The 219,071-nt window shown below is 41.6% G+C and overlaps 1 protein-coding gene across 7 annotated transcripts; it reads left to right on the top strand.

Annotated features, from left to right (window-relative positions):
• The first annotated feature begins 840 nt into the window (after positions 1 to 840).
• Positions 841 to 139,526, top strand: HIVEP2 (HIVEP zinc finger 2). 7 transcript variants are annotated; one of them, XM_005518443.3, is made up of 10 exons: positions 841 to 1,233; positions 34,312 to 34,417; positions 86,930 to 87,027; positions 112,910 to 112,954; positions 114,269 to 119,885; positions 120,642 to 120,796; positions 125,941 to 126,116; positions 128,697 to 128,798; positions 129,359 to 130,269; positions 136,973 to 139,526. In XM_005518443.3, the coding sequence occupies exons 5-10, from the start codon at positions 114,477 to 114,479 to the stop codon at positions 137,789 to 137,791; spliced, it is 7,572 nt and encodes a 2,523-aa protein (XP_005518500.1). In that variant the 5' UTR covers positions 841 to 1,233; positions 34,312 to 34,417; positions 86,930 to 87,027; positions 112,910 to 112,954; positions 114,269 to 114,476; the 3' UTR covers positions 137,792 to 139,526. The 7 variants fall into 7 exon arrangements, with proteins under 7 accessions (XP_005518500.1, XP_014118975.1, XP_014118973.1 ...); XM_014263498.2 differs by lacking the exon at positions 841 to 1,233 and adding an exon at positions 1,804 to 1,840; XM_014263496.2 differs by lacking the exon at positions 841 to 1,233 and adding an exon at positions 3,537 to 3,647.
• The last annotated feature ends 79,545 nt before the right edge of the window (positions 139,527 to 219,071 follow it).

Raw genomic sequence — 219,071 nt, 5'->3', positions numbered from 1 at the left:
CATTGGCGGCGGGCAGCCCCCTCAGCGGCGGCGGGAGGATGCGAGCCCCTTTACCGCCCGTGTCCCCCGCCCCCGCCCCCCGCGGCACGGGCCGCTCCCCGGGGCCCCGCCCCGCTCCGCTCCGCTCGGCCGGGGCGCTGGCGGCGAGCGGGTGTTGCAATAAATGCGTACGCCTGCGGCACAGCCCGGGGCGGCGCGGCGGGCTCCCTGCCCTCCGGGGTGGCGGCGAACCCCGCCGGGCCGGCCTGATGTGCCCCCCACCCCCTCCTCCGGGGCCACGTGGTGAGGGGTGAGCGAGGGTCGGGGTGGTCCCCGCCCGGGGGAGACCCGCGTTCGGCCGTGAAGCCGGGGTCGGCGGCCAGCACGGGGAGCCCCGGCGGTGTATTGTTCTCCCTGACAGATAACGTGATCTCGGCCAGGCGATAGCGAGGGGGCGGAGGGGCCGGGGGAGGGAGAGAAAGGAAACGGAGGGAGGGGAGGGGGCAGGAGGATCCCGCGTCCTCGGAGGAAATTCTCAGGCCGGGAAGACGCGCGGCTTGCGCACGGCAAGCCGGGACTGGCTCTCCTGGGAGTTCCCTCGGCGGGGAGGGGGAGGGGAGCGGCGATCTCCGCCGGCGGGGAGAGGCCGCGGCTTCGCCCTGCGAGGCCCTGCCTCCTCGGTGCGCGCCCTCCCCGCCGCGGGGCTCCCGCCGCGGCTCCCGCGCCGCACGGCTCCCAGGGCGGGCAGCGCCCAGCACCGCGCCCGGGAGCGCTCCCGCCGCCGCGCGGGGGGACCCGGTGACGTCACGGGCGGCGCGCTCCCCGCGCTCGCTCCGCGCTCGCCGCCCTGTAACTTCTGTTCTGGGAAGTGGTGCCAGGAATAGCCCGGCGGAGCCGCCTGCAGCGCGGAGCGCTCCCTCCCGCCGCGGCCAGGGCGGGCTGCGGCTCCCGGGCCTCCGCCTCTCCCCCGTGCAACACCAGCCCCTCCGCCACTGTCAGGGAGATGGTGATGAGCCTTTCCAAAAAGAGGGAGAGGAATGACCTGCCTTAAGATAAACGCGTGAAGCGGGCGCCCCTTGGCCGCTGGAATATCTCTGTCTGTCTTTATATATAAAGAAGCACCGCGAGCCGCCTCACTCCGGGCGAGCCCTTAGCAAAGGAGCAACACGAGCGCCCGGCGGGATCAGCAGCAGCAGCAGCAACAACAACAAGGGCAGCGGGAGGGCTTCCCTCCTTCCTCCGGTTATTTCCCAGGTGAGCAGCACCGGCTGCCGCGGGCAGCCCCCTCCTCCCTGCCCGCCGCTCGTCCCCTGTCACCGGCACCAGCTGACAGCCGCGCCGGGGCGGCGGGGCTCGGGTGCGGGCGCGGAGGGGCTGGGGTCGGGCCGCGGCAGGTAGGGCGCTCAGCGGAGCGGGGGCTCTGTGGCCGGCGCCCCGAGTGCCGCCCGGGGCTGCGGAGGTAAATGGAGGGCAAGGCGGCGGGAGGGCGCCGGCGGGGGAAGCCGGCGGGGCTGTAAACCCGCCGGACCGGTAAGTCACCTCTGTGGCGGCGGCTCCGGGCGCCGGCAGGCACCGGCACCGTCCCCGGGGTATCGCGGCCGGCGGCCCTTCCCGCTGAGCCGGCGCAGGAGGGGGACACGGCGGGGACAGGCCTTTGTCGGTGACACGCCGTTAGGAAATGTGGGGAATACCCGGCTTGTAAGTGTATGCAGATGAGGAGAAGGCTGCCTTGCGTAATCCCCTCCTGCGGCGGGGAATGGGCATGGTCACCGCCGGGGAGAGGCGCCCGCGGGGGGGCCGACCCGACGGGGCTCACATCGCGGCCTCCGGCGCCCCGGGAGCGGATCGGGGGGGCACCGAGGTAGGGGGGGCGCCCGGGGCCACCCGGCGCGGCAGAGGGCAGGGCGCCGGAGATAGCGGAGGGAGGAGGGGAAGGAGGAGATGTGTCCCGGCTGCCAGCGCGTCCCCGCGGGGGTGCCGGACACGGGGGAAGTGCGTGTGTGTGCGGGGACACCCGGCACCGCGCCGGGGTGCGTGTGCGAGAGTGCGTGTGCGCGCTGCGCCGCGGTGACTGTTCCCTGAAGTGGGTGGGACGTTGGCCCGTTCCGGGAATGTTCCATGACGTGTAAACGCCACAGGAAGGGGGTTAACGAGGGGCTCGGCCGGGGCCGCCGCCGGGTCCCTCCCTTTCTCCCTCCCTCTTGTCCCCCCGTTCGCCGGCGGGGCTGCCGCGGGGGCCGGCGGGGGCACGATCCCTTATGTAATGCGGGGTACGTGTGCGGCCGGCGGGGATTATGTAAGCGGCACGTCCGCGCCTGTCGCATAGGATATCGCATAGGATATCCAGCACCGCACGCCGGCTCCGCGCCGGGAGGCGGGCAGGGGCGGCGAGCTGCCCCGCCGCGTCCTCGCCGTGTCCCCGCCGTCGGGGTCAAGCGGCGCGGGGGAGGCGGGGGAAAGCCCCGGGTTATCCCGGGTCATGCCCCGCAGCCCGCCCCGACCTTCCTGCCGGGGGCTGGCGCGCCGCACGGCCTTCCCCTCGTGAGAGGGAGCCCGAGGCGGAGGGCACGGAGGGCCGTGGTGTCCGGCCTCCAGGTGGTGGGTGTCCCCGAGAACTCCGGCCCGCGGCGGGGGAAGCCGGCGGGAGGCCCCGCCGCCCCAGCACGGCTGGCCCGGGGGCCCGGCCGGCCGGCGGCCAGCACGGCTTGTCTCCGTGGGCAGGCAGCCGGGGCTCGCCCCGGGACAACGATAAACCTCCGCAGAGCTTAATTTCCCGGAAAAGGGTTCTGTTTTTCTTATTAGTTGGCACTAATGGTCAAACTTTTTTTTTTTTTTTTTTTAGTTTGTTTTTTTTTTTAATATGATAGTTGCAGAAATGAAACTTCTGCTGAAACTGAAGAGTTGGGTTTTTTCAGGCAACAATTCTTAAAAACCTTTTCAAACTAAAGTAATCGAAATACTAATGAGTTTCAGCAGAAATATTTTGCTAGATAGTTTCCCTTGTATCATTTTAAAGTGAAACCTACTTTAATAAACCTGGGTTTGTACGTTATCAAATAGTACGTTAAACATTTTATGCTGACTTAGTCAAGGGTGTCACTTTTCCTTTATTTTTTTCTTCTAATGAATTTATATTGATTATTATTACGAAAAAAATAATAAACAAAGTGGTTAGGGTGGCGAAAGATAAACATTGCTGGCTAGGTCTGTGTTTCTCTGCTTCCCGGAGCTACGGGTGCAGGCGTGTGTTCGTGCAGCTCCCAGCGCAAGGGGGCTCCGGTCATCATCATCGGGAGTTCTGGGGACACCGGGTAGTTAGAGTAATTACTAGATTAAAGGAACTACTGGTCTAACGAGGTACAAATTCACTGGGCCCAGTTTTAAATTCTGTTGTTGTTGTGGATTACCGCTGACTACCAGAGGAATTTGATCCTCAGGTTATCAGGACACGGTGTGGAATCCTCAATATTTTGATAGTGAAGATGATATACAGACGTGCTAAAAAAGTGCATCTGTTTTTCAAAGATAGGAGAGTCTCTGCCTGTTAGATTTGCAGCACGTGGACATATTTAGATAGATGCAGTGTAACTTGGGGGTCATAGCTATTTGCGCTTAGATGTTTAATCTTTCCTGATCCTTCCACTCAGGAGATACTTCTGAAACCTCAGGTATGGATTATCTTAAACTTTCTTAATTATTTTTTTGCTTTGTCTCATTTCTCAAAAAATTAAGTGTTGTAGAATAGGCTGAGAGGGATTTTCATGCGTGCTTAAAGAAGTTACTACTGTCATCTACAAATGTAAGATTACTGTGGTTTTCAAGTGTGCAAAGGCAGCAGTGATACAGTACTAAGTCAGTGTGTCATTACTTATGTTGATTGAACAATCTGCATTTTTAATATTTTGTATTCTGTTGTGTTAATGTTGTTTGCCCATGGGTGTTTGGCATAGCAGTTCTGTACATCCTAACTGAGATGACTCCTTAAAACCTCGCTGCTATGGATTAGAATAGAATTGAGCAGCACTTGTCCCAAAGCACAAATGTAGAGGACTTTTAATTGTGTATCTGAGTCCAATTGTGTGGCAACAGTGCAGAATGCTTCTTTATAAAGGCAGATTATTAGATTCTCAAGTGACTAGATTGCCTCATATGTGAGATCTGTTTACAAACCTTCTTGTTACTATGAAGACAAAACAGAGAGCCATATGCATTCATGTGGCCCTTGCTGAATAATGGTGCATGTGTCTACTTGAGTGTTTGGCAGTATATCATGTTTAGTTTATGTGGTGGCACCCTACAAGGCTATTCTTTTTTGACTTTTAACTATTTCTAATACCATTGGTTGTACTCAGTTGTGTGAGCAAATTTATGATCCTGCTCTGCATGTTTGTAACTAAGCTGGACATTTTTAAAGCAGGACATTTATTTCTGAGCATTTTGCCAAACTTCTTTGCTTATTCATTTATTTAGGTGCTTTTTTAAAAAAGGAATCAAGGTGAATTGGATTGAAACAGAAGTGAAAGAAATTAGTACCGTTTTGTATGTCCCTCTGCTCATCATTTTTGGTCAACAGCAGAGGCAATTACTATTACTGCTTTTGTAATTTAACCACGTTGGGTAAGGTAGTGGGAATATAGGAGCTGTGTGCCTGGCAGAAGTGGTTTACTGAGTGAAGTACTGCAATATTTACCCATCAAAGAGAAGAATGCTTGCTATTTAAGAGTATTCCTATATACAAGTCATAGTAACGTGTAAGTCGCGGTAATGTGACTGGGATTATGAAATATGGCTTGCCATCTTTCAAATTTGAGCCTGATGGGGTTTATAATAAGCTGCAGTTGTTTATATCGATAGTTATCTATCCAGCTCTGTAAGTACAGCTCAGCAAGTACTCCTTGCTTGTAGTTGATTCTGCCTAGGAATTGCAGGTAAATTGCCAGAGCTGTGTGCTGACTTCCTCTGCCTTAGGTCCCATCATGAATCGGGCCCATGAAGAGTTGCTTCTTCATGTCAATGGTCTTCACACAGGGTAAAGGGAAAACGTTTTATCCATTTTACTTCAGACTGTCAGCATGTGGTTTTAAATTACTGGTCCTCCAAGCAGGAGGAATACATAATTATTATTATTCTCACCGGTTAAAGGCTTCAGGAAGAGTTAATTGTTAATACTTTTGGGAGTTGAACAGGACTGTTGAGTGCAGAGGCTGCATACCTTTATTATTTGAAAAAGGTCCGATAAGTTACGAGTAAACTGCTTTAAAAATACTTTTTTTTAAAGAGGTGCGTTATTTTTTCTCAAGATTTCTTAAACAGCATCTCTGAAGTAGTATGTTACAGATTAAATATTTTTTTAAGTTATTTGGCTTTCTTCTGTAGTTTAACCATTTGTTTGTTGGGGTTTTTTTTGTTTGGTTAGGTGCTTTGGATTTTTGGGGTTCTTTTTTCCCTTCAGTAGAATATCTAGCAGTTGCTAAGAAAGTGAAGAAACAGCAAGGGGTAGTGTAAGCTAGATGGAAAATGGAGAAGAGTATTTTTTGCATATTCAGTCAGTAATTTTTGATGCTACATTTAAATAAAATAGCACAGAATTATGATAGAACAATGAAAGTTTCAAGCTGGTTGTGCCATTCTTATAGGAAATAGCAGCTTTGTATAGACTTGTTTCGCTTTTGGATGCTTAAAAATTTTTATAAGACTTTGCAACAATTCCCCTATTTCAGCAGGAAATATTAAAAAAGCAGTTCATTGCAGCCATATTTTTCATTCTCAAGTGAAATTAGGGCTTGTGAAAATGCTGGTCTGACAGCCTGAGAGAAAAAATCCACTGTAAATAGAAATATTAGAAGTTTTTCCATGACAACCAAGTAGCAAACCCCTGTTAAGACACTAAGAAATCATTAGTGAATTTAAAGAATATGTTAATGTCTGGAAACATCTGGGTTTTTTACAATTTTTTTTCTTCTTACTGAAATAGCAAGTAGGAGGTACCATGGACATCTCATTTCACCATTCTGCTTTGTTCATAGATTGAACAATTGGCTTTACCCTCCCTGCTCATTTGTAGAAGGTTGTCCCCAGTAAGGTTTGTCCCCAAGAAATTTCTCTCACAAAACTATAGAATGGAAAAGGCATGAGAGGATATGGGTGGGGGAACAATCTTATACAGTATTTCAAAATCCCCCATTGTAGAATAAGACATTAAAGTACCATATGCAATTTTGTCTGTCAGGAATCTCTTGCCTTTTTTTATTATCTGGTGGTTAAATTCTTGCCATCATTGATATGGTCTAAGCATAAGAGCATCTTCTTGCTCTGGGGAAGTATTGTGGATTATGGGTACTTCTTTTCATTTGTCTTTCAGGCACATTCTGAACATCAGCAAAATGGTCACTCTGTTTTCTGTATGCCAGGGTAACAGCAATGGAGAGTGGACCAGTATTGATTATGTTTCCATATTTCCTTGTTCTGCCCTGGATGTCTCTATTTTACTGTTTTTTGAACCTGGATATCACCTTGTACTTGAATAAGTGAAAACCTGTGCATGCTTTTTTCTCCCTTCACTTTCTCTGGATGGGAGTCTCAGGGCATACCTACCCAAAAATGTACCACTTGAGTGGTTTCCTTAAAGTAATACACTACACAAATATGGATTTAATTATCTGATGTAAATTCCCCTGGTACATGGTTACCCTGATATGACAAGTTTGTATAGTGATAATATCCCTTTTTTCTGAGTTTGTTTATGCACATCTATAGCTGTCAGTATAAATTTTGTCTCAGCAGAAAAGTTCTTTCTAAATATGACATGGAAACCACAAGTAATGTAATAATGTAGTAGGTAACGAGTTTATGGCTACTTCATGTACTCATGGGTTTGTTTTGTTGCACCTCAGTTTGTGTTTTACAGAAAATAATTGTCATGTTTTGTTTTGGCTTTTTTTCTATTAGTTGATAGTTATGCTCTAATACACTTACAGAGTCTGAAAAATGCAACTCATGTACAAGAAATTTGATCCTGCAGACCTAAAAAAGAATAGTAAAGAATACGTGTGTTCTTAAATGTGTTTAATTGCAGCTTAAGTAAGTCATAATAAACTGTTGCAGCTCTGGATAAAATCTTTGATTTATGTAAGTTGCAAAAAAGGGGGGAAAAAAGGACATACAGTATTTTTTGAAAGGCATGGGTTAACTGCTGTTGTGTCATACAGGAGAAATTCAAGGTTTGACTGCTACAGAAAGTTTCTTTTTCAGGTAGTAGTTTATTGGAAATTCCATACAAAGAAAAGCAGTTAGGTAATTTGCATGTATAGTTCAGTTTAATAGAAAAGTGAAAACTGGAGGAATGAATGGGAATTGAAATTACAGTGTCAGGTGGCATTTTAAAAGTAATGCAATAAAATAGAGTTTGACCCCCTTCATAAGAAAATACTCAAAAAAAAAAAAAATGAAGCAGAAAAATTCCAAGTTGTTTTCTGTAATTTATGGTGAAGTTTAGACTTTTGTGGCTACAGTGAATAGTGTTGCTAAAGAAATGTAAAAAACTGAAAGTAAACTCTAACTGCAGTGTGTAAGATACAACATAACATCAGAGAATTTTGTTGGGATATTATTATTTATTGAGCAGTTTTTCCATTGAGCAATATCTGTGCTTAGGCAGAAAGGAGCTCTAAGTTTAAAAGATGTAATGGCATAGGATCAGGGTTATCAAAATTAGTCTTATTAGACAGTGGGGTTTTCTTGCATGTTGGTGTGGGGTTTTTTTGTTGTTGTTGTTTTTGTTTGTTTAAATAAGATAAACGTCCCAGTCTCTGTATTTATGTATTTTGTGTTTGTGGCTTGCATTAAAACAAAACATGTGTAGTGTGTCAAGAAAGAATAATATGAAATAACAACCGAGGTTACCCTTCCTTGACACCAAGATGTGACACTATTTAGTTAGAGCAAAAATTATTTAGTTTAGACCAAAGCCAGTCTTCAACAGAGACGTAAGTTGCTGGCATCTATTAGCAGTCTTCATAGGTCAGTGTAGTTCATTTTGAGAGTAGTCTGCTTACAAAAGTTATAGAAGTATGTGGAGTTTTATGTTCCTTGTCTCTCAAAGACAGCTAAAATAAATAGCTGAAAAATAATATCTTTATTTGCTCTGAACTGTTATCAATTTTTGTGAGGACTGGATGTGATTTCCTTTCTTTCTGCACAAGTGTTAGCAATGAAAAAGAGACGCCCTGGAGCATAGTGCAGGCCCGTGGTTCACTGACACCTCTGCAGGCTGGCAGTGTTAGCTGAGTCTTGTGTGACACCTGTGAAACTCTGATTCAATTCGACAGTTGAACTTCTAAAACTGTTTTTTCAATGCTTTAGAAAAGAAAATTGAGTACAATTAATGGTCGTCTGTAATAATAGGGATGGACAAATTTTGACTTTTTCCCATTTAAATCAGTTATGTTTATGAATGCAATTTCTGAAGCTGCTTATGAAAAGCCTTTTAAGTGCATTTGTCTGAGGTAAAACAGTTCTTCAGTGGAAAAGGCATTTATCTTTGGCAGGACATTCATAGACTCCTACAGCCAAATTCCCTGTCCTGTGTAAGTCAATAGAAGTTTCTACAGTTTGGTAAAAATAGGATTAAACTATCAGCTACGAGACTGTAAAGCTGGACATCTTGCTGCTGTCTTGATATGATAATCTGTTTTGATCACCAGGTCAGGTTATAATACTAGGCTCTGAGTAAAGAGATATAGTTTTAAAATCTCTTCAAAGCTATGTGAATTTAATTTCTTTCAATATTCTTAGTAAATTTGTGTCAAACAAAACTTGCAGTCTGTTCCATTATTTTATGCTTGTTCCTGCAATAGTAGCAAAATCCCTTTAAAAGTTAGTGAATATTTTCACAGAGCTGCTTGGCTAGAATATTTGATTTCTTAAGGTTTAAATAATGGATAAGTTACGTGTATTTAATTTGTGAGGTACAGCTGAATTTTGATACAGGCTTAGCAAGATGCTACTGATACATCTGAAGAAATTTGTGATAAGTGTAAGGGTAGGAGTTGTTTATGTAATAAGCTTAGGAGGAAATGATGTTAGTGAAATACAAACTGACAGAAAAGTATTTGTTTTAGAGCTAGATGTCAAGTACAGTGGTGCTACCTCTGCAGTTGGTTTTTCTGGTTGAAAATGTTGGGATCGAGAGGACAGTGAAGTTGGTCCAGTAAATTATCTGTCCTGTTTGATATGTCGTATATTTTTAATCTCTGATTTACCTAATTACTAATTAAATACACCAATTGTGCTCATCTTTGACCTAATTCATTGTAGTGAGTAATGTTAATTATTGGTGGAGAACTTCATAGTCAGCCACGCATTAGTAAAACTACTACATGATTTGGAGTAATTAGTAGGGCAATTTTGAGTCAGCTATTTTTTTTCTAAACAAGTAAGGTTGTAAATTGGAACTGATACACAGTAGTATGACAGCACCTTTCCTTGGTCTGACAGGACTTTGGTCTATGAAATGTGGGGAGGCAAAAGGATGACATACAATACGTTCATTTTCTCTGCTTTTTTTTTTTTTTTTTTTTTTTTTAGCTCAGCTCATACAGTTTTGCAAGGATTCTATTAAATTACTGATCTCTTAATGGAAAAAAGTTAACCACTCTGTATCTTACCTTTATGAACAGGCTTAAAGGAGAGATGAGAAAGTAATAGAGACGGGAATGGAAGTGTTTCAGATCTTCAAAAATTTTCTTTTGGAGCAAGGACAAGATGTATTTACATGTCATCTTGGAAATGCTTGTTTTGCTTCTGGGTTGTACAGATTTCCTCCTCTAAGGCTGATAAACCTATAAAACTGTGATGGGAGGCTGGACTAGACACATTCTCTTGTAAAAGATGAGTGTACAGGAAGAACCTTTGCTTTAGTTTTGGTCCATGTCCTCTGTGTGATGCTTTTTAGTGGTGTGTCTGGGGTCTTTCCTCATTTTTCTGTAGGAACAGAGAAGTAGCTTGCAGTAGATGTATCCTGACTTTCCTCCCTTGCTCCCCAGATCATCCTGTGCATGGCAGGAAAGAGGAAGGACACATGGGAGGATGGAATTCCTTTATGCACACTTCTCCAAAACTTCAGTGCAGCATATTTTCCACAAATGGAATGAATATGAGAGAAACCTTTCAATTTTCTTTCTCTTTCTCACTCACAACCTTATTCATTATAGAAGAAAACAGGAACGTTAAATATACAGTTTTGGATGTATGCTGGTTGAGGATGAGTCTTAGAGGGGAAGATCAGTAAAATGGGGAGGGGAGGTTTGAATGTGACTGACAGTGGATTATAATTGCCTACAGGAAGTTATTTTTATCAGATCAAGTGTTCCTCTTACCTACAGAATTTTAGTAATTCAGTCATTAGAATCCCTGTCCAGTCTCAAGTTGTACAAGCGTGTGTTGATGTGTAATTAAGATCCCATGGAAGGCATATTCAAGGATACAGTGGTAGCATCCTCTGACTTCCAACTTTGACATCTCCACAGATAGCATGCACACAGGATATGATGCTTCTTATCTTGCTCAGTGCTTGAAGATATTTATTTTTACATTTGCTTATGCATGGTTTTAATTTAATTTATTTGCAGTATCATTTGATCCCAGTCAATAGTTCAACCCACTTAACTAGCAAGCAGGGGAATAAAAGAAACTAATTTTGACTTTTTCTAAGTCAAGTGGGTTGTCTGGTGAGCCGGAAGTGTAATAAATACATTTGATGGCTGTTTACAGGTTAACACACTAGAAAACAGAGCTGTGTTTCAGTTTCCTTGCCTAATTCAGACAGTGTCACATGCAGGTGATGGGATTATAGTAATCTTTTTATCTCGGCCAAAAATGCTTTATTTTGGCTCCTGCATTGATGCTTTCCCATAAAAATGAACATATTACAGCAGAAAATGGAGGGGGTTTGCCACATTGTGTGAAAAAATGTTTAAGAATGCATGTCTTAAGTATATATATCTAAACTCATGTACATATATGTACATGATATGATGTGATCATAGGTTTTACCTCTAGTCATGTTCTGTTTCCTTCATACTACAATAAACCTGGAATAACTACATGAGAGCTCATGGTTGTAGGCCTGGCTTGAAACTGGGAGGAAGATTTGTCCTGGATTCCATGTGGGTTCAACTTCTGCTGTTGGTTAACTATCAAAGAAAATATTTTAAATAAATAAATAAATTTATTTGAATTATTTATGTTTGACTGTTAGCATTTATTTCACAAATGTCTATATAGATACACATGCACAGCCAAATTTCGTTGAAAAGGGAAAATAATCTTATTAATTTTCAATGAGGAACTGCTGTGGTCTCACTTTGGTGAGTATGTATCAGAGTCTGCCCAGGGTATCTTTCTAAAATGCTGTCCACTGTTCCTGGTGCTCTGCTGCTAGGAGGATGCAGCAGGATCATTTAGTGAGCATGGCCCCATTTAGCTGCCTGTGACTGACTCAGCCAAGGTCATGTCTGGTTGGACCACAAAGACGTTTGCTTTTAAGCTGGAGCGCTTTGAGTTCCTTTTATGTCCTCAAGTGTTTCTCAAGGACATAGTCACATCACTCTCAGTCTGCCCAGCAGGTTAAAGGGTCATTTTCCAGGCCTTGTCATCGATGGTGCCTGACATTTACCTCGTGCATGGTGCTCCCCAATCCTTGCTCCCCTGGTGGGATGCCCACCTCCCTCCACACTACAGCTGAACTAGTGGTGCCAGCTCTCACGGTTGTAGGGAAGTGACCAGAAAGTCAATCCATGACTACCTGTGCAAATAGATGATGGAAATCAAAGCTATCCTAAAAAGCACATTGTGCCAACATGGGTCTTGTTGCTGGACCTTCCCTTTCTCTGGAGTCAACACAATACCATCTTGCTCTCATCTCACAGTTTTCTGATCAGTGCCCCATATCTGAGAAGACAACACCAAACTGTGCCCAGCACAGCTTGTGACACCATGTGAACTGCCTTGTCTCTTGTGAATATAATGAAAATTCTGTCATTTTGCACCTTGTCCTGACCAATAAAAGTGCAGAATGGGCAGTGGTTATTGATTTAATTTTTTTCTAATTTTTTTTCATGAGGCCAGGATTTTGCCACTGGCTGTAGATAGGACTTGTAGTGCTGAAATAGTGCTCCTCGTGACTGTCTCAGCCTATAAATGGAAACCTTCAGCATGCAAGGTTTGCTTTTCATTGAATATAGTGACACTAGGTGAGAATGTTGGAAAAACTGTCTACACAGAAACAGCCTCTGGATACTTCAGGCAGAGAAGACCTACAACAAAAAGCCCTCTCAACAGAAATGCTCTTTACATTGCCAGATGGCATAAGATATTTTAGAAAAAAAAATGATACATTATGTACCCCAAGGTGCTTTCATTGAGATTTGAATATAAAGTCCATGAAGTCTTAGGTGGAAGTGTTGCAACTGACTGGCTTAGAGCTGTGGTTTTAGCTTTTTTTTTTTGTTATTATTTGTGGTTATAACCCAGCTAAAAAAGAAACGTGCTTGGAGCCAGGGCTGTATCTTAATTGTCCTGTGTACTCTCCCCAGTGAAATCCCATTTTCTGGTTTTGGAATTATTAAGATGTGAGAAACTTGCATTTAATTTCAGTTTGTGTATGATGTCCTTTTTTATTTTATTTTTTTTAATGAGATCTGATGACTGTTTATTTCAAGTGGCATAATCTCAAACGTCTTTTTGGGGTTTTTTTGTCTGTTTCTGGTATGGTTCAGCATAAAAAGAAAGATAAAACAATATATGCAAAAGGTTTGCGTGGTTCTAGCATGATGTTTCATTCTGGTGCTCTACCTGCCCTAAGTATCTGCTTCTCCATCTGTAGCCCAGTAGCACCAAACTGAATTAGTTTATCCCTGATAATGGAGGTTTTTTTTTACACTTCCCCATTTCTGGATGTAATTCAAAATAAAATCTTGTACCTGAACTGATGGGTGGATTAGAGGGAAGATGAGCTTTTTTTTTTTTTTTAAACAGTACAAACAAAATAAAAAAGGAAGAGGAAAAAGCCTAGTTCAACGAAAGCTTATGACATGATTCTAGAATTCATAACCCTGGGCAAAAAGGGCCACTTATTGGAGTAGTTCTTGAGTAAGCTAATTGTTTGATAAGGATCCTTGCCTGTTTAAGTTGTTGGTTGTTGGAAATATTCCATTTCTAAATTTGTGCCTTACTGCGTACCCTAAGGTATGTGTACAACCCACTGTAATTGCACAGTTTATTATTTTATTAATGAGAGCCGTGATAATGTGTTGGCTCATGAATTCCCTCCAGTCCAGGTACGGTCTCTTAATTGCCCAGGGTCCTGCAGTTCCGTCATTTGTTCTGGGGATGGTGACAGGGAACACAAGCAAATTTTCTGTAAGCATGGTTTAAAAAACTCAGTCCTTGCCCTAAAGCCCATGTTTGGTGTGATAATGCAACCAAAGTCTGGAAAGGCCAGATACCCTTTTTTAACGCACCCGTAATGAACAACAATAGAAGCGGCAGAAGGAAATTCTTACTACATAATCCCGAGTACCTGAGACTTTGCCAGCTGAAAGCAGAGGACTGCACACCTTACTTGGCCTTCTTAACCATAACAGAGCACCTCTTAGCACTTCTTTGATCTGGGTCTCTCCTGCCTGCCTCCTTGCCCAAGCGGCTGGAAGACGCTCCCTTCGTTTGCTGCAAGGCACACAACGGTGAGCAAGCATCTGGCATGCAACAGCGGCTCCTACTTTTCACGTGCCTCAGGGGCAGCAGGCGTACTAGGGTGCCTGTTCCCATGTTCTGGAAACTATTTCTGTTTGCTTATCCTAGATCCACAGAGAAGGGAGCAGCAGCAGTGGAGGTGTGGTCTGTGGAATAGTCGGGGAAATCCAGTTTACTGTGTCTGTAACTCTGGAGACAAAACGTTCCCGTAAAAACCCGTGGCAAAACACCACATCCTCAAACCAGCGGCGCTTGCTCCGCAGTGCAGCCCAGCCCAGCTTTCCTGGTACGCTGTAAACCTCTGACCCTGGGTTTGCAACATTTGGGGAGCTCTCTGAGGATGTTGTGGCAGCTCGGGTAACCCCAGCCCGCAGCACGGGGGGATGGCGATTCCCACGGAGCGTATCACAGGCTGCCTCCTTACTGTGGTGGCTGGTACCGTTTCCCACAGCTTCTGAAACTGCTCATTACAGAACTTGGCTCTTCTACAAGGGCTTTTCATAGCTGTAGCCCCTGTGGCTTGATGCAGCATGCTTTTCTGGAGGAACAGATGGTATATTGCGTAGAAAGTTACTGTATTTTTTGTACCCCTGATTTGTATTTATTTATGTCCCTCTTCATCTTCCTCTCTTTTTTTAAGGTGTGCATATAGGCCAAGTGCAGAACTTGGAATCAGTACTGGATTTGCCTTGGGTATATTCAACTTTGTATTTGTGTATGAGTGCAGTATTTTACACTGAGCAGGGTATGCTTTCAGAAGTTTTAGGGAACAGATTTTTATCATTTGGATTGAAATTAGTTCAAAATACTGCAAGGGGAAAAAAACATTTTCCCCTTAGAAGTAAGAAGATCTTTAAAAGAAAAAGCCAAAAGAAGTATCTTCTTAAACAAGCATTGTACTTACTGAAGTATAGTTTAGTTTTTAAGTCAGTAGATGTGTTTTCTCTATCTAATCTTTGTTTTTTTAAATTGATATCATCTGGTCAATTTGAGTGAAAATGCTACTCCCATGAGAAAAATATTTATTCTAAATATTATTGTTGCCTGGAATCTTGTTGAATTCATGGCATACAGAGGCAGTCAAGTTGATTTAATATTTTTAACATTTTTAAAGTGTTTTCTCTTTGTTTTCCTGAAAGCAGTTTAGGTAAGTATTTTAGCAATTGCTTTTGGTTTCTGGAAATTAGGTTACTTATTGTTGAAAACTTCAGGTTCTTAAACGTGGGTTTCAGATCTGCTTTGTTTTGATTAGACATTTGAAATAAAATATAAATACTTCAAGCCACTAAATAAGGGCTTGCCTTTTCCCCTGCTTAGCTACCAGGACTTAATGTGTTTTGCCTGAAGAATCTTCATAAGCCATTGCTTATAAAAGATAGTTACAGTCACAGGGTTTTGGTACCACTTAGCCAAATCACTTCATATATTAACTTATAATGTGAATACCTATATAATTATATATTTAGATGTCTATATATTATTTTGTCTCTATGCACTCACATGTGGACAGGTGTGTATGTAAATGTGTATAGACACACCACAGACACAAGTACACTCCCACACTGTGTCTCTACAGACACTCACACACATCTGCACTAGCTGGGATCATCCCATTTAAAATTTAATGTTTCCATCCTAAACCCAGTCCTTACCATAAAAGCAAAACGTTCCTTGTGGCAACACAGCATTTTCCCAGAGGCTTCTGAATGGGAGGGAGGCTGCTCATCCCCGTGCCTGAAGACCCCCTCAGGTACCTGGCATGAGAGACCAGTGCTGGTGGCAGTGTCCTCCTGGGGCAGGAGAGTGTGGCATGGGGCATCCAAATGCAGTAAATGAGGAGACAGAATGACAGGGAATACTTTGGGAATTTCTACTTGCTGCCACTGCGTTGGTGGTTGGATCGTGCCTTTCAGCAATGGACAGACCCCCTCCTGTTTTCTGTGTGCTGCTGTATTTAGGCTGAACACCAGGTTCACAGTGAAAAGCAAGCCCTCCCTTCCCCCATTCCTTTTTTTTGCCACACATATTTTGAAGATAAATAATGACCTGCTATCAAGTGTTTTGGCAGCTTGGACTTTGTCATCTTTGTTTGCCTTGTTTTCATTATAAAATTGGTGCAGGGTATTTTAGTTAGCTGCTTGTAGGATCATTTGAGAGGATTCCCTTAGTAATGTGATAATTCAACAACAAAAAAAATGTCAAGATAATGGCTTTTCCACTTGCACTTCTCTTCAAATGGAAGTGCAAAATTATGAAAACCTTGTACATAATTTGAATTCCCAAGTGATACTCTATAGTGGCTTTATTAAAAGTATTGTGTGGATGGGTTGTGAAGGATAAAAGTGTAACTGAGTTTGTGGCAATCAGTAAAGGTGTTAGATACTTTGTAAGTATCCAGCTTTAAGAGTTGTTTTCCGTATGTATTTGTACCTACCACAACCAATACCTGTTTTGGAGTGGAAAGGCAAGTGTTTTCATCAGTGTAGCAAGGGCACTGTCAGTGCATCCAGGTCACAGTTTGCATCTGTCTCTTTGCTGTAAGTTTCAACCCTTTAATGAATAAAACCCAATACAACAGATAGTGCTCTTTTAAAAATATTAGGGTGGTATTCGGATATTATAGAGAGCATATTCCACTTTCTCACCATGGCAGAGATGGCTCTTTGTCAACTAATGGAACAGTAATCTATAATCACATGAAAATTAACTCTCAAGACATGGCTGTGTGTTTGAATCCACTGCTGTTCCTTGTTACATTCTGTGTTCTTTAGCCGACACTGTATTGCAACAGGCAGCCATAGGTGAGTGGAAAAAGCCCTTTGTGATTTGGCACGGCGGTGCCCAGTGGTTACATTGCCTGCCCTGGGCTGCTGCTGTGCCATGCACCAGTTGTCTCAGTATGGTCAGAAGGACAAATTGACAGTGCATTTCCTTCATTCTTGGACATGAGTCTAAAAACAGTTGGCCAGGTTTGTTCTGAGTGAGTGCGGTACCAAGTGGTCAGATTTCAGAAAGTGGAATGGCTCTTATGTGTTGTTCAGGGTGCTGCGCACAGTGGAAGCTTTCTTACAGTACTATTGAAGGCTTCACCCCCTTTGTCCTTCTCTCAGGAGAATGTCACTACTTGCATCTACTGCTTTATATAATATGGGCTGGATTCTGTTTCAGCAACCACAGTTTTAAGGGTGAGATTCTGCTCACTTTACTCTGACTGAGCTAATCCAAACTGTCTTTGCTGCAGTTAATGCCTGGGTACTGCAAATCATTGTCAATACCAAAGACTGATTTGTCTGCTTATTTTTTTTATATTGCAAAGAGTCCTGCTTATTAGTGCCAGATTGACAACCTTCAGGATTAGGTTTTCAAGCTAATGTCAGAACAATAAACAGTAGAGGTTTTTTCATGCTACCTGAAAATGAATCTTAGAGATGTTACCTTTGAAAAATTTACTTCTAAAGAAAAGGGTAGAAAACAACCAAACCAGCTTGTATCCTTGTAGAATAATGCGTTTGAAAGTATATCCAAAATATTTAGGTTATAAATAATCAAAAGACTATATCTGACCTTATTTTAGTAAAATGAGCAGTTTTGGTTATCTAGTGAAACTTCTTATGTCCCATGAAAGATACAGTATATCAAAGATATAGTGTGGTGATTCCCGCGTTTCAGGTCTATTGTGCTGAATTACTAGGGCTGGAAACTCTCTTCAGATCCCTGTGAGACCACAGGGTGGTTATTGCAGAATTAAGGCAAAAATACTCTCTTCAGCTAGTGATGGTGGTATGAGAATTCAGAAGAGCATTTTCCCAACTCCTTGTAACCTTTTTTCACTGAGGTTTGTAAGTACCTCTGTTTGAAAAACAACTTGTATCAAGTGGAGCACTACTACCCAATCTGTCATATTCGATGTATGCTGGGACATGCTTATTGTGGGATGACTGTATTTACCACTGTTTTAACATGTTGCTCAGAGAGTCTCAAAAATGGGTCTGGAATGTGTCTCATGAGTGAGAGTGTACTGTAAGCCTGTCCATCCCTCTGCCTGAGGAGAGAATCAGCTATAACCAAAGCATTTCCTACAGGTGGTTGTTCAGACTGCACTTTGAAGCTTCAGTGGGTGGAGACTCTGAAACCTTCTGAAATTCTGACAAGAATCTCATTTGGATTCTTGTCAATGCTTTCCATTTTAAAAAGTCTTTATAATGTTTAACTTAAGAAGGTAGTAATGATGGGTAGGACTGCAATCCAGATTCCCCTGTGCTTGCTAGCTAAACTGATTTTCTTGCATTAGATGGACGGCCTGGGTGACAATCAGTTACCAAATGATGGACATCCACATACCACTACCCAACTCCTGCATTCTCACCCTTTTCCTTAAGCTGGGACCTTACCTGCTTCAGAAAGATTGAGGCAAATTTGGAAAGAAGCCTCTGTATTCACTGTGTTAGGTTGTTGGCCATATCTGATAAGGGAATCCTGGAGTTTTACCCAATAGTTGTGACTTTGATGCACTTACAAAACATGTTTTACTTCATGGCATTTAAAGCAATGTGAGGCTTGATTTCCAGATGCCTGCAGAAGTATGGGCTGCAGAAAAAAGCTAAGTGCATTTTGATATTGTAGTATTATTTCATTCTATTTCTATATTGCAGTAATGTTCTTACACAAGCTGTACAAGAAAAACAAGAGCAGCACGGCTCCTGAGCAAATATTGTTTCTAGTCACATACGATACTTTGCAGCTGAGCCTGGTAACACACTGCTTAGCTGTTTTGCTATGCAAGTGCAGAGAATGCTGTTAGCAATAAAGCCACTGCTGGTTTCTCCTCCAAAACCTCCCTCCTTGCGGTGCATTGGAAATGACTGAACTTTGGCCCTCAATCTGCTGACACCCTGAGGGAGCATAAGTGTAATGACGTCTTTGCTTGTTTCAGCTGCACAACAGGAAACGCTCGTGGCCTCCCCTTCTTCCTGCTCTGAGAAAGTGCTGCTGCCTTTTTTTTTTTTTTTTAATTTTTTTTTATTTTTTTATTTCCCTCCCTTCCCCTGCAGTCGAGTGGGCTGAGACCTAGTTTCAGGTCTGGGCTTGGCAGCCAGCTGGTGCTCGCACAGGCCATCACTGCTGCTGCCTCCTCCCTGGGGCAGCCAGTCACCTCCCTATTGCTCTGCTGGGGTGATGATGCCAGAAGTACGAGCTTTGTAATTTTCTTTCTCTTTTTTTTTTTTTTTTTCCTTTTTTTTATTTTTTTTCTTTTTAACCTCCTGGAGAAGTGACTGAGAAGAGAATACAGTTATGTGGCAATGGCTTTCTCCACGGAGCGTGTCACTGGACACAGCTGAGCTGCAAAGACCAGGATGGTCAGGTGATGGTTTGCCTTGGGGAGACCATATCACTGCCTTAATGTAGAGGATACACTGCCAGGTGGGCATTGAGGGATCCTGGAATATGGTCCCAATAGTGCTGAATAATGCTGAATATACAGTGCCTGAACAGATTTCTTTGCCTTGCTGCAATAAAGAGGCTGGCTTCTTGCAGAGCATTGACAGGAAGCCTGTTTAACCCTCTCTGGCCCCTGCATTTACACTTCGTAACCGAAACAGGGATGTGAGTAGAAATGGTTATTGGCAAAACACAAGCATTTTGCTGCTTACTCAGAGAGGAGGATTTTATCTCAGCATAGTCATCCAGAACATTAAAGCAATACAGCATTTTTTGTGAGTGAAATTCACTGATTCAGTATTCAGCTGTTATTCTCTAATGATTGGGGGGGGTGTGCAGATTGCTTTTAAATGATAAAACACATAGGTACTAGAGAGTTTGCATATAGTGGCATGAGAAATGACACTGAGTAGTCTGGAGTACAGTATCCTGAACTTGAAAGATTTAATTAACTTTGAATGTAAACAGTGCTGGTGCAGTGGCTTATTCCTTTGTTTAAAGTTGCATAGGCATAATATTTAAGGAGCAGCTTTTATCTGGGTTCTGTAATAAGTGACTTCTGGATTTACCTCATTAATCTCTCCTACTACCTAGCTGCATAACTGTTTTTAACAAGCTGAAGTTATGTAACGTGAATCATGCCTGGCGAGATGCTTGCTAGCAGGAAAAAGCAAGATAGGCTTTAGAAATAACGGCACTCAACCTTTTGTAGAATAGGATATGACTGGGTTTTGAGATGAAATGCCGTGTGTTGGTACTCCCAGCTGTACCAACAAGGTCCAGCTATTCATTAGGAGGATGTGTCTTGAAACAAAGTCTTGGGATAAGAGTATTTAACAGACAGAAGAGTGGATTTGCTCAGGCGTGAGCAGCTCTTGGAGGGTTTTGTATATGTGCGTGCTAGATTCCCCCCGCCCCAACGCCTGCCTTCTTTTTCCTCTGGGATAATAAATGGGAAAATTACTTTAAATGGGCCTGATTTCACATGAAAAAGAAAATAACTTGATGAGCTGTGATTACCCCTGTAAAGTGTTGTATAAATCTTTTTCCTTCCTTTTTTTAATATGCCCTTATAGTATCATTAGGCATGTGTGCAACACAACGGTCCTCTGTCTCAAGAGATTTTACAACCAGTTTATGGAAGGGATATATGAATGCATTAGAATAAAAGCGATTGATTTAAAGTTAATTTTTCCTTTAATAATATTTCCTTGGCAATTTTCTCTGCTGTTACTTAGGATTGATCTTCAAAGTCATGCTGAATTGTTAAGCCTGGGATGACTTTTTGCTTCAGTAGCATGTATACAAATGTTAAATGTCAGGAAATAAAGGTGCGAGAATAATGGGTCTTCAGGTAAGGAGTAAAATAATGACTATTTTAGACAGGAATGGTTTAGTGCTCCTGCCCTTCAAACTGTCCTGCTCCCTCTCATTTTGACGAAATAATTATGTCTTTTCCCTTTGCCTTACTTATAAATGAAACAGCTGTAAACTGTGGCATAGGGTTATAAACTCCTGTACTTTTAAACTTGATTGTTATTAACAGTAGATGGTCAAAAATGAGTGCTGGTATTAATGGTCTTCTACACTGCCATGTGTGCATATGAGCACAGTGGCTGATGGTGCCTTGGCACAGGTGACAGCTGAGATGTGACAGTGACAAGCAGCCTCTGTAAGCCACTGCTGTAGCCAGGACCAGTGCTGATAACCTCAGCATGGAGACGAGGGGATGAGCAAGCACAGACGGAAATGAGTATTTTCTCACACAGGAGGCCACCCAGATCATGGCCAAGGGATGTCGAAAAGGCACTATAAGGAAGTGGACCATGTTGCTGTTGGTATGTCCTTATTTTCCAAATTAACGCAGGATTTCTCTTGGACTGTCAGTGCAACATCCTTCAGAAGAAACTTGCTTTTTTTATGAGTATTTAAAATTTATTTCATTCTTCTGGAGAATTTTCATTTATTGTACTGAATTGACTTAGATTTATATAGTCACGTTACTGTTACAGCAGCAGAAGCTCAGAGCTGGGAATCTAAATAGTGGCACATGAGGACACCAAGGCCTTGGAGGTGGAGAAAGACATTTTCCTGAACCTGCATGGTGAAAACCAAAATTAGAGTTCACCAAATGCTTTGTGTTTCTAACAACTCCAATATTTATTACTTTTGACTCTGTAGTGGGTTTTGTCTGACTAATGGTTATGTCCTTTCTGCAACTCCATGATTTACTTGAGCCAGATGAGCATTGTGTAGGGACATCTATAAAATTGTTGACATTTTTGTTGGTGCACTTTTCTGTTGTGGCTACTTAGGAAGGTTAGAGTGTCCTTTACTTGACTGTACTTTACTTGAGTTTCCCTTACCCTTTTGGATGAGAAGTCCCTGTGTCTTTGTTAAGAGCCATGACATGTAAAGCCAGGAGGGTCAGAGGGAGCATCACAAGACCCATGGGAGTTTCCACCCCGTGTTTTGGTACACTCAATGAGATGAGCATGGCTGCAGAGGGAGTTGCTGTGGGTCCCCTCTGCCTTACCTTGTCAGGAGAGAGCCTGTGCCTGCTGGCTTTTGCGGGGGGGCAGCCAGGGGTGGGTTGAGGGCTGATGGGGGAGGTGAGCTGGGGGATGAGCTGGCGGGTGAGCTGGGCTGTTCAGGCACAGGAGGGTGCCACGGCAGATGAGCATAGCTGGAATCAGGGCCCGTGAGGAGCGAGGGTTGTTCACCACGTGCTGTGGGAGGCGTGGGCTGGCCTTGATTGTGGTGCAATTTCTGTTGAAGTCTGTAAGTGAGCAGAGTAGGGTAAGCATGTGGCTGCTGGATGGAAGAAAGCTAATTGCTGCGAGTGGCACTGATGCACGAACAAGGTGGAGGTGTATTTCTGTGCATGAACAGGCAGTGGCTTGCTCAGGAGTAAACTTTCAAATCCTGGGGTCTTTGAATAGATCTTCAGAGGTTACTACTCCAGGTCGTAAGGCTGGAGTGATTTCTTGCCCTGCAAGTTACTGTACACAGTTTAATTTTCCTTGCTTTTGTGTATCTTGTTCATTCAAACCCTTAAGTGTTGTCAGGTTATCAAGTTGTTTCTGTGTTGCGGTAAAACTTGAAACAATTACCAACTCAAAAATTTCACCATTTTTGCCTGTTAAAAAAGGTGAAATTTAATTTACACTAATTATTTAACCAAATGAGATGCTCAGCATGAAAATGACCAGGTGCAAATTAAGATGAAATAAGTAAAGGGAAAAAATATGCTGTGCATTAACATTTTTCATATTAAGCATTCTATTTGTATTTCATTACCAGTCCATCTGCAAGAAGACTTTTCTTAGCAGATTGAAGTGTTTTAAAAAAATCTCAAATTTACTGTAAGTCTGATACAAATAAAGAATAGATTTAAATGGGAGAGTTTTAAACAAATCATCTCATTATTGCAGACTTATTTTCTCTTAACTTGGGTTGTGCTGTGTGCCTTGATATGGTGTGTGGAGCCATGCAAAGGCCACCCTTTTTCTACGTTGTGTTGTTGCAGCACAGAGCTGCTGTGTGTGTAAAATTGGACCCTAGGTAATGCTGAAATTTGCATAATGCCTAAGCTAAGTGGGTGTGTGGTCTTAGCTCCTTGTCACAGGAATGGATTTGAGAGTGTTTGCCTGGTTCCTGTGGTTGCGCTTGTTGCAGTCCTGCTACCTCTCAGCCAGTCCCTTGTGAACCCGCCACTGCTTTGGGACTGGCAGATCACAAATCATGATGGTTTCACTGTTCGTGGGGATGAGAAGGAAAAGCTTTTGTTCAGCTGCAGGCAAGGCTGGCCATGGATTGTGTTGGTTGCACCATCACTTTCACCAAAGCGAGTTCAACACCGCGGTGGTGTTGCCATGGTGCATGTTTCTTTGGAAGCACCAATACAACACCCTTCTCTATTGCAGAGAACAGGTTTCACCCTACAAAAATGTGTGTGCTGTCTTTCTTTACCTTGGCAGGCCCTGGTTTTGAACCTTCCCAAACTTTGGAGATGTTTGTTGCAAGGTTTACTTTGTGAATGGAGTTGGGTTTTTTTGAGTGCATCATGAAAGATTTGGTTTGTCTGCATGGAGCATGCTTCCTTGTGCAGTTGCTTTCCACAGTGCAGTGCTTGTAGCTTAAAATCCTTTCTGTTGTGCTTGTGCCAGTTCAATTCCTCCTGAAGCAAGTCAGTTTTCCTCACATACTGCATGCAGTAAGGTGCCTGGTTGCAGTGGTGAGAAAGAAATTTTTTTATTTCTGCTGACATGTCATTCTTGTAGATTCAAAATGGTAATGACAGTATTTTTATAACCATTTTGCAGAGAAACTCTGAAAACTAGAATAACATTCACTGCTTCAATGTATATTTTATTCCATCTGAAAAACTGCTTTAAATGCATGTGTTTGCACTTGGAATTTGAATGCTTTGCATCAAAACTAGAAATGACAACATCACAGGCATGGAGTAGACCTTTGGGTTTATGGTGGTGGCATGTTTTATTGTCTGTGACGTGTGATCACACAAGCTCAGCAGTAGGCAGCTGACTTGATGTATTTGCTGTAATTCTCTACCCAGGGAAGTACGGTCTAGTGACTAGCAGGCTGGGCGGGGACTCAGTACCCACAGCTTCAGTTCCTGGTTCTGCTACACAGTTCATGAGTTCAGGGCAAGATTCACACCACCTTACATGATTTTCATGTGAGTTATATTCATAAATATGGGTAAGGCGCAGCAGTATCACTGTTGTGCAGTGTTCTCTTCGTGTCAGTTCCATTCCTTATCTTACGGAGATGTCCTGTAGACAGATGCTGTATTCTGCCACTCATCCATGGGGAGGCAATGGGGGGTTTGTGCTAAAACTGACCGCCCGGTTTTCAACCTTATTTTTGTTTTGTTTGATTGTGTCTGATTTTAAGTGACCATTCTCAGTTGTGCCGTTTACTATGGGCACCTCTGCTCATGGTATTTATGGTATTAAACATAGAAGTCTCCGCGAAAGTCAGGCTCCATGTGGCTTTGGAGTCCAGTTCTATCTCCTTTACTTAAGAGGAAAAATACCCTAACTGAGGTGCAGACAGAAGCCAAGGCATGAGAGTAATGCAGCACAAATATCTGCCAGATGAGTCTAGTGCTTCATTAGCAAAGCCCCTAAGAGAAACTTTAATTTCAGGCAGATTCCTAAGTCGTGGTGAAATCACTGGGTCCTACACATTCTCCTGAAGTTAAGTATATGGTTATATACTTTGTGAATAGGAATGGCTTATTGAGCTGGAGCCAGTGTGGGGAATTTTGGGACTCCTGCTGTTCTGCTTACAGTATTTTGCAGGAGAATTTAAGGGTGTAGAATGACACCAACTGGATTCACAGAACAATCTGCTCCTGTTCCCGTGAACTCCAAATTATTTTCCTTCTCACATGCAAAGTTGTATCGAGAGCTGCATTTAAAAACCCATCTGTTGTCCATATTATATCAATAGGAAGAAAAATTTTAGACTTCTAAAATATTCTGGTTATGTGTTCCATCCTGCTGTCATCTGTCTTTCAACTGCAAGCCATTGCACTTACTTGTAGCTACTCAAATCTTTTCCCTCATACCAGCAGATGAAACTCTGAGCTCCTAAACAGTAGAGATGGAAGCAGGATGCTACAAACTGGTAGTGGAAAGAAACGACTGCTTTCAAAATAAGATGTTTTTGATAGCATAAAATAAAAAAATCAGTATAATACTTGTTTTCTTATCAAGTGTGGGAATAAGTAATAAATTACTTCAAAAGTTGTTTCATCATATTTTTCATTACACAGTATATTTGAAGTATCACCCACATCTAGATGTGTTTTGCTATAATTCATGACACAATATATGTATGACAAAATTTAGCCTTTTAAAATTTTTTTAGAAATTTTTTTACAGCAAAATAAGATTCTAATTTCAGTGCTGTTGGTTACAGTTTTATAATTCACCTGCTGCTGATCTGAATTTCCTGTGTTGCAGTGGCAGTAGCATGAATGTAATTACTGGCAGACACTTTTTCGAGAAGACAGTAGTGAAGTTCATTGGTGGTGTTTATTTTGGTTTTGTTGTTGCACTTTGCTGAAACAGCCAATTGTGACAGAACAAGAGAGACAATATTGTGTTATTTTGGGTTTGGACGTTTGTCTTTGCAAGTGTAATGAGTACTCAGGGGTGTGTGTAGGAATCTTTTCTGGAAACTCCCAAGCTTTTTCTCAGCATTTTTAAAGCAGTATCTTCTCACTTCAGGATTTTTCAAATGCTGCACTGTCTCCTCCCTAGAAAGCTCCATAGGAGGCACTTGAGCAATGGGAGCTTTGTAGGCTTTTCCCAGTGAGATACAGACCACAGATACAAACTGTCCATCTCACAGTGGCTGGGTAGCTGGGTCAGTGTACTCCAGTGTGTGAAGTTGCTTCCTTTCACACTTTTATTTAGCCATATGGGTGCACCTGTAGCTGTGAACTTCAGCTTTTGACACCGTTTTGCATCTCAGTACATCTGTTCTATCTGCAAATTCTGCGCTCTGACTCAACATGGAAGATTTTTCCCTTAACATGAATGCTGACCATCTCTCTCCTGTCTAAGCATAAGTTGGGATTGGAAGGAACTTCTGGCAACTGGATGATTTTGAGACTGCTACTTCTTTGTTGAATGTCTTTAGAGAAATTAGTAAGAGAAGATGGCCAGACGCGGGTGTGATATCACACAGTTTGTGATTGCAGGTTTTTTTTTCTTACATAGGAAACAAGGTTACAAAAGAGATCTTCCGAGGAAGGTCAAATTAATTCCTTTGAGAATACTTACCGGATAGGAAGCTATGTTAAAATGGTAAAATGTTAGAATTGTTTGATGTGATTTTTTTATTGCCATGACTTTTGTTTTCTGTGTAGTTAATATCTAAAAGCTTCTATGAAGATGTAGGCTTCCTTGTCTTTACATCTTCAAACTCACTGAATTTACAGCATAAATATCTAACATATGAGGAGAGGAAAGAAATGTTATCACAGGGATCAAAGACGGAGACAGATTGTGAGGTGCCCTCCATGGTCAGATAAGAAATCACTGGCAGCTAAGAACTCATTCTGTTTCTCAAGTCCTAGCACTCCCAGCACCATACATCACTTAGCATCGCAGAGGTCAATCTGTGTGCCTTTAGCCCCATGTTAAACCTTCAGCAACCCTTTTTCCACTGAAGCTTTTGACATGTTTAGTTTATTACATGTAGCTTCACGTCGCAATTCAGACCTAAACTTGTTTATTCTTAAGTTTAAAGGTCCCATCTGACATAAAGCACATTGATTTTGTGGATGATTTATGAAATAATGTCTGATGCCACTATTTTAAAAGATATCACTGCTTTGCAAAAGTGAATGTCTTGTTTCTTTGTTTAGTAAATATTCAAAACACTTGAAAGGAAGTTTTGGAATAAGGAGTTTTCTACCCAGGGGGAGTAGTATCCTGTGCTTTCATTAGGTCATATCAGGCCATTGTTTTGCTTTTCTTATCATAAAGATCTTGTATTTTTATTCATGCTCAGCTGTGGACTTGAGTTTCCTGGAAGAGAGTGAAATAATTAAGGAATAATACTACAAAATCATATGTTCTCTGTGGCTGTGTTTGTTTATGTGTGTTTATGTTTGTTATGTGTAGTTGAAGGTAGTTCTGATCTGCAGTTATGCAGAGTAATAGGTGGTGTAGATAGCTGCAGTAATGTGGTATCTTGTATCTGCGGTTCTCATTGTAGCTGAAAAGAAATAGGATTCTTCTGTATGAAAAAAGCATAGAGAAATTCAGGGTCACCTGTCAAATGGCCAGTAAAACTGGGGTCTCTTGACTAGTAAAACTGGGATTTTCACCCCTGACTGCCAAGTGAGACTCTCAGTGGCTTTTTCTCTACTGGTGGATGACACGGTGGCAGGGTATGGGAAAGGGCATGTTTAATTTATTGCTGTAGATGCAGCCGCTGGGGAGGATGGCTGGGTACACAGGGTGGTTTATCAGTAGAAGTTATTAAAGTAGGGTGATTAATGTGGTGCCAGAGAAGGGCATGCGGTGTGTTGTGCTTGCACTTAAAATCTGTGAGCTGCCACACAAGGTCACACAGCCTAAATACAGTCCCGGTGAGAGGAGTCGCGGGAGGAAGAAGGGCACTGCCAGCCTAAATTAAGATCTCATATTGCTGTGCAGTTTTGTCAGGGGATGGAAGAACACCTCCTTAATGACTTGCTAATGGGATGGATGAAACTTGCTTGGTAAATCTGGCTTGGTTCTGGTGTGACAGAGCTGAGATATTAGAATAAATGAAGTGAGCAATAGGTTTCCTGGTCACACCCTGGGATGCATGTGCTTGCTTTGAAAATAGGCAGAATTTCTAGCACTGACAGTGAGATGCCTTTCTCCAGAACTAAATCTATCAATACAAGGAGGCACGAGAAGGCAAGGCTTGTTATGTCCCATATTCATGGGACTTTTCCTTTGAAATGTTATTTCATTTCCTCCAAGTGTTCCTTGGGGAACAGTTTGGATTTAGTATGCATTTTACCATTGATTCTTCATTCATCACTATGTGCTGACAGATTTTTGCCATAGTTTGTGTTTACCTTTATTTGCTTTTTATTTACCTTTATTTGCTGCCTCTCTGCTTGCAGGCTGCAAGTGATGTGCAGATTCTAGTACATGTAGGGAAGTCTTGGTAGAGCAGAGCAGGGGTGCTGTGGGTGACCCTGTAAAATACACAACAGATGTGCAGCAGCTGACAGATGTGTTAGCCTGCCCAGTTAGCATGGAAACTTCCCCCTGCACAGACCTCGTTCTATCAACCAGGGACCAACATGCTCTCTTATAAACAGAAATAAATATATTGCACCTAGGGTATTGTAGTCTCTCCAGGGGGCAGCCTGAGAGAAACTGGAGAAAAAGCTCCTGGCAGAGGTTATGCACTGAGGTTCTCTTCTTCATGTAAGTGGCAACAGCAGAAGGAGGATGAAGCTGCACAGCCATATGAATAAATGTGCAGAATCTGAAACTTGCACTTCTGGCTCATCTATCACATACCATCCTTTTATAGTGTGAGATGAAATGTCCACCACCAAGTTTCAGCTGCCCTCAGCAGACATGCCATTACCTTCTGTCTCAGTGCATGGCTGTAATCTCATCCTGAAAAATAAGATTTTACCTTCCACTTACCCTTCTGGAGACAGCTTGTCAGAGCAACATGGTACCGCAAACTTATCCTGCTTAATGTCAGTTAATTAAATTCGTTTTTGAATATAGTACTAAGCCAATTTAATTCTGTCTTTCAGAGCCTGCAGAGACAGTTGTGACTTTTAGATGGGTTTCTGTCTCTGATTAGTGATCAAATCTCTTTGTGCTTTTTCTAGACCGACTCTGTCTGTCTTTTTCTGCATGTCTCTCACCAGTACTTGGGATGTTATGTCCCAATGGGATATGGGGTGGAATGGGGTGTTTTTTTCCCCATGCTTTCATATCTGCAGCATCTTCTGTCTCATTTGTCAACATTCTGTGTTTAATGACTTTTGTTCTCTGAAATGAGTTTCATTAGTGTGGCTGGAAAAGAAATAGGAATTACTGTGAAATTCTCCTGGTGTTAGATCTTGATTTTAGAGGTTGTTTTCCAAAAGTGTTGATCTCTGGAGGGATGGGCATTGGTGTGACCTTCTAACTCTGAGCTCATATACCCGCCTCTGGATGATCATTCACATCACAGTTGAAGTCACAGTCCAAGGGCAACAGCCTCCAGAAATGTTTACTGTCTGTCACTCTAAATATATTTTGTGATCACAAACATTCATGAAAATCAGGGGCAGAATTTTAAAAAAAAAAAAATTGTCTAAAAGAGAGAAAGGTCAAAGCAAGTCATAGAGTGACAAAGTGATAAAGAATAATGTACTTGATTAATTAAATAGTGCTGGTGGAATATATCATGCTAAGGACAGTCTAACAAGTATTTTTTAATTTTAGAGGCTTTCTCTGCAGGTTATCAAAGAAAGTCAAAGAAAAATTAGTTTGTTGGGAGATTTTCATGCTTCATTTTCTGTACAGCTCTGGCACGTCCCTCACTCCTTTCGTGCAGCTTTGTGCCAGGGAGTGCTTCCAATTTCCGGTTTCTGAATTCCCCAATGCTGTAGGGCAGCAGATTGCTGTGCATCACCGTGGAACCCCCTACTACCGTTTACCCCGTGTCTGCAGCTGCATCTCCTTTCTCTCATTCTCTTCCTGCTTGCCCTCCCACTTTTTGATGTGACCCCTTTGTGTTTGGACGTTACAAAGGTAGAACTGAACAGTCGCTATCAGCAGTGTAATTCCCGGTTACTGAGAAACTACTGCTCCTGTTTTCCTCCCAGAATGCAGCTGCAGTGTGTGTGGAGATGTGGTTTGGGGAAAAGCCTGTGTCATTGTCGAGCTCCGTGCCTCTTCTGTATGGAGAAGAGGGCTTCAGTCTGCATTGATGTCAGTCTGATGTATTTTACCATCCATCCATCCATCCATCCATCCATCCATCCATCCATCCATCCATCCATCCCTCCTTCCACCATCCATCCACCATCCATCCATCCATCCATCCCTCCTTCCACCATCCATCCATCCATCCCTCCTTCCACCATCCATCCATCCATCCATCCATCCCTCCTTCCACCATCCATCCATCCCTCCTTCCACCATCCATCCATCCATCCATCCCTCCTTCCACCATCCATCCATCCATCCATCCCTCCTTCCACCATCCATCCATCCATCCATCCATCCCTCCTTCCACCATCCATCCATCCATCCATCCATCCCTCCTTCCACCATCCATCCATCCATCCATCCATCCATCCCTCCTTCCACCATCCATCCATCCATCCATCCATCCCTCCTTCCACCATCCATCCATCCATCCATCCATCCATCCATCCCTCCTTCCACCATCCATCCATCCATCCATCCATCCATCCATCCATCCATCCCTCCTTCCACCATCCATCCACCATCCATCCATCCATCCATCCCTCCTTCCACCATCCATCCACCATCCATCCATCCATCCCTCCTTCCACCATCCATCCATCCATCCATCCATCCATCCCTCCTTCCACCATCCATCCATCCATCCATCCATCCATCCCTCCTTCCACCATCCATCCATCCATCCATCCATCCATCCATCCATCCATCCCTCCTTCCACCATCCATCCATCCATCCATCCATCCATCCATCCATCCCTCCTTCCACCATCCATCCACCATCCATCCATCCATCCATCCATCCCTCCTTCCACCATCCATCCACCATCCATCCACCATCCATCCACCATCCATCCATCCATCCATCCATCCATCCCTCCTTCCACCATCCATCCATCCATCCATCCCTCCTTCCACCATCCATCCACCATCCATCCATCCATCCCTCCTTCCACCATCCATCCACCATCCATCCATCCATCCATCCATCCCTCCTTCCACCATCCATCCACCATCCATCCATCCATCCATCCATCCATCCATCCCTCCTTCCACCATCCATCCATCCATCCATCCATGTATTTTTTATGTTGCATAGTAAAACATAAAAGTGCACTTGTGTCTGTAATGCGGCTTCTGATGGCAGAGAGAACAAAACACCAACTTTCTCACTTTTACTGTAATCATGCTGAAGTTGTAAGACAGAAAACAGGTGCCAGGAAAGTAATACTTGAGCCTTGGATTTATTGAGAAGAAAGGACAGTAAAGTTTTTTTCAGATCATTAATTGCATTCTTACATTTATTTTTAAACTCTTTTTCTTGAAAAAGGTATTTTTTTATTATTATTATATTAAGAGGTATATTTTTTTTTAACTTAGAAGCTATAATTTTTAATGAAATTAATAATAAAATATATTCTACTATTTGTATCTGGGGAGTTTTTCAGGCTTGACACCTCCTGAACTGGGTTTAGCAAAGAGTTAGATGCTTGTATATAATCAATCTAAGCATTTGGTTTAGCTGCTTTGTCTATTTCTTAAGTCCTCATTCATTCTTCAAATGAGCATGAGGAGAAAGAATTGCTAAAACCTTGGCAAGCCCTAGAGCACAACAGTAGTTTTGTAAGGACTTTCTAAATACCTGTGGTTGTTAGGCCTCTGTAGCTCTGTTGGTGTGATTTTGCGTGTGCCTTGATATGAGTATTTATAATATAATATAAAATTAATAAATAAATATTATATATAAAACATAAAATATAAATTATATATGTATAATTTATATTATTTATAATATAAAATTTGCATATTTGCTTCTTCAGTGCTGTACTTTTTTGTAAGAAAGGAGTAGCTTTGGGGCACGGGAATAACTTATCTGTAGTTTAGTATATATAAATGCAGTTTTAGGATAGTCCTAAGACATGTAGACTCAGTTTTAAGAAGTGATGGCATACATGTATGGAACTAAGCTGGAAGCAAAAATTTAATTTCAACTTCTATTAATTTTTCTAACTGTGCCTAATATTGCATTTCCTTAAAACATTGCTTGTGAAAATTAAGGTTTTAATTGATAGCACTAGAGATTATCACTATCTAGCTATAGAAAATAAACAGTTTGGACAAGAACTGCATTCATTTTCTTACTGGTCTTTCTTTCTATAGAGGCTATATTGATTGGTATGTTTAGTTCCCAGTCTTTCTCCCACTGAGATTTTAAGCACTGGGTCCCCAATGGATTTCTGTCAACACTATTTCCATAATTGCTAGAACCACGTACTTAAATACCTCCCATATAATTTCCATTTCATTTCACAATGGCTTCCATGCTCCTGCTTCACCTAGAAAGACTTTGCTTTTTGCCTTAAAGAAGCTCTTGTAGGGCTTGCAATTTTTTGGTGTATTTTTGGGACTTTGGTGTTTGTTTCTCACCACAGGTAAGGAATTAGGAGACCTCTGACAGAAAGATACGTATAAAAGATCCTGAAAGTTGTCAGGGTCATGAGTAATTACATCAATTCTTAGCTGTTGCTTGTTAGTGCCTCAGGCTCCACTAAAAGTGGTTTGTGTCGAGCACTTTTGGCTTTCTTCTACACGGTCTCTGAGATCCCTTCCATCTGCACTGTAAGCAGAGACAGCAAGCTCTGAAATGAGGCATAACTGGTGGCTTTGAAAATCTGGACCTAGCCAAGGAAGAGGATAAAGACTAGTGAAGACATTTGAGCAAAAGGTTCTCAAATGGAGAATTACAAGCTGATTTCCTACAGGACGCTGGAGAGCAGGAAGCCAAAGGTAGCTGATGAGAGCTAGCAACTTGAGTTAGGTTTGAACATGATTCACTAGAGACAGCAGACTGCATTTCACTTGGTTCCAGGTGTGCTATATATTTCTATTCATGATGTAGCTATCCGGTGATTATTCTTTTCAATTTATATGGTGATTTAGAGCTTTAAAATTAAAGTATTCATGAGAGTTTTCATTTTCTAACAGACATAAAGAAAACAGAAGGAAAAATGTTTAAATTATTCACCTGAAAAGTCCTGGTAGTTAGCAAGGTAAATGATTAGGTAGTCATTAGGGACAGATTATTACATGACTCCAAATTAATCTACAAGCAGAAAAAGAATGAGTTGCATGTCTTACTGTGTTTTTTTGTTGAAGGCTGTGTTTATCCTTCTGTGGGGGGTCACAAATGATTTCTCTGGGAAGCAATATTCTTTTCAAGCCTTGAACAGGTTGAGAAATTTTGCTTTTGTAGGTGAAGGAGAATTATTGGGGAAGAAAATTTCATCAGTTCCGTAGAAAAGATCTATCTGCACTCAGAGAGATCTCCACAGCGTCTGCCAGCTAGTGCTGCCTCTGGGCAGTCACTGCTTCCCCGTTTTCCTCACTGCTGCTGGGTCCCATGCTGTGGCTCAGCAGCTCACCTCAGCATCTGGTATTGAAGTGTGCCTCTGCTCAAAAGTATGTGCACTACTCTCTTTGTATTCATGCTGTTTCAGAGCAAGCAAACTTTAGATATTACACTGTAGCATCATACCCATGGGTATCCTTCACCTGGACCTTCACCAGTCATTTTTTGTTGTTGTTTTGGACCCATGGATTAGGTTATTTGTAATTTAGTCTTTACATGGTTTTATACTTGTTATTGAAAACCAAATGCAGAGTATAGGAGACATTGACTTGCTTAGGTGGCAGCAAATGAAGTTGTGTGTGATACTAGTGAACTGTGGGCTGTTGAGGTTGCTCACTGAAGTGTAATAAAGGCAAGAACAAAGCCAATTTGGAGGCATGAAGAGTCAGAGAAGCATTAGAGTAAATTAAAGAATATAAACTATGCCTAAAAACTGAATTTTTGAAAATTCCTTGTTAGTTGCCAGACTTTCTTCTTGAAAACCACTTACCCGAGGATGAGATGCAGCTTGTAGAGTAGGAGCAAGACCAGCTTCTGTTTGGGGAGACTCAATTAAGAAATTGGGTAGTTTGTTTGCTTGTTGCAGTGTGTCTTCTCATTGCAGATAGCACTGCTAATACAAGCTCATTTTCCATCTCTGCATTGGTTACCTACCAAAATATTTAAAGACAGACTCACTCATTGGGTGATTTTAAATTATCAAATTATTATAAATAAAGTAGTTGCAGTCACCAGTGGGAAGTAAATGCTTTCTTAAGATCCCTTGGTCTCAAGAAAATAGGTTACAAGTGAGCTCCAGTGCTGTGTCTTGTTCCAAACCATCAGTTTGCAATGTTAGGGAAAAGAATAAAAAATTAAAAAATGAAAGCTAAAGCCAAACTGGCAATGCATTGGTGTACTGGTGAAAGGAATTATGTGCTTTTCAAGGACCTGACAAATGGGAAATCTGAAGTTATGTATCTGTCCACCAGACAGTAACAGCTTCTGCTTTAGTATTGAAAACTAGTTTTCAATGCTTTGATAGTATGCCTGAAATATGGTCTGGAGCAGTGGGCCAAAACCATTTGGCTACAGCAGGGCACTTTTGCTTGCCATTGTGAATGGCAAAATGTTTTCTGTGAGCCTGGAAAAAGCACAGACCCTGGAAATGCACAGGATGAATGTGTGAAATGCACAAATGTATTGGCAGAGCTTGCTGTAAACCTCTGAATGTGATGAACTTAGTATTTGGATTTGTTGTACTTTCAGGTGGGACCCTCTTCTGACATGTGATCTACCGTGAGCTACTTTGACTCCTACAATGACAATGTTATCACTGCCACATCTCTGGGAACCAGTTATTCACAAGTACACGGTATGTGAACGTCTGCATCTTACATTAACCATTGCTTGTTGGAACAGCACAGAAACAATAACAAGAAGGTGCTAAAAGTCATTGAAGTAAATGTTAAGCCACATGTACAACCAGTTACATAGAGCTGTTCCAGCAGATGCTTATCTGCTGGGCCTGGCCTGTATGCAGAAGAGTGAACTGTTTTAACTTGAACATGTATTTATTCACAGATATTGGTAGAAGCATTCTACCAATGTTTCCTTTGGACAAGATTATACTGGTACAGTGACGATATGTGGATATACAGATTATTCTCTCTCTCAAGAAGGAGGGAGTGGTAGCAGTAGCGTGAAGGGTTCTGTACTTTATTGTTCAGTACTTTAACTGTATTGCTGTACTTACAGCAGTACTTTTGTTGTGTTTAGGAAAGGTCTTTAATTGCTTTCTTTCTTCATTCCATTTTCAATTTCTGGTCAGTCTAAATTAGATTAATTTCACACACCAGTGAGTCCCTAAAGAAGTGTAAATTAACTCCATTTTACCAAACTCAACCAGATGATGGCAGTTATTCCCTTGATGTTTATCTTTACATCACCCACCATCTTTGACCAAGATTTCAATAGGAAGCAAATTCGTATTTGAGCCTGTTTTCATCACCCTGTATATGGAAATGGAGATTGAGATCCACATCTGCTGAAGGCAGGCTATTCAATTTATTGCCTGCAAGGCAAAAAAAATCTAATGCCACTGATAGCTGGCATGGTGGTTTTTTTATGATTCTGGCTTGAAATGTTTAACACACACCCAGGTCCTGCAAGACTGTGACAAAATGGTTTTATGAGAGGGATTACATTGTTGCTTTAGGTTCTAAAGCAGTTCAGAGCACACCATGTATTAGCACGGAAGATCTTCTGACTTGTGGCCCCAATGCAACTTCCACCAAAGCTGGCTGAAAAAAAGTTTCTTCATGCTGATGGGAGTGGAATTGCACTGCATTTAACACCTTCTGCTAAAGTAATGTTCCCTGCTTGGAATTTTTTTTTACTTCTTTGCCATCTCTTAGAGATTTAGTATTAAAGGTAAAAATATGAAACAAATTACAAGGAAATGGATAGACAAAATAATGAGAAGATAACTCAATTAGTGAAATGCTTGTTATATGTGATAAGGAGAGATGACTGCTCTGAAAGTATATATCTGGGTTTAATGCACTGTATTTTTACATGTTGTTTTGAAGACTCTGTCAGAAATATCTACTGCTATAGCAGTGATGTGAGAGAGGGAAAACAGGACAGAAGTCAGAAGGGGAGCAGGAAGAGAAAGATCATTCTTCACTGATCAATGCAGTGCATTTTGGGAAAGCAGTTCACAACTTGGGTAGCCTGTGTGCTGGTTGGTGAAGGTTTCCACATCTGTCTGGACAGTTCAAAGAGAAGCTCTCAGAGGTGACATCTACCACTGAAGTGAGAGAACATTGCACCTGCTTCTGCTGGCAGGGCTTCTAGCATGCCTTTGTAGCCACCCTCAGTAGTCTCTGCTGGCCAAACACCACTAACATGAGCCTTTGCAGACTGTTTGTGTTTATTCAGATGTCTCTTCTGTTGTCCATACCTAAGCACCTTTTCAGGAGGGACATAGGAATAAGAATTTCTGTTGCTCATGTTTCTTGTGAGTCGATTAATTTTCAGATGTTCAGAATTACTTGTTGGTATGTGTTTTTGTAAATAAGTTGTTTTGGTGTGTGTGTGTAAGCATTGGTAATGGAAAGCTGGATTGAAGAAGATGAGTTTCATGTCCTGCAGAGGCAGAGGTCTGGAAAGGACCCAGCAGGCCGGCTGGTCTGCTTTGATGCCATCACAGGTATCTCATCACGAAAAGCATGAATGCATCTTGGTTGACTTTTTCACTTTTCTGGTGGGATATGGCTTTTTATGGACCTCTCAGAGTGCCAAGGGCAGGTGGTGGGGAGAGGCAGCTGTCATAGAGTGATGGCCACTTGCAGATCTTTGTGCTCTCCGGCACAAAGAGCAAGCAGCCATCTCACAGCTGTACTTTTAATGAGCTGTAGGGCAAGAGAGGCTGCGTCTCTCACCTCGTGAAGCTTCTGATATGTGGCAATAACCTTCATGGATTTGTCATCTACACACATCAAAATGAAATTTCCTTTGACTGGTGAACACAGGAGTCAGAAAGAAGTGGAGGTTTTCATGTTTATTTTTCTTTTTTGGGTGTTATTTTGGTTCTCCTCTTTTGCCTGTTCTCATATAGCATTGCAAACATTTCAGGAAACTAATCTGCGGGAGCACAACTCATAAAAGATCGACCTGCCAGAGGACGAGGCTCTGCTTATTACAGAAAAGCTTCTGAGACAGTGACAGCTGAAAAGATTACACACTTCCACAGGAAATTAAATTTGATGTAATATAGTGAAAGAATGACAAAATCGAAAGGGTATATATAACATATTTGTGATTATTAAGCAGTAGAAAAATGAAAACTTGAGATCTAATAAAGTGTGTGTAATTTAGATATGGATAGAAAATTCCCAATAGTTTTTTTAAAGTTTGGCCCTCCAGTTTGCTTTGCCTTCTCTCAGTGTTGTTATTTCAATGTGGAAAATTGTTAACTTCTTAGAATCATAGAATGACTTCAGTTGGCAAAGGACTTTTAAAGGCCATCTAGTTCCAATACCCCTGCCGTGAGCAGGGACACTTTCCACTAGACCTGATTGCACAGAGCACCATCCAGCCTGGCCTGGGACACTTCCAGGGATGGGACCCACAGCTGCTCTGGGCAACCAGTTGCAGTGTCTTGTAAAATTATGTTAACTTTTGGCACATTAGATTATAAAACATTTAAATCACATTTCAGAGCAGCCCTATGGTAGGTATCCAGGTAGATTGCATTCTTCAGCAGAAGGTGCATATGTGACAGCAGACTGGGAGAGGCAAGAGCTTCCTTCTTTGCTTTGTCCTTTTCCCTTGTGGATGTGAAATGCCAACAGAGGGGGAAGGTTTTCTTCCCTGTCTGCCCATGCTTGTTGCTGAGGTGCAGCATGGAGCTCCATGGTCTGTGGAAGTCCTAGCTCTGTCCCAGGTGCAAGGGGACCCACTGGGGACTGTTCAGGTGACAAACATGATTGATACTGAGGTCCTTGCTGCTAAGTCAAGGCACAGGCAGGTGATGTATCTCCTTTTCCCCTCTTCCTTGGGGTCAGCATAGGTGCCACAGTGAGCCTGACTCTCTCCTGGACAGGTGCTTCACAGCAACACATAGGTTTTCTTTTAGAGTGGATGATAATACCCTTAATAATTTTACACCTTAATAATTTTTTCGTTAAGATGTGATTACCTGCAGTTGGAAAGAATAAGCAGGACTCTGTCAGATTTAACTTTATTAACCATCATAAATCCTTTCCTTTTTTACTCTAATCAGTCCCTGGAGTCCTATTAAATCTCTTGACATTGCACTGGCCTTTCATCACAGCTCAGTATACATTTTCCTGTAACTAGAAAACTGGTGGCGAGAGCCTTACGTAAACTGGAGGTAATGGACTCAGCAACGGGGACACGCGACTGTCAGACACTTGCTGACGATGGAAGGAGGAGAGGGAGCTTATTCTGCCAGCACAGCTCTGCGCTCTGCGGAGGGCAGCAGAGGGAACCCGAAAACACAGGCACTCACAGGGTCCCGTGTGCACCCGCTAGCACCTAGGCACAGGGAATCGGCTGCCTTGCTGTGGCCCGGAGACAGCAGTGCTTTTGTGCCTCATTTTGGCAAGTGGGCGCCAGGGGCCAGCCCTGCCTGAGAAAGCCCCTCTGTGAGCAGCCCCCAGCCGGTGTCCCTGGGGCGGTGAGTGGCCAGAGCCCGCCAGTGGCCGGCATGCTGGCCCAGCCGCCAGGAATGGGGCGGCACAGGGACCAGTCAAACCTGCACGGGTGGAGGTGCTGGGTGAATGGAGCTTTTCTGAGCTGGGGACAATGCTAAAAGGAAGGAGTGTTACCAGGTGGTTGAGGGGCAGGCACCAGAGCAACAAATGCTGCCTTCATAAAGTCACTACCTGGGTTGTTGCCTCTCTGTCCAGCCTGCGCACAAAATCCTCCGGAAACCAAGAGGGGAATTCCCCGGTCGGTAGGCTGTCTGTCTCTCTGCTGTCCAGGAATTCATGGGAAGGAGAAGGCATCCCAAGAATCTGCCCCAGTGTGCAGGGACAGTAAATTCCCTCTTGTTTTTCCATATACACAAGTCAGCAAGTTTCTTCAGCAAATGCTTTAATTTTGAGCTTAATACTATGCAAATATTTAACTTGGGGCAAAAAAAGCCTCAAGCTGGCTTCAGACCATGGACTGGCTTCCAGTTGTTTCTGCAGGTACAGATCCAATGTTTACATACATGAATGGCTATTTGTTTGTTTGTTTATTTATTTACTATGGTAATCTTTTTTATAATGAACTTGGATATTTTTGTACTCTGCTTTCGCTTTGGACATAAAAGTCTATGCATTTGCAATTCGTATACAGGCGTTTTCAGAAGATTTGGCAACAGGCTCAGATCTGCTGAAGATAATCACTATAGGCTGAATCTTTAGGATGACACAGAATTGTACTGACTTTGTTTTTTCTCTAACTGAAGTGCCCAAAGCTGTGCTCACCACTGCTATCCCACCAGCCTAGGTTATCAAAGAAAAGTATTGAAAGATTTGGTCCCTACTGCAGGATCTTTGTACTCTAATGTGTTTATTCAGAAAAAATGGGTACAAAAGAATGTTCAGGAGCATCAAGAGCATTAGCAATACATAGGTTTATTAGGTTTCAAAAGTCTGCTTAAATGCCACCTTGAAAGATAATACTTTTCTGTACCCACATATATTTCATACATTTATGCTTTCTGCAGCCCTCATCTTGGCTGCTGCAGGCCTGACAACAGGCTCCTATTAAAGAGGGAAAGACCATAGTCTTGTGGACCTTCTATAATGTGCTCAGCGTGAGAGCTATTGAGTTCATGGAGACGAGAATAGCTATGTCAAATGCGTTTCATTTGCATGTGGCAAGATAGAAAAAGCAAACTCTGTGTGAAGACGAGCAGGCAAGAGAGACATTGAATGCCTTAAATACTAAGGGAGTTAATGCTATGCAGCGATTTTGCTTCTGTTATAGGAAGTGTAAGAACAGTATGCTTCCTGGCGTACATCGCCATCCAAACTGCAAAGGTTTCAGTTCCATGGCAACACGGAGGGCCCGACTGTGCTGAAGGTGGATGTATTAATGCATTCAGAGTGAGGGGTTGGGACTGAGCTGGGCAAAAATAAAATGCACCAACATTTTTCCAGTTAACTTATTTATATATTAAATAAAGCCTTTGTTCTTAGAAAATCAAAGCTGACATGGATACACCTGCTCCCCCTCTCCCAATTCTCTCTGATTCTTTTTACATACATTTTTCTCAGGCAAAAAGCAAATGAAGAGGCTGGGTTTTTTGATGTTTTTTTGTAAGACTCAGTGCAGCAGCTCTTGAATGTTGCAAGAAAATTATATTAATCCCTGAGACAGTTGTATATCCCTAGAGAGAAAGACTTGGGATGGGGGTGGAGGGGCATATTGTTTCCAAGATGTGCTGCTTTACAGAGCAGAGTGAAGCAGTGGGTGGTTGGTTGGTTTTTGTTTGTTTGTGTTTATTATTATTATTATTATTATTATTATTATTATTATTATTATTATTATTATTATTATTATTTTCCTTGATCCTTTTGATCTGCCCTCTTTCTGCCTTTCTCTACATCTACTTCCAGTTTCCCCTACCTCCCCTGGCTGAGGAGCAGGAAACAAGACTTAGCTCTGTTTCCTGACATTCAAAGAAATTTAAAAGTACAAAGAAACGGTGTATTTTGTTTTCCCAGCTGACTTGGATTCACAGAGCTGCACTAGAAAGGCACCTGCTCCCAGAGGGGGTCAGGAGTCACCCTCCAGAACAACTGGGCAATCAGCCAGGGAGTAACTGAGAGCTGATCATTATGTGAATTCTGTTTGATCTGTTTGGTTGACTGCAGGAATGTAGGATGGGGAATTGTGATAAATACATTTTGCTCAGGGTGAAGAACTACCTCAGGCTGATCCTGCCAGCTGTGCTGATGGGTGGATGAACTGCAGATTTGCAAGGTTTAAAGTCAGACTGGACAGTAGGAAAACCTCCAGATGCTGGTATTTGTGAGGCAAACAGCAGTGCTAATCTGGCATGGTAAGGCTGACAGAAGTGGCAAGTTATACTGGATTTGCAGCTGCTCTGTACTGCTAAAACAGGCAAAGCAGCCAGAACATACCAGAAGATCTGGCCTAGAGATTTCAGCAAGGTTTCTCTGTCTAACTGCGGGAAAAATATAGCTCTGAAGTTGGAAGTTGCTGTGCAAGAAGAGAGCAGTTGACCAACTTCCAACTGCAGCTATACTGTGCAAGAGGAGAGGAAGAATAAAATTAATCTCTCATTTAACCTGTATTATTTTCTTCCTTTTTTAAAATTTGGTTTGTGTTTTTTGTTTGTTTGTTATTAAATAGCAGCAGGAATATATTTTTTCTTAAAGAAAAGCCTTACTTCCATTGCAGTGGGAACCTTGTGTTTGAGATACCTGCTTGGAGGAAATTTCACCCTCTTCAGGGGACCAATACAATGTGGGTAAATCCTTTCTAAGGGAATAAATAGCAGTGGAAGTGATCCTGTCTTGGCATTCCACAAAGGGGTGGATTTCACCCTCCAGCTCCATCCAAGCTGCAAAGTAAGAAGGTGTCATTTTTAAATGTTCTCTTTCTTAGGGAGAGCAGCACTGGTATGACCAGGTCCCTTGCTAATGCTGCACTTGACATCCCCACAATTTTGCTGTTGTGGCTTCTGGTTTCTGCACAGCTCCCCAAAACAAGGAAGCAGATGTAGCTCATTACATACTGGTGTATGCTTCCCAAATTATATTGCACCTCCATTTTCCTGAGTTTTGACAAAGGCACTGTGTATACAACCCTAAATGAAGAGGAGGAATCACTGCAGCCAACAATGTAGCAGGAGAGCGGAAGGATTCCTTTTTAGGTGTCCCTATCTGATATAACCCTCCAAACAGCCCAGCTGCTATTTGTCAGCACCTTCCCAGGGGAGTGCCTCAGTCAGCTTGGCAGGAAGGATGAAGAGAAAGCACCAAGAGGAACATCAAAGAAAGAACAAAAGGAGGAGAGAAATCAAGGATGGGAAGAGTAAGGAAATAGAGCAAAGGCAGAAGGGTGATCAGAGAAAGGATGGAGCTGGGAAGAGCACAGCAAAGGAAAGAGATGTTCCTCTGGTGCCTATGAAGGAAAAGCTGTTTTTCAGATGTGATGTAGACAAAACCAAACCAAACAAAAAACAGAGCAAGAAAATTGGAATACACAAAGTGGGAGAAGGTACCAGAGGGAGGAGAATTTAGATTGACTTGAAACTTGAAGAGGAGAAAATACATAAAATACACTGCTGAATTTCGTACCATGGTCCAGCCTATTTTAAACAGTAGTTGCTAAATTTGTAGCATCAAGAGCCTGTGACCTTCTTATGGAGGTTTTGTGGGCTGGTGAGGAGCAGTAGGGCCATACCTGGGAGGCTGCTGCAGGCACCAGAATGGGTGGTTGGAGGCAGATCTTTTCTATGCATCATGTCTGGAAGCCTGAAGCCAGTATGAATATCCCCAAGGAAAATTGCTCATCCTGAATCTGGGGACTGACATTCATAAAAATGTGCCTGCTTCTCTCTGAAGGTATCTGAGGAAGGGCTGTTGCCATACAGGCAGGAGTAAGGGCTCCCTCTAGATCCCTCTTCCAGTTGTTCAAACTATCTAGGCTACCAGAAATAAAGAACTGAATGGAAATTTTAGTTCTGGCTGTGAAAAAGAAGCTTCTGAATGAATTCTGCATCCAATAATGAATGTCTTCTTTCCTCCTCCTCTCCACCTACCTTGTTCCTAAACATTAACATTTCATGTCAGTTGAGCTAAGTTCGGTGTCAGACTCAGAGGATCCTGCTGAAAAATACACCCCTGTTTTGTGGCAAGCCAGAGAAGATGAGAGGCTTGCAGTGTTTTTCCTTCTCAAGCTCTGCTCTGCTGGGAAAAACAGCTAAGGCTGTGTGAAGCTGTCTTCTTCCCACTCTCCTAAACTTCACTCCTAAAAATGCTGCTCTCTCAACAGCTTTGCTGCTTCTCTGAAGGAGGCACGGCTTGGCCTACTTAGTGCCATCGCTTGCCAGGGGAAGTTTTCTCAGATTGTGGTGACTTCCATCTTGATAGGAGGCTGAGGAAGATTGCTGTGGAACAACTCACTGGCATTGCTAGCTGTGTCATTTGAAAATGGTTACTTAGGCACAAAAGGGAAGAAAGAGATCAGAAATGATGATATTTAAACCCTATCCAAAGCTCCAAACCTCCAAATAATTTCTGCCATTTCTGCGTCTTCTTTTCTAAGGACTTAGACGGGATTTGTTTTATATTTTTAAGCTTTTCTTCAGAACCACCAAGATGAGAAACATCCTTTCTCTGAAATAGGTTGTTTTGTGGGAAGTGGTACCAGTGTGTGCCAGGCTGAGGCTCAAGCCCTGGCTGACCGCTGCAGTGGCCATGCAACACCCAAGGGCTGAGCTTAGGGCATCAGTCTAGAATTCCGCCTCAGATCCACCTACCAATTTTCTCCAGACTTTTTGGAATGTCACTACTGAAATGCAAGAGGATAACAAATGTCTGCAGAGGTGAAGAAATGTACATTCAAATCAGTGGGCTTCTACAAGGAGAGAGGAATGGTTCTCTGGGCACTTGTCTCTAAGATACTCTGCAGTTTGTGGTAGTATTTCATGTTAAAAGCATGGAGACAGGAGAGACCTGGAGACCTTGATAATTTTTCCTACTATAGAGAAAGCAAGCAGTGAAAAGCTTAAGAAGGAGATGTTGGTGAAAACAGACCCTTTGACAGTGAGTGTGGTCTTGCTGCTTCTGGTGGAGTGAGTAGTGATGTTCCTGTATCTCACTGTAGTGGTGCAGAGATGTGCTGATACCTGCTTATTTTGATCAGGGCTGAAAAGCAGAGGCAAAAAAAATTGCATGTGGCTTTGGAGTGCTGTAATACACCTGAAATCAAAGCCACTATGATGTGGAAATTATGACGGCTGTTTGTGTAACCCCAAATCTCTCAAGCAGTACCTGAATTAACTTCTCAGTTAGAGGAGCACTGTCTTTCCCTCAGAAGCCAGGTGAGCAGGACAACCATGTCTGCACAACAGAAGTAGGTTTTTTTCCCTTCTCTCACCTTGGTGTCCAGTCTAGCAATTGGGAATCAAATTTAACCCTCAATGTTTATTTCAGGCCCTCTGAGTCTTTAATTCTTTGCCAGCAGCAAAACAATTACTTTTGATAGGCACACAAGTTGTTTTTTAATTTGTTTATAATCAGTTTTCTAGGAGGTTGCTTTGATGTGGGAGGAACTAAATTCTTTGGGTGCAAATATTTGCTGTTGACTCTCCTAGTCATTAAGAGATGTTTTCCACATTAAGGTGCCTTTCCTTATAAGGGCAAATGTTGAGCATCTCCTGACACCAGAAAAGTGAAATATGTGGCTGCCTAAAGAGGAACCATTTGCTGAGCTGCATCATGTGAGGGCAGGAGGGATCAAGACCAGCCCAAGCCTTCTCCAGCTTCCTGGGGAGAGGCCAAACAACCCCTGGGCCCCTCTGGCTGCTTTGCTGCTGTGGCTGCCCACACCAGCCCCCAGGACCTGGGACCCCACAGGTGCTGGTTTCAGCTATTGACCTACATCCCTGCTGAAATGGCTTCATGCTAAAAGGTGTCACTGTTCTTTTCCAAAAAGAACGTGTCTTTTTTTTTTCTTGCGCTTTTTTCTTTTAAATAAATTCCCTTGCCACCTTTTTTGTATTTTCCAACTGCAGCTCTTTTAAGGCTCCCTGCCTCTGCAGTTTTTTGCCTCTGTATAGGTTATTTTTGGAAACTGGGGAACCAGGAGGAGGGAGGAAATTTAGGGGAGTTGACTGTGCTAGAAGAAGAAAGCTCTTTCCCTTGGAGTGCTCTTTTTTCCCTGTCCTTTCTTCTCATGACCTCTGTGGTCCGACCCCCGTTGCATTGCTCATTCCAGGGTGAGCCGTAGCTGACCCTCTTTGTGCCCGGCGAGCGGCTCCTTCCCACGCGGTGCTGCTTTGCAAGCTCTGCTTGCTGCTTCCTCCCTGCAGTGGCTGCTGCTTCTCTGCTGCTTTTCTGGGTCAGCCAGTTGGCCAAAAAAGTGGGTAGGTGGTCGAGCAGAGTTTTGGGAGCTGTGAAAACACTGGAGGCACTTGGGAGGTTATGTGCCTCAGGGTAAAAATGTATGCAAAGAAGAATGTGTTCCCTTAGTTGTTTCCTCAGGGGAGCAGCCCCATCAGGGTGGTTGGCTTTTTCTTGAAATGCTGGTGTGTTTTTTATATTAGAAGAGTTATATACTGACTGCCTAAATTTGCAAGAAAAAAACAAATTCTTTGAAAGACTGGGGAATAGCCACTGAAACCTGACCTGGCAGAGAGACCAGGAGCTCACCTTTTAGATCTGGTGTGTGGGGTAGGCAGTGGTGAGCACAGGCCCCCCCCAGAATGCCTGAACTCTTCTGAACAGGAACAATGAATTCACCACAAAAATGTAAGGAGAACTTTCCTGTGAAGGAGCAACCAAGGACTCTTTTTCCTGTCTAGGTTTTCTAAAATTACTAATGCATAGAAAGTCATTGACCATACAGTAAGTCAGGCTGCTCTTCTGCTGAGACAGTATTCGGGTAATTGAGATGCCTGTGATTACCCAGGAAAACTTGCTGATGTTTACACTGCTGTCAGGTATTGAAGTCACACCACAGTATTTGTTGTGGTATCTTGCAATAGATTTTAAAATAGATTGACATCACAGCACAAAGTGGGAATTTTCCTGATTTTTTCTGTGGTTATGAAAATGCCTAAATAGCAGTGTAGTGCAGTAAATGTTAAACATTAAAAGCAGGGTTTATGTGTATTGATAAGAAGACATTGGTAGAGAAGGAAGCAGCTTGAGTTTGATGGGAATATGGTAGAAATTAAAGCAGGGCATGGTGATGGACTCAGAGCATCAACATAGAGGCTTTAAGGGATGGATTTGGGTCAGCATCATACCAAGAGGTGGTATTGAGAAAGACTTTAACCTTAAGTAAATAAATTTTAAAAAAGATGATTCTGTACAAGAAGCCACACAACTGATACAAAAAGCCAGCAAATATGAGGAGAATGAAATCAAAAGAACATTAGGTACTCTCTTAAAATACATGGAAATAGAGGGGGTTTTACTATCATGCTATTGCAGAGATCAATTAAACTGTGCAGAATGGTTATGCAAAATGTTTGCTGTAGGGAAGTAGCCGTTTTCCATAGATTCTAGGAACAAGTACTGGCATGCTGCCGGCAGTGTTTTATTTTCACCCAGCCCTGGTGCTTCTGTCTGACATTCAATGAAATCTTCCAGGGTAAATTATTTATTTAATTAAGAATGGCCACAGTTGCACCGAGAAACTGGCAGCACAGCAGCAGGAAGTCTGTTACAGATTGCATCTAACTTCTTACAGATAGGCTGTTTATATATGCTTTCATTAATTAATATAATAAATAATTGTACGTTGGCGTTTTCGTTAATTAGCAACAGTTCCTTGTTTGACTCCGGTGAGTGTACTGCCATACGTTGTAGAAATCTAATTTCTTGATTAAATAACCCAGAGGCTTGTGTAGCAAGCTAAGACATCAGATTGTTCCCAACTGAACTTTTGAACTTTTCAAAGGAAAGGAAGATGTCAGTAAAAGAAGAGTCATATTTATTAGTGCGTAAGTTCGAGCAACCCAGAAACTTTCATTTCAGTAGGCATTCCTGTAAGACCAAGGAGAGATATCCCCCTTTTCTTATGCCAAGTTGGCAAGATAATGCTTTTTTCATAGTTTAATGTATTCCAGAGATAAGAGCTGATGGTTTGGAGGAGTCCAGGAAGAGAGGAATTTGGGTATAACTAACAGGCAAAACTGGTTTTTGAGGAGAAGTCCATGAAGAGTCTCTATGCTGTTTTGTACTTTTTTTCTGTGTTAAGAAATATAAAGAATGAAGTAATGTGATTTGGTAACTGTACTTTTTTCAATAAAGTGGATTTTTAAGAATGCTTTATGAGTTTGATCCTTGCATTCTTTCATTGATTGTCAAGTAATACGAAGAAACTTTGCAAGAGGAAAAGAAACCACCTCTTTGAGAGGGAGCTACTCATGGGTTTAAGCTGCGCAGTTTGCCACAAAGGGAAAAAAATGGACAAAGGTTTTGAAAAAGATCACAAATGGGCATTTCTAAAACATCAGGCATACTTGGGTTTCAGTGGGTCTAGTAAGCAAATCAACATAGAGCTAAATACACCTTCTGGGATGATCTCCCCTTTTGGCAGGTACTGGTGGTGGAGAGGCTGCAGCCAAGCTGGGTCTCTCTCCTTTGCATAGGGTGGTTTGGACATTCTTCTTTCTTCCCCCTGCAGTTCCCTCAAGGCCCTGCTGGCTCTCTGATGGTTCCTGCTGAAGCTGTCCACAGCAATATCTGAAACGCCTCTCAACTTTGAGAGGTTAGCTTTTCTTTCCTTGGCCTGGATTCTCCAGTGCTGCCAAAGCTGGAAACAAGTGGGCAGCTGGTTGGAGATTGAGGAAAGGTTTCCCACCGTTTTGGCTGTGGTTTCATGTTCCAGGGGCTTCTGCTACCTGTCCTCTGCATCCCACACTGGGCTGGGGTTTGGGCAGCTGGGAAGGCAGTGAGCTGTTGGATAGCCAAGGATTTCTGATGGGTGGGCACCTTGGATTGGCTCCCCATGGGCACAGGCAAACTCTAGAGCTGGCAGGAGCACACAGCTGGCATTGAGAGGAAGAAGCAAAGTGGCATCCTCCCCTCTTGGGTGGCAGCTCACCACTGGACTGACCTCACTGAAGCATGAAACTTCATCCTCAAGGGCAGGTCAGATGGTGTGCATGTGAGGTCGTTAACACTTAAATATGATCTTACATTATCACAGTGCTCAGGGATGGAGAAAGTGAGGACAGCGGAGTTTCCTATGCTGCCCTTTTCCACTCCTCAGTTTTGGTGACCCCTAGTCGCTCTCTCTGTTTCCCTTTTCAGATGTTAGAAATGAGTACACATTCTGAATTAATTTTTCATTGGCAGTACCTGTGGATGAAGATTGTTTTTACTGATTTGCAATCAAACATGAAACTGAAATAAATGTCATTTCAGAATAGTCTCTTTGCAGTCACTGTTTCTATTTTTGCTTTACAGTATCTCTGAGGTACTCCTAGTTCTGTGCATTGGAATTACAGAGTCACAGAATAACTTGGGTTGAAAGAGACCTTTAAAGATTATCTAGTTCCAGCCCCCCTGCCATGGGCAGGGGCACCTTCCACTAAACCAGATTGCACAGACCCCCATGCAATCTGGCCTTGAATACTTCCAGGGATGGAGCATCCATGTCTTCTCTGGGAAACGAATTCCTGTGCTTCACCATCCTCACAATCAAGAATTTATTATTTATATCAAATCTAAACCTACCCTCTTTCAATTCAAAACTGTTTTCCCTTGTCCTATCACCACAGGCCCTGGTAAGAAGTCCCTCTCTTATAGGTCCCCTGTAGGTACTGGAAAGCTGCTCTAAGGTCTCACCAGAGCTTTCTCTTGCTTCTTCAGGCTGAACACCCCAAGTCTCGCAGCCTGGCTTCACAGGAGAGGTGCTCCAGCTCTCTAGTCATCTTTGTGGCCCTTTCTGGATCCACTCCAAGTGGTCTCTGTTTGACTTGTGGTTGTCACCAGAGCTGCATATGGTATCCAGGTGGGGTCTCACAGGAGCCCAGTAAAGGGACAGAATCATGTCCCTTGACCTACTGGCCACACTGCTTTTGATGCAGCCCAGGATGCAGCTGGCTTTCTGTGCTGCCAGTGCACGTTGCTGGGTCATACCTAATTTTTCATCTAACAGTGTATTGGGTTTCTGTAACAAGGTTTTGGTAGCAGGGAACTACAGTAGTGACTTCTGTGAGAAGCTGCCAGAAGCTTCCCCTGTGTTTTATGGAGCCAATGTCAGCTGGCTCCAAGACGGAGATGCTGCTGGCCAAGGCTGGGCCCATCAGCAACAGTGGTGGTGTCTCTGGGATAACAGACTTAAGAAGGACAAAAAGGTGCTGCACAACAGCAGTTTCATCCAGAGAAGGGCAGGGTGAGAACATGTGGGAGCAACAGCCCTGCAGACACCAAGGTCAGTGTAGAAGGAGGGGCAGGAGATGCTCCAGGCACCAGAGCCCAGATTCCTCTGTGGCCTGGGGTGCAGACCATGGTGAGGCAGCTGTGTCCCTGCAGCCCATGGAGGTCCACTGTGGATCAGATACCCACCTGCAGCCCATGGAAAACTCCACATTGGAGCATGGGGATGCCTGAAAGAGGCTGTGACTCCATGGGAAGCCTGTGCTCTGTCCCATTGGGGGACCCCATATTGGAGCAGGGAAATGAGTGTGAGTTGTCCTCCCCCTAAGGAGGAAGGCATGGCAGTGAAAGCAATCTCATTCCCCATTCCCCTGCACTGCTGGCAGAGAGGAGGTAGAGAAGGTCTGGAGTGAAGTTAGTCTTGGCAAGAAGAGAAGGGTGAGGGGAAATTTTTTTAAGGTTATTTCTCATTATTCTACTCAGATTTTTTTTGGCAAGAAATTAAACTTCTTTGCCCACATTGAGTCTGTTTTTTCTGTAATGGTAAATGGTGAGTGATCTCTCCCATCCTTATCTCTTTTGTTGTGTTTTTCCTCCCCTGTCCATTTGAGGAAGGGAGTGACAGAGCAGCTATGGTGGGCACCCAGTGTCCTGTCAAGTCAGCCCACCACACAGTACCCCCAAGTCCTCCACAGGGCTGCTCTCAAAACATTCATTCCCTGTCTTTCCTGATACTGTGGGTTGTCCCAACCCATGTGCAGGTCCTTGGCCTTGGCCATGTTGGATTTAATGAGGTTCACACTGGCCCACTTCTCAAACCTATTAAGGTCCCTAAAGATGTCATCCCTTCCACCAAGTGTATCAATTGCACCACTGGGCTTTGGTCATCTGCAAACTTGCTAAGGGTGTACTCAATTCCACTGTGCCATTAATTAATTAAGGTATTGAACAGAACCGTTGAGATTCCATGAGGAACACCACTTGATGCAGGTCCATTTGGACATTGAGAGGTTGACTGCAGCTCTCTGGGTATGGCCATCCAGCCAGTTTCCTTTCTACTGAATGGTCCAGACATCAGTATCCTTATCTCTCCGATGTCGGGAGACAGATGTTGTGTGAGACTGTGTCAGAGACCTTAAAGAAGTCAAGATAATGTCATCAGTTTCTCTTTCCTTATTCACCAGTGCAGTCACTGTAGAATAATATATAGAATAAATCTGTCGTGTTTTGATGATTAATGTTATTTGGTCCCTCCAAGTCAAGTAGCGTACATGCAATGTGAACAGATCACTGAGACTACCATTGTTTTTCATCACCGTATGCTAGAAATACTTTAAAGGAATTTTGGTAAAGAGTAGATCTTAAAGTATTTTTAGTTAATATCTTGGAATAGGGCTGTACACAGGCAAGGCTATTGCTATCAAATGCTAGTTTCTTATTTCAAGAAAACCCGGTTTCAGGTGCTCAGGCAATAGCTTTCTTTAGTTTTACAGTTTCATCTACTTTAGAACATTGACATAAACTCTGTAATTTACTGTTAACTATGCTACCAATGTATCTAGCTTAAACTATATCAAAGGTAGTGTTAATTTGAAATTTAACTGCAAATGTACTTATTTCCACAAATAAAAATGTTGATTTTTGTGTTAAAAATCTAAAATAAGCACAAGTCCCACCACCATCATCCATTGCTACTCATCTTAGATTTCTTCAGGGCTGTTTGAATGCAAAGGGAGGTATCAGACTCCTGCTTCCAAACAGAGAAAAATCAATATGTAGTCTCAGAAGCCTGTGCTTCTATAATATTTTAATTTTGTTTTTCAGTTATAATCAATATCACCTATTTTGCCAATGCTAGCAGTGAGAGAAAGGCCCTAAGACATTGATGGGCAGACAGACTGAGAATAGCATGAACTATATTTATGTTTCTGACATCAGTGTCCTGGTTTATCTAATGTTGTATGATATGGTGACTAAATTCACCATACTATCCCACCCTTAGTGAGCCAGTATTTTCTAATACTGCCCCTTGTTTCAAAAATCATAGGAATTTTAAATAAAAAATTGCTAATGTGAGGTGTTCTCTTACAGTCTGTTTAGAAATCTCATAGTCTCTTTGCTTTTCATAAACAATATTCCTACACTACATTAATGAATATTCCAAATTGGATGCTCCTGGGACAGTAAGAGATAATTAATAAGCTTCCTACTTCAAATACAGCATTTATAAAACTATCATGAAGTTTTGTGGTAACAGGACATCTCTACACTCTTTAATACTTACTTAGATAGGTGTACTTAGTTACCACTGTAACCATCATTCCTGTTGTGTCCTTCACCTCTTTTGATTATATTTTCTCTGTATTGAAAAGCAGCATATTTTTACTGCTGAAAAAAACAAGAGCTCCTCCTGACAGATCCTAATTTTCCCACCATATCTCCTTTTATCCCGCAGATACCACCTTCCCTGCCCAACTGTCACATTACCATATCTTTACCTATTCTCTTCAAGAGTTTGCTGGGTTCTTTTATGTTTCAAGAAATCAAGCTTTTGAAAGGTCTGTTGCCTTCCAGAAAAGAAGTTGCACAAATCAGCCTTGTTATAGGTCTCCCGTGTGAGAACTGGCAGAACTGACAGCTGGTAAAAAAAAAAAGTAAAAAAAAAAAAGTCAACCTGAAAAATGAACTGTGCCAAAAATTTCACTTTCCAAATGGCATAAAATGCCTGTTTTATGCAAACAAAGGGTTTTGACTGTTCAGTGCTCAAATAAGCCCTTCATCTTTTAATTGATGTAGAGATTTGGATTACAACCGCTTAATGAGTATTGACTGAGTCTGTAGCATCCTTTTCGTAGAGGTTTATGTGAAAGGAACATTAGCTGGAATGTTGTAGTAAGGTGCTAGAGAAATGGAGCCCTAGGACCCTTCCAAAATGCCTGGCCACTGTGATTAACCCATTCTGTCTTCCAACAGGCAGATGGCACATGGGAAGTTAACTTTCCAAAGATAACAGGAAGTTGCAGGATCAGCCTGAATGCTTCCCACACATTTAAGCAGCTTCTGCTTTACAATTGCTGTTCAAACACAGAAATACACAATATATGCTGCAGCTTCCTTTTCCCAATCAAGGTTTAAACAGACCTGTTGAGGATTATGAATGCAACCCTAAAAGTTAGTCTGTCTCACAGTATTTATTTTAAGCTTCAGATCCTGATCTCCCTTCAGTGTTTAATTTGATTAATGGTTAATAGGGCCATCCAGAGTTCTCCACAGAGGTTTATGTCTTTAATTAAATGCCCAGAGACAGCTAGCTCTAGCTGACCTCTGCCTCTTTTAGCTGGACAAGGAGGAAGAGAGCAGAGTTTTAACCCTGCTTCCCACACAGGCTCCTGTTCTCTTGTGGACACCAAAGGTTCTCTTTGGGCAGCCAGTGGCTGCTGGTGTGGCTTAGAGCAGATGCACTCACTCGAAGGTGCCAAAGAGTTGTGCAAAGAGCTGCCTGCCACCACAGGCTCAGCACTTCCTGGGACAGCTCTTCCTCAGCTGGGGTTTTCCTCCAGCCAGGAGAGACCTCCTCTTTGGGATTTGGACACTGTTTTGTTGACCTCACCTGTCACACTGGAGGTGGTGTTCAAAGTATGTGTTAAGGTCCCTGCCTCATGGCATTCCTAGCTTTGGAGATGTGCTCCAGCTGGACAGGGACATGCAGCTGTAAGGTGATGAGGCCTCAGTGGTACCCGATACAGCCTTCAGGAGAGGGGCTGGAGGCAGAGGGGATGGGAGCAGGCAGGGCGGACCAGGGAGTCCGTCCCTTTGACAGACAGCAGAGTGAAAGGAGAGGAAAGCTCTCCCTGCTCGCCGAGGCTTGTGTGATGGCAAAAGGGAGATCCTGGGCTCTGAGCTGTGAAATTGTCTGATCCATCACCGACTAACTTCAGAATGGGTGGCAGGACATAATAAAACGCTTATAAGCTTTTTAAAGGCTCCTGACAGAGGGGGAGTTGTATTACTTCTGAATGGGTGAGGGGCTTCCTGTGTTTCACGCAAAATTGCAGGTTGTATTTTCCCATGAAATGTGCAGACTTGCTACAGAGTATATTTATGTGCTTCACCGGTTCTTGGTAAGGTGGTATTGAACAGTTATACCTCTCCTATTTTTCATGGCACTTACGATATTTAAAGAGCTCCTACAGTGAAGAGCACTAAGGGATTTGAGTGTTTTGATTCCTGTATCTTCTGTAGGAAGTGGCTTGTTTAATTCCAGGGCATTGCATTTTGGGGGCACCTGTGAAAGGCCCAGGAATGTAAGGAGGAAAGAGAGACTGCTGCTCGGTGTCTGCAGGAAATTGGTGAGAAAAATCAGCTAGAGGGCACCAATATTTCTTCTTAGGGCTGTTAAATTAGGCCATGTGGACTGGCAGCATATGGATGCATGAGAGAAACATGAGGGCTTTACGAAACAGTTGTGCTAAAAATAATTTTTGGTGTTATTTTTAATAATGTTAACACAGATGAACAAAGTGAGGTAGAAGTTCGTAGCCTGAGACAATTCCTTCTCCTGCTTTACAGGGTAAACACTATAAATCCTTGAGTGTTTGTTTGACTAGGTAATGCTTTCCAAAAGCGTGTCAATGAAATAGGCATCAGAGCCATAAAATATTTTCCTATATTTATATTCTAAATGTGCAATAAAAAGTCAGTAAACTTTAGACTCCTAAGCACCAAAATTGCTTTCAAAAAGGGGGGTTGGATGTTAAAGTCAAGTATTTAAAAAATTAAAGATTTTAGTATTGCCAGAAATGCACAGTCGGTGGTTCATGCTGAGCGGTGTTAGTAGGCTCAGCTATAGCCTAGTAAGTTTTGTTGCTGTCTGGGCATGAGAAGGATCCTGAAACTGTTGGAGGGGGCAGGACTACTGTAGGATTATCAGTTGATTGGTTAATTTAGAGGATTATGTTTTTAATGCCAAAAAATCCAGCTGCACAGAATTGCAGAATAATTTAGGCTCAAAGGGATTTCTGGGGATCCTCTTTCTAGCCCCTGCTCAAAGCGGGTGCACGGTACGTGGTTTTGCATGTTGCAATAACTTACCTTTGCATGGTTTTGATTTGTGCAAGAAAGATTAACTATTTGGGTATTTTTCTTTTTTGTGTAGTACAGAGGCAAATACCAAGGAAGGATCAAAATTAAGGCAAAAGTTGATCCAGATAGCATTTAAGCCGCACCAAAATATCCCATACCATTTTGCATATATTGTTTTGGTTTTTTATGATTAAAAAACATCCCTCTAGGGTAGCACAAGGGGCTTAGTTTAAACATTTGCAAATTAATTTTAAATTGTTCTTTTCATTGCTGGCTAATACTCAGGAGAAATTGGAAAATACTGAGAGCAAAGGCTATACAGCATTTTTTAGCCAGTGTTTCTGTTTAGACTTAATCGCTATAATGCAGTGTTAAAATTTACAAAACAGCTTGTAATTGCAGTAGCTTATTTAAACCAGCTATTTGTGGTTATGTCTGCTGAGGAAACTTAAACTTCAATGTTCCCCAGCCATCTAATAGCAGCAAATTGACTGCGGGTCTCTTGAAGGAATATCTAAATGTAGGCTGTTGAATAATCCCTTTGGGGGCCCTGTAACTATTTTTGTGCCTGGATATGCGTCATCAGTGGGTATTTTCTCTGGTGACTAGCTTACATCAGTAGGTCTCCTACCATACGCTCTATCAGTGAGTGACTTATGATTGATGGGAGTCACGGCTGCTGTTTAGCTTTTATCTGTGACCTCAAATAATGGACAACAGGAATTTCCAGGCTGTTAAATTCCTTGAATGACTGAAGACGCGGGATGGCTCCGCCGATAAACGCAGGTAGTGCCCAGATGCTGGGTGTTCACCGGGGGCTGGGGCGGGGAGGAGGGAGAGGGGGGTTCCTCGGCTGCGGGGCGGTGAATCCGCGAGTTGCGCGTCCCCGGGCGCCGGGAAGCGGCCGCGCCGGAGCAGCGCCGGGCGGCCGTGATGCTCCAGCTCCGCCGGCTCTCCAGCCACCCGTGTCCGCTGCTGGCACTGCCCAGACATGTGTTTAGCTGGCTCATCTTCAGGGCACTTTGTCCGTTCCCTTGAAACCGGGGAGACGCGCAGTTTGCGGCTCCGTGGAGGGAAAGGCTGTGGGATTTTCAGCTGCAGCCTGGTTGGTTTTTAACCCTTTTTATTACCATCGGCAGCGAGTGGATTTATTGGCGTGCTTCACCCAGGTGCTGCCTGGGCTAAATCTGAAGGTGCAGTAGGCTACGTGGTCTTAAGGTTAAGTTGCACCTGCCACAGTGACCCACTGAGCACGTAGCTCATTTCCTGGTGTTCAGTACTTCGTTTTAAGGAAATAAGGATTGCAGATACTGAGTTATCTCCTCTTTCCATGTCCACTCTGCCTTTCTGTCTGACATGTGAAATGGGGCTGCAAGACAGGTACAAGATTTTCTGTGTTACCTGTGATGAATTTAGCAGCTTGAGTCAGCCCTACGGCGAGGCACTTCGATATTTCTTCCTCTTTCCCTCCTGTTCTTCCTGTCTCAATCCCTTTGGTAAAAGCTATGATTGGGAAGAGGAGATCTGCTCTCTGTGAAATTGTGCACAGAAATCTCTCGAGCCCTTCTCCTGGTAACTGGGAGTAAAGACGACAGATATAGATGCTCCCAGTGTGATCGAGGATTAAAAACAAAAACCCTTGATGCTGTTTATCGCGTGGCATTGTTTGGCTGAGGGAGGATAGCAGCTGGATCCAAATTCCTTCTCACCACTTCTTCCTGTTGGCAGGTGGCCTTCCGCACAGGCTGGGCTCGCAAACTCTCACGCGGGTCTTACTTATTTCACTGCCTACTATTGTTTTTCATTCAGGTGACAGCGGACAGGGTTTTGTGCAAGATTTTGAGACTTGAAAAGTTTCAGAGGGAAAACAGGAGCTTTGTTTGAACTCGCCTGTGTGCTCCCTCCTCCGCATGTACTAGCCCAGAGGTCGTAGTTAATGAATGAAACCAGGCTTCCTGCAGAAGCTGGTTAACCCCTGTCTGTGCCTTGTTGACACAGTGCTCACAGGTGTGTGCTGCCGTGGTGTGGATGCCCTCGCTCGGAGCAATACGGGCTGTGCGTACCTTCCTGATCCCTCCACACAGGTGCCTGGTCCAGCACAGGCAGTGGGTCTGGAGTAAGTTTCCTCATCTGCTCTGGCTAGTTGAGTGCTGGTTAAGAATTGCATTCGGCAGATGCAGGAGGAAGAGAAGCGTCAATTAAAAAGTGGCTTGGAAAATCAAGAGGGGGAGAGGAGGGAATGGAAAGGTCTTTATTGAATTGTGATTACGAGTATACTCTTCCTTTATTTTTTTTTTATTTTTTTTTTCCAGTCACTTCAGTAAGATTTTGGGATTCATGACAAGCTGGTTATATAATTCAAAATCTGTGAAAGGTTGAGCACAAAAATGTTTGACAAATCTTGAGTCACTTGCATTAAAAATCAGTGGATTTTTCTAGGGTGTGCTTTGAAAATGTAAAGCTTGCTAACTGGTTGATGCTACTGCATGTGTCATTTACCTCAGCTTTCTAGGAATCAAAATGCCTGGCTACAGAGTAATATCTTCTGGCTAATACTGACCTCATTTGCCCCCATTTTTAAGGATATCATGTTTTAGGGTAGTGATAGTATTTTAGGGTAGCTTTCATTTGCAGTATTTGTGCAAAAGCTCAGCATTACCACCTTTCCAGAAAGACTCTGCAGACCTTCAGAACATTTCCAGAAAGGGTTGCCGTTTTCTAAGAAAAAGCGTTGGCAAGTTGCCTGCCGTTTCCTGATGCTTGGCACTGAGGCCAAGGCAGAGGGATGAAATCCAAACTGGCATGTGGCAGGGTGTGTAGGTGCCTCCCTGTGTGCTGTAAAAGAGACGTCGCTTTGGGGACAAACTTAATTTAGGTGCTGATCCTGCAGTGAAGTCACGCCCCGTGGATGCCTGGGTCTGTATGCCCACACCCTGTTGCCTTCAGTGACTTCAGTGCAGGCACCAAGTTCTGCTGGCACAGCTTGAATTGTGAAATGATGACCACAGTAGCTAAAGCCTTGTTTTTCCAGAAGAGCCTTCACTTATTCAATGGCCGCCTTTAAAATCTTGAAAGTCACCCTGCACAGTGGCTAACCAGATATTCATCTATTTAGTTAAAATAGTTAGGTGTTGTGAGCAAAGGATGCGGCACGTTCACCAAAAGTCAGAGGATTCACTGCTGCATCTTGTAATATCTCCATCGGCAAACCTCTCCCTCCTCCAGCGAAGCGTGTTGGTGTTTCAATGTGCAACTAGTTCCCAGTGGGCACAGGACTGTAATTACCATACCTGGGAGGCGAAAACGGAGACTGAATCTGACACAGGAATATCGGGGCTTCGTTCTGAAATCTGTTTAAAGATTAACTGCAATTCTTTTCTCTTCTACCTCTCCCACCTGTTAAATCTATGACTGTGCACTCTGTACAGTTCCTGTAGTGTTGGGTATTAGTTGAGGGTCATGAATTGGTATTTAATAGTTTTTTTATCATTTTTACACAAATCATACTTTCCATGCTTAAATACTCTTGAGAGTAAAGAGGTTCTCTGGGACAGAAAGAAGAGAAAGAAAATAGAAAGCTCACCTTGCCATGGCCCACTGTTTTGACCGCACTATTTTCTTTGAAGAGTAACTGTGTGGAGGCAGTGCTGCTCATTCATTGGTGAAATCATAAACACAAGTAAACATACATTATTAGAGCTGCCTGTAGGTTGTAAAAATACTCTGAAATATGGGGCAAAGCAATGATTTGACATTTTCAGGGGACATGGTATATTTTGTTTGTTTTAGTTCAAAATCATCTGTTATAGTCATAAATACTTGATCTCTCAAGGTGATCTTTGTATTTACATGGAGTCTAGTTGAAGTCAGTGAACTAGTAGTTCCCAGATGCTTGGAAAGTGCAATTTTGGTCAGTTTGTGTGAGCAATAGCTTGTATAGTTTCATTGGTTTGTTTTGGGTTTTGTTCCTTTGGGTATCATGGAAGAAATAAAGTTTAGCCATCACTTCATTTAGGCATTACTTTTCTGTAGGGAAAAATAAGGAGTTACTCATAAACATCGCTCATATTTGTAGTGATCAGAGTAACAAAAGTGAAGAGGAAGAAAAATAATATAGTGAGATGAGACAAGAAAAATACAGTGTAAAGGAAAGTTGGAACAGTGAAAAAAGTTACTTCATTTCTGTGAATACAATTTTTTAAATCCACTTGTTCCAGTGACTGAAGAGCCTTCCATCTTTTTGATGTTACTGTATACAGTAACATGAGTGAATAGAGTCAGATACACTTCAGCTCTTCCTGTGTGTTCTGTGCCTGATAGCTTTGGTCCTGAGACTTTAGTCATCAGCTCAGTCCTCCCTGCGAGTGGCCAGTGACTTTAATAAGATTATTGGAGATCCAGGACTAGGTTGTCAGTAAGTTCATAGATTTATAAATGTTACCCTGGCATCAAACAGTTAATTTGAATTGTTTGTTGGCACATGGGGAGAAGAGAGAAGGAATATTCTGCAGGTGAAGGCTGTGTACTGTGACAGTCAGAAAGGTTTATATCAATAGCCTGGCACTAACTCCTGTAAATGGTGGCGAATTCTTTTCTTGGTCACCTGTCTTGCTTCCTCTGTCTACTCAGAGCAGTAGTTCTTGTAGGGATTTTTCACTCTTGGCAGTATTTCTCTTCTAGTGCCACAAAGTGAGCATTTTTCCTGCAGGACCTCAAACAGCTCAACAAGTGGTGAGCTGCCAGTGACTCAGCCCAGCGTCCCTGTCCATCTGCTTGCAGCCACCAGCAGTCCCTGCCAGCCGCCTGTTCTCAGAGGAAAATCCAGGCAAGCATCCTGAGACAGGAGCGGGTAATGGACAGGGTTATCCTGGATAAAGAGGTCCTGTGCTCCAAGGAGACAGTGAGGGAAGAAGCTTCTTTCTAACCCCAGGTACATTTTTTTCTGAGTCACATCCTGGCCTTTTGCACATCCTGGCTTGGAAACTTGCTGTAAAGGAGGCAAGAAAGAGAGACCACATGCTGACATCCCCAGGAGCCTTGAAAATGTCAGGACACCTGACGGTACAGCGGCACTTCAAAAATGGCACTGTCATGAAGGATTTACATGATCCTGCAATAGCTAATAACACAAGGGCAGTACAAGGTACTTATTCAAGATTGCTGAGGAGTTTGCCAAGTGTCTGTAGTTTCATGACATGACTTTGTCCCTCTGCAGACAGGCCTTTAGCACTGAGGAGTTTTCCAAAAACACAACCAGTCTTTCTCAAGTACAATTGCTAATTGCTACCCTGCTAGTTAAAAATAATAACAACCAAGTTAAAAAATGAAAGTCCTTACCTGGTAGTAATTTTGTTTTCACAAACTTATTCCAACATCCTCAAGGATTAACTCTCTTTTCTTCTTGTACACTTATTTATCCTTTTGGGTTGTGAAGTGAATGAATGTTTGAGGATTGCTCTGTGTGCTGCTTGGGACCATCTTTATTCAGGGACAGAGGAGATACAAAGTCAGTCCATGAGGTCATGACATCTTCTGTCCCTTGCCTGGGAGGTAGGATAACAATCTGCAGTGTGAAATTCCTCTCTCTCCTTTATGGAATCCATTTCTTTATACTAAGGCCAGCCAGATATCCTAATCTGGAAGTCCACAATTTGGGAATGAAAAAGAGGTTATTACAATGAAGAAACAAAACTCATCAAACTCCCTTTCATAAACGTGCAGGGAAAAGTGATAGTAAGCAAATTTTCTCAGTCTAACCAAATCATGGATCATCACATTGACTAAGGAAAATAGGAGCCTTTTGAGGCTCTCCATCCTCCGTAAAGCTCAGAGCCATGCACTGATGAAATACAGCCTGTCTTTAGAAGCGAGGTAGTAATTTTCCACCCTCTTGACTCTTGACCAGGAGCTCATGCAAGCAGCAGCTTGCTGCTGGATACAGAGGGAGCAAGGCTGCAAATCAGAAGGTCAGTTGCTCTTTTTAGTTTAGCATTTTATACCTTGATTGCTATTAAATTAGATATCACAGTGGTATCAGAGCCAAGATCACCTAGAAGGGAATGTCCCAAAGAGGTATAAAGTCGTAAAATAATGCAAATGAGCAAAAGGAGTATTAGTTTAACTGCTAGGAAAAAAAACATTATGGTGAAAGTCTGTTCTCGTGATGGAAACTAGACAAGCTGATTAGTTTGGACAACTCAAAAATGAACTGGACAAAATGCTGAAAAATATGCTACATAGATTTTTCTTCTCTAGATACAATATGATCTAATAGACTTTCATCATTTCCTTTTTGATCTAATTTCTGTGATTCTATGACCACTTTTTAAAAATGCTCATTTTCTTGCCTATCTCGCTGCAAACCTTCTTTGTGATTTTTTTGTCAGTTTTACCACAGAGGGAGGCATTTGCAGTAGTCCAGCATGATGATATTTTGAAGACTCCAAACACATTTCTCATGGCCATATCTTGCCATTGCTCCATTGTAAAATTCTCAGAATACTTGATGGGAGTTTTGCATTAAATTGTAAGGTATTTATATCCAGCTGCTCTTTAGAGGCCTAAGTCATATCCATGCTGTATTCCCATGGTAGCCTTCTTCCAGTTCTTTAAAGATACAATTTGGCTTTACAGGAAATAATAGTCATGCCTACCACACTGTAACTAAAATATTCAGACACATGAATCTTTTTCTTGACTTCCTATAAAAATGTCATTTGTAGCTTTATTTTGTTTGTTCTGGTTTGACTATAGTATAAACAAGAGTTTATTAAAACATTAGCTGTAAGTTACAGTTCTTTTTTGAGACTGCCAGGTCTTACAAAAAAATATGACTGAAACTGCAGGGCAAAACCACATATTAACAGAAAAAATGAATAATAAGTCTGTTTTCATATGGATTTTTTAAAAAGTACAGCTTGTAGTTGGACTAAATGTACTATTTCCTCCACTTCAGTCAGGAAGCCCTCACAGGCTTTTGACAGTGCCGCCAAAAAATTAATGCTTCAGCTGTTTAATAGGTATCAAAAGCCAGTTTGACAATTGTAATCTCTTCCAGGAATTCCCTTTCCCATTTTCCCTCCCTATAAAAACAGATAACAAGATGCTTATATAGAAATGGAAAGTCAGAGCTATTTTATGAAGCGTTGTGCATTCCTTCCAGCCTTAGGAGATGAGGCATGACATCTTCATGACAGGGTAGGAAACGCAGGCACTCTGTTGTGTAAGTAGCATTTGCTTCAAGGATTAGCTGCTTGCCAAGATAGTGCAGATTTAAATGTTTCCTAAGCCATTTCTGAGATTTTACGTAACATGGCAGTGACAGGAGAGCTGTGGAGATGGCTGGGTGGGGACTCAAAGCAGCCACCAAGGAAAGACAAAACCAAAGGAAGCTTAGAAATATGCTGCATGTGCCAGCATCAGCTGACACAGCAGAACTGAAGGCAAGGGAAAGCAGCACCAGGCTTCTCTTGAATGTCTGTCCTCACTTTTAACGTGCGGCAAGATGAGACAAACTGAAAGGAGACGCCACTTGAACCTTTGTTCTGAAGCATCTCAAAAAGGCACTGAAATATAGACTCAAAGGTCAGAAGTGTTCCCTTTTCTGGAATGTATTCCCAGGACAGCTGTTAATACTACTCTGTCTTTTAAGGCTAATCTTTAATAGTATTCAGTGATACATATTAAGAAATACATAGTATTACTGTGGTGGTGGTGAGGAATGGTTTGTTCTTCTCTAATGACAGAAAGGAGGTTCTGTGTTAGGAAGAGTGAAATAATTGAAGAGGTTGCCAATAAAAAAGCCACTGTGTTTGCAGAGGGTGCCCTTGTGTTCAGCAAACGCCAATTAGAGAAATGTCACTTTATGTGTACGATGGGTTATTGCTGCACAAACAGTTGTACAATTACGCCCTGGGTCAGAAGGGCAAGTTAGCTTCACCTCACAGCCATTATTCTAAAGCAAACACAAATACCAGGCACACAAACATCAGGCACTGTGGCAGTAAAATAATGACTCTTTGAAAATGTGGGCTAAAGAAATAAGAGTCCGTGTAACAAGCCTTGGCATTGTGGAAGGTAATTTTTACCATGTCTGCACTATGTGGAATAGAAGCATCATCTTTATGTAATGGAGAAGCACACACTTCCTTCCACCACTTGAAATACAGTTTACATCCTGTTATGTTTTTCTGATGCTTGGAAATACGAGGAGACTATGCAGAATATGCCTTTCTTTCAGTTACCTTCTTAGATACTGAAATGTCTGTAGTCCACTTGCCCTTGTAAATGAGTTTGTGCACTTCCTTCTGCTGTGCTACCAACGGTCTGATGTCACCATCCTCTGATGCACTCTGCTGTCAGCTCTTCTGTGGCTCTGACTGACTTAGTAAATGGAATAAAAGGCAGTTCTGCAAGTAACCTTGTGCAAGACATGTCCTTGGGTGTTCATTACTTGCACTTCTTTGTAGGTGTTCTACTTTGGTGTTTTATTTTGCATATTTTGCCTGAAGCTTCATTGGATTAAAATCTAAACAGGCAGAATGAGCTAGGGATGCTGTGGCCATCCTGGGTGCATACACGATAGCTGTGCTGTGTGTGGATTCATAAGATTTGCTCTAAGGCTATCAGGTTTGCCTTCTTTTCTAATGTGGTTGCCATCTGTGCTTGTTCTGGCTTCTCTCTGGGTTGTAAGAAAGAACACAGTTCGTTCATCAGGGATTGTGTTACCTTCAGTGGCCTGAACCTTTGTGCTCACTCGACCTCATACCTCTAGGAAGCTCAGCTGGCAAACATAGCACAGACCTTTGTGGCAACACCCTCTGGGAGCGTGGGCAGCCGCTAAGGTTATCCTGCTTCCATATATGCCGAGGTATTTTCATTGACATGCTCTTTTCACGGGTTTGAAATCACCGTGGCTTTAAAGAACCAGCTTTCCCTAAAGCGAAAGCACCGCGCTCGCCCGAGGACCTGCTCGAGCCCAGCATCTGCTGGGGCAGGACGGGGTGGCAGAAGTTAAATGGAGAGCGTTAGTTTGAAAAATGTTATGAGGTCACCATCCTTTTAAATTGGTTTACACAGATGGCTGTCTGGTTTGTTGCTTTTTCCTTGCTTAATAGTAACTGTTTATGGAAAAACGAATTGCTTTGCAGAAGGAGGTCCAAAAACTCATGCTGTTGTTTCCCTCACTGGAGATCTTCGTGTTTTTATGGGCATACAAAGATTTGGCCTGAAATGGAGATTAATTAGGAAGCATAGTGAATAATTAACTGTTTGACTTATTCCTAAGATCTGTGGTCACCGGGTTAGAAATTATTTCCCAAACTGCAGGAGATAAGAGAAGGTTATTCCTATTTCACAATGTCCATACTGTTAGGGCTTTGTGCTGTGTGTACTCTGACATCAGCTGATACCTACGCAAGCTGGGTCTAGCTTCTCATCCAAACCACTTCCTGGGGTTTTCTCGGGTAATGGCAGTGATTCAGAAGACACCACAGTGCCTCAGAAAGCCATTTTTTACACACTGCACCCAGACTGTCTGACCATGAAGAAACAAAGTTCTTAGGAAAGAGTTTTGTTCTTAAAAATACACACTCTTTTTGTTTGTTCTGCATTCAGATTTAGATGTACATTGCTTGGCTTGCGTCCTACTGACCTGTTCACTGGCCCACCTTCTGTTTTGTGGAAGATGTAGGAATATGATGTACACATATGCATGAGGCAGAAGCTTGAGTCTCTAGGCAGAAATAGTGATTTTGTATCCAAAATTGTTCCCACCTGGAAAATAATTCTAAAAAACCACAACCAAGTGATACGCAGGATTACATCTTTTAAAAACAAATCAAATCTAAATAATGGCGCTCTGCACTTTTGCAGAACTGTCTACTTAAGAAGCTGAGAGTGAGTTAGGAACATTGATGAAGCCTCTATTCTGTGAGGTGGGTATGTGTTTTTCATTATGATTTTGAAAAAGCATAAGTAATTCAAACCATTTGCCCAAGTCCAGCCACAGAACTATTTAAGAGTTGGGAACAGAGTCCAGAAATTTTCTGCCATGGCACGTGTTCCAATCAACAGTTACAAATAAGGTCTTTTGTCCTTCTCTGGAAGGAAGTGATGAGTTTTTGCATTCTGTTAGTGTTTCACGTGTCTCTTTTGATTTTTGATTTCTGACTAATGGAATAAGTGACTCTCACAGATACTTTTGCAGTGGCCTTAGATCAAAGTTTGGAGAGATAATGGTTTGTAATAGGGGAGCCAGTGGTATCAAACACGTCCACTGGATCCAGGCCAAACATAATGTGGGGCTCAGAAATGTTCTGTGCCTTTCATTACTTTTTCATTTTTTAGCATTCCGTCATGGTCAGATGCACCAGCAGTCTTTTAATAAATACCCTTCCATATTCAGACTTGCAGCTCAGGTTTGCAGGCCCATGGGGGCTGGATTATTTGAATAAGTCTGAGAAGTGAAACTGAACATTTGTAGGTGCAGCAGTTACAGGCAGCAAATCTAGTGAATCTTGTAATTTTGACAACCTTCGTTATCACAAGATGCTGCATGCAAAACCGTCAGCTCTCCTTGCCCTCTGCCTGAGCAGCTCAGATGTGGACCCTCAATGCTTCCTTGTGCCAAGGCTGGTTGCCCAACCCTGCTCGAGCATCCCCATTCCAGGGGAGCTTGTCTTGGGCAGTGACCTGGAAAACCTCTCTCTTGGGTTCTTGGCTATTTGCACCATTTTCCCTTTTGGCATTGTGAAGTAAACCCTGTTGAGTGGGATTCTGCCTCCTGCTTCATGCCATTGGGATCCTGGGTTTGCTGTGGCAAGAAATATATTTGGTTTGGAATTTTCTTTAAACTGGTGTTCGTTTTTAAAAGCCTATTTTGGAATAAATTACTCTGACAGTAAGTACCAAAATAGGTATCGATAAAATATGAATTTATGCATGCCAGCATTTATCCCTTTTGTGTCTATTCACAAATGCATACCAAAAATTGACTCTAGCTCCATATGGCTCCCAATCTCTTCCCTCCCCCGGCTGTCAGCTTCTCCTCATCTGGATGAATAAAAGGGAGCAGAGTGCTGGGCCATGAACTAAAGGTGGGTGTAGCAGAAAAAGTTACATTGAATATGTTTCCTCTGGGACATCACTGTGGCTCCTCAAGTGCCTCTCAGTTTGGATGGAAAATGCATCAAAAAGGTGATGCGGTTTGATGCCAATCTTAGTTTCACACTCTGAAAAAGGAATGAAAATACTCAGAGGGTGAGTTATTTCTGTGCTGATTTGCTTTCTGGACAGCAGTGGTTGTGTAAAAGCTATTATTGTTTTAGAAGCTTTTCAGTACACATTATGGCTATCAATTAAAATCACTCATTTTTTAATCTGAAATTTTCACTTGACTGAAGCAGAGATGTCAGGCCTGCTTGTAATATGTTCAGCAGGGCTATAAGGAAGTTGAGACACCTTCATTCCAAGACGTTCCATTAATCTGAGCGTAAGCACCATTTATTTTGCTCAGTTCTCAAGTGTTTAAATTCCAAATCTGTGGTGAGATTCCTAATACATTGTTTGATTGAAATTATGCAAATCCATTGCCGTAGTGCAAAATGATGTGAGATCTTTGGGAGGGAGAACACCCCTTTCTTCTGCCCTAAGGTGTCTGGAGGTGATAGGCTCGGGTTTCCCATGGCACTGCAGGACGGGTGGTGGGCTGGCACTGCTGGAAAACCCGCACTGCTCACATCGGAGTTTTGGTGTCAACCAACTCCTCAGAGCCTCCAAAATGGAAAAGTTATGATCCAGTACTAGGTGTTGTTGCCATCAAACAATGATCCCAGTGTTACAGGGTTACCTCAGCTTCTGGTGCTGCGTGGGCGGGAACCCAAGTGGACTTCTGTTGTTGATGTTTTTCCTAAGGGGGCTGAAATGATCACAGCTGATTCCAAGGGTTTTTTCCCGAGATTGCTTTCTGTCACTTCCTTTAGAAACCAAACATGAGCCCACAGCTTTCTGTCCTGTTAGAACATTAAGTTTTGTTGTCTAATTCAGAGCAGTTAGATCAACTTTTGAAAAAATCTAGAGGAATAAAAAGACAAAGAAGCAGCTAAGTAGGAACAGAAGACAAAAGTGGTTGAAAGAAAATACAGATTGCAAAAGATTCTGAAATCCCTTACCTCTCCTCTAACTGGTACAAAACCTTGACAACTCTTAAGCAGTACGACATCTTATTTCAGAACATTTTAAATGTTGCTTCAGTTTTATTTTGCACATTTTTATGTCATGAAGGTATTCCAACTGATCTTGTATGTCTTGTTAAATTGTAATTCTCTGAGAAGCACAATACCATCAAACTCTTAGTGATGATATTGTTATATCATGAGGCCTATTATATTAATTTATCTTCATTTAAACCAGGGACAAAATTTCTATATTTTATTGAACTTTTCATTTCTATCAAATCGGTGTGTTTTTCTTTCAGGAAACCCCAGTATGAAAAGTTTGGATGAGTTACAGTTTTAGAATTTTTTTCAATTCTTACTATTCAGTTTCCCTTTTTAAAATAAGTAAAACGTGCCTTCTTTTATTGTCTGTAAGCCCCACGAATCCCTAGAATTACATATTTATGAAAGCATAGGATTTCAGCACAGATAGGACTGACTTTCCATTTCTGTGAGAATGTTTACAGTTGAATGGTCTCAGGAATAAAACTGAAGCTTTTTTATGTGTATGTTTTGTGAATGTAAAACTTGCTCATGTTCTGAGCTGTGAACCAAAAGCTTCAGACTGAGCCAGCAGAGAGGAAGGAATTTGTCTGCTATACAGCAAAAGGAAGTATTTGCTGTGTTATTGAAGCACATGGCCTTTTGCCATCTTTGATAAAGTATTTAAGGGTTGTACACCCAAACTCTGCTGCCCTCTTGACCCATCATTCATCACTGGCTGTAGATGAGGTAGATGAGATGCAGCTCCATAGGAGAGCCATTGTTTCAGCCCTGCACAGTTCCTCAGAGAGCGGAAGCTGCAGACAAAGCAGCTCCCTGTGATTCACCACGCTGCTCAGCCTCCTGGCGTGTTTTCTTTCACCTATACCTTTTCAGGTCCTGCTCTGTGCTGGCCAAGGTGGAGAGGCAGCCACACGATGAAGCTGTGGGGTTGATCTGCTTTCCACTCAGCTTCACTGGGCGCAAATGAGATGAGCGTCTGGGATTTTTTTTTTCTGTATGGAGAAGAAAAAAGCAGATACAATTATCACAGCATTTGCCTTGGCAATGCATTCAAATTTATTCCCCTTTTGACTATTCAACACTGTTGATAGATGATGCTTAAAACGTGGAATTGCCCATAATTTTTCTAGCACACTGTGAATTGCCCAGTCTTTTTTTTCTCCTCTCTGTTAGCAGTTCTGGTTACAGAGATGCCAGCATCCCCAGTAAGTATGCTAAGAATGTAGAGTTATACTTTGTACTGCTAAATTAACAGACAGGAACAGTCACACCAAACCAGATTCAGCTCCCAGACGGGAAAGCGTCTCCTGTAGCCCAAATTTTAATGACTTCTTTTACATGAGAATTTTTCACCAGTGTAGCGTGCTGTGTGATTTAAAACAAATGCTATCGTCTCTCTCTGTTGGTGAAAGGTAACTTGTAGAAAATACAGCTTTCTTCGTAATGACCAACTGGGGCTTGGAAATGTCTGGACATTTAGGTAGGCTGATTAATTAGGTTAACTTTTATTATCTTAAACTATTTAAATTTAAAAAGATAACTTTTAGTTTAGAAAATATATTTTTTTTTGAGCACTAGTTTGAAGGATCTGATTCTTACTTGAATCCTCCTAGCTTTTACATTCCTGTAAGTGACAGGGGAATGAGTCCTAGCTGGTGTAACAACGATATCAGAAGAGTTAACTTGGATTGTTGTAGGATGTGGTGCGAAATATTCTCAGACATTTCTGCCTCCTGACTAGGAAGGGTCTGTTCATGAGATGATGGAATCCTCGGTCTTTGGCAGTTTGCCTGTGCCAGCTGGAATATTGTAGGAGATTTTGGCCCCCTGCAAATTTTAACAATGACTACGTTATGATGAAGTGATGCAGAAGTTTTATGATTTGTTTAAAAGAAGAGAAAGGGTCTTCCACTTCCTGTGAATGCTTTACCTAAGAGACAGCGCAGTACTTGGCCTGACTTGTCCCTGGAACTCCTTTATGTTTCTGCCATGAAGTGAGATGTGCAAATGCTGGAAGGAAAAGTTAAAAGAGATGTACGTGGGCATTTGGACAGAAATATACAGTTCTCTGTAGCTGTACCAGACACTTTAAATACCCTCCCTCCCAGTCACTGCAGCTGCTCAGCCACTGAGGAGATACTTTAGATGTCATTACTTTGTGCTCTTCTCCAGTTCATGGTATTTCTAATTTTGAGTGCACTATATTACCCTATTCCTGTTTATAAATCTTTTAAGTGTGCACATTAAAAAAGTAATTAAATTGTCATTATAATTTATAGTATGCCTGAAGTCAATCACCTAATTAAATGGAAAAAGCAGAGAGGTAGTAGGTTCATAAGCATTTATTAAGTACTGCAGTATTAATTATGCAGGACTTTTGAACCAAGCAAAAGAGGAAGGAATGGAAACACCGGTCTAAAAAGGCTTTCCATTGCTGGCCTTCTCAATTTAATAATGTGACCCACCCCCCCCACCCCCCCCCAACCCTCAGTTGGCAGGACAACACTAATGCTTTCTTTTTGTTAATTTTTAATGAAATTATGATGGGGGTTTTTTATGGCAATCATTTGCAGCATTTTCCTGTAATATTTTTGAAAGCATAATTTGTCCCCATGCAGGGGCCTATAAATACACGAGTAGAATTGAAGGTACATTTAGAGTTATGGTTTGGGGTGGATTGTGTCGGAGCAGACTCTTGGTCGTCACTCCTCAGCATCTCGGGCAGGGAGTGGAGCCTGTGCTGGCCCCGGGGGCTTGGGGGCTGCTGGAGGTAAGGGCTGAGCCCAAAAGGGCAGGTTGTGAGTGGCACTAGGAGAGGTCAGGCTTGTAGGGATAGTGCGGACATGACAAGGTTTGCACTTTGTTTGCAACTGTTCTCTCTCCTCCAGCTGCAAATCCGTGTCACTTGTCTGACGGTGGAGGGCATGAAATGCTGGCTCACCCTGTGGGACTGGGGTCAGGAGGAGGCTCCCTAAGGTGGCACACTAAGAAATGGAAGTGCATTATATTAGTGAGCTTGTGAACCAGGGCTGTCTCACTGTGCCTGGTTTGCACTTTGCTGCATTAGATGAACTGCCTGGAGCAGGAAGATGAACTCGATGGAGCAGAAGCCCTAGAGTTAGGATTCCTTCTCTTTTGCTAGTTTGTTAAAAAATTAAAAACTCTGATAACACACACACACATTGAAATAAACTTGCCTGCATTCTATGTTGTTTCCAGGATTTTCATTTCAACCTCAGTGACCTTTACACCTGAACATTAGTCATTGAAACCTCTCTTTTAGATAGCGGGGAGGTCTAATCCATCAGCCCAGGCCCTGAGCCCTGGATGCACTGAAGCAGACTGCAGGCTTTAGTGGGGAGAGAGACTGAGCAGCAGAGGCAGCTGCTGTGAGCATTGCAGCAGCGGTCCATGATCTCCTGCTGATCCATCGGCCTGCAGTGAACAAAGCCCAGCTGGTTCTTGGGAATACCAAAGCAGGCAAACATCAGTAACAAACCAGGACAAGCCCCAGTAAGGGGTTTGCAGAATCCACAGTATGCTTTGCAACTCAATTGGATATTGATGGTAAGGGATACAGTGGAAAGAAACATCTATGCTTTTTTACTGCAAAAACTTGCAGCAACAAAAGCTGGTTCACTAGAGATGGGGCCTTTAAAAGACCTTCAGATCACAGGTCTTTAAAAGAAAAGATGACCAAAAAACCCACTACTGTATAAATGGACAGGAAGGAGTTAGAGACTTACCTGCTTGCCCTGTCATTATCAAATTGATTTAACGCATTTGGAACCTAACTGCACAGGTATCAGTTTATCTTGCAGTATATAAATAGGAAGTCATTGGCAAAACCTAATCACAACATGAAGGCAGCATCTGAAAGTTGGACCTGACTTATCTGAAAACTGAAGAACCAGGTCAATAGCTCTTTTTCTGGAAGAAATTGAGATTATGTGATGGAATACAAATCCCCACTGAAGACCATTTCTTCTCACAGTCTTTAACAGGCTGAACTGAATTGACAGCAAAGATGACCAAATTTACTTTGTATAGGTATTGTATGTTTTATACAAAAAACATTGAGTCTGTTTGGCCATAAGCACTGCAGGATTGTGTACCATCTTCTTCAGTACAAGGATGGAGAGGATTGTATGCTAAGGCCAGGTCCAGCAGCTGAGGTTGCAGCATCCCTTTTCCTTGTCCAACATATCCCCTGAGTTGTAGGCTTGCGTGTCTTACTGGAGGGAGATCTGTGGTTACTGTTCTAAACCTGTTTATTACCGTAATTAATGTTTCAAAAAGATACAGCTGGGATTCCCTTTGCAAGAAAGACAGTGTTTTACCTTTTATGGAGAAAATTAAATTATTGACAGCTCTTCATCCCAGAACTCATAATAACCCTATAATGAGCACAGTCATTATGCTTCAGGTTAGCACTGCAGCAGTGTTATATAAGGAATGTAACTTGACAGTTGTCTGGGGAAAATAATTTTTTTTATATATATATATATATATATATATATATATCTCAAAGGTAGTGGCCTAACCAAGATCTCAGATGACATAATACAAGTTGGGTTATATAATTCATTTTATGGTCAATAAGCTTATCTTCTAAGCTGCATGTTGGAAAACGTAATGCTTGTCTGTTTGTATCAGACTTTACAGCTCTCTCTTTAATAGAGAAATTGCTCGTGCCATGCTATTGTAATCTGTTTTCAGCTTCTCATGCTGGCTCTAGGCAAAGGCTGTCCCAGCAGTGGTGTCCTCTCTTTGTTGAAACAGTGAAAAACTGGGAAACCCAAACCTTCCGTGTTTTGATTCTGAAAACAAGTTGGATGAGTCTTATATTGCAGCCCTTTGAAGTAACAGTGGAGCAGAGCTGTTCAGATAGGCTCTGCCAGTCTTTGTGTCTAAACAGAGGAAAATAAGTCTCCTCTTCATGTGTCTGTAGCACTTTAGGCATGTATTTTCGTTGGGAAAATAGACTTGTTTTATGTTACAGGCAAATAATTGATTTTAAGTCCCAGATATCATGTTACAATGACACACCAAATGAATGCTGTATTTTAAATCCACAGTTGTGGAAATTATGTTTTCTCAGGTATCAAAACCAGCACAGGTGTTCTGTCACAGATGGAGAACTTGACCACCCTGGTCTGTCTTTATGGGTTGCTCTGACATCACTCAGAGGGGTCTGTGTTAGGCATTGGCAGAGTTGGGACAGGTGGATGCTTGGTGGCACACACCTTGCACACACAGCGTGTAACTCCAGGCAGCTCAGCCAAAGACTCTCTCTGTAAGCATGAGGAGGCCACCAGCTTCTCCTGTGCTCCTGGAACTCCTCTGTGTTGGGAGCACAGGTGCGTCACATGTATCAGGTGAAGGGTGTTACTTAGAAATCAAAGTATATGGGCCATGATTGCAGACCAGGCATATCAGAAGTAGCTTTTAAGCTCCTGCTGCTGGAATTTAGTGTGGTGTCAACAGCCTCCAGATGTTCTGTGTAAATATTCAGGTAATCTTGGTGCTGATGTGGCTTCATTCTCAGCAATCCCTAATGGAGGTGACATAAAGTTATGCAGGGAGGTAACACTCTTTCTTTGTGTGGGTGGAAGTTCTCTGGAATTACAGGGCACATCCTGAAAAAGAGCAGTATTAAATTCCAGCTATTTCATTAATCTGAGTATTGATCTTGTATGTGGGATTTTCTTTAGGTATCTCTTGGGAGAACAATATTAAATTTGAAAGAACAAATGCCACTATAAAGCAGGGAGTTGTGCAATGACATATTTTTAACTTCAAGCCTCATAAATTAAATTCCTAACTAGACTTGGTACTATTATTTAAAATTCTCTTCAGTTCACAAAATCAAAGAGCCAAGGGGCAACCTCAATTTACAGGACTCTTCAGGAAGATGGAAAACTCCAAAATCAAGCTGAGAGTGTGTTTGAGAAAAAAATCTAGGTACATTGGGTCTGGAGAGAGCCCAATTGAGAGCTTTAGGTGCACATATGTATCTGCAAGGGCTGGAATGAGCAGGGTAAGGTATTTTTATATGTTGCTGAAGAGAAATTGGGGGGAAATACTGTGGTTAAACTACAACAGGGAGTACTTTGCTCTAGGCTGTTCGATATTGGAAAGGGGTTACTACTATACAACATCTAGGTCAGTGGAGCAAGCTGCCATGGGAGGGTGTGGAGTCAGTCACAGCTCGACTAGATAAGTGACTATTATAGGTGACCTAGGATGACCCCTTTAGAGGTGGCTTCCATCCCAAATATTTCTGTGATTTTTGTTCTCTTCAGATTCAACTCTTGTCACACTGACTTGTTCTTTCAGTTGGTATATGAATTATTAGAGCCTTATTGACAGAAAAGCCCTCTGCACTAAGATCAGCATGTAAGATAAAAATATGAGCAATATTGCTTTGCATTTATTGCAGATGTAAAATGCCAAATAATTATTACATAAATTCAATAGTGTGTTTGTGTTTAGGAATAATCTCTGGAAATTGGTATTAAAAATAAAAATATCTTATAAATATTTAGGCTATACTTAAAACATTTGGTTTTTTTTCTTAGAATCATACTTTTTTTTTCACAGGAATGTCTCCAAATTTTAAAGATAGGAAATTTATAGAATTTTAGGGAATAATCTCACACAGAAGGTGAGATACAATCTGTGTCCCCATGATCACATGAGCTACATCTCTCCTGCTACAAATGTCTGCTATGGTGCAGGTTCCCAGGGGAAGGTTTAGAGGACCTACAGATCAGTAAGCTGGTGCATGCATGTGTTTGTATGTGTGTGCATACCCTTAAGTAATAGTGTGAGAGTCTTACTCATCAGTGACTGTAGTCAGTGGAATTTTTAATTGAAGACACGTTTCCTTTATGCCAGGTTATGTTTTCTTTCATGACACTACATTGTTCAAAAGCAGGCTCTATTGTTAAGTAATTAAAATTGATGCATGGGCAAAGATTCACTTTCATCCACAGGAGCAACGTGATGTACAGCTAATCACGCCTGGCAGGGAAGAGCTTTTCTCTTTGGTCTCAGTCCAGGTTCCATTGACTTTTATGATATTTGGATCAAGTTTTCTAATCATGTTGTTGTGATGATCTGCAAACCCATTGAGGACTTCGTTGCTTATTGCCAGGACTAGCTGTAATGAAATGGTATGAAAAGCAGTGGAACATAGGTGCCAAAACTTGCACCTTGCAGTTCAAGTTAAGAATTTTTTTTGACTTGTCAGAATGAAAGAAATGGAGTAGCCCCAGCAAAGTTATTTCTGACTCCTTTTACTTATCCTCTTTTAATCACAATTGAAACTGCTTTAGGGTTGGTGTATTAGTAAGCAATCCTTAGAGAAGTGGTGAGCAGTGCTTTACCTGTCCTAAGGTCATGCAAAGTTCATCAGGCTCTGCCTGGAGCCTCTTCCTGGGATCTCATTATTCTGCTTGTCTCCCATGAAACAGTCCTGACAGAAAAAAATAGCTTCTTTTCTTTGAGTGCTTGCTCTTCTATCATATAAGTAGTTTATGGTGGTCACAAAGGTTCTAGAACAGTGCAATAATGGTTTGGGACATAACTGACTAAATTTTAATATATCTGTTGTAGCTGCCTGAATCAGAATTGATGGTATTAATTTCTGGAATGCTCAAATCGGAATTTGAATAATTCTTTGGAGATGTAGAGTTCAGTAGGGATCTGTTTTGTCCTTTATTTCCTACCTTATCACTTTTCTTAACCATTCATTATATCTGAATTTCTGAGTGATCACTATGGTTTATTGTGCCTTTTATTCTTCATGAGAAGCCTTTAGCTTGAATTCTTATGTTTCTTAATAGTGGCACTATGTTTTCCTGGTAGAAATATTTTTTTGGGCCTTATGTGTTAACTCTTTTATCCAAAAGCATTTTTAACTCCCATGCACCTTTCTTATCTCCTTTACTAGGGCAGTTTTTCCTTGGTTGAATCTTCTACAATCAGAGTGGCCTATCACCATTTTGCTGGTTCTACTAATTTTTAAGTGGGAGCCCTAACATAAAATCAAACCTTGAGGGTTTAAGGGTACAAGTTTTGGTGAAATTGGCACCTTATGCTCCTTAGTCTTTTGCTTGCAGCTGCACCAAAGCTCAGCTGAATGCAGCAGAGAAAGCAAAGGTAGTCTAAAAACCTGTTTTGCCATTTCTCTGTTTCCTGGAGCAACCAGGCCTTGAAGATACCATATGTTAATGTGAAAAATCCTCAGAAACCAGGTTAAGCTAATCCCTGCCAGTCTCTTTAAGTCAGCCAGTCTCTTTCTGCCATTTAGTGTTATGGTATTTGTCCTGGCACCTAGCTTTTGGAGCACAGGCATCAAAAATAGTGGAGGGTCTGCTCACCTGCACTATCATATGTGTTTCAAAGGTCAGTAATTTTTTTCTTAAAATATATTGCTTTTTAATGAGCTTTCTGGGCATTATTAAAAAGGCAATTTAGAGAGGGATTGGTTTAATACACTATTTGTAGTCCGTACTTTATTCTTTCTTGTCTTGAATATCACAAAAGGATATTCAAGGGGATACTTTGTCTACAACAACATTCATGAGCTCTGAAAATTCAGGATAAAACCTGTGTGTCTGCTCTGAAGAAATGAGTCTTCTGTCTCATACCACATCACAGTGGTTTCCACATAGTACCACACATAAATTTTTATTTAGTGCTTTACGTTCAGTAGTGTGTCTGGTTAGCTTATTTCTTCAGCTGTTACTTTAGTGATGCAGCAAGTTTAACTTTCCATCTTGCCTTTTCTATAACTCTTTATCAGTGCTTCAGATCTCAGACAGTGGACAGGAATTGCAGGGGACTGCACAGGTTAAAGATGACCCTCTGCCCATGGGTCATCATTGCTTACAGGCTGGAGATTACTACCCCACCACCCCACTTGTCAGAAGAGCTGTGGAAGTGCTCTGCTTCTTACTCCAGACAAAGCCATCTGGGTTGGCTTTGGTTGAAGGTCAGTGGAGGGCTCACACTGAATGAGGTAGAAATGTGAGCCTTCAGCCAGCATGGAACAAGTAGGGACAGAAGGACCTTCAGCTTCTATAGCTAGAGGAAGACGAGCTGTCACAGCCCTTAGCCAACAACATTTTCCTTTAAATGAGACGTGCCGGGATAGCTTGGATAGCTACAAGCTTTTGTATCATGTTTTCCAACATGATGCTGAGGAGAAATTCTTGAAACTCTTACAGAAAAGTGTACCAAAAGCTGTCTTGTAACTGTCCTTGCAGGAGCTTTCCACTGGCCTCCAAAACCTAGCCTTTTATCTGAGGTTATTCTGCAGGCTGTTGATTACATTTTTCAGAGCTGCAGTGTGCTCAGTGATGATTGCATCAGGACTATCAGTTGTTATTTCCAGGTCCTCAATTTTCTTTGCAACCTCCTGCTGTTTTAATCCCAAACCTTCAAGCTTCCTGTCTATGGAAACCATAGTAGCCTGGAGTAAGTCCAGCCTTCCAGAAATAGGTACTGTATGTTTTATAAAAAATTAGATAATACTGGGTGGCCAATGACTGCAGTTGTAGACATTGTCTAACCAAAGGCAGGTAAGCAAGTAAGCCCTTTTAACAGGCTGAAAACCATGTATGAGCGTGCTGCCAGATCCTTTGCTGGTCCTAATTTCTTCAAAGGCATGTGAAAGTCACTTATGAGAATCACAGACAAGAGTCTTAAATCGCTTAAATAATGGTGACCAGTAGGTCATACCATATAGCACACCTGAAAAATAACTTTTCACATAGCTCTTGAAAGCTATCTAATAAAATTATTTTTAAAATACATCTTAAATCAGTTTTCATCGTCTTGGTGAATTCGGTTGTTTTCTTGAACTGCCCACACAGTATCAGGCACTTGGTTTGGCATAATTTTCCCCCCATGTCTCAGTACATCATTGTCCTCCCTTCTCCATCCTGGGAGAAGGCGGTGCCTGCAGCAGGCAGCAGCACCAAGCCCAGTGTCTGCTTCCCCCTTCCCGTGGCTCTGGGGAAGGGCGCTTAGCCCGAGCTCAGCCGCACTGATGTGGGCAGGGCCAGCTGGGTGAGCCTTCCACAGAATGGGGGTGGAGCAGGAGCTGGGGTCAGTCATGGGAGCGCTGGAAACTTCTGCTTGTGGAAATAACATAACCTTTCTGATAAGGGCACGTGTGGTCAGACATTTTATCTCTGCATTTCTGCAAAAGTGCATGAGAAGGTAAGATTCCCAGTAAGGGCAGAAGCCAGTATTGAAGCCTTTACAAAGGACTTCTTACTCCAGTCAAATGAAGAACATGCCTGTTTTAAAGATCATTGTTGTCTCTGCTGTCTTGGCCCAAGGTGTAAAGAGGCATGATCCTTGACTTGATCTCTAACACGCACAAAAGCTCTCACTGTGGATACACTTAGAACAAACCTTCACTTTTACTGAAATACTTTTAGTGTGTTGGGTGAGGGAAGATGGACCTCAGGAAAAAGCTGTGCCAGCAAATAACATAATTTTGCTGGTACGATTGAAGTGCTGGGAACACTGTCAGTACAGTGTGCTCAGACAGCTGCACCAGCAGAGCTATCCTATTCTGGATACAGCCTTGTCTTCTGTTCCAGTTTGTCATGCATGATTTATCTTTCTGTCACCTCTTCAGAACCCTAGGCACCTCTCGGCATAAAAAGAAATTAAAACACAATACAGATGAGTCTGCTCTGTATTGGAGTCTTGACCTTTAATATATCAGGTTTTCATATTGCAGCTTTTCCAGCAAATAGGCTGTCCTACAAGAACAGAGGTGCTTTAGTGATCTGCAGAGGTCCTACCTTCGCCATACTTCAGTTTTATTTGCTTTCACCTACCAGCTCTCAAGCTGCCTGAAATGCCTGAGAAGAGATAAGGTTTTCAGATTGCCTGCGAGGTCATAAGCATGAACTCCAGCAGTCCAGCAAGGCAAAAAATTATCATTAAAAATCAGAGAAAACAGCCTGGCAACCTGAGTATTAGAAGGATTGCTTAATGTTTCATCCTGTTTTACCAGTTTAATTTTTATCAGCCTTTGGGGTTTATGTTTTCCCCTTGGTGCTCCCATTACATTTTCCTTCCCTTATTAAAGAAAGTGTTTGCATCTTACTCTGTGTCTGCATTCCTCTCGAACAGACTGGTGCATTTCTCCAATAGCAGCTTTGCTGTCAGACCCCTTAGATCAATAAACCATCATAGTTAGTTGTTGAGTATACTGGACCTGAATTTTAAAGATTCACAGTCACACTTAAAATACCTGATGTAAATTTAAAGAGGCATCTGAAGAATTTCTGTACATTGCAGTCATAAAGCTTTGCCAGTTACCTTTTGACCAGATCACTGTTTGATTGGGTTTTGGTCTCATGTTTTTCTCTGCAACTATTCATGGTGTTGGTGTTCGTTTTTTTTTCTCCAAGAGACAGACAACTCTGTCTTTAGAGAAACAAAACAACTGTGTCAACAGATGGGAGAGAAAATACTGTGTCTGAAATAGTGCTAGGAATAAACCATGTTAAAAATAGGTAGTCTTGCCACAACTGTTTCTTTGGCCAATGTGGAAATCCTTCTTTCCCATACTTGCATGTTATCAAAACTATACTAAAATCCTACTAGAAAAGCTGCCAAATAAACCTACAAAAACATCGCTACAACAATAACTACCCTTTTCCTGCCTAATTTTAACAGTCATGCTAGTAAAAGAGAAAGACTAAGGAAGTTGTGCTACCATGGGAGAGATCTGAACAGTGCCAGGGACTGACCCCTGGCCAGCAGCAACTAAAACACAGCTCTTTCACTTGTGGCTATAGATTTTATTGATGTGACCTTCCTCTCCCCTCCCAACACTACTAGCACAACACCAGAGGTTTGTCAGAATTTTGCTCTTTCTTAGAAGTGTTTCTGCATTCCTAGGCTTGGAGAAAAATAATTTTCCCGTCCCACAAAATATCTGGGGAAAACCCAGAGCAGTTCTGCTAACAAGTTGGGGTTTTTTAATAAGAAAACTCTTTTCCTCTCCAAAACTGGAAAGCAAACTGAACTACCCTTAGCTGTGACTATTACCAGCAGAATTACAGCTGCAGTTTAGACTTCGCATTTCTGCTTTCCATCTGTTGTCTCACTTATTTTTGCTTATTTTATTTTAAGTTTGTCTCCTTGCTTTCAATTGCCTCTTCTGCGTCTCAATTTATCCAATTTTTGGGGCTGACCAGCCAGTTCAGCATTATCACTGTCCTAATGGCTGTAAAGAGGGCAGAGAAGCCCTTCACTGAATGAGTTTTTTTCCATAATGCCTCCGTGTTTTCTTTGGTCCATTTTTGTTTGTGCTTGGTGCTCCACGTTGTGTCATCTGGGAAGAGAGAAGATGTTTGCCTAATGTGTATTTTTCTGGAGTTGTTTAATTTCTGAAAACATTTATGCAGTTGGCAGCACCTTTGGGGCAGGGACAGATTGCAATCTCAAACACAGAACAAGTCAGTGCATTGACAGCAGCTGGAGGAGCGGAAGAACAGGTAGAGCCTGGCCCTCAGCGCTCCCTTCCCCACATTCCTCACAGCTTTTTTCTATGGGGACTAGCTTGGGAGCTTGGCAGAAAGCAGCCTCAGGCAGCAGAGCATAATTTAGGGCAGCCCCATGGTATTTGTAATTGATTCTGATATCTGCAAAGGTAGATAAGGCTCCTTCATCTGGGGAGAAGGGCAGAGGCAGGCAAATGGTGCAGCCTGCTGCTGGGCATAAATTCCCCATGACTGGTTCCAGCCCTTTGCAACAGGCTTTTCCTTTCCCACTTGTCTGCAGTCGAGGAATGCTCCTGGGAATCTGTGCTTGGCTGGAAGTTGTCTCTGTTAGATTAATGTTGCTTGCAAAGACAGAAGGAAATTTAAAGGAAAAGAATGGGTTTCAGATGATGTTAGAGGCTGCCCTGTTACTTCAGTCCATCAAGGGAAGAGCCACATTCCTTAGCAAAGTAGTGTGTTTTTTATCCCCACTCTTGCCACATGAGGAAAATGTAAATGAACAGTCAAAAGGCCCATTATTTTTCACTCTTCTTCCAGTAGGTAAGAAAAGCTCTTAATTCACTCTGTGCAAAGGCTCAGTGAGGCTCATCAGCAATATCAGAATATCCTATGGTAGCTTCTTACCTCGTTTTTTTGTGTTGGCTCCTGCCTCTGTGGTCCCTGCAATCCATGAGTAGTATGTATATGTCTGTATATACATGTCCACTCCAAGTATATGTCCCATGGCCTTTTTAAAATTTGTTTTTACTTAACCAGGCTATGGATGAGTTAAGCAGACTAGTACTTTACATGGATGAGTGACAGTTTGATTAACAGCTGAATTCTACCTTCTTCCAACCTGATGAGCTCCAAAGGAAATCAAGGGAAGTTTTGTGCAACATCCTCACTCTGTGAAAAAACAATATTCAAAAAGATGCACACTACCTATTCACTTTTGACTTGAGTACATGCTTTGCTTTGCTGAATTGACTTTACTGATTAGAGATGGAATTAAGCATATGCTTAAATGACTTGTTTAGCTGTGAATGAGGTTGTGTAATTTCTCCTCCAGAGCTTTCTTCCCAAATCAGTGATAGTAGGCTCAGGTCACACTGACAGAGAGGTGATGCAGTTGTAATGGGCAGGATCAGCCAATTAAGACTTACGCCCTTTGTATTGTAAAATGACATTTTGCTTCTTCATTGCTGCCAGTTTCAAATTATGGTTGTGAATTGTGGTAAAGTGAATATGGTTTTATGGGGCAAGTATAGCAAAATATTTTGCTTCAACTGTAGAAATACATAGCTAAGAGCTCTTGTGTGGCTGTGTCCAAGCTAACTGCTGTTACACTGCCTTGATTTTCAGATTCTTTCATTCTTGTGTTGGACACAAAAATCACTAGAAAACATTCACTGGCAGAATTTAATAGCATATATTTAGAACATGAAATAAAGAAGCCAGACATTGGTGATGCACCATAATCTTTTAGTAATTTGTTTAACTCCACTTCTCCACGCATGCAAGAGAATAAAATAGAAGTTATTAAAATAAAATTGATTTAAAAAAAATAAAAACCTTCACATTTGTGATTATGTAGGGTTTCTTTTCTTTAAAATGCCACCTATTTTTCTCTTTCTTAGAGTCAATGGTGATCGCAAAACGTGAAAAATTGCAAACAAAACTAAGGAGAAGTTCAAGTTAGCTGTGGAGCCAAAAGTGTGATTCAGTAGCTGAAAATATCCCTGCGCTTCATGCATCAAACTCAAACACTGTGCTTTGGCAACGCCCCCTGGATTAGAAGCGGAGTTTGAGGTCATTCCTCCTCCAGCCTGCCATGTATGGATAGGGCCCACGCTCATGACAAATTACTGGCTTACTGAGCACACCCCAAGAGTGGTGCAGAGGGATCTTGCCTCACTGAGGAGGTCCAAAGACTTCACTGCTGCCTTTCTCTTGGTAGTCCTAAGACCTGGAGGACCAGAGTGGAGGGACTGGGAGAGAGGACACTTTAAAAAGTCCCTCTCTAGATGTGGCAATAACAAGGGATAGTGAGGTAGTTTCCTTGTAAATAGGTCCCATGATGTCCAGCAGAAGTGCTATAAAAGTGTGTGCTCAGAGATGGTTTGGTGGCCTGTTCGGATTTTCAAGACAAATGATCAGCTGCCAGTGATGGTGTTACACTGGGGCTGCCAACCTGAAACAGCAGTTACGTAATCCTGTGCTGTACAAGTTGTCTCTGCAACTGTCCAAGACTGATCCCAGCTTATCTGGTCTAAATTCAGACTGCCTTGAGTGCAGTCTATACTTTTAATTAACACCAGACTCATTGAGCTCTTAGTTTTATTTTATAGGGAACCTTGGCTTAGATTTTGCAGGTAACAAAACTCTGTAAACAGACCCTAGGTCCTTAGATTGTTTTCCCTGCTGACAAAACTATTGCTCACAGACATCCCACGTCCCTCCTGATATCCTGCATGGCTGACCAGTTGCCAGCTTCTCAGAGACAAGTTAGCTTTCACCTATTGCTGAGATTGTCCAGCACTATGGTCATTACTCTGCCATGGGCTTGATGTTGCAGTGGTCTTTCCATGGAGATGGTTTTGACAGCTCAGGTGATTGCCATGGTCTAGTGGGATACCTGCCATGTTGCAGCCTACCTGCTTAGTGGCCTTAATGACCACTTAGTGCCTCTGCCTCAGTTTCTCCATTGTGCACCTGGCTGCATTGGTTTCCCCAAAGTTTTCCCATACCCATTGGGTTTTTTTGGGTGTCATAGCAGGGTAGTCATTCAAAGAGAGAATGGAAGCCAAGGCCACTCAGTGTGGGAGGTTCCTCATGCTGATTTTGCCGAAGTCTGTTTTGCCAAAGAGCGTGTTTGGATCCCATGGAGCGGGAGCTTTACCTAGAATCCTATCTTGGGCTTGGCTGAGATCTGATGTTTTCATTTTCCCGGCCTACTCTCGGAGGATCGCCAGATGTACTCCCATCTTCCTGCCAGCTGCCTGCACAAACAGCCCTCTTGGCAGCAGCAGGCTGGGCAAATGGGTTGAGCAATGTGTGTTTGAGGACACCGTGTCAATTGTCAGCTTGACCATTGTCTAAAAGCATCAAGCCTGGTTGGTGAGGGTGCTCGTCTCAGCTGGCAGTGTCTAAACTGTTATTTGCTGTGAGGTTATGGACCTATACTTAGGGGGATGTGCTCTTGCTAATTTAGCTCCTGGCTGAAGTGAAAAAAAGTAACCCAAAATCATAGTTTCAGTGGTGGCAGCAAAATAAGCTCCTGTGCAGACTGGGCTCTGAAGATAGAGGAGATAACATAGGGAGGTTCCCAAGAAGAAGTTAGGTTCTTGGTTTTAATGAAGTGAATTACCTATGTGTAAAGTAAACAAAGTTCATAGATGTTCCATTTAGTTAGATTTTGTTTGAATTGCAGAGCCTGAGAGACAAAAAAAACAGCTCCACTAACATACATGCATTAGTAAATATGTCTATTTTTTATTTATATAATTTGTATAAATATGAATATATGGATATATACATATATTTATGTGGATAAACATATACGTATGCACATAAATTTATGCATGTACAAATTTGAACAAACTGAAATTTTACAAGGATTTCTTGGTGCTCTTTGCATTGAGATCTGCAACACGGTGTTAGCAGGATACCAAAATGAAGAAAAGCTGTCTATAAAACAAATTTAAATGGGCTATCATACTCCTACTGAGAAAATTGTGGAAAACAAAAGAAGCATATATACTGAAAAATAAATCAGGCTTCAAATCTCTTCCTGTTTTAATAATGAAGACAAAAATGTTTACAGCATAGAGACATTTGAATCAAAAAATAAATTATATGCCTTTTACTTTGGATTTGATCCATTAATTTTATCAAACTGGTTGTAGAAAACCATATTTCTGCAGTATCAGGAGCTGCCAGAATGACCTGGAACTAAGAGGGCAAAGGTAGAGTTGCTTTAAGTATTTTAATTCATCTATTCAAAGATGATTTGTGGGAACACATTAAGAACACCAGTAAACTAATGGGAATAATTTTCTTCCACTTTTTCCAAATTCAATTGCATATGCTATGATTGCATTTGATCAGGGCATGAACATCATTTCACAGATGATTGTCTTCTGGCATTGATCATACGAAGTCAATTTAAAGTATGACATTGCTTTTACCTTCCTCATGTCAGGAGACTTTTTTGCTTCTAGTCTTAGCTGGCATAGCTATCAAATTGTGTGTATAATAAATCGTTTTGTTTAGAGAGCGATAACTATAAAATATTGCTCATTTGGAGCAAAAGTGCTGCGATTGAGATTGATGCCTGGAACTTAATGCATCATAGCTGCAATCAAACAAATTTTAGACTTCTTATTTCTCCCATTACAGATGATAATTCACAGAGTCCTATGGACCTCCTGTGTTTGAAAAGGAGAAAAGGAGCAAAAAGAAAAATGAGAAAATGAAAAAAATTAAAATATTAAAAAATCCACTCTGGCTTAACCCTCTCTACATATTACAGTACAGAAGTTTTTATGGTCAATTCATTGCATTAAGTCAGAAAATATCTATAAATAGAGAACTCATGCAAGATGGCTTAGAGTGGGAGATTTGCATATAGCCCCACTGTTTTGAGTTACCAGATGTGAATTCAAGTGTTTTGTTGATGCACTGCAGAAGTGTGCACATTTTTCTACCTGTATTGCCTGGCTCTTTTTTAGTACAAATTATTCTGTGTAATCCTGGAGCCTGGCTGCAACTTCGTGGCACCTTACAGACGTGGTCAATGTGAGGCTTTAGGTAAATTCCCAAACCATGGTAGGTTACAGTCTGTGCTGGAATGCTGTCTTTTGCAATACAGTTAAGGAGTGACACAGGCATGGCTTTATTTGCCCTTTGTACTCTTGAAGCAATATCCCCTGTTTACTGTACTATTTCAGAATCTTTGAATAATTAACAGTAAAATATTATCCAGTCGCTTTCCAAAAATGTTAGTTTCTGATTAAAATACACATGAGATTTCTGACTTTTTTTGCTTTGGAAGGTGCACAGGAATCTATATCCTTGTATACCCCCTACCCTCAACAGACCTTACTGTGTCAGTTTAACAAATACATAGGAAGTAACATAAAGCAAAGATTCTGTTGTTGATACATGGTATTGATTCATTCTTATGGTCAGATGATGCAGATGTCTCTGTTACATTTTTGTTTCACCACTGAAGGTGTAGTTTTACAGCTAGAAAATGATTACAGAGATTGCCAAGGCTGCTAGCAGTCTTTCAAAAGCAGATGGTGTAAGAGTCATTATCAGAGCACTTCGGCCTGTGTTTCCGGGTCCCATGTAAAAGGCTATTCCCAGAGCGTTTGAGAGGCAAAGTTCAAATTGGAAAAGCTCTTCCAGTGAGACGTGCTGTGATTTTCATACTCTCATTTCCCTTCTGATGAGCTTGTCTATTCATAGTCCCAGCAGCTGGCAAACAACTGCAGGAGATTAAGAGAGTCATGACCAGGTATGACCAAATAGAATCACAGAATCATTTAGGTTGGAAGTCCAGCTGTTAACCCAGCACTGCCAAGTTCATGACTAAGCCTCATCCCCAAGTGCATCCCCATCTGCATGCCTTTTAAATACCTCCAGGGATGGTGACTCAACCACTGTCCTGGGCAGCCTGTTCCAAGGCTTTACAACTCTTTCCACAAAGAAGTTTTTTTCCTAATATCCAATCTAAACCTCCTCTGATGCAACTTGAGGTCATTTCCTTTTGTCCAATCATTTGTTAGTCGTAAAAAGAGACTTATCAATTTATAAACACTAGAAAATGCTCAGCAGTGGTGCTTGCATTGCTGTCTGTCTTTGGTGGGCAGGCATTGGAGGCACATTAATTTTCTTCTGAAGCAAAAGAACAAAGGATCGCTCAAATTTTTATTAATGCAGTGATAAAAACAAATTAAAAGTTCCTGGTTTTACTATCCAAACAATAACTCTGGGGGCTTTAATTAGGCAGCAAAGTCCTGTTTGGTGACACATGTGTTGTCTGGGCTTGGTAGAGACTTTGCAGGTGTTCTGTTCCTTCAGACCATGTCCTGTTTGCTAGAGCCAGTGCTGCTGAGAGATGCTGGGTTAGTAAGGAGATGCACTTCTACTGACAGGACAAAACCCTGCTGTCCTTAACCAGATCTGGGTTTGGATAATATTTTGCCTCCTTGTAAGTAATGATTAAGTTTCTTAAATACTCAGAAACTGATCCAGCCCGCATTGAATGCATCAGATGCTAGAGTATTCTTTGAGGAACCATGCTGAAGACAGTGAGATAACCACAGCAAGAGGAAAGACATTGGATCCCATCAGTTTTGAGCTAAAATAAGTTAAGGCAAAATGGAATATAGTGTTCCTTATGGATTTCAATTTAAACCCTCTCTATGAAGTCAGAGCAGCAGGAGTGTAGTTTTGTTCCATAAATGACATCGCTTATGGCTTTATTCTCTTTTCATGGAAGTCTTCTCTTCTTCTGCCAGGGTGCCATAGAGAGGATTGAGTGCAAATGAGATTAAAACCCCTTGTCTTTAGGTTGCAGATAGGATAAACAAGTTCATGATGCATATTAATTAAAAATAACTTTGTGCAAGCGTAGCTAGCATCACTACAAACAGTTCAGCCTGTGGAAGTAGAGGGGGATCTGCTTTAGGGCTGGAAGGTGTCCATGCCACACCAGGGGGAGGGTGCTACAGTCCAGAGTACCCCATGGTCCTTCTGAAGGATGAGAGAATAAGGACTCGTGACTTCTTTATTGCTTTGCTTTGCTTTTTTGGCTGGGACATTTTTCAGGTCAGTTGTAAGAGTAGCGATTGTAATGCTGGCCCTGCTAAATACAGAGTTTTGCCCTTGAGTAGAGCTGTGCCAAGGTTTCACCAACAGATTAAAACCATATTGGGCCATGTCTGTTCAAAGGTTCAGAAGTGATTCCTGGCTTTACACCCAGACAATTTCCTAGAAAGCTGTAGATTGGTGTGATAAAGTGCCAGGGGCTGCAGCCAGAGCATGTGTTATTTCATATACTCAGATGCCTGTATAGACTGCTGTTGACATTGCTGGTCAATAACACATTATCATTGCTATTTGTTTTTGTTGCTGGTAGCAAACATTGCAGGGAAAAACAGCATAAGTGTATCTGTTTTGCTTCCAGCCAGTTCCAGGCCTGCTTTACCTTTCAGCTTTTGGCACCCTGTTTCCACTGGCTCACATCTGTGCTCTGGTAGCTGTGGAACACCATGTGTTGCCCACCCCACAGAGGACAGGCTTTCCCGATGCTGGAAGCAAAGGGAAGTTTGCTTTGGCTTCAGGGTATGGTATGGTCAGGCCACAGGCACAAACCTGCAAGTTAGGTGTGATAAGTTTGAGATTTTCCTTTCCAAGTCCTTTGACATGCTCCTCTACCATGATTTGTGTAAGCCCTTGAGGAGCACATACCTTCTTCTGATCACCTGAGACGGTAGCCAGCCAGGGCCCAGTGACACAGCCAGGGCAAAAGAGCAGGAGAAGGGGTGACATAAGCTGCACTTCTTGCTGGAACCATGTTCAACCCTGTAGTGCTGCCCTGTGCAGGAGCACATCCACCTCGGATGCTCACACTTGTTGTGACCCATCACATCACCTGGGATCTCACATGAGGGTATTCAGGGATGCAAGGAAGCCTGAAAGAAAGTGCCCTGAGCAAAATGCATGTGATTGTCTGTATATTCACAGGAAGTGCTTTCTTTTTGGTCTTTCCCAGAGTGCCATCACATGTAAGGAGAAATGTAAGGATTATGACTGTTTTTCATAGTGTGTGCTAATAACTTACTTTCTAGAACATACTAGCATCATATGGAAAAGGGAATTCCTAGAGGTGACCTCACTTTTCTAGCACAGTGCTAAATAGGAAAGAAGCAGGATGAAAGACAGTCATGTTGCTCTGGTTCAAGAACAGGAAAGTATTTGCATTTAATTAAAAATTATGTTCTCTTAAGTTAGGATTTGGGCATGATGTTTTCAAAATTAGACAGAAATTAGGCAGAACACTTGGAATGACAAGGCCTAAATGTAAAGGTACTCCAAAGACACTTCATGCTTTGTGTTATATACCCTGCTTTTTGTATATATTATGTTTGAAAAGACGTCATTTTATGCAGCTACTGGCCCTGTATGTCTGTTGTTTTCACTTTGCCATGCATTAGTTGATGTGTATTCTAGCCCACAGCAAGCTGGAAGCCACAGGAGAGCTGCTGATTTCTGGTGCCACATTGCTCTGAAGGTAGCAAGAAGGACTGTGACAATCTCTGAGGTTCTTACATGTACTGATGTAGCCAACACCACAATGTCAGTTAGTTACAAAATCAAACAGCAGGCTGAATTGACCACAGTCGTTAAAAATCTTTAACATTTGTTTTCCAAATAGGTGGAAGAGAGAGTCAGCAGCCCTATTTGCTGGAGTAGTGAACCAAATTGCTCTGACTGGAACCATTACTCACTTGCACCTTTGATGGCAGCAGCCAGGTACGAGAGCGGAGGAAGGGTGGTTTTGTGTGAGCTGAGGGAGCGGGTCTGAGAGCACAGTTTTTCCTTCTCAAAGGGCTTCATGTGGAAGTCACTCACATTTAAATCCTGATTACGTATTCTTTTGTTACAGCTGAAGTCAGCTTTTGCCGAAATTAGAGACGTTTCTCTTTTGGGGCAGGTTTTTGTGAATTTGGAAGTGATGTGTTTGCTTTGTCCACATATTTGGTTTTCTGTTTTCCCTTCTCTTACTCAATTCTTGTATCAAGTATCCAGAGACTCTACTTCTTGAACTAAACAAGAAGAAAAGTATGCTTGTGAAAATACAAGATATGGGGGGGTGAGGATTTTATATCTGACATATCTGGGGGATTTTTATTTACTTTGTCCTAAAATATAAGTTGGTGATTTCTGCTTGTCAATCTTGCCATTTCAAGTGCACAGTACTTTTCAAGGTTTAATTTTTCCTCTGGATCTTGAACACTTGGGCATGAAGAAACTGCAGTTCTGAAAGTGCTGATGTTGTTGTATGCAATAACACCCAACATAGCTTAGAGTTGGTGGATCCCCAACAGAGGTCTTACTGTGACATCAGATAGTTCAGAAGACAATTTATCTTGTCAAGAAAAGGTCAATTTTCAGCTACTGATTGCAATGCCTTGTTTATTTGGGTTGGTAGTTCCAAGGGTCAGTTTTCATGTTCACAGTCTCAAAAACTGTGCCTGTGTACACACAGTTACTTTTGTTACTTTTGTTGCTATAGGAAACCTGAAGCACTGAGAAGCTCCTCCTCTCTCATCTTCTTTGTACAGGCACATCCTTGATGGTCAAAGAATTGTTAGCCCATAGAATTTAATAAATTTAATAAGAAATGCTTGAGAGAGTGAAAGGTTAAGGAAAGTTTGATCTCTCCCATTGATCTCTTTTCTTTTCTTTTTTTTTTTTTCTTTTTTTTTTTCTTTTTTTTTTTTTTTGAATTATCCAATATTTATTTTCAGCCATAGAACCTAGGTGTCTAAGGAAGACCCTGGAGATTCTCATGTGATATCATGAGCACAGGAGAAGGTGTTCAAAGAAAGCACAAAACATGTTTTGAGATAACCCCGCCTGATTTTTCAGAATTATGTAAATAATGTTGGACCTGTATTCCATTCTGTATATGAACTCAGTGAAAGAAGGGGTTAAATTGAGAAAGACAATCCCTTGAACCTTTGCTCAGCCCTGGAACTGATCCCAAATATTCTGCATCCAGGATGGTGCTATATGGGATATCTGTTCTTATGGGTCCCTCTCAAGCTCCCTGCAATGGGAGTTGTGGGTATCTGCGTTGCTCTCTTTCCCCTCTGCAGTCTCTGAGAGCAACCGAGATGTTTCTGCGCAGCCTGGGATCAAAGCTGGGTGGGCGAGAGGGTGTGAGCTGATGGCTGTCAGCAGGGCTGTTACCCCTGCCAGAGGTCCTGTGGAATTTCTGTTTAAAGTTCAGCAGGAAAATAAGCTGTCCTCATGCACCCCTGAGCTCTGTTGCCAGTTTGGAAAGCATTAACAGTGTGTGAAATTTATAAGGAGGAGTAATGGAACACTGCTGCAGTATGGAAACCTGGCCATGTCCTGACTCACCAGGCAGGATTTAAGTGGAAAATTGAGAACTTTGGTACACAAGGGTATGGTGGCTGTCCTCTGAAATGGGGTTTTATCATACATTTTTCAGGTTTTGTTAGCATGTAACTTAATGGCACTTGTGTGCATTGGGCCCTCATTGCTGTGGCTCTTGTACACTGGGAGCTCTCCCCCATAATGCGTCAGCCAAGTAATAGCACACTTCACTTTTTGTTTGGAACAATTGAATTTTGGAATAGATGCTCTCAATTAACATAGCTCAAACCAGTGTTATTGTAAATATGATTATATGTGCCACTACCTCCTGTGCTAAGGATATTAAGGCAAGTACTTAATACTGGTAGGGTAGGAAATATGCTGTGTGAGCTAATAAAAGGCTCCCATTAAGAAATGGAACCCACAGGTGAGTTTACAGGTGAAAGCTTGCATGAAGTCTGATTCCACCACTAGGCACAGGGTGGTAGGGAGGCACATTTTCTCCAAGGACCAGAGCATGCAATGCTGCCAAACCAGCAGTGCCAGGCATCCTTCAGGCAATGTTTCCTGCAGCTGAGCAAGATTGCAAGCTGTGGTGTGGAGGACTAGCTGCTTTATTTTGGCTGAGAATCCTTTGAAGATACTGGTCCTGATTCTCTACTGCCTGAAACCTTTTGCTATTTATACCTGGGTAAAGTGAATGCCGAGCGAGAATAAAATACCACTACGCTACTGCTAAAGGAGCTGTTATCCACTTTGCCCAAATATAAATGACTATGCAAAGGGTGAAGCAAGTTCAAGGTCTCTCTTTTTGTTGTGACATTGCCCCTGGATCCTGCTGCTCATTGCTGACAGTGTGAATAGGAGGCTGAATCTTCCTGTAGGTCTGAGCTTAAGATGTGCAAACTCGGGCAAGTGAGAGCACTTGCTTCTGGTCCCGCTTGTAGCCAGAGGGAGGCAAAACACGTTTCTTCTTTCACGGAGGCGGCCGAGCGGGGTGGCTGGACAGCAAATCCATTCGGCAGCTCCCTGACAGCCTGTGCCGGGAGGGGGATGAGGTCCAGAGGAGGTAGAAATGGGCTCTGCGCTCTCTAGCCTCGCAGCTCCGGGCACGAAAGGCCGGGCGGGGGCGGGCGGGATGTGGAAGGAAAAGCCCGAGCGCAGCTGCCGCTGCCAGCGCTCGTCCCCTCGGGCAGGTGCGGCACCCTTCTGTTCGCCTTCTGCTTATTTCAGAGCCTCCCCACCCCCAAAAAACCGAAACCAACGCCCAGAGCCGTAAAAATCAGCGCTTGTTTAATGAAATCTAACAACTTCATTTCCCCCCCACACGCAGTGTGTGCGGCCCGTGCAGCCACAGCGCATCCCGCCTATTGGAAGGGCACGGTCCTTGAAATGCTCTGGCACCGCCAGCTGCTGCTCTCGAACTGCAGCGGAGACAGATAAGGATATCGTGAAGGAGAAATTTGGCGTATTATAAAACCGAATCCTTAAAAAACCTGCGTACTTTTGGCAGGATTTCATGTCTTGTAAATAGAACCCATATATATTCATGCGTATTTTAAGCAGAATATAGTGTACTGCAATTTCTGCCATCTAAGCAGATATCTTGGTAGAGGAATTTTAAAAACAGAGCTTTTTTGTTGTTGTTTGTTTTTTTTTGTTTTTTTGTTTTTTCCCTGTAGCCAGCACTGTGCCAATTAAACACCAAGGCCAGCATTCCGTGTCAGGCATCCTGGCCCAGGGGCTCCCAGGTGTCCACATACCTGCCAAAGGCAATGCAGGAGTTCAGGAGATGACCTGGCACAGGGTGAGGGCATCAGTGGCTGGCTCTCCCTCAGCTGAGATGTGTGGGGATGGTGTGCTGCAATGGACACTGCTGTGAGAAAGGTACTTTTAAAAAGCAAGACATGCAAATGGTCTTGAAATACAGGCAGCTGGAAGGATTCTTTATAAATAAACCCAGATAAACCTCTATATGTTTAATTTCTTTATAATGCTGCAAGTACCCTACTTTTTGCTGGGGATAGGGGGTCATACCAGCATGAACACTTGAACCACTGAATCCCCCACTTGATGACATTAATTTTATTTAACTTCCAAGACATGTATATACTTATTAGCATCTATATTTCCCTCTGTCTAAAAATATCTTAAGATAGATTCGAGGCTTACAGCTTCAATTACGGCATGGAGGGAACAATTGCTATTTTGAATCTGCCAATGGCATATATGTAGAATCATTGTTACATACCATGCCATAGTAGCCCTAAATAATTTCAAAATATAAGCAGGGCACTATACTACAAAGTCTGTCTTTAAAAGTAATCCTGTGCACCTTGCTGTGTTCTAAACAAAATTTGAAGAATTTACATTTTTGAAAAATTACACTCCAGTGTCCCATGCAAATCCGTGTGAATGGGGTCTCTTGCTCACTGACACTTCACTGAAAAGTTCTGAGACTGCAAAGTTTCAGGCAGTTGGGAAGCTCAGATCCACATTAGCAGTTACCTCCAGATGGCTGCACTTTCATTTGGTACTAAGCCTTCTAGCATCTCAGCGTTTGCATGTTTGGGATGGTGATGTGTACTGTTCCACTTGTTTTTGCCAGAAAATGTACAGGGCATTGTATGTTAAGCTTTGACACATGGTGTAGCTCAAAGAAGATGTGAGAAAGAGAGTGTGGGGAGAGAGAAGGGACAAGGAAAAGAGGAGGACAGGAAAAGAAAGGAATAAGAAAATGTAGCAAGGGAAGTTTTTGTCAGTGTAATGAATTCAGCCTGACTGGCAAATAGAATCTGACTGCAAGTTGTGAATTTCATTGAATTTGATCCAAGAAAGACACAGCTGAGCAATCTGCAGGAAGCAATCTTTTCCTAGAAGTATGCAGCTCCAAACTGTACAAATTCTTCCACTGGTCGTAAAATGTCTGTCTGCCACTGAACCTGTGCAATCAGATACTTTTGAAGAGAAAGTGTTGTACTGAAAGAGTCAACTGAAGAATAACAAAAATATCATCAAATGTAGAGTTTTGAAAGAAAAAAACCTATATAATTTAAAGTTGGCCAATGAAGCCTTAGTGATAAGGACAGTTAATCATTCTGGTGCAGCTGTTTCCTGACATTTCTGCAAAATGTTGTGGAAAAATTAATGAAGGTTTGTTCAGTAATGGTTTCAAGCTTGGCTAGTGGAAAATATGACAGTATTTCCATCGTCAATTAAGAGCAAGCAAGGCCCTTTTTTTCCGTAGGGGAAGTGGTATGCAGTTTGTAGTGCACAGGAAACTGTAGACTTGAAAGCAGCTGTGTGATAGTAACAGGTATGCAGAGAATATGGAGAAGGGCCCAGGCCCTCTTCTCTTATCACATGTGCTTCAGTGTAGTACAAGTAGCTCTGTTATATACTGGAAATGCGGGATGCTTACGCTATCTACCATGTGGGGGTATTCCTTCGAGTGTCTGGCTCTGAAAATAAATGCCCTTCTTGTCACTTCAGTAACAAAGCCTGCATTAATAAGGCTTTCATTGCAGTTTTATTGCTGTGACGTCAGAAAAGATGAGTTCTTTCAGGTGGAGAGACACAGAATTTTTTTTGCCTATCTCTGAAATTCTAGTTACTTGCAATTCTCCCTCGGGGTGTCTGCTTGTCGTAGCCGTGCAGCATGCCCTGGTGAGCACATCTGGTTGCTGCTGTGCTGCCTGGGTGCAGAGCAGCAGTGGGGCTAGAGGGGAGCTCGCTGGCCTCGTGTGCAGTAGGGGCATGGGCTGTGTGTGCCAACTCGGTGTCATGTGTGTGTGTGTGTGGTGTTGCAGACAGCCAAGGAAGCAAGGCCAGCGGGTGCATTCTTGTTGCAGATCAGCATAGCTGAAGGTCACCGTAGCAGCTGAGCAGTGGCCTTTGTCCACTCCTTCACCCTGCAGCCCGCAGCCCCTGGCAGGCAGCCAGCTGCCTAAAGCCTCCTCCAGTGGCACCTTGGGGCTGTGGCTTCTGCCAAAGCTCCGCTGTGCTTGAGCTTCTCCAGCCCAACTTGGTTTGGGGTATGCTGGATCCTCTCTGTGCTTGAATAGACTGTATGGGGCAGAAGGCCGTCAGGAAAGAGACAATTTCACTCTTGGGAATAAATTGTGAAGACCAGTCCCATACAGCCAGTAGAATTTTCATTTTTGCTCAAAAGGTTCTAAGTTTTATTTTGTGTTAAAAATGCATTAGTGTGAAATGTCCAGGTCTGGTAAAGAAACACTGTAAATCAGTGCTCAGTACCTTTCTGGACTGTGAGGTTTTGTACAAGTCTGCCACCTTTTTTCTTCCTCTGACTTTCTGAGATACTTTGAGCCCTACCATAAACATGATTTCTAGCCTGTTTTCACAGTATGATGATCCATGCTAAAGTGGTGGACAAAAGATGCATTATAATGAATGGTTTATGCTTTCCTAATATCACTCTGTAAAGGCAACACTTACTCAATGCTCCTGCAAATTTGGAAGACCCTTAGCAAGCTTGCTAAAATGTTTGTCTTGCTCTCTGTAATGGTAGCTGTAGAGTGTATAGTTCTTATTGACAGGTTTAAGCCAGTGTAAAACAGTTAATAATGACAGACTTGTATCCATGATTTGTGACTATTCACATAAGCACATAAAAGTCAACAAAGAGTGAACCAAGTTCTCTCTGCCTGATGCTTCTCACAGGCCACTATGAGAAGCTTCATTATCTTAAATGAAATGAATCTTAAATGAATCATTATCTTAAATGAATCTTCCAACCTGCAATCCCTAGTGCAGGTAAACCTGTTGCTGGAGTCAGTTTACCAGTATAAGAATTGTCAGAGCTTTAAAGACAGCTCATGTAAGAGCCTCTAGTTAGTCTTGATTTGGGACATTACGAGATTAATCCTGCAAGCATCCCATCTGTAACCACGTGCATGCTGCCACTGCAGTCAGTATGCCCTCATGCCCGCAGTGAGATTGCTTGTGTGCTGCAGGGGGTGCTCCAGGAGTAAGGGAAAGACGAGGGCTTTGCTTTTGCAGTTTATCTGATGTGGGAAATCTGAGGGTGCTGGGTCAAACATGAGCTACTTTTAAACGTCTCAGCATGAGGGCTTGTGCCTAGAGCTGCTTAGGAATTTCCCATAAAAACAATTTGTCGATTGAAAGGAGAATTTCCACAAGAACAAATTTTCCACTGGAAAATTTCCATATTGCTATTTTTATTTTTTTGTTTTCCCATGGAAACCTCTGAATTAAATACTTCCCTTTAAGTCACTTTACTCCATGAAGAAGACCTTTGTTTGGCTGATCTGAGCTAAAATGGTTTCACTTGCCATTAAGTTGCATCTGCCTGTTACGTCTCTCTTCTCATTATGAGCAGCAGTGCAAAGAATATTATGCTTAAGAAGTTCCTGTGGGCAGATCACCTTAACAGTCTTCGTGTCCCACACTGGGTTGTAGTCACTTGTGTGAAAAAGTCTACTCACTACTGAAAAAGCAATGTAAAAAGGAAACAAATTCTAAAATCGAGGCCCCAAACCCTGGGAAACCAGAGGAACTTTTTTCATTTGTGAGCTTATATCTTTGCTGTTTAAGCTCAGTTTCCCAAAATGTTGAGTATATTATACTGGTTATTTAAAATGTCTGTGGGGGTTGTAAAACTCTTGGACTCCATTTGAGATTAATGTGGAATAAAAGGTATGTTTAAGTGATTGTAAAATTAACTAAGATCACACTGTCAAGATGAAGGACTTCCACTTATCTTAATTTCTGCCCTGACAGCCTCTACCGAGGACAGCTGGGTAAGGGCTGAGACATTACTGGAGGTGACTGGGCACCTGGTGCTGAGCATATGGGAAGGGAGGAGAATGCTGAACACCAGGGTGTTCATCGTATGACACAGTGACCTCTTATGGATGAACGTTAAAAAAGAATGAGCGCCACTTTCGCTTTTTAAACTAATGGTTTGAATAGTAGCAATATTTGTAGTAGGTGCTGGATTCTCCTTATGGTTCTGTGCCTCTATGAACCATTTTCTTTGTCTTGCTAACTCTCATCCGTTCTTCATTCTGTTCTCATTGACACACGGAGCAAGTTCCAGTCACAGCACTAAAGCTTTGGTTATATTGCATGGTGACCAGCTGGCAGTTTTGGTGATTGTGACTGGTGGCATGCACAGAGTACCAGCCCCTGTTGTCCCTGAGGGAAATGTCCCCCAGGAGGAAATGGGCTGTACCAGAAAGTGCGCTGTGTGACAGCTGCTGCACCAGAGCAGAAGCTCGCTATCTACGTGAGCCTGAAGGCAGGAGCAGATTTTTTCACCTGGTGCACACAGGAAGCAGCATGGCCATGTCTGACTTTCCTTCAGGCAGCCTCCCCAGTGCTTCTCAGAAAGGCATGGGAGTTGTGGTTAAATATCACAGTCTAACCTTTTACTTGCTCAAAGACTGAACGGGGCTAAGTAACTTTAAGCCAGGAGCTCCGTTTTAGGTATCGCTTCCACTGGACGAAGGACAGCTGACTCTCAATCACATCTTCCAAATATTTTAAGTCACTTTGACTTAAAATCCTGGGCTACCTTTGCCTACAGAAAAGCATGGTGCCAGCACACATTTAGAGCATCATCCTCTGTCCCTTTTTCTGCCCCTCTCATAGGATTCTCTTGAGTTCCCTTTTCCTCTTTCTCTGTCACTGATTTGTTTTGACCCTCATACTTTTTGCTGGGTAGCCTGCATTAGATTTCTGAATGCTGGTTGTTGGATCTAAACCTTCTTCCTTCTGGGAGGAGGATAGGACTGACAGCTTATGGAGAACTTGTTTGACTGTGAAACCAGGAAGGGTTTTTGAGAGTTACCTTAGTCATTTATCCTTCCAGCATCCCCATTCTTACCAGATGGTGCTGGGAACCCTTTTGCTTCCCCACTGCTTAGCTGCCCCAGTGGTGCTGAAAACAAAGACGACAGATCTGAACAGAAAGAAGGGACACATAAGGACTGGTCATTAATTCTTTATTTAAATATGTCAACAGTTGCCTTTAGGCGATACCAACATAATTTGCTGGCATTCAAGAAAACACCAATTAGGCCTTCTGTGCTAACAGCAAAGACTTAATTGTAGCAAAAATCTGAACACAGTTTCAAAGAACACAATGTATCTCCACCATTTCCACCTCTGTGTTGTTCTTTGAGAAACACAATAAAGCCCACCTCACTTGTAGTCTCCAATACTAAAATGGAAGGTTTTCATCAGGTATAATTGAAACTGGAGTTTTCATTCACCTGCTAGAATTTGAAGACTAACTGAAGGAATGGTCACAGCAATTATTCACAATGTTTGGCAAGAAAAAAAAAAAAACAACCAATTGGCAAAACCTACATTTGTGACAATCAGTTGTATTTCACAATTCACTTTGCATTGCAAAGGCCTTGGTTCTAAATATAAGATAGGCAGAAATTGTTCTGTTTAGTGTGTCCTAAAATTATCCAGCACAGAAATAGTTTAAGGAAGTGTAAAAATGAATTCTCAATTTATCAAAAGGCAGCTTAAAGGGGAAGGCATGCTGATGTGGAAGTATTGAATAAATGCCATCTCAGTAACAATTTTACCAAATGTAGGGAAGAGTCATACACGTCATGTCCTTGTTGTAAGATTCATGGAGAAAATACTCCCACTCAGATAGAAATTCTCTGTAAACGGCTCTCTTGCTGTTAGAGTTGATGTACTTTTGAAGATGCAGTGGCTCTTAGAAGGAAAAGAGCGTGTTGTGCAATAATGTGACCTCACGTTGCATAGACACTTCCAGTTTTGGAATGTGAAATGTCTGAAACTGGGAGTGGGTGGACCAGAGGTGGAGCCAGTCAGGAGCCTGGGTGGCTGCGTTTCTGAGAAACTCTCTTCTCCTGGTGAGTACTGCTAATTCGCCAAGCACACGGCTAGAGCCCTGAATAGTGCTAAGCTGAACCACTAAACAAGATCAAGTTTCAAATGGACATGGAGCTATAGGGTGATATTTTGGAAGTTAATTGTATAAAACCTCATTGAAAACAAGGCTGAATTCTTTCAGACCTGAAACCACAGCCTCCCAAAATGCGTCAGAGACTCTTGATGCTGCAGCGAGGTCAGCTTCCCTCCCCCCCCTACCTGTGAGTCAGGACAATTCTATTATAAGAAGCTTTTATTGGAGGCTCTCGATAGAGAGGTAGACAACATGCAGATGGTGAGGACACAATGGGACAGAGTTTGGATCCTGTGCCTGCATAAGTGGTCACCAACAGGCAGCCAACAGGTCAGAAGAGTATTTTTTCTGGAGAACAGTGGGATACTAAGGAAAGAATAGTATTTGAGCAAGAGGTAGGTTCAACTGATTTCACCTTCTGTCTAATTAAAACTTGGATTCAGAGTCCCCTCAAGCTGGAATTGTATTGATTTCTCAAGGGGGACAAAGGCTAAGTCTCTCGTGGGCTTAATACTTGTCTGCAGTTCCTTCCTTATCTACTTTTGCTGAAAATCACAGAAAAATAATTTTAGAGCAGCTCAGTTCACTGTAGAGAGAAAAAGAAAACCAAGGAGGAAACAGAATGTATTCGACAGGTGGGAATTTCAGAGGTGTTATCTTGATTTTCAGTCAAGGCAGACACTTTTCAAAATAGAAACTTCCTGTGGGGTAGTCATCCACTTACTCTTTCCTTTTCTATAAATTCAGACCTGCTCGTGGGTGGATCAACACTACTGGGACTTAAAAATATCTGTGAGCAATGCTGCCCCATTTATATTAGCGTGCCTATAACTTTTTCCTTGTTGTTTGTTATTGCTGTTATTACCTGGACTGCTCTAGGAGAGTATTAGCATAGATGAAATTCCTGCAACAAGCAGTATTTTAACAACTTGGAGCTGTGGTTTTAGAAGTGCTCTTCTTTTAATGCTGGCAGATGTTCTGTACTTCCTGGACTCACTCCTACTGGAGAAGTATCTTACAACAGTCTGTGATTAAAAGGATACCTCTAGAAATAATTTACTCCATGAGGACTTTTATTATTTCTATGTGAGGTTTCTAGCAGCAGGTAAGAGATCCTGGAAACCCGCTGTAGTTATTTAATTCATGACCTGTCAGAAAATAAGGTTTTGGTTTCCACTCCTGATGAGCACCTTGAGTGAAAAGCAGAACAAGCAAAGGGCTGACCTGCCTGAGCCCTCAGCACAATAGGTAGTTCTGCATTTGAGTGATTTTCCCAAGAGCACCCCATGTGGAGTTTTCCACTTTATTGAAGGCTTGTATTGTACTGGTTTTATCCACTTTTCATTTCACTGGTGGAATATTTCTACTAACTTTTCTACAAGCTGATTTAAACTGCATAAAGAGGGGAAAAAAAAGAAAATATTCAGATTTGAATCCATGGGTGGTGCATTTTATGAGCAACTTCATCAAAGCTTTGTTCCTAGAGGTGTAAACAACCTTTTCTTTAAAAAATGAAAAACAACTGGATGCACTTTTGGTGTCCCTCTGAGTGCCAAGCATTCACTAGTAAACACTCAGGCAAATGGACCTCTTTATGCAGATGTGTCTGAGGCTGTATGTGGACCTATTCACATGTGGAGTTTGAGTTGGAGAAAAGAAGGTGTTCTTGATAGGTTTGCTGAGGCAGTTATCTGCCTGAGAGTACGTTTGTGTTTTTCATTCAGGAAGTTTTAAGTCCAAAGATGGTTGTGATGGAAAAGGAGCTACCTTAAGCATAAAGCAAGGCCGTGGTTTGTCTGAGCTTTATGATGAGGAGGGGGTGGACAGGCAAACCCAAGCAGAGCAGTGTGGTCTCCCAAAAGGGGTGTAGAACTGCCCTAGACAGAGAGAGGATGCTCCTGGACATTTTGATGGCACTAGCTGCCACATTCCCCTTTAGTGTGATTCAGCAAATTATCTCCCTGTTGGATAAGATGGAAGTAAACTTCCTTTGCTGTCTGACTGGTTGCCTGCTGTCCAGACCTGCTGTGACCAGTCAGCAGGAAATGTGAGTGCCTTTGACCTCCACTGGCCCTTTTCTGGCCTTCCTCTGCCCTTTGCTCTTTCTGGCAAGGTCCTGTTGCAGTTAGACTTCAGGATAGCAGCCTAAGTGCCAGCATCTTCCAGCTGTCATGTGCAACTGCTATTTGGTTCACATCAGTTCTGTTGTTTCTCTAAGCAGTTTATACAGAATATAAAGTTCATATCCTATTTTATGATTAGATTTGACATCCTTGAACAGATCAAGGAGAAAAGTGAATTGTTACCCTGAAGAAAGTTGTGAAGAAAAATATGTGTGTGATGAAAAATGAGTGATGGCTTTTTTGCTTTTAAGTTTTGATGATCAGAAATCAGAGGCTGAATTTTGGATCAAACATCCATAGCGATTTTGCAATCAAATACTCCCAGCTTGTGAAGATGCAAACAGCAGCTCCTCCAGCTTGCTCTAATGAACCAGCATCTCTTTGTTGATGCTAGCAAAGCAATTAGGCTCCCTCTTACGCAGTTGCATCTGAGCAATTTGGTTTATTTTACTCAAGCAGACCTCACCAATCCACAATTGAAGTGGCATTTTCATCTCACACTTAGGGGTTGAGAAAACGCTTTTGAAGGTCTTCATTCCTCTGATGAGCTTGGGAGAGGAGCAAAATTGAACAAGTTTTTTTTTGTGGCAGGAGTTGGGTCGTGACTGAGACAGTTGGCTACTTCATTATAGCAAATACGTAGGTGGCCTTTCTCATGTTTTGAGATCCAAGAGAGGAGCTCTGACTTGACTGACATCTTTGAGGGGAGTGGAGTCAATCCTTTGCAGAAGGAGGGTCAGGTCAGCTGTGCCATATGCAGCATGCACTGACAGTGAGCCCTTTCCTCTCAGCTGCTTTGAAGTTACAATCTATCTTTTTGGCAGGATCAGATCCAAGTGGTGAGATGGCCCTGAGTTCGGGCAACTTAAAATGTCTGTAATTTTTTGCACCTGTTTGATTGTGGTATTTATAGCTCATTTTTACCCATGCTTTCTTTTCAGTATAACAGTTACCAGCGGACTTCCTTGCTGGTACTGGTTCCATTCTGAAGGAAAGGCTGGATGTAATTTGAAGGATCATTAGGGTGAGATCAGTTCTTGAAACTCGAGTCAAGTTAATGATGAAACCTGAGTTTTGTTAATAATACATTGTAATTATTGCTCCCAGCAGGGCAGATGCCTCATATATCTCACCTTTTTAGCTTGAGGATCCTAGTTACTGTGATCTTGTTCAACTCGTCGGCTGTTCCTCCCCTTGCTTGCGTCTATAAGAGGAAGATACCTGGTCTCCACCACCAGATTTCCACTTGAGCTTTCCCAGGTAGAGCAGTGTCTCTGCAGATGTCGGCGCATTACACAAGCTGGGGTGCAGAGGGGCCGAGAGGAGGATACATGATCAACAGATGAAACAGCAGAACGTTAATAATAAAAGACACCTAATTGGACGTGCCCTTTTGCCCAGCAACAAGGACATGATATTTCAGTGCACAGAAGGCACCAGGCCCGTGGCAACCTGCTCCCACCTCCTACAGGTCTTCCTGAGGACAAAATTGCATTATGAGCTGAGCCACTTGCCTGCTGCAATTGCCAATAAAGCATTAATCCTAACCCTTTGTAGACTGCATCTATGCTTGCACCTCCGAGATGCTGGGCCAGATTGGAGAGGTGACATAAATCATGGTGTGCCTTACATGTTGGTGAGTGGGAGGGGAGCACACACTGGGGAAAATGACACCATGCAGGGGCGTGAGGGGGAAAGCTGTGGCAGGAAAAGCAACCTGCAGCAGGATGTAGAAAGATGTGAGATAGTGCAGACTCTTTTTACTTAATGCTGTATTTCCTTACTGCCTCCTGTAGCTCCTGCTGCAGCCTCCCCTGCTGTCCTGTGCTGGTGCCCACTGCCTCCATTTGTCCATGGTGGAGTGGTGTGCTTTAACCAGCCGTAGGCTTTCATTTTGTGGGAAATGCCGTTGTGGAACTTTTGTCCTGTCTGAAGTGCAGGACACCACTATATCCAATCTCCCAGCCCACCTGTGCCCCATCTGTTTGTGAAGCTGCGACTTAGGGACTTACTTTAGGACAAGATGAAATGGCCTTAAGTTGCACCAGGGGAGGTTTATTTGGGGTATTAGGAAAACTTTCTCCATAGAGAGGTTGGAACAGGCTGCTCAGGGAAGTGGTGGAGTCACCATCCTGGAGGTATTAAAAGTCTTGTAGATGTGGCACTTTGGGGCATGGTGGACATAACAGTGTTAAGTTAATGGCTGGGCTCTGTGAGAATAAAGGTCTTTTCCAGTCTAAATGATTCCATAATTCTACATTTGGGACAAGAAGGTTCAAACACCCATAGTTTAAACACTGGCCAAAGGAGAAAGCCTATAGCAGGAACTTAGCAAAAAAGAAGACCTTGTTCCCTGATTTTGGGGTTTCAGTGTATTCTACAGAATTTTGGAAAATGCAATGAAATAGTAAGTGTTATGTGTTCTTAAATGTAAAGCAAAGATATTTTTTCATTTTTCTAATTAATTTTTCTGCAATTCTCTTAGTTTAGTCTTCTCCTTTGTTCATGTTTCTTTAAATGGGTGCAATCTTAAAAAGATAGGTAATATATTACTGTTAATTAAACAGAATTTCTGCTCCAAATCTGAGTGGGGAGATAGGCTGAGGATCTTAAGTTATAAAGTTAAAAGCAAAGTGATCACAGCTTCAGCCTCCTATTAATGTTATGGAAAGTCTGTACTGCCAGAGTATGGTCTTCAGTATTTAAGCCTACTAATAGTTATTTTTACATTCACATTTCCTCTAATATAATAACATTTATTCTTCATTTCAGATGAAAATTAAATTGTCTGAAGAATAGTATCATCAGCTGATTTGTCTTGCCTCATCATGTTTATCTATTCTAGTAAAAAAATCAGTGATGATTAAATTTACCACTAAGGCAAAGAATGAAAAGACAAAACTATGATGCTGCTCAAAGAGAGTTCTTGCATCAATGGGAATTAATCACAGTGTATCAAGAAAAGAACATGGTCTCAATTTCCCACTGGAGTTAATGTTAAAAATTTAATCTTATTAACATCAATTACTTTTTGTTTAATGTTAAAATCAGAGAAAAATAAAATTTCTAATTTCAGAATAATCATTTGGATTGAATCTTGCATGTGAAGTTGGCAATATGTTACAGTAGGCTTTTTTTCCCTTGCTGTAAATGAGAAACAAAGTCTGGTAAGAACCCATGTGTTTTTGTTTAGCCCAGCAGAAGTGACGGGCGGTATTTGGAGGCACACAGGAAGGCTGCATAATAATGAAACAAACCCCTCTTGTACACGTGAAGCAAATGAGTCATGATATCAAATAGAAAAAGCAAAATTGTGGGAGAGACCATTTCCTTGCACAGCTCATGCAGAGCACTAGTCAGCACCAGGAATTTGGCATGAGTGTGGTTTCCAGTAGCAGTATCACAGTCACGGGCTTTAAATAGTTGCAGATGTTCTGAAGGGGATTGTGGGGATCATCCCTGCCTTCCCTTTGGGAAGCAGGGAGCAAAGTGCATGGCCTGCAGGAGCACGGAGTTTCCCTGGAAGGAAACTTGGCTGAACATCTCTGAACACCTCAGCTGAGTGTAGCTGTGTCTCATCCTGTTGCAGTCAAACCCACGGGAGGCTCAGAGCTCAGTCAGGATGAGCAGTGGGATGATGCATGTGGCAGCCCGAGGCTGGCCAGCACCACCATAGGTCAAGGCCTCCTGTTGTTGGCCAAGGGGCGACCCTTTGGCTGCAGTCTGAAACAGCAGTAACTAATGTGTCCCTTCCTGGCAGGTCCTTGGTGCCAGGGAAGGGCTGTGCACCAGCCCAGGACAGGTGTGACATGTAGGACTGGGCTGTGAGAGAGCCGCTGTGTCCCGCTGCCACTGGCCGGGCACAGCCACGCTCCAGGGCGTGGGACCTGGCCCTGCCTTGGCCTCCTGATGCTCCCCAGAGTTTGCTGGTACAGCTCTGCTTTTGCCTCTCAATCTATTCCTGTATCTCGATGTGTTGTTTATTGGGACGTCTTAATGGAAAGCCTCCAGCTCCTTGTTACGGGATGTCAGGATGCAAAAGCCACGTGGAAGATCTGCCTGGTGTTTTCACCTTTACTCTTGTTGCAATGTCAGTGAAAAGGGGATGATTTCAAAATCTTTTACCCTCCTTGTGTTCTCAAGTTTCTCAAGTTAGAAACAGGAAGCTGTTTTGCATAAAGGTAAGATTGTGTTTTTAACAAGAAAAGTTGGTGTTAGACAGACTAAATATACCCACACAGTCATACCCAGTGGGTAGTCCTGGCTATTTTTAGGCTTTATTTGTGCCTCTATTTGGTTTTGGTTTTTTTTAGTGACACCTCCACTGTACCTTCAGCTGGTAAGAGAGGCACCACTTCCTGCACTGGTATGAAACTGGCAATTACAGCCAGCCTTGTCAGGTGTCGTTTATCAGGCATTGCAGAGGGCTGGTTTCAGCAAAGGAAGAACAAAGCTTAATAAAAAGAGAGAGAGGCAGAAGCATTCTGTTAATAATTTGCCCTTTGGAACAACAGACCCTTATCAGATCCCACGCTCATCTGTCTGCTGACGCTGTACTTGCTTCATTAGTACGAGCTATTTTTACACCTTTTGTGTCTTTTGAGGAACCAAGTGGGCCTGCTGGCTTGTAGTGATTCACCATCTCCAGGCAAACAGGGTGTCCTCAAGCCCTGTCAGTGGGGGGAGAAGGGAAAAGTAGGGGGAAGAGTTCAATTGAATAAGCAAGTCATTTAAGTCAATTATTTATCTTATGTGGTCTGAGAGCTGAAACTTTGCTCTGTAGTCTTAAGAAAAATAGTCCTATATGTTTTTGGTTTGCAGTGCAGCATTTCAGATTGTTAGGATCTATCCCAAGGAATATTTAGTAATAATTAGTTGAAGAGTAGCTTAGCAAACATGAAGCCCTGCATGCTTGTGCATATACTCTATGTGATCATTTCTCTGTTTATAAAGGGAATGCTGAGGGCTAGACATGGGGATGTCTGGGAGTTGAACTTGGATCTTTAAAGGTCTCTTCCAACTCAAAACATTGGGCTGGATGTTGATGATACTTTCTTTTATTTGTCGTGTACAAGTGTTGTTGGTGTATCACAAGCACCCAGGATACTTTTGGTCCAGACTGTTAGGTGATTTCACTTCCACTTCTGATAATGGAAAGAAAACCTAAACTTGGTGGAATGAGCCAGGCAGGATGCAGGAGAAGGAGAAACCTGTATGAAGGTGTCTGCATTTTTTTAAAGCTGAGTAACAGTTGCTTTCCCTTTTGATGGACCATCAGTCCTGATAATCTCTGCTTAGAGCCTGTTGAGCTCTTGCCTGGTGGCTGAAATTAGGAATCTTTGTTGCCCTTACTTCAGTTTTTCATGGATAGGAGTAATTTGGTGTTCAATGGTTTCATGTTGCAGATTTCCTTGGAGTAGTTTCAAAAGTTAGTGGTATGTGGGATACGTATATGAAACTTTATGGTGATGCACCCTGGTCTGGCCTTGTGATAAAAAGCCATTATGACATCTGAACAGTGTCTTTCCCAAAAAATGTTTTGGGTTTTATTGTGTTGTGCTTGTTGAGAATCTGTAACATAGCTGTCAGCTTGGTTTGTGCCTTAAATTGCAACAGCTCTGGAATAACAGAGGTTCAAAATGCAGTTACAGGCATTTTGGTAGACATTCATGTCTTCAGAAGTGTTTGTTTGGGTGAGTGATAGTAATGTTAATAAACACAATTGATTTGTGTTTTGCAGAAAGAAACTTAAGTGAAAAGAGTGAAATTTCATGTATAACTACAAAATACAGCAAAAGGCATATGCATATTTTGCTGAATTTTTAGGGGGAGTTCTGATGCAATTGAATGTTATACATACTGACTTTCAATGCTTCATACAGTAAAAAAGAACAATGAACTGTAAAATCTGACCAGAATAATTGTAAAGAGTTTTTTTCCCCCCTTTTTTTCCTCTGCTAGGCATCCCAAGGGCTATAAAGAAAACAGCATTCTTAAATATGCAGTCTGCTTAATGTATCCTACGTTAGCACTATAGTGATCAGAATATTTAGGCAATGCTCAGTGACTGGATTTGCTACACCAAAATGCTTGTATTGAGTCATTAGTCAAAATGAAAAATTTTGGCTGCTGAGTAGTGACTGTTGTGACACCTATGTGATATTTAGGATTTGAGGCTTAGTAGCTGATCTCAGCTGAATTCTTACACAGTATTCAGGATGGATTGAAATAAAGTTGCTGTGAAGACCATTCTACTTTGGGGGCAAAAAGTGGAAAAAAAAAAAAAGTAGTAAGGACATACTGTTGATGTTTAGCATGTGTCTGCTTTTGTTTTGACATATGATGACCACAGAGCTTAGTAAACAATTGAGAGGTTTTAAAATAAGCTTGTATAATAATTGGTGTGAGTGAAAAACAAATGCAAGCTCAGGTACTATAAATGTCTCATATGTAATTCTTCCCAGGGCGAGGGTTTCAGTCAGAGGCAGTGCATTTGCTCATTCAAAAAGGTGTTTGAAAGATACTGATATTTTCGTGTGAAATGAAAGTGGTTTCTTCTGACATGGTGTGAAAGGATGCCTGGCTGTTCACAGAATCTGCTGCGGTTGCATAATTAGGATTGTGTAACTTTTTAACTTAAAAAACCTCACTTCCCAGAAAATTCAGTTATATTTTCCCTCTGAGGTGAACATGCTAGGCAAAGGCCTGATTTGCCTAGTAATTTCCTTTTGGCATGAGAAGAATGATTACTTTGTACCTAAAAATGTTGCAATATTTACTCAAATTTTAATATTTATTTTTTTTCCCTGGGAAAACCTGGGGGAAAGCTGTATGATATCGTAACAGGGATTTACCAATACAGCTGCGTTCTCCCCAGTGGCTACCTGTTTGTAGTCCTTGTGTGAAAATGATGAGGCATTGCAGCTTTTGCATGTCTTTCAGTCAGGAAAATTCTTATATCTGACAACTTTAATGGTTTGAACTCTTCAGTGAAAACGTTCTTACCCGTCCTACTGTAGGTGATGTTTTATAAGTCTATAAATGACTGCAAACCACATCCGCATGGGAATCTTGCTCTTTGCATACACTTTATCCTTCCCATCTGCTGTTAAATTCATAGTTTACTTAAATCTGTCCTTTATTAGGTGTGAAATTTCCCTTTCCAATTAACACGTTCCTTTTTGTTGAATTGAGAAAAAAATTCTTTAATCTCAGTAATTTACACCAGTTCCTCCAAATGCAAAACTTCCATTGCAAACCTGGTGGCATCACGTAGTATCATTGGTTAGCGTCCGAGCCTTTGCTTTTCAGAGGTTTTAGCCCTTTTTGGGCAGGGCCAAAGCTCCGTTTCTTTCCTACATGGTGAAAAGTAACTCTACCTATTGTGATTGGAAACTATTTGACACTTTGATGCTTTGGCACAGTATCCTTATGTTTAACTGCTGCGGCTCAGAAGGAAGTGGGATCAAGTCGAGTTTCTGCTGAGAGAGACTAGTCCGGGAATTAGGAGCTCATTTGTATCTCAGGGCTGTTTTGGATACTCCTGTAATTGATAATGTGTATTTAGTAAATACTGTTGCTTACTGTTTAATTCACCCTTAAGAGACACTCATTCTTCTGCAAATAGTGCCAATGGGATTAGGCATCATATAAACCTTGTTTCAGCCATCAAAATGGTGTTAAATAGGACCTTGGTGGGCATTGGTTTCTGACTGTTCTCTGCATGGGAGCTGTTCTCACTCTTGTAAGTCACTGTGTACTACAGTTCAAAAGCAAATGAGGAGTTGGGGTAGGGGTATGTGCAGGGCAAAACAATTGTGGTATTTTTGTTGCCTTCTGAAATTTTAATAATCCTGGAAGTACTGCCTGTCAGATCTGCCATTGCTCTGCCATTACATTTTAAGGTCCACATGGGAAATTATTGGTATTTTATTAAACTGTTTCCATTTTTTAACTTGTTTCCCCAAGGAAATATGTACCAGCGTGAAACAATTAGCAGTTTATATACTTCTCTTGTTTAGTTTCATATCTGAATAATCCAAATCTTTTGGTTTTTTGTGATGTACATATCAGAAGGCAGTAAGCCAGAACAGGTAGATTTTGTGTTATTTGACGTGCTCTGTCAGACTCTTGAAGTTCACAGCAAGATCAGGCAAACAGAAACAAAATATTTACCTGATCCATTAAAAGCAGTGGGATCAATTAACTGCTAATTGGTTGACAAGATTGTTTGACTTGTTGGCTGTTTTGGCATTTCTTTGATAGCAGGGTTTTGTTCAGTTCAGAACAAAATTCAGAAGAAGAATTGTGAATTGTTTTCAAATTCCTGCCTATAAAGGAAGCGTTTAAGATGAATTTGGCTCCTGCATAGTTTTTTCTCTCTTTTTTCTTTTTTTTCTTTTAATACTCATCCTGTGGAAATAAGTGTTCAACTGGTCTTTGGCAAGGTTAAAGCTTTTTTTATATATTTTTTTCCATCTGGTAGTAATGTGTACATTGTGTATGATGCTGAAACAGGAAATAGTGATATACTTTTAAGTGAGCAATCCTTGTCATTATAGTTAAAAGGTCACTGTTAAAACATTTCTGCTCTAGACCTCTATGGCTTCTTAAAATACACTCAATTTGAAGTGAAGAGTTTTGGTTGGTGCTGTTTTTCTACAGAGAATAGCAGTTTAAAATTATATTTGAGATAGTTAACATACCGAAAACTGAGTATTTTGCTGCAGCTGTACTCAAATCATTTGTGATACAAACCAGCATCTCTTAATGAAAATCCCCCATGTTTTCTTACTACTGTGTAATTGAACATTTCTTAAAATATATGTTACAATTTTCTCTGTAGACGTCTTTGAGGTGTTGGATTAGTTTATTTTCACCTTGTGACAAAGAACTTCAGGTATTTTGTATAGAGGATGTAAAAGCATAAACCTGAGTGATCTAATTCTGGTTTTGTTTTGTTTTTTTATGAGGAATAAATCTGGAATGATGTCCTTGGATTTGTGGTTCATTGCTTCAGATTCATACCAAGTTAATGTAGAGCAGAATTTGGCTCTCCTTTTTGTTGTTGGAATTATTTTTCTCCTTTTAGTCTCTCTGAGTCAAGTCTTGTAATGAGAGGCTCTTGTTTCATACCTGGTTTTTCTGTTAGCGTGTACCTGACCTCTGACTCAGTAGGGTCAATTCAGAGTCTAGCTCTTCCTCACAGCAAGTACACATAGACATTTATCTGAAATGCCTGAACAGGTCTAAGATCCTACAATTCAGGTTATCAGGTGTTAGGGTAAACCAGACTTGATTATTTAATTTCTTAGTTGGTTTCAGTGTGCTTTTAAGTAGACAGATTCCAGTTATTTCTTCAACATGCTTTTATAATGGTCTCAGGTAGTACTTTGAATTATGTGAAATAATTAAGATAAAGGTGAATTTAGTAAAAGCATAAAATTAATTAAATACTCCATACTACTACAGTTATCTAAAATGTGTTAGATGCCAATTCTCAATGGCTGAGATTCTAGAACAGCTCTCAAAGTATAAGCCAGATATAGTTCAAGCACTGAAATAATAATTGTACAAATCAAAATTCCAGGCTTTTTACCAGTTCTAGTTTCATGCACACAGAATCTGTCCCTTGGAACCAGCATCTACCAGGGTCACCAATGTGCCCTCATGAGAGTAAAAGCCTGAAGTTGTTTTTTGGTCACAGTGAGGTGGCAGTCAGCCCTCGATGTATCTGTAACTGGATCCTCTCAGTGAGTCCCCTCAGTTCCCCTTAGTTCAGGCTTCTTGGGGAATCCTTGTGAGCAAATTATAGCAATAGAGAACAGATCCTGCCCTGTAGCTTGTCCTCAAGTAAACTTAGTACAGTGTCTTAGATCATTGTGTACTGCATGTACTCAATGAGCAGTGTTTGGGTTTGTGTTGGATAGTAATTTTAAATGACATTTTTAAAAGTGTATTGTAATAATTAGTTCAGCTGCCCAAATTAAAAACAAAAAAACAAATACCTAAAAAACCACCCAAAAAACCCCCAAAACCCAACCAAGCCCGTATGCATTATTCTAAATAGTTCAGGTTTTTTCCAAAACTGTGGTGCTCTGGCTGGTTTTATTTCATATTTCTTTATTTGGTGTACTTCTGGCAATACATTCAATATAGCACTGAAATCCAGAGGACAGGCAGAATATCTGAGGTGGAATTAAATTAACAAATTGGAGTAGTCTCTTCAGATCTGAAGAGGCAACAACAGCAGCTACAAGATAAAGTCATAGATTAAAATAAATACGTCTAACCTGTTGATTCTCATGTGCAAAATGTTGTCTTACAACTCCTGCCAAACTGCAGCAAAAGCAGAGGCATGCTCCCATTCCCCAGTACTTCAGACTTTGCCAAGTGTCAGTTGGTCACCTTCCTTTTTATTTGTGTAAAATGCCAAAACTATACACCCCAAGGACTGCATTCTTTCTGTTATGTTGCTACATAACATCCTCAGCCCATGAATGAATATATAACCTTGGAAAGAAGGATGACCAAATGCTTATCTATCTTCAATACAGTTAAATCCTTTAGTTCTGATGTGCACACTGGAAACTGGTTGAGAGTTCCTCTTCAGACTTAGCCCGTCTATGACTTTGCCTATGCAGGAGAAGCTATAAATCCGTATTTTACTAGTGATTCCAGGCTTTTTTAATTTTTCACCGGGATATCAACACCAAGCAGTTCTTTGGGGAATCTCAGTAGGACAGAGGGGAAACATGTATGACAGCAAGCTGAAAGTATGCTGTCTTTCTTCCTGAAAGGCCAAGGCAATTTTCTTCTCAGTTGCAGGTGGGGAAGAGTTCAGAGGTGGCCTTTCTTGTAAGGCTGCTGGGCTTATCCCAGACATAAACTAGACTTGCCTAATAAGGGTCTTGGCAGAGGTCTGTGCATGAATGTAAGGATTTCATAGGAGCCACTGAAGTTTGTTTGTGCTAACGCTTGCCTTATAGAACACAAATTCTTCAGGGGCCAGTTACTGTGGTTTTAGGCTGGCTTTGTGCTGGCAGAGCTGGACAGAAAAGATTTAAAACAAGGCTGGATCTGACCCTTAGTCCTTATGCTAAGTCAATATTTATTCTGCATGGTGTACTCAGGATTTAGCCTGGAAGACATAAGCTTCCAATTTGTTCACTTGCAAGAACTGTAATATGAGCTACAAATTGAAAAGCAGTAAAAGTAATATTTTGCCAAATTTTATTTTAAAGTTGTTGAGTGTAACCATTTTAATGGTCTGCAAAAAAAGAGAAAAAAAAAAAAAAGAAAAGAAGGAATAATCTTGGAGCTCTGCAGTCAATCAGATATACGTCCCCTGCATACAGCTCTCAAAGGCACACTCATTAAAAAAGAAGCAGTAGGATAATGTTCCTTTCTAGAAAGTTTTGAAAATCTTGGTTTAGTAGGAGCATCTGACATAAAAACAGCTCCTTATTCCAAGTAATCTTCTCATGTTCAAAGTTTTCATAGAAGTGAAATGTCCTGTTTTGAAGCAGTCAGATAGCACAGCTAATGTGACATGGGGAACTGGCTCTTGGGCCGCATTCCTGCCAGGAAACCTGGCTTGGCCCCCAGACAGGAAGGACTTCGCAGCTCCTGTCAAACAATGTGCTCCATGCAACTCCCATACGGCTTCTGATCCGTGTAGGTGGGCTACTCTTACTCACTCCGGCAGAGCTGAGCCGTGCCAAAGCTATTAAAAAAATTGTGTGCTTCTATCATCCTTAGTTCCTTGGTTTTAAGTAGGTAGAACTTGAAATATAATGAGTTTCTGCCTATCCAATAGTATGTATGTGATGAAAAGCAATATTTAAAGGTATATTTACAATTTTTTTCTAAAGGAGAAACATTAATCACTTGGAAAAATTGAAGTCTTTTGTTGGTTTAAGCTAGGCTGTGGATGAGGTAGAGTCTTGACTGGATAAAAAAGACAGAATGCCAGCTAGCTTTGCAGTATCTTACATATCTCCAGTTAGGCCAGTCTCCCATTAGGGAGGGGGAAAAAGAACAAGAGAAATAATATTAAAGCCATCTTTGACACAGGATGGATAGCAGCTCAAAACAAACCGGAAAGTATTATGTTTCGTCTGGAAAGGGATTTATTTTCCCCTGGAGAGTGGCTTTTGCCATACATAAACCATCAATAATCCCTGTAATTTGTCTATACCTGTTTCATAGTGTAGGTTGAAAAATTGTACAGAATGTTCTGAAACTGCAGGACTGAAGAATGTCTTTAACTCTGTAACAGAGTTCTCAGTCCAGAACACAAAATTTCGAATGTATATTAGCAGTATCTTTTGCTGAAATAAGACCATTGCTTCACATTGCTGTGACTAGCAGATTTCTTCTATAAAGGTGCTCTCAGTAAAAGGAGTATGGAAAAGAAAGGATACTCTATTCTAGAAATTTCTCCTTCGCCATTTGCAAAATTGCCTAATAAGGAGAAGAGTATTTGTCTTTGAAGATGGAAAATAACTTTATGCTCTCTCAGGGAGGAAAACTCGCTCATAGTCGCTGTTTCTGATTTCTCAAGCCACACATTTTCCTTTACATCTGGGCTCGTAGAGTGGCATCAGTAGTGGCCTGCTATTCAGTGTAGCTCAGCTGCTGGAACTGGTTGGACACTTACCTGCCATTTCCTCATGAGCCCCTGCCGAGCTGCTCTGTAGTAGCCACTTCTGATATATTGTAACTCATGAACAAGGATTTCTTTTTCCATTTGGGCTGATGCTTTTTACTTGAGGAAGTGGATTAGGAAATATTTTAAAAAAATAATTATACTTGGATGTCATTTTCCTTTTTATTTTAGAGAATCAGACAAGAGAGTTATTTTAAAAAGCCATTAGCACATCAAAGCTAAATGACATTATGACCTAAAATATTCCAGTTTGCATTTGATAACTTGCCGTTATTTTGTACTAGAACAGATTTCTCTGTAGTTAAAATTGAAAAAAAAAATTAACTAGACCAACATTCCATCAGTTATTTCTGGCCTAACTACTGATATTTGTACTACTAATGATGAATTCGTAACAGGTGGCATGGTACTGATTCTATTTGTGTCAAGTTATCGGGCTTTGCTAATGTCCATTTGTTCTTGGAAAGTGTTATTAATTTCAAAGAATTAGAAATGATTTTTCAATTTTTTTTCAATTTTTTGTTGATTTTTTTTTTAATTTATAGGCATTAGTTTTTAATCATTTTTTTGTTGTTCAATGGAGAAAATATGAGTGCTCTAGCTTCTTTGTGATAGTTGCTGATCAAGGATCATTACAATAGTCTATATCCCCTACTCTGAAGCTAATGTTCCAGCTGTGTCTAATGATCTGTTCTTTAGAGATGCTCTGACTTTTGGCATAGATAAAATCAATAAAGAAATGCTGCCATTGTTGCTTTTGCTATCACAATTGAAGAAACATCCTTTTTAATGAAACAAAAGCAAAAGTCTGTTTTTGAAGGAAGATTTGTTGAAAACTGAGAGTCCTCCTTTGATGGGAGAAATGGTCTTAAGGCAATGAGATGATGTTCAGGCCTTTTCTCTGAGCTGGTCTTTTCAGCAATACAGAGTAGCCTGCAGTGTGGTGACAATCAGAGAGGTGGCAAATCATGGCAGTCACAGAAGTCTTTTAACCATGTATTCTATAATTTTCTTCTGTAAATTTTGTCTTTGAGAAGGCAGCCATATATTCTGTAGTAGTATCACACAGGTGTTAACTAATTTGGACACTTACTCCTGTTTCACTACATTTTCTTGTCCCCAAATGGTGACACCCTGACCAGGAGTTTGTGCTGGTCCCTGAAACATTTAATGAGAGGCCTGGAGTCTAAAAGTATTAGCTGGAGAGAGGCATTGAAAAGGGATTTGCCAAGGGGATTCAGGGATAATCCAAGCTTAACAAAGGCATAGGAATGAAGAGGTACATTGGCAGCTCTCTTTTCACTGATTCAGGAAGGTGAGACTTTATTACTTTAGACTTGGTGTTATTCATCTACACATTAGAAGCCTAAGTCCTTTAAAACTATTCATGCTTACGGTCTTCAAATGTAATTGCTCAGACCTCTAAGACACAACATGAAATTTTCCAGTGGATAAGTAAATGAAATTTTCAGACCTCTACTGTAAAGAATAGAAGATTTTCATTATCATCTATACCTAATATCAAAAATTTCTTATAATCATATTTTTTTTTTCCCACAGGAAATTTGAAGATAGTCATGCCCATTAGATGTTTAGAAGATGCAGGTAATTACTTTATACTTTAAAAAAAATCAGAAGTGCCTATTACCTGTGCGTTTTCCTTCTCTTTGCTATTGTTTCTTTAAGCCAAATTCATTTTCTCTACCGTAGGAATGAAAAGTATGCTAGTATCTCTAATACTGACTTTTTTTACCCTTTTTCTTGCTATTGTTAAATCATGGCTGTCTTTATTTTTTTTATTTTATTTTATATATTATATTATATAATTTAATATATTATATTAATTTATTTTATCTCACTATTTTATCCAGAAAATGTCCTGTGTTTGGATAACATGAAAACAGAAAGTGAACATTCTACTTCAAATTCAAATGCTGTACTTTTTTGTGAAAATCATACCTCTGAGCCTTTGATCTTTTTAATAGAACTGTGGAAACCTGTGACATTTAAGCATTAAAAATGCATGTATACCTGCATGTAATTGTTTCAACAGTGAAATCTAAAATGCTAAAGTCACATAAGCACAGTCTCTAATACATCCTTTACATATAGCAAGACATTCTCACTAGAATTTAACACAGTGATTTGAAGATGGAGTTGGGGAAAGGTACCAGTAGTGCTGTGTTTGAAAGGCCTCTTTGATGTCTCTTTTTTGACTATTTAAAAGCAGTTTAGAATGGTGAACAACACCTTCTTACAAAACCAGTTAGATGATCTAAGGTAAGAAGTACCTCACTTTAGCAATTTTTTAGCAATATTTGATATATAACCCAAGTTGACTAGTTGACTGTAAGAAAATAGCATCTCCGTAGTGGAGGGCTGTGTGCATAGACAGCCAGGAGCACCTGTCATGATATAGAAAGGTTTTTTCTCTGATCAACCTACTCTGACTTCCTGAGAGGGAGGCCAGGTGAACTAAAGTGTGTGTCTGAACCATAGGTGAGTAATACTGGATAAGGTAATTCCCACTCACAGTGTTAGGCTTCTATTTTCAGCAGTTATTTGCTGAAAGAGGTTTGATAGTATGTGGTGGACTTTTTGTGATCAAGCCTTTAAACTGTCCCCTGAAAGCCTTCCAAAACTACTGATTAATTTGGAAAGTGTAGGTCTCCATTTTCTACTCCTGGAGCTGCTATTGAGTAGTGATTATGCTTGTGTGCAGTCTCTGGAGCCAGTCTTTACTGTGTCTGCTCACAAAAGGGAGTTTTGTGAAATGTAGTTACCTTTGCTGAAGTCCCTCAGTAATTTCCATGTAGGGCTAAATAGAAGTGCAACTGACTGCACCAGTGTTGTTCAGTATGGCTGTACTAACTGGTGTGTGCAGGTTTGTTTATTTTTTTGTTTTGTATTTCTGTACAGATAGCTGTGTCACCATGGAAGAGATGAAGAGAACTTTTCTCTAGGAGACCACAAGTATCTCTGGATCATTCTGCATCTCAGTATTTAATAACAATGGAACATGTCCAAATGCTATAACAAGTCTTTGCAAATGTGTAATAAACTGTTTAGGAAAGTTCATGCCATGAACAGAACTGTGTAATACTCTCAGTGCACAGACACAAATCTAATGCCTATAGACTACTGTGTGGAAAGTTCCAAAGAGAACGAAAAGTCTGTGAACTTGCAACAGCCCTGGAAAAATGGGAGCAACAAAACTTTAAAAAGCACAGCTTTGGGCACACTCCATGTGTCTGCACAGCTTTCAAGTGAACTAGCACTTAAGACCTTGTGTAACAAAATGGACTCTGGGGACACGGCTATAGGGCAAAAAGCTACCTCAAGGTCTGGAGAAACTGCTAAAGTACCAAGTAGATGGAGGCAAGAACATTCAGCTGTTATTAAGATGAGCACTTTCGGCAGTCAAGAAGTACAGCGGCAACCACAAATAGATCACGAGCAAGTAGGAAACACGGCATCAGCACAACTTTTTAGTTCTGGGAAACTGGTATCATCAAATGAAGCTGCACAGCAAGTCACAGAGAAGCAATATCCACAGCATCGTCCAAGCCCTTACTCATGTCACCATTCGCTTTCCTTTCCACAGCATTCATTGCCACAAGGCTTCTTGCACAACATAAAGCCACATCAGAGCTTGGAGGGCCCTCCGTGGCCATTTCCTAGCCACTTGCAATCAGTTGCCTCAGAGGACTTATTTCCTTTTCATATGCATAGCCATAGTGGAGGTTTCTCCAGGAAGAAGATTTCAAGTTTGAACCCTGCATACAGCCAATATTCACAGAAATCTTTAGAACAATCAGAAGATGCTCACAAAAAAGAGCACAAACCTAAAAAGCCTGGCAAGTACATTTGTCCTTACTGTAATCGGGCCTGTGCCAAACCTAGTGTACTTAAAAAGCATATTAGGTCTCATACTGGTGAGCGACCATACCCTTGTGTCCCTTGTGGTTTCTCCTTCAAGACGAAAAGCAACCTTTACAAACATAGGAAGTCACATGCCCATGCAATTAAGGCAGGGTTGGTACCTTTCACAGAGTCAGCAGTCTCTAAGTTGGACCTTGATGCCAGTTACATCGATGTGGAAGCTGAAATACATTCAGATGGAGAGCAGAGCACAGACACTGATGAGGAGACCTCACTCCTAGTGGAAGGGTCTGACAAACTGAGCCCTGTCCCGCAGCTCCCACTGGACATTGCTAGCAGGAGTGGTTTTCACTCCTCCATGGAAGAGTCCTTGGTGGGGCCGATGAAAGTCCCCATTTTGATTATCCCTAAAAGTGGGATTCAGTTACCCAGTGAGAGTTCACCATATATTAGCTCTGATATGTTGCAAACCCCATCCTTAAGTACCAAGTCTGATGACTCTCATACAGTTAAGCAGCGACTTGCACTAAGACTGTCAGAGAAAAAAGGACAAGATTCTGAGCAGTCATTAAACCTCCTGAGCCCACACAGTAAGGGAAGCACTGACTCTGGCTATTTTTCCCGCTCAGAAAGTGCTGAGCAGCAAATTAGCCCACCAAATACTAATGCAAAGTCTTACGAAGAAATAATTTTTGGGAAGTTCTATAGGATTAATCAAAGGACAGCACTAACTGTAGCCACAACAAATCAGGAACACAGTTTAATGGGTAGAAAGGGCAAAACAGACCCATCACCTCTTTTAAATAACAGATTGGATATCAAGATGCTTGAGGAACATATTTCTCACCTGACTCCAAATAAAGAGGAACTCATTGACTCCAGCAATTTGAGCACTATTAAGTCTACACAAGTTTATCCAGGCAGCAATACTGAATGTAGACAATCCCAGACAATATCATCCATCAAAAATGAATCTAACTTGTACCAAGCCAGTCAGCAGGGTGATGTACCTGTCCTTCTAGAGCCCCCAGTAGATTCCTCTCCTCTTATTAGAAGTAACTCCATGCCAACCTCTTCTGCAAACAGCTTAAGTATTCCCCAGTCTCTGAGAGGAAGCCATTCATTTGATGAGAAGATGACTGGCTCTGATGATGTATTTTATCCTGGGACAGTGGGAATATCCCACCAAAGAATGTTGAGAAGGCAGGCTGCCTTTGAACTGCCTTCTGTACAAGAGGGACACTCGGATTCAGACTATCATGGAAGACCAGGGAAAAATATCATTATTGCTTCCAGCAGACAGGCAGCAGGTGACAAAGGACCATCCCTAAAAGAGAAGAAAGGAGACAAGACCTTTTATGACTATGATGCCAGTGGAAAGCACTACAGAAAGTGGGAAGAATTTGAAGCTCAGAAGAACTACAGGGACTCACCATCCTTAGGTGGGATGAACAAAGGGGGAGAGTTTTTTATCGATGCTCTTGGACAATCTCAGTCAGTGCCATCCATGCTTGGAACAACTTTTGAAAATAGAAAGCGCAGGAAAGAGGAGAGTGTTGGAGATGAAGAAGACAGTCCTATGATTTGCAGCAGTACAACTGGCACCCCTGGAGGAATTCAACCTTTGGACTTCGATCCCAAATCCCAAATTCAGGAAGTGCCAAGAAGTGGGTTTGCCCTTCAAGGCCTGGAAAATGCTCCCCATTGCCATGCAGAGCGTTTTGAAATGTGCAGGCCTTACTTGCAGTCTGGAAGTCCAGCAGCTTCTTTGGAAGACTCATCCCTTACTGCAGAACAAGAAAAGACTGCAGAATCACTGGTTAGAAAGCCCCCTGGAAATGTCATCTCTGTCATTCAGCACACAAATTCATTGAGTAGGCCAAACTCATTTGAAAGGTCTGAATCTACAGAACATATTGCATGCCAGCAGGAAAAGATGTATTCACCATCTGAAACATGCGAGAGTGAGATTTGTGAGTCCCCGATGAGCCCAGACCGAGCTCCACAAATGGAAAATGTTGACACTGGTAAGCCATCTCCATCCCAGCAGCCTCAGCCGTGTCATATGCAGCCCAGGCTGGTTCGCCAGCACAACATACAGGTACCTGAAATTCGTGTCACGGAGGAGCCGGATAAGCCTGAAAAAGATAAAGAAGTGCAGAGTAAAGAGCAGGAGAGACCCACTGAAGAATTCCAGTGGCCCCAGAGAAGTGAAACCCTTTCTCAGCTTCCAGCTGAAAAGCTACCACCCAAGAAGAAGCGTTTAAGATTGGCTGACATGGAGCACTCCTCTGGTGAATCCAGCTTTGAGTCTACAGGTACAAGTCTCTCTCGCAGCCCTAGCCAAGAAAGTAATTTGTCCCACAGTTCAAGTTTTTCAGTGTCCTTTGAAAGAGAAGAGAATATGAAGTTCATCACACCTTCCAAACAAGATGAATTTGGAAAACAGTCTGAGTTTTTAACAGTTCCAGCAGGTGCTTACTCACTTTCTGTCCCTGGGCATCACCATCAGAGGGAAATGAGACGCTGCTCATCTGAACAGATGCCCTGTCCTCATGCTGCTGAAATCCCAGAGATCCGAAGTAAATCCTTTGATTATGGGAACCTGTCTCATGCCTCTTCAGCTGGAACACCTACCGTGGCATTGTCTCCATCCCGAGAAAGGAAGAAATGCTTCTTGGTTCGCCAGGCTTCCTTCAGTGGTTTTCCAGAGATTTCTCAGACTGATCAGAGCACAGAACAAAGTATAAAGCAGGAGCAGATGGAACATTCACAGGTTGGTCTTCGCTCTTCCCAGCTTGTCTGGCATCACTCCCCTCCCTCTGTACTTCAGCCCATTCAGGTAGATGATTCTGGAAAACAGGCTATTGTCTCTTGTGCTCAGCTTAGTAATAGCTCTTCCCACCTTGCCCAGCAACAGGCTCTTGTTGCAGACAGCCCGGAAACGTTAAGGACTCCCTTAATCCAACAAGCACCTTATATTCCTAACAAACATCCATCAGAGCAGCAGCAGCTATTTGCACATCAGGAAAAAGTCCCATTTCCCCCTCTTCACAGCACCTTGTTTCAGTTCCCCTATCCAGCTGTCTGCATGGTTCACTTACCACCACCTCAGCAGCCTATCTTGTGGCAGTCCTGCACAGAACCTCTGCACTTCCAGCATCAATTTGTACAACAGCTGCAGAAATCTTACGTTAAACAGGCTTTCCAAATAGATGTACCTCCAAGTTATCACCTGGAACATGCACCTGAGCTTATTGGAAAGAAAGCAGCTGATTATGGGCACGCTAAAGAGCAAGCATACCAGCATTACTCAGGAACATCTGGGCTGTATTCAAAAAGTACTCTTGCTAAATACCAGTCAGACCATAGCATTAAACCAACAGATACCTCCTCTGAGCAGCATCTTCAGACGGATTTTGACTCCCCAAGTGATGGATCTGTTCAGTCTTTGCCAGGGACAGTTGTTCCCGTCAGGATTCAAACCCATGTGCCATCTTATGGTAGTGTCATGTACACAAGCATTTCCCAGATCCTTGGACAGAGCAACAGTCCTGCAATTGTAATCTGCAAAGTTGATGAGACAGTTTCTCAAAGAACATTGGCAACTAACGCAACCATGCAAGGAATTGGATTTAATATTGCTCAGATGCTGGGTCATCATGGAGGACTGGAAAAATATCCTTTGTGGAAAGTGCCGCAGACACTTCCGCTTGGACTGGAGCCACCAATTCCCTTGTGTTTGCCTTCCACTTCTGACATGGCTTCTACCTTGGGAGGAAGCAAACGAATGCTTTCCCCTGCCAGCAGCTTGGAGCTCTTCATGGAGACCAAGCAGCAGAAACGAGTCAAAGAAGAAAAAATGTATGGGCAGATAGTTGAGGAACTAAGTGCAGTTGAGTTGACTAACTCAGATATAAAGAAAGATTTTCCAAGAATGCAGAAGCCTCAATTAGTAAGGCAGAGCTGTGCTACTGAGCCAAAAGAAAGTCTGCCGTCCATGTCATCCTCTTCATCGCTGTCATCCTCAACATCTCAAGATTTCCCACCTGTCAGCATGGCGGGAGCTGATGCATTCCCACTGAGCAGAGAGAAACTTTCCAGTTTTGATTCCACATCACCGGGACAGAAGTCCAGTGGCCCATCTGAAGGAAGAGACTCACCAGAAGAGCTGGATGTGGATGAAACAGCCTCAGATATGAGCATGAGTCCACAGAGGTCGTCATTGCCACCAGGAGAAATTCAGGCAGAAGACCAACTGAAACATCAAAAATTACCTCTGGGGATGTTAGTCCAGATGTCATCTAATACTGTTGGGAAAGTCACAGCCTCAACCATTCTCCTGACAGACGTAGCAGATTTTCAACAGATCCTTCAGTTCCCAAGTCTGCGTACTACGACTACTGTGAGCTGGTGTTTCTTAAACTATACAAAACCCAATTACACTCAGCAACCAACCCTCAAAGCTTCTGTTTATGCTTCATGGTGTATAAGTTCATGTAATCCAAACCCATCTGGGCTAAGTACAAAGACCACTTTAGCACTTTTAAGGTCCAAGCAAAAAAACACCACGGAAATCTACACCCTGGCTGCTATGCACAGACCTGGAGCTGGTAAACTGACATCATCGAGTGCATGGAAGCAGTTTGCTCAGGTAAATAAGAAATTTTAACAAAATTAATTTCCTATATGTTTATATGAGAAATTTCCAGTAAGCTATAAAATGCAAGTTAGTAATTTATTTTTTTAAAAAAAGTTTCACCATTGGGAAATCAGCCAGTGACATCTTCCCAAGACAACTTTTGAGCCTCAGTTTATCCTTCTGCAAGCTCTGCTACTTCTGCTGTCTCTGTCTCTGCCTCCATTTTCAAAATCAGATGTAAAAAGTGAGGCTTTTAAACCCTCTCTTCATGTGTGCCAGAGCCTGATACCTTATCTCCTTTTATTTTGCCCTTTGTTTTTCCCAATTTGAACAGTGTCAGACACAAACATCCACGTGTGTTTGTAAGAAAAGATTAAGATAAAATTGAGTAAGGATCTTCAGATCCATTTAATGTCTTTTACATATTGACTCTTCCTCACAGATTAAGCATTTGCTAATGGTGCCAGGGAAAATTCTGTAACGGCAATAAATTACCTTCTGAGGCTTTTCCATATCTATTTTCCATGATTTTTTTTCTCTGAGGAAAGATACAGTATTGTCATTTCTGTCAAGACTCTCATAAAAATTTGTCCATGTTGCCTCCTCTCTTATTCGCTGTCAAATTAAATGGGACAGATTAATTAATCATATAGAGTTAGACCAAAATGAGAGTTTGGCTTTGACCTGGTATGTTAAAAGTATTTGAAATGAAGTGTGCGTGTATTGTATGCTCCAGAAGTAACACCCTTCCTTGACTTTGTTCTGCAGATGAAACACGAGCCATTCTTCTTGTTTGGCAGCAAGCTTGAAAAGAAAGTAGTGGGGAATATTATAAAAGAAAGAGTAAAAGGAGACATTCATGGAGATAAAGACATTACATCCAAACAAACTGAGCCGATACGAATTAAAATCTTTGAAGGAGGGTAAGAAAATATAACTGGAAATTTCAAGCTCAGACTGTAATTTTAAAGACATTTGAAAATGAATATGAATTAATTAGAATGTGAACAGTCTCCCGTATGCTTGCCATGTCTTGTAGCTCCCAAGTCTCTTCTTTTTTGTGTATTTGTCAGTCTCAAAATGCACTGCAGGGTACCTGTATACTCACTTTGGGCTCTACTTTGTTAGTTAAGACAATTGTTTTCCATGCGTGTGAGAGCAGTCCCTCAAAATTGTTACTTCAATTCCTTAAGTCATAAGGAAGTGGATGAACTGGTAACATTTTGATATTTTCTATGCTGTTTCTTTGTATTTAATGACTTCCATGAAGGTATGTTTCCATGTTTAGGCACAGTGTACTTCCACTCAGTTTAACAGGTTGACCAGGCATGCTTAGTCTTATTCTTGTAATTTTGTATTATTTACTGAGGTTCGATTTTGGAGATAAAATGTATAATGCCAGTGAAATCTATGGCATCTAAGACTAATCCATAGATCTGTCATGTATGGTTGATGAAATAATGCTTAATTTTACTGTGGCAATGTATCACTCAAGTGGTAACAGAAACAACATAAAGGGGAAAGGCAATTCACATTGTTATGAGGCTTAAGAAACTTAAGAAAAGAAAATGAAATAGACACTTGTTTGTCTCTGCAGTATACTCTAAAATGGAAGATAGTTTAGTTTCTTTTACAGAATTCTGACACAATGAAATTAGTTTGCCAGTTTTTAGTAGCGCATAGTCAGGTGGCCAAACAAGATGTGTTTTTCAGTCTTTCCAAATTCAGATGGTCCCACAGCACTGTTTTATTAGGGTAACTAAATAGGTCAGGAGGGAGATGTGAGAAATTCATGCATCCATTTCCTTCTCCTGTCAGTCTGTACCCTTTAAAATCTCAGTTGTCCTTCATTGATGTTGTGTTTTTGTCTAAGATTGAGTAATCTCCATGAAATTACCTTTGCCATTTCCTGTAGTCTGCAACACTGAAGGAAGATAGCCTACATCTTGCCTGAAAGACTGAAAAAGTTATTTTGGAGATTTTTATAGGTGTGCTGGCCCAGACACCCTTATCCTGACTCTTCTCTGTAGTTGTACCTTGCCCTAGTACTTAAGCCAGTAGACTGACTTTGCAAGACTGACCTAAATTCAGTGGTGAGCAAGAAATTTTACAAGAAAGTTGTAAAATTCTAAATTTACAAGAAATTTGAAGAGCTGTTGCTTCAACTCACACCTACTTTGAAGTATTAAATTTGCCTGCTTCCCACTGTATACCATTTCTGAATATAGTCCAGCTGAAGATAGTCTGCCTTGATGTAAGCTGCATGATGAGAGGTCAGAAGAGTAAAAGTGTGTTAAGAAGAGCAACTTAAAGGAGGATTCAGATGAGTGTGAGCTGCAGCAGATCACTCTACAAAAAATTTCTACTAATACTTACTTCAAGAAATGTTGTGTGTTACTTGCACTACCTTAAGCTTTTCTGTACACCAATAAGGTTCATGAAACTATTTGAGTAAAATCATATAATTCACACTTCACCTAGAAATGTCTCCTAGTAATACTTGACTATGTTTAGATAAGCTTTGAGTAAAACAAAACATGAGAAACCTTGATATGCACATCAGTTTCTGGAGTGGGGAGAACAAATAGTCTGTGCAATAGACTGGGACTTCCTCAATAGAAAAATATAAAGAGCAAAACTCCAGCAGGTGATGCAGTATCAGTAGGTCCACTCTACTCACACATCATAACTTTATGGTACATTTTACAAGAATTGTTTGTGGAAGAATAGATTTGTTCTTTCCATTCTAGACATTCATTTGGCTATTTTTTAAATTGATGTAATATACCTTAGACATTATTGTCATGTCTTGCACTGCTTTCTGTCCTGGTTATTGAATTTTTCCTTCTCTTCAAGTTATTGTCTATGACTTCTTACAACTAGTTTTTGACGCGGGTGTGTTTCTATGCTTTCTTCTTCTTGGCGTTTCTATGCTTTCTTCTTCTTGGCTGTTAGATGAGCTATTTTGTTCTCCCCTCTTTGAGCACATCTTCATCTCCTCTCGGCATGTGGTGCACTGAACTATATAGCAAATGTCTGTTGTCTTCATGTCACATTTTCTGCTCTGGACAGGCAAGCATGGATGGTCATATCTTGTTTCAGCAGGATATTTTCATTTTGATTTTATGTTTTCATGGGGAATGGGTTTCCTTAGGCTTTGTGACTGCTTTTGTTTCATAGGTGTGAAGAAGGTAATTAGCTGAGAAAGATCTGTGGTTGTCTGTTTTCAGTTTGTGGGAAAGCCTGTCCACCTGGCAGGGACATGTAGCTCTGCACAGCTGCCTTGTGCCAGTGGGGTGGATCATTCATATGACAGCTGGGCAAAAAGCAGATAGCTGAGGCTGGGGATGAGTGAGAAGCTGAAGGATCAGAATCAGAACAGAGGCAAAAACTAGATCATAGTATCATGGCATTATGGTTGGAAAAGACCTCTAAGATCATCAAGACCAACTGTCAGCCAGTACCACCAGATGTCACAGCACATCACCTCACTGCAGAAACCCCACCAAGAGCGTTTTGTAAGCACTGTAGCAGAGGGAGTTTGGAAGGAAGAAGTTTAACCACTGCATTATTACCACTGGCAGGTGGCTTGATTCAAGTGAAATTATCTGAATCACAAAATCTGATTTCCATCATCTGTGGCTGCAGATGTGACTGATGGGATATGAAGCAGTATTTCTCAAAGAAAAGCAGTAATTTAAGTTCATCCCTTGTTGTAGTACAGTTAGTTGCTAATGGTGTACAAAGAAAAAGGGACAGGACAAGCAAGCCTGCTCATCTGACATCTACCTTAATGACATTATCAGATGACAGCAAGAATTCACAGTTTGCTTCTCTTTGTACTTTCATATCTATCAGTAATAGACTCTAATTGAAAAACACAAATAAAATAACATTTTGGATAGAAATTGCAGGACTCTGAGACTTGTTAATGCTTTTTAACTCAAGGGTCCCATCTTAGTCAAATTCAGAGCAGCAGTGGCCAAAGTCCTTTCATGGATATTAGGAAGTAGGAAGGGGAAAATTCCTCAAAGCTTTGAGAGAGGTGCAGGTTAGCAGTAAGATTGAATATTCCTGAGGTCTAAAAGGTAATCACCATAGACTCAGACTTCTGGTCCTTTAGTTTTTGCACCAGCCCTTCTTTAAATGTCAAGTTTGTGTGTGTCATTTCTCTCACAGTCATTGTTATGATGAAGCATTCTTAAAGAGTCAAGGTCAGTTGTGGCTGAAAACCGTCTATATGAATGATGAAGAGACACATGTTTTATCATTGTCTTTGTGTTCAATGGGATTTGACAGGTGACAGAAGCCAGTGGAATGAGGTCAAGCAGAAGAAGAGCAGAGATGGAGCAACAGAAAAGCACATGTAATAGCACAGCATTTATCTTATGAGTATCAATCAGGGGTGGTATGGTAGACTCCATCCCAGCAAAATCAGACTGTAGGGAGAGAGAAAGAGAAGATAAAATAGCAGTATTTCAAATAATAATGGACTTCTTTCTTTTTTGTCTGTGGGAGAAGGCTTGGAGGTAGTTGATGAAGCAGTGGATAGAGAGATGACTAGCAGTCATTGGCATGTGCATTTGAAGGAAAACCTGGGAAATGGGGCAGCCAGACAACCAAGATCCCAAAAATGTCGTACAGAAAACCTGCTAGAGAGATTGCTAAATATTAAATTACATTAGACTATGCCAGTTTTTCCCATGGTGCCAGGGACAGTGAAGGAAATGGGAAAGGTACAGCTTTGCTGGTAATGAGATGAAAAAACCTGAATTTAGGCATCCACATTTGAAAGAGGAGCTAATGTGTTTAAAAGATAAGAAGATGGACTTGAGAACAGGACACTGTTTTATGTTATTCTAAGATACTAACTTCAGAATTTATATTGCCCATGATATAGCTAAACATATGGGAAAGTGTTCATCTAAGAACAGCACACTTGAAAAATTTTCCAGCTCTATAACCCAAAATTTGCCACTTTTTCCTTGCAGAGTTATCATCACGTTAACAGAATCTTTTACACAGTCCCTTTTTTATTTAAAGTACTGAATCGGTATCGGTACCAGCGATATTTTGTGGACTGTGCAGCCACAGAATGACTGAAAGTACTTTTTCCTGCATAGGAAGAGGACAATGGAGGACAGAGGGCAGAAAAAAACATTATTTCTCAGTTCTTTCACTTCCTGTATTTTACTTTGGATGAATGAGGATGAAATTCTCTCCCCGAAGGAATGCCCAGCAGTCTTCAAACCTCAGAGCAGCCTGAGTAGATTCCCTAGACTCTTTTAGATTTCAGTATTAACAATTCAGCATGATAATAAAGGCAATGTACAGCTTTACATAGATTTTCATATTTATTTTCTAACTACATACTATGTGATCAGCAAAAATAGCATAGAAATCTTACGTGTGTGCTAAGAAAAAATTCAGTAACAGCTTTCTTCAAACTATCCATGTTTGAGATATACCATTTTATTTCTAAAGCATCACATACCTGAGTGAACTCAACTCGGTGTCTCTTTAGGGAGCGATTTATCTTTGGGAATGTCAGGCATCTGTAATGTGAATGCATACATCCTTGTTCCCTTTATGCTTAATGGGAAGAAACGGGCATTTCCAGGATGTAATTTATCTGATCCCAAGGGATAAATACACTAAAATAGTTAAATGAACCGTGCTGGAAAACAACGCTGTTTTCAGTGGTGGTAAATGTCTGTGCTGTACGAGACTACAGTGGGCTGAAATAAATCCAACCTGCAGGCTTATATTTTGAGTTGTGTCTATAGGAATGGTTGTTCATTGGTTTCCTGACAAGGTGTTTATACTGTTCTCATACTGCAAACTGTTGGTCTCATATTGTTTAAATACACTGGGACCAGTACATTCTCTGAAAGCCAAATACTTTATGTGTTCCAGACTGAAAACTCAATTGTTCCAGACTGAAAACTCAATTGTTCCTTTGGACTTCTGTGAGTTTGATGATGAGGATCAGATGCATAGAAGCAATGTTTATACATGTATGAGACCTAGAGTCTGTATGACTTAAATATTTGCTCTCTTCCAACAGGTATAAATCAAATGAGGACTATGTATATGTCAGAGGTCGTGGCCGAGGAAAGTACATTTGTGAAGAATGTGGCATTCGCTGTAAAAAGCCAAGCATGCTCAAAAAACATATCCGCACTCACACTGATGTCCGGCCTTATGTATGCAAGTTGTGCAATTTTGCCTTCAAAACTAAAGGTACTTGACCCTTTTTGCTGAACTCTTGCCACTTCTGGAGCTATTTTGTCCTCTGGGATCCAATCACCCATTGCAATCAAGGAGAGTATTTTCTTCAGAATAAAATTGTTGTGTTTATATATACAGGACTCTCTTACAGAGTTTGTTCTCTTCTGTTTCATTGATCCAGGGATTTTGTAAGGCTCTGAAACTCCTTGTATAGCTTCATTATGACCTATAGGCTCTTGGCTGGTCCTTCTGTCTGCAGAGAAAATGTAGTAGCATAAGAACCACCCAAAAACTAATACTCTGCCAACATTGTTACATGGTGCAAATTTTAATTGCAGCAACACTTAAATGCTACCAGGAGACCACACTTCTTATGACATAATGTAGAAACAGAGCATCAGCTACTGAGGAATACATGCCTTCACAGGCTTTACAGTGGGTCAGTTTCAAGTTTATAAATAATGTATGTCTCCCAGATGGGCTGCTCCATCCACTGTGGCATTAATTATGAATAGAGATCTGATAGCTTCTGTTCACATGTATTTATCAGCACAGAAAAAAGCTTCCATTTGTCACCCTGAGGCCACAGATAATGATAGTCTTTGGAATTCAGATTTGTGATGCAACCATCTCCTTGAGAGAAAAAATCCTTTCCTTGGTATTATTTCTTTGTAGCATAGCCTAAGTAAACCTTACATTCTCAGTTTTTTAGCTTCCCTTTGGCAGACAAAAGAAATGGATTCTGGTCCCAGTTCAGTGAAACTTAACTCAAAGGGAGAGAAAGGAAGCTGAAGGAGATTTCTCCCAAGATCCCAGTGCAGCTTCATGGCTGTTTTGAGGATTGAGAATTGTAATAGTTTCCATGACTCCAGCACTTCTTCCTGTGCCAAAGGAATGGTAGTAGACCCATCAACCTAATTTAAGATGAGAACTTTCATGGGCATGTAGAGACAAAGACAAGGAGCTACTTGTTTGTAGTCCCAGTAGACCATCATGAGCTGTTCTCATATCACTGCTTACATTTGACATATCTGGAGGAATGGGTCTTGAGGAGGGCCTTGAAGTACATGACCATACTGTGGTTTTACAGCTGTGTTCAGAGAGGACATTCCAGGAAGAAGAGGTGGCATGGAAAAAAAAAAATTAAAAAAAATAGAAATTGCTTGCTGAAGCTGGCATTTCTGACAAAGAATAAGAAACATGGGGCAGATGGTTTCCTATTGCACAAGAAGGACATTAGTAGCAAGAGACTAGATTAGCCTTCAAAGTATACGAAGTGTTTAACCAGTGTATTACTGATTATAAGCAGTTGTCAGCCTAATAACTATGGTTTCTATTTTGCTGAGAGCAGTAGGTGACAAACTTTCAGAGGTACTTAGGTTTTCAGTTTTTCTGAGCATTTAACCATCCAGAAGCATCAATGGCCAAGTTAGCCTTTTCATACGGTGCACAGGCACAAGAAACTCCTACAGAGAAGGGAATTATTTGAACTAGCTGGAACTGAAAGTCTGAGAAGAGCCTGGCTTGTGAGTTTCTAAGCACACCTGCACTACCCAGCAGAGGGGGCTTAAGTGTTCCTGCCCCGAGATGGTGTCTGGAGATGCTGGTTGGGGTCCTGGAAGCAGCATAAATGCATTTCCAGAGGGCTTTCCTTGAGCTAAGAAGCACCCTGTCTTGGTAGTGGGTTGGGTTTGCTTGTGCCATGCTTTCCCTTTTGGGTGTTAGAATGAGACTGAAGTGGCAAATGGATTAGAGCAATATTCTCCAGCTTGTGCTTTGTACTCAAGATTCTTTGTCATGAAATGTCTCTTGGGGCCAATCTTGACCCAGTTTTTTTATCTGTGAAAAAACAGACCAAGACAGGCACTCCAGAAAGTCAATAGTCTAGTATTAGATTGCTCCCCCAGGGGAATGTGAGATTTGCCTTCAAATCTCTGCTGTGTCTGGTTCAGATCTGTACTCTAAATCTGGGAGCTGAACCTGAATTTCCCACATCCCAGGTGGATGCTGTGACTACAGCTCCTTTCAGTTCAGAGACTGCAACTAGATGGTAAACTTGAGAAGTCTCCCATAACTGTTTTTTTTGGTTTTTTGTGGGATACTTTTGCTTCCAAATGCTTCAAATACACGGAGCATTTGGAAACCATGTGCCAAGTAAATGGGAGAGCCCTTACCTTGAGGGTGCCACTGTGTATACAGGAGCATGAGCGCTGAGTGGCTGCTCTGCTGTGGACTTACTTTGATGTCTAAGCAGTCTGTACGTATCATGAACAGTGAGTCCAGGAACAGGTAACATCCAAAAGTGAGTTTTTTAGGAGTGAGTAAATACCATGTGGAAAATTGGAGAGATGCCTATGTACCTCTCAGGCCCTGAGTTTATTTGAATTTTTTATTCTCTTAAGATATAAAAACGCAGTCTCATTGAAACAGGCTCTGAGACCAGTGGTCTAGAGGAATCAGACCTATCTGTTGTGGTTTTTTTAAAGCTAAAACCCATTGTCTGCAGCATAGTGGAATTAAGATGTACCAAAACCTTACTTGAAAAGTGATCTTTGTTGTTGTTCATTAATTACATTAATCTCTGATCCATAGGAAATCTGACAAAACATATGAAGTCTAAAGCACACATGAAAAAATGCTTGGAGCTTGGAGTATCAATGACATCTGTGGATGATGCTGAAACTGAAGAAGCAGGTATGTCAAAATGATTTAATTTAGTTGGAATGGCCTCATTCCAACTCAAGTATGGAAAGTATGAAATCTGCAAATGACTCATTGCACTTTAGCACAGTGATGGGCATGGGAAAATATATTACAAGTATTTGGGGCGTTTTTTAATTGAGAGTTAACTTTTTAATAAACAGGAAGTAAAAAAGAAAAATATCCTACCTAGTTGTCTGGGTTGTACTTTTTTACATGAAGAGGCACTAGAAATAAAAGGATGGCCTATTGTCATCTGTCTCATACGAGGTTCCCAATCTTTCCACTTAAAATGTGAGAGACGGCAACATTTAGTGATGTTGCAAGGTAGTGTAGGATGAAGTTGCTTTTGTATTTCCTTTCAGAACTTTTTAATAGAGTTTTAAGGTATTATTTTGAAAAACATGTGGATTTAATCGATGAGGGATGGCTTTATGCAGCCATCCCAGATGAAGAGCATCCAGCAATGTCAATGAGTGTGCTGGGTGGGGAATGGCTGTGGCGTGAGAGGTGGGATATATGCCAATCATTTGGACTTGCTGTGGTTGTTTCAGAAAATATGGAGGACATGCAGCAGGAGACAGAGAAGAGCAGCAACCTGGCAGGGCTGTCAGCAGAGCACCAGTTTTCTGACGCGGAGGAATCGGATGGCGAGGATGGCGATGACAATGATGATGATGATGAAGATGAGGATGATTTTGATGATACTCAGGGAGACTCGACACCAAAAACCAGATCAAGAAGCACCAGCCCGCAGCCCCCTCGGTTCTCCTCCCTGTCAGTGAACTCGGCTGGGGCATCGCAGGGGGCTTCCCCCGAGGGCTCCCTTTCTGTGGGACACTCTTCCCTCATCAGTTACTTGGTCACCTTACCTAGCATTCAGGTTACTCAGCTTATAACACCAAGCGACTCCTGTGAAGACACACAAATGACAGAATATCAGAGGTTTTTCCAGAGTAAGAGTACGGATTCGGAGCCCGATAAAGACAGATTGGACATACCCAGCTGCATGGATGAGGATTGCACGCTTTCCTTAGATCCCAGTTCTTCTCCAAGGGACCTCTCACCTTCCAGTCGACAATCGTCACCTGGCTACGATTCTTCACCCTACAGAGATAACTCACCAAAGAGGTATTTAATGCCAAAAGGGGATTTGTCACCCAGAAGGCATCTGTCACCCCGAAGAGATATTTCACCCATGAGGCACCTTTCCCCGCGGAAGGAGGCTGTGCTGAGGAGAGAGTTATCACCAAGACGGGACATGTCACCAAGACGTCACCTATCGCCAAGGAGACCAATGTCACCAGGGAAAGATGTGTCTGTTCGAAGAGATTTGTCTCCCAGGCGAGAGAGGAGATACATGGCCTCCGTCAGAGCGGCATCTCCCCGGAGGGGCTTGTACCATAATCCAGCATTGTCCATGGGTCAATATTTGCAGTCTGAATCTATTCCAGTGGGACATTCAGTAAGTATGAAAGAACATTTTCATTCCTCTTGTCAAAAACTGTGCTCTTACTGAATTTGTGCATTTCAGTAATCTCAGCAGCTTTGTAGAAGAAGAAGTTAAAACTTTGAACCTTGGTGGGAAGTCCTAGAACAAATGCAAGAAATTTGGAATAGACAGGAACAAAGTCAGGATGCTGATTCATTTAGATGGACTAGAGTCAGCCTAAGGGAGAAGTGTTCACTTGGCAGAATTCTGAGTAGCTCCATCAACTTCAATGAAATTAGGCTGGTTTGCATTTTCTGCCTCCATATTCATTATATTACGTATATATTATATATTATATAATAGATATATACGTATATATATATGTATATATGTATGTATATGTATAATTTTTAAACAGTCCAGAAGGCTTACGTGGTTTGGGAGGCTTGCTTCTGCTCTGTAAAAATCTTGTATTTCCTGGACTCTCAGGCGAGATCAAGCCAAGTTCAAGGCTTAAAGCCCTGTTCTTGTGATATGGTGCCCATCACTGAGTATTGTTTAATGGAATAAAAATGCTAAGATAATGAAACCTCTTAGAAAAGCAGAGTGCAACTGAAATCAGGATCTGTGGCTGGAATTTAGATGCTATTATTGTGTGAGAGGAGCAGGAAGTTGTCTGCCCTGCAGAAAGTGCTGCAACTGTCTGTGTGGAAATATGCAAAACTTGCACAGCTGCTGTCTGTGCTCTTCCCTTTTGGTAACTTTTGACCAACCCTAGCATTCACAAAGCATTTCCTCCACAAATAGATTACATCTTCAGAGATAAGATGGCCTTGCTGTGTGTGAATTTACTTACTTATTTACTATGCTTCCCTCGCCATGTTGCTGTTGTGGCTGCCCTCTCATTGCCTGCCTGTGTGCGGGTTCAACCTGGGCAAGCTGTGACAGTCTCAGATGATCTCAGAACTCCTTGCTCCCTGCTCTTCTCCTGGCTGACCTCTTCTCCCTGCTCCCCCATTCCCAGTCTTCTTGGCTCTCCATGTATTCTTTGTGCTCTTCCTCTGTGGAGGAGAAGAATTGAACCCGGAGCTCATACAGTCAGCATTTCTCAGCCCTGGTGTGATTTTCTCTGTAGAGTCAGGATGATGTATTTATTATCTGCTGCCAGGAATGGAGTGAGGGATGCACCTGGGCAAAGATGTTTGGGGTAGGGATGGACCAAAAAGAGCTGAGATGCTGCCAGCCTGGCAGATCCAAAAGTGATTTCTCAGTATTTCGGGGGTATAAGGGAAAGCTGCAACTTGAGGGGCCATATTTATAGGAGAGAGCAACACAGGCACTTCTCCCACATCTTAGACATGGCCCCATGACCTAGTAAATTGTTCAGGAGAGCACTGGAGAGGGGTGACAGATTAAACAGCCCTTGAGAAAGGGCATGCTGAAACCCTGCTGCACTCTCACAGGAGTGATCACTGCACAGCTGAGAGAGGATACAAATCCCACCAGCAGTTCTACTGACTACATGAGGAAGCACAAGTAGGTGAAGAGTCACCAGTTTAATCAGTCATGATGTCTTAGTATCAAATGAGTGGGATCATGTGGGATTCTACAGCTGACATTGTGCAGGGTGCCCCAGTCCCTCATGTCCCATGTGAGACATGCTGGCATCCTGTAGTAAAGATTTGGGATGTGTAATGATGCTAGCAAAAGCATGTTAACAGTCATCCTTGGCCATCTGACAGTTCTTGCTGTAATATTTTTCTTACGTGTTATGCACACCTTCCAGCAAGGCATTTAACACATTGTAAGGACTCTCTTAGCACTTCTCATTCCTTCTTTTGAAAAGTCCACCATGCCAGATGGACTTGTAAAGCTTACCTTGTTTTTGAGGTAGAGTCAGGCACGTGGCAGTGAAAAATACAATGTAAAAGATCAATTGTCTTACAGAAAGCAGCAGTAACTTGATGGCATGTTGAGTGTTTTGAGAGAGAAGGCCAGACCTCAGTAGAGTCACTACAACCTGAATACAGGAGGCATCACTGGAGCCCAGGCAAACTTAAATGAAAAAAAACGACAAATGAGGATGATTGCCATTTGCAACAGATGACTGCAGGGAAGAAAAGATGGATTCCTCGTCTCTTGATGCCTTTCTGGAAACTGTACTTTAGCCAAACATTAGACAAGCTTAAGTGAAACACAAGTTATTATACTCAGCATGTGGGAAGACAAATAACACCTGAGCTTGCTATAAATGAAAGCTGTCAGAGAGGAAAAAGGAATAAAAGTTGTTTTTCACTTTTTAGACTAGTGAAATCCAGCAGACCTAAACATCATTAGCAGCTGCATTGGTAATGCATATGCCAGTTTACAATCCCTAAAATACTTTAAGAGCTGCATTGGGTTCCCAGTCCTTGAAGGAAAAAGGGCAGTTTTGTGCATCTAGTGCTTGCAGTTCCCAGAAGAGGCCAGTTTTCTTTCTTCTCAACTAAAATGTTTGTATTTGCTCTAACCTCTTTGGCCAGTGCTGGTCTAGTTGCCCTTCATCTTGCTTCCTGCTCCATGCACTTTGGTGGTCTTGTACAAAAGGCTTGTAAAGTGCTCTGGCATTGAAAGCACCACATAGAAAGCAATTAAAATTATTTGCTGAGGAAGTGGAAAAGAGCATGGTGAAAGTAAATTCTTTTTTTAGATTGTATAAAAATACAAGAAAATACACACTTTTTTTCCCTGTGGCATTCAATAACAGGATACACTCTTTCAACAGAGAGTACTCTCTCTAAAGTAGCCTAATTCTCTAGTGTATACTGGGTCACACTTGGCTTTGACAAGTTAAATTGGTGTCTTTAAAATTAATGCCAGATATCTTCTGCTCTCTAAATACAGTTGGGATCTTCTCTTCTGTCAATGCCAGAGGTTTCTTCCCTTACTGAGAAGACTGATGCCATTATCAAAGGGCTCAGATTCTTCTTCCCAGTCACCTTCTGCCAGTACCAAGAAAAAGAGAAGGAATAGGAAGGCTTAATTTTTTCACACTGAGTGAATCTCTTTTAGCATTTTAGTTTGGATCAGGCATATGTCTCTGCTGTCATATTTTTTGTGCATTGACTCATATTTTCAGATCAATCTTGGTGTAAGTGACCTGGATTGTTGTCAGATGGAATTAAACTGAAAATGTGCACCAGGAGGGCAGCATGTGCACTTGAACTGTGAGTGACCGTTCAAGTGACTGCAAAGGGGACACATAGGGTTAATCTGAACCAACCTTCCCTTCCAAACCCACAACACATGCATTGTGAATGTGGGATCCAGCACAAACAGTTTTCACTCCATTCCTGCTTGTCCCAGCCCTTAGTACACCCTGCTACTTCCTAGCACAGACCAGAACTTTTGCCTCTTCTTCCAGTCCCAGGATAGACACAACAAGATCGAGAAGGTGCCTTGCTGTGAGTGGTACAGACTTGTCTCTCACAACTATTTCAGCTTCTAGGCAGTAGTGGATTTTGCTTGTGTTGCCATCTTGTTGCTCATCTCATTAATTTTGAAGTCTTGATATATTCAGAAGGGCTGACGGGAATTAGGCACCTATATGACCACTTGAAAGTTGATAGGACTTGGGATATCATCCCAAACATGGATATTAAATCCCTCCCCAAACACTCACTATTTTATCATCTTGAGTGAAATGCATTCTTGTACAGAGAGCCAGAAACTTATGAATTCCAGGTAAACTGTAAATATGTTCACTGGTGCATCTGGGCTACTGTGGTGCATTCTCTGTCAGGCTGCAAATTGAGCTGATCCTGGAAGTGAAGGCCACATGGAGTTATAATCACTTTATTATGCATCGTATCTTTCAGGAGGCACATTGGCAGTATGCTCTGCTACTGACTTTCACTCCAGAGTTCAGTGTTTTCTGGTTTTTAACTTTAAAAAATCTCAAGTACTTTATGATGTGCTAATCAAAGAGACTATTTTCTACCCAACGTGTCTTTGCAAGCTGTGGTCTGAGGCTGACCAGAGGATGTGTGAAGGGTGCTTGGCTTTGAAATGTGATCTTCCTCTTAATCTCCCACAGCCTGATTTGGGTGACGTACCAGATACAGGGTAAACCCTATCTCATCCCTGAGGCATTTTGGGGGACTTGTGAAGCTGGATATGGCTTTGCTCAGGGGTGTGATGTGGCAGTCTATCTTTGTGACCAGGTCACAGCATTTAGTGAAAAGCTGCTACAGAATACTGCTGCTTGGGAAATTATATGTCACCTGGAATTGAAGGGAAATATGCTAAGCTGTAACAAATGAAGATTAATAGGAAACGAACTGGATTCCCATCACCTGACAAAGAGAACTCAGTTCACAGCACTGGCAGCAACCCATTCTGACTGCAGTGCAAAAAGATACTGTGACTTCCTGCACTGTGCTCTGTGATCTAATACTTGCCTTGTCAGCTGAAGAAAGTCTTTGGATTTTCAGGATGCTGGTTGAAAAAAGACAGTCTTTCCCTGTGAATATGCTGTATTCTGCTTGTATATCTGCTTGTAGGAATGAAAATGCTAGATATTGGTAAAGGAAATAAAAGCAGGGTAAGAGGTAGGAACAGTTACTAGTGATTGTAGCCATTTATGTTTTCTGTTTCCAAGCTTACCTGCCAGAGCTAGAGAAAAATAATCCAGTATGTGCCAGCCAGGCTTGGAAGGTATCCAATGACATGCACACACTGCCACTATGTTAAAATCAGGCATAGGAGACATGTCTTGGATGAGGATGCTGATTTTAAAGCACACAGCAGTTTGTGTCATGTTAGCCACCTCTCTCCAACAAGGACAGACTCTTGCTCTATTCCCTTTTGAAGCTTTGGAAGGATAAAACATGAAGCCAGTGTCTTTCTCAATTAGAAATTTGTGTGTGACTAAGTTTATTCTTTGATGAGTTTTACTCTTTTTTTTTCTCAATTACCCTTAGCCCAAGTTCACATCAGATGTAATAGTAATAAATGTCATGGTGTAGGAAACATCCAAAAGGACAATATGACTGAGAAACTGGTTGACAGACCAAAGATGGAAAAAAAAATAGGGGGCAAGCAGCTGTGCAGAGGTGAAGTTAGCAATAGGAAGGACTGACAGAGTAGGTGAACTGTCTTGTGGCTTGGCAGCTGCAGTTTATTTTATATTGTTTTCCCCATTCAGCAATATAATGTGTTGTCACTGGGGTTTCTTGTGACAGTTTCTCTTTTATGAGACTCAAGTGTCTCACTTTCTGAATAGGAAAATTCCCAACATAAATTAGTCTCTCAATAATATCTCTGAAGTTCGACTCTGATGATTATGGGTCACCCTTTCCTGTCTTAACATTGATTTATATTAAACAGGACAAAGCATCTGAGCACAGTGAGATTGAGCCCTTGGGTAGCACAGAAACTGAATCTTTAATTGCCCCCTAAACCAGCTCCCTGGGATGGGATCAAGAGGTTGCTTAATGCCTTGAGAGCTAGGATTTCCCAGCAGTGAACTGCTGCCACTTCAATGCATTGGCATTTAGCAGCACAGTCCTGGGGCTGCCACACCAAGGCTGTGGTACCATTACAGCTCTGGGGCAATTGATCCATGCTTGGTCAATTTACAGAGCAGAGATGAGAGTTTTCATTCATTTAATTTCATATGAGAGTCCCTAAGAGCTGTGTGGCCAAATCCCACATATAATTATGAAAATGTCATCCTGCACTTCTGTCATCATTACTCCTCTGGTCAGCAATAGATGATACTTAATCATCAGATAGCAAACAAATTTTAAAACTTAAGAATGAAAAAAAAAAAAAAGGAACCCAAAAGCCCAGGGCATATTTAATACTGAGTGGAGATGGAGCTATTTATTCTTCCAAGGCAGGAACTAATGGGAAGGCAGTGAAAATGTCAATACTGCGAGATTGGCTTTTATTAGCCGTTACAAAATCCCCCATTCTTCTCAATCCTATTATGAGTTGTTGAGTCCCTCTGGGACAGAATCATCACTTTTGCTCACAGCTGATGCCTGTGCTTTTGGTATTATTTATTGTTTACACTGCAGATAAGTGGGGTGCCCCATTGTCTCAATGACTAGAAAAATTTGTGTCTTCATTGCACAGAGACACTTGAACTTGCATGGAAATACCCACTTGCTTTCACCAAGGATTGGGTAAAGCTCCCAGGAGCAAGTGCTTTCTGTGGGGCTCAAGAGCAGATTTTTCAGAAGGCAGTAAATACATACATGCTGTCAAATATTCCCTGTTATGCCAAGCAGGGGTGGTGAGCAGGGGATGTTCGGACGTGGACTTCTCTGCAACAAAGTTTAAATACCAGCATGGTTTTCCAAAAGAGAGGGTAAGATGGATCTCGTGGCCAAATTCTCCTGGGGAATGAAAACCTATCTACCCCAAATTCTGTTCAAAGTTTCAGTTGAATATAATACCCTCCACTTCCTGACCTAAATTGCTGCATTGTGTTGCTGAACTCCCTTCACTGGCCACTGCCTTTCACCTCAGAGGCATGAGCCCTGTAGGGCTGAGCTAAGCAAAACCTCCTCTGTTGTTTGGATATGCAATTAGTGGAGTTTTCCAAGTGCTTTGGGATCCATCTGGATGAAAGGTGCTTCGTGAATGGAAGGTTGTGTTAGACAGGAAAGGAGATAGGTGGTTTGGCAGCCAGACAAGAATTCTGCTAGTAGCATTGCTGACATGTCTTTGTTTTTTCTTCTGGTTACAGCGGAGGGGGTTGTCTCAGGCACCTTACTTCAACATATATGGAGAAAAAGGAGGCATGGAGCACCGCAGGTCTAGCCTGTTCCCCGAAGGTCCGAGCGACTACGTCTTCAGTCATCTTCCACTACACTCCCAGCAGCAGATCCGAGCACCTATCCCCATGATGCCAATTGGGGGTATCCAGATGGTCCATTCAGTCCCCGTGGCCCTTTCAGGTTTACATTCTCCGTCCACTCTGGCCCTGCAGAGGGAGGTCTCTGAGGAGAAGCAAAGAGGAACTGCGGAAACCCTTACAAAAGAATCGTATAGTATTTCTAAGCACCATGAGAAACGTACCTCTCCGCACAGCTTGCACCCCGCTGCTCCCCCCAGCGCCCCCTCCTCGCCGCTGCTGTTGCTGGCGCAGAGCACATCCGAGGACAGTGTTGTGGCTACCGAGAGGGAGCAGGAGGAGAACATACAGACTTGTACAAAAGCCATAGCCTCTCTGCGAATCGCCACAGAAGAAGCCGTTCTGCACGGGGCGGAGCAGCTGCAGAGGCCTTCTGAGCCTCACCAGAAACCCTTAGAAAGTGCACATTTTAGCATTAAACACTTTAGTGGATCTGAGCCGGGCCAGCCCTGTGCCTCAGCCACCCATCCTGACTTGCACGGTGGTGAACAGGACAGTTTTGGTACATCACAGACTGCGCTAGCCCATCCCACATTTTACAGCAAGAGCTTTGTGGAGGTCCAGCAGCTGGGCTTTCACAGCAGGAGCGACCCCCCATCAAGCACACAGGAAAGGCAAGATCCGTCATCTGAGAAGAGCAAGCCGCATTGATCTGAGATGCATGGAGACTTTCACCCATACATTTACCCCACTTTTCTTTTTTTTCTAGAGATAGAAAAAGTATTCAACTTTACAGCATGCCTGTTCTAAGTTACAGTAGTTTGCTATTATATATACTTTTGTTATATCAAAAGAATTAGATAAAGTAACAAGTCATCATGAACCTGACCAAAACTAAATTTGAAATTCTTATTGGGTCTGGTACTTTTAAATTGTACAGATGTTTGTGCCTTTTCTTTACTTTGCTTATATTCTTATAAGCATTTTTTTAGCAGTAATTTGTACATATTTTAGAATTTGTGTATCTGCTTTGTAATAAATGTAATTTCTTTCCTTTTTTGGACACTTGGATCTAAATGATGTAAAACAGAACAGCATCAATATATGTGAGGTTGCACTAAAACATATTTTTATATGATTAAAACTGAACAGCTTTTATGTACAGCTCTGATTCTGTAATACTAATATTTATTTACTTTGTTTCATAAATTGTAAATTTTTTTCTTAATGTTGTGGATTGCTTTTCTATGTGAAGCATGGGATTTACTGTTGCGTAATTAGAACAAAATGTATATTGTAAAACAAGATATTTAAACTAGAGTATCTTATCTTATTCTGCACTTATGCATTAGTTATAAAAAAAAAAGATAAAAGATGTATCAGTCAGTTCTTAACTCTTGTAATTTTTTTTGTCTCTTGTTTGCCGGATTGACTATAACTTAAGTGCTGATTGTGATTTTAAACTGATAGTACCGTAAAGCATTAAAGTAAAACAATGTGCTATTGTGAGTTTTTTCAAAGCTTTATAAAACAGTTATAAATATATTAAAAGTATTTGGTCTTATGTGAACATGTTGATCTATATACTCCTTAAAAAGCTATGGGAAAACATTCCACCCCGTGTAAATATGTGCATCACTGGTGCCATCTGTGTAGCTCACCGGGAGCGGCAAGGTTTGCTTTGCTGGTGCTGCCAGGAGCGGGACCGGGGCGCTGCTGACTGCCGGAGGGCAGAGCCCAGCAGCGTGCTGACCCACTCCTGGCCTCCAGCAGCAGGGTGGCGAGGCCCCTACGGCCGCCTGGGGCTGGGCGAGGAGCTGGCCTGCTGGCTGGACACACGGCGCCCTGCCGAGCCTGGCAGTCCCCTGCTCCTCAGGGCTGGCCAAGGGGCCTAGGTGTCACGAAGAAGTGCCCTGGAGTATCAGAGAGGGGTTTGGAGAGGAGAAAAAGGTGTTTCCTCGCACTTGAACCTCCACAGCTGGCCACTCCCTACTGCAATACCCCTGCCAGCTTCGTGGGAGGCTCCCGTTCTGTCCCGTTCCGTCCTGTCCTGTGGACGGAGGCGTGTGGCCCTGCCGGCGAGGCAGAGAGCACCGCCACCCCGGCCCCTTCTGAAATGGGTTCATGGGCAAGAAAGTCACAGTCTTCCAGCGTAGGACCTCCACTTGGGCAAGGTTTGCTCCAGAGGGAAGGGAGGAGGAGCTCGGGCTTGTGTTTGAACACGTGTGGTGGGTTACCACTACCACCAGCAGCATGCGTGCACGCACGCACGCACACACACACGCACTCAAACACACGCATGCATACGCACAGATGAAAGAAACCAACGACCTGGATTATATTTTGTGCTATTTAGTGGATTATAAATCTGTGAAAACAAGTTTGTATATTGAAAATACATCTAAGGAGTGTTCTTTAAAAAGAAATAAATATACAGTTACATGCATGAGGTGTCTAGTTTTCATGTGTTCTTTGAATTTTCCAAGTTTATTGGTGATCCAGCATTCTGCACAAGAAGCACCCTTAAAAATGTGAGTGGTAGTGAAAAATGTGAACCATATATTGGCTTTCTCACATCTCACTATCAAACCAAACCAGTTTATTTCTTTGGTAATACTGTGTGGGGGCAGAGCCACAGGTGGCATGTTGTCATAATTCTAGCACGATGGCATATGATTAGTGTAATACCATAATGGATGGTGACCACTTCAAAACATTAAAGGTTAGCTTCTCATACCCACTGCAATGTTCTGCCTTTATTCCAGATCACTGTGGTAACCTTGCCAAGATAAGCATATGCCAGAAAACTGGCTCATCTCAGACTGGAGAGAGGAGAAACAGTATATGTAGTTGGAGATGAGCAGCCTGTTGGATCATGCTTCCATAAAAAAAGGAGAATTCAATTATACATTTTAAATAAACAAGCTCCATCTGATAAAAGCCTCTCTCCTCCTGGGCTTCATGGCTGCATTGAGAACAAAATGCTCTGCACAATGATCAGCTAATCAGGTAATCACAGATATTTTATTAAAAGGGAACCAGGCAACCCCTGATGGTAAATGCTCTATTAACATTGCCTTTGTAAGCAACCCTCTTACTGTGGGAGTTACCTCTGACTTGTTTGATTATTTTAATTAATTTGCAGCTGCAATTTGCCATCCACCTTCTCAGCCTTGGGGCATTTTTTTTTTTATAATCGGTGAGCAAGTATCACTGAAATTACACGTGATATTTTTGGGTTACAAAGGAGCAACGCTGAAGAGGTTTCAGGTACTTATGATCTTAATTGTATTTTCTTAATGAGCTAATGTGTATACACTGCTTTGAAAAAAAAACATACCCTCATACAAGGCCTAGGCATCAATGATGACTTTTCATGCTTTGGAAAGGGCGTGGAGGAGGAGTGGCAGACACGTCTGACAAAATTTTCCCAGGCATGAGCAATTTTCAGAATCAACATAGCAAGTACAGCAACTGGGACTGGGGGACAAATAATTCCGTGAGCGCTCTGCCTGCGCTTCCCAGTGCAGCCCCCTGCAAGCTGCCTGCGGAGATGATGGTGCGGGGCTGTTTGTGCCCTGCTGTGATGAGCCTACAGCTCGAGCCTCCGTGCTGGGAGAATGCAGCTGCATGGCTCCCTGCCGGGAACATCGGGCTCCGGGCAGGACTGGAGCTGCCTGTGTGAGGCAGCCCCTCGGAGGGTGATGGGGAGGGGATCCCTCCGCAATACTCGGTGCAGTGGATGCACGGAGGTCTCTTCAGACCAAAAAGTGTAACCCTGAGCTCGCTGATGTAAATGTTCTGTGTTTTCAGAAGGGGTGAAAAGAAGAGATTTAACAGGGCACTCTAGAATAAACTGCAGAACCAAACAAGGATCTTTATATGCAATGTGCTAAAAAAATTCTATGTCAGGAATATAATTACCTATTATATTGCTCCAGGAGGTTATAATTTTCCATGAAGATCCATATGTCTTTTCTGTAAACCCCAAGGGAAATACAGATGCTCTGGCAAGCTCTCTTTATTTTCCTCTCTCAGAATACTGTCACCAGAGTCACTTCAGGACTTACTTGCATCAGCAAGAGGGTGTATCAATCTCTTATAACTGCCTGCACAGTCCTCTCACGAAGCTTTAGATTCTGACTCAGGGTAGTAACTCCATAGCATGTTAAATACTTCTATGGGAACTTCCCCAGTGTAGGACACACTGCCAGCAGTGGATAACAATTAGCCCCCAATAAAGGGCATCATTAACTACAACAGACCCAAATGGAGTCAAGGGACTTAAGTACAAAAATTTCAATTCAAGAATGCTGCTGTCAAATCCCATTTAACCCTAGAGGCACCTCAATTTACGAGGTGCCCTGCCTTGTTTGAAGCTGTTTCCTGCTTTTGGGCACAAGGTGAATGTCTCTTCTTGGAACTGCTTCACACCTCTTCCCCTCCCACATTGACCTGGACACCAGAACACATGTATTTCTTGCCCTAGATTCTCCAAGGGACCTGCCCTGCTGAGTGGGTCTTTGAAAATACCTGACATATGATGAAATATTCTTCCCTCTTGAATTATACTTTTGGCAAATGCTATCACCATCTTTTACAGATTAATTTAATGATTTGGTCCCCATTTATGAGCATCTAAAAAAACCAAAACACCCCAAATCTCTATTGAAAATGTCTAAATCAACATCTCCAATCTCCTAGGAGAGTGCCCTAAAGTGCCCCACAAGAAGTTTTTTCTTTCCTGATGAAGTTCTCCTACTGTGAAACAAAATATTCAAGATTCATTGGATCATCAATACCGTAGGCTACTGTCCCCAGGAGGAAGAGCTGTTGGATGTGCCCTGCTCAATAGGAAGAGAGCTGCCTGGAAAGCTGGTGAGTAGAGTGGTGTGACAGAGACTTAGAAGGACAAGGACTGAGTTCAGGCAGCTCCCTGCCTCAGGGAGAGCACAGTTTCCAAACATGCTTTCTACTTAGCATCCAGCTCCTGTCTGAGGTGGCTGACTCCCTTATGTCCAACAGAGGCGGGCCAAAACTTAAAATTCTGGGCTTCAGAGTGAGGAACAAATCCCAAAAGTTAGGTGTTAGATTGCCTGAACCCTTTATTGGGTTTTGCCCTAAATAGCCCAGGGAGAACAAGCCTTATTGATTTATCTCATTGTCCAGTGGAACAAGTCAATGGGAGTTATTCTTTTAAATCATTTAGCCACCCCTGAAAATCTCAATCGATACTCTCTAAAGAATGTCCTTAAAGTAAATCCAGGATTTTCAATGCAAAACCTGCACATCATATTTTTTAGTCTAGTCACTATTTTGGTGGGGCTTTTTTCAGTTAAAATGCCTGCATCAAAAAAATCAGCAGTCTGTGTACTAATTGAGTTTATTACAGTGACAATGTTCCTGTGCCCTTTTCTCAAACACAGATTACACACACTAAACACAGACCCTGAACATATGCTTAGTGCAAGGTCAATTTAAAATGAAAATGCTGGATGGCTTGACTTGTTCTGCAATTATTCTTGGGGTCTTTACATACGCTACATCTGTCACGTGTGTTTGCAACTATCTTTAATATGCCTGCTTTTAACTGGCTTCAGAACCACCGATAGCACCAGGAACGTGGGAGACAGCTTTCATTGCAAAATGTTTGGCTTTTGCCCCTGTGATGATGCCTACATGATATATAATAAGCTGATTTGTTCTGTGTACATAAATATTTTCCAAGTGATTGTGCTTGGTGACAAAAACTCTTTCTAAGAGTTTAAATTTGTGAGTATAGAGGTGGCCTGTACATGTGTGTAGGGCTTTAGTAGGCATATGATAGAATTTAAGGAAATGTCTCTGTCTTTTCATATAAGATAATCTTAAGTGGAGGCAGAACAGAATGAAACACATCCTTGGGAGCAAAGACCATGAGCCACAAGAATCCCCATAAAGGACAAACTGGCATTCAGGATTACTGTCTCTCCATGCTGGCAAGTGTCTGCACAAGGTGCCTTGGTGTCATTTTCCCTGAGCTTTCAGAAATATGGATGGTCTTCTATTGCACTGTGCATTGCTGTATATGATGCAAAATCATGTCCTACAGGCAAACTTCTCACCCACAGCACATCAGGCACCAGTGTACCTCTGCTGTAGGGCAGCCTAGCACCTCCGAGGTCTGTGCAAGCGTACAAATAGCCTACAAGATCTGCTTGCAGGCTGGACTTGCAGGCTGATGGGAGCAGTGGTAGAAGAAAACAACAGGTTTCTGTTGAAAAAATTTCTGCTCTAGTGAGGTTCCTTGCTTTTCTGCATTGTATGAATATTCATTCTGAAGCTGGCATGTCGAGGGGAGCTTGGTCAGCAGGAGGCTTAATAAAAAAAAAAGCCAAACAATATTACCGTATAAACTGCCTTTTCAGATACCTTCCTGATGAGTGACATCTCTGAGCTGACAGGAGCGCTGCAAAGCGAAGCAGCCGGGATGAATATGCATGGCAGCACACAGCCCCGTGAGCACCCAGTGAGCTGGAGAAAGCCAGTGGAGGCAGATCCAGCTCTGTGCTGAAGAACAGCATTTCTTTTCCCCCATCTCCTGCCAGAATATAAGAAGAGGCTGACACCCTCCCATAGAAATTAATGGAGTTTCCACATTCATTTTAACAGCAGGAGGTGTAGTCTCTGAAGGCTTATTTCCATGAGGTGATGAGAAATCTTGCTGCTAAAGTTGCAGAGGAATGTCAGAGTACTTGGCATTTTGCCGTTCCAACCTCTTTCGTTCCCATCTGTTCCTAGAGAAGCAAGCCTTTGCCTGGTTCAGCTGTGCTCTGCCAGGGCCTTGGGGGGCAGCTCTGGGCTATGGGAGGAGGTGGTCCCTGAATGTCCTTGTTTCTGGTATAAATACCCTGAATCCTCTGAGCACATTAGCCCATTAGCAGTAGTCTGCAAGGCAAAGGAGGGCTTGGGAAGAACCTGAGTGCTTATTCTTTCTAAGCAGGTGTGCACTTAAAATCTCTAAAGGGTTACTCTGAAAGAGTGACTCTTAGAAAAGCCAGGCTTTCTGAAGAGCTGGACTTTGACTGAGGCACTTAGATGAAGTGGTCAGAGTTTTCAGAAGTGCTGAGCATTTGTTATCAGCAGAAACTGCTGGTTTCTGGCCACATGTGAAAATCTGGCCCTTAAAAACTTAATAACTAACTTAATGATGTCTGACACTTGACCTCCATTTGTTATTTTCCAGAATCTTTCTTTCCTCCACAACACTTTTATTTAGCCAGAAAAAAAGGAGGACAAAACCAAATTAATGAAACAATGAACAAATATTCATGGCTGAAATACCCCGTTCCTTTTACTGCCAGGAAAAATGTAAATGATAAAGAGGAACAGTTTTGTGACAAAGTTTTTCCTCTCCATTTCATATTTCTTGATGACATTTTAACACATGGGGCTGGCACAACTGTCTTGGACTAATTTTTAATCTTTCAGAAATTTTCCTTGGACATACAGAAGAGAGGGGGTTCTTCAACTCCAGGGGAAAAATAAAAAAGAAAAATCAGAAAGGCAAAGGGATGGAGTACTGCAGGGAGCAGTCCTTCTCTGGCAGAAGATGAGCGAAATAGTCTAATAGTTTTTTCCATCTGCATTTCCTCTGGCCCTGCTGTGAGCAAAAGGGATTCAAATCCAGCTGATCTGTCAGGGTGGGGGCTGAAGGGAACCGGGTGATATAAGCCGAGTCCTGCTGCCTGGTCCATCAATTAACACAGGCAGTAGAAAGAAGCTGAGGGGGATAATGCCCCTGTGGTGCTGCCCCTGCTCTGCAGGATCCTGTGAAACGTTTTTGCTGGCTCTCTGCAGAGCTGGATTGCTGCCAGACTGCGGGAGCAGAGGATCAGCCACTGTCTAGAGCGTTGCCTTGCGCTAACCTGCTGGATTTCCATGCAGAAATCCAAGTGAGAGGTAATGCTGTGTTAGGCAGCCTAAACTTTGGCTTGGTTTGCTCTCTAGCTGCTGCTGCTGCACAGCTGTGGGCTGTCTTGGCCACTGCTATGAAAGCCACTGGTGGGGCAGGGCTGGCTAGGGGCCTCAGCTGAGTGGGGCAGGTCAGGGAGCTGGTGGAGGCTCCAGAGATGCTGGATTTGGAGGGCAGTGCTCTGCTCTGCTTGAGGCTGCTCTGGCTGGTCAGTGTCCCAGGAGCTCCCAAAAAGCACTTGGAAATTCTGTATCCTGGAGCTTGCAAATTTTCCTGGCTCCTGCAATCTTTATTTTCCAGGAAAGGGGACAAACTAAACCCTCCAATGGTTTGGTTTCTGGTTTTTTTTTAAATTTAAGGTATTCAAAATAATGCCATTGGTGTCAAACATTGCTTCTCCCTGGGGGAATATGAGACAGGAACCAAAAATACGTTGTCACAATGCACACTACCTGAGAATTTCATCAAATTAAAAAGAGCAGTGAATAAGAAAAGGCCTGAGTGTTTAAAATAGATAGGATAGAGTTTCTTTCCTTCTCTAACTTTAGTCTGTTTGCTCCAGAAACATCGGCTGTGATGATAATTCAGTCATCTGTATTCTGCACTTTTTTAAAGGGATGCCAGCTCCTGATTTTACACAAAAATTTTATGATAGACTGTATTTCAGCAGAAATTACTGTTTTCAGCTTGGTGCTCAGGGTGCTAAAATTATCAGTGTCTGAGGTGGGTTGACGCTGGCTGGACACCAGGTGCCCACCAACACCACTCTGTCACTCCCCTCCTTATCTGGGCAGGGGAGGGAAATTACAATAGAGGGCTGTGGATTGAGATAAGAACAGGGAGAGATCACTCACCAGTTACGGGCAAAACAGACTCAACTTGGGGAAATTGTTTTTATTACCAGTAAAATCAGAGTAAGATACTGAGAAATAAAATTGGATCCTAAAAGCACCTCTCCCCATCCCTCCCTTTTCACTAGGCTTAATTTACTGCCCATCTTCCTACTCCCCTGTCTTCCCCAGTGGTGCAGGGGGATGGGAAATGGGCACTGTGATCAGTTCATCACTCATTGGCTCTGCTGCTCCTTTCTCCTCATGGGGAGCACTCCTCACACTCTTTCCCTGCTCCAGCATGGAGACCCTCCCATGGAAGACAGTCCTCCTTGAACTTCTCCAGCATTACTCCGTCCCACAGACTGCAGTTCTTCACAAACTGCTCCAGCACGGGTCCCTCACACAGAGTGCAGGCCTTCTGGAACAAACTGCTCCAAGGTGGGTCCCCCCCAGCATCACAAATCCAGCCAGCAAACCTGCTCCAGCGCGGGCTCCTCTCTCCATGGGTCCACAGGTCCTGCCAGGAGCCTGCTCCACTGTGTGTCTCCCAAATGGTCACAGCCACCTTCAGGCATCCACCTGCTCCAGTGTGGACATCCAAGGGCTGCAGGTGGATCTTTGCTCCACCATGGACATCCAAGGGCTGCAGGTGGATCTCTGCTCCACCATGGACATCCAAGGGCTGCAGGTGGATCTCTGCTCCACCATGGACATCCAAGGGCTGCAGGTGGATCTCTGCTCCACCATGGACATCCAAGGGCTGCAGGTGGATCTCTGCTCCACCATGGACATCCAAGGGCTGCAGGTGGATCTCTGCTCCACCATGGACATCCAAGGGTTGCAGGTGGATCTCTGTGCCCCCATGGACCTCCATGGGCTGCAGAGGCACAGCTGCTTCCCCATGGGCTGCAGGGGAATCTGAGCTCAGACACCTGAAGCACCTCCTGCCCCTCCTTCCTCACCGGCCTTGGTGTCTGCAGAGCTGTTTCTCTCACATATTCTAACTCTGCCCTTCTCCAGCTTCACCTGGGCAGGTTTCCCCCCTTCTTAAGTCTGTAATCCCAGAGGCACCACCACTGTTGCTGATGGGTTCAGTCTTGACCAGCAGCATCTCCATCTTGGAGTCAGCTGGCACTGGCAGCACAGGGGAAGTTTCTGGCAGCTTCTCACAGAAGGCAGCCCTGTAGCCCCTCCTGCTACCAAAATCTTGCCTTGCAGTTCCAACACATGTCCCAGTGTTCTAAATAGATGATGCACAATGTGACATCTGAAGAGAAGAGCTCAGAGGGTGCCACATTTTCCAAAAAATTGCCATCATTCAAATGCTATAGGATCTGCAGTTGGAGTGAAGGCTGAGGCAGGGGAAGAGGAAAACCTTTTTGCATTATAACAATTAAAATGCTACCATGGAGTTTGAAGGTGCAAATCAGGCTATAACAAAACATGAGTGTGCATGCTTTCAGCACCAAAATGACTTACTGGCTGCTAATTAAATCTCACTGCAAATGGGATTTCATTTTTATTTTTTGATGGAAAAAGTGCTTTTATTACATTTACTTGGCTGACAGCCAGGAATACAGCTCAATATGAATCAAGCAAAGTTAAAGGCCTTCTGCAGCAACATATGGCTTGTTTGGGAAGTATGAGTCATAAATGGAACCAGATGCAAAAAAAAAAAAAAAAAAGTTATAAGAAGGTAGCAACTGTCCTCAGACAGATGCCACTATTGTTATTTCTGATGTTTCCGCCTCATTGTGAAAAATTTTCACACGCATATTTGTGAACAATTTTTTTTTTCATTATGGATTGCTGCCTGTTTCAAAGCTCTTCAGTGGCATGGGTCCACTCAGTCTCCTCATGCAGCTACTTCATACCTTACACAAGCTGTTTTGTTCTTGCAAGTTATTAAAACACTGTTCTCAGTACTGTTTGTTTCTTCTCCTGGTTTCAGGGTGTTTCTTAACATATGCAGGGCTGGCCTTTAGTTTGTTCTCCAAGTCCTGTGTAAATACAGGCTAATAGAAGTATGTCCTTGCCTAGGAAGAAACCCCACGGATGCTTTGTAACCACACCCTGTGCTTATCTGTGGGGAGGGCGTGTGTGCATATGCCTGTACACTCACAGCCAGCCCAAGTGCCAAGAAAATGACAACCAACAGGGGAGGGGAGCCATCAGGGACTGTCTTCTGCCAAGAGCTTTGACTGCCAGCAGCGAGGCAGCAGGTAAACATGGGGACGACCAGAGCAGTGATGGGGGAGTGAGCAGCCTGGGTGCATTTTGGCACTGTTATTAGGGCTCCCAGCTTTGTCTGGTGGCTGCTGCTGTAGGACTGCTGTCAAGGACTTTCTACAACCACATAAAAAACTACCTGCCTGTGCACCCATTGCTATGTTGAGTACCCAGAGGGTTGGTGTGCCTCTAGCACAGGGGCCCATAAGTTTCTAAGAGTTTGACTCTTGAGCTCTAAATACCATTTTCTTTTTGCCAGAGTCTTATTGCACCATATTCCTGTTGCTTTTCTCCTAATTTTTCCAGCCCTTCACTCCCCACTTCTCATTAAGTATGTCAAGAGCTTTGTCTAAATTTAACTCATCAAGAGCCCCTTCCATCAGACATAAAATCCTCTATGCTACAGGTAAAACAGATTCTCTGTGTCTCCCTGCTGAGCAAAGCCTAACCAGTCCTGGTTTAAAAGGAAGTAATGTCTTACATGTTCAAGTCCTGTGGAAGAAAATGGCCAGGGACCCTTGAACAGTGACACAATTCACATGGTGCAAGCAGCGCAGGTGCAAACACCAGGGTGGTAGGGTAGGCTGTAAATCAATCTCCTTCACTCAGTGGTGGACACCAGATGATGACTAAACAGTGAACACTGCAACATGTTGTCCTTTGCATGTGTTCTGCCAGCCCCAGCTCTTCCACCAATGATCCTCCAGTGTGGGCCTGTTTGCACAGCCCCTACAACAATAGGGCAACGCAGGGATGATGTCCTATGGCTCAGCCCTAATGTATCTCCTCAGAGGTGTATTCCTGTGCAGCGGTGAACAAGGCCCTTGGAGAACTTTGCTTTGTGCTGTAGCCTGTTCTATCAGGATGCACAAGAGCTGCCCAGAACCTTGTTCATGTCCCCCACCTGGAAACTCAGTGCTTAAACCACAGCTTGAACCACTGCCTTTTTCTTAGTGGGCATTCTGTCCTTAGAAAGAAAGGCTTAGTATTGACTAAATGGCTATCTGATAACACAGCATCTCACCTTATTTGATCTGCAAAGTTGGTGAGTCACCTGCTTCTCTGAGTGGAAATGTGTTTGGAGTCAGTGGCTATTGCCTGCCCAAAATGCCCAGTCACAGTCATGTCAGCTCCAGCCTCTCTCACTGCAGTTCAAGCTGCTGCCCAGCTACAGCATAATCTGACATATGAATAGTCTGGCTGAGCTGAAGAGGGGGAACTGGCTCAACTCATAACTCAGGTGTGTGCTTCCTCCCTCTAATATTAGTAAAAAGTCAAATTACAGGCAAACATTATCTCCCAGGGTTTGCAATACAGTATATGTGCAACCCTTTGCACTTTAGGAATTCAGATTGCATATCTGAGTTGGAAATATTATTTCCTTCTTTTGTACCTTGTGTCTGATGTCTGGGATCATGACAGAGAGGAATCATTTTTAAAGTGATATCAAGGACTGAAGCTAAGGAGAGAATTACTTGTCAGGCTGTTGCTTTGTATTCAAAGAAATCCTCTGGGAAGGTAGAGGTAATTTCAGAAGACTGCATTGGCCTCTGGGGAGAACAAGAATCTGTCACCTTGATTGGGAACCCAGAGTTAAGATGGACAATGAAACAGGCTGTGTAAGCTGAATGGATAAAAAAATTATACCTATGATAAAACCAACCTCATGACACAATGCTACTTACAAGCAGATAGATTTTGCAACTCTTTCTCATGCTGATGACATCAATGGGATTACTTAAGTGAACGGGTGTTTATTAAACATGAATTAAACATAAATAAACATGTTTATTAAACATGAATAAGCTATGTAGCATTAAATGCACCCCAGTTGGGCTGGGGGTTTGGGAGTTCATGTTCATGACTAATTCTTGGTGCTTGCTAAGAAGAGCTGGGAGTGCCAGCAAAGGAGCTTCCAGCTCCTGGGGGGAATGGCTTTACTTTCTGTGCATTAATTGTATTAGTCTTGCTCATTGTGAAGGAAAAATTGAGCTCTCCATCTTACCCTCCAAAGGCTTCCTACCTCAGGAAGAACTGTGGGAGGTTTTGTGTGCAAATGCTCCATAAGAAGAAAAGACCAAAAGAATGGAAAAAGTCTGTCTCTACAGCAAACTCCCACAGAGAGAAATTTCAAGGGGGTTGGTCCTACCAAGAGAGAGGTATGTGCTTAACACACTCAGAGAGGCCCCATTGATTAAGTATATTTAAAATCATCATATGGTCTCTGCCTTAACTTGTAAGCTCTTTTAGTCACAGATTTTGTCTGCCTCTTTGGCCAAGATTTTGTTTCAGACAGAGCATCCTTCCAAGCACAACACTTGTGGCAGTGTAATGGGTAACCCTATTTCTTAAGCACAGGAAACCCAGCAGTTTTTCCATGCTTGAGGGTTAGATAACCCTTTAGCATGCACTGGAGGCCAAATTTTCTCATGGAGCATGCGTCCTGGCCCCTGGGGAGACTGAGCCTGTCCCTAGTACACAGGCAGCCCTCTAGAGTGCCTCATCTCTGCTGTTGTAGATCCAACAACATAGATGCCCTGATTTAATTCTACAGAGGATTTGGCTTTTAATTTTGCGTGAATTTCATGTGCAGCTGGATGGAAAAATAAATGCCTGGAGCTGAGTTTTGTTTTGAGTTTCTGAGATTTCCAGGTGAGTACAAAATGTATTAACAGCAATCAAAACCAGATCTGTACTTTTACAGACCAAATATATATGTCCTTAGACTATATGTGGCTACAATAAACCATAGACAGTTGTATTTAGAAATCTATTTGTTCCACCTCACTGAATGTACACTCATGATGATGAGTTGCTACCATAACTCTCAGTGCTGCACACTCACAGGGCCACAGCAAATTTAAGCTTTTTAAACAGTTTCCTGTTGTCTCAGCAGTACAATTTTTCACGGCTGCCCTGCATCACCAGTCTAGCGACAGCTTACTGACAGCTGACAGCAACATATAAGGAAAATCCACCAGCTTTGGGCTGTTTCTTCCCATCAGCACAGAAATCTGGAAGTTGTTCCAGGTGGCCTGGGGGGACAAAGCCCCAGGCAACAAATTCCAAGGCCAGAGGAAGGTTTGAAAAAAGGACACAGTTTCCCAAGAGTCAGGGGTAGGTCACTGGTCCTTTTAAAGTGAAAACTGGTAACGAAAAGAGGGAGAGGCAATAGTAAATGAAACAGCAAAAAGCCCTAAAAAGGCTGGAAGTATCTTTTTGTATAGCAGGTTACACTTCCTATTACATGATAATTTTGTGATGTTTGCATTCAGATATCTGTCCCTCCCAGGAACAGTGAAATTATAGCAGCTCTATGTGGAGACCAAGTTCAAATAGCCAAACTTGCAAAGAGATATTTTAACAAAAAGCTGTATGTGAGCACCTGTATGTGAGCATCTGGCTGCTGCTGAGAATAAAGCTAGGTAGAACATTTGAAAGCAACTTGTAGTGAATTGCTTTTTGGAATCTTTGGGTATATTGAATGTTCCTAAGGAATTCAACTCCTCAAAAGCAAGAGAACATCCAAGCCTTTGTTTAGAATTTACGTTAAGACTCTTACTCACTAGTGGAAGAAAATTTCAAGGATAAAAAAGAGATATGTGCAACAGGAGCAAACTAGAAAATTCAGCCTTTAGTTTATGTATTCTGAGTGAGAAGATTAATTAATTTAAAAGAATATCCTAAAGCATCCATGTCATGGGTAACAGGTGTAAGTTTTTGTTCTGCTGTGGAATTCTTGATATCATGGGAGGATAGGTTGCTTCCATGGTACAGAATGTTTATTTTGCTGGATTCTTCTCTGCATTGTACTGGTGGCACATTAATATCCAGTGCACTCTAGTGAGCCAAGTGAAGTATATTAATCAGGACATGCAAGAGATTAAGTACTGTAATATTTATTTTGTTACGCTGGAGGCAGCTGGTGTCTTGTGGCAGATGTGATGATTTGGGGTATTTGTCTAAGAAAAGTTTATGGGTTATGGATTTTGTAAATTTGTGCGATTCAAAAAACTCCGTTGTGTCAGAAAGCTGATCTTTGTGTCACTACTACCTTTCACCCTCTGACTCGGACTAGCTAGTGTTCCTAGGAGGAGCTGGCACAGGGCTTGCACTGATAATTAGTGATGTCTTGCAATTCTCACATGCTGAGCAATGGCAAGTCAAACTGGTTCATCGCTGCATAACTCAGTTTGGCAATGCTGTCACCTGGCAAAGGACTGTTGTTGTCAAACCAGGTGAATCAGAAACCAATCTGACAAAGGAGGGAGAATTTAACCTCTTGAATCATGTTAAGACTCGATCAGCTCATCCAGCTGAGGAACAGCCTGCAGGAGGAAATCCTTAAGAGAGGGAAATCCCAGCACTGTTTGATGCACATGAATTACCAAGGACAACCAAGAGATTGGATGAGACAAAAGGCTAGAGATAAAAGCTGTTTAGTGAAGGTCCTTGGAATTCAATTGAAGCTTAAAATAAAAGATAAACCAAACCCCAGGAAAATTATGTGGTATGTATCTGCTAATTTTTGCATGTTTGGTTACACATCATATTTGTGCTCATGAAGAGTTAATGCATAAACCAGAATGTTGGTTTCTCCCCTAACACTCTGGGAAAGTGAAACCGTGGACCCCAGGAAAAGGTAGTTTTCCTTCCTTCTCATGAGACTGTGCTGGGTGGAATACTATCCATTTTAGGATGGATTTGCAGGATAAACAGACTCCAGACAACTATTAGGTATTGAGCTAGATTTTGCCTTTCAGAGCAAAGGCAGTGAGAATGAGATGAGTGGAGCTGCCATGAGTATGTGCAATCCACCAGTGGATCCCAGCAGTAGCCCAGTGGATGTGGAAGGAGCTCCTGGTCAGACAGCAGCTTATCATTTCAAACTTGTCAAGGGCAACTTTCAATCAAATAAACATGAGGGAAAGAAGAATCCAAAATTGGGCTGTCATATTGTGAAGACTTTATTTTTGAATCTGTATGTGCTCAGTAAACCCATGGAAATTGGCAGTACTTCAGAAACTTGAAGCAAGTGGATCAATTGGGTGCAATGAGGGGAAAAAAAAAGATCATAAAAGGACTTCCATAAGGTTGAGGATGTTTGCAACAGAACATCCCAAAAGCTTTGTGAAGACCACTTAAGGGAATTGTATCCTGATACAATGGGCAAAGAAGGAAGATGTGAGACACTCTGAGAATGAGAATTTGAGGACTGAAATGCAGTAGTGACACATGGTAATTGTACGAGAGTATGAGCTCTGGCTCACCTATGACATAACGTTAGTGACAAGTGTCATGCAGAGCAACACCAGAAGATAAGAGACCCAGAATAAGCCTCATGTTAGTCTGAGGGGCAGAATGTCACATGGAGTTGTGCAGCTGTTCAGACCTTGGGAAATTATAGAAATTTTGAAAGTGGAGTTTTGAAGTTTGAAAAATAATATATAAATAACTGGAACAGTAGATTCCTTTGCTGTTGATTCATGTCCTAAATGCCAGAAAAGAGAACTTCTATGTGAAAACATCAAGCAAATAGTTTGTAGGCAAATGGTCTGCTGTGGTAAAATGGCTTTGCCTCAGAAAGCAGAAAATATAATTGATTGTATATTGAAATAACATTCTTGCAAAGAGTGGAAAAAGAAAAAAGCAGTCATCAACTGAATCTGATTTTGAAGTCCAGGTTAGGATGAATTTTAAATTTTAACTATCAAAGGATCTCAGTGATTATGGATTCCTACTTGTTTCTGCAATATCTTTGATCCACACCAACATTTAATGTGTTTTATAAAAGAAAACTATGACAACCCCCCCAAAAAAAGTGAGTCAGCAGATTTGATAGATCACCATTTATAAGACAGCCATAAAGTTCAAAGAGATGAAAATGTCTTCATCTGAAATAAGAAGTGGTCTAACTTCATCCTGTCCCCCAGCTTCCCTCACCATTCTGGTTAAAAAGTCCCCAGTGACCACAAACTCGATGCAGTCACTTAGTTTGCCATCACATAAAGAACTGTATAAAATGCAGGCAGGGTAAAGAGCATTGGCACAGCAGAGGTGATGTTTGTGTTACAGAAAAGGATACATATAAGACAAGAGTGGTCCTTGTGCTGCCACATCTCATGGGACCATCAATGGATCATGGTTTTGCTTTGTTTTGGTTTGGTTTTGATGTGTGTAAACCTTTGCTTGAGGCAGAAGTAGGCAATCAATATTTGTTGTCAGCAGCCAGCTACTTACAAAATGGTTGGAAGTTTTTCCACGAAGGAGACAAGAGACTCTGAGAGTAATAAAATTTTTGACCAGATCTGATAAAGGCATTTGCAGAAATGGTTTTGAACCTACAGTTATTTCAGGAGTTTACAAGGAATTGGCAGCCCACCCACTGCAGCATCTCATGGGATGGGGGAAGAGTTCATTGAGGCTTATCTGTCTCCAGAGTGAAGCCTGTGGTTTTGGGGCTGGGCGCATCCCATTTCTTCTCGTAAATTACAAGGCTTTCCGGATTGTTCCCTCCCCATTCAGTGAAACAGATCTTTGCACCTTCTTTGTAAATGAAAGTCAATGCCCAGGAAACACTTGGCTTTTGCCAGCCAGTCATCCTAGCCAAAGTTCCCTGCATGGCTCCAGGCACTAACTGCTCAGGGCAAAGCAGAGCCCCTACAGGGTGGTAGTGGTTAGGTTGGCTTGCTAAAGCCTGCTTAATAAGCGTGCTACTCCAAGGAATGCATTTCCTTGAAGGCACTCCCAAGGTCCCTTCCCTAGGAGGAAAAGGTTTTCCCCAGCCACATAAATACCCCTGAAATAAAATTACCTGGTGTTCCCAGACCGACAGTGCAGCCTACTGGCCATTTCACTCTAATTAGCTCATTGAGTCGCCAGCAAAATTCGGTCTCCAGAGGGAATCTCATCAGATCCACGCAGACATGCTTGGTTTCAATACAACATGTTTTTACCAGCAGAGACATAATACCGAGGGTGGCTTAAATACCTTTGACTTGTGGCAGATCCCATATATCTTCACAGAGAATTTGCAGTTACTCTAGCAAAATAAGTCACTTAAGCTGCCTTAAGTTATTTCTTGGAATTTTCTTTGATTTATTCATGGCTGGAGGATTTGCAATTCAGAGTTTTGGCCGCTTGTCAACAGTTTCTCTAAGGGAGAGATGCATTCCACAACCTTTAAATAGGCTGGGACCATCTTGTCGGATCTGTTTCCTACATCTGACCACATTCCTTATGCCTATAGTTAACAAAAATGTCTTGCAATTATTTCCACTTTCTAGGCAATTTATTTTTTTCCTTGGAACTTGAGTTTAAAAAAAGTTGTTTATCACAGAATTATTAGGCTGGAAGAGATCTTCAAGATATTCAAGTCCGACCCATTATCTTGTAGTTGATATGAATACAGGAGAACATGGGACAATTTTTAGAAAAAAATATAATTCTTAGTATACAACCAAAAAAAAGTAATTATTATCTGACACAATAATACATTGTCTCTTGTTGTGGCTTAGTGTCAACACCTTCTCTAGGTAAAGTATTTTCTTTCTGGCAGTCCTTCAACAATGTGTTTATCAAAAAATTACTTAGTCACAAAAAAAAATATAATGTGAAACACAATGTTATTTTCAATGGAAATTATTGCATTCCTGAAATTTGGCTTGGGTTAAATGTAACTGTTCATACTGATCAGAAAACATACATAAAAAATATTTCAGCAGTGTTTATACTCATAATGGTGTCCTCCTCCATTAACCTAGCATTTCATTATGTTGCTTCTCATCAACTGTTGTGTAAATATGAATATAAATACATCTCCGTTCCTGTGCTTGTTTCTTGAAATATAATTTCACCTCGATTTATTTTTAGAAATAGTAATAAAAAAAAGAACCTAATAATAGTATTTTCAGAGATTCTAGCTCTGTGCTCAGGAATTGTGAAGGATCTTGGTCAGGACAGCATCCTAAATGTCTTAAAACACCTCCTGCAAGAGCATGTTTATCCAAACTAAAAGGTTTCTGACCCAGCCAAGCACTTAGCTGCTTATTTAGCTTTAAGCCTCTGCCTAAGTGGCTCACTGAGCTATCTTCTCCCTGCTCTGAAGGGTGCTGGATGGAGCTGGGGGAGTAGCAGGCATAATTTTTTGAGTCAAGAAAGTTTAACACACCGTGGAGGAGGAGAAATGTGGGAGGAATATGAACTGATTTCAACTTATCAGCCTCAAAGAAATGAGGAATGAAGTCTGAAATTGTGCTGCTCCTTTCCCCTCCTAACAAAAGTGAGAGCATCCTGCTGCTCAAGAGATCTCTTTGCCTGTCAAGAGCATTCTCTGGGCCCATCCCAGCCAGCCCCCATTTCTTCCTCTGCATTGAGTGCACACAGGCCATCTAGTTTGTTTATTATTCAAAATTTATTATTTTTTTTCCATTAATTTATCTATTAGATTTTTTTTTTCCCCTGTGCAGGAACACCGGAATTGAAATAGGGAAGTAACCTTTGGACTTGAAAATGTATGGAGGCAAAATAGGCAGTTGGTATCATTGGAAATCACCCTGTAATTACAACCTGAAACACTTGTTATGATTGGGCTTTGGCTTGCAGGAGCTAGCATAACCCCCTAGGCTAAAAGATAAAGGTCTGCTGACGTTAAATGAGGGTTGCAAATTAATGTAATGAATGACTTTTAATAATAACCTTTTGGAGATGGTTCAGTATTGTTAGCAATAACTCATAGAATCACAGAGTCATTAAGGTTGGAAAAGACCTTCAAGATCACCAAGTCCCAGCCTTTGACCAAACACCACCATGTCAACTAAACCACAGCACTCAGTGCCATGTCCAATTGCTTCTTGAACACCTCCAGGGACAGTGACTCCACAACCTTCCTGGGCAGCCCATTCCAACACCTCACCACTTTTTCTGTGATGGATTTTCCTGATGTCCAACCTGAACCTCCCTTACAGCATCTTGAGGCCATTTCATCTTGTCCTGTCTCTGTCTGCCTGGGGGAAGTGACTGATCCTCACCTGGCTACAGCCTCCTTTCAGGTGGTTATAGAGAGTGATCAGGTCTTCTTCTTTTACCCAGGCTAAACAACTCCAGCTCCCTCAGCCACTTCTCATCTGGCTCTCTGGACCTTTCACTGGTCCTGATGAGGGTTTGCTGTGCCAGCCTGAAGGATGGGGACAGGTACCCTCAGGGAAAGTAAGTGGAAGTGGGAGTGTCCTCAGTTTTCCAGAAAATCTCCATTTCCTGTGTGTGGTTGCTGTCAGTCCTATCATGACTCATAATTTCAAGGTGAGAGCTTCTTGACTTTATCTCCAGAGATGTGAACAGAGGGACTTTAGCCAGTGTCATATTGTTAGGTCAGACCTTATTAAGACATAACCTGAATCCTGAGGGTGATCCTATCACAGCCAGGGAAAAAGACCCGATGGTCAGCAGCTGTAACTATGTTTCAGGGCCAAACATATCTCTTTTAAGGTTCTTCTTCAGGAGAGGCATCTTCCTCTGCTCAGACCCCGGAAGGCTGCAAAGGAAAATGATGACAGAGACCAGAGAAAGCAATAACAGAGAGCAGTAAAGAGGGAAGAGTATGGAAAAGCAGAAAATAGTCTCTTCTGGGTGTGCTCAGGGCCCCTTTTAATTATTTGGCACTTGGCTTAAATTTAAATATACCCGAGGCACTGTATGCAAGAAGAGACTGGATGCCTCACTCGGCAAGGCGAGCTCAGTGTTTGTGGCTACAGTAAAGAGGGAAGGAAAAGTATAGCCCAGACTGAAGCAGTAGATAGAAAAACCCTCAGACATCCTCGTTGCACTGATTACTATCTTGAATCATTGCCTTTGAGGGAGGTGAGAGTTTCCTCAGTATGGTGGAATTAGATGAGCTCCTTTAATGAGGTTAGATACCAGAGGCATTGCACAGTACGGTGAAGTTCCCTGAGGGAAAAAAAAAGAAGGATACCTTTTTCCTGCTGAGAACTGAGGTCTAACTGGGGGTAATCCGTGTTAAAACAGTAGGCTTTGAGCGCTACTGAAGCTACCTACCTATGGCAACTGGAAGCAGGAGCTAGAGACGGAGGAGGTGCCATGTGTGTGCTCTGCTGCCCAGCCGATCTGCCTGCTGAGCCTCTGCCACCCCTGGGGTGACCTCGGGGGCTGTCCTGCCTGTGGGAGGCTGGCCCGGCACCAGCTGCCGAGGCACGGGAGGTGACACTAATGCAACCTGAAACCTCCCCCGGACTGCAGGCCGGGCAGGCGGAGGGGAATGAGGACACAGGCAAACAAAACAAAACAAAAACAAAAAAAAAGGGAAAGAAATCAGGCTGTCTCTTTATCTCCTTTCAACAGACATCTGTTACACAATGTGTGTCTTTCTGCTGCTTTATATAGCATGCGTTAAGTTTTCCTGCTTCCTGCAAGCGCTGGCCGGGACAAGGCCCTGAGATGAGGCAAGGGCCGGCTGCGCTTCAGGAGTTAAACTCACCCAAGGAAAGGTGAAGGTGCAACCTACACAAACCCCATGACTGCCGATCTCTGTCCTGTGACTAATGGAAAAAACCCCAATCTGGCTGTTCCAGCTTGGAAGGCACTTGTGCCCGGGCTGGGTCCCAGGGGCCTTAGTGAGTTTCAACACCAGGGGCAGGGCTGGCTGCTCTGAATAACACCGCCAGAGCTAGGGAGGCAGAGCTGGCCACTTCGCAGCCAAACCTGTTGAGCACCCTCAGCTAGCAGCTGGACAAACAGGTTGTTGCCAACTTCAGGTGGCCACTGTGGAGGGCTGACCCCTAAACCAAAGCATAGTTTGTCAGGCTGCTTCACTGAAAATCTTTTTAAAGTATTCAACAAAAGCAATAGAGGAGGGTAAGACTGGAGATTTTGCTTTATATAAAGTGACCTGACAGCACTAAGGTTGAGTTTTGCTTTTAGATTTTTTTATTTAATTCTGTCTCAAGAATTTTCTGCTCTTGATATAATTTTTGTAATCATTTGGAGGGTGTTTAGAAGCTTAAGATTCTCTTCATTACCATCTTTCCCTTTTTGAAAGTGCCAGACTCTTTTTTGCACAAAATACGTATTAATAGACTCAGGGCTGCTATAGTGATAATAGAACAAAAATGCAGAGCAGCTAGCACCCTGCTGCAGAGGAGCAGTGAATCCAGTCACCAAGCCTGCCTAACCAAACCAAAGGGGCTCTCAGGAGCCCTCTCCCGTTCCTGCCTGCAACAGAGCTCAAACCAGCAGCAGATGCCCCAAGGGTAACCAGTCCAGCTGAAGCTGCACAGAAATTTAGCCAAAAAAACCCTAGGTGAAGAGTTGAGATCCAAATTTAGCTTTGGACCTTTTGAAAGCACAGTGAAGAGTTTAGGTTTGGAGTTCTTGGTAGCTGCAAAGCTGAAGAAGTTCAAATCTCAGTGAAGTTCCTGGCAATGGGAGGGAAAGTTGGTCCTGGGATAGCAAATGTGGAGGCACCACAACTTCCAGTAAAAACACCCCTAAGCTACTTCAGCTTTTCTTTGGTGAAGTGAAAATTTCTCTGGTCCCTTTAATGCATTCACTTCCCCTACTACCTTTCAAGATAATAGCTATGAATGCCTCCTTTGTTATAAGATGCATGCTGCCCTGTGTGTGTGGGAGGTGGGTGTTACGATAGGCATCATACAGCAGTATTCTGGTATTTTAATAAATGAGCTTCTGCTGGAAGTGACATTCCTTGAGTGTAAAACCAGGCATATCTGTCTCCTTAGTAAGATACAGGGTATTTTGTGGGGGTGTGAAGTAATTTTCTCTGAATAATTGAATTAATTAATTACAAGTTACATAAATGTATAAAGCTCCAATTGCCCATAGTATCTGTGTACCATTCACAGAACTCTGTGCAATATTTTCTTCTGATTACATGAACACGCTCTTCCGAATATGCCAAACAACCTTCCTTTCTCCTTTTTTATACTTCCCTGAGAACTACTTCTGTAACACCCATGAGATGTGAAGAACAACCAGAGACCTCCTACAGGGAACAATCTGCCACCATAAGAGCTGTGCATTTCACTGATTTTTTTGGCTCCAATGCCAACTCACACCCTCATTCTATGACAAAAAAAAAAACAACAACAAAAAAATTAAAAAAATTGTAAAAACTTGCTTGCTTCTTGGTGAAGCAAAATCTCAGAACACCTAAAGTGTTCAAAAGATCTTGATTGAGGTCCTTGCAGAACAAAACAATAAATGCTAGATTCACAAAAACTGCTATGGGAGGATATATTACCCAGTAGTCTCCAGCATGCATCAAGCTTTAGGAGAACTAGTTCAGTTTCCATCTCTGAAGAAATCTGAGAACAATTGGACAGTGTTTTCACTAGCAGCCTGCAAGCTGATTGTGCATGTACAAGGCTTGAAGCATTGCTCCTTGGTCGCTCCTGATGAGACAGCCACTCTGTGCAGCATTTTACATTCACTGCCACATGCTCTAGAAGCCAGACAGCCACTTCCCAGAAGCGTGAATCATTTTCACATTTGTTTTCTGCTTCAGCTGCTGTTAAAAGTACTTTATTCCAAGTAGAATGTCTTTAAATGGAATACCTGAGGAGATTCAGCAACTGGATAGGGATTTGTAGGACATTCATCTGCAAGGTTGATCTGCCTCTAAAGGATTCACCAGAGCTTTGAGTGGGCACCCAGTGCTCCCCAGCAGTGTCAAAGCCCTTAGGCAACCTGTGCCTCAGGTAGAAGCTTGCAAGCATCTCCAGGTGCTGAGGACAAGAGTGAGAATAGTGCCCAGGGGACTGGAACACTCACATGGGAAGTGCAGCCATGCGTGCAGGGCTGGAGCTTAATGTCTTGTACTATCCAAGGTTTCCGTCACCATAATAACTTGGGAACGTGGTGCACCTGAACAGAGCAATCCATGCTTGTGGACAGATTTGTCCGAGGTGGAGTTGGGGTGCCACTACACCTTTTCCATTCTTGCTCTTTCTTCCCAAGGCTTACAAAACAGGATCATAGCAGCATTAAGCAAAGCTGGCTTCTTTTTGTTTGAGGGGTCTTCAGATGAACTCTGGGAACCCAAACAAGAATCTTGTTCTGGTTTATTGAGGAATGTGAGAAATTGCCAGAAACTCTGATGATGGGAAGCCCCACACTCTTCCTTTTTTCTTCTCTTTAGCTGTGCAGTATGAGTGAAATACAAGTTTGCAATACCAAGCTATGTATCAATCATTTTTTGCTGCTCTCTGGGCTGTAGAAATAGTAATGATTTAGCTTTAACTACTCAATTTCTTTTCAAGTTCTTTTTTTGACATTCTTTTCATTTTGCTGCTCTTTGTTTAAAAGCACTGAATTTTTCCAAGATCTTCTGGAAATTTCCAAGATGTAGTGTTTTGCTTTGGGCTTCAGTAGTGCCACTTGTGACAATGTTTAGATTTTTAATTCAATTGCACCTCTGAGTCACAGAGCTGCATTTCTTCCTTTTTTTCTTTCCCTTTAGAAAAATGTTTCAAATCCCTCCCTGTAAAAGTGCTTTGGCAATAACTGGAATCTTAACAATTAATGGAGCTGCTTCAGTGTCTCTACTAGGAAACTTATATTCACTGGTTTTAATTATAATTTGGAAATAAGCAGGTATGAATGTGCAATGCTGTTTGTTCATGACTTTGTCTTTTGGCATAGTTTAAAATCATAATGTCTCTGGTGCTGTCTGTCCAAGAACAGTGCAATTTCATCCCTTCAGGTGGTTCTGATGCTACCAAATGTCACTCAGCTGCCTAATAAAGTCAGTGAAATGTGGAATATACCAGTCAGTAGCCTGGGGAAGTACCCCTTTCTGTGTGGCTTTGCGTTCCTTGGCAATTTTATACGCCTGCATACATTATCCTTGTAAGTGTGATCTGATGTGTAGGTGGTCCCTATTTCTGACACATTACATTTATCTGCATCTCTGGAGAAGCTTAAAAAGTCAAGCCTTTTTTACAGTCAGAATATTACCATGAATATGATGTATTCTGGGGACTGCATTCTGCATCCCAAGCATTCAGCTAATCAGAGCTGCAGCTCCAGCTGGCCTTATTTTCCCAGTGAAATAAAGTGGAGCTATATAGGGAGAACACGTGAAGGCGTGCAGTAAATTTTTATGAGTCTGAGAATGGAATGACCACATTGCTCAAGACTCACCAACAGAGAGCTATGAAAGGCTTAACCAAATAAGTGGCAATTAAAACTTTATAGTGTTTCACATTGTCATGTGTTTGTGCCCTGTGTATAATTTTTATCTCTTGATGACACCTGCACTGGTGAAACTGGGGACAGTACATGTTGCTGTACAGTCACCCAAAAGGCGTGGTTTCATTCAGTTTGTTCATGGGTCTTCCTTGAAGCTACTTGGAGGTTTTATGTGTTATTTTGAAACACAGGGAGGTATGCGGCCAGGAGGGAGCTGTGTGGTGGCATTGCCTTCTTCCTTCTGTGCTGCACAGTGAGCTGCTCTGTGCCAAGTACTGACAGTGCTGTAATCCACAGCTTCTCATAGGAACTCTTATCCTCCAGGAAGTATACTTTGTAGATGCCATGGAAACTGAAATATACCGGTGGTGCTTATTACTGTATAAAAAGAGATGAAATACAGATGTTTGTAATGGCCAGAGGGTGTATTTGTTGGCCATCTCCTTGTACCAAAACTAGGTTTAAACATACTTTTAAGCTTTGTGCCTGACCCTAACTTTCCTTGGTTTCAACCTACTTCCAGGGTTTTTTTGTTTGTTTGGTTGGTTTTGTTTATTTTTTATTTTTATTTTTTTAATTTTATTTTTTACTCCTGATACAAGTGGCCTCTGGTTTTCCTGGTATCCTGGCAAGGGACATGGAAGGTCAGGACAGGCAGAGAGGAAGGGGGAGGGTGCCAGCTCAGTACATCAGGGAGAAAAAGGGTAAAAGAATCACTTCAGTATGGACATGAGAGCAGAAAGCAGGGCAAGACAGAGTTAAATAGCTGGGATTGCAGAATCAGATTTAAAAAATAAAGTAAATAGTCTTGAGACCTAAACTCTGAATCTCAAGTTGAAAAAACCCTGAGTTACTCAGCCTCATTCACATAATGGGAAAATCTTCCACTTTGAAAAGCCATGCCTCTGCTATTAATACCAGGCATCTCCCTCCCCGTTTCTGGCCTTAACACGTTCACCGGTGTAACCCTGGAATCCTGCAAGATGTTACTTTAGAGATAAGCCTGTCCCCAGGGAATCATAGAAAACAGAGATGGAAAACACCTCAAGAGATAATCTACCCCTGTTGTTGCTCCAGGCAATGGAAGGCAAATTACCTATAAGGGCTGGGGTGTGGGGAGATGCATGGGCAGGGTTTATTTGCTGGAAAGCTGTTAAGTAACATGCTGGGAGAACGGTGAGGTAATGGGAATGGCGTTGCATCCAGGTGGTATTGGAAACTGCCAGGTAGAAATGAAGTACTTTGTAGTGACAGTGGAGAGGCAACAATACAGGCTAATCACTAGGTGTTCTCCTCTACATGATTTAGGGCCCTGTAGGTATCCTGAACTGACTGGGACATTCTTCGTTGCACATCTGTATCCGTGGTGGGATAGGAGTAAGAATTAGGAGGGCTGCAGCAGGACTATAGCTGCACATGCTGTGCTGTTAGTGCAATCCCAGTGTTGAACAACCCTGCCCTTCCCAGTGACAGCACTGATGGATCCATCTAGGTTGCTTTATAGGGTCAATAAATTTGCAGTAATCAGCTCAGTAGAGCAAGGTAAGAATCAAACTGACCTCTTAGAGAAGACTGATTATTTCAGACATCAAAAGTGGTCTGATTCTGCAGTGCTAAAAATGTGATTTCAGACATAGGGTGCCAAGTTCCTGCCCTGTGGATTGCAAAATTTTGAAGTGCTGTTTTTTCACCATCTAGAGTAATGGGGAAATGAGAAGAACTAATGGCAAACCCGAGACTTAACTGAGTAAGGTACAGATTTAGGGTGTATAAAAGTGCTGAAAGTATGGGAAAACCAAGAGGGAAAGTCACCAAGGATTGAAGAGCTCCCACTCTGTTGGAATGGAAAAGTCATAAGCAAGAGGAACTTCAGCATTTATCCGGATAAAACTCTTCCAGGTGATTAAATAAATAAATAAATAGATAGATAAAGAAATATTTCTGCAGAGCACAAGGGAAAGAGATTGCAAGATGCATAACAACAGCGTCATTTGCCATCGGACAGTGCCAGGGGTGGCGAAACTTGGTCCTTCCATGCCACCTAGTGTAGGAAGCTGAGCAGCTCCCTGCTCTTGGCAGCAACTCCACAACCTGTGCATCCAGCCAGGCTGGGATCTGCAAGCAAAGGTGATTAGCAGGAAATTAAGTGAGGATCAGCAATCTGCCACTGTCTAAACCATCCCACCAATGTGGGTAAAAACCTGTTTCCAGTATACCATGGCAGTAAGTGATGCTGGTTGCTTGGCTGTGTTTGCCTTGTGGCACACTCAAAGGTTTCAGAGAGAATGGCATAGCTTGCTCACGTTTTAAGTGAAAAAGAGTAAGGTTATCTAACTTGCAGCTCCTGACACACTAAGAAGGAAAAGATATCATGGGATGTCTTCATTGTGACTCTTAGTAAAGTAGAGTCTTCCTTTCTGTGACTAAAACTGTATATTGGGAAAGCAGATATTAGATAAAGCTGGAAGGTTTGTTTTGTTTTTTGATTTGTTTTTTGTTTGTTTGTTTGTTTTCAACAGGATAGAGAAATTTCTGGCTTTTGGCAGATTTGTGTAAGGAGAAGAAACATTTTGTTTCCATTAGTAGTTGCTCCAAAACATACCAATGGATAAAAAGGCCCCAAGGTAGTAGCGAGCTATCTAATTTCTAAACATACATATGCTTCAGCTGAGTGGTTAGGAATGCTTTTCTCTAGTGCCAGGTACTGCTGAAACTAAAAGACTAAAGGCTAAACCGAGGACTCTTGACCTTACTTTGAAACGTTCAGTGCTGGTTTGTCTTTGACACAGAAGAGCAGATTAGGTGGGAGAAAATTTTGATAGCCTTTGATGCTCCCAGAAAATCTATACCTTCTCATTAGACTTGTTCAAAGCTGCTTCTTAATAGATTGCAGTGTCAGTCCAGGATGTTACCAATCCCAGAATAAGCAGATAGCTATATATATATATTTCACTTAGCACCCATGGACAAGGGCACTTGCGCGCTGGCAGATTGTCCTACACATAAGATGTGAAGTGTGTTTATAAGCAAGTTTTGAGAGTCATAGTTGCTAGCCTTGATATATAAAGAATGAATGATCTCAGCAGGATTAAAAAAAAAGACAGTTACCCTGAATAACTGTTCTGGAGCCTGCATCAAACATAGGAAGAGGTAGTTCATGTTTAGTTTTGGACCTAATAAATATCTCATTTCCCCCCCTCAGTTTTCTCATTTTTATTTAATCACTTTGTTTATTCCCTCTAGAAAAATAGCTGTTTGAGTCATCAGGTCACAATCCTGCTGGAGCTGATGAACTCTATTGCCTCCAAACAGAAACAATCCAGGCTTTAGAGGAGATCTGTGTCCTTCCTCCACCCTGGCTCCTGCTAGATGCCCTCACCTGTGTACAGGCTTCTGTGTTCCCACATGCCTTTACTGTGGTGCAAGTAAGGTTTTATGTGGTGTGTAAACAAGGAAATCCCTAGAAGCAAAAAAGCACTTTAGAAGTTTGGCTTGCATGATGGTGAAATGGTGACATGTAACCACAGCACTGATAAGGGCTGTATGTCTGTTGTGTGTTGAGAAATGGGTGAAACACAGTACAGGGGAAGAAGAGATGGAATGTCATCATGTGCTTTCTGTTTGCACCCACATAAAAAAAAAAGAAAAAAAAAGAAAAAAAAAGAAAAAAAGGATAGTGTTTCTGCTCTTTCCAAGGCAATGTGATGTATGTGTCTGGTTTCATTATTAAAAAATGATTAAAATTATTTAAAATATTTTTCAAGATTGACAAAAAGAAGAGGTGGATGTTGGCCATTTTGAGTCATCAGCCAAACTCTTGGCCTTTCTGTTTTCCCCTTTGCTTGGAACTCCCATGTATCTCTAGTTAAACAGAACCCCCAAAGATGAGTGGTGTTTAAATATTTAAAATCCTTCTTTTTCAACATTTTCTAGTCTAATTATTGATCCCACAATGTTTAGTATCCAGGAAGCAATCCTAAGTTCCTGAAATGAAAACCACCTTCCAAAAGCCAGGCTTTTAAAAGATGAGTCATTGGCTGGCACTTGAGCATTTTTTGGCACTTAGCTTAAAAGTAAGAGGTTTTGAGGACAGTTTCTGCGTGTGAGAAAGTAAAACAAAAATAAAATAAAATCAAAAAGTGCTTGGCATGCAGCCTGCCAACTTTCAGAGAACAGTGTAATAAAATCAGTGTCCAGGCTGAAAGTATTTGCACTCTTGTATTTGGTATTTAACTCTTTCCTGAATGGCCTGTAATTACCATCCTGTATTTCTCTGAAGCCAGGGCTGCATTTCTCTCTTTCTCAGTGTGTCTTTTTGCTGCTGAAACTCTGGGATCTACGAGTGCTTTAGTTTGCTTGGGGAGGTGAGGAAGGGGGAGGGGGCTGTGGAGACCAAGTTCTCAGCCTCCGCATTAGCTCCCTGCAGAAGCTGCTAATCCCTACTAGGACTGCTGTCCTTGAGGCAAATGCTGGATTGGTAGAAGGTGCACCAGGGGCTTGCCCTGCTCTTTTTTCTCTTAGGCAAAACCTGGAGCAAGGAAAGAAAGGGTAGGCAAACTGATAGGATTGTCAGTCCAAGTGCTGTAAACATCTGACTGCAAATAAAAACATTTTCCCTATTGTTTTCAACATCTTCCTCCTGAGAACTCTAGATGACTTTGAGGGAGGTCTGCAGGATCAGGTCAGCAAATATTAACTAGAGGGAGAGCTGAGAAGGCAGCAGCTGGGATATATACACCTCCCTGTACTGAACAAAATCCCAACAAAAATGAGTGTATTATCAGCATGGTGGGTGGTCCCTATTAACCCTTGGAGATGGAAGGTGTATTGGTCAGATGCATAGAGGACCTGTAGCACAGAGGGCAGTGCTGCAAATTCATGGGCCTCTTGCCAGGTTGATAGCACAGTTGTGTGCTCCACTGTTCCTGCTATGAGTAAAGGGGGAGTAATTTCAGTGAATCAAGAGAATTGAGGGTTGATAATTAAGGTGTTTTTTAGATTTCTTATACTTTTTCTCATGCTACTCTAAATTTGTGACTTCCCATTTTCAGCTTGCCCCTCCACAATGTTCTGCAATGGCTAAGCTTTATTTGTTTCAGGCTTTATAATTTAATCTATAAAGCTTCTGTTGCAGTGTTTGTGGAAAATGACGATGACGGTCTCACAATTTCCATTCTAGGTACCTCTTTGATAAACTGCAGAATGACAAGGACTGGGGCTCTGTACCTGTGTGAACACTTTGGACACATGAAGTGATGTCGCAGGAGACAGGTTGACAGAGCTCCTTTGGACTCAGGAAATATTTTTCAAGCAGGAAGTATAAGCAGCTAACCTGGAGCAGCTGTGGGTTAGCAGTAGCATCACCTGCTGTTATGCGACTCTCACGTCAGTGGTGCTAACCTGACACGATGCGCTCATTCCCAATGCCAAATAAAACCCCCAAGAAAACCAACGAGGTTACGGGTTTGAGGGAAGAAATGTTCTGTACACCTGATCATTGCGGACCTCCACAATTCAAGCAAGCACTTTGGAAGCTGCACATGCAGGAAGCAGGTGTAAGCCTCTCGGTGCCCGTGGCATCATGGCTGTGGAGCGCAGCCGGGAAAGGCCTCGCCTGCAGCTGAGCAGAGAAACAGGGCTTTCCTCTGGAAGGCGGCTTCCCACGGCTCCCTGCCAAGGAGGCTGCACTGAGTAACCCTGAGCATTGGCCCTTTGCCCCTGTATTCCCCTGCTGCGGTCAGTCCGGGCAGCAGGATAGGAGGGAGCCGTGTGATTTAAGTTGAGGGGAAGGGAGCAGATAAGGACACGGAGTAATGAAATGAGTAGCTGGAGTCAGGGGAAGTGGGAAGCTGACCTAAGGACTGAGGAATGTCACTGGGGACGGAGGGGTGGGGACATAAGGACTTGGCAAAGAAACTGGGAGGGGAAGCCAGGAAGAGAGGGTGTGGAGAGGCTGAGATTAGATGGGGACCAGAGAGAAAGTCTTATTCTGGGGTTGGGCTTGTCTTGGGTTTGGGAAGAGGACAAGGACCCAGAGACCCAGCAAGTGGATCACAGCACTGGTCAGGAAAGGGGTCAGGAAACAGAGCAGGAGGAAAAAGTTGAAGGGCATTATACTGGGGGAGAACAGAGACAGAAAACTCTGCACCCAACCAAGTGTGCAGTCCAGAGCTGTAACGGGACCCAAGAGGACTGTGTGTAGACCCCACCACTGTCTGCAAATACCTTTCAGACCTATTCTTTGAGACAAGATTCAAGAGCATGTTTTTGGCTTCTTTCGTGAGCTTTTTGAGAACTTGGCTGAAATGGTGTAGGATGACTTTGCTAGGTTAGCAAAGCCAGGAAGGTGAGCCATGATATATGCAAACCAATTTGTGTATTTTTTTCCTGCTTTGTCATGATGAATTTTTAAGTAAAAATCACATTTTATGGCCAAAGTATTTGTCATCGATTCCTTAATTTGCCATGTAATTAATCCATTTGTCTATACATGTCAGCAAATATTTGAGTAGATTAATTTTAGAAAGATATCATATAGAAGTAGCAAACACTAAATAAATTTAAACACGATCTCTTGGTTTATCTAATTAATTTCTATCATTCTTAAATAATTTAAAAATTGAAGAGGATATTTTTCTTTTATTGAAATTTTAAGCAGCTGGCACAGATATAAACAGTCTATCAAGACATGCTTCAATATTTCCATGCATTTCATGATGATAAATTGTGGTAGCCCCTGTGATTTTTAAATTCTTTTGTCAGGTAATGAAAGCAAAGATGGTCTACAGTTGTATTATCACAAGTGTATTTAGCAGTGTAATGTAGTGTATGAACTTGGTAGTCATGTGGAAGCAAATATACCTCCTTAGTTCCTAGTTAGTTTGGAGAAAGAATAGAGTTTAGGCAGAAGAATAGTCTGCCACAATTAACATTGCTAGTATGAAGTTTGCATCTAATTTCAAAATTAAAGCCATTTTACTACACAATAGGTTTTTACATTTTTCAAATATTCCTATAAGGTTCAGTGCAGTCAAAAATAATTGTGAGCCAAGTAATTATTTCTCTTCAATTTTATTTAAGGAATGTAATTAAGTGCAGTCTTTGGGCAAGATAAGGACAAAACTTCATTTTGATTTATTGTTATGTTTTTTTCTCAGCTTGGTATTAGTGTAAATTCTGCACTGGAAGCAAGTATGATCAACCTGCTGAGGATGGATTGGTGCATTCAGCCTCCCTCACATTTATGTGATAACAAAATGGGAAAGGTATCTGTACAATGAGGCTCTGCTTCTGTCACAACAAGGCCCTGCACAGTCATCCCCTTTGCTTCATTGCCTGCACTGGGAGCAAGGGAAGGTTGTTGGTCCCATGAAATGCCACACTAATCTAGAATCCTTCAGCTGCAAAACTGGAAGCCACATAGATGTGCCTGCACTGTACTAACACAACTGTGCAGATTGGCAGGACTCCAGTGAGATTTTTGGTATTGCAGTTTGCTGGATATTTCTACTGACTTACCTAGAAGTTGCTTCAGTATTTCTAACATTGCCTAGTGCAGAGAAATGGAAAATATGATGGCATCTGTTAATTAATTCCACATTGAAATGCAAGCACATGTGAGGACTTAACATTCTCAGCCTCTGGTGAGAGAGCACAGGATACTGATACACTTGCTCCTTTCTGATTGTCCATTACAGATGGCCTGTGGAATATAGCCTTGAGACTTCTTCTTTATTCCTTTTTTTTTTTTTTAAATACAATGTGATGTTGCTAAAAGCTATTTAATGAAAATAAAATCTTTACCAGAGCAGCTACCCTATGAACAGCCCCTTTTCCTTTCTGCTCTTCATATTTTTACCACATGTATTAGCAGTGCAGTTTTTAAGGTTCTCATCCAGAAAAGTACTTGAGCAGGTGCTTAATTTTAAGCATATGCTTAAATGTTTTTCTCTCTTAAACCCTTATTCTTGGCTCCCACTCGGACTGCTGAAAAGGGTGATAAATGTATGGAAGTTTCTGTGATGTAGAAAGCTGTCTATTAGTAACTCCAGAGAAACCACCAAGTGATTCCACATGGACCACCAAACTGTCTTCAGAGTCTAATGATTTTCATTTGCTCTGTCAGTCCAGGATAGACTCAAGATGAAAAGTTATGTATTATTTTTCCAGCTCCCCAAGCTATTCAATTCTTCTTCCATCATTTGTTTAATACATTCCTCATATGCTACTCTGGTCTCCTGACACCCAGGCTGGTCCTGGGAACAGCTGAATTCCCACATGAGGGGAAACGTATTTTCATATGTTTTTGAGCATTTCAAAAGTGTTATTTTATTTAATAGATTTAAAATATTTAAGCCCCCACCCCTTTGGCACACTTTAAGTGGGTCTCTCAAGAGACTGTAAAGCAGAAATGAGAAAAGCTAAAGCAGTACAGAAAAGCATGCTTTTCATAGGAGTTCAAGGTGACATAGAGTCAAGAAATACGTTTCAAATAAATTGAACTTAGTTTCCTCTCAGGAGGAGATCGACTCTTCACCTCTCTGTTTTCAAAACTACTTTTACTGTTTTACTTTTAAGAGCTAATAAAAAATACAGAACCTGACTCTCCTCTTGCATCAATTTTAGATTGGCAATGTCAGGGTTGTTGTACTCCATTACCTACAGAACTCCATTAAAAGGTTGGCACTACATCAAGAAGGAGAACCATGTCCATGTTACCTGAAGAATTTTGTCCTACTAGTATTTTGGGAACCCCTTCGATGTGCAGGTTAGAGGTATCTCTTTAACACGGAAGTGTTAGTCCTGCAAGAAATTGAAATGGGAACAGAAGATGATAGGCTAAATTTTAAAACTATATAGAGGAAATATGAGAAGAAAATAAGGTAAACTCCCAAAGTCAGTTTGTGTTCATAGTCACACCCCTTTATCTTGCTGAAGCCTCTGAAATTGCAGAGGACAGATGCCAATTACTCTAAGAAGCTCTATAGAAATAACACTTTTGGAGCAAAATACTGGCACAGATGAATGCAGTGGGATTTACCTCTTGCTTCTTGTGTGAAAGGATTTGGGCAAAGTGTAGATGCTAATGGTCATGTTTCATTTGAAGGGTTAAGTTCTTGTTCTTGCCCATCCTAATCAGGTGAAACCATCACAGTCTAGTAACCAATAAATCTCTGGAAGAGCACTCTTGCTTAGCAGCCATAGTGTTCCATGGCTGTGGAGTTTCAGGAGAGTGAAGTAACCCAACATGCATTGTGGAGAACAAAAGTAACACAGTCCATTGAAATAAACAATCTTTTTAATAGGAACAGCATGGAATCATGTGGTGTTCATTAATGTATGCTCCTTGGGATTTCAGCATTCCACATATCCGGGGAGTGCAGTGTGGTGACCCCCAGCATCTAGTTTCCAAAAAGAGTGGAAATCTCTGCAAATTAGAGAAAACATAACAGAGCCAGAACTCTGCTTTGCATATTTCCTCCCCTTCTCCTCCTATCTATGTCACCAAGCGTTTCCTTTTAACACTTCTCCTTTATCCTACGCAGTGCCAGAACTCAAATGAGTCACTGCTGGAGAAGGGCTTGTTTGATGGCAAAGGCAAAGCAGCAGCATTACTAACAGTTTCAAAACAATAGGGAATACTTGAATGTACAAAAAAGGAAGTACTAAACTTTTGCTGTGCAAGACTGTCACTGGCTTACTGTCAACTCATTAGGCAGCATCCTGAGCAATGACGAAGGAATATATTTGAAAATACATTTGGGACTGTTTTGCAAGCATCAGATTGTTTACACTCCATGTGAGCTTTCCCCTTCTTTCCTACTGGGTTATTGTGCTAAGAGTATTTGCAGTTAAGACTGTTGATTACCCAACAAAAAGACAGCATTTTCCTTTGGTGAGTACTTCTGAGGTTATGAAATTTGATTTTGGTCCATATGTGGTGGAATAAAAATTGGAATTTCAGTGTTTTCTTAGGAAGAACAAGTTGCTAAGAGAAGACTCAGGAGAGAGAAAACAGCAAAAAGATTAATCTGGCATTAACCTGATGCTGGTACGTCTCCTGCTAAGGTGAGGACCTTATAAATTACACTTTCAGCTATTCTGCATTCTTCTTTGATAGCCTCTAGGAAAGCTTTCTGATCCACAAAACATTCTGTGTTTGGCAGAATGCCAGTTCTGGAAATAAAAATATGACTGCAAATACTTGGATTAGCTGTATTGAGAACCCAAGAGCCAACTTTGAGAAATTAGACCTGGAGGAATGGAAAGTTAAAAGATCTTCAGATCCTAATCTTACATTCCCTTTAGAGGAACCTGCCTCTAAATATCATTGATTTGACAATAAATAGTTTAATGAGAAAGTGTTAGCAGCACCTACACTTTACTCTAGGAAGCATGAATGGTATCCCAAGACTGTCTGTAATGAAAAAAATGTAAGTCTGGTCTCCACATAGCGTCTCTCATTACCAAATTAGTATTTTTCCCTCTGACCAGTCATGCAGCTTTAGAAGAAGCCATAGGCCCATCATAGACAATAGCTATTGCAAAAATTTCATGTAGTGGAGAACAAAAGGAAGCAGGTCAAATTGAAAATCATAATTTGGGGTTCTGCAAATCCTGCTTTCTCTTTTCAGATGTGACTTCCACTACTGTGGCAACACCTAAATCTTACAAATTGTCTCAAAAATCTGAGACACTTCAGAAACTTCAATTGACACCTGGAATAAATTGCCAAGAAAGGAAATGGAATGTAGAAGCATTAATAATCTTAAGAGTCACCTTTATTTATGAACAAAATATGAGGTGAGGGATATGAAGAAAAACAAGAAAGACTAAGAGAAATTTAGCAAAAGAAGGATAGACGTACCAAGATATCTGGCCTTTTTCCTGTGCTTTAACAGTTCTGTGCTTTAATCACAACCTAGAAACAACATATGCTTCACTCAGTATCATAAACACCCTCCCTACATGGCCTAATTCTATAAAAACTGTAGTTTTGCACAGTATCTTCTAATCGCAAACAGATGCAGCATCGGTTCCAGGTGTAGCAAGATATAGTATCTGAAGAAAAAAATCAATCTCTTCAGGAATATTTAGAAACATTTTGGGTATAGTGATCCAAAAGTGGCCTAAACAGTGGGCTTGATCGTGTATCCTTTGCATCTTTGCATCCTGGTGCTGTCCCAAAGTGGTGGGTCATTGCCAGCTTATGTCTAGAAGCTGCTGTGCTGGTGCAGCACTGTGCTGCCAGAGGGGGACTGAGACTGGTCTCCACAGGTACTCTGCTCACTTCTGTTGTGGACTCAGCTGGCATCAGTTCAGGCTCTATAAATTGTGTATTATCATGCTGTGTAGACTTGAAGTCTACACAGTCCTGTAAGAATACATAGTCTACATAGTCCTATAGGACCATGTCTGCTGGTTTAACTTAAAGCAAAATTTGAATTGTGAATGTATCCCAGAAGTGCAATTTTTAGCGTCTTCTGGCATCCACTTCTGGTCCTGGAAGACAGAAGTATTTCTGGCCCTAGTTAAAGAGGACAGTATTAAAAATTGGCTTTTCTGCATACAAAGACACTTAGACATTGAATCAGGCTTTTGAAAAAGCCTTTGTGTTTGTGTATAAGTGTGGAGTTTCTAGGGCAGGAAAAGACCAGAAGGGTAATCCTGTGGCTCCCGTCTTGAGCCTTCTTATGTTTGAGGCATCTAAGAAGGAGGTGGTGGCTGTAACCGAGGTTCTGCAGTGTTTGGGACAGAAAGGCTGGTACAGGCAGGCTGCTGCTTCACTGACAGAGGTTATAAAGTCCCCTTTCTTTCCCAACCAGACATCTTATCTGGAGAGGTCTAACAAGAGCATGACGACATTTTCTCCTTTGTTCTCCTTGATTCTGAGTGACACACAGAAGTATACCATGTCACCTCTTTTACTTCAGATAATTTCATAGGCTTATGTAATTTATTAATAGAATTTTTATCTCAGAGCTTCAAAGGTCATAATACCTGTCAGAGAGTTTCTTGCTGTTATAACCTGTGCATTGATACCATTGCAAATCCCTTCTGCACACAAGGCCCTTAATGCCAGCAAAGTGGCATTTTTAACTCAAATTAGTGGGCTCACAGGGGAACATTAACTACAGTTTATTAGCTCAGCTCCCCAGCTGCTAATCCAATCTCCCTGCATGGCAGGGCAGTCACTGTGCAGTACAGGTGTTAGTGCACAGTGTGCTCTCCCTCCAGCCTGGCAGGAGCATTAACTGCAAGGCAGGTGTCTGGTTCTGCAAAGCAGCTATGGTCGTGGCAACAGAGTCAACTAGCACACAGCAGGAGTTCAGATGTTAGCTCTGTGTGAAAGATTCAACCAAAATTACCCTTTTGTGTGCAGGAGATGCTGAGTGGATAGTGTTTTCTAAAGTTTTGAGATACTCAGTTTGAAACAGCTATGAGTCTTCCATTTTTGATTTGTACATTTGTGTTGAAAAGTCTTTTTAACACCTCCTCAACCTATCTGCATTTTTGTTGCCTCTGAAAAGCATGTGCAGTCCCACTGGGGACAGACCCACCAGCCTGCTGGCTCTTCTGCACAGTTCCAGAGCAGATGTGGCAGACAGGAGTTGAGAGTGACTATGTGGGTAACAGAGCTTTCGCCAGTCCCAGCTCTCAAAGGCTGAGGGCCTGTTTCTGTCACAAAATTCAATTCAACAAGCTGATCTGTGAATCAGAGTCTGGGTCTCATTTACTCCCCTTGAAAGTCAAATAGGCAACTTCTATCTTAGGCCACATTCAGATACTCTAAATTCCACCAGCAGGCTTGCCTGGTGATTCCTAATGACTGAACCTAGGTAACTCCATTTGTGGTGTTTGTGCAGTTCCTTTGATACATCCTCCTGGGGTTCTTGGATTTTTCAACAGACTGGAGATTTGTGATTAGGTGGTATTTAATTCTTCCTAGGCCATGTTTGAGAGTGGTGACACTGGGAAGCAGAGAATCTTTATTATAGTGTAAATTCCCCTTAGTTCACTCTATAATTTTCTGCCCTCAATTTTAAAGGCGCAGTACTGAAAATCAGGCTAAAAAATCTCCAGTGCAGAGCAAAAAGAAGAATTTGTTGACTGGTTATGGAAGCTGAGATAATAGGTAATTTTTTGGCTAACCTGACAGAGAAGGCCTGCTTAGGTTGCAAGACCACAATTTCACCCATTTTCTCCAAGCCCATTGTTCAAGGGCTTTCAACTCAAGTTCTGGTCTGGAGAAATTAACAACGGAGTGTTTTATACCTGGAAAATCGAATGGATTGATGGCCATAACTTAATGAGTTTCCCATATTTTTCATCCAGAAAGTTTTTTCCCAGTTATGTGTTTTAACTAAGCACCAGAAAAATACTTGGAATGGAGAAATGTTTCAATATAGATAGCTTTGCAAGACTGAGTAAAACTAGTTTTTCTTCAGAGTGTGAAAGGGGGTGCAAAGAAGGGCATTGCTGGGCCAAAGCACTATCAGCAAGATGTGAAATGTTAAACTGAACAAGTCTTGTGTCCACCTACTGGGGAACTGGGGAATTTTCTCCCTTGAGGAAAAGAAACCACAAGTTTTGTTGAACAATGCATTGAATAATGTCCTACCACCATAAGTGGATCTACAAGGGCTTTGCAAAGATGCATCACCAGGCAATACCTTATATACACTTGCACCAGCACCAGTCCTGCCAGCAGGAAGTTTTCCCTGCACCTGTTTCAAATAAGACCTTTTGAATCCCAGCAGAAGGAACCTGACAGAGATTATTTACATATAACTGTTAGGGAAACTTTCCAAGTCTATCAGCAGGTGATTCATATCCTGAAGCACTAGAGAATGTCAGCTGACACTTTTGCATGCAAGTAGTATATGAAAAAGCAACTAAAGGGAAGTAAATGAACACTATAAAGTTCCAATGTATTTTATTTTCCTTCCTAGCAATTACTGAGAAGTGCAGGTTAAATTATTTTCCTTTGGCCTACTTCTTGCCATTAGGTTCTGTAATATTTGAGCATACCTTATTAAGATTAGCTATGTTCAGAGCACTGCCCAGATTGGGTTAAACGAGCCTCAAGACAAGTCCTTAGAAACTGATTCAAGGAATACAATCTCAGCCAGCTTTACAGAAATGCCAATATGTTTAACAGATGTATAGTCTTTCAGAGTTAAGCTCTTCTGAGCTACAGTCTAATGCTGATGTATCAGAGGCTGATAGCTGCTTTGCTGCTGCAAATCTCTGGCTCAGATGGATTTCATTGGAAAAAGTCAGTCATGTGCAGTAGAAAATCAAGATCTTGGACACTGCTTGCTCCATCTCCTGAAAAAGCATCACCTCCATGCTCACAGAAAAGCAGATTCAAAAATTCAGTTTCAGAGGCATTTGAATGCCAAATGATGTTTTCCAGAAGGTCTTCTGATCTGTAAATACCTAAAAGTAGCTTAAAAGTCTCATCCCTTGTGACTACATAATTATATTAGAGAATATAAATTTGGCAATGACATAAGTTAAATATTTTAAAAACATACTTCCCCTCTAGATGAGTTTTCCATGTTGAACTTTATTTCAGTTAATTGTAGGTGTAGACAGAAATATTGGAGTTGTTCCTATGAGGAAGGAAAATATGCTGAATATGGGAACATATTTCAGACTGAAAGGGCCTGACTATAGGATTTCAAGTCCTGGATCAGGGTTTTCAGTTATCTGAGTTGATACTAAATGACATGTGAATCTGCAAGAAGATTCTGTAGCAAGCCATTTTAAATAGAGAAGATTTTTGTTGAATTGAGAGTTATTTTTTACTTAATTTACCACATAGAGAGCCATGCTATATAACTGGAAGCAGTTACTAGAAAGGTACAGAAGATAAATCTGGCAAGTTTTCTCTACATATGTCAGAACTGTTCTTATGTTAATTGTTTGACTAGAGAGTGGGAGTTCTGTGTCTTTCAGAAGCATAGATTTTTTTTCCCCAAGTGGAAAACAAGGTCAGAAAGAAGAAACTGCCCCTTTTCCTTGCCTTGTACTCTTTTCCTGCACTGATTTGGGAATTTGGATGCTGTTGCTGGGCTGCATATATAAATCTGTCCTAAACTAAGGCATTTACATTTGGGTTTTTGTCCAATGAATCATTTCACTAGCTCTCCCCAAAATCTTGAATTAGCTCTGTGTGAGAAAAGATTTGAAAGCATTTGCACTGGTGGGGGCAGGGAGGATAAGAAGAGGTGAAAATGTTCTTTATGTGCCTGCTCAAAAATGTTAAAGCTGCTCATTGGGTCAGTAAGTTCAGCTAAGCTCTTTCCTAAATTCTGCTGGATATCAGATAGCAGGATTTAGCTCTTATTCTAGTAAAGCTTCACAGTGGTGGTCTTCCACTGTTTGAATGCAACATAAATACAATTTTTTGCTTCAAGCTTTATCTCTGTGTCCCTGTGAAGCTGATTTATGGGAGGAAGAACCAGAGATATATGGAAACTGCTGATGTGGGTTTATCAAGGTATGCTGGATCTCTTGTATTTAAAAATGAACTATCCAGAGTGAGTCACTTATTTTCCATCAAGTGCTTCATGATATCACAATATAAATCAAATGCTCATTGTAAGGAGTTGCCAGATGACAAATAACACTGAAAACCTAAGGTTTTGTTTCTCCATGAGACATTTTGGAACCTTGAATGATCTTGTTATTAGCAAGAGTAACAAAATTCTTGGGAAAGAAAAGTGATTGTTATAATTTGTGAGTGTCGGTCTCACTAAGATTTTTCTGCAGACAGGTTTTGACCTTGGAAAGAGGCAGAATACCTTCCTCTTTGCTGGCTGCTCAGAACCCCAGAGACTGTGAAACGACTTTGTTCTAGGCTGAACTGCAGTGCTTTGGGGAGGTAACTTAGAGCCGCTGTCTGAGCTCTGGTGCTTGCAAGGGCTCTGGGGGCAGCACATTCCCACAGCAAGCTGCAGGGTGAGATTGGTCTCCACCCTGGCAGACTCTGCACTTTCAAGGTCTCCTGTATGCTTCTGTGTCCTTTCTGCCTTCAGTCAAGTGATGGGGAGAACATTTCTGTGGAAGCTCCTGACAGGCCAGAGCTGGCACATCCCTGCTCCGCTATATCACCCTGAGCAGAACTGCTCCGGTTTCACTGCTTCACTGTGGTGCCCCCTTGGTCTTCAAATCTGCCTATAAAACTCATTCTTCAGCACAGGCACAGTTCTGATTTCATGTGTAAAAAGTTTTTTTTAAAAGCATTTCTCTCATCGATGAGGACAGATTCCTTCATAGTAACTTTGTTTCCGCTCCCTACACGTATCTCCTGTAGATATAACATATGCTCATAAAACCAGCTGGAAATGGGACATATAAACAGCAGTCACTCAGCAGTGGCTGCTCATGCCAGTTACAGTGGAACACAGTGTGAAGATTACATTTATATTGTCCTGCTTCCCTACATAAAACCCTTCCTTGCTTGTGGCACCAGCTTCTTATGTAAAGTCAGAGAAGCTGCACCAGTTTGCACTTAGCTGAGGGTCTTTATCTCTGAATCTTCAAAAACCTCTCCTTCCTGGGGGGAAGGAGATGAGGGGAAGGAAAGAGCACTTGGCTTTACCAAGTGAAAGTCTGTTCTGGTCTGTTGAGAATGCCAACAGGAGCGTTAGTGGTTATGTTACTTTTCCTGCCGCAGGTGTTAATCTTGGCGTTGGAGAGAGGTAGCGGGACAGAATGAGCCCTGGGCTCCTGCGATGCAATGACGTTTCTTTAAATGATCTGTTTACTTGGGTTGAAAAATTACAAACTGACAAAACTGGAAACAGGTTTTCCATTGATCCACAAAACTTATAGCAAGGAAGAAGGAAGAACAGATGTCTCTGCTAATCCCCTTTCCCCAGTTCCCTCCAGCTAGCAACTCACCTCTAAAAGAGTTTCACTTGTGGGTCATTAAACTGGTTTTTGATCTGGCAATGCCTCTCTTGCTACAATTGCATAGGCTGTGTCCACAATAATCAATTTAACTTCAATAATAAATTGAACTTATTTAAAAGCCACCAAGAACTTGTCACTTGGTCCATCACAGTTTACCTAGCTTGGATTGGACTTTTGATTTTTAATGAAAAATTATCCATCTTCCTTTTTCTTCAGTGAAAGAAACACCATGGAAATGTCTTATCATAGCAGAGGCACATCAGCTTGTATCTCATATCTACTTACTCCTAGCACAAGAAATCTTTCCCTTACCACCCTGAACATACTCGCAAACTAGCAGAAAAGACCGAATACAACTTCTTTTGGAATGTGGATACTTTAAGAATTGCACCATATGTAAGTTGGATCATCTCATTGTCCAAGCTGGCCTTGTGGAGGAGTACATCACTTTGAACCACAGTGATTTTCTGCAAAAAGAAATAAAATGAACTAATTTACATGTTTGTAAACTTTGGGCACTTTTCTGGCAGTTTTCAGAAGTACTGAGGTGAATTGCACACTTTTAATATAGTCATGTGTCCTGGTCCCAGCCAGGACATGGTTAATTTTTGCACCAGCCAGGAGGGGTCATGGCTAGGACTTGGAGGTAATTCTATATCCCCTTACGATGTTTTTGGGGGATGGGGGATAGGAACTCTCTTCCTGGGAGAAGGGGTCTCTTCCTGGTCACATAGGATGGTGAAGGGAGCGGTCAGGTATTGTCAGAGGTGAGAAGCTGTGTGTTTCTTTCACACTCTTTTATTAGTATTTTTGCTATTACCGTTTGGGGTTTTTTTTTAATCTCATTGCTCTTTACAATAAATTGTTCTTATTTCAACCTGTGATCCTTACCTTTTGTGACTCTAATTCCCCTTTCCATCTTGCTTCAGGGGGAGAGGGAAGACAGAAGGGTGTGAGTGGCACATGGTTTGGAGTATCTCTGTGGGAACACTAAATTGGGGAGTACCACTGCTAAACCACAAGAATATGGTAGGAAAATACTCAGCAACAAGGACCAAGGATTCATTACCTTTGTGTACAGCATGCAGCATGTTGGGGTACTGAAGACAAAAGAGACATTTGAATTCTAATATATTTATTGTTATTTATATTTCTTTTTTCAGTGTGGCAACAGAAGCTTGTGTGTAAGACTGTAGAGGCAGTTGTATTCATTGAACTTTAGCTTTAAGTTTAGATTAGAGTTCTTGTATCCTGATCTGTCCTTTTATTTGACCTGATGTGAAAATTGCTGAAGTCTGTGGCTTTGGGTTATGCTCACACAGATCTGCTGTGACACCTGGACTCATCTAGTGACTATTCTTACATTCCAGCAATACTTTTTAAGACATGAAAAGTGTTTGAAGGTAATTAAATTTCTAACAGAAAAAAAGAAATCCCCTTGGATATTCTAACTGTAAAGAAAGAGAGAAAATATATTACATACTTTAAAAACAAACAGTTGTCAAATAACAACAGCAATAATAATATATTATATAATATATTTTAGCTCTGTTTGAGGTAGTATTGTTAGTATCAGCTAACCACATGAGATGTATCAATTTAGGTCAGAAACATCAAAATTACTTTAAATTATCAAAAAATTACTTCGGATCTATACAGTATAATTACCTTAGAGAAAGAGGTTTTCCTTCCTTCACCTTCAATAAAACCAACTCTTTTCTTATTCTTCAGGTAGTTCAATTTATGTATGGAATATTGTGCTGGTTTTGGCTGGGGTAGAGTTAATTTTCTTCCCAGTGGCAGGTATGGAGCTGTGTTTTGGATTTGTGCTGCTGAGTGCATGGTTGACAATATAGAGTTGTTTTTGTTACTGCTCAGCAGGACTTAAACAGTGCCAAGTCCTTTTCTTTTTTTAGTACTGCCACACTGGTGAGGAGACTGGAAGTGCATGGCAAGTTGAAAGCAGACACAGCTGGGACATCTGACCCCAACTGACCAATATTCCACAGGATATGACATCATGTTCAGTATATAAAGTGTGGGGAAGAAGGAGGAAAGGGAGGACATTTGGACTGATGGCATTTCTCTTCCCAAATTCTAAATTTTATTTCTTTTTCAAGCGTTCCTGGAGACTTGTTATGTCTTCCATAAAGTTTTCACTTTTGGTGACAGAGGAGAGCAAAGACATTATCCAGATTGTTGGGTTATCTTCTTTTCTTTGGAAGAAAAGGAAAATGTGATGGTTTATATTTGTTTATATTTGTGCTGAACAAATTCTTTGCCTTCTGTCATAAAGAGTTCACTGGCACCAGGACTAAGGTGAGGGCTTTACAGTTGAAAGCATCATTGGTAAGTGAATATAATTTTAAGTTCTGTAGCAATCATCAGATGTCCATAAACTGCACAGAATTTGTGGATTCAGTGTAGCTGAGATTTTCTTGATTTACTTCTTCTTTCCTGTCTTTGTCCTTTTCATTCACTCTGCAAGCTATTCATGCTTCAGAAGCAAGAACGAATTCCCCCTCACCTGCATTTTAAAGTTACTAATTTTTTTATTTAATGCGTCTTTTTAGAGATGTTTCTGTAAACCCTTACTATGACCCTGGATAGCATGTCTGTGAATCTTTCAAATAAACAGCAAATTAAAGAGTTCTGATCAATGCAATGAAGTTTTCTTCTCTAATCAATGCAAAGAAGATTTCTTCATCTCTTTGATCTACTTCCTATGAACAGAATGAATGTTTTTTTTTTAAATGAGAAAATATGAAATCCAGTCTCAGGAAAAGCTGCTTGGGCTATTCTGCCTATTAGAACAAGAATGGAATAGTCTGAGAGCAGACTCAACACTTATTTGACTATCCTGTACTGGATGATGAGGCATGGATTACAGGGGAGTAGGTGTCAGGGTCATTTGATTTTCATGTGCTCTTACAGTTCAATGGCATCTGCATCAGCTTATCTGGGAGAGAAACTGGAACCAAAGACTTTTATATAAATAACTGCCCCAACATGTTGTGAAACAGATGCAACATGGATTATTCACAAATAAATCATCCTGCAGAATTAAAACACTGGCAGCAAAGTCTAAGAACCTCACTCCACAGTAGAACTGAACACAGAAAATACTGAAAATATTTTTATATAGAGCGATAACAATTTACACAAAGGCAAAATTATATCATCAAGTTTTTAGCATATACTTCGGTGGGAATCAAAGAAGTGTGTTCTTCAGAAAATGGATGGCAAACACTTTCATGGGGAAGTGTTCCAGGGACTGGTCTGGCAGAGAAACATGCATCTCCCCAGGCTTGATAGTGAAATTAGTAGGGCACTTTGTGCTCCTTGCCCCCGCTTCCACCCACCCTGCACCTGTAGTCTTTGCCGAAGGATGTAACTTGCTCTTCTTTAGCTGTTTCACTTGCCTTTATGATCTGAGAACACTCTCCCAGTCTGGAGCAGGTGTGAAAACTTAGAACAGCAGCTGTGGGATTTTATGCTTCAAAAGGAATTGGCATTGGTGCAATGATCGTGTTTTGTACTTGCTTGTCCTTTTAAAATCACCTAGCCTTTTTATCTAAATAAAACCATGTCATCCTTGGGAACTGTAAACACCTCAAAGATGATTTTCTGTCCAGCAGCCTCACCTAGGTCGATTTACTCCTCTGCTTATCATCATGTTTGTCCTTCAAGTCTTTTCTTTATCATCTTGCATAGGTATCAGTTATCTTCCACTCTGTCTTCAAGCAGGCCTTTTGAATGAATGTTCCCAACTTTCCCCCTGGTGTCCAGAGTATTTATGAAGTGTTTTAGAAGTCCAGCAGAGAAAAGCAATGAGACACTCCAAATTAATTGACAAAAGGTTCATGCCAGACTTGTTTTGAATACAGCCCTAGGCACAAAATGCAAAAGGATTCGTTCAGGTACCAACAGCTCAGACTGTGGTGTTTTGTGCTGGTTTTTGGACTGCGTGCTACTGTTAGACAAGTATTGCAACAAATTAGGAAACCATTTTCTTCCAGAACAGTGTGAAGTCTAAAAAAATGTATTGACTTCTTCAGATATAAGATTTTTCTTTCTTATGCCTTTCCATGGTTCTGTGTGTGAGTGAAAGAGAGGGTATAATAAGGACTTTAATGTTAGGGTTTGGGGGGAATATATGTGCCACATACAGTGGGGCTGGAGAGTGTAAATAAAGGATATGGGAGAAAGAAGATAAGAAGTGTATGGGATTCAAAGCACAAGGCTGGGAACTCAAAATGATACAAGAGAGGGTGAGTGAAAGGGAATCAGTAAGTAATAGAACAATAGAAATTGTTGTGTTTGTTGTTCCTATACAGAGTATGTCTATGTGAAACATGTCTGGCACAAAAACACGCAGAAATGGACACTTGAAGCTCCTTGCACCATTCAAGGAGCAAGATGTACCAAATGACAGACACAGGCAGTGTCCCAGCTGTGGCTGTCCCGTCACTGTCAGGGTGCACACACTGCACTTGCAGGGGAAGCAGTGAGGGATCAAGGAATGGTGTGCAGGACCTTACCCCTGATGTTCTTGTTTTGTCTAAATAAGCCTAGTGAGACACTGAGCAAAATGCAAAATGTTTTTCATGCACAAAGTATAAACTGCTCTATGTGCTTCTTCCCCATCTTTCGCCCCACTGGCACCCAGGGGAACTCAGGACTGTGGAGCTGCATTGTGGGACACTGCTCAAGACATCTCCTGGGAAGAGGAAGATGGTCTGATGGCCATCAGATGAACTTTGAAGGAGCTAGTGCTTTAAATGAATTTATTCACAGTTAAACATTTCACATGAATTACTCAGGAGAACTTGTTTGTTAGAGGCAGGTGGTGACTAATCATCTCTTAGCCCACCTTTACCACATTCAAGAGTTGTCAGAAAGCTGACAAGCAGAAAAACCTCTTAGTAACTCGTCATTGTAACAAGCTGACATGGGAGGCACCGACCCCCGCTGCAGTTGGATTAAAATGGGAAAAATAGGGCTTCCAAGTTCCTTTTCCTTGTCCTTGGAGCTACATTACTTAGGTAATGGCAAAAAATATACTAAGGTATGTTCCTCACATGGTGAAACTAATACATATCTAAATTCTCCTTCCCCACTCAGAATTAATCATAGCTTCCAAATTCAGAATTTTTTTTTAACTCTTGTTTTGCTGCTGCAACCAAGGTTAGAGATTTAGAGAGTCTTCCTTCAAGGTCCCATGAAGTGCCTTATGTACTGTTCTGCCAGCAGAACAAATAAGCCAGACTCCAGTGTTACATGTCAAAATTGCAAGCAGAAAGAAATGGCTGTTATTCTCTCCAGCCTGGAGCAGATGTTGGGGTGCCCTATATTCCATAGCTTCCAGGCAGTCAGTAGAGAAGCTCTGAGCTGGCTAGGGTATAACCTGACGTGTGACAAAACCTTTTTTTTTGTCCCCAAGCTGAGGAGAGGCCAAAAGGAAGAATAAAGCTCCTTTTATATCCATTCTGCTGAGATAGGGATGACAGTAGCTTGGGTGAGCAGAACTAGCTTAAAATGTAGCAGATGCTTCTTTAAAGCCTTAAAAAAAAAAAAAAAAAAAAAAAAAGAGAGAGAAAGTTAGTTGTGCAATGAGGAAAATATATTGCAGCTGGAACGACAACACTGCAGGGATGAAAGGAAGTTAGGTATCCTTTGAGATGGCAGATGTACTACCAAATATTTATTTCTTTTAAATATTTTCTTAAGTCTTTAAAGTAAGGTAGTAGCTTCTATTGTTTCCTTTGGCAGCTTATTCTAGCCATGAGCTTCTCTGTGTAATGAAATTCCACCTACAGTAAATCTTCTGAGTGCCTGGCTGTTCCTGAGGTTTAACTCTTCCAAGTCTAGTTCTCGGCTTATCTGCCTGCCCTGTACTGAGTTAATTCCAACATAATGTGAGATTGACATCAACTGTCTTGTCCCAGATATCCTGGACTGTCTACAGGATGAACTAAGTGACCCACTTTCTATGATTCTCTTATTTATCCACTTGGTTTGATCACTGAAAATCTCAGTCCTTATTTCTGCCTAAGAACTCATTATTTTGACCTGGAGAACCACTCCTTTTAAATTCAGTGTATTTGTCACATCTTAAATCTGTGCAGTTTAAACACTGGATGATCCCAGTCTCAGCAGCTGGCCTACTGTCCTGGTCAGTGGTCTTCAGGCTGGGCTGGACAAGCTGCAGGTCTGTGTGAAGGGACTAGAAAACGTGTCTGAGGGAGCTGGGATTTTTTAATCTTTAGAAGAGGAGGCACAGGGGGGACCTCATCACTCTCTGTGACTCCCTGAAAGGAGGTTGTAGCTAGATCTGGTCTCTTCTGCTGTGCCTGCACTGAAGACTGGAGGAAATGGCCTTAAACTGAGGCAGGGGAGATTCAGATTAGATATTAGACAATTATTTTTCACTGTTGAGGTGGCCAAGCACTGGAATAGGTTGCCCAGGGAGGTGGTGATGCCACCATCCCTGGAAGAGTTTAAGAGGTGTCTGAATCTTACTCTGGGTGATATGGTTAAGTGGTTTAGGGGCTACAGTGGCAGTGCTGGATAGATGCTTGGACTTGATCTTAAAGCTCTCTTCCAGTCCTGATGATTCTATTATTCATTCAGTGAGATGCTAAGAAATCTAACATCACTGTGGTGCCTGGGTATATGGAAAACATCTAACAGAACTAGGAAAAGAAAGACAGAGGCTGTTGTCCTTTCCAGGGTGACTTCTCTGATTTTCTAGCAATAAGAGGCCAGCTGAACCTTGGTGACTTATTCTGCAGGTCAGCCCCATTTCTGAGCAGTTCTGCCCCATTTCATGTTGATCATATGCTTGAAGCCATAGCTGCAATAACAGCAAACTGAGCTCTAACTCTTCCTCCTGACAGCAGTCAGTGATCCAACATCCATGCTGAAGTGAGAAATGGGAAACAAACTGGAGCTTAAGGAGAACATTTGATCATATATAGAAAGCATTTTTTTAAAGACATAATGTTTCAATTTATTCATTCTTGCTTTTCTCCTGCAGGAACTGCAGAGCTTATTTTAACCAACATCCTTCACTGATTCATCCAAACCGTTCTTTGGAATTCCTCTACTCTGTTGCCATTGACTAAAACATTAAAAAGCAAGCTATTCTGAGGGAACAAAAAGGTATGTGTGGATTCTGGCACCAAAGCTTTGGTCTGTATCTGTAGATAGTGGAAGACACTTGCTTCACTGGGAGTTAGATGCTTAAATGCCCTTATTGGGAAATTATGTAAGCTTACTTCTTTTTTTTTATTCCCCTTTCCTTTTACAATCCATGCAATTCAGATGGTAAATATGTTGTGAAAAGAAGCAACTTTGCAGTGTAAACATTCTGACTTCTTAATATATGAACAATTGCCATAAATAAATAATTAGTCCAGGTCACTGTGTATGGGACTGGTTTGCCAACGAGCTGAAAAGAGGGGACCAGAAAGGACAGAGAAGAGGCGGTGTGCATGTTTCTTTCCTTAGAAAGAAACATTATTCAATAGAATAAGAAACAGACATTAATTCATTTATATTGACAGAATCTGAACACTGGCTTATTTTATGTGTAGAAAAACTTTTCCTTCTGTGTGATATTCTAGTTTTTCCCTTAGGAGCTGGGAACATTACATAGCCTTTTAACAACCTTCAATGCCCTGTGTTAAATTTCCTAAACCTGCAAGAAGGAATATGTCACCAGTCAGAGAGATGTCACTTTGGCTGACTGCTGAGTTCTTTGAAGTAAACTCTACCCTTTGTGCTTATTCATGGTAAAATTGTTTAACAGGACAAAGTGATTTATTTCAGCAAACATAGCTTCTTGGGTAAATGAAAAAACATTTGTTCTCTCTGCTAGATTTATTAAGCTACAAAAAAACTATGGCTATTCAAATGAGCTCTGAGCTATATATACCTGGGAGCATCCAGCACTGTGTATCCAGGTACCAAATCTGTCATAGCTGCATTAGCTAAGGGATGATCTGGGTCTACCTTACTGCAGAGCTGCCCAACATGTTTGGTTTGTGTCCAGTATCTTGGTTTGCATGATTATCCAAATCTCTGTGCCAGAACAATGTGTAAATATATATATACACTCTCTCTCTCTCTCTCTCTCTCTCTCTCTCTCTCTCTCTATGTATATATATATTTGTAAATATAATTATTCTACTGCTTTTCTCTTTTTACTCTCTGAATTGAAATTACTGCTTCTATTGTGGTATTGCTCTGTAGTGGATCTCACCCTACAGATCATTATCAACTGTAAAATTCTTTCTCTATTTTACAGGCAGAAAATGAAACACTGAAGAGGGTGACTGAATTTCAGACTCTGGATCTGTGTTTGTATGTTGCCTTCCTGCTCTTGGCTTATTTTAATCACTGAGTTGAAGCCATGGGTGACAATATACTTCTTTGCATGGAAACTTCTTTTGAAGTTTTGGAACTTTATTCACAGAAAACAGCTCTGAGTTTGGGACATGGATGAGTTTCCCTTGGGTATCACTGTCACCGTGAACTGTTAGTGCCATACAAAGATTGTCATCCAAAAATACAATTGGTTTTGAAATAAGATATGTGTCCCATCAGTGGAGATGATTAAACTTTTGGATGATTTAGCAAGGAAGTTGATGAATTTGTCTAATATTATAATAGTCTTTAAAATAGGTTTTAAAGTTTTTAAATTTTTTTTTTTAATTCAGGAGGACATCTCTGTCCAGCAGTTGGAAAACCTCTTACAACCTGGGTATGCCACAGTCAGATGATCACTGTAACATCGGCTGTCATTTCTAGTATGAGAAAAATCCCAGAAAATTCAATTGCATTATTGATTGTCCCTGAAGTCCATAACCCATTAAGTATATATTAGCAAGTCTTTCTCTGGACTTACAGGATGTTAGTAACTAAAATTAACAAACTAGTAAGCTCAGCATATATATGTATGTGTTTTTATCCATACTTGTTTATAGCACATTATAAACAGAAACTAATCTTATTTGCTCATCTTACATGAAAAAGTATTGAAATATCAGACACACTGTCATGGCTCAAGCACAGTGGAGAATCAAAAGTAAAACTTGTAGGTTGAGATAGGAAAAGTTTAATAATTGAAAACAGCAAAAAAATAGTATTGGAAAGGAAAAAAAATACCATACAACTGCTCACCATCCACTGACCTGAATGCCCCACTCCAGAACCCAGATCAGACCCTCTTCCAGGTAACTCCTCCAGTTTGTGTACTGGGCATGACATTCTGTAATGTGGAATATCCCTTTGACCAGCTTTGGTCACCTATCCTGGCTATGGCCTCTCCCAGTTTTTTTGTATTTTGTACCTCCTCACCGTCATGAGCATGAGACATTAAAAAAATATTCCTTGACTTAGGATCAACACAATTTAGCCAAAACCAAGACATCAGCATGTTATCAACATTATTCTCATTCTAAATTCAAAACACAGCACTGTACCATCTACTATGAGAAGGAATTAAATTTACCCCAGCTGAAACCAGGACACACAGAGATCTTCATAATTAGTATTTGTCTGGAAAATTTTAAAAGCATATGTTAAAAGTGCAAAATGCATAATTCATCTCTGACAAATCCAAAAAGAGGCTGCTATTTTTTTAAAAAATACTTTATAAGCTCAAAGGTCGCACAAAGGTTAAGTTAAGCCAGTTAATGTAAGTGCTTTGTTTTTAAATTGAATGGGAGCTTTGTTCATAAATTAATGTGACAGAGAAAAAAATCTCTAATCAGATAAGAACAGTAGCTAGAAGAAATACATACATGATCTTTAACGAGATACAAACTGAAGAAGAAGAATTGTAGCTAATGATATCTCTTCTGGCCTGAATCAGTGAATCAATAATTGCTATAAATCATGGGAAGTGTAAATCAATTTTTAAACTATATGGATCAGGTTATGTTTCAATAAACAGTTTCATTAATTCTCCCCCCTGAACCCCTGTTGGTTTTATTTTCCATTCCCTTAGTAATTCTTTTGGTCTGTATTTACTGCATTTTTCTCAGTGAAAAAGTCCCTGGCTGTATTCCTACCAGATATGTGGTAAGTTCTATTACATAGCAGAGGTTTTGAATTTGCAGTGTGTATATACATACATATATATGTATGTATGTTTTTTTCTCTCTCCCCTGAACAGGAAAAATGCAGTAATCATTGACTCAATCAATATTGATTACTACCATATTGACTTTGCTGTTACACATTATATAGACAGTCTTTTACTGAACTGAGTTCTGTGATTCTTATCATTGTACTAGAATCAGAAGAAAATTTTGTGATGGATGGACCTGGAAGTACCTTGAGCCATCTGCCTTTGAAGCTGACATTTTTTTGTACTTAATATTTCTTATTTTCTGTAGAATTGAAGGAGTTGTAACTTAAAAAAATTCTTTCAAAAATTAGCAAGAAATATCTGCATTATTTTCTGGTCAGAATTTGCAATTAGGCCATAGCCTCATAAGTCCCAGGCTGCTCCTTTTGAAAAAAGAGTAAAATACCAAAAGTACAATAGCTGAAGTATTAAGCATCTCTCTGGACTACAGCATCCATTTCCCTGAATCACACACAGATGGTTCAATGAAAAGAAAGTCCACGTTTATTCTGGCAGGAATCCTGGCCACTGTCAAGGAAACACTATCTTCAAAAGAAAAAAGATGTTTTAGATGAAAATTCCCAAAGGACTGACTCTTAGTTTTGATATCACTATAGATTCAGAAATGAAATAATTAAAAAACTAATTCAGGTGTCTTACAGACTCGCACCATAATGCCAGATATTTTTAGTGCTCCATAAGGATTCTTGCCTCGTGCTGAGTTGTACTGCACCTTTGTGTTCAGAGACAAGAGCAGTGCATCCTGCACAAGGAAAGGGCACATGATTTCATAAGAAGATGCAGAGTACAGGGTGACAGAGGGTGAAGTGCTGACTCTTTGTTCACCTCATTCCTTGTTTCCATGGGCTTAGCAGGAACTCACTGGAGGGATACACGGTTAATATCCTGCAGGGCATTACAGGGCAGCTCAGGAGAAACGCCTCTTGTAGATAAACAGCCGAGGAATTTTTTCATCCCAGTCACAGATATAGAAAAAGGATATCACACAAAGATTTTTTTTTTAAAATAGATGGCTGTAGATAGGTTATAGAGAGGCTGGACAGAAAAAAGGATCAGCAGGATACCTGGATGTCAGCATTATGACGTCCAAAGGCCCATCTGGTATCTATGCAGTGGAGTGAAAGGAGATGTCTGGTAATCAGGGTTTTGAGATATATTCACGAAGTGGAAAGGAGGTTCTGAGTAGGGATAGGGAACACAGAAGAATCACGGAGAGAGCAGGAGGGGAAGGGGCGGCCAGAGACTTCTCTATCAGGAAATGGTTTAGCAGAGCAGTCTTTATGAGGCTTCATAAAGCTTCTTTGCTGTCAGTGAGGGAAAAACAGCAAAAAGGCCAGCCTCATTCTTACAGTTGTTTTTTCTATTTCATCTGCTCATGTTTTCAATACTGACAGTTCATTCACTTGAATTAATTACAGAAAAAGTAAAGAAACAAACTTTTATATATTTCTGATGTGTTTGACATGAATGTTTCTTCCTCCAGTTTTTCATTTGAGAGTATAATCAGAAGTGGTAAAAATCTCAGTAAAGGGTTGTCTTTGTGAAATTTCCAATGTCTTTTTTTGTTTTTCAAGAAATGAAATATGCAGGAAAATTGGATAATCTTTCAGCTGTTTGGATGGTTGAAGCAAATCCAGTCCCCAAACCTTTCAAGACTTCTTTCCTGCAAATGCATATTGACAAACAGACAACCAAATGCCACAGAAACAAGCTCTGGTAATGCCTGTAATTGAATTATAATACTTGAAGAGTGTTGAATAAGAGGGCCAAAATAAATAATATAATCCGTCTGAAGTTTGAAATCTGTTTTTTAATTAAAATTACTCTACAGGCAAAGCCTATTCCTTCATCCTTGTGTGAACCCCTACAAATATGTTACTCCTACTCTTCCATATTCTTGGACACAAACTTTGCAAATCAGGGTCAGATTTGTGGACTCAGATTCTTATTTAATCTGCTTAGACTCGTCTGGCTAATTGAATAGTGCTCTGGAGACGGACAAATCTCAAATAGAAAAAGGAGGGAAGTTTAATACAGGAGATAACATTACCTTTCTATTAACAAACCCTACAGGACTCATAACACATCCACAGGACATGACAAAACGGCATTTTGTTCCTTCTTTTCACCCTGTTCAATCAAAACATATTTCAAGAGAGACCAGCAAAGAAAATGTAGAACTTCAAATCCCAGCATGTGAAAGCGCATTCACCTTGGCAACGGAGGAGTTCCTTAATGCCTTATTCTTACCAAACCATTCTCTGCCATGTCAAGTGCTTGAGAAGTATTGCTTCCTGAATTACAAAATAAATTATTCTTTGCTTTGAGAAAAAAATATGGGATTTTTTCTGTGGTCAGACCTGTGTATTTAGATGACTCTCTTCAAGTGAGCATCCCAGTTAGTGTGTATAATAAAACTGGTTTCAGGACACTGTTTTCACTTTGTGTGATCAGAATCTTCCTGCTGTAATATGGCAGGGAATAGAAGAGACTGAGATATCATATTTTCTCTACATCCTTGGAATGAACTGGTTTCTTTGATTTTCTGGAGACATTTTTTTGTAAGTGCGTCCTTCTTATGAGTTCTTATTTCTGGGGAAGCATAAAATCAGTGAGGTGAGATGAATTCCTCAAAATTACACTGAAGAAAAGTCCACAAGACCAGATTACCAACCCTTTGTACTGAATATCAGCTCATTAAAGGATTCATCATCTCTAGCTACGTTCCTACAACATATAGGCCCATTTTTTTTCTACTCCAATCTCTTTCAGGAGGGGGATGGATGAGGATGTTTTGATAACTGGTAATTATCAGTACAATGAAACAAGCTTCCAAATATCATGAGGTTTCTGTGCTTGAGATAAGGCAAGATTCTTTAAGTGAAATGAAAGAACTCTAAAATTACACACTGAAAAATCAATATATTGTTTTGGTTTACTTGAAAAAGACATCTTTCAAAAGCGCCTTCATTTTTCAAGTCCCATGACCACAGCTGAAACACATAAACTGAAAAGAAGTGCTACAAAGATATAAATCTTCATACAAATCATAACTTTCTTACGCCGTTATAGCTGCTCCTTAGCAAAACCATGCAGTCATTTTCCATTCATTTAAAATTCAGTCAAGTAGGATCAATTCAGGCTTTGCTTGTCTGTATCCTGTGATGTAATTCCAGCTAATGAAGTTGCAAAGCATAAAATCTGGCTTCAGCCAGCAAGACCATTACAATACTCCTCCTTCTGTTCTGACCTTTAAGTAAGCATCTAAGGCAGCGAGGGCTGCCTGTAACCAGCACTTGTGGCAATATGTTGAGTGCAAGTATGGATGATGATTGCTCTGTTGCTATGAATCATCTAGATAACATTATCTAAGCAAATAATTTATTTCAAATGAGAAAACTTCACTAGAAACAGTAAGACTGCCATGCCAAGCGTGCAAAATTTAGGAAATTCAGCTTCAATTCAAGTCCCCTAATACCTGACATGTTATGGTTTCTATAGAAGGTTGTCAGGAGTTCGTATAGGATTTTTCCATTGATGTGTTCTGCAATGGAATCCCACTAAGTATCTAAGATTGTTCTCCTTCTGTTAAGGTGTATGCAAAGCTCAAGAAGACATGATCTTTATGTCTGACTATGCATCTCCTGGTAGATTTCTGCTACATGTGCCTAAGAAAACTAGTGCCCCAGAAAGACTGATCTATCTCTCTCTTGCCAAACATGCACAGAGTCAGACACGCAGCCAGGTAAGAGCATTTGTAAGATTTGTAAGATGTGTGCTGTAATCATCACTTCTTTATAAGGTCCCCGTCAGGCTGCCTCCCAAAGCACAGCTGGTTCTTGAGAGCTGATGCTATGACCAAATTTGGGCTGGATTCTGCGGATGTCTGATGTCTTGTCTATGTATTTGGTGTTACAGCAAGAAGATGCTCAAAAATTCTAGACTGCACAGTGTGGCTGAGCACGAGATTATTAGAAAAAGGATGAAGAAAACAAGTATGCCTCCCCCATGTGATACAAGTATCAAACATTCCTTGGGACAACTAGGGGAATAGAATAGGTGGAAATTGCTTCTTCTGCGTTGCAAATAGAGAAGTCAAGCCCCGGAATGAAGAAATCTGCTAAAAATGATACATAAATCGAAGGCCAAATGGGAATTAGGAGTTTTCATCTCTTATTTCTGTGTTTATTTTTCTTAACCAAGCTTCTTATTGTTATTCACATACTGTCCTTTATTTTTCAGGCTTGACAGAGAGCTTTGACAGAGGCACCTTGCAGTCAGCTGGAATCAGGGAGGTGCAAATAACTGCCTTGTGAATGTGTGTCGTTCGTTTGCCCAGCTCAGTTCAGCACTGTAAATCAGAGCATCTGCACAATGACCTGCTCTGTGTATTATTGTGGGCCAGGTCAAAATTCTGTATTTCCAGTTTGGTTTTCTGCAGCTCTGTTTGCTGCTGCACTTTTTCAGCTGGCTATGCAAAGACTTTACAACCTACTTTCACAAGCAATAATTCAGGATGCATTTTCAATAAAATTGAAAGGATTTTTTAATGTGAATATTTTCCATGGGCATAAAAAGAAGGTGCAACCATCTCAGATCAATGCAAAAATGCAAACTTCAGCAGTAATCAAAACATCACTTCCAGGAGAAAATCACAATTACTTTGAAGGCAAGGTTATAACTTTGGTTGCATTTAATAGACATAATTCTACCACTAGTATCTCCATTTATGCTAGGAATTTATTGGAAAGCTTGCCTGGAGTAGGGAAAAGAGAACAGGAAATTGTGGCAGGTGAACACGAGAAATTGCTTGAGAACTGTTTTGTTCCAGCTCAAAACACGTTACTTGGTGTGGTGACTGTTCAAGACCCACTTCAACTGCCCACCGCATAAATTCTCATCATATTGAGTTATTCAGTGATTTAGCCTGCCAGTCTAACTAATTACAGATGAGGCAGCAGAAAATGCATTTCTATTTTCTTTTCTCTGTCTCAACACTCCACATTTATATCTGCTGGAAGACCAAAGAATCACCTGTTATTTCACTTGCTTTTGACAGATATTAGAACCCAGCTGTATTTTCTAATCATCCCTGGGTCTGTATTATGTTTTCTCAGGGCAATTTCCACTTCCTTCTGGTGTTGTTCTGTTGGTTTTTTAACAATGCTCAGTGAGACACGGCAATCAATAATCTCATGGAAATTGCTCAGGAGATTAAAATGCTAAACAATTTTTCAAACACATTCTCCTCCTGGAACAAACATCTTAAACCACAAAATTATCTCTCTGAAGCACCATGCCAGCAGGCTCAGATGGCTTCTTCTAGCATTTACATTTTTTAAAAATCTGCAGTAACTCCAGGGAAATCAGAATAGGCACTTTGTAGTGAGTGGGATTTTGCACAGTGAAGTTATACAGGAAGCTCTGGTATCCGGAGATACTCTTTGGTAGAGTACACCCAGAGAGGTTCAGCCAGGGGAAGCTCCCACCATCCATTTTTCCATTGGCAGTGGCAAGTTTTTTTTGGAAACCTGTGTTCAGGTTTTTTTGCATTCCCTTCCAGTGAGCCAGCTCACAGAGAAAGTTGTTTGGAGGGAAATTGCAGTGGCACATGGTTGTTAAATATTATTTTATCACCTTTATGTGTACCATATGGCTTCTATAATTGTGTCATTTGATTCTGCTATTACTGGCTAACCAATAATTTTCATATCTCTCCTTACCAGTCTCTCAATTTCTGGGAAGAAAGTAGAGATATGAAGATCCATGATCTTGTAAGTCTTAAATTTCCTCAAGAATTTTCAACAGTTCCTCCAAATAGGCACCGTTGTCTTGACAGCAGCAATCACTTAAAAAAACCCCATACAAACCAAGACCACCCCAAAACCACTGAATCACACACTTTGTTATTTATCAAATCAATTTTCCTCAAACCACAGATCAGAAATCACATAGTAGATTGTGATGTACAAGACCAAATACTTGGACAGGAAAAGATGAAATGTCATCTTTTCTAAGTTTGCAGGGATGGATCAAATGTGTTTTTCTGGGTCTTTATTCCTGGTCCTTTTCACTCATTCTGCTAAAACTTTATTCCTTTAGGGAGAAATTTCCTCTAGAAAACTTTCTCTTGTGGCTCATCATTATGTTAAGTAGTTGGCCAAAAGGAGAGGATTGATTTTTTCCAAATGTGGATTTCCAGCTATTTGGAAACTCTGTGGGCTTGCAAGTACCTATCTCCATAGCAGAGTGCCTGTGGCCCCTGGCACTGCTGGTTATCCTAGTGCCAAAGGCCCTGGAAAGTCTTTTTCTTTTCCCATTAGGTCCAGCTGTGACCTGATGGGAAAAGCTGCATAATATGATGACTCTCATTAGTGTGTTCCTAGAAGGAGATCTTTGGAAGTGATGTCAAATGTTCTGTGCACAAACACACAAGTGGCTTTTGGTGCTGGTAAATTGATGCGTGTAATAAAGTGACCATCAAAACTGATAATAACTAAAATTATTCGAAAAAGATAAAAATCAGTTTACATTATATATGAGTTTGCAAACCAGAAAAGGTCCAAGATTTTATTATTTGGCAACTTTCCATCCATTTTTTTAATCTGCCTACAGCCTTTTTAGCACAGGGGGAAATTTCTTTTCTTTAACATACTTATGTAACCATAACCCCGAACCTGTCAAAAATTGTAATGTCAGTGTCCAAAATGTAATAGACATCTGTTCAAGAACTTGGAAGAAAATTACTTACAACTCTTTCTCTCCATTTTTGCAATCAGATATTTGACCCCATTTCAGACAGTGAGATTCTGTATTGTTTATTCTTTTAATATTTATTAGTGTATCTCTAGCAGTTCTAAATTTTCAAGTGAAAAGAATTATAGGAAGCTAATATGAAGTGAAAATATGATGCAAAAGTAATTATTTATTACTAGCATTTTCCCATTTTAATATTTAAAAAATCCCAGCAGAGTTAATTATTGTAGGCTTTTAAATCCTCAGTCTGTTATTTTTCAATTGAAAGAAATCTTTGAGGACCTCTGTGACACTCTTAAAAGCTGATCCAATCTCCTATGCAGTCAGTGGAAGAACATCAAATGCCTTCACTAACTCTGGATGAGTTTCCAAAAACATTTACTTGGAAAAATATTGAATGCTAAATTTCTCTCTTGTACCATGGACCCTTTATGTCAGTAGAAAATTTCAGAATTAACATTTATTACTTTCCAAAGGGGTTTGAAATTCATCATGGCCTATACTATAAAGAAGCATCTATGGGAATATTAAACTAAACAGAAGCTCAAATGATTAATCACAAAGTTACTCATATTCCTTGACTTTAGTTTAAGGATTATGTAATTTTAAGGATTTTATCTTTAAATTATTCTTGTTTGAAGATTACTTTTAAGGATTACTTTGTTGTAGATTTGTGAGATTTTTTACTGCATACTAGACCTACTGAACCAGCCATTTTCCATGGCAAACACAACTTCTAGAAACACCCCCACCCCTCATTTTATTACATAACTAATGTTAATTAAGCAGTAGAATATGAAGGACAATGAAGACAAAATAATACTGTTTGCCAGATAAAATTTAATACACAAGTCACTGGAAGATTTCTCTGTTTAGAGGTGGTACATATGACAATTAATAATTTAAAAAGCCAATATTCTAAAATAGAAGATTTTCTTATCAAAACTGGCATGGACTCCTGCGTCTATTGATTCTTTACATTACATTACATTTCGATTTGCATTGAAAAGAATATATTGAGATAAACCAAGTCTAATTATCATATGACATTTTGTAACACTGAGATACCTCACAGTCAACTAAGATTGTGACTCAGAAACTAATGTTTCTGTGTAACTCAAAGTCTGGCATTCAGGAATTCCAGAGTTGTGCAATCACACATGGAAATTTAGTTTATGAATGGCAGTACAAGTTCCTTTGGTTTAGAATTAGTTTTTGATATGTGATGCCTGGAACTGACAAGCCCATTCTAGATTAGAGATATTTTCAACCCATCCTCATTTGAGAACATAAGTTCCAGGACTATTTATTGAATAAGTAGGTCCTGTAATTTCTTTACCTGAAAAACTTCTGATTATGTAAAACATGAAAACCTGACATTTTATAAAAGCATCATCAAATAAAATAAACTTAAGTTGTTCTTCTCATAAATAGTTCTGGTTTCTTATTATGCACTGCTTATCATGTAACTTACGGCTGGCTAAAGTGGCCCAGATTCTCCAGGCTTAAATAGCATCCAAACAGTTTAAACCTTGGCACATCAGGACTATCTGATATTAAAGTTTATCTAAGGCATTGCATGGGCTCTGTGTAAATGTCTGTGTCTTATCTCTAGAAACTTACCAAAAGTTCTGTTTCTGCTTCACTGGAGAAAGCAAGATGCAGGCTGTGAGCACTCCAGGTAAAAATGCCCTTCATACTACCTATATTTTCAACCTCTAACAGCACTGTGCAGAGTCAGTCTCATCTATCCATTTTGTACTATGAGTGTGGTGAAGGACTATTTCTTTCTTTAGCTAAAATCATAGCATTTCTTTCTTTTGTTTTTGCAATGTTTTTGTTTTGTAATTCCTTTAAGAAGGAAAGAAATTATTCTTCATTACATGTGTGCAAAACCTAGCAATAAAAACTATAACGCCAAATTTCTAACAAGTACCTATAATTATAATGATTATTAGAGTTGCATAGTTATGTATTGCTAGCAATAAGTATTTTTATGGCTTTCCAGGAACTTGCTCCTCATGCAAGTTTTTCACCATATGTTAGTGTACCATGCTTAATGATGTCTGGAACAATGAAGCATGGTACAGTACAATAATGCTAAGTTCTCTTACAGAGCAACCTCACATTAATTTTAAAAGAAACTAGCCATTTACGGACTGCAGAGTTAGGCTAGCAATATTTAATGAGCTTTGTTCCTAAGTCTATCCTGATATCATCAGCAATTCTGGTTTATGGTTGAGGATGCAAATAAATAGAAGGGAAATATTTTCCAGAGCCATTAAAAATATTAGGTCAGAATAAAAAATACAGCTGTGGGGAAATAAGGTGATTTTTTAATAAAAGTTTATTTTATCAGATTTTCTCAGCTTTTATGCTACTGCAATGAGCATGAAGTTATATGAATTACTTAAAAATGTCTTTTTGAAAGCTGACTTAACTTCAGTAGTACAATGCTTATTTGTATTTTCCTCATTATAAGGCATTATATGGGGTTAATTTGCTGTTTTCCATCGCAATGGTGATCATCACTGCTTGTGATTAAATATATATTGTAAATAATTTCAGTTCATTGAAATACAAGCATTGGACAAGATATCCTGGAATACTGTAAATATGTATTAAGTGTATGAAATTACTGTCCAATGCCTTGGTGGACAATTTGAGAAGTGAGGTGGAGAATTGCATTTCATTTATAGAAGTACAAACAACGTGCAAGGAATCATCAGTGCATTCTAATGGGGCAACTGGCGCTGACATTTTTGTGAGGGATGCAGAAGAAATTAATCAAATTTTACAACCCAGTTACAATATGAGTACTGGATAAATATAGACCATGGAAGTGGTGGTATCACACCATTGCTGGTGACATCTTGCGTCATGAAAACTGAAATCTAAATAGGAACAGCAATTTCTCATCTTGCTTTCAGATGACATCAAAGGTCCATGGGAAATTTGTTTTTATTAACATGTTCTTCACTTATGGCAGTAGGAAAAACATTTTTTTTGTCTAGTAAAAACAAACCAACATTTTTTTTAAGTACTGAATATCTTTAAGGTTTTTTTTTAATTTGAAATTTCTTCAACATATGCTTTGGATTCTGATTCATTAGAAACTTCAAACTCATTACATCATGTCTTTTCATGTTTTCATTACAGTGTTGTCACATGGCCTTCCCCTCCCTGCCCATCGAGGGGCATCTGGCATCTAACTGCAGCTGAGACCTCGGCTCCAACACCAAGCATGAGGTAAAGCCTTCACTGGAACTCTTAATGACCACCACAGAGTGTGAAAGGTATTCATGGGACCCTCACTTCGTAAGTTAAACCCTGAATATTATTTCAGCTCCTTGACATCCACAGGAGTGGATTTTCAGGACAAGGCCTGGAGGGAATGGAGGTGACAATGATAGGGCAGTGAGAAGAAAGCACAGACCAGACTGCCTACAGCAGCAGCAGAGAACATGTCTGTCCCTCCTCATTCCCTGTCAATCCTCAGCTCTCTGTGCTGAAACTAAACCAGTGGTCATGAGTGGAGCTGCAACCCAAGACAATAGCCAGAAACTGAGAGAAGGCGAATGGAGCAAAGGAATGGATTTGAGACAAAGAAGAAAGGAGGGAGGCATTGACACCTGAACCACTTTGATAGGTTGGATGGGGAGGGTGCATGATCAGATACAGAACCCTCAAACTTCCCAGCCTGGGCCAACCAGGAGCTCACATGGAACCTGAATTCAGATGAAGAAAAATGGTCTTCACTTTGTCCAAGCCAAGAGAACCTTGAAGCACAGCCCCACATTGCCCATGTGCTTTAACTGCCAAACTGAATTTGCTTGCAGGCATACCCATGGCCAGAATCAGCCTTTTGTGAGCCCTAGGAGGCCTGGGGATGAGGTGGGTGCTGAGAAGATCAATATGACCATGGCTTTGGAAGCGCTGCATTGCCCCAGAGGCAGCTATTTAGAGGCTGTGGTGGTAACTGCCAAAAGTTAAAGAAATGCAACATGACAGAGTGAGCCTCTGTTTTTTCTCTATGTGTCTCACCTGTGCTCAGTGCTACCTGAAAATACTTCCTATCTTTTCTCAAAGGAGGCAACTGAAAAAGATTTTTAATGGACTGTTTGGCATTTTCCTGCACAAAAAAGGAGGTATCCCTGATCTGTTCTTATCTAAATTTTTTTACTTCATATTTTTTTTTTTTTAATAACTCTAAAAACACACTACAGAAGACTACAGTAAAGTTTAGGAATCTAAGTCACAAAGCGGGGTTTGGTCCTTCAAATCAGCTAAATGCTGTTATACAATTTATCCTAAGCCTTCCTTTCCCTTCTCCCATGGAGTTCACTTCTCTTTCATGTGCAATGGGTAAAAGAGATGGCACAAATATGTCTCCATCCTGTCTATTTTTCTCATTTTCTTCAAGTTGGGTCCCTTAGTGTTTGAAAATTGTTTTCAGGGATGGGCTTTTTCATGACATATGTTGAACATGTAGTAAACACATCTATAGCCCTAGAATGAATTGTGAGGCATCAAGGAGAAAGACTTACTGTCAAAGGGCCTAAGGTTGTTATTATTATTGCCATTTTGGACAAAGAGATGCTCTGCTCATGCAAGTGTTTAAATTGACCAAGCAATTACTTTTAATGCCTTTATTCCTATTCCCCTCTTATAAATATTTGCGGGAAACCGGTAGTTTCATTTCACTCAAATAAGCACTATATTCCTTCAGGGAAAAGATTGGCTCGAGGCAGATGTTCTGCTTAGCCAACTTCCTTTCTTTGGAGGGAAAAGAAAAAAATGTCAACACAAACACAAGTCTGTGATTGATGAGATGTTTTAAGGCATGGGGGAATATTTCCAAATTTAATATGTTTTGCCCTTTAACGATGAAGAAAATAGGTGGATCCTGAAAGCTTACTTAACTTACATAAACTTACTTATTTGCTGGCCTGCTAAAGGCTCGACCTTGGACAAGGATAAAACAAATAAAAAAATAACATTTCTTCTGTTGAGTTACGGATATTTTACTTTTAACTTAATTTCCAAAAGGCGTTATTTGCATTAGTATACAGATGGCCTTATAAATATGAAAAAGTGTGTGGGTAATGAGTCCTTGAACATAGTGCCTTTGGGGTTCTTTTTGACCAGTTAGTCTAGCACAAAACTGACAATTCCTGTGGGCAATGTCGACTCAGAGACCTGTGGTCACCACAACTCAGTGGTGCCAGTGACCAACATCTTGTGTATTTTCTTAGAAAATCAGGATTAATTTTCTAAGAACAACTGAGCACTTTAACCTATTGTGATAGATTGTTTTAGCAAATGGGTCTCTCCTGATAGACTTGTTTCCTTGTGATTAATAAGGTTCATTAGGAAAATGGATTTGAACCTTGACAGCTGTCACTCATGTCAGTTCAGATTTGTACAGATAAATTTATAACATTGTCATAGAAGAAACACATTTTCCCTTAAAACTTACATGTGTGCAGAAGGACAAAAGAAAGGATTTTATGTCATCCCAGTACTGCTCTTTCTCATCCATACAATTCTGTGAAGTCTTCCTAAGAGGACTTTCCAATTTTTAATAAACTGTATATTTTATCAGGTATTTGGCTGATTTATTTGATCATCCCTTAGGAAAACATTATTTTAAGAGTTTGGTCCATTTGATTTGCTATGAAATTAAAACTTTAAAATTACTGGGGTTTTTCATACCCTTTTGTGTTTAAAAGCTCGCTCAAAGTGAAATCTTTTGGAAGGATCAAAAATTACTCCTCTACTGTATTTCCTGTCAGGGTTTTGATTTTATCTAAGTTCTCTTTTTAATGTTGCAATGATTCTTATGGTACAGTAGATTTCATTTGGAAGAAGAAAAAGAAGAAAAAAAAGGTTTTCTTTGCTCTGCATGTCTAGTGAATGATCTCGATTTTTGTCTTTCTCATTTTTTTTCCCATTTATAGAAACCATGTAAGGTTTCTTCTGTTTCATGACAGGAAACAGAAGAGTGTTGTAAGAGGGCATATAAGGGATGCTGCCTTGGCTCATGGCAGTTATAGGAATGAGGAGGAAGGAGGAGGGACCATGTTACCAAGAGCACCTGTAGAACACCAAGTAGAGTTCCTCGTTTGTGCTATAACTCTTTGAACACTCTGGGAAAGTGGTGTTTCAGCTGCTGAGTCTGTGCTCCAAACACAGTTTCTTTGAAAACAGGCAAGGTTCAGCTCAAGCCTAAAGATCCCAAAGAGAATGGATTGTCTAAGTCTGAACGTGCTTGCTGTGTGAGACATGACAGGTCACACGCTACTCCTAACAAGCCCTGGATCATTGTATTTGACTTCCAGCTTTTTACCTGGAGTCTCTGTGACTAACAGGAGAGTAATTTCCTCATAACCACATGGGGTATCATTGGGAATTTGATTTCCTGTTCTGCCAGCAACACCTTGCAGTCCTGCCTTAGAAAGGCTTGGTTTTATCTTTTAGTGTCCCTTGCAATCCAGAGTTGCCCATTTCTTTTACAGAAGGGTGTTCAGCAAAGGTGTCAGCAAACTGCAGAAGTCCTGTGTGTGGGCGTGGTTTCAGCAAACCCCCTTGTTAAATATGGAGCTCTCCCTAGACACTTCTCTGCAGCCAAAGACTTAAATATTCAAATAAATATATTTAACAACTCTATGGTTCCCTTCTTCATTGGTGTGAATTTTCCTTTACATGCCAGAGAGCTAAGAGAGCCAAGTGGCTTGAATCATGATAACCATGTTGCCAGTAAAAGGCAAGCTCTATGTTTTGATTGGCAAAGGCGCTAAGGAATATAGCAGCTGTGAATTATTTCTTCTCCCTGAGTAAGGGGGTTTTCAGGGCAGTAAAAAATAAAGCCAAATTATCATAGACTGGGAATGATAAGGAAGTTGAGGAAAATATTGAAAAGAACTGAGAAAAGTCCAGAATGAGCTCTCCTGTGTTGCTCAAAATTATCCATATTTGTCATCTATAGTCAAGCTACAGACTGCTCTATACACCTCTGAGAAAGGCGAAGAAGATGAACCTGAATGAGGACAAAGACTCAGGAAAACCTGCATCTATTCTCCTAACATAGCCAATATTAGATTTTCTAAAGAAGAGTGTGCATGTGGGGGAAAGTTGTGAATTAGCACTCTTAGTAAACTATGGAAAATCTTAGTTAAGGCATGGAAGCTGGAGCTAGAAAGATCCTGCTAATCCATCTAATTCAGACTTATCACTGCAGGAGGGCTCTCTGATGATATTTCTAGTGACTCATCTAGCCTCACTTAAATTCATATCTATGAGGTTATTACTTCCTCTTGCTTTTTAGGAATCATAATCATGGAAAGTGGGAATCCAGGCTTAGTTGCTAACAAATGGAAATTTATTGCATCAGAATGCATAGCTCATCTCCAGCAGAATGCTCCCTTTTCATTTGTCATTTAAAAATGTTTTTCTTTCTCCTGCTCCTCATATGTCTTCATTTTTCATGTCTCTTACCTTAAATACTCCATAAAACATACCTAGATCATGTTTTTTCTGATCGGCTGTTGCAAGATTGCTGTGAGACACCTATGGGGTGGCACCAGTACCGGACCTCGATGGACACAGACTTCATTGACATTACAGATGATGCTGAGGCTGGAGTGGCAGCCTGTATAGAATATATATAGATTTTTAGGGGTGTCATGCTAAATGTCTGACTCTGCCTGGGGTACCATGTAGCCACTAACAAAAAGCAATTAGATTAGAATAGAGGAGGTCATTAAACCATTTCTTCTCCTGATGCCATGAAGTAACAGCCATGGAGAGAAGGCTGGCCAGGCACGGTGAGGGGCCCAGAGATGAGCTGCTGCTGTACATCCCTTGCAGCCAACAGCTTGCTGGGTGATGCTGTCTGTGCATCAAGGCACAGCCTGAAGGAAGGAAGGAAGGATCCCAGAAAAAGAGAAGATGCCTTTTCACTGTCTGGAGAATGCCTTAGAAGTAAACGATAAGAAAGTCTTTGTCAAAGCAGAAAACCCCACATATTTTTCAGATCAGGCTACAATGCAAACCATAACAGAATTTCTTGGAGGTATTTATATTTCAGGCTTTTGGGTGAAGAAGGACAAACTTTACAGATCACCAGGACTAGATATTGATAGTGCCATGAATTCTGAAGAATCTCAAACATAACATTACTAAACTATTGCACATGGGAATAATGTATAGTTTAAACCTTCTGCAATACCAAAGAAAGGAAAGCGGACAAAGATAATTTCAGTCACTGAAGAGTGGTCATAGAATGTGTGGATGAGTGAGTCTAATTTTTAATTCTGGAAAAATTCTAAATTTTCATTCTAAAAAAAGCTTCAAACAGATATTTGATAATACATACTTGATTTTGATAATACATTACAATAAGGAACAGGCAATATGCATATTATCAAGACAGTTATGCCTCACAGAGCTGTTAGAGTCCTTAATAAGCAATATATGTGGATCCATGTAGTGTATATGGACTTTCTACAAGCTTTCAGCAAGATCATTAGCCAGGTTAAAACCCCTAAAAACTCTTAAAACCCCCTCCAACTAGGAAAGAAGCCCCTTTGGGGCAAATATCTGCTAAAAGATAGAGAATGAAAACTTTTAGCAATGGAATGAGGTTACTAATGTAGCCCCATGACAGACACATTACCGCAGGCTGTATTGTTAAATATACCCATACACAATTTGTGAGAAAAACAGAGAGGTGGTGAAGTCTGAAGGTGATTTGGAATGTTCAGGGGAAAGATGACAGTAAGAAGCTGGAGTGTGATATCATATGGGGCAACAGAGGAATAAAATCATAGATGAAATATAATGTAGAGTACTGCACAGAGAGTGTAGGGAGGAAGGGGATACCAGCACACACTTCTGACATGGCTTGTTTTACATTCTTTTTCCCAAAGTACCTGTACATATTTTCTGTTGGACAGACAACAGATGGATGAATTGTCAGTCTGAACCAATGGGCCATTTTGTTGTGGTTAAAAATTTTAATGGAAAAATTGTGAAGAGATGCAGAATTCATGCAGCCACTTTAAATGTTTTCTGCTTTCTTAATCTCTCTGCACTGATGAATTTTATTTTGAAATGGTTGAACCATGGCTGCTGTAATACTGACAGAAGACAGACTCACAGGCCAATACATATAAATTGTATCATTCTCATAACGTAATCAAAAAAGCAGAGGAAACTCAGAGGTGTTGCAAAGGTAATAAGATTTGGAATAGAAGTGTATATAAATACATGAATGCTTCTGTTTCATGTTAGACAAAAAAATCATGGTTTAAATATCTTAAAAACTCACTTCTGAACTTGTGAAACATAGGCAAAATTTTATGTTTTGGACAAGAAATGACTTTTAATACTGGCATGGCTAAATCTAGCATGAATTATTATATTTTTTTCTATGCAAATATAAGGCTTTAACCTTTTCTCTTTTTTTTTATTTTTTCCTTACAGTATTCTTATGCACTACTCTAGAGATGCTGTACTCTAGTTGCATTTATTATATTCCCCTGCTGCTTTAAGAGGTTCCTTTCTGTGCTATTTCAGAAAGATTGAGGTTCTCTGGAGCACAAGAGTGAAAAACATCATCATCAGTGCCTAGTTCAGGGCCTTTCAGTCTGATGCTGTCAGTTTGTCATGCACCAAGCCCCATCTGGTCGTGGCCTTTAAGCACCAACACCGATGGTGAAAGGAGAAGGGGTGTGGTCCAGGACCTCAGTCCTCACTCAGGGCTGTCTTCTAGAAAAGTCCTAGCTTTCCCTTTCCTTCTGTTGTAGCCTGTGCAGAGTGTTGGGGGGCAGGGTGACATCAGAGACATACCTACCCTCAGAGACAGAGAATTTCTAGGTTCTCCCTAGACCACCCTCTGCACATGAAAAGCCACAGTAGAACAGATACTGTTTAGTCTGGCTGGCAATACCATGAAGTGAGGGTCACCTTCTCTCCTGTTTCTTGATTTTTATTTCTCCTCTGTGCTCTTCCCCTAAATACCATCAGTTCTATACTAGAATGTGCTGCACATGTTTGAAAAGCATTATCATAAGCTGAAGGGTTGCCAGCATTTTGCAATCCTTGGGTGGCAAGTGAGGGGAACCTGGTCTATTGCTGAAACAGAACCTCTGGAAAGGAATGAAGAATAAACCAGAAAATTGCTTCTGTCTGGTGAATTAGAAAAAAAAAAATCTATGGAAAGAATTCCCCTTCATAAACTGTAAATTGTACTTGTAGACTATTGAGACCAGATATGCATGTTCTTTCTATTACAGCTCATGAATTCACAAGTAAGATTTTCTTTTTATAAAAGAATAAAAGAAAAAAAAAAAAAAAAAGATGCAGTGAGCCAGCCCATAAAGCAGTTTTGGACTCTAAAATCATACTATAATTGGAATTTTTAAACATTGCTGTTTAAAACATCTGAAATGAGGTATTTTCAACATAGAAGTTAAAAAGAAACACCAGTAGTTTAGGGCAGGAAATTACAAATTGAAGCACTCAGTTTAAAAGGAATTATGGCTAATGTAAAATAGGCCTTTCACTTAGCACTTCTTTGCTATTCTGGCAACCAGGCACCAAAAGACAGTTACATTATTTGTGGCTATAAAATGTTATGAGCATTAAAGTCATGTTACAGGACTATCAAGTTGAGAAATCAAACCTTGTGAGGAGTCTGCTTACACCACTTAGGCTTGCTCCTGCCTTTACAAAGGTGATAGAGAAAGGAAAACAAAAATAAGCTCCCTAAAATGGGGGAAAAGCAGAGGGCCAAGGCCACAAAAATCTGTGACTCTTTATCTTCAGTTCTTCCAATCTCGGGTTTGGGCTGGTTTGTTTTCTGAGAGAAAAAGGAACAGGTCTGGGTTCCAGCAAGAAAAGAGCACACAGCACACACTCAAAGCCTGTTGGGAATCCTGTTGGGTCCAAACAGGTAAACATGAAAGGAACTGCAGCTTTCCCAGGCTGGGATCCAGCACTGTCCCGCCAGCCTTGACCTCCCAAGTGAACCATAAAAGAAAAGTGGCAAGTAGAGCAAGACAACCAACACCAAGGCAGAATTAGCAGAGAGGTAGATCTGGATGTGTTTGCACTTCTACAGCTGTGTTGGTTGCCCCATGTAGATGCGTACCAGGGCACTGGAGCCTGTGGGGCTAATTTTGACCTAACCTGAGGTCTTATGGCACTGCTGTTACACTGCAATTGGTTGTGGTGTGTTGCAAGACCACAGTGAGACCCTAAGTTAACCGCTTAAGGTTTTGAGAATGTTTACTACAAGTAGTTATAGACACTAAGAGAAGACCTCTTGCAGGGACAAATGTTTTAGCCTGCAGCTGCATCAGTTATCATTCAAGATAAAGGGTTCAGGCTATCTGAGGGAGAATGTGTTGCTTTGTAACAATTCATATCTGAATTCTTTAGAATTCATTACAGGACCGGGAAAGAAGCAGCATGTGAGACAAATGAAATGGTGAAAAGATTCATGGGAAGAACCTGTGATTATTAACGGAAATAGTTCAGCATAGACTGTAATTCCACCAGTATGACTATGATGATTTATGCCAACTGAAGCTGAGATTGTTTGTTTGCTTGTCTTAATTGCATTTAAAAGTAAAGCATTCATTTCTAATCCTCATGTTTGCAGAAAAGTGCTTGAAAATCTAAGTGCATCTAATTGTTCAAAGAAGCAGAATGCAATTAGAAGACAACCTAGTGGTATTATTATTTAATCTTGTGGTACTCAGAGAAAATTATTCCTATTTTTAATCAGACTATTTTGAGAATTCGATTGGAGTTTTGTATAATGGTAATTTCCCTTAATTTTTTTGGTGCATCTCTTGAACAGTGTCACAAAGCAGTAAACATTACTTAAGGTAAGCAATCTTTAGCTTAAAAATTAGGCAAGTTTGACAGAAGCAGATCTAGTGAATGTAGTAAGTGAATTATGCTCTGCTTAGCTGGAGAAATTGATTGGTTGCATCGTGTACAAGTTCCTAGGAATTCTTGACCCTAGATTTTGCAAATATATTTCTCAGAATTTCACACCAAAATATTTGAAACCTCCTTTGATCAAATGACCAGAAAGAAAAGAAATGAAATGCATGATCACATAGAAATTTATTGCAAACTTTTAATTCTTTTCAGGAGGATGTTTATCCAATAAATTTAACATTGTAGAACGTGCTGGTTTGGCCATACTAGAGACTGAATTCTCCATTCACCAGCCAGACACAGAGCAAGATGCAGCACGTGCAGTCAACCAAACCTTTTCATACTTTTATGGCTTAAGTGGTGTTCTGCCAACATTTAGTAAGTTACTGCTTTTGCTGCTGAGTCAGACTATAGCAAATGTGTGTTTCCTAGGGATGTTTTTTTCTGGGCTCCTGTCCTGGTTTCAGCTAGGGTAGAGTTAATTTCTTCTCAGTAGCTGTTATAATGCTGTGTTTTGAATTTGGAATGAGAATGGTGTTGATAACCACTATTAAGGAAGAGAAGCAATTATTTTCTCATCCTTTTCAAAGAATGTAAACCTGAAAGAGGGTGAACTCAATTAAGAGCTTGGATGCTAGGTGGGGAGTACAGCAGCTTTTCCCTGCACCTCTGTGTATCATGCTGTCTTGGGGAAACCTGTCTTCTTCACAGAGCAATCTACCTGGCATGCTAAAAAGCCCCAGACACTATGCAAATATAGAAAAACAGTCAGTGAAGTGGCAAAAATTGTTACAGATGAGCAATAACATCAAAAGACATCTAAAACTTATTTGCTTAATATTCTTAGAGAATTATAAAAAAAAAAAAAAAAAAAAAAAAAAAAGCCAGAACTGACTCTTCTGAGATAGCTGTAGGCCCCTTCAATTCAGAGCCAGGTGTTCCAGAGCTGGGGGACCTTACAGTTGCAACTAATCAGGCATTTCTGCTGCAGCTATTTATTATTCAGTTCCTATGCAAGGACTTCTTTTTTCCCTGCTTTTTCTTGAGGATGTTCCAATTTTTCTGAGCCCAACAGTTATCCAACAGGAGGTAGCAGATAGAGGGCTGGCTCATCCCCGCTCAACACCAAAAAGTAGTGCCCCAAGGAATGACCTACAAGTCAAAAGGTATTTTGGGGTGACAAGTTTGAAGAGTGACTTGCAGGTCACAATGCTACAGGAGCTAGGTGGCTTCCCTAGTGCTACGTGGGAGTTGGATGCAGGCAGTGGTTTTGCAGATGTGTTGGGAATGGAGTTTTGCATGAACAACACATGCAAACTCAGTAACTCTGTAGATACTAGGCAAGATGAAATTCATACATGCAAAGAGCCACATGAAACCCTACAAAACCCTGTAAAATAGATAAGAGTACTCAGGAAGCTGCCTGAGGGGATGGCAGGATGTAGAGGCAGCTCTAAGACTGATTACTGCAGCCATAATTGTCCACAAGGACAGTAAAACTATTTTTAATTCAGCCATACACTCCAGCCTGCAATGCCCTCAGTTGGATCTCTGCACTGGGTGAAGTTCAGAAAAAACTTATGCTAGTGCCTTAAGTTATTAGATCCTCTGCTGGAAATTCTCATTTCAATGGATTTTCCCTCTATTAAGCAGGAAAAATTTCCAGTACAGGAAAAATGTGTTATCCTCAGCACTGCTTGCAGTCAGGTGGCACTGCTCAGGCAGAGAAGGGCTCCTCTAAACTCAGGAAAGCACAGGCTTGAAACCAATGTGGAAAAAAAAGTGGTTTCTGACAAAAAAATGAAATGTTGTTTTGATCACTATTTCCCATAGTGGCTTTCTTTTTAGAAACAAATACGTAAAAGAAAAACATCTGTCAGTGTCTGCAGGTTTTCTGTATATATAATTTTTGTTTTAAAATGAAAAGAGATGCCGAAGAATTAAAAATATATTTGTTAACATATTCCAGTAAATTTTTTGAGACCTTTCCAACATTTTCCCTTGCTTCTTTTTAATGTCTTCCTTTTTTTTTGCCCTATAGCTTATGCATAAATTTATCCATGTGTTTACTTGGATTTTAAGCCAGTTACACCAGACAGAAGTTTAACATTTGGTATGTGACAGATTTCCTAGGAAAAGCTTTGGTCATGAGTTGGGATCTCTTTGGGTCATGGGTGAATCTTAGCAACTTTTGCCTTTTCCTAATGTGCGTTTTCACAAATGGCTCCACACAGAATTTGAACTGGGTTTATTGAGCCAAGCATGTGGCAGCTCTTTTCACAGAGAGCAAACAAATCAAAGAAAGATAAAACTTCCACTTTTGCATTTCTGGCACTGCAGCAGCTACAGAAGGAAAACGAACACAGGCAGTGCTACAGCTGCAGCCATGGCTTCTGGAGGCAAAGCCTTCCCACATGCCTTATCACTACTTATTCCGCTGCTGCTTAACACTGATTATTCCTCTACATTTCCAGATAAGAGTTTTGTCGAACTGTTTCAGTCCCCCGGGCCCGAGTTAGTTTATTTGTAATCATCCGCTCACGCCCGAGCACTCCCAGCCGCCCCGGACGCCGGCCTGCTCGGCGGGAGGGGATCACCGTGCGAGGCGCGGCCTGGTGCCCGCGGCCCTGTCTCCGGGGGCACAGAGCTCCGTGCCGCCCGAGGGGAGCAGCCCGAGCTGTCCCCGGAGGGACAGAGCTCCGAGCCGCCCGAGGGGAGCAGCCCGAGCTGTCCCCGGGGGCACAGAGCTCCGAGCCGCCCGAGGGGAGCAGCGCGGCTGGCGGAAGACGTGGCGCTACTGAGGGGCGCGGGTGAAGCCTGGGGCCCACATAAAGAGCGCCAGGATCTGAGGGTGCCGGCGGAGCGCTCAGAAAGCAGCGTCTCTTTTCTGTCTCCCCCCGAGTGCCGCTGCTCACCGGGAGATCCACGGGAAGTTTGAGGATAAGATGAGAGTTGGAATAATGATCTTGCAGCAGCTGAGCTTTGCTTAGCACTGCTGTCAGAAGGAACATTTTGTTTCAGTGGCATAGCAACCACAAGATGAAAAGGGCCAGGAATGAGAGGGAAAGGGGAGATGCTGTCCCACTCTGTAATGCAGTTTCCTGGTGGGGGAAATCCTGGGGTGCTCTAGAAAGCACTGAGCAGCTTGAACTGGGCTCACGGGACTCAGGGTTTATTAGTGCTCTAGTGCCCTGGTAATGCCATGGCACCTGTCTCTTGTCAGGCTCAGTTTGGTCCCAGTGCAGAGTGCAGCAGCTCTCCCAGATCTCCAGTAAGGATGTATGTAGTATCCACAAATCAGACTACACATTAAATAACTCCCTTCTCCCTCATTCCGTGTGTTTAAGGAGAAACATGGCTCAGGAGTGCACTGGCAGGTCCCTTCCTCAGAGGCCAGGCCATGTGCCAAGCCCCTCGCTGATACAAATTGTCCCAACAGGACCATGCTCAATCCTGGACATCTCACGGTAAGTCTGATGAGTGACCCAGCCTGCCTGGTGCAGTGTCACAGGAGTCACCTGCCACCCTCCTGGGACAGCCTTTGGGAACAGATTTGGGATGGCTTTTACCTCTGTTTCATGTTTTCAGGAGATAAATGACACAACTTAACAGCTGCTCTTTGCCTTGAATTTTTAGTTTTGGCTCATTCCTGAGTCTTAACTAAAAATCTGCTGTTGGTTTAAGGTATCTAACAGTTTCTTGCAATTGATGCATTGATCAGGTCAAGTGGAAATGGTTGATTTGTCTTTCAATAAGTGTTGTTGCAGATTTTTACATCCTCTCAGATAGAGAAGTGCAATATGCGCTGTTCATTTGCCCTCATGCTGTAACTGATCAGATGCAATTCCTTTTTCTTTACTCAGGACTTTGAAATCTGTTTTCATCTAAAACTCCAGTGCCATAAACTTGGAAGCAGCATTCCTTCTGCAGATAAAAGTATGATAAATCCAGTATGATAAAGGATTTCTTCTTTTCTTTTTTCTCCCCCCAAAAAGTTCAGATATTTTTAGACACTACATATGTGTTGTCCAATGGTCTTATAAGTTGATGTTCTGCCTTTTAAAAATGATAATTTCATTTAAATTCAGACATCATTCAGCTATGAAGGGTAAAAATAGCAAATACTATTTCCTCATCCCTCTACTCCGAAATTTATGATCAAAATCATCACAAAGATAAGCAATCCATTAGTGTTTTTTATACCACTAATACACCCAGATTCACAGGCACAAGAAGAAGCCATCAGTAGCATGTCACACTTGATAAATCAGTGCATTCAGGTCCTGAGCACAATGCTCTGCTACAGCAATTCAGTGTGCATCAGCTGAGTGTGGGCTGGCAACAGGGAGTTAAATTCTTAACTTGTCACCACTGAAAGGTAAAACATGTTGGAGGAAAAAGATGTGGATGAAGAACTTTCATCTTGGCAGTTCTAATGACTCAGGAGGATAGGGCAAACTTCTTAAATGACAATAACTTCATTGTAAGTCTGAGCCCCAAGATCTATGGAAATGGCAGTCTGAGTGTGTGAGAAAAGGTCCAGCTTTGTGGATATAAGAGGTCAGCCAAGGAGAATACGTGTGGTGAAGCATCTACCCATGACTTTAAGCTTCTGCTACCTCTGCAGAGGTTCCTCATCCTCTTACATAGTGTGGCTTAAGAACTAAATTCCAAATGTAGGGCAAAAGAGTTAAAGCATGCTGGTCCTGATTTAGCTGATATGAAGAATACGATTTCAGTGAGTTTCCTGCCTTACATCTGGGTGTTGGTTTAGTGGATCCTATCCATCCCAAACCGGACAAATGAAACTGTACAAGACAAACAACCTTTGTTTCCTGAACTCAGGCACTTAGTCATCAGTAATTAATTACTACAGGTAAATGAGCCAAAACACTTCATAAAGCAATATTTTTTTTGTTTCTCAGCTATTGCATCTGCTGCTTTTCCACAACCACCTGAATAATAAAATGCTTCTCTTGACATTATGCCAGCCATGGGAGAAACAAGCTGGTTGAAATTAATCACATGCCAATCTCAGTCACAGGGTTGCTCTACACACATTGAAATATCTGGTTTATGGGAATAAGCTACTGCAGCTCCTATCATCGGGCAGCTGAATCCGTTGTGATTTGTATGTGCCAAAACAATTTAAGGTTTGTGTGCATAAAAATCCAGTTAGTCAGAGATTGAGATCTAATGAGGAGGGATTCTGTGCTAAAGGGAGAATTATTTTCCTGTGGTATGAAAATAACAAAAATCAAGGCATTTAATTAAATGCCTCAATGTGTGGAGCTGGGTTGATACATTTATCTGCAAATATCCTGGAAAACTATCTGTTAATTTCTGTAGCTTGACTTTGGGACAATTCAAGCTAGTATTTTGCTTTTGTGATGGATTGTGTGCACAGTGGTTCAGAAAAAAAAAACAGAACAAACACACAGGCCATTTTTCAGACCTTTCTTGGATGTGTGTATGTGCTATATGTACAGTTTGTGTTGTTCCTTATATTCTTCCCATCACATTGCCTGCTGACTACCTGCTGAAATGGCTGCTTAAACAGAAAGCACTGCAGCAGACTCTGTGCCTACATGCCCAAGTGTTAGAGGAGTTAATTCTTGCCATCCCTGGCAAAGTCAACTTTTGAGTCAGCTCAAGTTTAAGAAGTTTAAGTCAAACTTCTTCATGTGAACATTATCCCTGAAGCTTCTTTCTTGTCTTCTTTTCTCAGCCTAACCAAAAGAAAACACTGAAATGGCTTTTTCAGCATCTTCAGTAATGGATTTATTTCTTTTAAGTGGGAAAAAAGGCCTGTTGATTTTCCTGGCAGAGTCAAAGGAGGTGACAGCTGTCATGCTCACACAGGTAACTGCATGAATTCATTGCAAAAGTTAAAAAGTGAAACAAATAAATACCTAAAGCCCTGGCACAGATTTAACCTGGTCCATAAAGGTGCCAGAGAGAAGCCTGGGTTCTAGTAAAAACAGCTCACACAAGCCTATACTGGACATTATTCTGAAGGAAAATGGAACCAGAGATTCTCAGAAGGGTGTCTGTTTTTCCTCCCTGTTTAAATTCTCTGTCAAAATCAACCCTGAGATACATACGCTTAAAAACCTAACCCAGAGTTAGCCAACCCATCTCTAAAAGGGACCAAAGCTCAGGGGTGATGTGGCAATGGTGCCTGCACCTGCTCCTCCAGCACATGTGCAGGTCCCTGCTGCACTGCAGCACCATGCCAGTGCCAGGCTCCTCAGGAGCTGGGAGATGTTGCTGTTGTGGCCATCTCTGCTTTATCCTACAGAGGTTGTTTCTGTAAGTAAAGGGACAGGGGCTGTTGCTGCAGTGGGGATAAACTAGCAACTGGAGTGGTTATTGGCAGCGTGGAGTGTGATGGCTGTGGGGTCCTTGTTCAGAGGGGTGAAACTATTTGGTGGGTGTTGTTACAGGCAAAGGGTTTGCAGCTGAAAAATTGAGGAGGGTGAATAAGATAGGAGAGAGGGTAGTGATGAATTGATTGTGTGAGCACCTTCCTTCTCAAGTGGTGTGCTGCGCTAGTAAAAATAGCTCCATGGAATTAAGGAGGATCATCACAGGGAAAGAGGTTGTCTCTGTGTCACCTGATACTGCTGCCAGTGTTGATGGTGGCACCCACATGTGTGGGTTTAGGAAGCCCAGGTTCAGCCTGTTCTTAGACATCTCCAGTGACAGAGGGTCTTCTCTGTCCTTGAAAGTCTTCCAGTGCTTCACTAGGACATGCCCTTCACCTGTGCTTTGTTCAGGAGGCAATTCATAGACTGTCCTTGGATTAGTCCCCAGGTGATGTCCAGTCTGGTTGCATTGAGAGGATCTCTTTGCATGAATATAGGAAACTTCGCATACTACATCTGGTAGGATAAAATATGACTGGGGGCTGCCTATTTGCTTTGAACCAAAGCATGCTTCAGTTTGGGTGAAAGCAAGAGGCAAAGTGAAAAAGACCCATCTTTCAAAGAAATTGAAAAACCAATGAAAACAAGAGCAGGATGTGTTAAAATCAGCTGGCTGTAACCCAGCAACAGTATCCAACACCCTCAGGGACAGGCTGCTTCTGCCTGTGCTGGTCTTTTTCTGGTTGATCTTTTCTGCAATGAAATGTGCCTTTGGCTTTTCTGCCAGTTTTGCCCAGCTAGATCAGGAGTGTCATGGCAGACTCACATGACCATACCTCCATCTGAAACTGGTGTACATATCTGGAGGATCTAATCCAGGTAAAATAAATATAAGTTTCTCATCTCTGGTAAAAGCTGCCACCTAACCATAGCAAGGAGTAGGGGCTACTTTGGATAGTAATTTTAAGCCCCAGTCTGCCTGAATATATCCTGCCAACATGTGAGAAGTATTAGCTGGACTGCTTCAAATCTTGCCACAATTACCACCATCTCTAGGCTACACAAAGAAAGGGTGAAGAAGATACCCATGGGTTGAAGTCCAGCCAGCCTGCTGAAGCTCCATGCCTTGATCTGTCCTTCCCACGGAGCTCTTCCTGGGCCTGTGCAAACACAGAACTTCTCTGAGAGCTGTTTTAGTTGCACTCTGTATGGAAAACCACACTATCTCAGCCCCTGTAAAGCTTTACAAATGCTATTTTTCCATGCTTGCCCTCCTTTTTGGAGCATCCTCACTGTCCTATACAGTTGATTGCAGTTCTGTGACTCCGGCAGGGCTGCATAATCCCCAGATTACTCTGTACCTTGGTTAATTCTAGAAAATGGTTGTATCTGAGCAAGGAGATATTTGCAGCTAGACTGAGAGGCATACTGGCATGTCTGTGCTCCTGGGAAGTGAGCATTAGCTGTAAAGAGGACAGAGGAATTTTGGGGAGCTCATACTGGCTCCTGCCTTGTTTAGAGCTGTGCTCATGTAAAGACACCAAAAGAGGATGTGCCAGTAACACAAGCCGTGCTGTGACTCCGAACCTGTGCTACACCCACGCTACAAGTCTTTGGAGAAGTGATGGTGTCATGACATCTGCTCTGCCCTGTACACCAAGTCCTGACCCTTTGTGGGACTCCATTCCCAGTGCTCCTTCTTCCAATAGCCACAGCAGCCATACTCCAAAAAAAATTAAGTGAGGCTAGAGCAGGCCATGTCCTTCCCTGCCTCCCCTGCTCCATCTCCTCCAGGCAACTCCTGTTCCCTTAGCTTGGTGCTGGTACAGTGTACATTCAGAGGGACATGCCAGTGAGAGTCCAGGGACAAGCCAGAATTACAGGTGAGGCATTTTAATTTCAACAGGGTGCCATTTTCCAATGGAGCAGCTTTCTGGTCAGTCCTGCCCTATGATGGAATGGCCATGGGGCAGCTGTACAGCTGGGTCTGAAGCCCAGCAGTTCTGCACCTTTCCTGAGCTGACTGGGTAATATGTGCCATGGGCAAGGGGTATGTGAACAGAGGATCCAGCTGACAGCAGATCTGTTGCTATGCCCCTGCTGGAAAAAGAGGTAGGATCTGCATGCCACTGTCAACAGAGAACTGATGGGTTTTTTTCCTCCCTGGACAATTATGCATGCAGTGAATTTCTGAGTCACAGGCTGACATCTCAGCAGATCACATAATTTGCCCAGTACTGGAATAAGCCAGTGTACATGCCTGAAATGGTGAGCTGGTTCTGTTTGCTCAGCTGACAGAAGTGTAGCAGTTGCTAATTCCATTGCATCCCTCAGAGCAAAAAAAGGAGAAAATGTAACAACCAGCAAGAGAGAATACAGAGAGACTCTCTATTGCTCTTTCCACTAAATATGTCCAAATGCAGGCAGACAGCTCTCTCCCCTCACTTCCCTGAGTGCAGAGTGTTTGCTTTATCCAATGATGTAACTGATTGCTAAATAATAGACAATCCTGGTTTGAACTCTCCTACTTATTTCTGTGTGGGTGCACATATGGAGGAACCTTTCTGCATTTTTTACTGGATTTTAACAGCTTTATAACTAGAAATATGCCACTGCCCTCTGCTGGAAAAGCAGGAGCCAGACAAGCAGAAAAGAAAACCAGAGTGGAATTTTGTAAATGCATTATACTGTAAAAATGCATTTACTGCACTCGGTGCTGGAGATCTGTGAAATACAGCAGGACTGGGCCAGTGGAAATCCTCTTCTCACTAGACAGAGCAGGATCCACTCCTCTACCATGGAGGACCTCCTCACTTTGGAGGGCTCCCAGACTGAGAAAAACTTGGCAGTGGAAGAAAACATCAGACCAGAGTTACCTGCATTTGCTCTTTCTCCTACATTTCATGTATAGAATACAGTTTGGATTTTTGAGAATGCTTTTCTATCTAAAACTATGTTTTTTAAGAACTCCTACTAGAATAGTCGGGATAAAAAAGTGCCCAGTTTAGATTATCTGTTACCAGCTAAAGAATCAAACTGGCATTTATTTTCTAAGGTAGATCCCTCACCATACCTTGAGAACACTGTGTCACTCAGAGTGCTGTGGCTAAGCACAGATGGTTGTGGCTAAGCAATCCATATGGACAGCACCACAATGTGCACTCCTCATGGGTACTAAAACTGTTCTCTAGTGAGAACAACAGCAGCATCGGCTTTGAGCGAGCAGATGCACCTGAGGAATGGTTATCCTTCCAGAAAAGGTTTCCATGAGATTTGTTTAGCCATTTCTGGTGTGGTGTTACCAGTCTGATTTCTCCTCATGAGAGGAATTAGCTTCTTCCTGAACTACAGAAATATTTTTCTGGGTTAGTCTTCAAGCATGGAAATGCTGGAATTGTTGCCTTGAACCATGACATATTTTCAATTTAAAGCCAAAGAGTCAAAACCAATAATTTACACTGACAAACGCACAAATAGCCGTGGTGGTGTGTCTTACCTACTCCAGTGGCCTTGTCTCCATTGTTGGTCAGGGTGACACAACCTGGGCAAGGGGCAAGAAATCATGTAAAAAGTATAAGAAGATGCAAAGCAGGCCTTGGCAACTACCTTTCCCCTTCTTTTACTTTCAGTTTCCCTTTCTCTTCTTTTTTTTCCCTTTCCCTTTCTCTAACACTACAGTAAATGATTGTCCTGAGGATGGAACTGTCATGATGGTTCCAGGAGATCTGACAAATAAATGGACTGAGTAAACAAAGACCAGCTAAGTGGAGGGTGAAGGGGAAAGCCTCCTTGGCACAGAAGCAGCTGGAGTGCTGAGCATGGAAGGTCTGCTCCACAGACTGGTTTGCATGATTGATTTCCCTGGCATTAACTTCTAAGCCCTTTGCCTAATTTGCTGACCCATATGTGAGTTTTCATCCTCATATACAGCAAATGCATAAAAACTTTTTATAATGACTCCATGAATGACACATTGCTGCCCTGTAACTCAGTAGCTGTCCCTGAAGTTACACAGAGGAATCTGATTATAGATCAGCCTTTCAAAAGTAATAAAATGAAGTGGCATTTTATGTAACTCAATGGGTTACAGTAGGAAGCTGCTAACAGTAGAGGATTAAAATAAAATTGTTCTTGGTATTTAAAAAGTGATGAAATGAGGAGAAAAATAAATCCGCCCCCAAACGCTGCAAATCACTCCTTACAAGTTTGGCATCTGCCAAGATTCTACTGGGGAAAAAAACCTGTGCTCCTTCCCTCAGAGGGTCCTCCCACATTCTTCAAGGCAGAAAGCCCAAGGGTAGTGTTCAGTGTCCACAGACACACAGACTGTACACAGGTGCACCCAGCAGCCTCATTATTAAATGCCACTTTTCCCATGTTTTTTTGTTTTAATGCTTTCTAAAAGATATCACTGCTAAATCCTTGTATTATGTGCATTTTCTGTGATGAGGCTTAAATACAGGGAAGCAGATCTGACACATTTCAGCATATTTCCATCATCTTTAGGGGTAAGCAAGTAAAGGTAGGCCATTAGTGTGTGACATTTACTGTTTATACATTAGTGTGTATTAATCAAATGATTAGCTGA

Source organism: Pseudopodoces humilis, chromosome 3 (assembly GCF_049639895.1).
Source record: "Pseudopodoces humilis isolate 2021_Gansu_Grassland_sample_001 chromosome 3, ASM4963989v1, whole genome shotgun sequence".
In the NCBI taxonomy this organism is placed as follows: domain Eukaryota; kingdom Metazoa; phylum Chordata; class Aves; order Passeriformes; family Paridae; genus Pseudopodoces; species Pseudopodoces humilis.
Note: the sequence above shows the minus strand (reverse complement) of the source record. Positions and strands in the feature narration are given on the sequence as shown.

Coding starts and splice junctions, on each gene's coding strand:
- HIVEP2 (XM_014263500.2), top strand. CDS start 114,477: ATGCCTATAGACTACTGTGTGGAAAGTTCCAAAGAGAACGAAAAGTCT. Junction 119,886..120,641: donor CATGGAAGCAGTTTGCTCAG/GTAAATAAGAAA, acceptor TTTGTTCTGCAG/ATGAAACACGAGCCATTCTT. Junction 130,270..136,972: donor CTATTCCAGTGGGACATTCA/GTAAGTATGAAA, acceptor TTCTGGTTACAG/CGGAGGGGGTTGTCTCAGGC.